Source organism: Tiliqua scincoides, chromosome 2, assembly GCF_035046505.1.
Source record: "Tiliqua scincoides isolate rTilSci1 chromosome 2, rTilSci1.hap2, whole genome shotgun sequence".
Lineage (NCBI taxonomy): Eukaryota > Metazoa > Chordata > Lepidosauria > Squamata > Scincidae > Tiliqua > Tiliqua scincoides.
The window spans coordinates 178,194,801-178,483,158 of record NC_089822.1 but is presented as its reverse complement, the minus strand read 5'-3'; the positions used below and the strand labels follow the sequence as shown (position 1 = coordinate 178,483,158).

Sequence of the window (288,358 nt, the reverse complement as noted above, 5' to 3'; positions counted from 1 at the left end):
AACCCCCAGCCTGCAACTACAGCTGCCTGGCTGAAGCAGCAGGCACCAGCTGCACCTCCAATGGACGTGGAACCCATAACATCCTCCCAAGATGGCCTCACAGGATCGACAGATTCATGCAGAGAGAGACAGTCCTTCTACTACTATACCTAAGTCCTAAACCAGAAAGGGCTTCATAGGTCATCACCAGCACTTCGAATTCTGATCGGAAAAACACAGGCAACCAATGAAGATGATACAGCAGGAAAGTGACAGTCCTGACCCCTGGCTCCAGTTCCATGTAGAGAGGATAACCCGACTTCAGTGACACCAAACATGGATAATCATAGCCAAGTATGATTGATTCATGAGTGGATGTACTAGTGCACCAACTGAAGCCAGCAAAAGGTACCTATGCAATAGTCAACACGTGGGTATCCAAGTCAAGGATGGTCCAAGAGCAACTGCAGATTTTTGCTTCAAGGGGGATACTACCTCACTCAGAACAAGTTTACAATCCAAGTCACAGATTTCTGCATGAATTTTACTTCTGTCTTGTTCAGATTTAATTTTGGTTTTAGTCTTCATCCAATCCAACAGTGATCCTGGGCACTAATTCATGATTTCTGCAGCCTCTTCAACTGGAGAAGAAAATGAGAGCCTAAAGCTGGGTATTGACCACATACTGATGACATCCAACCCCATACCCATGAATGACACCCCCCAGTGATTTCATATAGATGTTAAGAAACGTGGGGAATAGAACAAAACCTGGAGGGAAGCCATACATAATGGCCAAGGCACCAAGCAGTGTAGTTCATTCACCAAGGCAACCAAAGCTTTATCCATCCCAAACCATGGTTGGAAACCCAATTGAGAGGATCTAAATAATCAGTTTCATCCAGAACACCTAGAGTTTTCAGGTCACACCATATTGACCACCTTGCCCTGAAATGGCATATTTGGAACTGGCCAAAAATGGTTGGAAACAAAGAGGTTGAGGGAGAGCTTTTTAACAAGAGGTTGGACCACTGCAAGTTTAAGGCAGATTGGAAAAATTCCCTCAGCCAAAGAATCATTAATTACCTTCCTGTCCATTTGGCCTTCAGAAGTAAGGATGGGCAAGGGTTGAAGGTGTATGCGTATAACTTCAGAGAGGGCAGTTTGGGTGAGGATCCGTGTAGGGAGTGGACCAAACCATGAGGGCAGGAGGAGGTGGATCTTGGTGGTAGCCATGCATAGCAGATCCTATCCCCATTTCTTGGCCTGAACCTTCCTCTCCTCAGACTTATACCAAGGTAGTGGGGGATAGGATTTGGCCATAAATTGCAGTCATTTATTAGAAGATAAGAAGCAAAGGATAGCTTTAAAAAGAGTTTTCAAGGTAATACAGACTTTTTAAAAACTAGAGTGGCAGATGCATCCATCCTAAGTAATCAGTAGAATCAAAGAAAGCATGCACAGCACATACAGTCCCAACAGATTGTCTGTTCTACCTTTTCCAGACAGTACCCTCTGCAGCATAGATAGAAGCCATCCCTTTGCATACCAAGGCAATTCAGATTACAGCACTTGCATATTATAAGACATGTCTAGCTTGCTGAGCATCAGCAGAGCCAGTATGCTGGATGCCAAGGAGCCTAGAAATAGATACATTCATCATGCCTAGTTTGGCATCCCCCAAGCATTTCAATAGTTGTCATCTTATGGCTTGACATTTGAATCCCTGGCTGTGATTAAAAGCCCCAAAGAAAGATGTCTCTATTTCTAGGAAGGATAGCAGGCAGGCAGGCTGGCTGGCTGGCTGGCAGACAACTCCTGGCAATTGTGAAATTGTTATGGGGTAGCGTAGCGAGTAATAGTTCAGAAACACTAAAGATTGAACAAATTCACAGTGAATAGGATTTCCAGTGGTTATTAGGCATGGTAACTAATTTGAGCCTCCATGCTTAGGAGATGCTAGTGGCAAACGGGGATGTCAATCACTAGGATGCCCTGCTTATGACCTTCCCAGAAACATCTAGGTAGCTGTTGTCGGAAGCAGAAGGAATCTTTGGTCTGACCTACTGCAGAAACGTACCATTTTTTGCGACTTTATATTTCACCCTTTGTGTTTTGTAGGGATACCAACACTGGGCTATGTGAACCGAACAGGGTTAGGATTTCATAGAAACCCTGTTGCAAATACTGACTTTTTTAGTTTTCCAAAACCTTCTTTCCGCAATGTTTGTCTGACACTAATGAACTGTTTAGAGGTGACCGTAAATGACACCAGGGGAATGACCTTCAAGCCAAATACACCAGAAAGAAAGCCCCCACGGTTGCAGTTTCCTAGCTATTGTTTGGGTTCATCAAGGCTATTCATTCAGCTATAAATAACACTGATTTTTTCTTTGTTTCATTTTAACACTTTGCCTCACTTTTTCCCATAATTGCAGTTCAAAGTTGCCTGACTTTTGCAAGATGCCCAAGGTTTGGCACAGTGATTGGAATAGGTCCAGGAGTATATTCTAAAAGGAAAGCATGACTAATGAGTAAAAATAGGGCAGAAGTTTTAAAATGGACTGATACTGAAGAAGGTGCTGCCTCCTACAAGGGCATGTCAGCTGCCAGACTTGCAGATATAATGATTTTTTATACTGCTGGGCTCCAGCTTTTTCAGAAAATTAGCAGAGCAATGCAGTTGTACGTTTTCATAGCTTAATATGTACTCCTATGTAGCTTTGGATGAGCAAGGTGAGGAGTTTGCCATAATTCTTGGGACTTATTTCTTACTCCATGTAGGAACATAAAAAGCTCCTTTATGCTCAGTCAAACTGTTGGTCCATCTAGATCTGTACTGTCCATACAGACTGGTAGGGCTTCAGATAGGAATTCTTTTTTGCTCTACCCAGAGACACCAGGGATTGAGCCTGGGAATTTTTTTACATGCAAAGTACACACTCTACCAGTGAGCCTTGGCTCTTCCCATGGAATCATGGTGGTCTATGTCTATTGTGAATCAGCAGTCTTTGGGAGGAGGGAAAGTACTTCATGGTGAAACAATAGGTTATTTTTCCAGCCTTTAGTGGTAAGGAAAGCCTGCAGACTTCTGGTTCTGTGGGCCATTGTGCCCTTTATGTATAGACACAAAATTATCATTAGATCTTCCAGATCTTAGAAATGGGCAGTGACCAGGAGGAGTATTATGCAGTGCCTGATATGCATTATTTCTGGTGTGACGAGCGTGTGGCAGCCAGTAACTTTCTGGCCCATACTAAACAAGTGTGCCCATCACAGAAAAGTCCTTTGAAAAGAAAATCTCACCATCCCAACCATTCCAAAAAACATGATGGAATGTATTTTGGAGGAATAAACCTTCAAGATTCGAAAGCCTCCCAGGGTCACTAATTTGTGACTTTTTCAAATGCTTAGTGGTTTCTGCCTCTTGTGGCAAAAGGCAGGGATCTGTAAGTATGCCTTCAATAATATGGTTGAGGCATTTGTCTCAGAAACAAAATTTAAACTATTGGCTTAACAGTTTAAGCCAGTTTCATGCAGATTTGGTTCATAAATATATGCTAGAGTAGCAGGGTCCCGTAGATAATGGCAAAACACGTTTTATCATCAGCAGACTTTGGTTTATCGTTGTTAGAAATTCTGTGGATATGGGGGAACCCTATATGAAGTACAATACATGCCTCCCTGCACCCATTACCTTCATTTTTTCTTTTGTTTTAAAATGGAAAGCCAATGCAATATTAAGGATTTTAAAGCTGCAATTCTGTATACATTTATCTGAGAGTAAGCTTCATGGAACATGGTAGGGGTTATAAATAAGACAGTGCTGTAAGCATAGGTCCTCTAATTGCTCCATTTTGTGTGGGTTTTTTTTTAAAGCATGAAATAAGAATATTGATACTTGCTTTAGCTATGTCAAGTGACTCATAATCTGTGGTTGAAAATTGGTTTGTAAGTGCTTTAACAATTTCTTCTGAACGATAGGCATCTATGACAGTTTTAAACAATGTCTGTAATGACAGATGGATTAAATGCAAAGGAGTCCTTTGGGATGTTTTAAATAATCCAAGCAGATTGGAGAATAACTATGGGACAAGGTGAGGAACCAATCCAGAACAGGCAGGCAGGCATCGTATTCTGCATGACTGTCATTCTAGCAGGCAGGAGTTATTTGCAAAAATAGTGTTGGGGGAAATGGAATAGAGCAAATAGAGTTTGACGTATTCATTGTTCTGTCATCTAATAAAAAAAAGTTACTGACAGCCACACATTAGCACCAGACAATGAGGACGCTAAATATAGAGGGAAAATGTCACCGTCATCTTCTGGCTGTGGACTGTGTGAACAAGACATTCTTCTTTTCTGTTCTGTAAAGAATCAATCCATCTTTGAAGTGTTGTGATTTTTAGACTGAAGTTTTGATTTTTGGTTTTAAATCAAGGCATGTTCACTTGGTCAACTATTCATATCTGTATTTAGTTTCAGTTCCCTTATCCTTGGATATTCCCCTTGGTGCCATTACATTTAGCTGTCTGAAGAATCATCAGGTAGTTTCTTCACAGGGTACCACTTTGCATTCTGGTTCCCACATTTTTCTTTGTAGATTGAGATAGATGTATAGGTGAAGAGCCTCCGTTAAGTGCATTTAGTACCTATGACAGACTCAGCACTCAGCACAAAGGTTGCAGCACACCAGCAACCAGCAAAGGAGTTGCTGGTAGCCTCAGGATGGAAGGAAAGGAATTACTACAATACTAGGAGTGACTGGCTGTTCAGCTGTCCCATCCTGCAGGTCACTGTGCCATCCTATAATCTATCTAGAAGCACTGAATCTGGTAATGCATCTTCCATCATTGTTGCAGCCTCTCCTTCTGTCATTCCCATCCAAGTTCCCTTCATACCCTGAACTAGCATTTCAGCCACTGTTGATACAATGTGCAAAAACTAACAGAATAAATTGAGGTTGCTCTTGCACAATGCTTGTGTGGATTTTTGGAGGCCAGTGTTGCACAGATGGAATAGGATTTATCATATATAATAGTGTGCAAGTAACCCTCGTTTTGTTCTTCTGTAGTTCTTGCTTATAGACTGTGATGCCTGTGACTTTTTTCCAATTCCCAAGGGAATTGAATAACTTTACATAACATCAAATTTACCAGATTTCCAATCTTAAGTTTTGCAAGGCAAAGGGTGGCTTTCAAAAAAGAGAGCCAAAAAGTATGATTCTTGGAAGAAAAGAATACAGGAATGCTGCATCTTTATTTGCTTTTGTTTTTTTTGTTGGAGTGCAGGGTTCTGATTACAGTACTTGCATAAAGGGGTCTTCCTTGGGATTTCTCTTGTTGTTTTTTGGTAGAGGATGGAATTTCATCAGCTCACACTGGGCAATCAAATCCATGTGTGTTTGGAGAGTTTGCATGCTAACTATAACAAATGCCAAAATAAAAGCATAGCAGGAGGCTTTAATATGGGGAGAAATGTGAGGGAAAGGGGCCCTCTGTATGAAACAGAGTCACTTATTATAATAGGTGAAAAACCTAGAGGATAAATTTCCTGCAATTAACCTGGGAATTACTTGATTTTGATAGATAAAACACACTGGCCATATCAGCCTGGTTTCCTTACATTGCACTGGTAGTTTTCCAACAATGCTAGTGAAATGCATATTTGTCCGTGGCATTTTTGTTGCCAAGTACGCCAAATGTCTCTGATAGCCTCTAGTCAGGTCTGATTTAGCTACCAAATTGTACATTGTCATTCATTTCCTGACAAATTGGAGATTCCAGGTTCATCCTCATTAAAGAACCTGGAGTCAAACTAATGACACATTTTGATTCATTCTTCCGTCAGGGCTAGTAACAGATGTAAAAACATTAGACTGAGTCATAGGGTGGGATGGTGACTTATGCTGAAGATTCAGATGCACTCATGGGAACGGAAAAAAATGGTATTAAATGACTATGGTCTGTCACGAACCTTTATTCTTCTTAAGTGCATTAAACACAGGTTGGCTGTATAAATCTCACTGTGTGCATGACACCAGTGAGGTGGACAGTGAAGTCGATGGGTCTGAGATCAAATAGCAACAAAGGAATAAATCTGTCCTGGAGTTCAGGTTGCTCCATTTGTGAGGATTCAGCTATAGAAATGTAGAGTGGTTGTTGTGGGTGTTCTGTTCAATCTTGTTTTTAATTTGATCTCCATTCCTGATATTAGACCTGCATATTTTTGAGCCATAGGGATGGGAGGAATCTCATAAGCCGTAGCAACAGCAGAATTCTTGGATCTTAAAACATGCTTACAGTCCAATCCTATGGGCCAGCTGCATTATCTGAACTCTAGTTCCAGTGGTCCAGTGCATTTTATGGCGGTTGCAAAACATGACACTCCATAGAGTGCAGCTTGGCTACCACCATAGTTAGCAACGGCCAAGCAATAGTGGCTTCTGCAGGAGCCCCAGCACCGGTGTGCCCAATTGCTCATCTCTGCACCATTGTTTCAAAATGTGATTTGCTATAGTTTGAACCTACTACTTCTCCCTTTCTTGTCTTTATGCAGCCTTTCAGACATTAGTGAACTGATTATGTTACAACCCAGATTATTCATTGGCTTCTGTTTGTTGTGGTCATGTACAGTTCTCAGCTGACAGCATTTTGGTATCTTCTCAGAGTGCTATTAAAAATTGCAGTTGCTATGGAAAAAGATCCCCCCCCCCGAAGCAATGTTGTTTGGAGTAGCATCATGGGAAGCTCTGGGAATCTGCCTACTAGTTCTTTGCCATGCAGGTTATTTTGGTTATGGTTAACCTCTATTTGGATAGCCCTTTTGAAGGGAACATGAACCCAATTTAAGTGTCTCCTCCACAGAACTGTAGGAGTTATAGTTTGGGCACATGTTAAGATTTCTGTCAGGACAGTCATTTTCAACCACTGTGCAGTGGCACACTGGTGTGCCATGAATGGTCTGCAGGTGTGCCATGGGAGTTGGGGGAGGGTCATTTATTAGTAGGACCACTGGGGGATGTGAGCCCCCTATCAACAGCATGATGTGCCTTGTCAACTGTCAAAAAACAGATGGTGTGCCTTGACAATTTTAGTACTTTGTCTGTGCCATGAGGTTGAAAATCACTGTGTTAGGAGCTGAACAGCTCTTTCATAAAACTACAGTTCCCATGGTTCTGTGGCTGGGAGTTACAGCGCTCAAATTTGTGTCAAACAAGTTTAAATTGGTAGTAAAGCCATTCCAATTATGCACTAGAATGAAATATTTTCAATATAATACTTAAGTTCCCATCTCTGCTCCCCTCAAATCCTACTTTTTGGAATCATAGTTCAGTTAAATTCAGTGGCTGAGACTGGGGGAAGCATAGACAGATGGGATATTAGTCTTGGCTGGTGCTTATGATATTGCTGTGCAGTCAGTCTCTGGGCAATGCCAGTCTCTCCCTCTCTCTCCCCCCCCTTTTTCTGGTTCCATGGCTATACCAAAAGCAGCATGAGCTATTTGAATTTGCTATTTGCAAGTCTCATCTCCTACCAATAACAGATGCCACATTATGCGAGAGTACAATGAAGTTTTGATGCTTTGTCAGTGGAAGGAAACTACACATCATATTTGTAATTTCTTTGTGTTTTTACTACGAGTATAAAATAACATTTAAATTTAAAAAGATCTCAGATTATTTGTAACTTTTTGCTGATGTCACATCTGTTGCTCTCCTACAGGCCTGCTCTTTAGAAACACTGCTTTGGTTAAAGAACTGTTAATGAACTTAGTGGAACACTCCCATAATAGGATTGTGGATTTCAGCTGCCTAAAGCCAGCACCCCTAAATATATCAGACTGATGCCCTTTCCCCAAATTTGTGGTGGAGGGTTGTCCCAACCTTTGGAAGAAAGAGCCCAAAGCTGAGGTGAGCCTTTCATTGCTTTAGGGTTGTTGGATTGACAGCCCAAACCTGAGCTGCCCGGAGCTGTGGGACCCAGTGGCGCCATGGAGGGCTCCCGCCAGATCCAGCGTCTCCTGCACTACCGCAGGAGGCTCCTCGGGAGAAGGGGAATTCGTCCCCTTCCCCCAAGTAAGGGAAGCAGCCCCGCAATGGGGCTACTCACTTTAGCGGCAACTGTTTGGTCGCCACTAAAGTGAAGGCGTTCGTGTAGGGTGAGCAGCCCTGCCCGAGCACCTTGGATCCTGCGGAGCTCAGCTCCGCGGATCCGCCTCTCCCCCGCCGCAACACACCTCCCCCTCACCCCCGGCCACTCCCCCCTCCCCGGAACACCTCCCCCACGCCCCTGGACACGCCCCCATCTCCTGTTCCGCAGCCTGGCGGTCACAGAGACTACCAAGCCGTGGAACCTGGGCACCCGCCGTGCACTGGCTCAGTGCCAACTGGAGCTGGGCTAGCTCCGGCAGGAGTCCGGCGGTAAGCTCTGTGGTTCGCATTGCGGAGGTGCGGCGTGGACCACAAGATTGGGCTCTGAGTGCCTTAGACTGCAATCCTAACCACACTTTCCTGAGAGTAAGCCCCACTGAACAAAATAGGACTTACTTCTGAGTAGTCCTGGTTAGGATGGTGTCCTTCATTTGTGGAGAGTACATGACAGCCAGCTTACCCACTTGGGCAATCAGCTTGATCAGCCCGTTGATGTAAATAGCTGTGTAGAAATGTTTTGTCCTCTTGCCCAATTGGCCACTGGGTTTTGTTTTTTATTGCCTACTCCAGCATTTCTTAAAGTGTGCTCCTAAGAGCCCTGGGGCTCCCAAGACTCCTTCAGCAGTTCCACTAGCACACCATAAGTGGCTGCCATCTGTTGGTACTGTACCACTCTGCAAACATGCAGGGTCTCTGGGTCTCCTTCCCAGGACTCTGGCATGCACCGGTGGGGACTCCCCCAGACTTTGTTCAGCAGTGTAAAGGGCCCCAGAGACTAAAAAGTGTGAGAATTGCTGGCCTCCTTCATGTCGATCAGAACAGGTGTGGCTTTTTCTTAAGTTGGGTTGGTCACAACTGTCATTGGTTGGTCACAACTGTCATTAGTCACAACTGTCAGGTTCAGAGTGAGAACCAAATGTAGGACTGAATTGGTGAGCATGCTATGGCACTCCTGGCCGATCCCTGGAACCTGTACAGCATGGGGAAAGTGGACTGAAATTTCCTCTAGGCCAGCGGTTCTCAAACATTTTGGTCTCCAGAGTCCTTTATACTCCACTCTGGAGTTTTGGGAAGCACCACCAGCACATGAGCAGAGTGGCCCAGCACTGAGCAGATAGCAGCCACTTATGGTGTGCTTCTGGAGTCCATGAGGGGGTCCGAGAGAGCCCCAGGGCTCCTAGGAGCACAGTTTAGAAATACTGCTCTAGGTAGGCCATGCCAGCATTGCATCATCAAAGGTTTCTATAGCTTGGGGAAGATGCTGCTGTTCAGAGTTCTCTTTTTCAGTGAAAAACCAGAGAAGAATAGGAATCAAGACAGTTACTGATTCCTTGTGGGAAGCCAGGGTGGAATTTTCCCTTGGAAAAGAGAGGAGGAATAGCTCATCCTGACTCTGTTTAAGAAAATTTGGCCAGCATTGCTGAAGGGTTGGTTGAGTTCACATTAGTTTGAATGACTGCGGATTATCAGTGTTTATTTTATGAGCTGCTATAGCATGTAGTTAAGAGACTGAACTGCAAACCAGGAATTTTAACCTGGTTATGGGGAGTTAGGTAAGCCACTTCCTCTCAGCCTCCGTTCCCTAGCTGCAACATAGGGATGATAACACCAATTTATGTTACGGGGTTGTTGCAAGGATTACAGCAAGATAATATATGTACAGCAACCACTATATAACTGGTCATATTATCATTTAAGTTGAGGCCCTTTATTTCAAGTCATTGTCTCTTGTCTTTACTGAATGTGGAGGCAATGCAGTTAAACTCAATATGAATGTAAAATCCAGCAAGATTAGTCATCTGGTTTCTCTGGAAGAGTGTCTGAGCTAAAGAGTCATTTTATTTGGAAGTTCTGAGTCTCAGTGACATGCAGCTCCATATTAAAGGCATGAATTGTTGCAGGTTTATAGGCCTTGTGCTCCTTTCGGTCTTCTATTTACTACACACATGGCATTCTGAAACAAACCCAAGGTTTCAGGTTTCCTAACTGGAAAGGAAAGAAGTGTTTCTCCTAAATGAATAACACTTAACCACGGTTTCCTCAGTGGCATGGGAACTTAGGGCATGATGATCACATAGGTTGGCTTTGAGCTTTTTTGGCCAAATAAGCACATATACATGAGCTCACTTCAGTTTTTAAGGCCAAGGCAACTCCTTAAACAAGATATTGGGTTGCTTCCAACTAGGGTAATTGCTTTTTCTTTTCTGTCACTTCTTGCTGTTGATACACTGAAGACTCCTTCTGGAAGGTTCTAAAAACACTACTAAGGAGGCTATTTGGATTCTATCTGGCCTTCTGGTGGGAGATTATTTTGTACATTCTTCTGCTATGGACAGTTACACAGAACTGGAAGTCCAGTTCTTTTTTGCCAATTTTGAAGTTATAGACCTAAGTAACATCCTAATTGCCTCCATAATGGTGCTTGGTTATGGCTCAAGATTCATACCCACTTGATGTTTGAACCTGTATGCAGCAAAAGAGTCAAAAAATACACATTTTGCATACACAATCAGTGGCCCACCTCTAATACATGGCTTTTGGACATCCTCCTTCCCCCCCCCATCTATGCTACAGTAATTGCTCAGGAATCATATCAAACACATTTAAAGTATGGGAGTGAATTACCCTATTTGCCAGTAGTAGATATATTTTAGCAGAAGAGCAGAGATGGATCAATGTGCCCTAGGGGAGGCCTAAGGGGAAGGTGATAATTTCAAACTGTTTCCCTGAATTGGCTTCTTTGTTTACATAGTTTTAGAACAAAACTGCAACATGAAATCATCCATGACTGGTACAAAAGGGTAATCTGAGTGTTTGCTCAATCTCAGCTATATAAAGAGCCATGAATTTAGGCGGTCATTAACAACCTTTGGCTAGGAGTGACTAAGAATGTCACTAGAAAAAGTACAAAGGTTTAACCCTAATTATTGCAAGGTTGACAATAATTCTTATGCACACAGATAAGTCAGGAAGCTATCACAATGAACAAAAAGTGTCTCAGGCTCATGTCAGCAGAAATCTAACCCTATGGTAGGTTTCAGACCTCTGTCTGCTGGAGGAGTACAATGGTATGAGTTGAATATTGAATGAGTGGATGAGGGAATTGATGCTGTGAAGCAAGTGGCCCTCTGCGGACAGTAAGCCCATGGCTGAGATGGAGGTTAAATCCAGGTCCAAGCTTGACTATGTACTTTTTACTTAAAAAAATAACACATGCCTACAAAATTGAGGGTCAGAAAAGTTATTCCCAAACTTTATGGTGATTTGATATGAATTTGGGGTGCTGATTCCAAAAATGGCATCCGTTTTGCCCTATCACATCTAGTTTTGGAGACATGGCATAGCCTCATTAGTGAATGGTTCAAGCAGCTTCAACATGAGGAAGCCATGGTGTAGGCTTCCTCATGAGGAAGCTGCTTGAACCATTCACTAAAGAGGCTTCACTACAGGACACTTGTTACATACAAGAATGTGTTTTGTCATGCTGGTAGCATTTGGAAATGTGTATTTCATCTGACAATATTTGCAAATCACATTTTTCTTCTCAGAAGAACTTGCAATGTGAAAATGCCTCCATATGCTAGATGTTGGTCTCACCATTTTCCTGAAGGGAGTAGGAAAGAAAAATAATTTAATGGCTAGTGTGCAAGAAGACACTAATCTATGGTTGTGGGTGGAGGAAGTAAAGAACTAGATTAGTAGTGATTAAAGTATTATTGACACAAAGGTTATAAAGAGAAACAAATGAAGCTAAATGATTCATAGCCCAATCCTGAGCTCAGCGGCGCCCGCACGCACTATCGCAAGTGTGCCATATGGCACGTCAGTGATAGTTACTGCCGGGCTACCGCCTGTGCTAGTCCAGTGCTGGCAGGTGTGGGGCGGGTGCCCACCCTCCGCCACTTGGCAGTCTCACAGACCGCTGAGTCACGGCACGGTAAGCGGGGAGGGCGCAGGGAGGAGGCATTCCGGGGAGGGGGGAGGCTGGCGGGGGGACAGGGAGAGGGCAGGTGGGAGGAGTGCCGGGGGGGAGGAAGCAGGATTCGCTCCACCGGATCCTGTCTGTTCGTGTAGGACTCAGCACCCTACACAAACGGCTTTACAGGGGCTGCTTGTGGGGCTGCTTCCCTTACCAGGGGGAAGGGGACAAAAATTTGAGGACTTCTTGTTTGGGCTTGTTTGAAGGACAAAAGTCCCCTTCTCCTGAGGCGCCTCCCGCGGCAGGCTGAGGCATGCAGGATGCGGTGGCAGCCATTCTCGGGATTGGGCTGTCCGTTTTCTGGAATCAGATAAATGTAAACTCTTACCTTTTAAAATTAAGTATATACTTTCAGGTCCTTTTTGTTGCTCTGTATTTTCTTCCAGTGCTTGTGAAGAGGCAGAACAGAACCAAACATAACCACCAACATGCAAAAACAAAACTGAAACCTTGTTCTTGTGACAGTGGCAGCACCTCCTAAAGGATGAAATGCATCTTGTTCTTGCATTGGAGAGTTCAGTTTGTAACCTAGGACTTGCTTGTCCTCAGTGCACAGAAAGAATAATCTGATACTGTCCATATTTTTTAGAAATGATTTGGAAAATATTTTATTCATCATGTTAAAACAAAACATTCCATAATTAATTTTTTCTTTTTCTTTTTTTTTTTTTCTTTTTTCAGTTTTTCCAAATTTTTTGGAAAAAAACAAAAAAGGCTTCAGAAAAAAATGGAAAAAAAACTGGGTTTTTTTCCAAATTTTGCCGGTTTTTTTCCAGACCTTCACATCTCTACTCACAAGTAAATGTGGACGAGCAACTTAGTTTCGCTTTCCATAGGGCTCAATACATTTGTTAGCTTGGAGGGAGGGACTTCCTTCTTGAGTGTTTTTGGGCTGCTGGGTTAATCAGATCAGCACCATTCTGGTGGCACTGGATTCCTCTTGGCCTGTCCTCTCAAATGGACCAAAGCACGATCACCTATTTGTGTGTAAATGCATGATGTGGCTCAGTTTCACTTTCCATAGGGCTCCATGACTTTGCCTTTGGCTCCATGACTTTGCCTTCTCAGCTAGCAGCTTGAAATTTGTGACCCACCAAATGGGTCAGGACCCACAATTTGAGCAACCCTGGCTTAAGCAATATGTGGTTGACTCTCTGAAGCTTGTTTTGAAAATGTTGGTTACTTATGTTGGGCCTTCATGAACCTAACAAGATTAATTCAAAAATGTTTTAAAGCTGGCTCTGCACCAGATAACCCCACTGGTGTCCATTATGCGAATATTGAAATTTCAGGATAGCCACTGAGTGCCAGATTGGCTTGAGTAGATAATTACCTCTTGTCACATGGGTTAATGCATGCAGAATGAAGGTAAATCTGTAATGAGTTTACAACCATCTGGGCTTTTCAGCCCAGTTGCAGAAAGTCCAAATACTTAGATGGACAATTAAACCTCCTCAGATCCCCATATAGAAGTGCCGGGGCGGGGAGGAAGCAGGATCCGCTCCACTGGATCCTGTCCAGTCATGTAGGGCTCAGCGCCCTACATGAATGGCACTTATTCCCCATATTTTCCCTTATTCCCAGCACTTATTCCCCATATAGAATAAAGAAATGCAGCCAGCTTCTCTCCCCCATCCCCCATCACTTATTTTATGAGTTCTTGCAACAGGTTGAGAAAAAAACCTAGAAATAGGAAATCTAAGGTCCAGTGTGAAAAAATGCCAAAGGCATGTTCTACACTTTGGACAATGTGGAAACCATCAAATAAGTAACAGCCTGAAATTGTGCCTTTATGCGCCTCTGCAGTTCTCCCCCTTGACGTGTTTCCAATTTCATGTTGTTCCTTGCTTTAGTGACAAAAATCAAATAGGGTATTCTGGAAGCACAGAAGGAGAAGGAGCCACCCTTGGGAGAGAAGGAGACTGAGCTGGAGTTCTTGTACAGTACCCCATTCTGAACACTGTGTGTAAGAGCTGCTGAATCGCTGCCGAAGAACCAGGGGTTCTAAATGAGGGGGTTATGGGTGAGAGAAGAGAAACAGAGGTGGAAGACTGGAGAAAGAAAGTGGGAAAACATCAAAGGTTCCAGCCATGGCACAAACCATGGCTTGGATCTTTGTAGCCTGAACAAGCTCTGCAGACAAGGAGTGAACCCTTGGTGGGCCGTGAAAACACTTTCATTTTCTTGAGGTGGAAGTGTTTGTCTCTTCCACTGCCAATTCCTCTTACTTACCCAATGTCACAACACTGAGACAAAATCAATTGGAAGTGAGGATCTTCCCTGTTCTTGTCATTCTTGATAGATTAAAGAGAAATGTGTGTTGGAGGACTGGAGCTAATTTCAAGGCCTTCCCCCTTAATTTGCAAAAGATACCCCAAGGATCTTAATTTGCAAAAGATACCCCAAAACACATTCATAGCACTCAGACCAACTCAAAGGAGAAAGGGACAGGAACACAGGGACATGTTCATCAAACGGTGTCATCGGTTTGGCTGTACATGAGGCACAGTAGACAGTGGGATTTGGGGACCAATGGATAGGGTGCCAGAGGTCAAGATTACCTATCCATATCAGCCAAAGTGAGGTTTGTATTGGTGCAGAGATCATAGGGCATGGCAGAGTGATCTCCTTGTTCCATGCTGGGGAAAAAAGCAGAAAAGGGTTTGATAACCCAGGAGTGCCCTTTATCTTGTTTCAGGGAGGGAAGCAAGGCAAAGGAGCTGAGATTGCTTTCCCAGGGGAAGGTTCCTTGGATCACAGCTCTTAAGCTGCAGCTTGTGGTAGTGCTCAAAGGATGGGCATATGGAAGAAGGGAGAGAGAGTGGAAAGAGAAGAGAGCAGTCTGATACCTATCCTAGCATTGGATGGCACAGCAATTTTTGGGTAATGGAGGGAATGGGCTGCTTGATTCAGCACCAGAGGGAAACTGAGCAATCCATGAATGGGGGCAGGACAGCAACAGAAGGAACAATAGAGGCTTTTGACCCAGCTTTCTATAGCCAGAATTCTCATAGGGCAACATAGAGACTATTGGAGAGTGAGCTCATCAAGGACCCTTCTTTTGTGTCTTGATGGCCCTTGATGGTCCATCCCCCATTCTAGATGGTTGTTTTCCCTTGCTTTGTACCCTGAGGAGGGTGTAACAGGGAATTCCTTGATTGTCCTGAAGGCTTGTGTCTCTATTAACATATGACTCCTGGTTGAATTTACAATGAGTTGGTGAGGGGAGAAAAGTTGAAGGCACCTGTGTTATGATCACTAATGGTCTTCTTTATCTCAAAGTCAGGAGGCTCCCAGAATGTGGCCTTGCTGACATGTTTGAGCCACTTGCTCAAGCTAAGCAAGCAAACTGTGACTGGTCATGGAATTTTCCCAAGGTAAAGCCTTTCACAAGCTAGCTAACTGATGCTTTCCAGTCATTAGGCCAAGCAAAATAGCACAAGACTGCCCTGAGTCATAGCCTGTTTGACATATAACCAGCACCATGAACATGTGTTTACAAATGTGTCAGGCAACAACATCCCCTTCCTTTCCTTACCTCTGCAATTCTGCTGCTTTCAAGCCGTTTTTCCTACTGTGGCTCCAAAATCAGAAGTGAACTGGGCAGTGAGCAAACTGCTTGAAAATGTATAGTTTGGTGATGTGGGGGGGGGGGGGGGAGGTTTTGTTTCCCATCCTTGCGCATGCCTCTTGGTATAAAATGGTCTTATCATTCCTCCATGTTTTTAAGAAACATGCAGTTTCCCCAAATGTCTAGTTTGGCCCTAAGAAGCAAAATTTTTTGTAGCTCCAACAATTATAGTCATAATAGTCTGCTTGTAACCAGAGGCAGATCGTTGGAGTACAGGTGCAATGCTTCCTGCAGGACTCAGGAGGGCAGTGTATTGTCCAGAGGTCTGAGACCTTTACTTTGTTCTTTTCTGGTACCTGCAAAAGTCATGGCCTTTATTTAACTTCCTTCTCCCACATGTCTCTTCCTCTCTCTTTGAGACCACCAAAAGAGCAGCATCCAGGCTCCTGAGCACTGACCCCAAATGGTGGTTAGCTATTGCTGAAGAGTGTCCCCTTGCTCCCACACAAAGAGAACCACATTCAGGGTTCTCTGTTTCCGGAGTTGTTGAAACTTCTGATCCTTCAGAAGATACATATGATTCTAAGAGGGACTATATTTTCTTTTGAAACCTTGACTGCTTTGCTCGTGTGTGTTTATTGATAGCAGCAAATTAGTGGGGTGGCAGCATATATTACAAAAGAGAGTTCTTCTGCTGATTGCTCTACTTATTAGAATCGCTCTTTTCCAACACAAATCCCATCTGGTGTCGCTGAGAGAGAACATGCAAACCATTCCATTTGGGTCTGTGACCCTACAGTGTTTTCCTTCTGCTCTCCTGAGCCAGCCAGCAGAGGGTGTCAAAGCTAATTAAGAAATCATGCTTCCACAGCTGTGGAGAGCTAATTGATGATGCAAGTAAACAAATAGAGCAGAGTGGTTTGACTGGTTATCATAAGGTCAGGAGAGAATCTCACACTTTCTAGATTATGGAGAACAAATTTGACAGAGAAAGGCAGCCATTTCTAAGGTGTACTGTATAGATTTATATAAAGTGGGTTTTGAAATAATACTATGATTGTGATATTTTTTTTTCTCCAGCCTTGAAATTGGCAGGCAAAAATTACATCTGTAGTACAGTATGTCAGAGATCTGTAAGTGGCTTTCATTTAGCTACTCAATGGATGGTGGCGGGGTGGCGGGGTTCATTTTTGAAAGTAGGAGACCAGGGTTCAAACCCTTGGTCAGAACAATTTTTTAAAAAGCAATAGGGACCACTCTGCTGCGGAAAGAGGGACTTAACTTTTTCCCTGCATCATTTTTCTCATCTAAATTCCTCCTACCCCAGGTTGCTCTGACCAAAATATTTCTTCCAGAATGGCAAATAGCATTTTCAGGGAGTAAATTCTGATGAGGAGGATGGCATAGGCAGAAAAGGTTTAAAACAAAAACTTTTTCCAACTCTGTTGCACCATTTCAACTCCCCCCCCCCCCCCGGGCTTTTTTTTTTTTTTTTAAATGGAAGTTTTGGGAGTCATAGATCTCCCACATCTAGTCTAACTAGACCCTGTCTTTTGATAAATCCCTATCTTTCAATGTAACCTACATCATAGGATAGTTGTAAATTATGATGGTTATAAAACACTTGGCGCACTGACAAGTGATACAGAATCATAAGTCATATTTAGTCCTCTCCAGGTCACCTGATGGCTGTCACGCTGCTTGATATAGGCAGCGGGCCTCCTTGGAGTCTTGCACTAAAACGTTGAAAAGTTATTTGCAGCAATACCCCAGTCCATTTTCCTGGAGTAGTGAGAGGTGGCATAGGCAACAATAGTTGCTGATTTCAGTTTGCTGGGTAAAGTGGAAACAGATTCTTGTGGAGGGAAATGAAAGAGGAAAGAGAATAAGACATTCTGAAGTATTGCCAGTCAAAAACCCTGTTTAGGCAAACAGGGCTAAATGTGAATGCTGGCTACCACCAGCATTGATAGGAGGGTGCAGGGGGTGTGGGCTGCACTAGGTGATGCACCGGGGGGGGTGTGTGACGTGCCCTGGGGGAGGACGCGCTAACATTGTAGGGTTAGGAACTACTGCATCATGCCATACACCGTTGGATGCGGAATGGCCAGCGGTGTGCAGTGCAAAAACCGCAATTGAAACCGCTCCTTTCGTTCAAAAGGTATGGCCAAAAAACCAGAAGGAAAAATGCATGGAGCCCTATGGAAAGTGAAAGTGAGCGTATTACGTGTTTACTCGCGAGTAGGCATACTTGCCACAGTCTGTCGGAAAGGGCAGACAGAGAGGAATCCAACGACACCATAATGGTCCCAATACAATGAATGCAGCCCTCCAAAAACACCCGAGAAGCTCCCCCCTTCCATCTGCGAGTCTGAGCCCGAAATGAAGCCACGTGGCCGCATTTACTCACAAGTAGGCAGACTTGCCTTAGTCAGGCAGGCTGAGAGGCTCCAAGGACCTCTCAGAATGGTCCTCAGACATCAGAATGGTCCTCATCCAATGAGTGCAGCCCCCCAAAACAGCAGAGATGGAGGTTCCTCCCTCCCAGCTGCCTCCCTCCCAGTCTATGGAGCCTTATGGAAAGCAAAGCAGCCTCACTGTCTTGTTTACTCATGAGTAGGCAGACGTGCCTTGGCTGGTGGTCAGGCCAGGCAAAGGGGAATGTGAGGACACCAGAAGGGTCCTGGTCCGATGGAGCTGGAGTGCAACAGAAGGCAGCCTCTCCCCCTCCTAAAAAGAACACAAAAGAGGCTTGAATGGTAAGGGGAAAGTTTTCTATTTTGCACTTGCAAAGCCAGGAGGGTCTTTATCTTGATATGCTTGAAACAGAAGAACTTTAAACTGGGCACTGGGGAGGGTTGGAAATCTGATTCTTTTTGGGGGGTTGTTATTGTAGGCAGACTACAGGGTAAGCCCCATTGACCACTATGGGACTTACTTCAGAGTAGACATGCATAGGATTGGGCTGACAGGCTGCAATCCTACCCAAACTTTCCTGAGAGTAAGCCCCATTGACCACAATAGGACTTACTTCAGAGTAGATTCACTTGGTGGAACAGGACTGGCTCCCCCTTATTTAATTATTTTATTTTAATTTAATTATTTATAATTATTTATTTTAATTGCTTGATGATGTCACTTCTGGCTATGACATCACTTCCAATGGGTCCAAGACAGATTGTCATTCTAAAAAGTGGGTCCCAGTGCTAAAAGTTTGAGAACTGCTGCAATAAGTTGTTAGTAAGTTGACACGGGGTGTGTGTGTGAGACTCTACAAGTTTTCAAAATCACTAAAATCAGAATTTGGAGGAATAATACCATCATGATATATATCAATGAATGCATAATTTCATGCCAAATGCAATGAAACAATCCACATTGAAATATCTGTGTTCTAACAAAAGGTACAGCCAAAAATCCAGTGGGGGCAGGGCGATGGTATATCACCATGCCCACCTGGGGCATTGGCCTGCCCACTAACTGGGGTGCCGTGCAGGCCTCCCGCACCAGGTGACTGGCTACATGATGTGGGGGAGTGACAGTCCTAAAATATGCCCACTAATCCCCACTCCCTTGTTGACTGGCCAATGTAGCTGAGTGCTGTCCATTTGGTTAGCAGGGTATGGAGCTTAGCGGGCATGTCAAGAGAGTGCACTCTTGTGCACCTTCCAAGCATTGCCTGGACAGTATCCACAAAAATGTTAACTGAACAGGCCTTAGAGGAGCTGGCATCATAAAAACTGTTGTCATGATGTATTCAGAAGCAGCAACAGCTGGATATAGCAGGATAATGGCATATTCCCAGGCTTAGCCTTCAGCCACTCTCAAAGAAATGTTCCCAGAATGGCTGACACCATTGCAGAGCAATCTGAGTTACAAGTGTTTGCCACAGTTTTTCCTGCCAGAAATGATGAACAGTCCCATGGTTTTTCACAGCCATGGGTTTATTTGTCTCCATTAGAAATAACTGCAACATTGAAAAGATGGAAGACCGGAAAAGGAAGAAGATTTCTGATACCCTAATCTTGGATTTGGTCATCTGCTGTATAATTAGTGCTATGCTGTGAACAGAGTCCTTTTCATACAAAGGATGCAAACCTATCCTGTGCTGGAACAGACAAGTCAAGAGGCTCGCGCTGTATCCAGCACAGGATAGGGGCCCAAAGAGGCTTGGCCAGAGGCAAGGGGAAACTTTTCCCCTTACCTCTGGTAAGGGGCCTTTGCCCTATGGGTCTCCTGGGACTTGCGTCACCTTCTGAGGTGGCGCAAGTCCCAGGAGAACGGAGTGGTGTGAAGCCGCTCCAAACTCCCCAGGCACAGGGGTTGGGATCCAGCATACGTGCTTGATCCCAGCCCCACCTCCTGCTCCCCACCCGCCTGCCCCTGGGGCCACCCACTGCCTGCCCTCCCCCCACCCAGGAATGCCTCCCTCCCACCTCCTCCCTGCCAACCCAGCTGGGCCGACACAAGGCTCACCGAAGAAGCCACCATGGAGGCTGGATTCAGCCTCTGTGTACTGGCACGGCTTACTCCTGAGGAGACACAAACATGCTTTATGGCACGTTTGTGACCCCCCTGGGCCAGTGCAAGGGACTTGCGTTGGTCCAAGTGAAGGGCAAGATCCCTTAATCTTTCTGTAACTGAGGGCGCAATCCTAACCCCTTAAGTCAGTGCTGGAAAGCACTGACATAAGGGGTTAGGATTGCGCCCTGAGTCAATACCAAAGCAGGTGTGAAGTGTGCTTCATACACCAGCATCATTCAACTTGTTTTATTCCAGGGACCATATTTGTAATACTTTGTGCACACCCCAAGCTGTATTTGTCAGCTGGAACTGGTATGTCAGCTGTAGAAATCCATCCCAGGATTGGAATTGGCAGCAGGCCATTTGCCCATATGATGTATGGGGTGGAGGGAAGGACTATTGCACATATGTTGTATACAGCTTGACTATTTCCAATTCCTGGCATGGGAAGGGGGAACAAAGAGGCCTGCATTTGTTATGGGCGGGACTAGAATTTGGCCAGAAAGGGGTCTCTTCACATATTGAAGGCACATATTGACAGCCCTACCTTTATGCATTCTGAGATTAAATATATACAGCCACTGTATCTTCAGCCATTCCAACCCAGGGAGAGAGCAGATGTACCCCCACTTTCTACACATTATACTAAGAAGCTGTTCTTCCACAGTTCCTTGTGACCTTGGAATGGTGGCAGAGGGCCAAAGGGATGAGGTTATCAGAAGCAATGAATGCATTCCTGTGGTTGGAGACTGATTTTTATTTTTCTGTCCCATGTAAACTAGCACTCATTCATTCACGGCTGTGTAGAGAAGGGCTTTGCTGGTGATGCCAAGGCAGAAATGTGGCATTTGGTCTGCTGAGCATTGTGGACGAAACTAGAAGCTCTTGCTCTTGATATCTGTGTAACAGAGTTAAACACATGATTAGTTCCTTTAATAAGCACTAAGATGAATGCACAAAGTGCCTGAATTGTACATTAACCCTCCTTGCTTCATTTTAGTGTCCAATGAACACAAGCCTGAGAATAAGGTTAGCACAGTGGAGGCTTTATGACTTAAACTGATGAGAAGCTATATCAGACAGAGTCATGGACACTGGTTTACTTCCAAATCGGTTCTGTGTTGCATAAAGGAATGTTGTAGAAGTGGATCTTTTTTCTTTTGTATTAATCCACCTTGTGCCACCCTGGTAAAGAAAAACCAGAGGTACCAGAGGTAAAAACCAGGTTACCAGAGGTAAGATTATAGCATTATAGCATCCTTTATCGTGGTTTTCTTTAATAAATCCCTGAAGCAGAATCTTCAAGCTGAGCACTTTCACTGGAAGTTGACTAAATGTTAAGTGTAGGTGGGCATAATTCAGACATATGATATGAAACAAATAAAGGCTTTGTTTGTTTGTTTGTTTGTTTGTTTGTTTGTTTGTTTGTTTGTTTGTTTGTTTGTTTGTTTGTTTGTAACAGCAACCTGAAGTTTACCAACTGGTGCTAGATGCACAATAGTGGTGGTAGAGTAGTGTAAAGCCAGCTGCAAAATGGCAGGTTGGAGACACAGCAATTTTTTGTTGTGTCCTATGAGCTATACCTTGTGATAATGCTCATGCATAAGTACAAACTACATCTGAGTCACTACAGATCAGAAATTCTGTAGCAAACTCTCCACAAGTGGCCTTCAGAGCTGCATAGACCATGGCAAAGGCCACCAGTTAATACTCATGTTTTACAGTGAGGACCACAGGCTAAAAGAAAAGCATTTAGCTCAGGGACGGCTATTGAAGAAATTGTTTTTATTTGCAGTTTTATTTTCTGTTCCGATGTGAGTCAGAAGCTATTGGCTGCTGCAGCAAATTGCCCCTAAATCTCCTTTTGGATCTCAACCTATTTCCTACCCACTCGTTTTGTTTTGTTTTTGTACAAAAGGAATTCTCTAGGTCATTTTGTAGGGAATTGTTGGGCTCCATGGGTTACATGGCCTCATTAGGTTTTCACTTAGCAGATTTGATTTTTATTTCAAGGTACTCAAAAAGTAGTGTTGAAAGGATGGAAATAAGAGGGTCAGATTGGGAACTTCATTCAGTTCTCTTGTTAATATATTTTTCAATATTTCTCTCTTGTACAAGCGGTTCTTTAGGTACCAAAAACAGATAGGATATGTGCATTTTTAAATTTTAAGGCTAGGAAATACGGGGTTGTTATTTTGTATTCAGTGGTGCTGCCATCACCCTCAACAGAAACTTCTAAATAGTAATAGCAAGATGGATTCAAGAGTTATGTTCAGCCTGCCTGCCTGTCTATCTAGTGACTGGTTTAGGCTTAAATTCTGTTGCAGAAAATGAGATCTATTATTCCAAATAAAACCACTGGTACAGTCACTCTGGTCAGTGTAATCTGATGTACCCCTTGTTTAAAAAAGAATCACGTACTGAAACTTGTACCAGTTTGGGCAATTGTATATGTGTGTAGGTAATATGAAATAGTCATTAGATGTCACATCAATACTTTGGTGCAGTTTGAACGCCAGTGTTGAACAACTGCATCAGGATGCTGGCGAAACTACGCCCTGTATAGCTTGTTTAAACAGAATACCAAATCCATTTTCCAATACCAGATCCAGTGTAAGGCATAAGTACAGATTGAGTATCAGTTAGATCAGGGGTGTCAAACATAAGGTCCAAATGCAGCCCCCAGAAGCGATTTATCCGCCCCCTGTTATAATTGGGCTCTCCCAACGTAATAATTAAGCCCTCTCATATCTTGAAAATATGGACAAAATTTGCATATTTTCTCTTCTGTCATTTGCAGCTAATGGGTTTCTGTGTGAGAACAATTTCTGGTCTTCGTTAGCTTAATGATGTCACTTCTGGCCCTTAGCAGGCACAATGAATGCTAACTTCGGCCCTCTGTATAAAACTGGTTTGACACTCCTGAGTTAGATTCCTATAAATGGGCCACCTCTGTTCCCTGCAGTCTGTGATGGTTGAACTGAAACCTTCTCTGGTTATTTGTAGGAAAGAAACCAGAGTTAAAAGATTATGTAGCACAAACAGCTATCATTTGGATAAGAAAGTAATAACTGTAGAACGTAAGCACCTTCATCTTCTTAGGAGTTACAGTTGGTCTGGGATTCAGTTCTGACCTCTTCAACTGTTTAGTAATTGTGGAAGTGCTTATAACCAGTACTTAACTGGTAACAGAAAGCAGTGGAATGGAAGAATGTGGGGGTCTTGGAGCTCATGAGGTTTAGTTTTCTTGCTTGAATTTTAAAATACAGTATTTACTGCAGATGCTTCAGAAATTTCTCAAATGCTCTGAACAAACAGCAGCATTCGGGTGGAATTTTGACCGAAACCTTTTTTTCTTTCTCTGGTTAAAGACAGTTTCCCATCTTCTAGGGAGTCTGCCACAGAACATCATTACCGAGAAAAACAGAACAGCACTTTTACACCAAATGGCTGTCACCTATTTTCTATGTGTGACCCAGCCTAGATAATGGCAAATTCCTACAAATCAAGAGAAGAATTTAGGGCCCAATCCTAAAGAGTGCGCACTGGCTTACCACCAGCATGCACTGTTGCAGACATGCTGCCTAACAAGTAGGCTCTTCATTCTACACCGACCTTTGAGTCGTCGTAGAATCGACAAGCCCCATTGTGGGGCTACTCGCTTTACCCGGGGGGACAAAAGTCCCCTTCTCCCATCAAGGTGGTCGTGGCTGCCTGGGGCGTGCTGGATGCAGCAGCAGCCATTTTCGATGCTGCTGCAGCCCGCGTGCTAGGCGGCTCAGGATTGGGCCGTCCAAGAGCTGCATAGGCAGGTGGGAGGGGGAGCTGTTTTTCTCCCAGCTACTTTTGGTCATGAAGTCCTACTGAGATTTTTAAAGAAATGGCACTTTCAGGATGGGAAATGCTGGAAAGAGGATTTTCTTTTCCTCCTCTCCTGCCCATTCTGTTTAAATCCCCCAAAAGCTCAACTCTGTGTGGATTCCATATTGACCCTTTACATAGGTCTGCCACCACTGCATCTAGTTTGGTCCTCCTTCAAGAGGACCTGTTCCTTATCATCCCACAAAAACATAGCTGAGGAACCCCAGAACTCAGCTGGCTTATTTCCTTTCTGTCCACCCTCCCTCCCTAGCTAAAAGTGTTTAATCTTTCCCCATGACTTCTGAATTATTTCATGTTTGTTTTATCTTAGCTCACAAACCAGCATCTGCTCATAAAGTTTGTCATGCTTCAGCTACCATCTCTGGTACAGAAAGCAATATGAAGAAGCAGAAGGAGAAAGCATGGGAGCTGCTTTTTTCCTTTTTTCTACAGCAGATGCATGACTAGTCAGAAGTCCAAGAGCATAAGGTATCTTATGGCCCCAGACACTGATAGCCACTGAATGAGATCATCTGTAATAATTCTTTTTCCAGCGTGAAGGTTAAGGAGGCCTCCACCCAGCTCCCAAAATAGATTTTCTGTTGAAAACCCAGCTAGTTACGCTATTTCGGTATCGCACAGCCATTCCTTGCCATTATGAGATGAGAACTAGTGACCTCATTGAAGTGTCTTATCCAGACACTTTGGAGTTCCCATAGGTAATCTCATGTGACTAGGAAATGTGGACTCTTGCTGGCTGTGCAAACAGCAGTGTTTGTCTATCCCCCTCAAGGTTCTCTGTGCTAACAGATTAGAAAAAAGGGGTGAAGGCGGTACAAAAAACTTGTAGACCATATTGCCTTGTTTACACCTTGCAGAAGCATAATCAGTATTAAGAAATCAACGAAGAGGCATCACTTCTGACTCTTTATGCCTTTGAACAGCTGATGTGCTGAACTTTATTGACAGGTGATGAAGGATAGGGACAGAGTTCCCATGGGTGTGAACTGCTTTCACAGCACTATGCCAATTTTTAGAAACAAATCTCTAATTGACTTATGACTTTATGGAGCAAAGACTGAAAATTGGGACTTAATCTCAGAAAGTTTTCTCAAGATCTAACAGGCTAGGTACTGGATCTTGTGACTCTTAACAAAGTGATCTTTCTAATACTACAGAAACAATATTTTGTTGGACGCCTTTTCTGATGTAGCTACATAATTATGTGGTGTAAGAGGTTCTCAGCAGGTGTCTTACTGCAGCCTCTTTTGTAAGATCTTTCTAATAGTGGCATGAATGCTTGGGAATCTGAGGAATGCCTTTAAAAATGAATCCTTGAGACTGATTCACACACTTTTGACTGAGGACCGTTTTCTATGGTGGAAGAAGCTGACACATGCGGTCCTATTCCTACCATATGTATATCCATGTGTATAGTCAAGACGTTTGGAATTATCTATATAGATACATGACATCTCTTTATGGCTGACTCTTAAGAAGTGCATGTTCAGGCCTACCTTTACAGCTAAATAAGGATTCAATCCAGAAGAGGAGATGGGCTGGCTCATGTCCCTCGCACCAACCCTGGAGCGTCGCAAATGTGCTGTAAACCACATTTGCGCCTGCTTTAAGTTGGCTGAGCCAGTGCGTGCATGTGTGCTGGCTCAGGGAGGCCAAATCCAGGCCCTGTGCTACCCAGATCTTGTAAGTTTGTGCCAGTCTAGGGAGGCCGGCATGGGGTGTTGGAGAGGGTGGCGAGAGGGCAGAACAGGGGCATTTGGGGGCAGGGGGAAGGTGGGGGAGGGTAGACTGGTGGGTGGACCACGCCTAGGCAGGGAGCAAAACCAACTTGGACAACTTAGGCTGGATCTTAACCCCCTTCCCGGCTAGCCCGGCATTACACTAGTTTTGCTGGTGCAGACTTAAGTAACCCCATTGAGTAGCTGGTGCATGACATGGGATTAGGGGATAAATATTCCCTTACTCCAAGTTGTGCAACAATCATCCCCTAACCTGCACAGGCCACTTGGCCTGCCTATTCCAGTGCGGGTTAGGATTGGGCTGTAAGCTGCTTTCCACTGCCTTCAAAGTACATCTGTGGCTCAGCACAACAAGGATCAGCTTCTACCTCAGAGAAGGAGGGCAAGAGTTAACTTACCCTGAACTCTGAGCACGGGGTGATATCAAGGAAGATCCCACCCTCTATCTGTGGGGCAGCGATGAGCACAAATTTTAACTGGTTTCAGCCAACATTTGTGGAGCACTCTGGATTCTTGATATTTGTTTCTCAGCTACTTGGGAGGAGCTTCTTGTTTCCTTATGATATTTTATCTCATTGGCGTGTCTAGATAAGCGACTCACACAGACATACTTGCACTTTACACTGTGTGTAAATTTATACCTGCATGAATATAAAAGTTCCTGAAGTAAGCGAAGTGCATGCTAGGCAGGGTGATATTTTAACTAACTAAAGCTCTTTCTTATTCTGGGAGGAACGAAGTAGAGCAGAGAGACCTGCCTTGTGATTAAAGGCCTCAAGGAATGCATGCTCATGTAACAAGAACATTGCTAATTATCAGTTGGGCTTTTTAGGTGTCATCTTATTTTCTCTTCTGGTGACGAAAGCAAATGTACAAACAAGCCTATCAAACAGAAAGAAGATTCAGCATGAAGTGAGAAGGAAGTAACTCATGTTAGGTATTTTTTTTGATCCAGGGGTGATATTTTACTTGCATAAAATATGCAGACTGAAATTTAAAAGATTTGTGTTATACAAAAAGGAGGTAAGAAGAGGTTGTCATCCAGGCCTCTGCTGCTATTAAAAATCTATGGAGGACAGATGTCTAGGTGAACACAACTGAATTTGTTTTCGTTTATGAAATTTCGGCTGCAATTCTATCCTCACTTACCTGGGAGTAAGCCCCTTTGACAATTATGGGGCTTACTTCTGAGTAGACATGCATAGAATTCAGCACTTAACTGTAGATGCAACAAAGGCATAAAATATATTCTTCCTCCTCCCTTGAGCAATTGCAAGATCTGTTGCATTATTTTAAGTTAAAATCTTTTTCATATTTTTCCTTCTCACTGATTTCCTTTTACTGTACCATTTGAGACTTTGATGATCTTGGAAGGAGAAATGGACTATTCTTAGACACCATCCTCATCCTAGAAATCATAAAACCTGGCAGCATCTGTGTTCCTCCCCTTTTGACCTCATCTCTATCTGAAACGCTCACCATGTATCAAAGCAGCCTGCTTGTGCTCCAGGGAGTCTGTTGTCTGTAAAGGGCACAAGTACCCTGTCTTCACACATTCAGTTTCATGCTGCTGCTACTTCTGCTACTTTCTGCTGGTTTCTGTTGCTTCCGTCACCCCTTGGGCCGAATAATAATTGAAGTCAGTGACTCTAAAAGGGAATATTTGACAAATAATGCCAAACTGCAATAAATCATAAGTAACAGTGAACAATATCCAATAGAATGGATCACAATTAAGATGTAGATCGTCTTTCTTTTAGCCAGTACTTGTAACATTTTAAAGACTATCACCGCATTCATATGTAACACCAAGCCCATGGTTTGGTCAGGTGTTACAAGAATTACGTACGTGAATTATGTTATGTTACAAGAATTATGTAACAAGAATGCACGTCCCTCTTCCCTTTTCCCATTTACATGCCAGGAGAGGAGATGTAAACTTTCAGTTCCAGTTGTTGGAAATCCTTAGCTGGCATTTTATCAAATTTTGGTTTTCCCCCAAACTGTAGCTTACTCACAAACCAGGATCGAACCATGGTTAAGCCAGCAAATTATGCAGTTACTCACTTTGGTAGTTTTTTTGCTATTCAAATGCAAGTGTGAAAGGTGAGCAGGAATTTCCATAGGAGAATGAAAATTAAATTGCAGCCACGTGTTCATAGGAGCAACCCAGAATAGCCCAACATGTGAATGACATAGGATTTCAACAGCAGAAGCCCAAGAAGAATCCAGTTATGCTGGAAATATCACAACCCGATCCTTCATGATAACCTACAACGCAGTCAGGTCTTTCTTCAGCATCCAAATCACAGTCATTTATTCATAATGCTTTCACTGAGGTTGTTTATGTAAGTGCTCTGAATCATTATTAAGAACTGTGGGTTGAGATCCAGAATAAGAACTTGAAGAAGTTATCATCAGCAGAAAGCACCATATATTTTTTTATCAGAGACATCTTGGCATGCTTTACTCTAATACTTTTAGAGTGGTGGTCATCAGTGTTTTGATGACTTATGAAAAATAAATATGACCATGGTTCCAGTAAACCACCTTCATCCCCAAAATGGGTTGGTCATTTATATACTGTAAAAAGTTATTGAGAAGTTCAAGACTGGCCTGTTCCAGTCTCCTCTCCTTCCATCCTTTGTTCCTTCAAAGTGACCTATTTGTCATGACAAGTTTGAGGCACTGCTTGGAAAGTCTATGCAATGACTCTTACACAACTGGATTACACAACATTGTATGTACGCATCAGCCTCCAGAGCTGTCAATCTGGAATCTTTCACCAGGTTGAGAAGCAGAAATGGAGGCTTAAATTATCTTTGAAGAAAGGATTCTGCACACAGGGTGCATTTTATACCAAAGGTGTTTGACAGGCTTTAGTGCACTGGGAAGCCACAGTACAATGAGTGCACAGCAGGCTGGTGAGTCATTCTAGATAGGAGAGCTAGCAAAATGCACCTTAATAGCCCTCATCACTGCGGAGATAGTATAATTACAATTCCTGCTCTGTGTATGCATTATCCATCTGATAAAAAAGGGAATGAAGTCATGTTTATTTGCAAGAGACCTTGGCACAATTGTGTTCTCTCACTGACAAACTTGTAGCATGTTCTCCTCATAAGAACATATAAGAACAGCCCCGCTGGATCAGGCCATAGGCCCATCTAGTCCAGCTGCCTGTATCTCACAGTGGCCCACCCCCCAGGTGGCAAGACTAAGAGTCACAGACTTGTGAACTCCATAATAGCTGCTGCAGTGAACAGAAGATATGTGAACATCACACTTGTACAGAAAGATGCAACTGACTCAGAATTATATCTTCACCCTTCATGTAGGTTGCAAATTATTTTGGTAATGTGCAGAGCAGTTTTGGTTAAAGTCATTTCAGTCATTGCCAATTTTGGTTAAAGTTGTTACCCGCTCATTTACTTTGCATTATCTTCTTTCCATGCTTCCATGCTGAATGCCTAGTTTTTATTTTTGTTGTGCACACTTGCTGGATTATTTTAAGATGACTGAATGCTCGCTTACCATCTTAATCATGTTTTCAAAGCTTTTGCAATACTCTTGCATGCTGTGTGATACTTGGAACACCACACCACACCACACAACGAATGTGCCAGGGACAGGTGCATTCTGTACACATTCTGTAGTTCAATAAGTTTGAGCCCTCTTCAGTCTGTAGCGGTTTTAAGCTGAATAAATTGGACTATGCAGAAATTTCCACCTGTGGATCATGAGGATACCACAGGTAAGATGTGTTTTAACTTTGCCCAGTTAGCAGAATAATAGGACACATAGATGAAACTTTCTTCACTTGAGTAATTAACCAGGAACTTAATACTAAAGTGTGTTGCTGCAGTGAGCTGGAAGCTTTTGTATTATGTTTCTCATGTATGTGGACTGGGAGAGGTTCCTCCGGTTACAGCTTAAGATGAGCCAGATGATGGCAAAAACATTCTTTAACCCTGTAATAAACCAAAAAATAGTCACATGGACAGCTTTGTGCTACAGGCAATATTTTATGGGGTTCCCCTGTTATTTTTAAACCATCTTCTCCTGGGGCAAAAGCTCAAATTCTTTGTGTGTGTCAGTGTCTATTATTAGGAAGAACATTTCCTAAGGAGAAAGGGGAAAAGGAAACTGTTACAACTAAATGATCCAACTTTTTGCAGGACTGATTGCCTCCTCCCTTGATTTTTCATTTTACCAGAATTATTGTTGCTAAAAAACGACTGGGTTTTTTTTTGTTCTTCTTTGCTCCAGTTGCTTGATAAGCCCTCAGATGCACCTGCATTGGATGAGGATTGTACCAGAAAAAGCAGATGAATGACGTTAGAGAGGGTCCCCACTCCTATATTTCATTTCCGTTTATCAGCATACTGTATTGATAATGTAAAAAACCTACTGTGATCCAAGACTGTGGCTTGAGGAGACCATTTCACTACGTGTCTACAGTAGTTTAAAATGAGGTAAAATATCCGGCAAGGCAATCCTACTCTGAGACATTTGAACTGTCTTGGAGTCATGAGTGAGTTGGTTAACCTTTACTCCCTAGCTCATTCACCTTGGGTGCAGTATTGCGCTAAGCACACAAGGAGAGGAGGCCATTCTTCTGGACAGCGTGGGAAGATATCCTCAGTTCCCAGTTCCAGCTCTCCCAGTATGCATACTGTGAAAAAGTGGGATACGTCTGTGACTCCTCTATATCCACATGGCCTGGTGCTTAGGCTTCAGCAGTGGAGGAAGAATGGGACATCGACTAAAATTGAGTGTTGGGAGAGTTAGGACAGATAAAAGAAAATATTTCTTTACTCAGCGTGTGGTTGGTCTGTGGAACTCCTTGCCACAGGATGTGGTGATGGCAACTGGCCTGGACGCCTTTAAAAGGGGATTGGACAAGTTTCTGGAGGAAAAATCAGTTACGGGGTACAAGCCATGATGTGTATGCGCAACCTCCTGATTTTAGAAATGGGCTATGTCAGAATGCCAGATGCAGGGGAGGGCACCAGGATGAGGTCTCTTGTTATCTGGTGTGCTCCCTGGGGCATTTGGTGGGCCGCTGTGAGATACAGGAAGCTGGACTAGATGGGCCTATGGCCTGATCCAGTGGGGCTGTTCTTATGTTCTTATGTCCCAGTGAGGAGGCGATATAGGGAAATGCAGTGTTCCCTGAGAGCCCCATCCCTGCACATCATGAATAATCGCTCCCAAGATCGTGTACCCAAAGTAGCCTCTTATGATGAAAGACCTGCCCATGAAGCGAGAATGCTAGCAGAATGTGTTTTGATTAAATGTACTAATGCAGTGTTTCTCAAACTGTGGGTCAGGACCCACTAGGTGGGTCACAAGCCAATTTCAGGTGGGTCCCCATTCATTTCAATATTTTATTTTTAATATTCTAGACATGATGCTACCATGGTATGTGACTGTATTTCAGGAAATGTTACAGCTCTGTACTTTTAACAGGCTACTATGCATATGCTTTTAACAATGATAGTCAATGGGAACGACTCCTGGGTAAGTGTGGGTAGGTTTGCAGCCTAGGTTTGTTAAAAATGTTCCTGCTTGATGATGTCACTTCCGATCATGACACCCCTTCCGGTGGGTCCCGAGAGATTCTAAAAAGTGGGTCTCGATGCTAAATGTGTGAGAACCACTGTACTAATGAATGATCAGAAGTGTTGAAGGAATTGTATAATCATTTACATGTGGTGACGGTATTTGGCTGTGCCTGTGAACCCCAGTCTTCAGAGACGTGGGGCACAGTCCTAACCAGATCTACTCAGAAGTAAGTCCTATTTTGTTCAATGGGCTTACTCTCAGGATTGCAGCCTTATACAGGTAACAATGGAGAATCCACTCCTGGTGTGACTCCTCAGCTAATACAATAGAGTTGTTCTTGCATTCTGTACATTTCTGATAGTTTCCTTGAACTTGAAATGAGGCAGATGCTGTGACTCAAAAAAGAAATGCTAACAAAACTGGGCACAGGTCAAGAAAAGAAGATAGGTGCTGAAAATCGTAGTTCACAAGGAAAAGAGAAAGCAGGGAAGATTATACAAGCCCATTGACTTTTTCAGTGATAAACTCACTCACAAACTTTGAAAACACTACTTAGAAGACAAATTTCTTCTAGGGCACCCCAATCCTAAGCCCCCTGGCACAGCAGCATCAAAATGGTTGCTGCCATATCCTGCGGAGCAAGGGAAGCTGCCGGACGTCTCCTCGGGTGAAGGGGATGCTCATCCCCTTACACTGAGTAAAGCCCCAACCTCTGTAACGGGGCTTCTCAAGTCTGCACCAGCTAAATCACTGGCACAGATGTGAGAAGCACCATGTTGGGCTTCCGAGCCCAACACGGGTATATGATCTGGTGGAGGCTTCCTCCACTGGTCCCACATCCTCCCAGGCTGGTTCCACCTTCTCTTACCATCCTCCCAATAATGCCTCCCCCACGCCCTCCCGCTACCCTCCCCACTCCCCATGCTCCCCTTCTTGCTGGCGGTGGCCATGGCTCCAGCAGCTGTGTCGATGGGGCAATGCAAGCCTCCCTACCAGCACTGTTTCCTCTCCAAATGGTGCAAATGTTTGCGGCATGTTTGAGACACCCGGCACCAGCACTGTGCATAGGAAACTGTCTCCTTGTTTCGCCAGACATAATACTTGATCCCTCATGCCCTTGTTACAGATTTTTTTGAGGCATCTTGGAGCCTTTCCTCAGAAACAGACCAATAACACTTCCTGCTCCTAATGTAGGATTTTAATCAGTTGAAGGGTGCTTGATCAGCTAGAAGGTTTCTTTTCAAGCTGCTTTGGAGGCCCTTCACCCTGATTCCCAGTCTACCTGGCAGTGTTCCATCCTGTTCCTGCACCCTGTCTGTTTAATTTATGTTGGTTTTATGGCACATCTGCTTCCCATGACTTTCTGCTCAGGTTTCCTGATTCTGTCCTTTTCCGAGCATTCCTATTTTTTCTGTCATCTCCTTCTCAGTTTCCAACAGACACTGCCCCTAGGCCTTATACCCACCATCTTCCCCTTACTTGGCTCCTAGATGTTTCTTGTTAGGATTTTGCATACAGGCTAATCCTCCAACTTGATCTGTGACTTCCTTTTGGACTCCATCCACGAGCTACCATTTCTATATAGCCAGAAACAATCCCTTTGCTCCCTGTTACTGAGCTCTGCAATGATGTTTGAGAAGACAGGAGCAAGATTGGTACAACATGCTCAGACCTCCTGAGATTCAGGTGTTTCCTAGTCTTTGGAGCCCACTGTGACCTTTTGGTCTTAGTTTGGGATTATTTCTGTGGCATGACCACAGTCCTGTGTGCCTATGACAGCGAGCAGCTGCTTTCAGAAACTTCTCTCCTTGCTCAGCATCTTCCATCTCCCACCATCTCCCAATGGGGAGCAGTGCTGTCTTGTTCATAATACACTCGCTTCCATAATTGTAAGTGATGTTACTCAAATACACTGGCCAGCCATTTAAAAAAAAACAAAAAACAGAAAGGTGACTGACTGAAACATATACCATTCATCAAGGAAGAAGTGTTCTTTCCACCCCATATCCCTTGATGTGCTTACACCATCCCACTGTAGATATATTCAGTGGTAGGCAGAGGGAAATCCATGGTACACAGGCCAACACACATTTTGCTTCCTTAAACATTACACCAATTCCTGGGTATATTTGGGGTGCTGATTCCAAAAATGGCATCCGTTTTGCCCTATCATATCTAGTTTTGGAGACATGGCATACCCTCTTTAGTGAATGGTTCAAGCAGCTTCCTCATGAGGAAGTCTACACCATGGCTTCCTCATGAGGAAGTCTACACCATGGCTTCCTCATGAGGATGCTGCTTGAACCATTCACTAATGAGGCTATACTATATCTCCAAAACTAGACATGATAGGGCAAAACAGATGACATTTTTGGAATCGGCATCCCAAATTCATAACAAACCACCAAAAAGTTTGGGGAAAATTTTTCTGACCCTCCATTTTGTAGGCCTGTGTAATTTTTGTAGGAGAATAATTTCATAATAACATAAGAACAGCCCCACTGGATCAGGCCATAGGCCCATCTAGTCCAGCTTCCTCTATCTCACAGCAGCCCACCAAATGCCCCAGGGAGCACACCAGATAACAAGAGACCTGCATCCTGGTGCCCTTCCTTCCATCTGGCATTCTGATACATAGCCCATTTCTAAAATCAAGTTGCACATACACATCATGGCTTGTAAGCCATAATGGATTTTTCCTCCAGAAACTTGTCCAATCCCCTTTTAAAGGTATCCAGGCCAGATGCCATCACCACATCCTGTGGCAAGGAGTTCCACAGACCAACCACATGCTGAGTAAAGAAATATTTTCTTTTGTCTGTCCTAATTCTCCCAACACTCAATTTTAGTGGATGTCCCCTGGTTCTGGTGTTACGTGAGAGTAACACCAGAGCATCTCTCTATCCACTTTATCCTTCCCGTGCATAATTTTGTATGTCTCAATCATATCCCCCCTCAAGCATCTCTTTTCTAGGCTGAAGAGGCCCAAACGCTGTAGCCTTTCCTCATAAGGAAGGTGCCTCAGCCCAGCAATCATCTTAGTGGCTCTCTTTTGTTATATTTCATATAACAGGATAATTAACATCATTCTTCCTAAATTATGAGAGCTACTCTGGAACTATAGGGGTAAAGTTAGCAGTCTTGGGGTGAGAATGAATAATGATCTTCAGAACCATTTACTCGGCTTCGCTAACTAGCCTTTCCTCTAACACAGTGGTCTTCAACTTTTTTCATGCCGTGACCCCAATGAATGAATGACTGATGAGACGGGGGACCCACGATCAATCCTGCCCCCCTTCTGAACCCAATCTGCCCACCCCTGCCCCTGTTGCCACCCACTCCTCACCCCCATTTCACCCTCCCAGCACTGTTCACTGTAACAAAATTCTTATTAGAGAGAACAGAAAAAGTTGCCATGAAGCCTGGCACAGGTGAAAGCGATTTTAGCACAATTGCTAAGAACCTGATCAGGACTGGGGCACCATCTTCTGGTACCTGAAGGGGCACACCAGATGCCTCCCCCTTTACCTGGTGGTGCTCTAGTTCACGATCTTCAACCTTTTTTAGTTCCCCTAAGTTGCCATGAACCCACAACCGAGGCTTTGCAACCCCATTTGTGTTCTGACCTCAAAGTTGAAGAATGCTACTCTAACATGTAATGGTCCCTGTGTTATACTTTCCTCCGGAATGCACCCATATCTTTCAACTGTAACATCAAAAAATGTTCCCTGAGTCAGCAAGTATCCAATCTCAACCGGCTCAGCCCATTAAAAGTAATTATATCAAAGTGCCAGCCCTGCGCTGTCCCTCAAGGCATCAGCTGTACATGTAGACTCGTTTTCTTGCTATGCTTCATAGATTTTTCACCAATAATCTCATATTCATTCTCCCATCTTGCTTCTATTTAATTGTCATAAGAATAGCCCTGAGGTGAGCGTACTGAAATCAGTCACTCTAGCAGTCACTGTTAGGCTGAAATCCTTTACCCTTTTGCCTGTGAGTAAGTCCCATTGAATTTATTGGGACTTACTGCTGAGTAGACATGCATAGCATTGTCAGTTAAATGTATGTGGGGCTTACTTGCATGTCCGCATCTTGGCGCAGCAGTTGCTGTTCTCACTGACTTCAGCCTACTAGTAGCATGTGTGAAAGCAGCAGTATACAGGTCAGTATGGTATGCAGAATCTGGTACACGCTGACATTTAGCATGCTGCTATGAGCAGTCCTTGACACGTATTTTCAGGGGTGTGCTGAAAATCCATGTGGTGCACAGACTTCTGCCTGCACAAATGAGCTGTATGCATATTTGTGATTTCCAGCACCTTGAAATTGGCACAAGCAACAGATACCATAAAAATACTTACACACAGACACAGAAGCAATTGGTGGTGGCATTATGATGTTACCATGTCCCCTCCCATTACTTGGCTGCTTTTTCAGTGCACTGCACTTTTCTTGGAGTGTACCAAAAAAGCAGCTTCTGCTTAGAGGTGGCAAGTGTGATCTCACTGTTACCAAAAAGGCTGTTTTGTTTAGGGGAATTAGTATATTAACCTTTTGGAAACTTTTGGGACCATAGGCTGGATAACAAGATAGCGTAGAGCAAAGAAATTCCTTGTTTAGCTTAAGGAGGAGACTGGGAGAAAGGTAACTTTCAATCAAAGGATTATATTTTTATTACAAAAACACACAAAGGTAAACATAATACACATGGAGAATTGATAAGTATAGATTTCTAGTACTTGTGTATAGTGTGTGTATAGTGTACCTAGCTAGTGGTGGCTGCATGTGCTATGTATTTGGGTGCATCCGAAAAGGAGTCAGAAACGGATAGGGTGTAGGGAAGTATTTAGGGGTTCCTTAATCTGCTAAACCCAGTTGCTGACTAAAGATGGGGGAGAAGGGAGGAATAGATAGGGAAGAAGGGAGGGAGTTTAGACACAAGATATATTTACCTGTCCGGGGGGGGCAGTTGGAGGAAGAGTCCCATGTAGGACCACTCCCGCAGGAGGGCAATCAGAGAGAGAGAGAGAGAGAGAGAGACATGTGCTCTGAGTTCTCTCTTATAAGGGTTGTCTTTGACCTGGAAGTTGACCTAAACTGACCGGAAGTATCCCAGAGCTGTGCACATGCTCAGTATACACCCAGGTGAAAAAAAGGTGGAAGAGTCCAGAAATCAGCTATCAGCAAAGCCTGACTCTGGGGGAGGGAGGCAATCTCCATAAGGTGCTTAAGAGTACAACAAAAGAACAATAGACCTTTTCCTCTGGAGGTGCAGGCTTGTTTTGCATAATCAGGAGACATTCCTAGACTGGAGGAGGGGATGTAATCACCACTTTGCAAACTTGTGACTTCTACCAGGGCCTTGGACTGGGGGGAAGGGTGCCCTGTATTCTGAGGTTTGACCTGCATGAGTTTTTAGTCCATAATACATACAAAATCACAACTTGGAAGGGAAAAGGAGATTTTCATGTAACATCACTTCCTTCCACTCCCATTCCTTCTAGAATGGGATGAGAAGGCCTAGGGGAGGGGGGCAGCAGGAAGAGAGATTGCACCTGCTGCCACCACCTTGAAGTGTTTGAAGGTGTTGAAACACTTAAAGGTGGTGGTGGCAGTGGGGAATGCAACCTCACTGTGGCCGCCATCTTGGATGGACTCAAGATTTGCACTCCCCTTGGCATAGCACCTAGGGCAGGTGCCCCTCAGGCTCCTCCCTCGTCATGCAGCTGTTCATATATTATTCTGATATCATTCTTACAGCAACCCTGGAAGGTAAATATCACTGGCCCCATATTGTAGCTGAGGAGGAGAGGCTGAAAGGCAGTGGCCATCTACAGTAGTGAATTGATGGCAGAGGCGAGATTCAAACTGGGAAAATCCTGATTCACAATCCATTATGCTTCACCAACTACAGGCTGCTGAGATTACAGCTTTGTTTATGATGGTGGAGAGTATATATCTGCCATTTTGCTTAACTCATTTTAGCCTGGCCCACAGGTTTACATATTTGGTCCCTGTTGCGTATATGCAACGTTGGGCAGAAATGGCTTAAATAGGAATTAGCTGACTGGGGATATTTGCAAGGAGCTATAATTTGGTGTCTCAGCCATAGAATTACTCTGCTACATTTTCCCAGTTTTCAGGCATACTTTGGAGGATTGCTTTAAGTTAAAGTTAAAACGTTAAAAACTTCTCCTTACATAGCTGCAGGGTTCTTGTCTTCATCCCAAAGCTACCGATTCTCCGGTTTTGTTGTGGTTTCTTTTAATATCCTGTCTTTATTTAACAGCTGAGATAGCAGGTTTTGGCCCATATGCCCTTGGGGAAGATTTTAGCATTAGCAGCTATGAAAATACACCAGATTTATTGGAAAGCTATTGGAAACTTATGGAAAATGGCCATCTACTGAATTTGCAAACTTATTTTAGCCAGGGAGAGATCATCATGATCAAAAATCCTATTTTCAGATTTGCAAAAAAAAAACAACAACACAAAAAACAACAGTTGCACAAAAGCATGACTATCATTTACCTGATGTCTGAAACTTAGTTTGGCAAGTTGATACAGGAATACCTATATTGCACATTAAGGTTAGCCCCCCCCCCCCATCTTTTAGGATTAGCTGGATAAAGTATCTCAGCTAGTAAAGACTAGATAGTATGGTCATTACCCGAAATCCTTGAATGAGAGGGGACAACTGGTTTATAAATAAAATGTTTATCTCTGGTGAAACTCCACTAAAACTAATACAAGTGTTCTGAAGGCATAGAAGATCAAATGATGAAATTTTCCATAAAACTCATCTGATACTCTTAAAACTAGTTGCACATGTACTTCAGAGTTGCAAAACTTCATGAATAGAGGTAATTCATAATCATAAAATGTTTATGACTCTGAACATTCCCCTGCCTTTTAGGTTACAAAACATGCTATCTAGTCTCCCTGCCTCCCAGTCAGGGAGTTTTTAATTTTTGGATAGCATGTGAGAGGGCACAAGGGAAGTAGCAAGAGATGGGGGGAGGGCTTTACATGTCATTTTTAGTTGAAAAATGCCTCCATTGCGATGTTTCATAGCCCTCCCTCTCACTATTTATCAATCAAATTTACTCCCCCTTGAGCTTCTCTGGCTGCAATCCTAACCACACTTTCCTGAGAGGTGTGAACAAAATAGAACTTACTTCTGAATAGACCTGGTTAGGATTGTGCCCTTTGTGTATTAGGTGCACATCTGTTTTGACTCTGAAAGTACTTTGGTTTAGAGAATATCAGATGGCCCACTGACCTCTATGGTCTTCATCTCTTGTGATGTCACTTCCAAGAGACTCTTACTGGTTCTATGGCTTTATTTGTAGGGCCCTACAGAGTCACAGAACCCAGAAGAGTTTTTCAGTTTTTTTCAACCACTGTGCTCCAAACTTCCCAGATTTTTATCTGGTAGCACACCAGATAAAAATTGCTTATCAAACAGTTTGATAATAACCCAGGTGGCCTTGCCTTTCCTTGATTTTCTTAGGTTCTTGATCCAAAGCACACATGGGACTTGCCACTGCCTCCTCAGGCATAGGCCAATGGAGGGAAGATTTCAGCTACCAAATGGGCACTGCATCATCAGACCTCAAACTTCAGCACAGACCCATTTCTACTGTTTCTGATATCTTGGGGATAATGAAAGAGGTTCTGGAGTTAGCAGATCTTTGCCAGGACATTTGGTTTCTGCTATCAGAGCTCCCTCAGAGTATCTTCGGGGGGGGGGGGGAGCAGCCTCAGGAGGCATGTTGAACCCCCAGCATCCCTGGCTGTGCTGGAGGCTGCCACAGGACCTTGCTGCTGCTGCTCCTCTCTTTTTTGGATGAGGTCTTATTGGAGCTTGAGCACTTCGCAGGTCTTGAGAGGGAGAAATGCTTCTTAATCTATTAATCTTGTGACATTTTTCCACAGAAAATTACCCCCAAGCTGCTTTTACTCCTGCTGGAGAAAATATATGGATATCCATATAATTCCCCTTCCAGGAGGAAATGGGACAAGGGGAACAATTAAGCAGCCCCTCTTCTCCCATTTCTTTTCCTCTTCAGATGGCAGCCACTCCTTTTGGCAAACAAATTCCAATAAAAGAACCACAGGACTGCTTGTTAGCTAGGTTCAGCTCTGAATGAGAGAGGAACAAGGAGTATTTCACCATTCCCCCTGAGCCAGTTCACATTGTATTAGTTCACATTGCAGATTAGTTTATCTTCCAATAAACATTGTAATATATGAAAGGACAGCATGTGGGTATCTTCTTGGAGATGTGTATCTGGGAGAGGCAAATGGCTGTTTGTGGGCATGAGCTTCTCTTTCAGATGCTATGAGTGGTCGCTGGGTGAAACACGGGGAATCAGAACGTATCATATGGTGTGAATTGCCCCTGGTTTGTGCTGTTTTGTTCACATTCAGCTACAATGAAGTTAATACCAAATGTAATTCTAGTACTTTCACAAGTTGTGCTGAGAAAAGACTAGATGATGTTGCCTTCTGAAGCTGATTCTTAGCTAAACAGTGGCTGGCCTTCTTCTGCAGTCATATATGGAAATATATAGCATACCTGTTTTAGAGAATGGGGGGGGGGAATGAAAAATTTGCAACACAGGCATCTTGTTCCTCCCTTCTTTATTTTACTACCCAAGTACTAAAATTGAGCTATGAGAGATTCCTACCAAACACCCACTGAGCACATTTTTGAAATCTGATTTCTTGGCCTTCAGGGAAACAGAAGCCAGATCTAGCTATGTTTTCTTGGCCTGCTGGAACGCCGTGTTTCATGAAATTAAAAGGGGCAGGGAAGAAGCAAAAAACAGTCCAACAAAGGAAACAGTATATGCAGCAGCTTCTGCAACATTCCTACAACATGATGTCTTTGCTTGTTTGCTTTCAGACTAGGGGTGGATTGTCAGTCCAGAGAACTGAATGGTTCAGAAGGGCTGCTTAAGCCATGCTGTCACTGGTTATTTGGTACAAGGATGGCAACACAGCATGCACACAGCTATAAATCATGTCCTGCAAAATGTGCCCCTGAGAAGGACATTGTGGATTGGATCCTTTGTCACTTGTCTAGGGATAAGGGTAACAGCATGTCAGACACACCCAAGGATGCTGAATGCTGGCTGCCGAAACGCTAGAAGAACAGTCTTGGAAAGATATGGGTTTAAGTTTAATTATATCGAGCACCCAAGTGGGTGCAAAGTGCTTGGCAGAGCAGACAAAGAAGTATTCCATTCTATGAACAGCCTCACAATCGGTTGACTTCATTCTCCAAATCTTTACTCGTAGGAGGTCAGAGCACTGAAGATAGTCGCTCCTGTAACAACAAATGAGCCAGGAGAGTTCAGGTTCTCTTGTGGGTGATGTCAGTCATTGCAGAGTTAGAAGGTGTGTTTTGAGGCTGACAATGTGATACCTATGAAGGTTGGAATATATAGATTGATTTAAAAACATGCAGCCAAATGTTTCCCCTACCTCTCCAATGCAGAATTGTAACTTGCTCCTCAGAAAAGAAAGAACATTGGATGCTGTCCAATTTTAGCACGCCACCTAAGTAGGACATTTAAAAGACTATCACTCTAAATAAAACTATTCGAAATATTGTTTTGTTTAACAGCTGCTACTGTTATCTGTTGTATATATTGTATTTTAATTGTAAGCCACTTGGATGGTCCAAAATGGGTAGAAATGCAGTCTATAAATGTCAATAATAAAATAAACCAAATGGCTGAGCGATAGTCTCCATTTAATGAAATTGGGGGGGGGGGGCTAAGCACAAAGAAATGTGATAATTTATCTCTACATGTCCTAATTTGTGACTGCTTTGAACAGAAGACTCCTTAGCACAACAGATATGAATGTTCTGGTGGAGAGTGGGTGGAGAGATTATCAATTAGGGACGAAAGGTTACCAGGGTACAACTGTTTTGCTGCCTCCTCTTTCTGTGTTGAAACTAGATGGCATATTGCTTCCATATTTGGCAATGTTTGGCTCCAGGGTTGCTGTATCTTGCACTGATGTTTTGATTGTGTCAGTTCAAGTAAAGTATATTTTCAGGTATCACAAACCTCTACCTGGTTGATTCCCTGTGCTAATTAGTGATGCATGTTTTCTGGGGGAGGGTGGCACAAGTATTTTTATAAAGCTATGTAATCGGGTATGAATGATCTCTCCAGAAAAGCAGAAGGAAACCTCAGAATTAGAAATTTTATAATCAGAATGCCACAAATTTATGCTTCAAGCAGTCTGGTTGCTATTTATTGGTCTTTTGACAAGTTTGAACTGGGTGCATTCTGGATTCAGATATTACTTACATGTTGGCATCCTTCAGTCTCGGAAGACTATGGTATCACGCTCTGAATAGTGTTCTGGAACAGTGTCCTCTCCAGTGCGCGAAGCCTGGGTAAAGTAGATATGGAGGATAGACTGTTACCCATGCAGCAAATCCCCCCTCTCCACGTCGCTGGAATGGTCCGATGGAAAGGCAGAAGCCAATATGGTTGGCTCCAGCGGCGTCGCAGGAGTTGCCAGAACGTGACTGTGTTCAGCCATGAACTGCCTCAAGGACTCCGGCTCCGGATTTTGCCTCGAGGTTGACTCCTGAAGCCTTTTCCATAACTGGATGTAGCCACAAGACAGTGGAGGTTTGGGATCAGAGTTTTCCTTCTCTTAGATGAGCTGCCTTCCCAGGCTAATGAGTCCCATCTACCCGGTGGCTGTTTAGTCGCCTCTTACGACAAGTACAGCCAAACCGAGGGCCTATTCTTATCCCCAGCCCCCAGGGGAAAGATATTACTATTATCACACTATCCACATCTTGCAATCACACAACAGTCATTTAAAAACAAAAACATTTTAAGCTCCTTACCTTTTAGTTATGGTTGCTAGCAAAAGTGACGATTGTCAGCCTTCAATGAATGTGAGAATCACCTTGCTGGAACTCAGTTCATCAAATTCAAAATTCTTTTTCCAATGGTAGCCTGCTAGATGCCTTTTAGGGGGCTAAAACAGGCCACCTTGAATGCACTTCAGGGAGAAAGGTGAAGTAAAAATCAAATAAATAAATACAAGCAAGGCACAAGGGCAACAGCCCTTCCCTCTTGTATCTTTGTCACCATTATCTGGTGTTCAGAACTAAACTGTCTCTGAACATGGAAGTGAGTTGCCATAGATCGATCTATCTTCCATGAATGAGTCTCCTCCTCCTGGGGCTTACTCCCAGGAAAGTGTGTGTAGATTATAGCCTAATCAGTCAATAGATGTTATTTGGAAGGGTACTCTATGGGCCAACTGCTAGTGAGGAAATAACAGGTTTGTATCTCCAGTCTCGTGAACACATTAATCCTTCACCTCCAGTTTCCAGTTCTGAATGTTTAATCCATGTTGACCATATTCAGCAAGCAGGAACTGAAGTCCTGCTTTAGTTAAAGTACATTTAATGTACAGGGGAAATCCTGCTTGTTTGAAGGTATCATGCAGACTTGGGGGAAATGGCCAAGTTCTAATGTCCTATGTTTCATGCCAACACCTGTACCATTACTTTCAATGGAATTTTTAAAAATCCATTTCTTTAAGCACTATATACTATAGTAGAAAAGAAAGGCAGTCCTGGTGTTATTTCTGTATAGATTTCTGTAGCTACTTTTGATTCCACAGCATAACAGAATTGGCAACTGCCTATTGCTTACACACATATCAAGTCTGACTCTTCCCTTTGCTGGTAGTCTGTGGAAAGCTGGATATTAGTCAACTTCTAGGACAACCAGTTATCCATCCCAGCTCCAGGAGTTTTATCTTTGCAGGCAATCATTACTGTTGAAAGAGGGTGGAAGAAACTATTGTGCCAACAAACCTAGATCTTGTTTTTTCATTTCTGCTGGTACAGTAAAATTGTACATTCTGTGGGGATATCTTATGCAAGTGGACTTCCTCACCTAAAGCCTGTCTCCTGTGACTCCATTCTCCCTGTGTGCATGATGTGACTCTTGAGAGATTTTAACAGCAGCACATTTATTGCAGTCAGGGACATGATTGCAGCCATGCCTGAGGGATTCGAAATGGTGGCATCTAACCAGAGGACAACATGTGCTTGCTTTCAGAATGTGTGTCAGGGCTTTGCAGTTGCTAATGACACTTTACCAAATATGGGCCTGTTTATTTTTAACAAAACACGGGGGGGGGGGATGGATGGCTTAAGGGGATTGGTAATAGCATTTACAGATGTGTAGTTCAAGACTGCTGATTTTAGTCCACCCAACACAGCTGGGTTACAAAACTCTTCTATAGTGATGGCTGGCTTAAAACGGTTTCTTACAGCACAATCCCACCCGTGTTTACTGTGAAGAAAAGCCCATTGTACTCAATGGAGTTTCATCCCAGAAAAGTGTGCGTAGGACGGCAACATTAATTACACAGGCCTACAAAATTGAGGATCAGAAATGTTTTTCCCAAACTTTATGGTGGTTTGATATGAATTTGGGGTGCTGATTCTAAAAATTGTCATCCGTTTTGCCCTATCACGTCTAGTTTGGGAAATATAGTATAGCCTCATTAGTGAATTTTGTAGGCTTCCTCATGAGGAAGCTGCTTGAACCATTCACTAAAGAGGCTATGCTGTGTCTCCAAAACTAGACATGATAGGGCAAAATGGATGACATTTTTGGAATTGTCACCCCAAATATATCCAGGAATTGGTGTAACGTTTAAGGAAGCAAAATGTGTGTTGGCCTGTGTTATTAAGCCTTAGTAAGCACATATTAACTTAATGCCATGTGAAACTTTTTTATATGGAGACAGACTATTAGTCTATCTAGCTTATGGAGAAGGAGCCATAGCACAGAGAGCACTTACTTTGCACGTGGAAGTAGCCAGGTCCAGTGTCTGGTAGGGCTGAGAAAGTCACCTGTCTTTAGCCCTTAGGGTTGTCATCTCTTTACTAGCTCCTGCTCCTTTAAAGGCAGAATGACACACAGACATTTATCAGGTGACCCTTCAGGTGGCGATAGCAGCATCACAGCATTAGGTTCTGGGGGAACTCTCAGTCAAAACAGTGTCCACCCCCAGCAATTTGGCTGTTCCTTTCTCAGAACTGTTGGGGCACCTGGAAAGGTCAAAGGGGGGTGGGGCTGAATGAGCATTCCAGTGCTACAAGGATTCAGAGAATGTAACTTCCACTGATGGCATTTGCCTCTTTCACCCAGCAGCATTTGGCTCCTCAGAGGCCTCTGCAATGATGCAGAGGGCCCTGAGCAAGTCCAGTTGCTGCTGGAGAGGGTAGGAGAAAGCAGCGCTACCACTGTTTGCCAGCTGCCAAATGGCTTCAGAAGTTCTTGGTGGCATGGGCCCTCAGCCAGTTCATGACTTGGCCAACTGCGAATGTTGCTCATGGAGATGAGTGAAATGCTTCCCCAGCCAAATTCTGGGTGTTGGGCTGCTGAAAGACACAGAGGCAAGATTCATTAAGGGGGGGGGGAAGTGGCAACCTGAACCCAGTGCTATTTTCTCTGATTGTCAGTGATTCTCTGTAACCTCAGGCTGAAGCCTGTCCCAGCTATGGAGCTTAAGATTCTTTTCTTTTTAAAAAACTGAAGATGCCAGGGATTGATCCTGGGATTTAATGTATGCAAAGCTTGTGCTCTGCTATGGAGTAATCACACACTCATGCTCACCCACACATCCCTTATTACATAGGAAGCTGCTTTACGTAGAGTCAGGCCGTTTACCTAGCCCAGCCCTGGCTGCTCTGACTGGTAGGAGCTGCCCAAGGTCTTTCCCAGCCCTGTTCCCCAAGAGCTATTTTGAGTAGAGATGCCAAGGAGTGGGACCTTATGCATCCAAACCCATTCACTGCGCTTAGCTTCACAATGTATCTCACCAAACCCCCTTTTTTGTCAAGGTGAGCAGAAACGCAATATTAGAGAGACAGTATGAACACTGACATATCTTATCCTTAGTCCTTGGGGTTTGTAGGTTAGTGGATGAGGCACATTGACCTGTGCTTGTCCTCCATGACTGATGCGTTCCCAGGCTGCAGAGGGGGAAAAAAAAAACACCCAACAATGAAATCTTTCTATAAGATTTACATGGGGAACAGTGTATTTTTAACTATAAGTCTTCCCAGTGGAGTACATGCAGTATTCAAATCTCTCATGCTATGTTGCCCAGGCAACATGAAGTTTAATTGCTCCCATGACATTCAGCAGCAGTGCATTGAGGGGGGAAAAACTGTGGAAAACATGCATTTTTCTGTTTGAGTATCTTTGTGATTGAACAGAGCCTGGGGTGTTAAATTTATATATCTGTAGGAGGCAAGATCACATGTGAAACCCCCTATTTAGAAAATAGGCATGTCACCAACCAGCTTCTCATTTTGTTTCCCCCATGCTTTGCATGTGTGTGCGATGGTGGTAGTGGGGGTTGGGTTAGTTTATTACAGGAAGGACAAATTCAGGAAAATCTGTTTTTAAGAATGATGAAGGCCATAGTTTAGACTAATCCTGCAATCTACCTGGGTCAGAACTAGAGCTTCCTGAATCTTCCACCAAAGACATAACTGCTAGTATGAATGCTGGCATCAGGTCCCAGGGGTCCTATAGCATGCACTGGTGAATATCCACAGTGAATATTGTAGCTTGTTGCTGAGTCATTAGTGGAGCTGTGTCCACCAGTTTCCCCTTTTGTAAGATATCTGAGTTCTCCCTTACTATGTTTAAACACTTCCTACATCACGCGTCCTTTAGAGATCCTGGCAAGGGGAGAAAAAGCATTTTCTCTTTGTTTTTCATGTTTTCCTTACAATAGCGAAACAATTCCACCCACCTCTAAAATAGTCTGTTTTTCTAGCTACATATTTACCATTGTATTATACAATTCCACATCATACAGCTTAATTGTTGGTTGCAGCTTACATTAGACCAGCAGGAAATGATGCCTCATTGTTAGCTTTGGTTCCCTGGAGTTGATGACACTAGGAGGGCTACCTCTTGTGAACCATGGCTTTCTAAATGTCCTGTCCCCGTTTTCAGTTACTGCTATGATGGGGGGCTGATATGGATGGTAATGAACTCTACAACAATTCAACAACAGTCTTTATTGTTGTAAGAAGCCACGCTGATCCATTAGGGAAAAACCCTCAAAAGTAACAGTAGTGCAATAACTGTTCCTTTTGTCTTTATTATGACCACTTATTTCTAGATTCAGATCAGCACTGAAAACAAGTTCCAGGGCTAAGTCCTGATGAATGATGGTTCACCTTAAACTGTGCCTTATGATGTATTTTGCAGATAACTAAATTTGCTATGAATGCCTGTGTAGCCTATTCTAGCCAGGTCAGGCCACAACACAAAAATGTACATTAAAATAAAAAGTTAGGGAATCACATTCATACTTACTATCTGAAGGCAAAATGTTTTCTGAATCACAAATACTGTACCCATATTAAATAGTTATTCATTCCTTATTGCAATGCAGAAGTGATTTTGTTTGTGCTACACTGAACTGATATAGTGGGAGGTGTTGTGTTTTTATTCTAGTGAACATTGATCTACAAATGCTTTCTTTGGCTTGTAATTTATGTAAACGTCTGTAAGTTGGTTGTATCTGTGGGCTGTCCTGTTCATTTCTTTTGCAGGTGTTACACAATTGAGGGCCCAATCCTATCCAACTTTCCAGGGCTGATGCAGCCATGCCAGCAGGGCAAATTCTGCATTCTTTGGTGCTGGGGCAGTCAGGGAGGCCTCCTCAAGGTGCTGCACTGCCTGGGTGCTAGAAAGTTGGATAGGATTGAACCCTGAATTTTTAATAATAGGTGCAATTCGGAGAATGTTAGATGCAAAAGGCCTATTGATAAAACCAAGACTGAACTGCCTAATTATGCTTGTCCCTTGAATCTGATGGGACATAAAGCATATTTAACTTTCTCTGTGTTATATCTGCCATGCAGGACAAGACCTACCATATTTTTTGCTCTATAAGATGCACCTGACCATAAGACGCACCTAGTTTTTAGAGGAGGAAAACAGGAAAAAAAATATTCTGAACCAAATAGTGTAATAAAATATGTATCTCTGCTGCTCTGTTTCCATGCTCCTTAGCATATTTTACTACCTCTAGTTTAAGTTTCTAGTTTAGTTAAGTGTTAAGTTTCTAGTTTAGACTTTGTGTACCTTGGCTCAACGATCTCCGACACTCTTTCTCTCGATACTGAGCTAAACAAACGCATCAGTAAAGCAGCTACCACGTTTTCCAGACTCACAAAGAGAGTCTGGTCCAACAAGAAGCTGACGGAACATACCAAGATCCAGGTCTACAGAGCTTGCGTCCTGAGTACACTTCTGTACTGCAGCGAGTCATGGACTCTTTGCTCACAACAAGAGAGGAAACTGAACGCTTTCCACATGCACTGCCTCCGACGCATTCTCGGCATCACCTGGCAGGACAAAGTTCCTAACAACACAGTCCTGGAACGTGCTGGAATCCCTAGCATGTATGCACTGCTGAAACAGAGATGCCTGCGTTGGCTCGGTCATGTTGTGAGAATGGATGATGGGTGGATCCCAAAGGATCTCCTCTATGGAGAACTCGTGCAAGGAAAGCGCCCTACAGGTAGACCACAGCTGCGATACAAGGACATCTGCAAGAGGGATCTGAAGGCCTTAGGAATGGACCTCAACAAGTGGGAAACCCTGGCCTCTGAGCGGCCTGCTTGGAGGCAGGCTGTGCAGCATGGCCTTTCCCAGTTTGAAGAGACACTTGGCCAACAGTCTGAGGCAAAGAGGCAAAGAAGGAAGGCCCATAGCCAGGGAGACAGACCAGGGACAGACTGCACTTGCTCCCAGTGTGGAAGGGATTGTCACTCCCAGATTGGCCTTTTCAGCCACACTAGACGCTGTGCCAAAACCACCTTTCAGAGCGCGATACCATAGTCTTTCAAGACTGAAGGTTGCCGATACCTGAGTTTAAAAGGAATTTTATATGCTAGCCTTTTCTGCTTTATCATCCTTGCACTGGTAGAATGAGGTACTGTAGTATTTTTCTGCAAGTGCATTGTCACTAAGCGCTGAACATTTGCATTACCATTGAGCGACGGCATTTGCATTACAATTTGCATTTGCATTACCTTTGCATTTGCATTTGCATTATCATTGAGCGCAGGCAGGACCCTGGTCAGGGGCAGAAGCACCTGCCAAGGGGGCTCTGCTGCCCTGAGAACGCCTACAGCTTTGCAGTATTCACTCCATAAGACGCACACACTCCCCCCCCCCACTTTTTTTTGGGGGGGAAAGTGCGTCTTATGGAGCGAAAAATACGGTAGTTTGTAAATGTTCTTTTTTTGCATGGGAAAGTTCCAGCATAAGTTCTTTAACGGTGAATTCTATATTGGTCCTCTTTGTTTTCTTCACATTTCTTTCATTCATTTTTAAAAATTGATTTGTTAAGAAGTTATGTAGCTAATTGACAATTTTAAATATATGGTACCATTTAATTTTCAGCTCTACAGGGGAAAAAAAACACTGCATTTCTTCTTCTAGTTTCTCTAATGGTATCTGTGAGCAAAGTACTGCATCTTGCGGCTAACGGTACTATTGAACATCTTTAGGAAACTCTCATACAATGTTTTGCTTTGAGCATTGTTTTTTGTCTCTCATAATTTCTTATGTGTTATCTCAGAAGGCTGCATACCGATTTTTGTGGCACCCACAGGCTCTTTTCAGAATGTGGCGGCTGTCAGTTTTGACTTCTGGACAACTAAGGGCGCAATCCTAACCCACTTTCCTGCTCCAACATAAGGGCAATGCAGCACCAAGGTAAAAGAACAAACATTCCCTTACTTTGAGGATGCCTCTGTGAGTGCCACCCAACTGCAAGAAGCAGCACACGTTCCATTGGCACAGCTATGCCAGTTGGTTAGGATTGGAAAGTGGGTTAGGATTTGGGCCTCAGTGTCTAGTCATCTTGAGCAGAATATCTGTGAGACTTAAAACTTAGCCAACCAATACAGTGATCTCCGATGACAATGCTAAGGAACTTTATAATGCTTTGTGTCAGGGCCCTGCCCAGATGCCCTGACCCCCAACTTACCCTGGAGCAGGCACCCTACGCCCAGGGTGAGGAGGCTTCCCTGCCCTTGAAGGGGGCAAAGCAGGTTGGCTCACCCCAACCAGCCAGAGGGGGCTGGCAGGGCAAACAAGGAACACTGCAGGAAATAAGCTGGGAAAAGGAAAAGCCTTTTCTGCCCCACCTGGAGGAAGGGGAGGGGCCAAAGGGGGCGGGGCTTGCTCCATAAAACAGGGAGGCCAGGGATGAGAGGCAGTCAGTGTGAAGCAGAGAGCTGTGAGGTAAACAGCTCCTGCTCCTAGGCCGGGTTTGGCAGCTCTGCTAGGGAGCAGCACAAGGGTGCTGGAACCCCCTTCAGCCAATCTGAGGCCTCCCTGGGGGTGGAACAAGCCTGCTCCAGGCCCCTCCAGGGCAGGGACCCTACACTTTGCAATATATGGTATACAGGGGAGAAAGTGCGTGCTGAGCATCAGATGAATGGAATTATTTCTTGACAATAAAGTATTACTTCTCAAAATCAAAGACAGGAGCATGAGGAGCTTCACATAACTGCTTCATTCACTGATCACAGCCTACTACATATTTCATTTGGGCCTCAGTGATGCAAATTGTACAGGCATGAATACCCATATTAGATGCAAGCCTCCACCTCGAAGTATATTTCCAAAGGACTGCTCACTGTTTCTCACAGGATGAGTCCAAGACCTCTTGGCACCTGAAGTAGTGTGCCAAGTGCTGCCCCTCCTTACCTGGTGATGTTCCAGGCTCTGATCCTCCCATTCCATGGATTAGAAAAGGAAGAGGGGGGAAAATTGGAATCCAGGGAATAGGAGGAGCAGTGGAGATGAATGAATGGATGAAGGTTAGTGCCTCCACAATCTGCTGCCTTGATTGACCTCATCAATGGGCTGGCCCTGGATTTTAAACAGAGGCTTAATCTAAATGCCAGGATTTTAAACAGAGGCTTAATCTGTCAAATTCATGTAAATGAATTTACATAAATTGGAGCTAACAAACTGCTTGAAACCTCTGTTTTTTGCCACCTGTGTAGGGAGATTTACTGAAACCTGAACAAGCCATGCAACATGACTGGCATGCTATCTAGTCTGAGGATTGTGAGTTTGTAGTCCATTTGTAACTAAACTATGAAGGAATAGATTCCCTATTAAGATAAGGGAAGTTACCCTGAACTATTCTGGGGTTGCAGGCTGTCCTCATCCCATTGGAACCATTTCAGTAGAGGTTGTGATACCCAGTATGTTTGGACCATATGTTTTGAAGGTTCAAAACAGTATGTTTTGAAGGTTGCCCGATCTGGTGATTTTCCAGATTTTAGAACACCTCTGTTGTTGTCACTGTCAGTTTCACTCAGGATGCTGTCAGTTTTCCATAATGTCAGCAGCATCAGCTGCAAACTGATAACTGGGGCTGGTGAACTTGCTGAGCTTTCTGGATCCTTCAGTGCTGGGTATTGCAACTTTTACTGCACCTGGGTTTCCCTATGTATTTTGAAGAGTGCTTTCTGAGGATGGCAAATTGTGCCACACCCTGACTTCTCTGAAGAGAAGTGACAACACCCATTTGACACCTGAATAAACAAATACTGCCACAATTTTCAGTCTCCTGGAGGTTTTGCAGAGACTCTAGGCAGGAAACACCTTCTGTTACTCCAAAGCCAAGGGCACTTCAAGATGCTCTTTGGAGGGTGTAGCTTTTCCTTCTGCTTCTCTGGAAGCCCCTGCTTCCCTTGACTTGTTTTTGTCTTAAGAAGATTGTTCCTTTGCATGACCTGTTGAGACCCTGGGCATCCTGTGCTTGTGTCAGGAGGAGTAGGGGAAGGAAAACAATTACTTTCAGCATTTAGGCTGAATGGGTGGCATGATAGTTCTGGGCAAGGACTGAGGATGTGATGTACACCAGACCTTCCTAAACAAACAGCTCTTGAATGTTTGCCATGGGAATTGATCAGTGTGCTGTTGGGTAATTTTTTTTAATACTTTAAGGCAACCAGATCACAAGATGAGGGAATACCGAAAGCACCATTTGCTATCTACTAGACGTGTGATGCTTCAGCAAATGGCCCTTTCTTGAATACGGCCTTTTTGTTTAGTGGCTGGAGGGAGGACTAAAGATGTAAATTCTGCTTGGAAGCATCTAGTATCTACTGGAACAACTACAAAAGCATTTCAATAGAAAAGAAGCAATTCCCATTATGTTGTATTATATACAGTATTAACGTTTCAGCATATGCTTTGTTCTTACCAATATATTTCTCAGACAACAGTCTTCCTTTTCTGAGTGTACTGTAGATTATCATTGTTGTTATTGCTATTGTTTTTGTTAAGAATATTTACACACAGCTTTTTGACAGGAGTAGTTCACAGAGCGGTTTCCATAGTAAAATAAATCAATAAATAGTTCTTGGCCCCAAAAGGCTAACAGTCTTAAAAAAAATACAGGAGGCACCAGCAACAGCCACTGGAAAAGACGTCATGCTGAGGTGAACAGTTGCTCTCCCCCTGCTGAATATAAGAGGACATCACTTTGAAAGCTGCCCTTTGCCCAGTTAGCATGGGCTGGTATTGGTAACTGTTCCCTTTTTACTATAAATGATCAGGAATTCCAGACCACGGTCATCTTGTAAGCTGTTGCCCTTTCAGGTGTGGGGCAGCAAGAGGTCCAGAAACAGTTGCTTCCGAAGTTTCTTGAAATCTATTTCCAACTTCTCTCTTTCAAAAACTCCCAGTAGAGCCTTCCCCAGCTGTCTTCCTATAACCTTGTGCTCCCTCTTCTTTGTTCCCTTCCATTTCCACAATCTAAGCTAGGGATGTCAGTTGACCTGGTGTGCTGCTCCGTCTGACTTGCGTGAGCGTGCGCATGAGAGAGAAAGCATCAAACCACCTTTCTTGCTTTTGCTGAAGAATGGCTTTCTCAAATGCTTTCCCATTTCATCTGAAAGACAATGTCTGAGAAACAATAAATAACTATATTATACTGCATTCTCACTGTAGTGAAAGCTGAGGGAGGGAATGCCTGAGAACATGCCTGTGGATCAGATCTTTCCTCGTCCCATTCTGCTATCCAAGTCATGCCCCAAATCTGCCACTTGAGGCAAGTGGTCACGCTTATCTCATGGCAGAGCTGTTGCTGTTTGTCCTCCTACATTTTTCATGTTCAGCAGTTTTTCTCAACATTTATCTCCCATTGTACCACTTTGTACGATCCACCTATTGGAAGTACCACTGGAAGTAACTGGTGATGATGTCATTGCCAGTTACTTCTCGGTTGAGAGGCCAGGTGCGATGTGACCAACACCAGTAAGATGCTCAGGGCGTGCAGGAGAACTTTTTAGAGTGTGTGAAAAGCACGCTTCAGAGCTCTGCCCATTGAGCCAAGCCTCTTACTGATGTTTGTCACATCATGTTACTCGCCTTGCTGCCAAGCAGCAGGTGTCTAGCAGTGCAATCCTATCTTGTGTTGGAGCAGGCAGGCCAAGAGGCTTGCTCTGTATCCAGTGCAAGATCGGGTGCCAAAGTGGCTCAGCTAGAGGCAAGGGGAAACACCCGGATAAGCCACTGCAGCCCCTATGAGTCTCCTTGCGCCACCTCCTGAGGTGGCACATGTCTGAAGAGAGTGGAGTGGCTTGAAGCTGCTCCACGCTGCTAGGGAACAGGGGTTAGGATCTGGCATAACAGCTGGATCCCAGCCCTGCCTCCTGCTCCCTCCCTGCCCACCCTGGGACCACCCTCCGCCTGCCCTCCCCTGCCCTGGAATGCCTCTCTCCCGCTTCCTTCCCACCCACTCCCCCTAGCCTTGCATTGGATGAGCTTGGCCAACGCAAGGCTCACTCCACAAGCCATCATGGAGGCTGGATACAGCCTCCATGCTCCAGCGCATCTCTGTGCGCTGACACGGCTTGTTCCCAAGAAAGTGCAAATGTGCTTTACGGCATGTTTGCAGCCCTCCTAGGCTGGCGTAAGGGACGTGCTCCAGCCTAACACAATGTTAGGATTGTGCCCTGGGTGTCCCACAAACACCACCAAACATCATCTCAAGTACCACTGGTGGTAACCGTACCACTGGTTGAGAAACACTGATATACAGCATAGATACAGTTGCTGCCTCATAGCGCCACAACTTACAATATGTGTCTGTGAGCCTGCTGATAGTTTATTTAGGGCGCAATCCTAACCAACTTTCCAGCGCTGACTTAGCTGCAATGCAGCCCCCAAGGTAAGGTGACAAGCATGCTCTTACCTTGAGGAGGCCCCCTTGACTGCTTCCCCACTGCAGGATACAGTGAACGCTACATTGGCACAGCTATTTCAGTGCTGGAAAGTTGGTTAGGATTGTGTCCTTAGATTGTTAGCCTGCCAAATGCCAAAGGCTCTGAGAAGTTTGTGGTTCAAATCTCCCCTCAGTGATGAGCTTTCTAGGTGGTCTTTGGTGAGCCACTATTTCTTTTTCAGCCCCTCTCCCATCTGTGGTATAAATATGATAGTACAGGATTGTTGTTGAGACTGAACTAATGTTTGCAAAACCAGAAAGGAAACCAAATACTATGTAAATGCTAAGCTTTGTTCTGTTTATGACTATTTCATTAATAATAAGTATTAAAGGCCCCTGCACTGCACTCCACAACTCAGAGTTGTCTCATAGAGAAAGAGTCTCACAAGAACCATTCTTGAGACATTGAATGCTGGAAATGAGCTCTGGTGCCTTTTTTTCCCTGGAGACTGTAATTCACAGCCCTGTTAATGGACACCTCCAGAACACCATTTATATCACACACATTAAACATGAGACTAGTTGACATAAGATGGAAAAAAATGCTAAGCTAAACTGTTAAGGGAGTATCTCATGCATAGTAAACAGTCATGAGAACAAGCCCTAAGGCATGAGAACTGATTTCATTAGGGATAGGGACATGGCAGCTGTCAATTCATTATAGCCATATTAAGCAGTGATAGAGTAGTCCTAGTAGTGTTCCAAAAAGCGGTTTGGTAACTAGGTGGTTTGCATGGTGGCCTGTTGGTTCTGTCAGTGCATCGTTCAGGGCTATCTGCAGCTAAAAAGGTTTCACCCCTAGTTATGTAAAACCTCTCATTAAGAAATTTGAGAATATTGACTGATAGCAATGATAATCTCCATTCCTCCCAATGAACCTGGCTGAGTCCCAAGATAATTCATAGACTCTACATCAGCATTTCTCAACTAGTGGTACTTGTACCACTGAGGTAACTTGAGGTACTTGAGGTGGTGTCTGGTGGTACCTGCATGTTCCCCTGACCCCTGCCGCCTGATAGCGAGACTAGGAATGCAACATGACAAGCAGTGTTAGGAGTCTTGTCTCCACAGGCAGAGCTCCACCGTATGCTTTTTGCGCACTCACCCCCCCCCCCGAGCCTCTTATTGGTGTTTGCTGCATTGTGTCTGGTCTCCAAATCCATTGTCATGATCTCATCTCCAGTTACTTCTGTTGGTACTTCCAATAGGTGGACCATGCAAAGTGGTACGGTGGGGGACAAATGTTGAGAAACACAGCTTTACATCAATCGTTTTATGCTACCACACTATATCTTTCCTTCTCCTTTATCAGAGAACTCCAGAATACTCCAGTTTTCTTCTTCAGTTACTTCTTTTAAATGCGATTCTAATCTCTTGAGAAAGTATGTTTATCTGGCAGGAAAAAGAGGAAAAGGACAGTGGCCCAAGGAAATAGTTGGTTTATTATTATGGCATCAGCTTTCATAGACATAGCTACTTGCTTTTATCTTCCTATAAGAGCGTTTCTTAACTTGAGTGCAAAACATTTTTTACGTGTATCCATTTCTGTGCATTTTTCTGGGGAGAGCTTCTATATCCTGCATCAGATTCTCAAAGGGGTCCATAACTCAAAAAAAGTTAAGAACCACTGCTGTAAGATATTGACCAGCTATTCTCTATGATGTCATCTCCTGGGGGAATGAATTACAGTAGGATGAGCAATTCCCAAATTGTGAGATGCTGCTATCCATAAATCAAGGAAACTTTTTCGGTAGGTGAGTAAACTGACAGAGGTGAGTGTCAAGTTTGATGTGGGGCAAAGGGTCTAAAGCAGGGGGTATATTGAAACAGATTAGATGAGGTGAAGATACATAGGATTGCCAACCCTTCAGAATTGGCCCAGAGTCTCCAGGAATCATCACAAGTTTCCAAGTGACCACTGAAAGCAAACCTGGAGATTAACTGAGCCTCCAAGAATGTCCAACGTTCTGTTGGTTTGTTTTTTTTTGGGGGGGGGGGGGAATGGAAGAATAGCTATAGTCCAAATTGGCAACCCTCACTCTGAAGCATGATAGAAATGGTTGGAACACACATTCTCTGAACACTTGTGCAAGTACCTCAGAATGCTGTGTGTGTATGTGGAAGGCACTTCCCCATCGTGCTTCAAAATATGTCACCCTGAAACAGAGGGTGTGTTCTAACAAAATGTATTTACAAACCTAGACTCAGCTGCAGAGCTCTGGAGCTCCATGTGGGCCCCACCGTTTCTCCTTCCTTCCTCCCTCAAACTGCATCTCCCCGCCGGGAATGCTCCTGGTCCTGTTAATTATAGGTAGTATTGTAAGAATATCATAAAATGACTGCTGGGCCTTGGTGTGCTAAGCGGGTCTCAGTTAAGGATGGGGCTGTAGCTCTGTGGCAGAGTAAACGTATGCAGAAGGTACCAGCATCAGTCTCCAGCATTTCCAGGTAATGAAGGAAAAACCTTCAGTCTGAAACTTTGGAGAGCACTACTGGACAATGTAGACAATACTGAGCTATATGGACCAGTGGTCTGACTTGATTGAAAGCAGCTTTATGTGTCTTATGTTCAACTTTATTGAATGAGTTCCCATTGTAGAAACTCTTGAGAATTACTGAACGAGATGTTTTACTGTGTTATGTTTCCTTTATTTTCCTGTCCTGTAGCTAATTGGGATGGTTGTAACTTTCCATGACAGATAGCTGCACACTCAACCTCTGTGATTTCATTTTGAGGTTCCTTCTTACCTTGAATCACATTTGTTAGGTCCTGTTATTTGAAGCCTGCAGTAATACGTTTGCCTTGATAAGTTAAAAGCAGAATGAAAAGGCCTTTTCTCTCTTGACAACCAGCATTACGTACCATACATGTAAATGTTACATGGGCAACTGGGTATCTTAAACCAATCTATTTTAAAGCAAACCTTTAAAATTGTGTTTGTTATTGACTAACGTATTTTATTGCTTTCTAAATGCCGGGTGATTATGTTTATTATACTGTGGGTTTCTTTTATGAATGTAATTCTGTTGGGGACTGCAGCAATGCTGAAAGTATTCAGAAGTGCTTGCTGGCATCCTTTAGTCTTGGAAGACTATGGTATTGCGCTCTGAATGGTGGTTCTGGAACAGAGTGTCCTCTCCAGTGCGCGAAGCTTGGGTAAAGTAGATATGGAGGATAGACTGTTTCCCATGCAGCAAATCCCCCCTCTCCACATCGCTGAAATGGTCCAATGGAAAGGCAGAGGCCAATACGGTTGGTTCCAGCAGCGTCACAGGAGTTGCCAGAATGTGACTGCGTTCAGCCATGAACTGCCTCAGGGACTCCAGCTCCAGATTTTGCCTCGAGGTTGACTCCTGAAGCTTTTTCCATAACTGGATGTAGCCACAAGGCAGTGGAGGTTTGGGATCAGAGTTTTCCTTCTCTCAGATGAGCTGCCTTCCCAGGCTAATGAGTCCCATCTACCCGGTGGCTGTTTAGTCGCCTCTTATGACAAGTACAGCCAATTCTCAAAGTATTCAGAAGTACCTGCACAAATACATGGTATCTGTACCCAGCATCCAACTTCTTACCTAACATATTTTTGGGATCACTAGCTTCTCATGCTCCTTTTTTTTTTTAGTCTTGAGAAGGCAAACCATCACGCCCTGACCCCTGAAAGGAAATATGGTCCTTAGTTCACCTTCACTTTCCAGGAAGGAAGGAAGAAGGGCAAATGGCTTCAAGAAACAGGAAGTAATGTTAAATATCCTTCATGTAGTGGCATGAGAGAGGGAAGAATGCCAGAAGATTTTGAACTTGCCATTGTCTATGGAGAGGATGTTTGGGTGGTAGGAGTGCGGTACAGGAGTGTTGTGAGAGCCAGGTTCCCATTCTGGGACAACTGGGTACAGTTCAGGCCTGGGCACAATTTTCTCCATCTCAGCACATTTGGGAAACAGGGCACAATCCTAACCAGGTCTACTCAGAAGTAAGTCCTATTTTGTTGAGCGGGGCTTACTTTCAGGAAAGTGTGGTTAGGATTGCAGCCAGGGTGAAAAAATACCTGATGGATCTACTATTATGTTGTTGGTTTTACATTCAGACAAACTAAAAGGAACATTAGAGGAACTCCAGTTTTTGTTGGATGTCTAGATATGTGAGAGAATGAGCTGGATGGAGGTGTTATCTGTCAACATAATAATCACTCTGACAAAATAATAGGACTGTACTTATTTTCCTCAGGGAATGAGTTTAAAGAAATACACTGTATTTATTGACTTAGTTTCATGCCTGATATATCCTGTATCTTCTATTATTATCTACTTACCACCACCATCCTGGTCTGCTGAAAAAAGAAATGTTAACCTCCTCATGACATTGTGCATGCTTCTTTTAGCATCTTTAGTCTTGGGAGATTACGCATCCCTTTCTTCCTCCATAGAACCACAGAAAATGATCCCTTTCTGAGTTTCTGACTTCACTGGTTGTGACACAACAATACTGTTACGTGTCTTGAGCCTTTCAGGTACAGCAAGCTATACATCTAAATCAATGCTTTTACAGGTAAGGTAAGGTGACTGCTTCAGAATATGATAGATGGGGATGAGTGCACCATAACTCCACTGATTTATAGCCCTCAATAAAAAAGTAGAAATATAAGGTATGTGGCATTTCCTTGCAAGTGTCATTGAAACAAATGGGGCTTATGTGAGAACAGCTCTTTGTGCAGTTGAGGAAGCAAAAGTGAGCTGCTTCTTAAAATGCAGCTGCACCACAACCTCTTTTGCACTTCAAGGCTCTGTTAAGCCCTGTAATTATACCTGCCCCACTTCCCTCAGCAGTGTGAATTAGCTGAAGGGAAGTCTCCCTTCTGGAAAGCAACCCCTGCCTGTGCTATTAATGAGTATTTTTCCCTCTGCATTTTTTTGTCCAACCCCTTTCCCCATTCACATCTACACATTTTCCTTCCTGAAAAGGCATCTTGTATTTTTACAGTTTCAATTCTTGTGTGTGTGTGTGTGTGTCATTTCCTTTGTACTCAGGGCAACACGCATATATGTGTATACCTTTTGGATGAAGCCTCTTCTAATAAGTGTCCAACTACAATTTAATAGTAGGCATTAGGCCCTTTGGTCTCCTTTCCGTGTTGTACTCAGTCTGATTTTGGGTGGCTTGAGAATAACAAAATGTGATATTTGATTTAAGTTAAGGCAGCAGCAGTGCCATGCTAATATCAATTGCAACATTCATCTCCTGTGTGCAATGGAAAAATTCCTGCCTCTTGTCATGCTAAGATAGACTATTGTTAGTGTTAGTTTTCAGTCTGGTGGGTGGTTGCATATAGGATTTTATATTTCCATTTGTATCCCAGCTGTGTGAAGGAAAGAGCTGGCAGTGGATGCACAGAAACAGGAGGCACCTGAACAGGCTCAGTCTGCTTTTATTTTTTCTAGGCTTGGGGCCAATCCTTGCCATTCCAGCTGAACCCAAGGAGATAGAGACCTGACTTCAAATTAAGCCCCTGCAAAACTCTTCTTTCCTACCTACTTCCATACAGCCCATTTTTTTATTTGTGTGCTTCCTACTCTTTAGCTTTCTGAGTGCCCAACATCCAGCACTACTTATTCATTTTAAAAAAGTGCTGGGGCTCAAGCTTGCCTTGATCCCACTCTTGATCTAGGCCTTTAAAATCTTGCTTTCCCAGTCTCTGTTCTATGTACAGATAGTGGCTACAGTTATATGTGTTATGCTATAGGTCAGGGGTGTCAAACATAAGGCCCAAGGGCCAAATGTGGTCCTCAGAAGCAATTTCCCCCAACCCCATTATAATGTCTGGCTCTCCCAGCATAATTGGGCTCTCTCATATCTTGAAAATATGCACATTTTCTCTTCTGTCATTTGCAGCCAATGAGTTTCTATGTGAGAACAAAGTGCTTATTTCTGGCCTTCATCTGCTTAATGTCACTTTCTGCTTAATGTCACTTCCAGCACCGCCAGGAATGCTAACTTTGGCCCTCAGTATGAAAAGAGTTTGACACCCCTGCTATAGATTGTCATGGTTGTGTTTAATTAAGTCCTCCAAACACCTCTCCACTGTTCCAACAATTTTTATATGCTTCCTACCCTATGACAGTACATCCCTGATACACTTTTCTTCCTTGTTCCTACCCCAGTGGTCAACCTCCCCTGCCCCTCACCCCTTTTTCCCACCATGAAAGGACGCTAGGCTAGTTGGGTGCTCATGCCATTTTGTGGAGTTGTACACAGAACTTGGCTCCTAGCACTTATTCTTCTGACTACTAAGAACATGTTCTGCTCTCTGCTGCTGTTATGGCAAATTTGAGGGAATGGCATATTGCTGATGTCTTAGTGAGCCCAGCTTAAGAGGCTCAGAGTACAATGGGATGCTGTAAAGCGACTGCAGGACATAGCAGCCCAGGCAACACACATTCACTGTGGCTGTGTGAACACCATTGGCCATTATGTATGTCACAAAAAGGGGCGGGGATATTCGCTGTTGAGCACCATGAGTGCACGAATACACTTTCAACTTGGTCTGAGAGGCCCAGGGTTAGGACTTAGGAGCAGACCACCCCAGCAAGTTGCAAGTAGAATCACTACTGAAGTACTAAAATATTTATAGTGCTCCTATTGAGAAACATTCCAATAATGTTTACTCTGTTTAAAGTCTCTTGTGTGCGTGCTTGCATAGAAAAAGTTTTAGCTTCCTGAGTCTTTATGCCACCACTTTTTACTACTTTTTTCTTCATTGCTCTGGATGCTGCCTGTTGATAACATTTTAGGAATCACTGCACTAGTTTATATATTCTTTATGCTTTATTTCTCCTGAGAGTTTTGCCATGCTCTTACCGATTTAAAAATGTATAGTGATTGTCATTGTTCTGTCTCGTTCTCAAAATTGTTGAGCTTCAACCAGTTATCAGGAAAAAGTTCCACCAACTAGAATACGCCCATACATATTCCACAGTACGATACACTTGGGAACATAGATCATGAGGTGCCTTTGTTGACAAACTTTTCATGGTGTGACATTTTTTGCCTGGAGCAACTAGATTAATTCATCTTATCAGATAGACATGTTATTAGATAACAGTGTGATGCACATGTCTCTGTGTGTGTCACAGCATCAGCCAAAGAGCCATGCCACCAAAAACCCCTCTGATTAGTGCTGTGCTGTCTGTGGTGCATGCATGCTGTGACATGTTTTTCAACATCTAATGTGATCTGATAAATTCATTTATCCAAACAAGTGGCTCTATTGCTCTAAACAGGATTTTTGAAACTGCTCGTATTCAAAAGTTCTAGCAAGTGTATTCTCAGATACAATAAACCAAGCTGTAATGAAAACCACTGGCTACTATACTGTGCAATAGTTATATGTCCTCTATTTTAACACAGAAATGCATAGACTAAATTGTGCAAAAGCAGAGAAATAACATGGAAGGTCTTTGTTGTAGTTTTTCTTGTTTTTAGTTTCCTTGTTTTCCTGTCTTTATTATTACTCCTCATGTAATAGATAGAGGTAGCTGTATTTGTAATTCTTGGGCACCATATGGGACAGGGGTGTCAAACATAAGGCCTGTGGGCCAAATGCGGCTCCCAGAAGCAATTTATTTGGGCCCTGTTATAATTGGGCTCTCTCATATCTTGAAAATACGAACAAGATTTGCACATTTTCTCTTCTGTCATTTGCAGCCAATGAGTTTCTGTGTGAGAACAAAGTGCTTATTTATGGCCTTTATCTGCTTAATGGTGTCACTTCCAGCCCTCAGCAGGCACCATGAATGCTAACTTTGGCCCTCTGTATGAAACGAGTTTGACATTCCTGATCTAGGACATTATGGTAGGCACATTTTAAACTTATTGTGCTAAGAGGAGGGTTAAGTTTGAGTTATCTTAGCAGGACAAAGGCAGTTTTAAAAAATTCTGCTTAAAGTGTGTCCATGAGAACGATATGAATGATACACTATTAGCCCCCAATTAATTACAGTACAGTACAGTACAGTACAGGTTTGTGCCTTTTTGAAAATGGTGGTGCAGTTAAACTCGGAAGGAGCAGAGCTTGAGGCATATTAGCATGATCTGAAACTAGAGAATCAAGCAGAAAATGGCAACTAAGTGCATTCTTACTTACACTAAACAGAGAATCATCTTACAATGAACTCCTAAGAAATGTACATTTCAAGGGGAAACATTCCAGAAATTGACTGTACCAGGGATAACACTGGATTATGGTAGCAAGCTTAGAAACACCTTAGAAACAAATAGAAGAGTAGAATAATAAAATAATGCCAGGTGCAAAGGAGTGGCACAGGATGCAGGCACAGTATCTTGTTGTTTTATGTGCTCCCTGAGGCATCTGGTAGGCCACTGTGAGATATAGGAAGCTGAACTAAATGCACCTTTGGCCTGATCCAGCAAGGCTGCTCTTAAGTTCTTTAAGGAAACATCAGACTCAAGAAAAAATACATTTAAACCTCTGTGGGTCAATATTAACTATGACAATCCCCATAACGGTAAGTTTTGTTAATTAATGTTTTACCAAAGTCTCCATATTTTGTTACATTTTCATTAGGTGACTGCTACTAAAAATCTTTTGTGAACCAGAGTAATTTGATCTTTATTGTATAAATGCCTGAGGCCAATGATGAACCAAAACACTTTTTCAGAGTCTATTTTTTAATGTTCATAGCTGATGTGTTTTGTTGAATTATGAAATTTTCCCAAAAAATGGTTCAACCTTTGAAGTGTTCATAGCACATACTCCACAGGAAACAGGAATTTTCTAGCAACAATTTCAAGCACTTGGTAAATGGCACTTCTTTTATGGACTTTATATGTTCTGAACAAAACTGTTCTTTTTATGTTGGTAAGTTAATACTGATTCAGATTTTAACTGCTGTGATTGGAAAACAAAACCAACATGCTTATGGTACTGGATATGAGAGCCCTCAAAGATGTGAGCTTGGGAGGAAAAAATTCACAAAAGGATATAATAGAAAAAGGATTTTATTTAAAAGGTAGATGATAATTTTTAGCATTAAAAATTGGTTAAAAATAAAAAATGGTTCAAAAATAGGATTGCATATATATAAGAAACTGGAATCTAGCCTCTTGTTTCAAAAATCTAAGTGCCAGGATCTTGAAGACTTGAAAAACAAGTTCAATGGCTGCTCTGGACTTGTATTTTTAAGTAGACCACCGCCCAGTGTGGCAAACCAAGGGGAGATTCAAAAATAGTTTGTAAAATAGTAGGGAAATCTCCTGTTGAAGAAAAAAAAGTCAACCAATTCCACTAATCTCTTGATCTTGCATGCAACAACTTTTAGAGTTTACTGGTCAAGCACAAGTAAGAAATTACTCTCAAGTATTTAATTACCATTTTGAATGCGTACTATAATGATGCACTGACACCAAGCTTTAAAATTTACATCTCTAATCCCAAAACACCAGAAACATGAAACAAAAGTCCATGATAAGAAAATATTTCTTTACCAAGCATGAAATTAATCTGTGGAACTCATTATCACAGGATTGTGGTGATGACCACATCACATTCTGAATAGCCTACACTGCTGTAAAAGGAGATTGAACAGATTTATGAATGAAAAATCCATCATCGGTTTCAATCCATGAGAATGCTATGTGCAAGGGAGTGGTACAGGAAACAGGTATCTTGTAGTCTTGTGTTAGGCATGGGGGGGGCACTGTGAGATACAAGAAGCTTGTCTAGATGGGCATTTGACCTGATCCAGCAGGGCTGTTCTAATGTTATGATAAAATAACAGCATCATTTACCTTTACAGGGACATGTGGGAGCTTAGCCCCTCTATTGTTTCCTGCTGTAGCTGCTACCTTTCTGCAGTTTTCTGACTCCTTATTGTAACATTTAGTTTTCAATTTGATGTTTATATTTTGAAATGGACACTGTCTTGAGTGCCTTTTTAATAATAGCAAAAAAACAAAACAAAACACTAAGAGAGCTTTATGGAGAAGGCTGAGTTGCAACACCTTAATCCTGTCTCAGGGCAAACTGACCTGCCAGCTCCCAGGCACTCTTTGATTTGCCAGAAATTTGGTCCTTTAAAAAAAACCCAACAAACCCCCCCCATTGGTATTGATTTTCCTACATTCCTGAGATTAGCCCCCCCCCCAAAAAAAAAAAAATTAGAAAGAGCTAAGCAACCAACCTGTGTAATTAATCTGTGGAACTCCTTGCACAGGGTGTGGTGATGTCATCTGGCCTAGATGCCTTTAAAGGGGATTGGACAGATTTCCGGAAGAAAAGTCCACCACAGGTTACAAGCCATGTTGTTATGTACAACCTCCTGGTTTTACAAATAGGCTGCCTCAGAATTCCAGGTGCAAGGTAGGAGATGCAAGAATTCCAGGTGCAAGATACAGGAGGCTGGACTAGATGGGCTTTTGGCCTGATCCAGCTGGGCTTTTCTTATGCTCTTATGACCTCAGTTCCTGTTGCTTTTTTACCCCTTCAAACCTTTTTAATGTTCAGGGGTGCCCCCCCTTTCTCAAGGTTGAATTGGGGTTCACACTTCGGTTTGTCAATGTGGATTTATCCCCCTCAGTGGGAGTGGCCCTGGGGCAACAGACCCCTTAAAAGGGGGGCTCCTCCACCCCATTTTAGAGCAGATGCACACCCGCCACAAGCTGTGGGGAAAATAAGAAGAGCCCCACTGGATGAGGCCCAGGACCCATCTAGTCCAGCCTCCTGTACTTCATAGTGGGCCACCAGATGCCTCAGGGAGCATACAGAACAAGAGACCTGCATGCTGGAGCCCTACCTTGCACCTGGAATTCTGAGGCAGCCTATTTCTAAAACCAGGAGGTTGCACATAACAACATGGCTTGTAACCTGTGGCGGACTTTTCTTCTGGAAATCTGTCCAACTCCCTTTAAAGGCATCGAGGCCAGATGACATCACCACATCCTGTGGCAAGGAGTTCCACAGATGAATTACACAGGTTGGTCACTTGGCTCTTTCTAAGACCAAAAAGAAATTTCACTCGTTTCCCCTTCCTTCTCACAGAGGGCATCCTGGTGCCCTCCCTTGCACCTGGCACTCTGAGGCAGCCCACTTCCAAAACCAGAGCATCCTGCTTTCTAACCCATCCTCCCAGTACAGCCCAGTGCAGTGTGCGTGTTCTCCCAAGGAAGCCTCCCTGTGTGTGGCGCGGGTGGGTCGCCGTCGTCGCAGGTGCCCAGCAACCAGCCCATGTGGGCGCCCCCTCCTCACTCAGCCGGAGCTGCTGGCTCGCTCAGGCCTCCCACAGCGCGCATTGTGACGAAGGCCGCCCCCGCTCAGCGCTGCCACCAGCGCCTCTCTGCTCCTGCCTTACGTATGCCAGGCGGGCGGGCGGGCGGCTGCCAACTTTCAAACAATGCGTGCGCGGCGGACTCCTCCCCGGCTGGGCGGGGAAAGGGGCCGGGCTGCGGGGCCTCGGCCAACCCTCTGGAGGCGGCTCCGGCCGCGGGGAGCTCGGGGCGCTGCTGGCTGCGGGGACTGGCTCAGTGCTGCTCCGGGTTCAGCACCGGGAGACTCCGAGCAGCGCCAGAAGCCCGCCCCGCCCCGCCCCGGGCGGCAGCAGCGCCCCAGCCCGCCCAGCCGTGCTCGCCTGCCCCGTCAATGGCCCTGCGGGGAGGCGCGCAGCACCTCCGAGACCGCCGTGCTCCGAAGCCCGTGGCGTGGCGTGACTGAGGGAGGAGGGAGTGATGGGCAACACGGTGCACAAGACCCTGACAGGTGAGTGAGTGGGGAGGAGGGGCTGGGGCTGGGGCTGGGGCGGGCTTCGGAGAGCGCGGCCCCTCCACCAGCTGCGCTCTGCTCTGCCCTGGGGACCGGAGCTCCTGCGCAGGACCTGCCCCTCTCCTCCGAACTGAGCACGGGCTGCAGAGCAGCATTTCTTCTCCCCCCACCTCGGTGTCGGTGGAAGGAGCTGCTGCCCCACCTCCTGAGAAGCAGCCGCTGTCTGTGCAGGCGGCTGTTTCTTGCATGTTGCGTAGGCAGCCATGCAGCTCCCCTGACCTGTGCAGGTGGCAGTGACAGGTTTTTGTGTGCCCCTTTTGCCTCCCCCCTTTGCACGTGCTTCTTTTTGTGGTGCTCTGTCTCTGCTGATGCTGCCACCCCCAGTATCTCAGGCATCTTGGTCCGTTTTGTGCTGCTGCACCCCCAGCCCCAATATCTCAGGCATCTTGGTCCATTCTGTGCTGCTGCACCCCCAGCCCCAATATCTCTGGTATCTTGGTCCATTCTGTACTGCTGGCCCCCCCAGCCCCAACATCGCTGACATCTTGGTCCATTCTGGCTGCTACCCACTCCCCTGCCCTGATATCTCTGGCATCTTGGTCCATTCTGTGCTCTGCTTGGACAGGTTGTCAAACCTGACTGACACCACTGGATGTGGAAGATCAGGTATTAGAGAGATGTCACTTTAGGGAGGCAAATTTTACTTCTCGGTTTTCCCCCTGTTTTTCTTTGAGACTTGTAAAGAAATTCTATTTCAATAATTGTATTTTGTTTTTTGTTTTGTTCCCCCCCCCCCCCCAAAAAAAAAATTGGACCCTTGCTTCAGGGTAGGGAATTGACAGCCCAATCCTATCCACGCTTTCCTGGGAGTAACCCCCTTTAACTCTAATGGGGCTTACTTTTGAGTAGACATGCATAGGATTGGGCTGTGAGTTGGATCTTTAGCAGCAGTATGGTCCCCTGTGAATTATGATTCTAGAAGAGAACCCTAGATCAGCCATTTTCAACCACTGTGCTGTGGCACACTGGTGTGCCTTGAATGGTCTGCAGGTGTGCTGTGGGAATTTGGGGGAGGATCATTTATTAGTACAGCCATTGGATGTGAGCCCCTCACCGGCAGTGTGGTGTGCCTTGTCTATAAAGTAAAAAATTGTAAAAAAAAACCCAAAACAACTGGTGGTGTGCCTTCACAATTTTAGTGACTGGTCAGTGTGCTGTGAGATGAAAAAAGTTGAAAATTACTGCTCTAGACTCTTCTTAAGCATGTTACACCCAATGATGCCATATTTTAGTGGTTATGTGGCAGTATGCAGTGGCCCTTTTTGCTTTTGCAGTGGTTGAAACTGGGCAAAGTCCTGTGTCACTCAGTCTGCTGCATGCTTATGTGGAAGTATGTCCTTTTTAGTTAATTAGGACTTAATCTCTTGTCAGCATGCATCAGACTGAAATCTTTAGCATGGGGGGACTGGCCTTAGCTCAGTATGCACCCAAAACACATGCTCTGCTATAGTCCCAGGTTCCATCCCTGAACAAAAGGTTTTCCAGTAGCAAGGCTGGGAAAGACCAGGTATCTTCAAAATGCTGCCAGTCAGTGTCAATAGTATTGGACTAGATGAACCCGTAGTCTGGCTTGCTGTAAAGCAGCTTCTCATATGCTTATGGAGAAGAGCTGTTGCCTTTGTGCTTCTAATGCGTTTGATGTGAACAAAATCAGCAGTGCCAGATTTCATGATAGTTTAAAATATCAAAAGAAAATTAATCCTATGAACAGTGGCTCACTTGATGCATTCTAGTGTGTTAGTAGGTTTCAGTGGCTGCAATCCTGATCCTGACTGTGGTTACTTGAAAGTAATCTCCAGTGGAAACCAACGGGACTTTCATCTAAAAAAATATTAGAATGAATTCCGTGATTTAAAATACCACAAACAAATGGTTGGCATGGAAGAGGAAATATACTCCTTGCCTTTTTAATAGGCATGATTGGCAGATTAGGCATGTGTGAGGGGGACAGATGCTGAAGCTGGTGGCTTTTGTTCAGTAGCCAAGAGTGTGCTGCCTAAAGAAAGGGTCAGTTTAGAGACAGACGGTTTTCTTGGGGAGGATTGCTTTGTTCTCCTTTTGCCCATGTTTCTGTGAACTAGAATATGCTTTTAAAATTCAGGCCCTTTCAGGTTCCAGCACCCCCCTTCCCCTTCCAAGAAATTGAAATAAAGACAATAAACCTTTCTGAGCAGCTGGGATATGTCTTGATCCTCACAAGCACAACAAAAGAAGGAGCAATGAGTGTTTCTGGCTGAAAAGGCCATTTATACAACCAAATTGGTGTGAGACCCTGCTGCCCTTCATGGTGAAATCTTTGTGTGTGAGTCTCTGTGTGCCGGCCTTTATTATATCATCATTTTGAAGACTCTGCATGTAGTTGCTGTTCAGTAACACAAAGGGGAAAAAATTTGAAAACACATTGAAAATCTGTTAAACATAGTCAGTAGTTATAGGGACTTTCCCCCACAAGCTAGTAGTCCTAATATAAAGGAAAGCAAATACTCTCCTGCCTGTGAGTTTGTAATTGAGACTCCTCCCTTTACCCCTGTCAGTGGGCAGTGAGAGCAGTTGGCTGATGAAGAATTAACAGTATTGAATTACAGCTTTGATCTTATGCCATCAACGGCTTGGTGGTGTTTTTGCTTGGAGCAATCTTATGTCATGTGCAGTATACTTGCAGCACAATCCTGTGCATGTTTACTCAAAAGTAAGCTCCATTGTGTTTAATTGGACTTACTCCCACATAAGTGCATATAGGATTGTGCCTTGGCTATTTTACTAAAGTTTCCTGCACACTTCCACATTGTGACTATCTGTAGTTATGAAATTCCCTAGCTGCATTGAGACTCATTAAAACCTGAACTTCTTTCAGTAGCATTAAGGCTGAGTTTTGGTGACTGGAGTTAAGGAATGGAATGTTGAGACATGCTTTATTTTAGATTTGTTTGATATGGGAGTTTGCTTTGTACAGTGTATTTAGATTGATTCTCCTTGGTGAGATTAAGCATCCAAATAAAATTAACAGCCAAGTATTTGATTCTAGAAAGAGGATATCACTGTGAGTAATTCATTTATAATAACTTCGTGACTGAGAAACTTTGGAAGTTTGCTCCTATGTGTGAATAAAATGCAGGACCAAAGTATATGAACTTTGACTGAAAATATTACACTGTAATCAAGCCATGCCACCATCTTGATTGCTCCAAACACATACTTGTAAACCAACCCATTCCTGCTACCCAAGTTACTTTATTTTGTACCTGGCCCTACAAATGAAAGAGATCTTAGGCAAAAGCCATTCTCAGATGTGCAAATCAGCCTGAGGCTCTTTCATGGGATGCATAAAGATTAACAGGTCATTGAGGCTGTCCTTTAGCTAGGTTTAGACTGCAATCCTATATACAGTTACCTGGGAGTAGGTCTCATTGAACTCAGTGGGGCTTACTTCTGAGTAGACATGCATAGAATCATGTTAGCCATTTATCTTTACCAAGCCAACTTTTGAGTAGAGTAGCCTATGCAAACATATTAATGTTAGTTAATAGCTGGGAGTTTAACATCCTTGACTGCTGAAGGACCGGTACTTTTATCTAGCACAAAGTCTTCTCAAACTCCCACATTTTCCAACATACAGTTGGTTCTGGAATTGCATAGAGCTGCTTTTGCAATAATGAGAGGGGAGGGAAATTGCTTGTACACATTAGGATTCCATTCTGAATCTTATAACCTGACTGTAGTATGCATGGAAAAAGTCAAAACCATTTTTGTTCCTTGCAAATACAGAGTACTCATTTATTGTAATGCTGTCTCTCTGTTCCTCTTTATGGAAGTTAAACAACAAACAGGAAGTTATACAAAACTAGCTGTTTTTACATATGAATTGTTTCTAATGGTCAAAATTGATTTCTGCATTTTGCTGTGGAGAAGTTGTACAAGCTCAAAAATGTGTCGTTTTGCCATGTGTCTCTTTTTTAATTAACATTTTGCATAATTGTCATTGCTTGTTATGGGACTTGTTAACAAATGTGATATTTTCCAAATTAAATTGCATGCATTATAAGTAAGAATAAGCGATTAAAAAAACACACCATTTTATTTAAAAAAATTAAAATGGGGGAAGTAATGTAATTAGATTCTTGACACTCATTTTATTGAAGTGATGCATTGAACAAAGTATGTGTTGCACTTTGACTCTTGTTCATTTGAATAGCTCTTAGTCAGCCATACCAAAATTGCATCTTTACTCAGGTGATATGTTGGCCTAGTGAAAAAGTTAATTCCACATCATGGCATGTCTTCACATTCTTCAGCAACAGTTGCTGGAGAACTAGAAATACTTCCACGCATATTGAAATGCTTGGGCCAATTCCATTTGAAAATGCCAAGGATGTTTAGAATGATTGAAAGACTGATCTAGTAATTTTAGGAGTCTTTCATCTCCTTCTTTGCAGAAACCTGAAGAGCTCCTTCACATTGCAACAGCAAATGCTTTTTTCCCTGTTTAAACAGAAGCATTTCTCCTTCCCCATCATGGAAGCAGCAACACTTTCCATCAAAGCTAGGTGTTCTGCCAGATTCCCAACCCAAGCCTCACTTAGGGAACTTATGCCCACTCTAAGCTAATTAGCTCCCCTTTCATTCCCCCAACAATGACCCCAGTTCTCCACTGCAGTACTGCTAGACTTCACCACCAGGGTAGCTTGCCTGTTTAGAATGCAGGGACCCAGTTCCTAAGGCAGCAGTCCTTCCAGGTATAGCAGCACACCTCAGCTCCCCAGCCTGTTCGAGTAGTCCCTTACTCAGTGAGCCAGATAATCAATTAGCCAGAAGGTCAGTCCACAAGGCAGAGCAAGTAAGTCAACAGTCCAGTAGGTCCATTAGCCACAAAGTCAGAGTATCCAGGCCAAAGTTCAGAGTCAATAAGCCAAGTCACAGTCCAAGGTCAGATTCCAGGTAAGTCAGTAAGAGTTGCCATGTGGCAGTCCAGAGTCAGTCGGTCACCTCTCCTACCTCCAACCTGCACTCCTTCTACAACCCACAAACCCTTCCTGTCTCAGGTGCTCCTTATATCCTTGGGGACCTCATTGCCTCTAGTGGCTGCAGCTGTGCAGCTCACTCTTTGCTGAAAGCCCAGGCCTTAACTCTTAAATGGGCCACTGCAGACACCACATTCTACCTCCTAACCAGATCTTCCATGATTCCAATACACTAGGCAAACCATCTTAATCTTACAGTGCATGTTTACTCAGAAGTAAGTCCCACTGGACTCAATGGGGCTTATTCCCAGGTAAGTGTGCACAGACTTGCAGCCTTAAGCTACAATCCTATCCACACTTTCCTGGAAGTAAGCCCAGTTGACTATAATGGGACTTACTTCTGAGTAGACATGCATAGGATTGGGCTGTTAGTAAACTATCCAGCATTTAAGCAACATTTTTATTTTTAAGAAAGTTCATTGACAGGTTTATTTTGTTCATTGTCTTAAGTTTGGCATTTAAAAGAGTTTTGAAGTCGAAGGAGGCTGTTTCCTTCTGAGGCCATGTGGAGAAAATCCAGACAGACTGTTCTCACTTACATCATGGAAAAAACCCAAATAATCATCATTCTTCAATATTTCTTAGATGCTGTAGCTTTTAATGGGAAATATTGGAGACACCAACACCAAAAGTGTTGAAATCCCCCACCACCACCTCTGCTATCTTTCAGGAGATTTGAATATTTAATTATATTTTCTACTCCTGCTCTGGCTTTTGGAAAACCTTTTAGGGAAGATCTTTATTTAAGCTTCTCCTTGTTCAGTATTCCCCTTTGTTCCTTCTAAAGTTACCCTTATTTATGCTAGCTGCATGGTTGGCACAGCATTTTTCTGGCATTGGGCCATGTCCTTTGTGGAAGAGGAATTAGGATGTGGTGTATGTCGACTCCTCCTCGTTCTGCCTATGTCATGTTCCATTCTCCTCCCTTCTGTGGCCTCTCTACCAGTGGAGTTGTGCTGGCCTCTGAGTGATATATGAGCTACTTGGCATAGCATTTTTTCCCCACATTGTGCCACCATTCAAGGTGCTACTGTCAGCAGGTGGGCTTTTACATGGATGGTGCTGTCATTGCGCTGGCATACATGGAAATATCCTGGCATATCTCAAGGATAGGATTGAGGTATTTTTTTCACTCAAATTTTTCTCCCCATCTTGTCACTGAATTAGCTACTGACATTCCTTAATAGGCCATGGATGGTTTTTGTCTTGCATATGAAGTTACATGAGATCCATAAATTGCAGAAAGCATCTGAAAAGCCTTTCTCTAGATCAGAGGTCTCCATACTTTTCAGTATGAAGGCCACATCATATATTTTACACATTTTCACTCACCAAGAAAGATCTGTTATGAATGAAATGTAAATGAATGAAAAGGTTTTACTTGGATCTTTTTTGTAACCAGCATGATATGATTCAAAACAAAAGAGAAATGTGACAACATGAGAGGTAGCCAGGCTGACATGACTATGGTCACATGGAAAGGAGTGTGGCATACAGAACTGCACATGTTAACTGTTCAATTGTGATGTGGTTGGGAAAAATTACTTTAAGAGCCGAATCTTATGCCTGGCTACTCAGAAGTAAGTCCCATCAGAGTCAATGGGACTTACTCCCAGGAAAGTGTGGATAGGATTGGGCTGTAAATTGCTGAGGGCCAGATAAAATCTTGTGGTGGTCTGCATATGGCCCCCGGGCCATAGTTTGGAGACCCCTGCTCTAGATCTCCCTTTCCACTCTAGTAAAAAACAAATACGACCAGGATTTTTGTTCTGTTACCAGAGTGGATGGGAGTCAGGGAAAGAACAGTGGAAACGCTTATCAGCATTTCTGTACTACCCCAGGCAAAAATTGGTTTCCTGTTCAGCAGGAAATACTTCAGTTTTAGTTTTACAAGGATCACTGTCAGGACTTCACCAAGCTACAATTTCCAGAATTTGTTGGGGAAGTCCTTCATAAGTGCATTAGAATAAAATGACCATAATTTTGTAGTCTTGGCGTGCAAACTTCAGTTGGTTGGTTCCTATCTCCTCCAGCTGATAAACTAGGTTTGCAAGATTACACTGAATGGGAAAGACTTGTTCTGACTTGAAAAGCTGGCTGAAGGACAGAGTTGGTATTGCTGGATTATATGCAGCATGCCAACGTATAATTTTGTGACACTTCAGTGGGTTTGTAGGAAATGATATCCTTTTATGGTCTGAAGCTAATTTTCCTTCTCTAAATTAGTTAGTTGTTCTTCATTCACCGGTGAATCTTGTATCACTATGCTCTGTGGCTCCCCTTTGACATACATTTCATCTTTCTTCCTTAAGACTTTCTGTCCCTCTCCATTAGATAGCTCTGTTGTTTAATTATCACCTTTCTCCTCCTTTCTGCCATCTATATATGGTACTTACTGTGGTTCATAGTAAGGCAACAAGTTAGCCCAATTGTGGGGAGCATATTAAATGTTTCTTAAAGATTGCTGTTGAAACAGCTACAAAAATTTCAGATGCCTCTTTCAATGATCATGGCCATATTAGGGCATGTGCATACCGTATTCTAGGGCATAAAAACAGGATTTGTTACTTAAGATTTCTTAAATTTATTTATGGAAAGTTGCAAAAATGATCCAAGATCTTCTGCAATTTCCCCCACCCCAAATCTATTAAGACCACACAATTGTGGAACAAAACACATATTGGGAAACATCAAACTAAACCTCTGTCTCTCTCTGGTTTCATAGACAATGTGGTGTTGATCCTTTGCTCATACATTCTTACTATTGTCTGTTCTTTCTGTAGCAAATCTACATTCCACTCTGACTCTGATTTTCTACACTTTATCCTTGATGGAATCTGTTCTGGGATAGGCCCCTCCCTGGTGCCTAAAATCTCCAATAATGATCTCCTTTCTCCTTGTAGACCCCCCTCCCCATTCAGCTCTCTTGTTCCTCTTCTCTCCTTTTTAGGAATCCTTAGAGTGTGCTCTGGATTTCTAGAAAGAGCTGAAAGACTTGCCAGCTAGGCTGGGACAAGCTATGAGAGGCGCATTTGAAGAATCCCTAAATTGAACCAGCTTGAATAGGGAGGGTGGTAATATAGATAAAGCACACACTGTTGAGGTGTGCCTTGCCAAATAGTTGAAAATCACATGGAAGGAAGGGAAGCAGTGGCAAATTGGGTGGCAGGCATGCAGGCATAATCTGAGCAGCTAGTTCAAACATAAATTGAGAAACATACCAGTTGGCCTCTCAGCCAGGGTTTGGACCCAGATTTTTGTTCTGTATTGTTACATTGAGAGACATGCATATCAGGAAATAATATTGCAAGCTGCAGCTTCATTGAGAAAATAAGGGTATTTGTAGACTTCATTTGGATTCAGCATGCAGCCTTTATGGGCAAAAAGTGAGGATTCAGATGTCTGTGTATTTTGAACAGAAAAGCAGTAACTTTTGCATCAATAAAAACAGCTATGGAGCACAGCATGTTCCATAGCGTGATATATGTTCTGGAGTACAAAATGTGGTGTGAGAAGCTATCCTAACTAGACCGTAGTCTTGAAAAATTGCTTTGTTTCTAAAATAGTCTTTTAGTCCTCAGACTGACCTGTAGCTACTATGGCTTGAACAGAAAGATCCATCTCCTTTGCATGTTCCTCCTGCATGAGAAACAGCCGTAATAACCTTGTTTAGAGATTCTGGAAAAACAAAATCGTCCAGAGCTCAGGTGAGAGTTTGAGGGGATCACAGCGCTTACCTCAAGTGAGCATTGAGAGTGGGAACCCTGAATTCTTCTCTTACTCTGATTTAAAGTTGAGCTAGAGAAGAATTCCCTGCTTGCCTTGAGTCCTGCCACCTTCCCTTTAAATTCAGCTTACTGGCTGGGCTAGTGGCATTGGCTGTAGCAATGGCACTCTTACCTTGAGAAGAGGGAAATCTCTCCCTTTCCTCTCTGGTGCTTGGTGCATTGCCCAGCAACATACCGTGATAAATGAACCCAGTGGCCCTTGCGAAATGTAGCTTTCTGTCATGGTCTTAAACCCTTGAGGGCCCAATCCTATCCCTATTTTCCAGTGCTGGTGCTGCTGTGCCTATGGGGTATGCACTGCTTCCTGTGTTGGGGATGGAGTCACAGAGGCCTCCTGAAGGTTTGGAAACATTTGTTCCCTTATCCCAGGGCTGCATTCCCTTATCCCAGGGCTGCGGTTGCACCAGGGCTGGAAAGTTGGATAGGATTGGGATGTGAGTATACTGCTCTATAGTATGCCAAGCACTGGAGAAGTGAATAAGAGACTGCCATCCACCTCTCTTTTCATGGGCAGAATTCCTCTGCTGCTATATCCAGCCAAGCCCATAAGGGGGCTTTCAAAAGGAAGCTGTGGTTGGGGAACTGGCTGGGAGAGAGGAGATTTGGGCTTTTTGGAAAGTATTGCATTTGATTTTGTTTTCCACTTGGAAATAAATGAAGCTTCCTCTTGGTTTGGGGGAAGTAGCTCAGCCTATTTCTGAGCTATAGCCAATTCAAGCCACAGGTGGCTCCCCAGCTTCAATTGTATTCCTCTTCCTCCATGCAGTCCAGTTCAGTTACTAAATAGATTTCATGGAGCTCTTACCCACGCTTCTTAAAACTATATGTATGCAGAGTAGGCGGAATCAAATCCAGAATTCATTCATTGTGTCCAGTGGACCTGAGGAATCTAGACTTTACTGTCATCATTTTGGAGTATTCAGACTGTATTTCCATTGCATGTGTTGAGCCAACAGGTGCTTGGAATGACAATTTATTTAGACATCTGTATCCTAAGAGGCCCTTGATGCAGCTCACATTTGGCTTACAGCATAATGCACACGTCCTTCCCCATCTCTTTCTCCTCCCTACAGAGGCAGTTGGTGGATTCCTCTGAGAGGGAAGGGGCAGTGTACTTCAGGTTGGCACATGGGATTTTAGTGCCAGATGCAGAACATCCAAATGGATTTTATCATTTCCCATCCCACTACTTGAAATGGGTACAATTTGCTAAGGGCTCTCATATAATACTGTACTCTTGTAGTGACAGCTCCTTTTTATTTCCACTGGGGTGGCACAAGAAAACCCATTTATGAATTATGTCCCATGGATCTTTTCTGTTTGTTTTCACTGCTATCCTTTTGGTACCCAAAATCTGCAGTCTAAACTAACTGTCTTGCCTCACCACTTGTTAGAACTACTTCTGTCCAGTACTTCCAAGAATACAGTATAAATGATGTAAAGGCCCTGACTGGGCCAGACAGTGTTAGGGGTCTGCCATACTTTTGTCTTGTTCTTTTGTTTTCTCCCACCAATGGTGCATATATACTCAGTGCAAATCAGTGATTCAGAGAGATGCTTTCCATCTTTGACTTTAAGCAATCATGTTTGAAAATGTGAACCTTAATATGTCACTAATAATGATGATTCATTTGGAAGGTTACATAACACCCTGTTCAGATTCTAGAAATCCTCTTGCAAATCAATTCCACACTTGCTCTATTCAAAGATGGAAACAAACATGTTTCTCTTTGGCTGCACCCATGAATTAAACCAGCTCTGCTTTCCCATTGCACTGAGGATGAGTGAGACCTGCTATGCAGCTGCCTTAAAGGGAAACCACCATTTTAAACTTCTTAGCTCCTCTATGTTTTTTTGAGTATAGCTTTGAGCTAGAATAAGAGGGTGATGGCAAGATGTGTGAGGGGTGTGAATTATAGTGCCTGAAATGAAGGAAATGTGTCCCATGCTAGGAGATAAGAAGAAAAGAGCAGGAGCTATTAATTGAGCTATTTTCGACTTGTCACAATTTGCAGCCTTTTTATTTTCAGATTATTAAGCAACCCTGTATTGTCCCACTGTTTTTCTTGTGCCATTACAATAAACCACTTATATTTTATTGTCTATCTACCTTTCTTGCTTTCCAGAGACTTCTGATCTCAGCAACTGGAATCTTTAGAGGAATAGTTTGTGAGGCACAGCAGGGCTCCTGTACATTTCATGTTATAGAAGAAGGGATTTCAGCTAGTCTAGCTTTTCATACCAGCTAGTGTTCTATCTTCTACACAGCCATGAAAGGTTCAGGAGCTCTTTGCATCTGGTCACCCTCTTTTCCCAGTTTCCACTCTTTTGGGAAAATACCTGCATTGTGCAAGTGTGGGTATTAAATTTCCCTTGAGAAATAGATTTGGTCTCTTCCTGCTGCCTCCATTCTGAGAATTTTTGTCTCCTACTTGTCCTCCCAACCAACAGATTACTTATTTTACTCCTTTTTGTCTGAGGCAGCTAGTTGCAAAATGATCACGTGCCAATCTTTTTCTAGACTTCCTGAATTCAAGTTTCAACTGCTATGGGGTAGTTCTCTTCTTGCTTTCTTGATGCCTTGACAGTTCTACAGGTAGCTGTGGCTGATTTTTGTAGGACCAAGTGAGATTAGGTTCCTGAGGGCCCAATCCTATCCAACTTTCCAGCTCTGGTGCAACTTCAATGCAGCACTGAAGTAAGGGAATAAATGTTCCCATACCTTGAGGAGGCCTCTGCGACTGTCTCCCCAACACAGGATGCAGTGCATACCCCATTGGCACAGCAGCACCAGCACTGGAAAATAGGATAGGATTGGGCCCTGAATGTGTTAAAAGACTATCCACTCTTGCTGAAGAAAACTGGCTGAATAATCGTTGACTCTTAACTGCATTTTAGTTTGGTCCACACTAACAGCATGATTGCTTTGATAGTTGGATTTATTTATTTTAGTCATTTTGTTCTGATTCTTTTTGCTGTAAGTATGTAGCTATAAATTTTTAATCAGTTGACTTCTGGTTCCACTGTTCACTCTCTTCCAGAGAATGTTCTGGAAGAAAGAAGCCCTCTTCTCATTCTGTAATTTTCACTGTCAATCTTGTGCATCTGAAGAAACAGACTCTGGTTCATGAAAGCTCATGCCACAGTACCTTTATTAGTCTTTAGAATGCCACGAGACTCTGTTGTTTTTTGCTACCACAGGGTATGGTAGCAATTGTCCTGGTAGTTGCCTGTGATTATTATTTGTGTGTGTACTTTCCCATTTTTAATATTTGACTGAAAAAAGGAACTCAGTCATCAAGAAGTTTGTTTCTGAACTACTTAGGAGATCACAAACGTTTGTTACAAAGTGTAAAATGTCATATGCTAAAAGAAATGGGTTCCTCCTAAGAAATGAAAATACTGAAGCTGTGGAAGTAATCCCACTATAATCTCCAGGCATAAAGTTTTCCATTGTCTTTTTTCTGTCTCTGCATACCTGTTAAATGTTAAAGCTGGTTACCGTGTCTGACAAGTTTGAGATTAATGAAAAAATACCCAAGGCTTTAAATGGTGGGATGAAGGGTAAAATGAAGTAATTCTACCCATGTTTATCTTCTTTCTCTCCATATTTAAACAGTGTGGTTAAAGTTTGTTTTTAAGCTTGTATAATTCATATCTGTTTTGTAAGTCAGGCCCTGACTTTAATCTTAATCAAATGTTCAGTTTACAGGGGTTCGCTTTTGTCTAATGTGATGACTTTAAAGGGCACTTTAACAAAACACAAAGGTGGCCCCATAGCAAGTTTTGAGATATGCTTATGTAACATAGATGGTGATCATATGGACATTTAAAATCAGTAATTGATATGAATAAGGATAACCCACTTTAAATCCTGCTGTAGCAACTATTAAGGTGTGATGACTTCACCCTGGCTAACATCCAGAACAAATAAATGGGGAAAGTTGGTGGGGCTGAGACGTAGCACACTTGAAGAATACATCTTGTATAATGTTTCCAAGTTAAGACCTGTAGAATTAATGGTTTGTCACACCTGATCTCAACCGCATTTTTGCTGATTGATCGCTACCTTGATTGATGTTTGCCAGTTTTACACACAACAATTCAACCAAGACATTTCTATGTTTAGTCTCATGATACTTGATGAGCCCAGTTCTTGAATCTCATATAGCCTTATCCATAAACTCTCTGCCCCACTGTGTTGCACAGATAAACAAGCAGCAAGGAAGTTTTCTGTATTTAGCTCTTTCCTGTTTGATATGGGGAGAGAAGGGTCAGTGAGATCCAACCTGTGAGTAGTGAAGAAACTGCAAAGGATGCAGGAGGAGGCTGAAATGAAGCGCTTGCTTCAGGTGGAAATTTTTGAGAATTTATATATTTTTTTAAATTTTCAGATACATTCCACAAGCAACGCCCCCCCCCCCATGGTGCAGGCAATCACTGACACAAGCAAGCCTTCCCACCAAGCAAAGCATGAGATTTAGCCTACAATCCTCTCCACACTTTCCTGGGAGTAAGCCCCATTGACTACAATGGGGCTTACTTCTGAGTAGAAACGCATAGAGCTGGACTCTTAAAAGATCAGCATCCCATGTGAAAGAAGCCGGGCATCTGGCAATGGGGAGGGCTGAGTACAAAGCGGAGGGGAGGAGATTGATAACAGCTGCCTTCGTTTCCTTCCATCCGGAAGTGTCAGGCTGCAGTGTATTTGCGTGACTCTATGGAATTTAGCACAATGCGTTTTTTGTTAATCACGCCAAGTCATGGAACTAACCCGGATAAATAGGCTCCACCTGTATTAGTAATTGTTCCCTTTTTACCTGGATTTGCGAACCCATTCCAAACACTGGTTAAGAGGAGACTCTGAATTAGTGAACTGTAATGCCGTTTAGAGGTATTAAAGTATTTTATCGGGGAGATCAAAATATTAAACTCTTCTGTGCCAAATTTTGTGAACTGAATTAAGATGAGAGTGGATATATCTGCAAAATTTTGAAACTCTGAGACTGAATTGGCTGTTCACAAATGTTCTTTTTATTCAAACCTCTTCACGTGGTCAGCGCTCACAGTGTTCCTACCTTTTTTGGATATATTTGAGCATTTATGAGCAATGAAATTGATGGTTGACCAAGCCTTGTGCTTTTGTGGACATCCACATGGAAAATGTTTGAAAGCTGAACTTGATTTCAGGTCAAACACTGGGATGCTCATATATCCTGAGTGCCAATGTAACACTGAACCATGGATTAAGTAACGTGAGAGGCATGGTCCTTGTGTCATTTCCCTAAGGCTTCTGGCTTCGACCACCTAATCAAAGGTTTAGTGCTGCCTTCCCTCCTCAGACAATGCCGACACTGGGGGTCAAGGAATACATCAGCAATGGGGTGTACTTAGTTGGCATGTTCTTATTCTTCGTCTACTCAGCTTCAGACTAGGGCTCTTATTTCACGTTGTTTGCACTGCCCAGTGCTGATTCTTCAAGGTCCATCTTTGGAAGTAATTTTTGAAATGTACTGAGACAAATATTCTGCACCATATTACATTTGATCTCTCCACAGCAGAAGAGTCTGTTCCTGGACAACTGCACCACAAGCCCAACAAAATTTTCTTATTTACTGGCTGCATAGTACTGTGTGTCACTTGCAAGAAGGCATTTTTAATAGTAAGAATTTGAATCAAAAACACATACTCGTTTTCACAGCCTCTTTCTTTCACAGCTAAAGAAAGCTAGCATCCTGATGTTTCAGATTTCTGTATAATGTGATGTGAGCTGTGGTCATGCTAGTGGGAAAACCTCAACAATATACAATACATCTTCAGCATAATTTGACTTTTAGACACATATCTAAAGACGCTTTTAGACACACATCTAAAGACACACACACACACACAAGTCTGACACATACTTAGATGGTAGTCTTTGAGTGTTTGAAATTCTGACTCAAGGCCCAATCCAGAAACGGAGATGGGCTGCCGCAAGTCCTTTGCGCCGGCCCAACAGTGTCATGAAAGTGCCTTAAAGCACTTTTGCACCACCAAGAGAGTAGGGAGACCAGCCCAAGCCCCGTTAGGCTGGTGCAAAGGTAAGTCTGCGCCAGCCAAGTCAGGCTGGCGTGGGGATATTGGGGGGGCATGGGGAGGGCAGGCGGGCCCATGGGTGGGCTGTGGTTGAGCGAAGGGTGGGGATTCCAGGCTGCCCTAACCCCAGGCAGCCTGGAGCAGCTCCAGACTGCTCAGATCTGCATCACCTCTTGAGGTGGCACAGATCCGAGTAGCTCTATTGGGGCTGCTAAGGGGAATTCCCCTTGCCCTGGGATGAGCTGCAAATGGCCCCAGTCCTGCTCTGGACACAGGGCAGGCCAGCTGGCCTCCTTGTGCCAGTGCAGGTTAGGATTGGACTGTCAGTAAGGAATGTTGCAAGAAATTTTTCACTAGCAGCGTTTCTCAAGAATTCATTTTTGAACACTCCTTCAAATAAAACTTTACATAATCGTAGTATTTATTATTGGGCTGCTCCCTCAACATTTTGTCCCTGTCTCAAGCATTATGGCATCAGCTATGTCTTTAGGGTATGACTGGGGCAATAACAGGGTTTTCATGTGCTTCTTCTTTGAGATGCAGTGCAATCCATTTGCATTTTACCTGCTTACAGTAGAGAGATGCCTATACAGTGTGAGGCAACAGCCACCAACTTACTGCTTTGGTGCAATAAGAGTATCTACTGGGGGAGATAGCTTTTATATCAACAAATATTTTCTCACAATTCTTGCAGATAAGATGGAGAAAGCAACTAACTTTTTATGGAAGCATATGATAGGTGTCTTAAAATAGAAATCTTTTGAACCTTATGTCCCTTGAACTCTGTTTCCCTGTGTGAGTATCATCCACACACTTAAAAAATATACACATAAAATATAGGGCCCTTCTGGTGGTGTGGAGCTGGACCCAGAGGGACCAAATGTTCCATAGTTCTGGTATTTCAAGTCTTGTGTATACTGACTATAAGCAGTGCATTAATTCATCAGTTGACTTGTTAGGGAAATTCACAGCATTTGGGGACTGACGTAAGTGAAGTATGTTAGTAGAACATTTCTTAGCCTCTGAAGTATATTCTGTTCCTTATGTCTTCCTGTGCTGCTAGTGGAGCCTGCCAGGTTCTCCCACATATCTTCTGTTCTCTGACTCGTCTGTCCTTGTAAAAGCTTATCAGAGCTGCTGATCTTTGAAGACATTTTCATGAGGTTCTTGTGCAGTAAAGATAATTCTGGTTATAACTTTCAAAATTAATTGACTGATTACTTAGCTTGAGACTTCAAACTACTTTCTCTGGAGCTATCCTGTTGGTTTTGATATGTCTCGTCTAAAACAAGTGACATGAGTATTACAGGCTGTGTATTTCCTGATATCATTAGAAATTTGTATGTTCAGTCTGGCAAGCTTTTTACTTGGTATCAAACTGATATTCCTGTAAGGAAGGAGTGAATAATAATAATAATAATAATAATAATAATAATAATAATAATAATAATAATAATACTTTATTTCTAACCCGCCCTTCTCCCTGAAGGGACCCAGGGCGGCTTACAACATATAAAAACAGATTAAAACATAATTTAACAAACAGATAAAAACATATTAAAAACACATTAACAGAAACCATAAAAACAGTAGTCAGATAAAAGTCAGAATAAAAAAGAGCATAAAACTGCAGTTCTTAGAGGAATCAGGCCTGTAAAAAAGCAACTAAAAGATGTATAAAAGATGTTGAAAAGGCCATGAAGTCAGAATGCTTGTTTAAACAGCAAGGTCTTCAGGCCTCGCCAAAAAGTCTCAAGAGAGGGAGCCATTCTCAAGTCAAGGGGAAGGGAGTTCCATAACTTTGGTGCCACTAATGAGAAGGCCCTGTTTCTTGCCGCCGCCCCACGTACCTCCTTAGGCGGCGGCACTTGTAAAAAGGCCTTCTCTGATTACCTGAGCTGGATTGTACGGGAGTAGGCGATCTCTAAGATGAATCTGTACTTCAGATTCATACCTACAGGATGAATCTGTACTTCATCCTGGTGTGTTTTTAAAGCAAATGCCTGCCCCTTATGCAACTACAAATTTTTGGTCTTTTGAGAAGTCTAGAGTTCCCTTTCCTTGGCCATTGTCCCTTCCTCTTCTGAGTCTTTTTATTTAAGACTGTACCATTGCATTTACCTTACTTCCTTGCTACTGGCAGAAGCTTCATAACTCAGTGCATGAATACTACCCCAGTAATGTTTAGAAGCCAGAACCTCATGGGAAAGGCCAGTCATGAATTTTTACAGTCAGGTAATTGGCCTTTCTCCTAGCTGAGCAATGATCAGGTGGGAAAAGACCTGTGTGATTGGCCATGTCTATATATTTTAATTTTTACAATATTACTACAGTTCTATTGGAAGAAGCCACCAAGAAGTGACTGCAATACCACTGTAAGCATCTATGATGAGACCCAGAGCCTAGCTACGTTTGCTTCTGACCCAAGATCCGTCTCCCTTTTTGGCTCTTTAGCAAAATGCATCAGATATATTAGGATGTATATTATTGCAAATGAACAAAACCTGCACTGTAGAAAAGAAACTATTTGAATAACAATAAAATACAAAATGGGAGGATGTATGCATAGGAAATGTTCGAAGATTAATGCAGGGGCAAAGTAATGAATTGAAATACAAGTACCATAATGGGCTGACCTGCTGTCATGGTCAGTTCTCAGTGACCTGTTTTTTCCCCCTCCATTTTTCTGTTCTTAGTCACTCATGTTGTGACTTACCTTCTCTTTTTGTTTACAGAAAAGAAACGCTGTCAGACTTGCATCACTTTCTTTTAACCGAATTTTCCTGTTATGTAGGTGATGGTTTTATGTACAGTATTCTGAAATCCTCTGTCTCTTGCAAATGATAGTGCAGCATATTGTCATAAAGTACTGTAGATATTGCATAAGTGTGATGGATAGATGGAGGATGTTCTTTTTCCACCTTTGTTGAGAATAGAACAGAAATTAAATAGCATTTGCAAAACTGAGATAACTGTGTGACTGTGACTCCAGAAATACAACAAGCCTGTGGATTTTGGAGATTGTGTATGCCTTTATTGAATCATCAGAAGGACAACAAATTCAGAAGCATTTCCCATTTGATTCTATACTCAGGCTGCTTCGCATTCTTGCTAAAATATATAGCAAGAATTAATACGTATATAGCCCTATGAGCTTGTTTATGCTTTTGAGATGTCATGTGATTTGTGTGTGGGAAGCTACTTACGAGAAATAGCTCTCATGTGAAAACTCAACAGTTAATTTGTAGAACTGCTATGTCAAAAAAGAATTTCTTTTCCTCTGGCAAGTAAATGGTTCACCATTTGAACACAAGGTGGTGAAGTCACGTGAACTTTTGTTTCCAAGATTAAATGTATATCCCACATTGAACTTAACATCAGGAGTTTTAAGTTCTGTCCAGATTTGCAACTCCTAAATCATTAGATAACACCCTAATTAGTGTTGGGAGCTGTGGTGTTTTTCTTTAAGCTGCAAGATGAATGTCCCACTGTGATTGTGGAAGGTGAGTCTTAATGGTGACTATTTTGCTGAGGAGATTTTCTTTTTTCTAGTTATACTTTAACCTTTTGCAGGTATATACATTAGAAATCATGTATTGCTGCAGTCTTGGGACTTGAATAAACTTTACAATTCTAAACATAAACCAAAGCCAGAGAAAGAAAAATGTAAGTGAACACTGTGATAGTGGAAATTGCTTTTGGTTCAAGAGAGAAAGAGATACTGTAACTTCTCTTCCAGTTGGAAACTTTCCTTTGTGTGGTAAACATTTGGTAGTGTTTATTATTTTTTTATTTTTCACATTTTTATACCGCCCTTCCTCCAAGGAGCTCAGTGCAGTGTACACAGCTGCTCCTCTCCTTTTGTCCTCACAACAACCTTGTGAGGTAGGTGAGGCTGAGAGAAATGACTGGCCCAAGGTCACTCAGGAAGCTTCGTGGCTTTACATCATTCCTTTGCTCAAATACTTAGAAATTCTTCCCTTAGAAATCCTTCCTTTCTGGCCCTTATCACTCCGTCTGTATGTAGTTGAAAATGGTTCTTTTTCATTGTCCTACAATCTGCAAATGCCTTAGGTTTTCTGCTGTATTTTATTGATGAGGGGGTGGGATGCAAGTAAAATGTCTTTTTTCAGCAATATGTCACTTGCTGCATGCCTTGTCAGGAGTCATTAGTTTCAGCTCATCTGTCTAACAGACTTCTGGGATATATATTTACACATGGGTCAAGCAGGGGCGAACATTGCTTTATGGTTTGCTTCCTAATTTGAAGGCTATTGCTTTAAATTAATTCAAATAATTTTCTGTTCATAGACTTGTTTACAGTACATAATTTAAACTCTAAACTGTTTACAGCAGCAATCTGGAAGTCTTGTTTCTCTGTGAAATTCTTCACATAGCTGGCGTGCATTTATATAAACGGCAAATCACCCTGCTTATGTTTTAATGGTTTGATTAAACCAGTTTGAGCTTCAGTATGAATAGTTAATTAAAAGAAACTACCATTAGACAAATAAATGTGCATGGCTGTGCTAATTTAGTTGACAAAGCATACTACTTTATGAACATATTTAATATATCGGCTGTAGCCAGAGAAACAATGAGGACATAGTTAAGAAGAACCAGAAGGCGAGAGAGAAGTGGCCTGTCCAAGAAAAAAAATCTTTCTGTGTCAGAGGTTGGATCTAGACGTTCTACTCACCGTGGTGAGGAGTATGCTGGAAATAGTTCTGCTGATCCCTGCTTTGACTGTAAACATCTGTAAGTTTCATCATATGGCTCTCTTCAGTTACACAGTGATTTTCTACAATAGCCAGTACCAAGAAGGCATAGTGCTGGTATTGTAAATCTCCTCACATTTTGGGAGACCCGTAGGATGAGCAGTATCATATGTTATAGCTGCAGTTGGGATTAGTAGCTGCTTCAGGGCTTCCTTTACTGGTGTCCTCTGTGTGTAGACCCCCCACCCTTAATTCTTCAACAACAGATAGAATTTCTGGGCTGAGGCTGCTAGACTCATTCTGACACTGGGCAGCTGTGCCTGTGTACCCTTCTCTGTTGTGTTTGCCTGCTGCCTTACCACCACTCAACTCAAGGCAACTTCTTGGCCCACAACAACTCTGTAACATACATTACACATAGAATGTGGGATTTATCCATGGGCACTCACCCAGTAAAGTTCATAACTGAGGATTTGATTTTGGGATTTTTGCATTAACTCAGTGCATGTGTTGTAAGTTCCGTTTTTCAAGTTCTGCCGTGTGTTGATTCACCAAAGGCACAAGATCCCTGTTCTAGAGAGACTCTAATCAAATGAACCTTGGGGTATCGTGCTAGGGAGTGGCATACAGACAGAATCCGCTTTGGAATAGACCTGAAAGCAACATCAGTGAGTTCGCTCTGGAGGAGAAAGTGGTAGGGACAGTAGTAAAAACCTGTAGTCCTGCATTTAAGAATAACTTGGTTCCACAGTGTTAATGGGACAAATGCTTGAGCTCTATTTGGGTCACAGCCTTGGTGTAAAAAAAAAAAAGTTGTTCATTGCTGACTGAAAATAGGACAGCGCACACTACAAAGCAAACTGTGAAATCTGCACCTTGGTTGTCATCAGTTGTGTTCATTTAGGATGGTGTGAAGTTCTGGCTTTTTAGTATGCAACACAGACTGAGATAAAACCTAGTATGCATGTCAAGCTCAGATGGGGAAGGGTGCCTGAGTGAACCATGCACTCAGCTGAGTAAGTGTCTCAGCCTGACTCATTTTGGATTAGAGCTGGGCAGTGAGTCCCTCCCACCCATAAGGGCTGTTTTCGGTCAGTCCAAGGAGACAAGAGTAGTGTTGCCTTTGGTTTCTGTGGAGGAAGAACAAGCAATCCAAATTCTAGATCACGTGGCACCATTACTAAGAACATAAGAACAGCCCCACTGGATCAGGCCATAGGCCCATCTAGTCCAGCTTCCTGTATCTCACAGCGGCCCACCAAGTGCCCCAGGGAGCACACCAGATAACAAGAGACCTCATCCTGGTGCCCTCCCTTGCATCTGGCATTCTGACACAGCCCATTTCTAATATCAGGGAGTTGCACATACACATCATGGCTTGTAACGCGTAATGGATCCTTCCTCCAAAAACCTGTCCAATCCCCTTTTAAAGGCGTCCAGGCCAGACGCCATCACCACATCCTGTGGCAAGGAGTTCCACAGACCAACCACACGCTGAGTAAAGAAATATTTTCTTTTGTCTGTTCTAACTCTCCCAACACTCAATTTTAGTGGATGTCCTTCTTGCTGTATGGAGGCAAGGTAATTTATAACTCTAGCTGCAGGCTCTACTTTCCTCTGACTGCTGTTGGTTTAAGTTTTAGCTAAGGATTAACACAGAAAACAAAAACAAATCCTCCTTTAATTGTATTTCTCCATCCCCAGATGGACAGACAGCCCTTCCATCCACTACACTAACTGCACCAATATTGAAAATTGTAAAGAAAAATGATCATGAGAGAAATTCTAACAATTGTGAAATGTATTGAGAGCCAAGATAGTCTAGTGGTCTAGGGGTTGGGACTTAGACCTGGAAGATCCAGGTTCAAATCCCCTCTCAGCCATGAAGCTTCCTGGGTGACTCTGGGAGAACAAAAGGAGGGGAGGAACTATGTACACCACCATGAGCTCCTTGGAGGAAGGACAATATAAAAATGTGGAAAATCAATATTGGGAAAATTATATGGAATATATAAGTAAAACAGTGCACGGTGTTCTACATTTGACATTCCAAAATGTTTTTGAAAATATTTAATTGCTTAAGTCAAAAAAGTGATATGACTGATAGATCATCTTAGTGCCCGCTTTGTGCCAAAACAACAATACCCTGCTGTAGTGAGTGGGTTCTGTCTAATGGATCCTGCCTTAGCACCTTGTCTAAACCACACTGCAATGAATTGAGGTTGCAGTCTGGCATAGCTTGATGGCTTGCAACAAGACTTTCGTAAGGTATCCTCATCTCCTCAAATTAGATTTCAATCAGACCTTGAATTATGCTTTTTCTTCTTCATGTTGTTTGAGTTGCACACATGCTTCCCGGGGATGAAAACAAGCAGTGCAGAAGTAGAATGGCATATTCTGTAGTGCCGCCTACTTTGCTTCAGTGAGGGGGAAAAACACATGAAAGGTGTTGGCCCCTCAGGTCATTGTAGCTGCAAACATAACATCCTGTAGGCTGCAAACATTTAAATAACGATTTCTTGCCTAGCAAAGTAATAAGATCACATTTAACAGTTTAAAACCCTCCTCTCTTCCTCTTGTATGTGGCAGGCTTATACTTTCCCCCACACACCTTACTTACCTTACAAGGCAAATATTTGACTGCCAATTCATGTCCTAGAATGCCTGCTGGCTGGAAAATATTGAATTGCTCTTTATGGAAGGCTGTTAGACTTCAACTTTGAATATGTTGCAATATGGTACCCCAGTAATTACAGCACTTTTTTAAATGGGAGGATAGACATTAACCTAACCTGGTAAATTGATTCTAAATGTCGCTTGTGATTTTTCTGAAAATGCATTTAAATGTTTGACTAGAATAAACTGTGCTTTTAAAAATTCATTTGTAGCTACTCTCAGGTCTCTGTGTTGCTACTGAATTTGAAGAGAAAAATCTGTGAGAGTAATTAAAGGAGACAATGTATGATAATTACTTTGTATTGTGATATCTTTTAAAATCCTGGCTAGAAAGCTTCTCCCTTCCATTTCTTCCTTCTCAGTTCTCCCAGTGGAATTTTTTTTTCCAGCATACTTGAGGCTTATTTTATTTTTTATGGAAGCTATTTTTTCCCCACCTTTCCTAGAAAAAGTCAACATACAAGGTAGCTAACAATTGCATGTAAAAAGCACAATAAAAAGAAGAGCTCATTGCCAGCTGGGAAACCTTGTGTTGTGTAGTTTTCTCTGCCTCTTGAATTGAATCAGGAACTATAAATGAATTGAAGCAACTATAAATCACTTTCACTGCTATTATTTCATGCTGGGAAGCATGGGATTTTAATGTTCCCTGCCTCCTGATTCGAGAGAAATTACATACTCCGTGCTCTCCAGCTGGAAATGTTGCTCTTGAACTTGTCATTTCTAGCTAAGGAGAGGCTGCAAGAAATCCAGTGTCTGGTGAGTTATCTCCCTCACTGGTAACCTCCTTTTGCTTTTTCAAGATAAGGTTTTTGCTTGGGTGGGAGGGGACCGACTAAGTTGCAGCAGAGGTGGAATAAGAACCTCATTTGAGCTAAGCTAAGACTCTGAGGGGTTCAGGCTCAACTTGAGATCTTTGAATAGGAAGTGTTCAATTAGCACACCTAATTGTAGGTCATTACTGTCATTAAATATAGTCTTAAGGGTAGGCACATTGTGCGGTGTGAATTCTGCAGCCACAATATAGAATTGTAGAATTTGGTATTGAATGCAAAATACAGCTGGGAATTCAAGCATTTTAGCTTCTGAAGCAAGATTTCTAGCCTTAGGGATGCAAAAACAGGCTTCAAAGCATGTGGGCCAAGTCTGATAAAATCTGCACTCAGGAAAGAGGATTTTCAGTGGTCAAGAGGTGCCGTGTTACTTGTTTCTCCATGGCTAGCAGAATGTATTTGACAAAATAATCAACTGTGTTCCAATCTATCTAATTTACAGAAGCTGCAAAATTTGGTACTAGAAGCAGAACTTGGGTTACTGCCTCAGGTTTTTTTTAAAGCACAACTATAGACATCACTGACCCCTAAACTGTTGTGTAGACCAGATTTTATTTAGTAGTGATTCTTTCCTTCCTGAGATCAGCTGAGTTACTTCATTCATGTGACTGTAAAGGTCCTGTCACAGTTTGTCTGAACAGCATAAATGTTTGTCTGTAGTTCATGGTTTGTTTCATTAAACTTATGAGAGGGAACAGCTGAAATCTCACGTCCCAGTGGTGCAACAGCTCTGCACAATTGCCTAACAATTCTTTATTGGCAGTTTCCACAAGAAACGCCTTTCCTTTGGGCATTTAACTTCAGACTTGAGAATGCACACATCTATTTTAGAAGAAGCTTGACTGTATTTGACTTAAGTGTACTGGCATTGGCTAATGAAACAAGCTGATGTGTGGTGCCATATTTTGACTGTAATTCTGGCAAGAATATTTTTAAGATTTTACTTTTATTTATTTAAGAAATTTATATTCCACTTTTCCCCAGGCCAAAGTAAATACTCAAGGCGGCTAACAAAGCTTTATAGTTAAGTAAAAGGTATAGCAACCGGTGGAAACATAGAATAAGGCATTAAAAACATTAAATTTTCACATTACATAGTTGAATGTACTAAAACGGAGCAAAAACTAACATTTAAAGTAAATCCAGGGAAGCAGTCAAGTCACAGTAGTATTTCAGAGACATAGAGGACAAATATCTACTCAGCAGCCAAATGCTAGATAAAACAGGTGTGTTTTGAGCTTTCACTGGAAAGCTATGAGAGAGGGAGTAGTTCTCAATTCCCCTGGGAGGGATTTCCGTAGTTGTGGCACCACAACAGAGAAAGCTAGCCCCCAAGCTGCCACCCTTCTTACTTTGGACAAAGGTGGCACTTCTTGAAGAGCCCCCTCAGATGACCTAAGAAGGCAGGCTGGAATGTATGGAAGGGAATGGTCTTTAGATAGCCTGGATACAGATCATGGAGGGCCTTAGAGGCTATAACTGGCACCTTGAATATCACATCCTGGCACATGCCTAATTGTGAGTGTGGAGCTTAAAAAACGAACAAAACATGGTTCTAGCTATGCACCTGACCCAAAAAAGAATAACCGCTTAAAAGTGAGGTTTTTATGTCAGTGGCAGCTTTCTTACTTTGTGACGATTGGTATCTGACTCTTTAACCATCCTGCTGAGCTGGAATTTAACATTAAGAGCTGTAAATCAGGAAGTAAGAACATAAAAGCCCCACTGGATCAGGCCATAGGCCCATTTAGTCCAGCTTCCTGTATCTCACAGCAGCCCACCAAATGCCCCAGGAGCACACCAGCTAACAAGAGACCTCGTCTGGTCTAGAGGGTAGAGCCTCCATTTGCCTGAAGATAACACCCGCAGGTCGCCAGTTCGAGGCCTCCGGCACCGTGCGACCTTGAAGCAGCTGACAAGCTGAGCCGAGTTATTCCATCTGCTCTGAGCGTGGGAGGACGGAGGCAAGAATGTGAAACCAGATCAGAAAGAAACATCTGAATGTTGTGGTTTCTTGAAAGATAGAAACCTTCTTTCAAAATTGTAAAAATCCCTATGGGGATTTAAATAGCCTGCCTATGTAAACCGCCTTGAATAAAATCTTGAATAAAGACCAAGAAAGGCGTTATATAAATACCTGTATTATTATTTATTATTATTATCTGGCATTCTGACATAGCCCATTTCTAAAATCAGGAGGTTGTACATCCACATCATGGCTTATAAGTAGGGGTGACACTGAATAGGTGGAACCTAGAAGGGACGTTTATGCACGCTAGCTAAAGGCAGAGTGCTTTTTCAGTGTTAATTTTAAAAATATATTTGTAACTAACAATATTTGAGTGGCAGTCATGTAAGCTTGGCCAGCACTAAAATCCAAAATACAGGTGAAATACAGTGGCTTTCCTGATATTACTCACTGAGTCCATAGGTAAACTGAGAGTTTTACCAAGGATTTGAAAGTTACTGGTTATGGTCTTTCTTATGGTCTTATACCAGAAATATGTAGAAAATTTTACCCTTTAGCTAGAATATTGCAAGATTAGATCATTTTTTGTTGTTTTTAAAGGGAAAAGTATAGCATGTATTTATTTATTTATTTTATACAGGTATTTATATACCGCCTTTCTTTGGTCGTCAGATTTCTCTTCAGACTTTAATCCAAGGCAGTTTACATAGGCAGGCTAAACCCCCGTAGGGATTTTTACAATTGAATAGTTCTAGTCTTTCATAGAACTCCTCGTTCCAGCTGGATTCCTTCCTGGCCTGGCCTCTCTCTGGCCCTTTGCCTCCCACGCTCCACTTGACAGCAACTCCTCTCTGCCACCAAGGGTCAGCTTATCAGTATACCAGCGTATCGTCAGTTCTCAGGTACTTCCGGTTGTTTCGAACTGGCAGCCTCAGATCTTCAGGCATACAAGGCGGCAGCTCTACCAACTGAGCCAGACCTCCTTCCCATTTTACCATATTTAGCATATCAATGGTAACTAGATTCAAATACATATATTGTCATATTCAACTGACCACCAAAAGCGATGAGGAATGAATCCATCTATATTCTCACAATACGACTCTTGTCATTTCCTTGAGTCTTGTTGATGAAGTGTTTGTGTTGTGTACTTGCTTTTCTACAACTGCTACAGTGTCTTAAAGGGAGTAAAATATTCACTCATAGAGCCACTATATTTCAACGCTTCTTTCAATTAAGCTTTCATGAGATTTGGGTTCTAGCGTAAGATGAACCACATCCCTCTCCATTGGCAAAGTCAGCATTCCTAATAGAATTTTTGTAAGAGAGCCATTAAACAAATGACTTTCTTCAAGGAAAGCACAACTTGGCCTGAAACTTCAGCAAGTCTCATATTCTTGTTTTCCTGGTGACAAGGAGATATTGTTTTTACGTTAAGTGATGGTTTCCCCCTATTCTTTGATTTAACTCTTTGTTCATTTTGAGTTCTATAAAGAGACAATTTTTCCCCTCTGACTGCCAACAAAACTTCTTCCATTTTACAGAAGTGTAAAGCCTGACCAGCTTCTGAATGTCCTCACCGCTGAAAATACATGGACTTGGCTCAGTGCCCTATAGACTTGAAAAGCTGAGATTATTTAGGAGTAAGATGAAGTATTCGAAGAGACCCTTTGCCCCTACCATATCTGTTTAGATCTATGTTGAGAATTGAAGTATGACAGTGGAAATGAGTATATTCTTGCACATTTTGACCTATTCAACATACACTATATTTGGGGAGCAAATTCCAGAAGAGTTAATTGGTTGCAACAGTGACAACAGCAACAAACTGAAGAGTTGTAGCGCTTTGAAAGTCAAGTGGAGTTATTGAGGCACAGGCTTTTGTGGACTAGGACCCATTTCATCAGATGCATCTGCAGAAGTGGGCTCTAGTTTATAAAAGTTTACTCCCAGATAAAGCTATTAGTCTTTAAGCTGCCATAAGACTCTGTTGTTCTGGGAAGACTATCTTTTTATGTGTTTCTTTCATGCACTGTTTGCAGAGCTGAGATTCTACACGTTTTTCTTAGGCCCATACCAAATTTGCAGAAATGCATGTAGGAATGGACATTTCCCACAGAATGTGGATGCAAAATCCATGTGGGTTTCCTTATCCACTAGATACCTGTGAGATGCTTGCCAGTGAATATCCAAGTACCTCTTTTCTATTTTTTCACCTCTTAATCCATGTGTTCAGAGTCTTCTGCATGGGTTTTTGAAGATATGGTCACAAAACTTATGTGGTTTACTATATCTGTTTTGAGTCCTCAGCAGAGATAAGATGGCATCCTAGACTGGCTCCTCATGGAGCCCTCCTTCACTGTACTTGCCCTCTGCTTTATAGGGCAACCATCTCTGCCCCCTTATCATGGCACTTAGAAGAGAGAGCAATGAAAGTGGCTTTTGCTAGATCTTTTGTTTCTGTCTGGTTGGGATTTAGGGGTGGAGAGGACAGCCAATGGAGCCCTCTCTCATCAGTGCATTGATACTTTTCCGCTGGAGAGAGAAGAGGGGCTGGTGCTGCAGTTTATATTGCCCTGTTCATGCCTACTCAGAAGCAAGTCCCATTGTGTACAATGGGCTTACTCCAAGGAAAGTGTGTATTGGATTGCAGCCCAAGTTGCATTGTGGCAGGGCTTGAACGAGAGAAGAGGAGGATTAAATTGCCACTTACCTGAGTGTAGGTGTAAATGTGTGCAGGGGATTGGAGGGTACCTGTACTGGGGTGCAATCCTACACCTGCTTGCTCAGAAGCCCCAAGGAGTGGCTGACAGCTTGTTTCCACAGAAGCAGGCCAGTCCTGTTTTTGCTGGCACAGAAAACAAAGAACATATGAATCCTGCTGTCACTGGCAAGAGCAGGAGATTTTCTGCCCTCAGAAAGGCAAACCTTTGGGAAAAGCTCCCACTGCATTCAGCTGGCTTCTGGGACACGTGCAGACACAAGAACTCTGTTGAAGGATGATTGCTAGCATCAAAAGAGGGACTAGCACAGCTTTGCCAAGAAGAATGCCCTGGATTGCAGTGATTATGTGGTAACAAATGCCACGTGGGGAGACTCATGAATGTGACTTACAGTTGTATTTGGCATACAACTGGTATAACAGCATGTTTATTAGTTTGGGCCCTAGACTGATTCCTCTCAATTACATTTTAGATAGCTCTGGTTTGGGGCCTTAGCAGCTGTATTTCTGAATAAGCATTATATGTGAAAGATGCAAAGCAGCCTGGAGAGATGATACTTTATGGCCTTTTCATAGTTTACTTAAAAAAAAAAATTCCTTTGTTGCAGTATCTCATTGTATGTGCAGCATATTACCTAAGTGGACAGTGATTTAGCCTGTGTGATGGAGTACTTTTTTATTATCTTTGTACATGTCTGTGTTAGTTTGCTGAATTGCATTTATTAAACCTGGTGTGTGTTCTGCCCCAAACCCTACAAACCATAAATGTTTTCCAGAAAAAAAGGATCATTTTCTGAACCACTAAGGGTTCCAACAAACAGGAAAGCTATGCTTTTCCTTCCTCTCTGAATTATCTATAAACATTATTATCTGGTTTGTTTGTTTTTTTCCATTATCCTGGTCTGGATGCTTTGCATATAATTTCTGAAAAGTGTCATTGAGTTATATTCTTTCTACAGATAAACAAAAGAAAAACAAAATACAGTAAAATGACTGAAGAGCAGGCCACTGGTTATTTATCATTCTCACCCGGGTGTTCTTCCCAAATAATTGTCCCTTTCCTTTGCCAGAATGCTGTTTAAACTGTGTGTAAATAAAAAGCAAAACACCAAATTATAATCTAGTGTCATACTGGGGCCAGTGTAATTGAAAGCAATATCTTCCCAGAAGCCTCTGTTCCAGAAGCCTCTGTTCCCTTTCCATTATGGGATTTGTGGCTCTCTAGCAGTCCAATATGCATTCCTGGTTGAATCTACTGCTAGTATGGTTGCCCATCTCGCTTACATGACCTGGAACAATGACTATGATTATCTCCTTTTAAAAACAAAACTGCATATATTCTTGGCAGCTGTCTGTATACTAATGGCTATTGGTAAAAAGGAGCTATAACTGCCTTGTTTGGAAGTGGCTGAATAAAAGAGTAGCTGCACTTTTTGCAGCTACCAGAAAAAGAAGGAAAAGTGTCAGGATTGTTGCATACAGCAGGGAAGTGGCATGCTTCCTTTGAGACCATTTTAAGAAAGTAAATTGACTGTTTTGAAGTTCGGCTTGTCACTTGGGAGGTGAGTACCTTGCTCTGTAAACTATATTTTATCCTGTGTTACAGGATGCACAAGATGTTACAGAGATGCATGTTATGAGTCAATTTGGAATAAATTTATTGCCATGTAGAAAGTGAAGTGGATCCAGAACACCCCAAAAGGTTAAGTTGTTCCACTTGCTCATTAAAATGCAAGCAACAGTGTGATTGTTAATAATTGATATTTTAATGTCCCCATTGCTGTTCCCATAACCTTTAGCTTTGTCCTTGTAACAATTCTATTAACAAGATCATCAGCATTCTTGTTAAAGAGATGGGGATTGAATTTGAGAGGGGGCATGTTTATGGAAAAAAAAAATAAACTCCTTGAAACATCTACAACTTCTCCATTGCAAATGATAACCTTGTTAGAATGGTCTGCTGAAGTCTGCAAGCAGGAAACTCATAAATATTCTACAGCAGCAAGTATGTGCAGAGGAATTCATAGCACTTGCACAATACTGTCACCATTAATCACGGTGTGGTATCATTTATACGCTGCTGTAAATATAAATGGCACTTGGCAAAAATCCCCAGCAACTAGCACATCTCTAACCCAAGGAGTTTACAATGGAGAAGAGACAACAGATGGACAAAATGTCAGAGGCCGGAAGAAGATGAGTTATCTTTGTTATCAGTACAAAAACAACACTAGCTCTTACTAAATCTTGCTGCCGCCACCATGAACTTATTGAGGTGCCTCCAGTTAGCCTCCCTGCCCAATACTGTAGATGTGGGGATAAAACTAATCTAACTTATGGAGTCTTTGTAAGGTTTATTACAAGTATGTGAAACATACTTGAGGGTTGTCCAGTTTTACTGGTGGGAAACTGAAGCAAAGCAATAGTGACTGTGGAGTCAGTTGTTGTGGTACAATTTGAAGCTATGTCTCCAAGGTCTCGCTTTTCTACTGTGTTACTGGTTGAGCTAACTCTTGTATAAAAAGCACCAAACATGCTGAATTGTTGTTGTTTTATTTTAAAGCCTTATTTTTCTCTTTTTTTAATAATTATTTAACAATTAGTTTGCTGGTGTAAGGCCACAAAAGTGACCTTTTCTGTCTGTAGGGGATGGGATGGATTTCCTGCCTCTCAAAGGCTACAGCATTCTTTCCTTGTTCCTGCCTATGTAGCAAACAATGTATCTGCATGTGAAATGGTATACAAGTTAACACACCCTTTCCATGGCCCTCCAAATTTGAGTAATGGAGAAGAATGAAAAATGCTGTTACAACATTGTTATTTAAGTGGTTTGTGAAGGGAGGGGGAACAGGTTTGAAGACTGCTCGTTCTAATCTAAAATCAAATCTTCAGTAGATGTTCTCATAAAATGTCAGTGACATAATCACTACTGCTAGCTACGCTTTATTGTTAATTTTGTGCAAAGGTATTTGGTCCATTAGAAATTTGAAATCTATCAGTGAGGCTGTCTTTGAATTCAATAGTCTTACAGTGCTTCTGTTCCCTTGAAAGTACAGGTCGTGTCTTGTTATCCACTGGAGTTTGGTTCTGGAACCCCTAGTGTATAAAAGTATCAGTGGATACTAAATCAGTGGAAAAATAGTTTTAAAGAACCAGGTTTCTTGCCTCTCCGTTGTCACCCCAAAATGTATAGGTATAGAAGCTGTACCACATTCAGCCACTAGTTAGGGTGAATAATTGAATTTAATGGAATGAAATTATAATTATTAAACAGCATGAAGGTAGGAAATGGGATTTTTGCACTTTTTTCCCTTGTCACAAGGCATTTAAAGGTGGCCCTCAGTATTAGTGGTGAGTCAAATCAGTGGATATCAAATCAGTGAATACTGACATCCCACCTATATCATTGTTAGTTTCTATGATGCAGGTTCAAGTTGACCCATAGTGGCTGCTGGAGCTTATCCCAGGACAAATGTCCTTATCCCAAGGACAAATGCCCCTTATCCCAAGGAGACCTCCTGCAGCCAAAAACTCCTCGCAGGATACAGTGGAAGACATAGTGGTACCACGGGATCATTGTACTGAGATTTAATTAGGACTGGACTGCCCATGTTCGTAGGAGTGCAGTCTAAATATATAGTCCAGTGGTTCTCAAACTTTGTATACCACCTTTCTGGTCATTGGATTACTCCTTTGACTTTATTCAAGGTGGTTCACATAGGCAGGCTATCTCTAAACCACGAGGGGATTTTTACAAAAACAGAAAGGTTCTATCTTTCAAGAACCGCACAACATTTCAGACAGATCTTTTACGGCCTGGTATCACTTCTGCCCCCGGTTGCCTCCCACGCTGGCTGACAAGCAGCTCCTTCATCTCTCACTTGAAGGGCAACCAAGACGCTTCCTCGCTCACACCAAAGAGCAGGTGGAATAACTCAGCTCAGATTGTTAGCTGCTTCAAAGTTTCGCCATTCATGGAGCTGCCGGTGGCCTCAAACTGGCGACCTTCAGATGTTATCTTTGGGCCAGCAGAGGCTCTATCCTGTAGACCAGACCTCCTGCCCAATTCAAATCTGTAACATTTCCCCAAATGCAGTCACATACCACAGTAGCATTAAATCTATCAACTATAAAATATTGACGTGAGTGGGGACCCACCTGAAATTGTCTTGTGACCCGCCTAGCGGGTCCTGACCCACAATTTCAGAAGCACTGGCATAGTCTACCAAGTATTCTGACCAAAACCCCACCATGGAATAAAATCCCACAATTTTGAAACATTGTAATTAAAATTGGTACCCTTTTAGAGGAGGGGATAGCCTGAGGATCAAATCTGTTCACAACTGTATGAAGTGGCATTAACCTCCAGTAGTTGACTCCACTACTCCTTGGTGTTGTAACAGGTATGCAAACTTTATTAATGAGCATAGTCTGGAAACTGACAGGTGATTTAATTGTAGCAAGATTAACTGCCTGGTGGGTGACAGCACATTTTTCTTTGACCATGGCCAAAGACTTCATCCAATTCTATGTCCTTTATTTTGATACTTTCAATTCCCTACACAGGAACTGTCTTTCAAAAGTTCTACTGTTGAAGTAAATACAAGAGGAAAGAAACTTAGGTGTCAAATGAATGTGATCAATTATGACAATCTGAGCAGCTTCCAAGGCTTCCATCTATCTATTAGGCAGATGCTTTTATTGCATTTGTGCACAAAAAATATTGGAACAGACAAAATATTGCTTGAGCTATGCCCCTTCTCCATCTTTCATACACTCACTAAATGATTCTAAAAAACATTCTTCCAAAGATGGAGACTTGACCTAAAAACATTAAGATTTATAAACAACTTCATTTTAAAGAATTCTTAAAATAATTTTTTAACATTCACAACCTGAACAGCTTGCTTTAAGGTGTAGAAGATGAAAATTAATAACTAACAGACCATTTTTTGGAATTCTTAGCTTACTTTTCCCTTACAGAGGTTACTTTCCTATCACAGAGCAATGCTGTCCATAATGGTTTCATGTTGCATTATAAACAGTGCTTTCCATAAGAGACAGGTTGTTTTGGTTGTACGGTACCATGTGTAAAGGAATAAAGTGATAAGGGATGTACGTACATGTGTGAATCAGCCCTAGTGCTTGGAGATACATGGGGAAGGCAATGTGATCACTTCAATCAACATGTCTGTGTAAGAGAAGACCCATGAATGTCAAAGCCACTTTGGAATCTTGTCCTTAAGCCATGCTAGGAAAGACTACCCCTCAAGAGCAGTTTTGGATATTGCAAAGAAATGCAGCTAAGCAATGGGCAGGAGGTCTGGTCTAGAGGGTTGAACCTCCATTTGCCTGAAGATAACATCCGAAGGTCGCCAGTTCGAGGCCACCAGCACCGTGCGACCTTGAAGCAGCTGACAAGCTGAGCCGAGCTACTCCATCTGCTCTGAGCGTGGGAGGATGGAGGCCAGAATGTGTGACCAAACCAAGAAAGAAACATCTGAATGTTGTGGTTTCTTGAAAGATAGAAACCTTCTTTCAAAATTGTAAAAATCCCTACGGGGATTTAAATTTGCCTGCCTATGTAAACTGCCTTGAATAAAGTCTAAGGAGAAATCTTAGGACCAAGAAAGGCGGTATAGAAATACCTGTATTATTATTATTATTATTATTATTATTATTATTATTATTATTATTATTATTATTATTATTATTATTATTATTATTATTAATTCCCTATCCTTCTGTTTCCTGTGTTGTTTCCCAAGTCTTCCTAAAGCTCAGGTGAAGTATTGCACATCACAGTAAGCAGTTTTGGAAATTGATCTGACTTATGTTAAAAGACCCTCTTTTGTCTTGACTTGACTGCCATTAGCTTGCAGATGAGAGAAATTGACGTTCAATTGAATTAAAAGGTTATCTCCCAATGTAAATTCAAGACATAATAACCTAAAGCAAAAAAAGGCAGAAATTAGAAAGGAATATATAATTCCCCTCCCCATTTGTAATATCATTAGAAAAGATTTTAGGAAACACTCTGAACTAATACATGTTTGGAATGGTCGGAACTATTTATGGAAGAGAGTAATTTATTTGAGTGACCTTTTGAATAGCAGGAGAATCCTGCTCAGTGCTTCCAACATTTTTTTGAGCTTGAGGTATTCTCATACAACCAAGACTGACACCCTGATCAGCATTTTAAAGGTGATACCTGCCATCCCCATGCAATTTTCACAACTGCTGAAAGATTTTAGAGGCACACCCAAAATGTGGGTGTAGGGTTTGAAGAGAGGTGTCACTTTGCAATCAGTGGTATCCCAGGCACTACCCAGTAAATGTCCTGTGATTCTCTTATAGCCACATTCCAAACTGCATTTGAAGTAGTAAGGGATGTGTTGGCAAAGGAAGTAATTACATTTTTTCAATAGCAAAATATTTGTTAAAGCGCTAATAAATCTGATATCCTGAAGATGGTATTTCTACTGTAGGCGTAAGAACCTTAATATCATAAAAGAAAGGGATAATTTTCTTATCGCATATGAAAGACCTTTTAGCCTTGAGGATGATGGTAGCTTCTCATCACACATGTCTTTCTACTGTGCCTTACAATATTATGACCTGTACAGGATGCTACTGCAACTGGGTTTGTGCTGATAGTTGTGGTGATGACAGTTTGGAGTCAAGGACTGATTTAACGTTTGCACAGAGGTGAAAGGTCCTGAGGGATACTTCATTGGACTCAGGAATGTTTGTGCAAAGGGTTTGTTGCTTTGAAATAGAACACTATCAGTGTGTATCTTTTGAGTATCCAAAAGTGGTCATGGAGTAGTATGTCATTATCATAGCATCTAATCCTAACTTTGGATTTTAGTTCAGTGTCATTTTCCTGGATGCAATTTGTATTTTTACCAGCCAGCTATTTGAGATTATCTCCAGTAACAGTTCTTCCTTTCTGCAGTTTGCCTTGTGATGCTTAGTTTACCAGGCTGACATGGTTCTGAGGTTGTTTTCCCTTTCAAGGTAATGGTTCTGTTGTGCATAGCTTTTTAATGAAATGACTGAATCCTGCCTTTGTATAAGTTCTCCCCTTGCACAGAATGTCCTTCTTTTTATTTTCAGAGGAACTGCCACGTGCAAAGGTTGCATTAGGACATGTCATAGGGTAGAAGATAAAATTAGGATGGGAAAATACCAAGTCACAAGCGAAACTCATGAAATTTGTTCCAGGGATGACGTATTTTGCTGCTCTGAAAGTGGCACAAAAGTTGATTGCTGCATTACAAGAAGAAAATGGGAAATGACTTGCTGCTGTGTCTTGCTATGGTGGGTTGGGAATTATTCAGTTCTTAAGTCCTAACAATATGGTTTTCAAGTGGGGTGGGGGTTGGTGTGAGAGTAGAATAAGGTTTGTGTGTAATGAGAGTTCAGATGCAATTTCTGTGAACTCTATGCAGTTTCATTTCCTGCTACCCATTGGCTCCTCAGCCTGGCGACTATGAAACGTTGCCTTTCTCTGGAAATCTGGAATATGGTCAGCACCGTGCTAATTTAGAAAAAGAACTCTGCCTTCTAGGTGTATTTCCAGTCACCTAGGCTATGAGATGCAATACAGGAGCTTATACAAAACCGTTGAATGCTTTCCTTCAAACTAAGCTGTACGCTAACGTATTCAAGATAGTATAAATCAAGGTCTGAAATAAAAAAGCAAAGTTACATGTTGATGCATCGCTCCCAATGCACTCCTTCTGAAACTAGTAATTTCGACATCATGGGATAGGTTTCTCAGACCTTACCAGCAGCAGCACATCCTTTTCCTAAGTGATTTACAAAATGCACAAAAGAAATGGTTGCATTTGAGTCCACAGTTGTCCATTTCTCAATCACAAAGACCTTTTGAAGTCTGGAAGAGTCTGCAGGATTGGAGGAGGGCAGCCAGACATGCAACAGCTGTCACCATTGATTCACAATTGTTTGAATGATAGAATCTCAAAGCGAGTATAAAATGAAGACTGAGAGCGCAATCCAGAGAATCACTTGGGCTGCTCAAGGACCTTGTGCCAGCCCAGGCGTATCACGAATGTGCCATAAAGCCAGTCACATGTTACTACAGAAATACGAGAAATGCTATTTGAATAACAGCCTAATCCTAACCTGTGTTAGAACAGGCAGGCCAAGTGGCCTGTGCTGTATCCTGCACAGGTTAGGAGGGGGCAGATGGCATAGTCAGGTTAATTGTAGTTTCCTGGGTCTCCCTTCTTTTTAAAAGATTGGTGTTACATTAGCTACCCCCTAGTCCTCTGGTGCATTGACCTTTTTAAGGAATAAGTTGCATATTATAGTCAGAAGATCTGTAATTTTATACTTGAGGTCTGTAGAGCTCTTGGGTGGGTGCCATTTGAGTCTTGTGACTTGTTTAATTTGTCAAAACGTTCTGCAATGTTCCCTCTCTTAACCTTATTTAATTTCTTTGGTCACCCTTTCCAGAAGGGTCTGTTCAGGCAGAAGTATCTGCCCAAGGTTTTCTGCTATGGACAGATTGATAGTACTTTCTACTGCAATCTCCCAGTCCTCTATTATCATCTCCCCCTACCGTCCAGTGGGCTGACAGCTTCTCTATCAATTTTCCTGCTCCTAATATACTATATTTTTTAAAAACCTTTTATTTTCCTGAATGTTGCTGGCCATATGCTCCTCTGAATCTTTCTTTGCCTCCTATATCTTTTTATTTTTTGTTTCTGGAATGAAAACTGGAGCAGTTGTCCATTAAAGTATGGCACATTTAAGGTTATTTTTTTTTAATCTTTTGTTGTTTTTTGCTTGTCCCTCCCGAAGCTGCATCTCCTACTGAAGTCTATATGGGGTCATCATTCATGGGAGAATATGCAGTTGTGTTATGCCATAGGAAATGACCAAGGAGATTCTGTTGGTAGAGAAAAATTCTAAATGAATCTTGTTTCCCAGGCTGACTCTTATTGATTTGATTTGTAGCCCAGTTTTCTCCAGAAGGGCACCTTATTTAAGATAAGGTCTTTCTGTCATACTCTGACTTCATTAAATCCTTCACAGCGCACATACAAAAGCAGTACAGGACTCCAGGTGCCATTTTAAACACTCAGGAGAGAACAAGGTAAAATGGAAAAATGTTAGAGTAATTGATTTGGGAGAACAGCCTTTGAGACTTGTTGATACAGGGTTGTTCTTGTTTTGTGCATGTGTGTGAAGAGATGTTTAGTACAATTGCAACTGCTTTCCATCTGTGTAAATTAGAGCTGGTAGAGTGCTTCAGGACTATAAGAGGGAATTAACTCATCAGTGGCTATTGCTCAGTTGACTTTGGTAAAAGACAAGAGTGGGGTTTGACAAAGCTGCAAAATATTTTAACATGGCACTGATGGTAAGAGCATCAGAGGTGTAGGAAATACTCAGTGTTCTGCATAAATTAGATTGAAGAGTTTTATTTTCAAGCTGCAAGGCTTGAGACATACATAGGCACTGCATAATGCTTACTATTGTACCTTTTTTAGGATCCCAAAAGTATATGATTAAAATACATCTTCCCAGTTCAGCATAGATTAAGAAACAGATTTACTAGCTTTTAAAAAATATATAAATAAAAAGAGAAGGTTCAGAGAATATACACTGGCAGTGCTATCTGGCTCTTGCATGTGGGGTGCCATGTGAGTCACTTCAGGAAAATAAGCATCTGAAAAAGCTCCACAAGAGAAGTTGTAAAATTGTGGCCTGAGCAGTTCTGAAATACTTAGGGATCTGGGGGAACCAGTAAAAGCAGTGTGATTTGGAATCCATGTCTAGAGAAAAAATTTTCTTATCTAACAAGGACTAAGAAGAATAATTGTATAGAAAGATAGCAGCTCTGACTAGAAGTCAAGACATTTATAACTTCAGATTAGAAAAAGAGATGAGACTATATTCACCCATTACTTTTGGTGTCGTGACATTTGCCACATCAATGTCAGTCGTGTAGAAAATACAGTGTTTTGAATGTGTGATAAGAGCTGCCAGAGAATCAATCCTGTGAGCAGATATTCCGGAAACACAAGTATAGCAAACATGCAATAGCAGATAGGGGAGAGAAAAATTAGGGACAAGAAAACAATGCAGTAACTAATGGCTCTGAAATTGCAATCAAGATAGTTCAGGGAAAGGAAGCTTTCAAAAGCTTTTTGGATCTTACTTTGTAGCATTGACAGAGGATGAGCAAAAGCTGGACAGCCTCTCTGTTCATGGTTCCTCAGTAGCCTATGTATGAAGTGGGGATTTATGGTGATATGTGTAGTGATATCTCCACTTGCATCTGGGATGTGCAGCAATGCATTAATTCTCCCTTCAGATGTTAATACTGGAAGTCCAACAGATAATGCACAAATGACTCCTTTGGCAGCGCTTCAGGAGAATATAAAAAGAGTCTTGCGGTATCAGACCAAAGATACAGCTTCCATTCCATAGTGGCCAGCCAGATGTGTCCAATAAGTCTGCAAGCAGGGCTTGAAGATAATAGACTGCTCCTGTTGTTGCTCCCAAGCAACGGGCATGCAGTGGGATACTGTCTCTGAAAATAAAAATTCTATATCTGTGTTTCTCAGCGTTTGTCCTCCTCCTCCACTGTCACATGGTTCACCTGTTTGAAGTACCACTGGAAGTAACTGGCGATGACATCATTGCCAGTTACGCCGGGGTTTGGAGGCCAGATGTAATGGAACAAACATCAGTAAGAGGCTCAGGGTGGACAGGGACGGCTCTTTAGAGCACAGAAAAGCATGCTTTGGAGCTCTGCCTGCCGAGCTGAGCCTCCTACCACTGTCTGTTGTGTCGCATTCCTGGTCTTTCTGGCAGGTGTCCAAGGGTCCTGCAAGTACTACCAGACACCATCTCATCTGCCACTGGTTGAGAAACACTGTCCTATATAGACATAATGCCTTATAGTGATTGACCTTTTAATACTCTTTTAAAACCATCTAAACAGGTGCCCATCACTGCATCTTGTGGCAGTAAATTTCATAATCTACTGTAATTATACAATGTGGTAAGAAGTATATTATTTAGTGGTTCCCAAACTAGTGGATCATGACCCACTGGGGAACTGGAAGCAGGGCATTCCCCCTTAAGGGGAGTGGCCCTACTCTGATATCAGCGACAGTGCTGCAGAAATCACCACTGCCAAGTGGCTTTTTTTCTTACCTGGAGGGCAACCCTGGCCTCCTTGCAGGGTCCTGGAGGCTTCCCTCTGATCTTCACTGCAGCATGTTTACAAAGCCCTTATCTCCAATCTAAGTTTTGGGGGAGAAACAGGAAGTAGCTTTAGATAGGAGACAAGGGCTTTTTACAGCAGCTGCAGAGGAGATGAGAAAGGGCTGCAAGCCTCCAGGACCATGCAGGAGCCCAGTGCTGCCTCCCAGGTAAGTAAAAAGGCTCCTTGGCAGTGGCAGCACTGGGATCCCTACAGTGCTGTTGCTGCCCCCTCCCCACTTCCCTCCCTGTCCATGCAAACTCTTACCTGGTTCCCAACTCCCCTGTAGGAGTTTGGAAACCATTAATCTAGGAACATTCTAAATCAGGGGTGCCCAAACCCCAGCCCTGGGGCCACTTGCAGCCCTCAAGGCCTCTCAGTGGAGCCCTCAGGGAGCCCCCAGTCTCCAATGACCCTCTGGCCCTCCGGAGATTTGTTGGAGCCCGCACTGGCCTGATGCAACTGCTCTCAGCGCCTGTTTGACCTCTCACGTGAGCTGTGGGATGAGGGCTCCCTCCACTGCTTGTTGTTTCACGTCTCTGATGCGGCAGTGGCAGCAAAGGAAAGGCCAGCCTTGCTTTGTGCAAGGCCTTTTATAGACCTTGAGCTATTGCAAGACCTTCATTTATTTATATAAGTTAATCTTTAATATATTCAGTTATGTAAACTTATGTAAATTTATTCAAATTTTAAATGTAAATTAATTCTTTTTCCCCCCACCCCCGACACAGTGTCAGGGAGATGATGTGGCCCTCCTGCCAAAAGCTTTGGACACCCCTGTTCTAAATAATGGATTCATGAGTAAGTTGCCTACCAAGAACTTTATTTCTTCCCATTCAGAACTGGATACAGATAGATAGATACTTTATTAACGGTCATCCGACCAGCTAGTCACAAAACAACACAACAAATTACACAAAATTAAAACCAACATCCCTTTACACATATATAAAATCATAAAATCATCAATTTATACTCTCAATTTTCTTTCTTATCAACTGTGCAGCATGACAGAAACGGGCCACCCTGAGCGATATATCAGGATTTACATCAGACAGCAGAAAGGCAAGCTGCTCCTCCACCTGCATTCCCGTTACAGCGCCAAAAACCGGGGAAATAAATTTATATCGCAAATCATCATAATTTGGACATTGCAGAATAATGTGGGCAGTTGTCTCCACCACATCATTATGGCAGGGGCACAGTCTCTCTGAATAAGGACGCTTTGCGTAACGCCCCAAAAGAACTGCTGATAGGAGTGCATTGCACCTGGCTTTAGTAAAAGCAATCCTGAATTTTGGAATAACGATGTTATAAAAATACTTGGCAGGAGAAAGCATAAGAGCTTGATCCCCAAGAAAAACATATGTAGAAAGTCTGGCTCTCGCAGATCTCATTTCAAGATCCACCAACCTCTGACGCAAAATTTCTTTTGCGTCTCCCAGGCTCATCATTGTTAAAGACTCAGGGGAAAGATTGCAAACATTAAAGTAATCCAGGCACCTCTTTTCCCAGGAGCCTATAAAGGGATCCAAAAAGATCAAATGAGTAAAATTACACTGTCTTGAGAGAATCTTCAAGAAATAATGCAAGGCATTTAGCCACATCGACAGAACTGGATACATTTATGATGTGTATCTTGTGATATCTAATCTGATGCTTCAGTTCTTCTGACCTTTTGTGATCAAGAAAACTTAGTTGTTACACCCAAGATCTTCCATCATTACCTTTTGGGTGCAGAGCTGAGTACAGCTTGGGAGAGGATGTTGAATATAGTGAACCTGTTTAAATGTTTTAATATCAATGCCATATTTGGGCTTGGGAAAGAATTTTCTTCTACCTTTGACTGACTGGGTACCTAGATAACTGAGGTGGTGGGTTTCTTTTTTTCTGTAGTGTGTAGTCCTCTGGTTTCAGTCCTCTGGTGCTGACTACTGTAGTATGTAGGTATCTTGTCTGGTTCACTTTATTCTCTCCTGCCTTTTGATTATGGCCACAGCTTGCATAATGTGGGCTGACATGTGGAGGGCCTGCCTTGAGGTGGAACATTGAATTAGAAGGTTTTCTGATTTCTTCCACTGTACGTGATTCTGCGAAGCTAGCTAGTCTTTCATGCTCTATGCACTTTTAGTGAGAAGAGTGTGCTTATAAATTGACTTTTAATATCAGACTTATCCTTCACATTTATCTGAGACACCAAACAGTTTAAGCTGCCTGAGTGTTCACAAGATGAACATTGTGTGATTGTAATGTTGATAAGTATGACTGAGAACAAAGACACAAGATAGATTTATGCTTTGGAGGAGATGTGGCAAACTATGTTTCCGGTGTCTTGGGGAATCTTGGTTTAAGTATTGTTTACAGTAAGAGTTTTGTTCTAAAATTGGAATTTTGAAAACCGCAGTGCAGTTATTAAAATTCACATTAAAACAAATTAGGGTTGGCTCCCCCCCCCATTTTCCCAGTTATGAAGCCAAGCAATACCAGAGATGTATCAAATTAAACTATTTTTTAATCCAGTCTTTTTTTCTTTTTTTTTAAACAAACCCAAACGTAATATTTTAATTATCAATCATGGTGTTTTCCTTTTTCCTCTTTAAACAACAAAACACCAACTCTTAGGATTGGTAGCAAATTGGTTTTCTGAATAAATCATCTGCGTGAATACATCATCTGAGCCCCCTTTCCAAGCAACCAGGCTCTTCCAAACCTTCATATGTTAATTTGCTAATTAAAAGGTGTGTGACTAAATACACACTTAGTGGGTGAGGGGCTAAAGTGTGAGATGAGAGATGGTTTGGAAGATTTCCAAAGAGATCTGAAGGAATTAATAAATAAGTAAACTACTGTAATGCTTTCAGTGTTCTTAAGGAATAACATAACATACAGACAAATTGATGTCATTAGTAAATACACTTTCCGTTCTGCAATCATAGATTCATTTCTGACTGCCACTACAGATTCCCTTCTCTGAATCTCAGGATGCTTAAAAATATTTGAAGCAGAAAATGTCATACTTCTCCAAATTGAAATACGCACATGTTCTCATTTCATTCCTGGCCTTCTCTTCCTGTTTCTTCTTCTGTGATACCCTTCTATAAAGGATACTGCAAGCATGTGCTACATTTTGATCAGTAGATATAAAATGTCCCATTTCTAGACATTTCTAGTAATGGGGATGTCTTGCATTATGTCTCCATTTCAATTTTCTTTCTTGTATGGGCGAACCGTAATGTTTTCATACCCATCATTGATACTCAACAGGGTTCATATTGCATTTGCAGTTAAACTTGCTTCCAACTGACACTGTCAGATTTCTGCCTTAACTTACATGCCAGCTGGTCATATGGTGTCGGGTGTTCTTAATACTTTGGCCATTATCTTCTATCCACCAATTTGAACCACATTATGAGTTACCAAAGTTATTGCTGGTTAGCCATCTCCTTTGCAGAATGACTGTTGATTTCGCTAAGAACTTGACAGTGATAGAGATTAATGTCCACACTGGGGTGAGAATGGGTTATTGGCTTATAGAATTGGGGTTGGGGTTTGCCAGTTTTTTCTCCCCATCTTTTCTGGAGGCTACCCATTTTAAAGCAGTAGGCTTGTGAACTATTTTGTCAAAAGTCTTGTATGCTATGGAGTAAATCCCATTAGCAATGTTCTTTCATTGTTATAATGCCTCTCCTTGCTCATGCCAAGTGCTTTATTTTTAAAAGGGTAACTGACAGGTGTTTGTGCTAGTAAAGGATGGCATTATAAATAAATGATCCACTCATTTCCTTCTGGATAGTTTCCTATTGTATAATCGCAACATGCTTTCCTGTGTTCCCTCTTCTTCTTTTTAAAATAACCCCTGGCCCAAACTTCCTGTTCATCAGTTTGGAACGAAGGCGGTTTTTCTGGCTATGTGGTTGCTTTTCCATCTCTTTTGACATTATGGATCATTCTATTTCAGCTCTGTGTCTGTTATACATTTCTTTGATAAATGCAAATCTAATTCTTTATTATATCAAAACATTTACTCTCCTTTATAACCTTTGCTCTCATCTTTGCTAAGCCTGTATCTTGACAAGGAATAGAATAGAACATACAAAAAGAATGATTTCCATGTTTTCTTTTCATTCTTTGGGCGACACATTAGCTTCCTCAGTTGAACACTTTCTCAGCACACCTGCATAGCTTGTACTGGAGCAAACATTGTGTTCCTGTTTATTGAAGATAGCGAAATGCCCTCTTTTCTGTTCAAAAGGGTATATTTATTCAATTGTTTCCCAGTGCTTTCCTCTAGCAACCAATTCTGGTTGTGGCAGGTGGGCTAGTGCGTCTGAGTGGAGTGGTTGTCACCTCCAATTGGTCAACTGAGGACAATGGAAAGAAGTCTCATTTGGAGGAAGGTTCTACTTAAAAGACATATGAGAGAGAGAGAGAGCACGCCTGACATTTTCCTGTAGCTGTTTCTAATGAATCTGATCAGAGTGTACAGAAAGCATAGTGGCACATTATTGTACTGATCTGCCATTCACAAAGCAAATTTATATTGTAGATAACGATACTGATAACTGGGAGCAGGTTGCAGCCACAGTCATAAGAATGTATTTTTTAAAGACCTTAATGCATTTGTGTGTGGCAACCTTTTTGTTTCTGAGCTCTGGCCTTATCACTGTCTTACTGAAGTTTATGATAAAGCTTCCGCTATTTAGCAGGGTAAACACTGCCCTGAATGCCTGAGAATGTTTACAATTGAGCATATCTATAACTGACTGTTCATTTAGGAGACAAAGCATCCATTATTTTTTCATCTGTCTTTGTCCCTAAGGTATATTCAAAGAAAAGTAGTATCTTAAAAGTTATGCTGCTATTTCTAATACATCAAAAGATAGTATTGTGTGCTTATGCTATTCCCACTGCTGCTTTAAAAAAAAAAAAAAAGATCTTGGAAGGAGTTTCTCACCTCTCCAAGATTGCCATGTAGTTAGGTGTTCATAAAGAGAGTGAAATTCCCAGGATGCTGTGTCCAGAAACAGTATATTTTCACCTACAGAAAGCTGCCAGTGATCACAAGGCTTTTGTCAGCTTTTCTAACAGAACCTGTTGTGCACAGAAGGCCAGGTAGTTTACAACCTACATGCTTTGCTTGGAAACCTCAAGACATTCCCCTCCCTTTTATTTATTTTGAGTCTTAACTTTCCAGAAAGAGTGAAGATTTTAAAACACATCTCTCATCCTTTGCAGGATGTTTACAATACAAACTTGTGTAGCTTCCTGGGAGGCACAGCTTCTGTTTGGGATTGTGTTTGGTACAGATGTCACAAAGACAGGTAGATCTGCCAGGTGTGGCCCGTGTTCTTGTGCCTTCAGGGGAAGCTTGATCTGCAGACATTAGCAGGTGATACTTATCTCCTGCTGATTTTGATAGATCAGGTTGCTGTTAAAGACCTACGAACAAATCAGACTCTTTCTTCCTAGCTGAGTCTCATCAAAAATGGATAAGGCTTGCTGTCCTCCCCATATTTTGTCTGTAAGTAAATCCCACTGTGCTTATGGGCTGTACTCTCAGGCAGCTATGCCAGCATTGCAACCTTGAGATGTCAGACAGAAATCTGAAATACTCTCAGTATCTGCATGGGAAACTGGACTGGGGATTTTCTGGAATCAAACTGTAAATAAGCAGGAAGTCCTTTCTTGGAGCATTATCAGAGAGAATTGCAGGTAGCTTTACTGTGAATTACCTCACAAAAGCACAAATCTGACTGCAGTGTGGCTGCTGAGTTCAGCTAATACCTTTTTGATATGCCCTGTCAGGTAAAAAAATTACAAAAGTTCAAATGTCTTGGATTGTTCAAAGTGAGCCTTCTCCAGTATTTGAAATTCTTCTTCCAGCTGCACATTCAGTGGGAATTCTCTCTGCGATGAGTGAAGATTACATTCCCCCCACCCCTTTCTTCCAAGTATGGAGGGGCATACCCCCAGTCTCTGAAAAACCGAATTTCTGCTCCAAGATTAATATTTGATTTTTCTCTGTAAACTGCTTTGTGAACTTTTTGTTGGAAAGCAGTGTATAAATAATAATAATAATAATAATAATAATAATAATAATCCACTGGTAAAATAAACCTGTTTTGTGAAGTGGGAAGCCTGTTGAACTTTCCCTGAACTATTCCTTATCCTATAATTAACAATTATGGGTTTTAATATTGCCTAATAATACTTGTAAATAAACTGTAGGTGGAAGTTTTGTTTTCCTAGTTTGTCTGGATGATAATATTTGATGCAGAGCAGTGATTTTCAACCTTTTTCATCTCAAGGCACATTGACAAGGTACTAAAATTGTCAAGGCACACCAACAGTTTTTTGACAATTGACAAGGCACACCATTCTGTTAGAAGGGGGCTCACATCCCCCAATGGCTCTACTAATAAATGACCCTCCCCCAAACTCCTGCAGACCGTTTGTGGCACACCAGTGTGCCACAGCACAGTGGTTGAAAATGGATGGTATAGAGGATGTGGAAACAGTGAGAGAACTAAATAGCAGCTTCTTGTGAGTAAAAGCCTATCTTGTCCCTAAAGCTCAGGACTAGTCACTGTTTATTTCATTTATCCCTACCTGAACCCTGTGAGGTAGTTTACTTCTAGTTCCAGTTTTGTAGATGAAGCTCTGAGGTTGAAAGAAGTAACTTGAGCCATGATGTGGCATATACAGCCCTTCCTGGATATTACCATTTCAGGTTGCAAATTAGGAATGGAATTGAAAGTCTGAATGATTTCCCCACAAAAAAAAAGGACAGAGAAAACTAGCAGAGGGCAACATACTCCTAGGGCTTGATTTGAGGACACATGATACAGTTACTTTGCTGAAGCTGAGTAGGATTTACAAGGGTCGCCCAGAAAGTAATGCACCACATTTTTTTTCTCAGCCTACAGTAACGGTACGAATGCGAAACTTTAGATATACATTATTTGAATTTTCAGGAGTGCGCACACAAATTTTTGGTTTCTTCAGACAGATAGCGTAGCTGCAGCAGTGTTTCGAAATGGCGTCTGTAAGTGATGTACGTTACAAGCAGCATGTCGTCATTGAATTTCTCTCTGCGGAGAAAGAAACTGTTGGGAACATTCAGAAACGTTTGTGTACAGTTTATGGAGAATCTGCAGTTGACAGAAGTACGGTTAGTCGCTGGGCACAGAGGGTGAGGCCATTAGAAGGTGGTTTGGCAGAGCTCCAAGATTTGCAGCGTTTGGGGCGGCCATCCACGGCTGTCACACCTGACAAGACGCAGCTTGCTGATGTGCTCATTCGAGAGGACCGACGCATAACGACTAGGCAGTTGGCGCTGAAGCTGTCAATCAGCAAAGGAAGCGTGGATGCAATCATCTGTGCTCTTGATTACTCAAAAGTGTGTGCACGATGGGTTCTGCGCTGTCTTACGGTGGACCACAAACCTCTCAGAAAAAACATTTCTTCTGAGTTGCTGAAACGTTTTGAAGATGAGGGGGAAGCGTTCTTGTCCAGGATTGTGACAGGTGATGAAACCTGGGTTCACCATTTTGAGCCCGAAACAAAATGAGAGTCGATGGAATGGCGTCATCCTCAATCTCCACAGAAGAAAAAATTCAAAGCAACTGCTTCCGCTGGTAAGGTCATGATCACTGTGTTTTGGGACTGTGAGGGCGTCATACTCATTGATGTGATGCCAAGAGGCAGCACCATTAATTCTGAAGCTTATGTGAAGACATTAACCAAACTCAAGAAGCGCTTCCAGCAACTTCGGCGCCATAACAACCCAGGTGAGTGTTTGATTCAACATGATAACGCTCGGCCTCACACAAGTTTGAGGACTTCGGAACACATCACTAAACAGGGTTGGATTGTGTTATCCCATCCACCTTACAGCCCTGACCTAGCTCCCTCAGACTTCCACTTGTTTGGGCCATTAAAGGATGCCATTCGCGGAAGACATTTTGAGGATGACGAAGAGGTGATTCGCACAGTGCAGAAATGGCTTTGTGACCAGAACAAGGAGTGGTACCGACAGGGCATACATGCCCTTGTGTCTCGCTGGAGGAAGGCCATAGAACTGGACGGAGATTACGTGGAAAAATAGGGAGTGTAGAAGAAACATCATTCTTTCTTGTGTGTAAGTTTCATTGTGTTCAATAAATAATTGTTGAAGAAAAAAAATGTGGTGCATTACTTTCTGGGCAACCCTCGTAGCTTTGGTCACACCTGGATAGGTGACCACCTGAGAACACCATGTACGTCTCCTTGAGTTCTAAGCTAGAAGAATATAATAAATAAAATGTTTTCAACAGGGGAAGATGCTTAGTGGGTTTGAGTAGGAATGGGATTTGAGCTCTGGTCTCCTGTGTCTAATGAGAACTTCATTCTGCCAACCACAACTGCAGAGCTGAATACTTCATGACTCTCAGCTTGACACTTTTACCCCTCACTCAGGTTAAATTGGAAGATTGGATTGGATCGGGGTGCTCACACTTTTTTGGCTCGAGAGCTACTCTGAAACCCAGCAAGGCCCGGAGATCTACCAGAGTTTTTTTTACAATGTTCGTGCCATCATAACATATAACATTTATGTGTACAATGTATGTTGGTGTACCTTGAGCCCCACTGAGTATAACTTACTCCTGAGTAGACATGCCTAGGATTAGGCTGTGAGGCTGCAATCCTAGCCACACTTACCTGGGAGTAAGCCCCATTGAGTACAATGGGCCTTACTCCCGGCGTTTCCTCCCAGAGGCACCTGAAAGGGGGGGTCGGCACTCCGCGATCTACTCATTTTGCCTCGCGATCTACCAGTAGGTCGCGATCCACCTATTGAGCACCCCTGGATTGGATTGATAGGACAAGTGGAAACAATGAAAAAGAGATCATGGCTGGGCTCAAACTTTGGGTTCCTGCACTCCTTCTTTTCCATCATGAGCAAGCGGAGGAGACTGGAGGCTTCCTAATGCTGCTATAAAATAAATTTCAACTTGTCATTATGTCCAAACTGTCCTGGCTTGGCAGCAAACTGGTTTGAGCAAGCCACAGTTTGCTGTGTTCAGATATAAACAACAAAGATTACTTCTTAACCAGGTACTGACGTTTCTGGTCTCCTTCCTTCACACACAGGTCTGAAGGGGTTTTTGCTCCTAATGCTAGACCATGGTTTAATGTTGCACAATAACTACATTTTATTTCATTTTAAATTTAGATTGTTGTAATTTGAGTTTTATTATTGAATCGCAGTTTAAATTTGACAAGAGAAAGGCAGGTAACCCATTTTAGAATAAATAGACAAATCAACCTGGCCTTTGTGTGTGTGCCTTGTGCCTCTCAGCTGAGAATTTTGGTTTGGGGCTACTTGTAATGGCTAAGGGCTAAAACAATAAAGTCATTTGACTTTTTTGTGCGGTGTGGCTTATTAAGTAAGAAGCTTTGATCTTGTCTTACTGAGATTTGTGTGTGTTTATGTGTATCTCTCATTAAAAATAAAGGAAATGATTACTGAATATTTGCCATTACACTGTTCTTCCATAACAAGAAGTCACAAGTTAGATGTACAAAAACAGCTTTCATAGGAGCCAATTTTTTTTTCCATAAATCCTCATGTGCATTAGATTTTTCCAGAATTTTGCAATGAATGTTGCCTTATTTGCTTTTTGCTTTTTACATTATTTTATCTTGTGGGTCAGCACTAGCTCTGTACATTTATATTTATTCTTTAAAAACTGATAAGGGAAAATTCATGGCACTTATGTTGAAATACAAGACAAGAAATACAAAGGAGCTATTTTCTTTGTGTTGCAACTAAAATTAGAATAGTTTCCTTAAGTGAGAAATTCTTAACGATGCCTTTTCTTTCCCTCTCTTTGCAGACACAAGTCAACAGGCCCGGTCGGTATCCCATAGGCCTTATTACACACTGCCCAATGGTAGCCACGAGAGGCGGTCTGTTCTCACCATTACTGAGCCGCCACGATTTCACTTCCAGGCTAAAGGGAAAAATATCCGCCTAGATGCCCATTCTCGCAAGGCTACCCGGAGGAACAGTTTCTGCAATGGCATCACTTTCACCAACCGACCCATTCATCCATATGAGAAAGTGCGGCTCAAGCTGGTATCTGTGCACCATGGGTGGAGCGGGGCACTGCGCTTTGGCTTCACCACTCATGATCCATCACAGATGAGTGCAGATGACATACCAAAGTATGCCTGTCCAGACCTGGTGACACGACCAGGCTTCTGGGCCAAAGCTCTGCCAGAGAGGTTTGCACTAAGAGACAACATCCTGGCTTTCTGGGTCGATCGTCATGGGAGAGTTTTTTATAGCATTAATGATGAGGAGCCAATACTATTTCATTGTGGCGTCAAAGTCTCTGGGCCCCTCTGGGCTCTGATAGATGTCTATGGAATTACCCATGAAATACAGATACTAGGTAGGTATATAAATTAAGTCTTCCTTGCATATGTTAAGCTTTTCAAAACTAGTGACCTGCTCAGGGAGAAAGCAAATGGAATGTCTGACCTTTGTGATGCAATAAGAAAGCTACAAATGATTTATCATTGTCTTGGTTGTATCTTTTGATTGAATTCTTCCTTATGCAAAACAAAATTCTTCCTTATACAAAACAGGAGAAAGCAAAATACCTTTGACCAAAGAGAGTCAGACAGTGAAATGAGGCCTCTACAATTTGGCCTCTCACTTGGGCTCTACAAATTGCTAGCTGTGCGTATCGTGGCCCAGTGGAGTGCTATGACTCATCCGACAGGCGCGTCTTTTTTCTCCCTTTCAGCTCTAGCTTTATAGTCATTATCTCTTCCGAGGGCCACTTGGAGCCTCTCACGTTACATTCCTGCCCTATCAGGTTTTTTAGAAAGCGCAGCACCTAGACATAAGAGAAACACCAGCTTCTCTGCTTATCAGAGGGCTCCAACAGGGACAGCACTGCTGTAATTCTCTTTCCAAGAGTTTGAAAACTTTTCCAAAGCATTGGGTTTTTCTTCTTCTTGAAGTTATCCCACTTAGACAAGAGATTTATTGGCTCTTGTTTTATAACCTTGTCCTGCAGAGTTCAGGTGATAACTTGGCTTTAGCCAACCTACCTAGAAGTGAGCCATGAGCACAAACTTATTTTTGTCCTTACAGACAAGTCCATCAGAATGTGTTTACAAAGCACTAGGAATTTGGGGCACACACACAAGGCCTCTGATGTAATCTGTGGCCTTAACTGTTCTCAGAATATGAACCCAATATATGCCTCTGGTGTGATACGGGTTATCTGCATAAAGCCACCACAACCCATCCTGCTTTCCCTTTCTGGTTTTGATTTACTGTATATGTAGGCAGCTCCAGACTTAACTTAAAAAGAGAGGATTTGGCACTCCTGTCAATTCAAGCATGATTGCAAAAGATAATTGAGCTTTAGTGAAAATGTTAAGTGGTACTCTATAAATGGCGTGATGAATGCATAAACGAAACGTAGTTCCCGTGATTTTTAAGTGGGCATCGTTTCAATTGGCATGCATAAAATTGAAGACCATGTTTGAGAACCACCAATGCAGTCTCTCTCCTTCAGCTCACGGATCCTCAGGCATTGTAATGCACCTCTTGCTCACAACGTTTAAAAAAGAAAAATGCACTGTTTTGTGTGAAGATTGAACTGGGACAGAGCAGATGAAGTTATTAATTTGTTAAATATTGTGCTTGTATCATGTGACTTTGTCTTCCTGATCCCTAGCATGCAACTTATTATTGTCTTTATCTTTTCACTTGATTATGCTCAGTTTTGCCTCTGTATCAAATACTTATGCGTTGCTGCTGTTAAGTATCTGTTGCATAAAGTAAACTCTTTAAATCCTTGCTCCCGTGGAACTTGCAAGCTAATGCTTCCACACATCCCCACTGTTCCCAGATCAGTAGTAGAGACAAAACTGAGTCCCAGCTGACCCAGAATAGACTGATGTTGAGATACAGCCTATGAAGCAGTAGAGACTTGCTGTGAAAGGCCCCTTCAAATACCTAGTACATCTATCATTGGTAATAATAAAATGACTGCTTACAGGTCACAATCCAAACTGTACTAAACATGCTTGGGGTCCCTGAATCAATGAGCTTAAGTACATGCCCCTGTCTGCTGAATTGTGGCCAGAGTTTGAGAGCTTTCCTATGTTTGTCCTCATGTCCACTCTGTTCAGTGGGTCACTGTTCCCATTTTATACGTAGAGACCTAATACTGTCATGTTCCCCATTTAATCACCTTATCTTCTGAAGTATCAGTGATTGGAAAGGAGGAGAGAAGAAGGGTATGGAGGGTGTCTAGAAGTCAGATGCTGCACTAAGCATCAGTTGCATTTGCTGGTCCCATGTCTTAGAAGCAGCTGTTAAGGACAGTAGATGTGAAGTTTAATTTGATTTAGCCAATTGGTAAAATCAGCTGCTGAAAAGGAAAAATTAGTTTGTCTTTGAAATATTGATCTCACTACAAGAGGGTTTGGTGGGGTTTAACAAGTTCCCTCCCTAGGGTCCCATTGTTTAGAGAGGTTATGGGTTGAGCAGAATTGCAATTTGTTTCCGTCCTTCATTCTTACCTATTGAATTGACTACCAGTTTTTAGAATTTCATGCAAATTTCAAGAAATCTGGCTTTTAAGAAGATAAAAATGATTAGAGACCATAGTTATGTTTTGAGCCCAAGGCTATCATCTACAAACCATATCTTGAATTCATTCATAAATTAAAGGTTTAAGCCTTTGAAGAATGAACCTTGTAAGAAAATGTTGGTAAATCAAATGCCTGAATTCAAATTTTTGACTCCAATAATCCATTCTTTTTCTCATTATTGACTCCCAGCAGGAATGTAGAAGGACAGTTAATATTGAGGGCCATTGAGCTGCCTTTAGTTCTATGTGCTCTTGGGCTGGAAATGTCTATTTTCTTGACATCTGATGCTATCAGATGGGACATGGTTCTGAGAGAAAGAGCCTGTAGCGTGCTCACATAGCTTGTCGGTAACAAAGAGTCTAGTGTGCTTTGAAATATTTTTAAAAGGTCACTATTGCTATGTTAGCATGTATATTACGCAATTTATTATTAATTGTCTGTAAAGTGATTTCCAGTCTTTCTTACATGAATAAAATTGGCAAGGACTAAGGGAGGAGGGCTGAAAGCCAATGGGAAGAAATATATTTCTCTCTCTCTTGCTCTCTTTCTCTGATTTGTAAAGCTTGTAATATCTACTCACTCAGGACAAGAGATCAGGGAACAGAAAATCAGTTTCTTTTTCAGATCTCTGTTTTTGTGGGTGCAAAAGCGGGCTGCAAGGAGTGAGAATTTCTGCACAACTACCCACAGTGTGGAATGGGGTGTTTCTACAGACAGTGAACTCATTTATAGCGAATTCATTTGGTGGGCTTTGTTTTACTGGAAAGATTCTTTGCTACTTTGCAATTCTGTGCTTCCAGAGAAGATTTTCTTAACACTATTCATATTTAAAATGGGGAGGGGGAAAAAACTGTTGGACTGGTTAAGTATTGGATTTGATGTTCAAGTGTGGTGAAGAAACAGATGGACAATCCAGTATCCACTCAGGGTGGGCCAGCTTGCCTCTAATACAGCTTGTCCTTGTCATTGCTTCACAGACAGCATGTTTGCCGAGACGATGACCTCTACCCGTCTCAGCAACGCACGACTCAGCACTTGCCTTCCACAGAGCAGCCATGATTCAGCCAACTTCAACAACAATGAACTAGAGAACAACCAAGTGGTGGCCAAGATTGCCAATCTGAACTTGAGTCGTATGCCTGGGCTGCCAACAGATAACCACACCATCCCCTGCTGTCCAAGCAGGCGGCAGCTTGCCCAAGTAATGCCTGCCTTTCTAGATACAGATCTGCGTTTCCACTCTACCCATGGACCTGATATCAACTTTTCTCAGGATCGGATGTCTGCCTGCACCAATTGGCAAGAGAGTAATAGAACGTTGGTGTTTTCCGACAGACCTTTGCACATCAGTGAAAGCCTCTTCGTGGAAGTAGGACACCTGGGCTTGCCCTATTACGGAGCCCTGACGTTTGGCATCACTTCCTGTGATCCAGGTACATTACGGACAAATGAGCTCCCAGCAGATCCAGATTTTCTTCTGGATCGCAAGGAATACTGGGTAGTTTGCCGAGGATTCCCAGTCCTCAACAACGGTGACATCCTCAACTTCATCATCTTGCCCAACGGAGAAGTGCACCACGGAATTAACGGGATTAATCGTGGCATGCTGATGTGTGTTGACACCTCACAATCACTGTGGGTATTTTTCACAATCCATGGTGTTATTAATCAGCTCAAAATATTGGGTAAGTGAAGCTCAAAACTAAGATGAATAAGGCAAAATAATCTTAGTGGAATAGAGAGCCCTTGACATGCATTTGGAGTTGCATTGCTGTTCCTGCTGGTTTCAGTGGGCTGTTGCCTATCTTAATAGCACCCAGATTTTATGGATCAACCAGAGCCATGGCATAAGCTGTGATTTGCATAGGCACTTTTGAAGCAATCATATATGTGGGGGGGGGGGGGGAGGAAGTCAACTGATCAGCCCTGTTGGTCAAGCGCCCCTGGTTTTGTAATCAACTGAGGCTCATAGGGTTTCTGTGATACTGTGCAGTGTGGGGCAGAATGGAATCTTGCTCACAGCTAACCAGGGTGTTCCTGTGCAACACAGCACTTCTAAGTAGGGGTAGGGATGAGGATAGACGTCAAACTAGCAGTGCTCAAAGCACAAGCCATGGTCCTAGCACAGTTGTAAAGGCATATATTTTTCTCTAGTTCACTTCTGGTTGCATCAGATTCTATGGGATATTGTCTCAAGATCAGACCACACATCGTTGCCAGGCTTCCAGGAACGCTGAGCTCTAAGCTGGGCAGAGCTTGGCTTCCCAGGGCTTTGAGTTGTGCAAATTAAAGGGAGCAGTGGCTGAAGTTTCCCTGACGATGGTCTGTCAAATCTAGCATTCACGTCCGAAGAGTAGCCAGCAGGATGCTTCTGAGGATTCTAGCAGAGTGTGAGCGTGAGGGGCATGTTTCGTAGTACTTTGTCCCCAGCATTCGTACCGAGAAGTTTAGTGCTTGTGATCAGGGACCTTCCACTTAGCTGTAATAATTAATAGATATCCCTCTCCCTCTCACACACACTAGGGTACATTTTAGAATCTTGGCACTTTCCATGTTGGTTTAATTCTCTTTTTGTAAGGTCCATTGTTGCAGTCTAGGTTTCATGAAACCCTTTTTGCAGGAGGGTTGATTGGATGGTTGCATGCCTATATGGAAGGATTGGGTAGTTAGCGGTATCCTGTACTGTAGTTTGCTAGAAAAAATGTTGGAATTGCACTTAACAAAGGAACTTGGTCTGCAACCTCCTGGTTGGATGTTGCTAGTCAGATGGTGGTCTTGATGGTCTGGATTAAGTAGGAGCAGTATGTACTCCTTACATACTATGCAATAGTATAGTGGCAACAACAGTGTAGTAAAAGCTGGTCTGGGAGCAAGGAATGCTTGTTTTCTTTAAGTAAAAGAAATAATTCATTAATAAGTTGTAAAATAGACTTGGGAACCCCAAAGTCTTTTGTACAGGGTGTTCTAGAGATATGGTTGTTTCAGGGTAATTCAGTTCAGTAAACATCCTGAGAGATTCCCTGCCCCAGCTCTGAGGCTAACTGAACCTTTCTTGGTATTTTCAGGTTCTGGCCCTGTGACAGTCTCCCCCTCAGGATCTCCTGGAGGCTCACAGTATGACAGCGATTCAGATATGGCTTTCAGTGTGAACAGGTCCTCATCAGCTTCTGAATCCTCTCTGGGTAAGGGACCCTTCACTTATCACCTCTGCATGCTTGTCTCTGGAAAACACACATCCAAGATGCTATCCAAACATATAAACCAAACTATACAGGTGGAGTCTTGCCCTGACTGCTGCTATTGTGTACAGTGTTATCTCTAATGCAAACAGGGGACAACTATTTGATATGACTGTATATCAGTCATGTAGGAGATGATATACAGTCATCTTCCTCCTTTTACAGGAGAGATCACTGAAGCACTGAGAAACCAAATTGACAAGTGCATTTCACAAAGTTTATGGCATAAGCATAAGCACAAGTAGAAATTTGACCTTGCCAGATCCTAGCAAATGAAACCATTGTTATGTAGCCCATTCTGGGGGCAGGAGCTACAATACAGCTCCCCTACAGCTAATGTATGGTTATCCCTGTGATATATAATGCATAGAAAATTCTTCAGAGATCATGAGCATTCAGCAGCATTTAACAGTGCTGGAGTATCAAAAACGAGGCTTCACAGGTATGGAGGGGCTGCAAACGTATACATATGTCAAAAAGGGACATGTGGTGGGTGGGGAGGCAGATGAGGCAGAGTCTCCCCACCGTAGTCCACCCACCACACATCCCTGATGTCAAATGTGACGGTATAGCCCCTGGATCCTCAGACATGTATGTGTGTTGCCCAATAGCACCTGTGCAGATCAGAGATCCTGGCCATTACATGGAGGCCACTGGGAATACTTTCTGGACACTGACTCTAGCTGTACCACATAGTTTTGGCCCTTGTGAGATTCTGACACTTGGTGAGGAGAGTTCTACTAGAAAACACCAGGAAGAGGAGGAGAGGTAGACTGCACAGCTGGGCCAAAGTTATTTGTACCAGAATGAACTCCTCTATTGCAGATACATTCACAGTTGGGAAATTTCCCTGTAGAATATCTTTGAAGTTTCATAGCCTTCTGAATGGGAAAACACTCAGGGGGAAGCTAGTTCAAATGTATCAGTTCCACATGTTTTCTTACAATTCAATAACTAAAAGTACTGAATTGACAAAATAGTGTGAACATTTATGCCAGTGGTTCCCAAACTTTTTAGCACTGGGAACCACTTTTTAAAATGACGTTCTGTTGGGACCCACCTAGCTTTACAAGACTAAAACAAAAAAAAGTTTCACTTTACCAATTTCCTCTTGTTTTTATTCTTTTTACGGTGGTGAGGGAACTTCCTTCTCAGGTTTTTTTGGGGCCTGCATTCATCGAATTGGGACATTCTGGTGGTGTTGCGTTCCTCTTGGTCTGCTCTTCGAAATGGACTGGGGCATGTTCACCTTCTCATGAGTAAAATGCACATGGGTGGATCAGTTTCACTTTCCATAAAGCTCAACACATTTTCCTTGTCGGCTATCAGCTTGTCAGTTTAACTTGAAAACATGTATATGTTGCGTTATAAAATTTAACTGAATGTTACAATAGTTGCACTTTAGGGTGGACATGTGCATAACAATAAGAGTTGTTCTGACATCATTACCGCTTTCAAGTGGGGACAGGTTCCATACCAGGTGGCAAGACAAGCATGCTGGCCAGTGGTTCTTGCTGCAGCCACAGCTGGGATAAATCATTGAGCTGAGGCTGTTTCCAGCAGTGACCCTGTAATGAGCATGCTGTTTGTCTGTAAAAATCTGGTGAATGTTGACAGATGAGCTTATTGGGCTGGAAGAAGACAATAGCTCTTAACAGCATAGAATTTGGTTTAAGACATTTTGCTTCCCATGATGTGTACACACATTTGTCACATCGTTGCTGCTGGGGAAACAGGTTTTGCAGATCTTTAAACCATTATAAAAACCTGTTTGCTGGGTTTTTGAGGGATCAGCGTATGTACCTCTTTCACACTAGCTTTAGTTCTCTGGGGTAAAAAAAAATAAAAGTTAGTTTCCAGCACCGAGAAAGAGGCCCAAATGAAAGAGAAACCATTCTAAGTGTTTGTTCTTCACATTCCTCGCAGTGACAGCTCCGAGTTCTCCTCTAAGTCCTCCAGTATCTCCTGTGTTCCCGCCTCCAGAACCTTCGAGCAGCAAGAATGGGGAGTGCACTGTCTGCTTTGACAATGAGGTGGATGTGGTGATCTACACTTGCGGACACATGTGCCTCTGCAACACCTGTGGTCTTAAGCTGAAGAAGCAGCTCAATGCCTGTTGCCCAATCTGTCGACAGGTCATCAAAGACATAATTAAAATCTACCGCCCTTAACCTCAGTCCACCCTGCTGGGGTGTGAATGGAGAGGGGCAGAAAAAAGAATGTTGTTGGCAATTGTCACACCTTACCGTCCCTGCTTATGAATTTTTGTGCTGGTCAGTGGTTACTGAGTTGCTCTTTTGTGTATATTTTCATGTTTTGACCAGTAGAAACAAATCAGGGATAATTAAGCGAACTGGGAAACATTCTGGTCCTTGTAGAGGCTGAAGGTACAGCTGTGGAGTGGAGAGAACTTTGTGAAGATGCTACTCTAATGGGCCAAAACAGTGGGCCTGACCTGTAAACTCCAGAATCACGTGGATTCCAAAAAGAAAGGGGAATTGTCTTGTTCAGTGGCAATGTCCTTTTAAAATTATATAACTCTTCCACCTTGGCATATCAGTTATTTGACCAGTTTTTAAATTCTGGGCACACTTTTTTGTGCCATAGAGGAACTGGTTAGAAAATTAGGCAGTTTCCTAGACCCTTTCAAGGGAAAAGTCCAAGATTGCACTCACTGCACATTGTCTGCAGAAGTCAGAGATACAACTTCTCTTGTCATCTTAAAAGTGGTGAAAAGTCAGGGTACTCTGGAGGGTGGCTCAATTTCAAGGCTTTTTTAAACTGATGGGTCAACAGTAAGAGTAACAAAAGAGAGACATGTCTAATTTGTTGGTTGGTTCCAGCCAATCAGGTGAAAAAATACTTTGAAACAACAATTAGTAAACCTCTTGCCTTTGTGAACTCTGTTGCATTCATTTTCCATTTTTCCAATACAGTCCACTTATTCACAGGTTTAGCAGTCCACTTCTTTAAGGTGGCAAAGCAGTTTGCAAAACAAAATTGAGGTACCCACAAGGTGAGTTAGGACAGTGAAACCGAGACTAGAAAAGGCATACAGAGTGCATAATCAGTACTGTCTGCATGCAAGAGAGGCAAAGTTATAAATGTCCTTAGTACAAGAAATAAACAATTGCACTTTCCTCATCTGTAGGGCACAAGTTGAGGCTTGCAGCTGTTATACTGAACAGCTGCTAAGCACAGCGTGATGTGGATAGTTGAATATCTGGGGACTAGAAAGGCTCTGCGTGCAGAAGAGGCACTCTGTAGATTTAACATCACTGTATACCTCAAAGGTTATGAATGATCATACCCAGAAACCTGTGAGTGGCAGCCTGTGGAGATGTCCTTTTGACCAGGCAGTCAAGAAGACTGCTGATGGAGAACTCGGATTTCAAGCTTCCAGTTTCCTTATTCAAGCTTCCAGTGCTTTGTGAGCACAGGTGATTGATGTTTTCCTTCATTGCTCCCCAGGGGTTTTGTTAGCAAACTATGCAGCAATGTAGGAATTCTCATTTCTTCCTCTCCAGGAAGTTGTCTTTTACTCCACAGTAGAGGCATCTTATTGAAATTAAAAGGCCTCTCACTTGGCATTGTTTGTTGGAAAAGAATCTGCAAGCTATTATTAGATGCTGGAACTTAAGATAAATTAATTTTAGTTGTGCTGGTAGACAGTTCTGAACAGTGGTAACCTAAATGCTGAAATATACATCGCAGTTTAGGGATGAGGTACCATGTCGGTGAAAAGCTATGCTTGGTCTATTTGCTGATTCTCTCCTTAATCAGGCTTTATAAGTCTGACCCCTACAGGAGTGTACCAACAGGAGCCATCCATAGGCACTCTAGACCAGCCATTCTCAACCTTTTTTAAAATTACAGCCCATTAGGAGCTTTTCTCAGGTTCCAGGGATTACCCCCCTCTCCATCAAACAAGGATGCAATGCAAACAGATAAACGTACAATCATTTATCAGTGAACACCAGTCTGTGGCCCCCTTCAAATGTGCCTGGGGGGTGGCTCCCAGAGGGCATATGGCTTCTGTTGAGAATGGCTGCTCTACCTGTCACTTTCTACTCAGTAGCAGCCTGCTGTAAAGAAATTCTAATAATCTAGATGAAATGTGATGACTTTGCCTGCCCTGCTAAGAGTACTGAATGTACTGAGTATTGATAGGAGTATTGAATTCATTATTGGAATTCATTATGAGCTCATACTGAAATCTTTTTATTTAATAGATTTATGATCTGATTCTATGATCCACAGAGCTAAGGCCAGAACTAATAAGATCCCACAGAAAGGTTTTAACATGGCATCAAAAGGAAAACATTTGTTCCTTCTTATGGCAGTGCCACGAACTGCCTTGCCTTTTTTCCTAGCCTTAGCACAGCTATTCTGAACCATTATAGTCCCCTTTGTCAGAATTCCTTCTTTCTACTTGTGTGGCATAGCGTGAAGCTTTGGGGTTTATATAGGACGTAATGCAGACTTTGTCCATGACCAGTAAGGATTATAAGCAGTTAAGCTGCAGGGTTGTAATGGCTTCAATTGGACTAAACCAGTTTATGACCAAACATTACATCAACACTTCCCCAACGTTCCTGGTTTGCGATAGCCTTGGAACTCAGAAGGCAGTGACGATGATGTAAAACACATCATGCAGTGACAACATGGACACTCACTTCTGGGTTCAGAGGGCATCACTAGCCTCCAAAATAGCGGTAAGAGTGTTGGGGTGAGGAGGGCTTCTCCCAGTGTGCAGTTTTCATGGGCTGCAGCTCTGCCTGCTGCACTGAAACTCCTGTCACTGTTTGGAGGCTTGTGCTGCAAACTCCCTACCGGGCAGTAAGGCACATGTTGTGATGCACACTTGGGAACAGCTGCATTACATGTTCACTAGTGTATACATTATGCTCATGGTCATTTCAGTAATATGTCTCAAAAGTTGCATCCCATTGCTAGTTTAGCACCTTCCTTGCTCAATGTTTTCAGCTTAGTTTTCTTTCACCTTCACTGCTGGACAAAGTGGCTATGGTACAGTGTTCATATAGTTCAGGGGCTGCATTGGAAGCTGTTGGATACCAGTGGGTCCCTGCAGTCTAACATCATGACATGTTACAGTTATACATTGCATAAGGAAAGGTACTTCAAAGGCATCAAATAAGTGATCATCTTCCTTCTAAGTTCCTCTGAAGTGTAGATAATATCTTCAGCTAAGAGGAACGCCCAGGTCTTTTCAATTTTAGGGTGGTTTCAGACAACATTACGCTACATGATGCCTCCCACTAATTTCTCAGTGCTTACAAGCATCCTCTCTCCCACACAGAGATATGGGCCACCATGCAGTCAGCTTCACATTATAGCCAGTCGTGACAAGTGACTGCTTTGTTGCAAAAGTCATTTGAAAGAATTACTAATTCTGTTAGATAATAAAGTGTCCAGAAACCCTGTCTTTCATGCAACAGTTGGCATCAGAATTCACTTGCAGTTCCTAGGGAAGTACAATTGTTCGTTTTAAAACACAGATAATGCTACAGGTGCACAACGTGGAGAAAAATTGTGAGGCTGTGCAGGCAGTGCTGTAAAACAGGCAAAGGAGCACATCAGAAGATTCCTAGTATTTGCACCTGTGTGAACATGCATTTTTGTCTTTTGCATCCATAACTCCATAATAGGCTTTTGCTGGTATTAACTCCTAATCTGGTAGGCAGGTATTGATTACTCACTGAACAAGTTTAAGAGACTGAGGAGATGGGTTGAGAAGTGTAGTAGATTTGACTGCATCCGCTTTTGGTCAGTCAGTTTCAAAACCTCTATGGAACTTGAAAGCAGAAGGCCAATTCAACTAATCAGTTGAGTTGGTATTTACCAAGTGATTCCTGAAGAAAAGCTTATAGTGCTACCACAGATTCTGTGCACAAAGGTTGCTCAGTGATGTTTTCATACAACTCAACAATTGCAGGATAGCTGTCATTTATCACTTGGCTAAAAATCACTGTTTTTTTGCAACCATGTTTGTCAGCACACGATGCATGTTGATCTTCTGTTGTTTGCCATGAAAGCAGCTGTCCTCTGGCACTGAATAGTATGTAATGAGCAGCTTCAGATGGTTTCTAGTTGTGTGATCACAGCTCCCCAGTTCCTGATGCTGCAGACCTGGCAAGATCATTATTCTAACATCTAATTCCTCTCAGCATCCCTAGAATGCCACTAAGTAACATAATGACTTTAAGTCATAGTGAATCTGAATGGCATCTCTTTGCAGCAACTGCCACTGGTTAGTCTCAAAAGTCACAGCTGGAGTTGGAGAAGCTCACCAGAAAGAAGTGAACAGGTTTCTATTTTGTGGGGCTGGCAGATAATTCTAAAGACATGTGACAGTTTAATAATTGGTAGGCTACTGTGGGTGCTGATCACTACCTCTGTTCTCCTGCTAGCCCTGTGTTCCTTTAAGTTGGCCGTTTCAAGGGTATGTTGGTTTCCAGCAGCTGCTATATTATTTCAAAACCAAACAGAGCATTCACCCTGCACCTTATATCTAGAACTAGTTTCCTTCCTGTCTGGGGATTGGTTTAATAGCGGTTGCTGCAATTAAGAAGTATATTAAGATGGTGGTACAAAAGGTAATGGGCCACAGGTACAAAGCAGGACCCTTGGTGCAGAGGAGGAAGGACATGTGGGGCAGGCGTGACCTTAATTCTTTCTGTTGAAGCAGATTCCCTGCAAAAGCAGCATCTGACAGAAGCTTAGGCAATCCACAAGTCTGTGTCCAAGCTTTTGCAGAAAAGTGCATTTGTCAACACACAGTTCTACTGCTTACAATCTTACAAGGAATTGTCAAACTCTTTGCCAGATTACTTTTAGGATGAGGGGGCTACTTAGCAATGTTAGTTCTTGTACTTTTTTTGTTTTTTAAAAGTGTCCAGAAAATCTGTTTGTGCCTTATAAGGGTGTCTGTGCATTTTTTATCCTTTTTAATGCTACTCTTAAAAAAAAATGGAGGGGGAAAAAAAAGAACCTAACACAGATGGCTGGTAGTTTTATAGAATTTTATGTGTTCACCAAGAACTTTTGCTTTTTTTGATATTGGAGTGACAATTGTATGTTTTCATTGAACTTTTGCTGCCACCCTCCTTCCGGTTTCCTCTTTGTACAAACGCTTTTTTAAAGTTTCCAGATTTCTAAAACTTCTTGATATTTTTCTGGTTCATGACTGTGATTTGCCCATCACATTATAAGATGTACCAGATATGAATCTCTCTGTAATAAGACTTTCAAAACAAATTATTGGGGAGGGAAGTTTGCACTTCTCTACATGTTAATTACTCTCTAGCATTGTGATCTGTGCTGTGTGTATGTGTTTTTTTTAATTTTGATCTGTTTTACATTAATATAAAATTTGACCTGTTTATGAAATAAAATGTTGACTCGGGCATATTCCCACTTGTCTCAAGTCAAGAAGGGTACAGCAGAGCACCAGAGGTGGGAGGGAGGTTCTGTAGCACTGGTTCCCAACCTGTGGTCAATATCACAATATTCAAGCATCACACTGAGAGAGCGCTCCCCACAGGCCACCAGAGAGGGTGTAAAACAGACTGTCTGTAGCTGTCAATGAAGTGTCCGCTGTGGCTGTGGGCAGTCCATTCTCTGCCATCTCTGGTAGTGCATGGGGGGGGGGGGCACTTGCTTGAGAGATGCTTCCCCACAGACTACCAGAGGGAGCAGAGAACGGACCACCTGCAGGCGCATCTGGCAACAAAAGCAGCAACCCAGAAATCTTCTCTATACATGATAAAACTAATAAATCTTTAATAAATATTCTCTAATGATTACAAATTGTATTTATTGTTTGCAGGGGAGTAGCATGATACATGGTAATTCAAATTTTTGCCTCGGTGGTCTGCAGACGTCTAAAGGTTGGGAACCACTGTTCTATAGCATTACCCTAAATCAGAGGTGGCCAACCTTTCACGTTTGGGGCTCCTGGACCTTCAACGTTTATGTATAAGAGGGAATTTCAGCAAATGCTGCTTGTCACCTCACAATGACAAACTGCACCTGCTGAAACCCCCCCCCCACACACACACACTTGTTAAAGGCCAAGGAGCCCTCAAGTTGAAAGCTTGGCCACGCCTGCCCTAAATCATTGGATTTAGAAGCAGCTGGTCTTATAGTTCCTCCAGCCTGGACTCTCTCAGTGTTGTGATGCAATGATGTGTGTTCTGGAGTTGACTCTGCCATGTGGTATTTTTGTTGTGTGTGTGTGTGTTTAATCCCATATGTACAATGCTGAGCTGACAGGGAATAGATAAAACATTTGGGAAAAGACAAAAGGAAATAAATCACGGTTTTCTCAAAATTGTGAAACCAGACAGTACAGTAATTCCAGAACTGAATGCATTCTATTCAAAAAGAGCAAAGAAAGCCGTACGCATCTGGTGGCTGCTGCCTGGACGCTCTCCCATATTCCTAGATGCTCTCCCATATTCATAGCAGGGGCAGTGGAGAAATATACTGAGCAACTGTGGCTGAAGGTAATGTGCACTACACACAAGCCTCTGCAATTTCCTCTGCAATTCTTCATTGCAAACGTAAAGCACTCACGTGTTTCCAACGTTCTAAGACTTGGGGAGCTATGTGGGGCTCCCCGCTCCTCCTGCAACGTCCTGCAGACATCAGTAAGTGAAAGCCCCCCCTTCCACCCTGTCAGCAATGGATCCTGGGGATGGCATTGCTGCCCTCACCCCCTCCCCCACAAATATTACCCCGGGAGTAAAGCTCCTGGGAAGTTTGAGAACCAGTGTTCTAGATCACACACTCAGTCCATGTAGGATACTGGCTAGGGTTGATGGAACTAAGTGCAAGTCCCAAGACATGCTTCAGAATCGTCTGTAGTGCAAAGGAGAACTTAACCAGACCTCTAGCAGACATTCTTGGCAAACAAGTTGCTATAAAAACATTCCCTGAATTGGATCTTTCATTCATGCCATTGTTGTAAGCAGAAAGTTTGAGTTTCATGTGTTCCTCTTTTGCTGTATTGCCACCATTGGCACTACATATGGAGAAAGAAAAAAAAAGAAAATGGGACATGTTTAAACCTCTCTTTGGAAACCTGAAATGAAGTGTACTTCCAAGGAGCAGTCAGTAAATTTTCAGTAGGATGAAGAGAGCTGATGCATACATAACTTTGTGTATTCAACTATTTACACTAGTTGTTTACTCACTTCAAGAGCTTACACCCCTTTCAAGCATCTATGGCCCACAAGGAGCTCAGACACAGCATGGATGATCATCTTTAGGATACCACAAGATATTCTGCTTTCACCTCAGTGGTGTAATATGAGAACAAGTTACACAAAAAAGCATAGCAACCATCCTTCACATAGTTATACTGCTTAGATTCTTGTGACATAGAGCTTAAGCAATGTGTGGCTACTTAGTAAACATGAGTTTTATTTCCCCGTTCAGTATGCTTTATTCTTGGAAGCACAGTATCTATACCAGTGGTTCTCAAACTCTCTGGGAGAGTTTGAGAGCCACTAAGTACTTGCATGAGTGGGGAGGGAGGCAGCGGCACGATCCCCAGGATCGCGCTGCCCAGGGGGGCTGCAGGGGCTTGGGAGCACTTACCCAAGCCTCCTGCAGCCTCCCCAGGCTGCAGGGAGCCTGGTGCGACCTGCAGCAGGGCTCCCCGCAGCAGTGAAAGTAAATGCGGAGCGATCATGCCTCGCCTCCGCTAAAGCGGAAGTGCCTTAAGGGGGCAGAGTCCAGGGCTCACAGGCTGGGGGCAACACGACGCCCCAGTTTGAAAAGCCCTGACCTATACAATCTTACCTGCTCAAGTGTTATGCTGATCATATAAAAAACAACATACACCCCTGTGACCTGCTAGCTAGATGTGCAACCCAGCCTCCCACTCCATCCCCAAGTGGAACTCTGCTCTTGAACTTCAGCCCTCGACAATTCTTAAAAAACAGGAGGAAGTGTACTTATGGACACACTTTTTCAGGCTTCCTATCAACCATTACCAATTTTCTCAAGCAGAACCTCCCAGAGTTTCCCCAAAACAGTCTGAAAATCTCCCTTCTTATTCCATTATATCCAGTTCTGTGTACCATTGCTCATGCAGGTGTTCCATCTCTGTTACCTCTTTGTTGAGATGAAGCAGAGTCCAAAAGTTCAATTGCCCACACTGATGACGACAACACGGAATCCAAGTTAATGTACTGCATGAAATCTACTCTCCAGTTATGATATACCAGCAGCTTTGCTTGGTGGAGAAACTCTCCCCTCCACCATGTAAATATAATGAAGGCACTCCATAAAGAAATGTACAGATATAGCTGATCTATTTTCACTAATCTTCCTCGGAAAAAACAGAACAGACACAAAGATTCTATGTGAACCTGCTGTATCACATTTTCAAATCTACAGTAGAGGGCAACCACTCCACCACATGAGACCAGTCGCCTTCAGTACACATTTCAGTTGCCTATTTCATGCCCACATGGACTACACATGCACTACATGACACATTGGACAAGTTGAAAAGATACCTTAAGCATGGTACTAGAAAACATGGAATGAGGTCTCAGATAGAATTAAAACAAAGCTATTGGTTTGGAAAAAGACAAGATGGGACCCCAGTGAGGCAGTCACATTGTAAAGACACACTGGGAATACCTACCACTTCAAAGGCAACTCCCTCAATTATCTGGACACAAACATGAAAACAAATGGATATAACATTTCTACAAAACAGGGCTTGTGTCTGGAAACAAGGAATGCATTTTCATTTCAGTAAAAAGGCTCAAAGTTCAAGCTGCTGCCAGGAATGGTCTCTTTATCAGGCCTCCAGGGAATTTTGGGTGTGGTACAATCCCCTCCACATGCCTTTCCCTTGGGAAGAGAGCCAGAGTTGAGGCTTGACTAACTTTGATTGAAAAAGAAGTTTGGCTGCTGACCACACTGCCAGCCAAGTCAGTATAGAATGACAGATGGAATCAACAATTCAGGACCGAGGCACCCATACTAAAAATGACCATGCAGAGGACAGCCTGTACTTCCTTGCTATGTGCTCCGCACCCACACACAAGTAGCATCTAAGAACAAAGCACACTGGCATTTGGGTAGTCAATTTTACCACTGCCTGTCAGCAGGTATGCTGAAGTTTAAGTGACTACTAGAATCTTATGATTTTTATCTTTCATACTATGATGAGAGGTGTTCATTGCTTACAATACAATGAATGACTCAGGTTGATAAATGCCAAAACGCCTGAGCACAGCTAGTCTAAATTCAGGGGAGCACATGAATTCAATGTGGTAGGAACCCTACCTAGTAAGAGGCAATTCATGCAATGAGAGGACTGTGAGACTATATACCATCTTTTTCCTCTTGGTGTATTTAGATTTTTGGTTTTGTTTGGCTGGGGGGGGGGCAGCACTGGAGCTGTTTATGCATTAAAATGCATCCCAGGTATGATTATTCTTATTTTGTACTTAGTCACACATTCCATTTATTCACATGTTTCATTCAATGCTGGTACAATCTGTGTACAGTGGGCATGGATTGTTGAACTGTAAAAAATAAACCCAGGTACAGTCAAGTCACACTAAAATATGTACTGGTTACAGCACATGATTTTACAGCACATGAACTGGAATTTACACAGTTCCACTGTGTATTTTGAATAGAGAGATATTTCAATATAACAAACCTCCACCTTCATACTCAACACTGTGGCACTGTTATCAGACTATCCCAGATTCACACATGCCTCAATGTATTTTTAACAACTAAGGGCTCAATCCTAACCCACTTTCCAGCATAAGGGCAATGCAGCTCTGAGGGAAGGGAACAAACATTCCCTTACTTTGAGGAGGACTCCGTGAGCGCCCCCCAACTGCAGGATGCAGCACACGCCCCACTGGCACAGCTATGCCAGTGTTGGAAAGTTGGTTAGGATTGCACCCTAAGAGTGCAATCCTAACCAACTTTCCAGCACTGACATAAGGGCAATGCAGCTCCGAGGTAAGGGAACAAACATTCCCTTACTTTGAGGAGGCCTCCGTGAGTGACACTCAACTGCACATGTCCCATTGGCACCGCTATGCCAGTGCTGGAAAGCACTGACATAAGGGATTAGGATGGCGCCCAAAGCTTATGTAATGCCCTTTTCCCATCACAGCCTTCACACGTAGTTTAGAGCAGTAATAATTCACAAAAAAATTATAGTACCCCACAACACAGTCATCACATGGTTCTTCAGCTCTGCCTTGATGGGTGTAGCAGCTCCATCACTTTTGTTCCTGTCTGCGCTGGTGCAGGACCATTGAAAGTTAGGCTCCCTTGATATAATCCTAACCAGGCTCAAACATATGTCGAGCCATCCCTTTCTGTCTTGCCATTTGGTACAGCCTGTGCATCAGCTCTCTTAGCTTAACTTAGAGATCAAAGGCTGCAGCTGCTGCTGAACACAAGCAAATTGCTTCCATGCTTCCTTCAGCTAACAGGTGCTCATTGTTGGGGAAAGCAGCAACAGCAGGCAACTGCGTTAACAGCACCACATAGTGGTTATTTGAAACTTAGAGCCTGCTAGTTTACTTAGAAGACTGAAATTGCCAATATGCTAATCAGTTGTTGGCAACCTTCAGTCTCGAAAGACTATGGTATCGCGCTCTGAAAGGTGGTTCTGGAACAGCGTCTAGTGTGGCTGAAAAGGCCGATTCGGGAGTGACAATCCCTTCCACACTGGGAGCAAGTGCAGTCTGTCCCTGGCCTGTCTCCCTGGCTATGGGCCTTCCTTCTTTGCCTCTTAGCCTCAGACTATTGGCCAAGTGTCTCTTCAAACTGGGAAAGGCATGTTGCACAGCCTGCCTCCAAGCGGGCCGCTCAGAGACCAGGGTTTCCCACTTGTTGAGGTCCACTCCTAAGGCCTTCAGATCCCTCTTGCAGATGTCCTTGTATCGCAGCTGTGGTCTACCTGTAGGGCGCTTTCCTTGCACGAGTTCTTCATAGAGGAGATCCTTTGGGATCCGGCCATCATACAGCAGGAATAATAAAAGCAACTGGGTATGCACGTGAGAATCTGCTCCTCTCCCGCCTTTGGTCTCTCCACACCAGAACAATGGTTGCTCACCTCTTTCTGCTGTGTCTTCTGGGGAGTTGCTTCTCGACTGAGAAAGAGTTGACTCAGATTGGGGAGAAGACAGAGCTGACTGAAAGTCAACCAGTAGACATTTGGCTCTGTATGGGGGTGGAGCAATCAGCTGGGCAAGCAAGAAACAGACCTCTGTTGCTCTTTCTTCCACAGAGGCCGAGTACATCAGAAACATGCAGAGAAGTAACGTGGCTTTGTCAGTTAAGTGATTTGGGCATAGATGAACAAAAGCCAATCCAAGTGTTTGAAGGCAACCAGAGTTGTATCAGATTGGCGCAGTCAGAAAGCCAAAATGCACGCACAAAGCACATAGATATCAGAAATCACTTTGTGCATGATATGATCAAGAAAGGACTTGTCAGAATGGACTACTGACCAACCCAAGAAATGATAGCAGACATCCTGACTAAGCCACTAGCAAGAGATAAATTCCAGAGTCTACGAGAAAGTATGAATCTGCTAGACTCGTGCATCCGGAGTTGAGAAGGGGTGTTGGAGTTGGTGCTGTCCAGAGGGGACAGGATGCTGTCCAGAAGGGGTCAAGCTATGACCCAGTGACTCTGGCCTTTCCACCTGTTCTCTCAGTGATCCTTGTGGGGTGTGGCCCTAACCCTTTATCCTTCCCTTCTCCTCTGAGCACTTCCTCTTGTCCTCTGACCACTGACCTGTTAAGATGGTGCACACCAGGGCTCTGATGTCCAGGTCATCTTGAGCACAAGACATGCAGGGCGAGGCAGCTCCAGGGCCTTGCTATCTCTAAGTGTTAGCTGAACCTCTGATCCTAATCAGATGCTGTAAATATACACTCAATGGAACTGTAAGTAAATAACTTCTTTTTGCAACTTAAAAAAAAAGGGTTGGTTTGGTTCTGGAGTCATGCAAAACAGAACAATCTGATTGACTGCATCAATGTCTCCCGGCAGCTTTGCAAGTTTTTTACTTGGACAAAAGATCTCAAAAAAGCCATTGAGGATGCAGCTTGCAGTTTAATTCTTCATCTGCAACCAATTATCATTCCCTTGAACAGCATGTCTATAATACAATATAGTCTAGGAGGGTAGCTCTGAGTAGTTGGGCAAATACGCTCCCAGTTAAAATACTGGGGCCACTACTGCACAGAACACTAACTATAGTTCTTGTGAATGCATTTTCCCATTTTTTATTTACCTGGATATAAAAAAACTTCTTTTCCGCACTCAAAGTTGAACACTTGCAACTAGGATCATACCTTGTGTCTTATCCTGCTCTCACATCCAGAGAAAAAATAGCCAGCATCTCCAAAAACATTGGAAGATCTTACTGAACCAAAAGATCTCACTGAACAGATTTTACAAGGCAAGTTTCTAAATGTTAAAAAATGGCAAAATAAATGAAACTAATTAAGTAACTACAGCCAGGAATGCAAGAGCAGCTCATATGGGCCAGGGCCATCTCTAGACAGAAGCTTCTAGGAAGTCCACAAACAGAGCAAAAAGCCAGCATCTCTTGTCTGCCTTTTCCCTAGGCACCCCCCCCCCCATTCAAATAGTATTACAACTACTGTCTCAAAATCAGATGGTTTCAATTAGTTCTTGTGGCTGTTGATAGACCTGGACTCCATGCATTTTTCTGATCTTCCCTGCAAGCCATCTAAGCCAGGAGATGTCACCACATCATACAACAGTGAATTCTGTAAGAAGGCGTTGAGTGGAAAAGGACTCTTACCGGTTCTGAATCTATTGCCAATCAATTTCACTTAGATAAGTTTTAGGGTTAATGAGAGGAGAAGAAAAATGTTCTCCATCCATAAGAAGCAAAATTCTATAAACTGCTTATTTATTTTTACAATAAAACTGCATCTTTTTTTCGTAAACGTATATTGTAAACTTGCACTGTAAAGCCCCCAAAAGCCACACTTTTTCCAACTCAACAACATCCATGATTTATATATTTGAGATGGATATATTTGAGAACTGTGCATAGTGTTTCAGGTACATCTGCATCATACATTTAAAGGCATTATGATACTGATCAATTCACTCCCGAATTGGCCTTTTCAGCCACACTAGACGATGTTCCAAAATCACCTTTCAGAGCGCGATACCATAGTCTCTTGAGACTGAAGGTTGCCAACAACAGATACTGATCATTTTATTCCCAACTGGTTTAATAACCCCTAGCTCAGAACCTGCCTTTTGCACTGCCATTGCAACTTGAACTTTTTGGTGAGCTACTGCATGGCAATTGCAAGGTCTCCTACAACAAGTTCACTTGCTATTTTATTGCCCACTCACCTCTGTTTGGGAGTTCCTTTTGAAGCAGTCTATTTGGGTTTTCACCATTCTGAATTTCATCACTGCCACCCACAAACTTGGCTACCTCACTACTCAACCATGACTTCAGATAACTGATCAACAAGTTAAATAGCACTGGCCCCAATACAGCTGTTTAGAGGACCTCATACTTACTCTCACTGTGTGAACTATACGTTTGACTCCTATCTTACACTTCCTCCTCTTTAACCAATTACCAAACCAAAAGAAGATCCATCCTCTTATTTTGTAACTAAGTTCACTAAGGATCTTTGAGGACTTTGTGAAAAGTTTTTTGGAAGTCCAAGTAGATAATGTTTCCACATCATCTTACTTAGTAGTTATTTAGGGCCCACTGTGAAGTTGCTAGAACAAAAATTGGGATTTTTATATTGCGTGGGTTTCACAGAAATTCCTGTAAGACACATCAAACATGGCACCATGTCACAATCCCATAAAGCAGGGGTCTCCAAACCCCGGGCCAGATGCGGCCCGCAGCAAACCTCTATCTGGCCCGCGGCCAGCCTTTGATCCCCTGAGAGCCTCTGGCCCAGTTGACCAAACACAACCAGATTTGTGATTGTGGAGTGGGGAAACTGGGGTCCATTTAAGTGTGTGCTTTGTTTCTTAGGCTGTGTTTGTGCTTGGAGAAGTCTTGGACATTTGAGCCCATTCATTTATTCATTCATCTAAGTTCCATCTCTAATGTATTTATTTAAATTTTTTATTTCATTTTTTTTTTCCTGGCCTTCAACACTGTGCCAGATATTTGATGTGGCCCTTTGGCCAAAGAGTTTAGAGATCCCTGTCCTGAAGTGTAGTCTTTGCACATTGAAAAGACAGCTTTTGGCCAGAAAGATAGAAGAAAAACAAACTGGAGACATTGTAACAATTCTGCTTGAAACCAGTCAAGCCTTTTTTATTTTATCTTTTAAAAAAACACCCTTTAATGCTGGAAGTATACATGATTTTTTACACAGGCTACATCTATCATTTTCAGAACCCTCCCCCTAACCCACCCATGGTAATATAAAGATTGGTATGAGTTTTACATAGTATGAGAAATTAAAACAGGCTTCTCAAGACTGTAGGTGACTGCCCCCAACCAGCCCAAGCTATGTCAAGCTGGCTTTGGTAAGCAATAGGTTGAACATCCTTTATCCCCACAGGGAACAATGGTCACTCTGATGTGTGATCAACTAACTCAGTGGAATATTAATGTGTGGCAGTAGGTGAGTTTCACACTGTGGTAACAAACCATTGTCTTTAGAACATTTAACTTTCAGCATTGGACAAAAGTAGCACTGAGGCTAGTGTTGGGTCACTATCTCTTCTGTGACCCCAGCAAAATCTATGCCATTGTCTGTGTTGAGGCACGGATGCACATCATGGCCTGTTATTGGCCATAGCACTTTGGTAGTTTAGAAAGCAGACCACGTCTAGCGCACTCAGTCTGCTCTGTTGTAAAGATTCTATCAAGAACAGACAAGTGGGGAAGGAAAGAGGAATTCTTAGTTTTTTTCTGCTGTGGGAATTGCTTCACATCTAATAAAATAGAAAATGAAGGGCACTTGGGACTGAGCATCAGTGAGCTGGGGGGAGATTGTGGAGGTGTGAATCAATTATTCTCTATACCAAAACCGCCATCTGTTTGGGCACTGTGTTGTAGTCCCTACCATACACATATTTAAAAGGGTGGAGAGGTACAGGACTGGACACCTACATGTTGAACTGATACTGTGCTAACAATTATTAAACATATAAGTGAATGAGAGAGGGGGGAGGGGGGCATGAAGTAAGGAGTTACTCTCAAGGAGGTTTCCAAACTGGATTCCTATCTATTGATAATAAAACAATCAAGGATACATCTGAAAGATGACTAGAACATGCAGCTCAGCGCTAAAAGGCCAGTACCTAGCTAAGTAGTGGCCAAAACTGCTTGTCTTTAGGGGAAAGTGCAGCCAGCCTTCAAGTACTCATTTTCAAACAGAAAATTAGGATCTGGACTTCTCAGGCCTTCTAAAACACAAGTCAATATCTATACAGAATATTGCAAGAAGCATGCAGATTTAACTTAAGCAAAGTACTAAGATTCAGTTCATGGGAATCTAAATGAGGCAAATCTTAATTCACAAATGTGTACACTAGGGAGGCTCTTCCAAAGCCAGAGACTTTTTAAGGACCTATCTTGGTTAACTTTCTGTTCTAGGACCAACAAACAGTAAAGATGAACTGTTCTATAGATTATGTTCTGTTACAGAATCATGGTGAATCCACCCTAAGTTACATGTTTCTGAAAATCTTAGCCAAAAGCTCTTCCATCTTTGCCTAGTGTTAAACATATTCATAATTGTGGACAGGAGGCATGTTCTGCATATTCATACCCTAGAAATTAAACACAAGTATATACTTTTATTTTATGCTGGTTCTTTTCAATATACATAAGTTATGATCAGGAAAGGATCAGGCCCCACCTACCACTTACACATAAAGGGACAAGTGTTGAAAAACCACACACTTGCACATTTCCATATTCAGTGTCACATGCCTGCATGCTGTACTTGAGTACAATGTACTTTGAAAATAAAAAGTACATTTCTCATGAAGCAGCCCTTAGCGTAATGCAATAATACTTCCAGGTTGAGAGGCTCTAGGTTTGATGTTATTAGCACCCACTAGAGGGTAACCATCCTGGGAGCCATCATCTACTACAGCTAGAGAATCATGGTAGGATAGTACAAGGGTCCTATTTGCCAGTACAGCAACAAATACAACTGTGCAAGCTATTCTTGAAGAGGAACTAGTAACTGCCAGCAATCGTCCTGACATAATCCCTGCAGTAATTTAAGTTCTTACAGCTGAGCAGCAATGGGTTCACTGAATGCTACAGCCTCTCTATTTATTAGTCTGTAGTACTGAAAAATACAAAGACAGCTGTCTGCACAGCAGAGGGCACACTGACCTTCACTAGTACATGGATAATGTGCATGACCTCAAGAGGTGCTACGTAACACCTGCAGCCAGACAAGGGAAAACTACAACAGCAGAGTGTGAGTTCAAGTAAGCAGCAAGAGGCACTAACCATGGATAGAAAGAGTCACCCATCAATTGGACGCCCTTTTGCATCTAGACATGTATTGTGGAATCAAATTGCTTATTAATAGCACCCCTTAGATCACTATTATAGTTAAATATACAATATGGCACATGACATTTACTTCAACCCAAACAGTAGCCTTCCCTATTTTCACTTCTTTTGCTACCGGCTTCACTTTGCTACAAGCTAAGAACAGATTTTCTCTTAGACCCCTGAAGGCAGGCTCATGAGCACCATCAATTTATAAATCTTCCTTTCTCTGCATCTCCATTTGGTTTGACACCATTCACTTGAAAACTTGTTCAGCGCGCACACACACGCACACCCCAGCAGGAATGACAAAAACAACACAGAGGCAAAGGAAGGGATGAGAACTTAGCTATGAAAAGGTGCGCAGGGAATGAGTTGCCAAGGAACAGTAGCTGAGCTGCCCCACATGGAAGCCTGTCTCTCTTACTGCTCTTCTTTGGAAAAGACACAAGTTGGAATGTATGGTATCCCAGATACATTTTTTTTTTTTAAATAAAGCCAGCCTTATGAAAAACTTTAAATAAGCTAATTAAATATTTTGGTAATAAAATGGGGAATGTTGAATGGCATAAAATGAAGACCATGGAGGGACTATGGCTTTTTTCTGAGATAATTGGAAGGAATCCAGCCTTCCCAACACGGCCCTCCAGCGAGGACCTTGCAAAACCACCAGCCACTGCTGTTCTTCTCACGGACTTCGAACAAGGTCCCTTCTTTAAAGCTGCTGGTTTCTTCATCTCCTTCAAAATCGGCCACTGCCACATAAAGGGCTTCTCTGGAGACATCTGAGCTGGTGATGGGGGTGGACATCCTCTCCAGAGGTTTGGGCACTGCCTTTGAGCCACTTTTCACTTTGGTGTCATCAGGGCATGGAGCTGGGAGGAAACCTTTGGCTTTTGGGGGAACCAACATGGGCCTGCCAGGCACTGGGGTAGCTCTGACTTCAGGCACTTCCCGCTGTGGGGCTTTTGGCTCTGGAGAGGGGGCAAATGAAGATGCAGGTGATGGCCCAGATGGTTTCTTTGGAGGCGGTGGCCTCCTGGGTGGTACTACAGGCCGTTGCGGTGGTTCCCTGGAAACTGGAAAGCTGCTCTTGGGGTCAGTCTCCCCAGACTTGGAGGAGCCAAATGGAGTTTTGGGTAGAGGAGCCTCCTTAAACACTTGACTGTCTGGTCTGGATGGAGGCCTAATTTCTGAGTTTGGTCTTTCCTGAGATCTGACAGATGCTTCCACTGGGAGCACATTGTTGCTGAAGTTGTTCTCACTGGCAACGGAGTCCTGTTCAGAAGGTTTCTCTTGAGCCTTTGCTGGCCTGAGCTTGCTCCTCAAATTGCAAATGTCTAATTTATCATCTGCCTGAGGGAGCTCTGTCCGAGGTGCTGCTGCTGGCTTGGGTCGGATCTGAGGTTTTGATTTCAAGAAGGGGTTTTGAGTAACGGGCTCAGGTTTCTCCTCTGGGAGCTCAACTTTTGGCTTCGCTTGCTTGACTATGGGCCGGAGGTTTGGTTTCTTTACCTCTTTGGGCGACACTTTGTGCCCACACTCTAATCCCATTTCATTTTTCAACTGGAATAATTTCCCCTTCTCTGTTTTGAGCTCTGGTTTTTTGGTGTCCCTTGGAGGGACTGTCTGCTTTGGGGGAATAACTGGCAAAATCATGCCAGGAGGCTTAGGAGGTGGCCTCTGTTCCAGTCGTTGCCTTTCCATCAACTCCTCTTCAGATTTCATGATGGATTCCTTCCTAGGTGGGAGGCTAGGTTTCTCCTCTGTGTCCCGATCAGCTATCTCCTCATATCCCACACTTAGGGTTGCTTCGCTGCTCTCAGAAGTAGCACCCTTGGAGACCTCCTTCCCTTTCCATTTCACTCCACAGTCTGCATCATTAGGTGGCGCTTCAGGAAGAGGCCTGGATGGTCCAGGGGCTTCTCCATTAGAATTGCTCTCAACTGTACTATCGCTAAGTCGGAGCTGTGCCATCTCATTGGGCAGCGGTGCCAAGAAATTTGGTCTGGACGCATTACTAGTTTTCTTGTATTTATCAATAAAGGTAGCTGGTGCCCAGCCTTCCTTCTCCTCGATCTGAATGTACCACCAACCACTTAGGTTCTTCTCAATCACCTGGAGAAGGAAACAAAACCACCATGCCTTATAATTTCATCATCATCATCTTCACCTAGTCAGCAGTAGAAAACACAGTAACATAATTGTGTGCCACATCTCAGATCACTGGCAGTATACTCTCAGCTACCTTTATTGAAAAATCAAGCTTCTGCATTCTTCTTATTCAACTGGAGTCAGGTCACCATTCACACAACACTATAGTTATGCAGGATGGCCAAGAGGAGAGTTTACTAGCTTCAACTCTGCAGCATTGTGGCATGAGATCGTAAAGGATTCAAGTCCTGTTTTGGGAACTCATATTTTTGGCTCACGAGATGATGCAATGTTATGCTTCAAAAAAATAAGAATGTTTATTTTAGTTTGTTCCCTTGATTTTGTAGCGATCTTGCTGCCTTTAGTATACCTTGGCACAACAAAGCTGAAGAACTGCTTGAATTTGCATCTCCTTCCTTGATATTTATAGTCCTACTCTTTTGCTTCAACTCTGCCCTTGCTACTGACTCTCTCTAGGTATTCAAGGAGTCAGAGAACTGCTTCATATACGGTGCACCCCTAAGGTATTTTGTGAGTACACACTTTCAAACAGGCATGTGCCAGGACCCATTAACAACTGCAAGACCTTGTCACTCAGCAGCACAGCTAGGTTTCCCCATGTCATGTCTGCAACAACTCAGAGGCTGACAATGCAAAGCCATACTATATTCACGTATTTCCACGTGACTCATGCTAGTAAATCAGAGCCATTACTCTGCACTGGAGTGTCTGTGCATGCACACTGTCAGTAGTAATAGTAATCACCTTCCAAGTTAGCTCACTCCTATATGCAACCAAGGTGTGATGCAAGAATCTGATTGGGTGAGAAAATCTATACCATGACCACTAGATGTCAGTATTTAGCCATCTATGACGCCCAGGAGGACATAAAGCTTTAAAAGGCAAATTTGAACTTTAACATCATTAACTTTTCTGGACTTAAAAATGTAAAAGTAGTTATGAGAAAAAAAGAACAACTTCCAAATGCAGGGGCAAGGGGGAGGGAAATGACAGCTCACACTCCCACAACAGCTTTCAAAATCACAACATGTGGTCTTGTTTAAGGAGAGATCGCATATATCTGCCCACTGTGCTGCAGAAAACTTCTTCTCGGGGCCTACAGGCTGACCAGGGGTGTGGGCTCTCTTGCACTCTCTTTAAAATATAAACAACTGCCCCAGTCAGACTAGAATATTGGAACGTCTCTTAGAGGTCCACACAAAAGGGATGAGGGAATTGTTCTTTGATCGTTTGGACTTGAACAGAAGTGCAACTGTCCTACTTTTCCATCACCAGCCAAGGGAAGCAGCTCCTTCTCTCTCTCTCCCCCCCCCCCAACCTGGAAGGCACCTTCCACCCCCTGCTTCATATGTATTTACACATTTTTATATCACCTTTCCTCCAAGGAGCTCAGGGCAGTGTACATAGTTCCTCCTCTCCTTTTGAACTCACAACAACCCTGTTAGGTAGGTGAGGCTGAGAGAGAGTGACTGGCTCAAGGTCATCCAGGAAGCTTCATGGCTGAGCAGGGGATTTGAACCTGGATCTTCCAGGTCTAAGTCCCAACTCCCAAACCACTACATCATCCTGGCTCTCGGAGCCATTACTCTGCACTGCATATATTTATTATACTCCGCACTCTTCCCCCGACAAGAGCAAGATGGCAGAGAGCCTCTCATCCTCAAGGCACCCTGACTATCTAGTGATATGCAATGAATGTGGGATGAGCCTCAATGAATAAAGCAACCTTAAAATTAAAAAAAATATATTCTTATAGATATAAAGGGCTCTTGGTCTTTTCACAGTGAGCCACATGAAGTCTGAAGAAAAGCCAAGCAACATCCTGCCTCTCACCTCTACTTTTAGTCCGGCTTGGAAGCTGATGCCATCAGGGATAGTCGTCTGGAAGTCAGCAATAGTGTAATATTCCTCTTCCACTTGGGGAGGTACAGGAGGCTTTGGCAGGTTGAGGCCTCGTGGCTGTCACAGCAACAAACACAACACACATCAGCCTACTCCCACCCAAGGAAGACAAGCTGCAGTATACCCACAAGGACTGAAAGGGCACCAGTGGTTCTATTGATTATGCAGGGCAGGCATACTGAGCAGCAGATAAGCCAATTCTTCGGTGTTCCTGCACAAAATGTAGCTCAACAAGGTGATTCTAACAGAAGCTGCTAGCATGGTGCACTCCAGATATTGGCAGCATCTCAGAAGGATGGCAATATTTCCTTCGCTAATCTGCAATTTCGATGGTGAAGTTGTATGAAATATACGCCTAATGGTTTCCAGACACATACGCAAAAAGTGGACATTTCCCCATTACGGAGAAATATGGTAGCAGTGGTCTGCCCCTTTCCTAAACATCACTACCTAAGTATTTTAAGAGAGAAAAACAGCAAGTCGCACATGTATGTACACAACAGAACTGACATGGCACACATGTTTTTGGCATATGAGACAATACTCCCTCCGAGTTCTCTTCTGACCACCCCAGGTCTCACTTTTTTTGTTCTGTATACTTGGTTCTATTAAATCTCAAATCAAAAAGTGCACTAAGATCTCCCAAGCAAAGACAGTTGGGACAATACTTACTATTGTGAGATCTCGACGAGGAGGGGGCCTCTGCCTCATCTTTGGTGACTCTGCCAAGAAATTGTTCCATTGTGATTCAAAGATAACAAAATCTGCTTTAGAAGGTTACAAAGTCAAAAAAGACTTCCCTGGAAGGTTAACCCACTTCATCCCCTCTGGCTAATTCTCACAGTGTGTTTAAACTAGGTTGCTCTCCTCCCCAAATTAAATTCTATCAGTGCTTCTTTCATTTGGTAATTAGAGACTCTGGTCGTCCCCCAGGATCCTTCACCAGATGCCAATGAATTTTTTAAAAATAGAGAAAAGCATTCCATCAGGACACAACTAGGTGGGGCAAAGAAAGCTATTGGTTGAGCAAATGAGGGTTTCCTGACACAACGAACTTATACTCCATGTTTGGATCATCTGGGTTCCTAAATGCACCCACACTGAACACATCTGCCAAGGAAGTTGAGCAATGCTCCACTCAAGTAGCAGGAAATGTTAGGGTAAGAGTGCAAGCAGTCATGAGACAAACCAAATATGGGTAGGAGTTAAGCTATTGCCTGTTTCTCTACCCAGTACATCCCTTTCAAGGAAGAACATGATGTGCGGAAAAAAATATAGCAGGTAAGATAATAATCAAAGGAGAACCCCAGAACTCACTCTCAATCTTGCTGAACTGTATTAAACACATAAACCAGTGATTTTCAACCTTTTCCAACACACAGAACACTCACAAGGCACACATCACTTTTTTGACACTGCCAAGGCACACTGCACTGCCAGCAGGTGGCTCACATCCCCCAATGGCCCTACTAATAAATGGCCCTCCTCCAAATTCCAGCGGCACACCTGTGGACCATTTGGGCCACGGCACAGTGGTTGAAAATCACTAACGTAAACCATTCTTTCCCAACTATAAACTAAAGAGGTCATGATGCTTGAGAGTTTTGCAGGCTGTACTGTATTCTGCCTGACCAGCTTTACTCACAAAGCATCCAACACCTTGAGGATTACTGCTTCCAACTTACTTCGTCTAAGGTCCACATTTGGCAATGGGCGACTATCAAATCTTCCATCTTTTTGGCTGCCAGGCCCATCCTTGTCTCGGCCTCCTGAGTTCTGCTGACGGGATATTCCATCCAGATCCAGTGCATACGAGTGGGTAGAAGTCGCAGATCCCGGTTTTGGTGAAAACATGTCACTGCTCCCTTTTTTGAGGTATGATGCTGGGGCCCAGCCCTCCTGGCCCTGATGCCTGAAACAATACAAACTTGTGGTTGATTATATCATTTGGACTGTCTTATCCTAGTCACAAATCTTCAGGTAAAGCTAGCCTAATCCACTGCAGTATTTGAGAGGCAAAGCCCACTTCAGATGTTAACCAAATTGTGTGGAATGCCGTATAGGAGGAGGGCAGGGCAGCAAGAACATACCAATAAGCTCTGTCCCCACACTAACATGGTCTCAAATTCCCCCTCCCCACCACCACTAGAACAGTGTTTCTCTGCAGCAACAAATGTTGCATTTTAGGAGACATCCTTCCCATGATAAAGAACACTGAACACCCAGAGATTTTTTTAACCACAGGGAGGATCATTGCCTGGGTACAGCATTTGTTGCTGCAGACAAACAGTGACAAATTTTCTGCTCTCCTGAGGGGCAGGTCTTTGCAGGAGCTTATCAGGACACTCTCACTGCCTCCCCCACCAGGAGTTCTCCTATGCAGTTTGGATAACATCAGAACAGGGCTGGTTGCATGTTCCAAGTTAAATACTGATATGAGACTGAACAACAAGAAAGGGACTTTTTGTTTCAACTTTCCAGATATGGCAACTGACAAATGCTTCAGTTGCTATAGGGTACCTATATAGGTACCTTGCAAGATTTCACAGCCTTACAAAATATGAATGCAAGGACAATCTGTGCTTCATTCTGAGAGAAAGGTGTAAAGCAGAGCATGTACAGTACCCATACTGTGTTCTAACTAGCTTCTGAATCAGAATGGATTGCGACCGACAAACAAAGCAAGGCTAACCCAGAACATAGGAGTCCAACCAACTCTGACAGGCACTACTGAGTATGATCATTTGCTATATTTCCACTATACAACACATTTTACACTGAAGTGTAAAGTTCCAATGACATGCAGTGGCCTTCTGTCTGACTTTTTCCCCAAAGGAGTACAGTAGTGTTTAATTCCCCTAATGTGCTCATAGCCCTGTCTTAATGTGTAAAGGTTTGTATAACCACATGTCCTGCAAGTGTTCCCTTAACACATGAGAGGTGGCCTCCTCTTTTTTTCACTGCATACACCTTGTGTATATGTGCCACAAAGATCCAGGGCAGGAATCAAATTATGGGAGAATAAGTGGGCGATCTGAAATTAAATCCACAAGCGTGACTCATCCCATTTAGCCACTTGGTAGCTCTTCTAAGCACCAAGAGGCAAAGAGAGGTGAAACAAAAGTGAAGGGCCAGAGTCCCTCTGTAATTTGACCACTGATCAAGACTCAACTGTGCCTTGCATTGCAATGCAGAAAAAAAGCAGAATTTTGGATCTCACTTGTTACAGAAAACAATGCAGGAATACATGGCAGAAAGAAGTGTCCTCACTTTTCTGAAACACATGAGGCGTTACTTCTGAGTTTTTCAGCTATTCCCTGGATAATATAAACCAGTGGTTCCCAAACTGATGGGTCACAACCCATCACGGGAACTGGTGGCAGCCCATTCCCTCTTAAAGGGAGTAGCTCAGCAAGGATCACAAACCGGAAGTAGGTCATGATTGGATCAAGGAACCTTTCTGAGCAGCGGGGAGGCCTGCAAGGGGGGGCTGCAAGCCCCCCGCACCTTCTGGATGGCCAGCACTACCCCCAGGTATATTAGGAAGCCCCTTGTTTGCAGTAGTGCCACGATCACTGCAGTGCTGTTGCTGCCACCCCCACCCCTGCACATTCTTACAGGGTTCCCAACTTCTGAAGAGAAATTCGGGAACCACTGATTTAAACAATCCTAATTCTTTAAGGTGTATCAGTTTAACACCTTTGCTTAAAACAGGGCCATAAAAAATCCACTTAATAAAAAAATTCACTGTTATGCAGAAATCAAGAGCACGTGCCACAGAACATAAACTGATGCCAGTCACAGGGGACTGTCACCAGAGTGACCAAAGACAAAGATGCTGGCATCAGATGATACCAGATGCTGTGCCTTTAACCTGTTTTTATGACCTCTGTCCACCACCCTGGAAAAATTTACATTGGTAGCAGTATAAACATCTTTAAAATAGAATACATTTAAACATCCTTAAATAGAATACAATAAAAACCTGGAGCTCTTCCCTAATGCACACCTCCTCCTCTCAAGAGTGCTGAAAACAGTGACTGCCAAGACTTTGCCAAACAACTGCAGTCTATTATGTGTCTTGCCCTTGTACTATGAAGCATCTGCTTCCTGATCCCTGACAGACAGTACCTGATCTTCCACCAACCCTCCAGGTTTTTCTGGATCACTTCCACCACAGCCCCTTTGTCCAGGTTCATTTCATCTTGGTCCCGAGCAGTGTAGGGGTAAATGACCATATACTTCTCTTCTGTTTAAAGCAAAATACAACAAAAAGGTAAGCAATGATTCTAGAAGACCAAAGCTTGTTCGAAGTCCAAACTATGTTGAAAATCCTTAAGTGTTAGTTGCCGTAGCATTGCCCAAAAATGAGTGCATGGCACCGGGAGATCTGCAACAGTGTCATACAAAGTTCAGGATCTTATCCAAGTGACACAGGCTACAGAAAATCCCGCACAACCTTCTAAGTCAAGCTTGCACAACTTGTGACCCACAACACAGCCTGTCAGGTCCTTCTGGTGGGCCTGACTACTGCCCCCCTCCCCTTTTTTTTCAGGCAGATAGGAGGTAACCTGGCAGGTAACAATTCACCACTGGTGCACCATCTTTGGTTTGGCAGATCACAATTTCTGCAGTCCTGTTCTAAATGATCTACTTTTCCATCAGCCTCAAGTATCAGATTCCAACACATTATGCAGATGCTACAGCCAGTAACTTGACCCATCTACTCACATGAGCAGTGCAACATGACAGAAAACTCAAAAGATTGTTTCTCTTCTATGAACAGGGAAAAATAAACACACTGAGCAGATATTTCATAGGCAAGGCAACTTCAGGAACAGCTGCACCACACTGCACAGGATCACATCCCTGCTCATTTTCTCTATTTCTCCTTGCACCGGGTGATGCCGTCTTCAAATAAATACGAGTGCATACGTACTTTACCTCCTCTCCCTACATCCTGCCAATCTTCCCTATATCTTATATTCTCATGAATACTGAGTTATTCTGGTACTGTCACAATGTGTACTTCTAACAAAGTCACAAAGCTCTTAAAAGATTTTCAATCACATTAAAGAAGTTACAGTTTCAAAGAAGTTACACTGTATGGATCTCTCTCTCCAAAGTGGGGAAAATACCAGCTATGGCCAGGTGGAAGTATATAAATATCAATGTAAGCAGAAGTGCAACGGTTCTACTTTGTAAGAAGAAAGCAAGAAACACACACACAACATTCGACAGCCACACTGATACTACATGGAGCAAACAATGATCTCTTTGTCCTATGCCCAGGCCTATTGGTCCCTTTGAAAACATGGTGAAAATATTTTACCACCAGTTATTTATTTCAATATGTCTAACAATAACTAGGATTATCTATGCCGGATATTTGAAAATGTCTATATCCTCAACTGGAACAATTGTTTAGGCATTAGAAAATTCTGAGACAGACACACTGTCAGATAAAATCCATACTCAAAAAGGATTAACTAACTTGTAGCATTTTAATTTTGTTACTGGAGTGCAAATTTTAATGTAAAATGTATTGAAGGAAGTTTCTGTGATGTCTTTACTGTTTCATGGAATTTATATAAGTAGTAAACCTTATCTGCAGGTTCAGCGACTGCGGATTTTGAGGGGGCCGAGACCACGGCTGGAGGGCCTGAGAGGACCTCCTGGACACAATTGGAAATGACTTCCAGTCACATCCTCTGAGGTCCTCCTGCCACAGATTTAATTATCCACTGAATTCTGTATCTGTGGGGGGCCCTGGAACGAATTTGCTCCCATAGGCACCAAGGGCCCACTGCATCTCATTGGACCCAGCAATTCTGTGATGGTTTACTAGGGAGTAAGTTCAAAACTCATTGCAAACAGTCAGTGCCCAAATCAGTCTCACACTAAGTTCTGCAGAAGAGCATAACTTTGTGTCATAAGACATTTATCCAACAAGCAATAGAAACAGGAAGAAGACTGGTTGGTGTATGTGTGCATGCAGAGCTCACAAGCGCGAAAAGTCATAAATGTGCGAAGGCACAGCCAGTACTACAGATCAGGAAACACAAAGGTGGATCCCAAAGGTGAATAATTATATACACATGCAGGCATGCAAATACCACATGCAGAAACAGAGACAAAACAGAACATCCAAAGCACAAAACAAGTTCATCAGAAGAAACCTCCACCGCATCCACCTTGACCCCATCCACTGGTGTACAAGTCCCCAAGAGTCCGACGGCGGCCCACATGTCTCGGAAGAGACCAATATCTCCACGGGACTGGGAGAAGCATGTTGGGGAAGTAGGAAAGTGATTTAAGAGGATACAAGGAAGAAATCCTTCACATCTTCAAGTAGCAGCCTTAGAACCATAGAGAGACACCATGTTTTGCTCCTTGCCAGTTTCAAAGACTGTCCTGAGTGTCCTGAGAAACACTTAAACCAGTGCTTCTCAAACTGTGGGTTGGGACCCACTAGGTGGTGACGAGCCAATTTCAGGTGGGTTCCCATTCATTTCAATATTTTATTTTCAGTATATTAGACTTGATGCTACCATGGCAAGTGACTGGAAATTGGGGAAATGTTAAGATCTGTACTTTTAACAGGCTACTCTGTATATGCTTTTAACAATGACAGTCAATGGGACTTACTCCTGGGTAAGTGTTGGTAGGATTGCAGCCTAGAATTGTTAAAAATTTTCCTGCTTGATGACATCACCACCAATCATGACATCACTTCCAGTGGGTCCTGACAGATTCTCATTCTAAAAAGTGCGTCCCGGTGCTAAATGTTTGAGAACCACTGCCTTAAAAGATTAATTCTATTTCTAATATTCCTTAACCTAAATGATGAGTATCTGCACCTCTAGTTCCTGAAAATTAACAGCCTGAAAATGTATTGCACCATGGACCTGCAAAGGGCCTAACAGAACTCCTGAAAATAGGCTTAACAGATTGACAATAATGATTCTTGCTAGACTTTTTTCAATCGCAACTCACAAGGCTGCCATGGGAAAGACCTAGGAAATATCCTGAGGATATCTAACACTGTAGTATTGCTAAAAGGGAAGTGAATGTAATGCCAGTGAGCTTAATTTAATCTGCTATTTCCAATTCTAACTGTTATAATAACTACTATTCAAGGTCAATGGACAGGGACAGGCTTTCCCAAACTGTGGGTAGCAACCCACAGCTGGATCATGAGCCCATGAGAGGTAGGTCGCAAGCTGGGCCCTCCCACCTGCCCTTACATCCAAATAGCTCCAAATGGGAGCCATTCCGAAGGAGCCATTCCAATTGGGAGCCCTGGAGAGGTCTCCCAGGTTGCAACAGGCCGGCGACGCACTCTACTGGCTTCTGAGGACTTCAGAATGTCTGGTTTGCCTCCAAAAACCAGAAGTGGCTTTTGGAGATTTCTGCAGGGTATTCTGAAGCCCGCAGAGGACAGTAGAGTGAGTTGCTGGCCTGGTGCAACCCAGAAGAGGCCTCCCACCAGGAGTGTTGCAACTCACCACAGAAGACGAGATGGGTCGCAGTGCCAGTAAGATTGGGAAGTGATGGACTAGGATAAGAACAGCTGTCCTGCTTGGCTTTGTCCACCCAAAGCCACCACTTAGGAATTCATATAATAATAACTAGGTATTTTAGGTATATAAGGAATCTAATTCAGCAGGTGTTCTTCCTGCTGACAGTTTGTGTGGCTTATGATAATAGCATGAAGACTTGGATGCTAAAGTCTGAGAAAGGATGTAGCTCAATCAAGTTCATTAACACCAGCAAATATCTCGGCCAATGATATCAGGGTCAGGTGGTTTCAGTCCTCATGAGACTTGAACTAAGAAGAGATAAAATCCTAGATTATCTCAAAAGAGCACACTTTTCTCTAGGTGTTGGGTTTTTTTCTTCCTGCACTCTATGCTGCAAAATTTTAACTGGACTGAAATGGTTCAAAAGAATACACTGAGAACAACTGGGGTTATTCTGTAGAGTCTTGGGTGGTTTTCTCACCTTCTTCAGGCTGCATTGAAAATTCATCCTGGACTCCATCCTGAGCTTCTAGGCATGTAGCTGGGACCCATCCTTGCTCATCTGATGTGCTCACAAACCACCACCCTAAAAATAAGGAACGGAAGTGTCAGCCAGAACAGGTGTGTAAGATGGAGATCCACATTCAGAGCTATTCCACATACCATGTAAGACTGTATAACTAGTATGCTAGTTAAAAACTCATCAAGTCAGACAGGTGAATGGTGACAGATTGAGTGTTCCAGACTGGGCTCTTTTCTCACCTCCGCTTCCTTTCTTTTTGTCTCACACTCTTCATTCATCACTGAGACAATTACCTTGAGCAGGGCTAGGCCAGCTTTGTCAAGCATGGCTCTACTTCCTTGTCTTTCTCCATCCACATATAGCCTCTGAGCCCTGAGGAGGAAATAAGGACCACTCTACCCCTGACACCCTCAATTTTGCATCTCCTGGGTTGTGCAGGGTGGAAAAGAAATACTTCCAAATCTCTCCCTCATTCTCCTTAACTCAGCTAGGAAGGGAAGGCAGGGAGAAAAATATTCTGATTCACTCAATGTCAGGGATGGCTGGCAGTTTTTGCCTCTACTGTCAGTTGCCATCACATAGTATTTTTCTCCATAGGAATGCATGGCAGCTATTTGTTTATTTGGGTGAAAAGAAAGGTGTACACTCACTGGTACCATGAGATGGGGAAGGAAATAAAACTTGTGCCTGCCCCTAAAGATTCCCACTTTTGAAGTATGAAGCAGATTTTTTGGGTTCCATTCACATAACATAACAGAAAACTGTGAAGATCCAAGCCAATCCCTACTAGCAAAGCCCTTCCTCGGATCATTTTTTGGTCATTCTAGTAGTATGATAAAATATTGGGAACTGGCTTCTACACACATAGATTATTCTAATTCTTTCATTAGATGTCTTCTGTATTTCCTTCAACCTGAATAATAAATCGAGTCAATTAATACAGCAATTTCATTTATCATGCAACTGTCTTTTTATGCAAATTCAGAAAGTATAAGAAGAACAACTCTGAATGAAAGTCTAAACCTTTCAAGAGAACATGTGCAAAATATTTGACCTCTGTATGTCACCAAAGCAAATCAAGGTAATTTATAAGATATGAAAACTTTTCAAGGAGAACAATAAGTAATTTAAATTTATCCATAAAAATTCAGAGCAGCATGCTTTGGAATAATAGCACTGTGTGACCGCTTCACAATGGGTAGTTTGTGGATAGAAAGTTTAGCAGCTAGTAAGCAGCTATGTATAGATATTATTTAAAGTCACATTTACAGCAGCAGTTAATTTGCTTCATTTTGCTAAAAGAAAATTGCCTACCAGCACAATGTCATGTAAGTTGCCCCATTGTTAAAACGTGAATCAAAAGCTATTTTCAAAGTTCAGTTTTTATTTTAGTTAATAAGTATGATGAACATAGGAAGCATTATTTATTTGAAAATGAAGTTTTATTCAGTACTTATTTTCCCTATCGTACAAGTCACTAAATGAATTAGAATAGTTGTAGGAACATGAACAAATTATTTTTTTGTCTACCAAAAAAGCTAGACAGGCAACTATGAATGGCATCCTCCCCTGTATTAATCCAATATTGAGGCTCTGAAATGGAACCTTGAGCCTAGATAACCTGCTGCCAAGGTCAATGCATCATGCAGGCAAGTGATTTGTGGACTGGGATTGAAAAAAGAACTGTTTAAGTAGCCCTTTAACCTAGCATGCATCTAGATTAGCGACAGGTTCTCACAAACCAATCATTGCAGATACATACGTGACAGCCTGCCAATGGTCTCCTCCAGCCTCTTGAACAATAGGCAAGTCTCAGTGAACCTCTGATAAACAGGATACCCTTGTTACAAGTTCCATTATCAAGACATACATCAAGGTTTATGTTTCAGCTGAACTCACCAGATTCATTCTTCTCAATTATGTCCACCACTTGACCTGCACACAAGCTGATCTCAGAGCTCTCTTGCTTTTGATAATCTGCCACTACCACAAACTGCTCCAGGACCATGGGATCTGCCAAAGCCAAATCTCCACCTGGATTATAGGAAACAAGATACAATGGTTTCATCACTATATGCCTGAGGTATTCAATCTGCGCGTCCCGCCTCCCTAGTGAGGCGTGGCTAGCCTCCAGGGGCATCGCCAGGCATCTCGAGGAGAGAGGTGGCCAGCAGCTGCTCTGCTGCTGAGCTCTGCTCAGCTCAGCTGCACTGGCTGCCTCCTGACTTGCTGCTTTTCCGAGGCTGAGAACGAGGTGGGTGGGGCAGTGTGAAACATGGTGGGGCGAGGTAGGGGAGAAGGCTGGCTGGGCAGGCAAGCAGAGGTGCTGCATCTCATCATGGAGCTCTCTCCATGTGCAACCTCACCTCAAGGACTACATTTCCCAGTGTGCCCCCCCACCCTGCGCATCATGGGATTGGTCAAGGCTGCTTGGGAAGGAAGGAGCCAGCCTGCTCCTAGTGGGGGGGGAGGGCTGTCCAAATGCCCCAGCCTGCATCCCTCCATCTTGCCTTTGGAGGGCAATCTCCATCTGCATGATGGGTGTATGTGTTTGGGTGTATGTGTGTGAGCAACCCCCATCTATTTTGGGGTGAGTTGTAATCTTACTCTGTGTGGCTGCAATCCTTTCCACACTTTCCTGGGAGTAAGCCCCATTGACTCAAACAGAGCTTACTTCTGAGTAGACCTACATAAGCTTGGGGTCTGTGTCAGCTTAACCCAGGATCCTCAGCTTTCTCTTTTTCCTCCCCCTTCAAAAAAGAAAAAAAGCCACTCTCGATGGCTTTGTCTCCAAAAATTGATTAAAAATAAAAAAAAATCCCCATTCCTTTTCAGCCATCCCTTTTTCCTCCTGCCTCCTTTTTTGGGGGGGCGGGGGTACTCTGTTGACTGCTATTGTAAGACAAAAGGCACAATCCTAGCTAGGTCTACTCAGAATAAGTCCTATTGTGTTCAATGGGACTTACTCCCAGGAAAGTGGGGTTAGGATTCCAGCCAAACAGTCTCTGGGTCTCAGTTTGCATCAGTTTGCAATTAGCAGATACACATAAAACTAAGTCTTCCCCTCCTGCAAATTCATCACTTCCCCCCTCCCTTTCCAAAACCCTCCAGGTGTGTTGCTAGCAAACTCAGGACACAATCCTAACCAGGTCTACTCAGAAGCAAGTCCTATTTTGTTCAATGGGGCTTACTCTCAGGTAAGTGTGGTTAGGATTGCAGCCTCAGAGTGCTGGCAGCCTTGTTTCTAGTGTTTAATTATAACACCTTCATCCCCATTTTCGGGTTAACTGAGGTGAGGTGTTGTACTGGGGAGCCAAGGCCAATGGCTACAAGGATCAGGGGAGGCGCAAGCCGGAAAAGTTCAAGAACCATTGCTATATGCAGTGCATCCTGCACCTTTCTTCCATGGTTACATGGCACAGCTCAGAGGTCAATGTGAACAGTAACAAGCAGTCAGAGTGATGGGGAGATAGAAACAGGCAATTGAGTTTTGTGCAATCTAATACCTCTGTGCCTATTCTGAGCTGTAGAATCAATTCTTGTAGGTGAGCAGGTGAGCAGACACATCTCTAGTACTAATTATTAATCAACACACCCCAAGAAAGGCCCCAAAGTTCATAAAGACAGATTGGAATCAGACAGATGAAATATCTGCTGTCAATCAGAAGTATCATCAGAAGTATCCATTATAGTACAGTTATCGTACACAACTTCAATCCTAAATTATCTTGAAATCTTTGAGAACCTAGGACTGAAATAAGAAGTGGCAGCTGCTAAAAGCATGAGTCCCAGATCTCCTCCCACTCTTATCCTGTAGCATTTAAACATGTGTTGTCCAATGCTGTCACATTGTGAGTTTCTCCACCTGCAAAGGCAGTCAATAAAGTGGAACAGGGTAGGAAATACACAGTGAAGTGATGTTTATCAACCTCTTATGGCCAGACTAGACATTATGGTGTCACTACCTTTTCCCTTGCATATGTGTTGTTAACATTTTAGTGATAGGCGAGAGAAAAGGTAGAGACACCATAATGTCTAACTTGGCCACAAGAGGTTGATAAAGCACTTTTCTTGAAAAGTAAATATACCGTATTTTTCGCTCCATAAGATGCACCTGACGATAAGACGCACCTAGTTTTTAGAGGAGGAAAACAGGAAAAAAGTATTCTGAACCAAATAGTGTAATAAAATATTTAATAAACTATAACAGAATAACATTTGAACTATGTAAAGTGAACAGCAGTCAACGGTGGCAATAAGAACCATTATCACTGTCATTAACAAATGGAGAGACTTAAAGGTTTGAGTACTCTAGTTTTCTGGAAACCCCAAGAACTCATCATCGCTGGAGTCAGAATTTATGAAGCTCACAAAAGCAGGTGCACACAAATAGGGGATCACATTATCTTTCTGCTACAATGATGTTCTGCCAAATTCCAATCCACTGGGCCTCGTGCCCGCTTAAGGCTGATCAGTTCTCCTTGTGCAACTCACCAGTGCAGCAAGCAAAAGTGAGTCCAGTTCTAGTCCACAGATGCCAAGTAAATCAGTCCCATCAATCAGAGTTGCCAAATCAGAGTCCAGAGCCAATAAGCCAAATTACAGTCCAAGGTCAGGTTCCAGGTAGGTTAGTCAAATCTGTCAGGGTATCCAAGTCCAGTCACAATCCACAGTCAGATTCCAAATTCAATAAACCCAGTCAGTCTCTTCTCCAACCTGCACTCCTTCAAAACCCACAAACCCTTTCTGCCTCAGGTACTCCTTATATCCCTGAGGGCCCTATTGCCTTCCAGTGGCTGCAGCTGTGCAGCACACTCTGCTGGATGCCCAGGCCTTACCCTTAAAGGGGCCACTGCCAACACCACATCTACCTCCTCGCCAGTTCTTCCGTGATTCCAATACAAATGAACAAGTGGAAAGTCCAACCACAACTTGAATTCTCAAGACACAACAAACCTCTGGATTTATGGTGATTTACCTGGGGCTTGTGCAATAAGCAAACACTGGCATTCTGACCAAGGAGACAGTTTTTTCTTTGTGATGGGGGGGGGGCGGCTTACATTCAGATGCTGGATGAGGTGAGTGAAAGTGCCCCTCCCCTGCTGTGTGAGTGTGTGTGTGGGGGGGCAGAGCATCTGTGTGTGTAAGAGAAGGGGGCAGCCTGTGTGTGAGAGAGAGGGGGGAAGTGTTTGTGTTGCAGAGAAGTTGTGATGCTCCAGGCTTGGGGTGGGGGGGAAAGAGAGGCCGTGATGCTCTAGGCTTGGGGGGGAAGCAAGAGTCTGTGATGCTCCAGGCTTGAGGGGGGAAGAGAGAAGCTGTGATGCTCCAGGCTTGGGGGGGGGAGAGGCTGTGATGCTCCAGGCTTTGGGGGGGGGGAGAGAGGGGCTGTGATGCTCCAGGCTTGGGGGGAGAGAGGATGTGATGCTCCAGGCTTGGGGTGGGGAGAAAGAGAGGCTGTGATGCTCCAGGCTTGGAGAGAGAGGCTTTCCTGGGAGTAAGCCCCCCTGACTCTAATGGGACTTACTTCAGAGTAGGCATGCACAGGATTGGGCAGCGAAACTGCCACCCCACCCACGCTTTCCTGAGAGTGAGCCCCAGTGACTCTGAGACTTACTTCTGAGTAGACACGCGGGCTTGGGCTCCCTCCAGGGCTGCCACAGTCCGCATGGGCGCTGAGGGAACGCAGGAGCCCCCCAGCCAGCTCAGCCTCTGACTGCCCGGGGGAGCAGAGCGAGCGGGCAGGGGGCGGGGCCAGGGCTGGGGCGGTTTTTTTTGGTTTTTTTTGCAGTATTCGCTCCATAAGACACACTGTTTTGCCAAATCCCAAGCCACTGGGCCTTGTAAACCAGTCCAATCAATCAGAGTTGCCAATAAGCCAAGTTACTATCCAAAGTCAGGTTCCAGGTAGGTCAGTCCATTCAGTCAAGGTATCCAAATCAAAGTCCAAAGCCAAAGTCCAGTCACAATCCAGTCTGATTCCCAATTCCATAAACCAAGTCAGTCTCCTCACCAACCTGCACTCCTTCAAACCCACCACAACCTTTCTGCCTCAGGTGCTCCCTATATACCTGAGGGATCTCCTTATGCTCTAGTGGCTGCAGCTGTGCAGCACACCTCCAGCTACCACCTGGGCTTTAATCCTGCATTTACTCAGAGCAAGGGGCACTGTGGACACCACACCCTATCTCTTCGGTAATATCTTCCGCAATTCCAATACACGCACACACTTTTCCCCCCACTTTTTGGGGCGGAAAAAGTGCGTCTTATGGAGCGAAAAATACGGTAGCTTTTGTTTCAGAAAAGTTAACAAGGCTAAGATTACCCAATATCCAGGAGGCTATTTGGAGATCTCTTGAAAGGGCCACATGTTTGGCAAGACTTAATTATCCCTTTAAAAGCGGCTTAAAGTTCCTAGAAACCTGACCAAATCTGAATCTGCCTGTGTTTCAAATCAGAGAAACCCAACACAACCAAGTGAGAAAAATAATTTTGTTCCCAATCAATTGTAAAATCACTACACACTGGATGCAATCCAAATTGTATATACTAATATTATTATTTATATCTTTTATGGATATACAGAGTAAGCTCTACTCAATTCACTGAGTGTTTCTAATCAGAAAGATGGTCTTATTGATCACAAATTAGCAGTTCAGCGATGAGCCCATTCAAAATCAGATCTCTAGAACAGCGGTTTTCAACCACTGTGCCACGGCACACTGGTGTGCAGCAAGGCAGCCTCAGGTGTGCTGCGGGGCCAAAGGTACAGGCAGCAGCTGCGTGTGCAGAAGAAGAGGTGGCTTGGAGCCTCACATAGTAGCAGGAGAAAAAGGGGCAGCCCGTGAAGGGGCTTCAAAGTTCTTGCTGGTGCCTGCCCCCTGTGCTGATTGGGTAGCCAGCCAACCAAGCAGCCAGAAAAGCCTGGAAGAGCTCCTGGCAGGCAAGAGCATGGAGGGAGTGAGAGCAAGCAGCGAGCCAGAAAGTGGGAAACAGGTAAGGAGCCAGCGAAGCAGCTGGCTGAAAAGGATCTTTAAGAGACCCTTTTCCTTACCAATCTCTGCACATGAACTGGAGGTTGTCCATGACTTTGTGTACCTTGGCTCAACGATCTCCAACACTCTTTCTCTCGATACCGAGCTAAACAAACGCATCGGTAAAGCAGCTACCACGTTTTCCAGACTCACAAAGAGAGTCTGGTCCAACAAGAAGCTGACGGAACATACCAAGATCCAGGTCTACAGAGCTTGTGTCCTGAGTACACTTCTGTACTGCAGCGAGTCATGGACTCTTCACTCACAACAGGAGAGGAAACTGAATGCTTTCCACATGCGCTGCCTCCGACGTATTCTCGGCATCACCTGGCAGGACAAAGTTTCAAACAACACAGTCCTGGAACGTGCTGGAATCCCTAGCATGTATGCACTGCTGAAACAGAGACGCCTGCGTTGGCTCGGTCATGTCGTGAGAATGGATGATGGCCGGATCCCAAAGGATCTCCTCTATGGAGAACTCGTGCAAGGAAAGCGCCCTACAGGTAGACCACAGCTGCGATACAAGGACATCTGCAAGAGGGATCTGAAGGCCTTAGGAGTGGACCTCAACAAGTGGGAAACCCTGGCCTCTGAGCGGCCCGCTTGGAGGCAGGCTGTGCAACATGGCCTTTCCCAGTTTGAAGAGACACTTGGCCAACAGTCTGAGGCTAAGAGGCAAAGAAGGAAGGCCCATAGCCAGGGAGACAGGCCAGGGACAGACTGCACTTGCTCCCAGTGTGGAAGGGATTGTCACTCCCGAATCGGCCTTTTCAGCCACACTAGACGCTGTTCCAGAACCACCTTTCAGAGCGCGATACCAGAGTCTTTCGAGACTGAAGGTTGCCAACTAGTTTCCTTACCTGCAATGCCCCAAAGTGACCCTCACTGCATTGCTTCCATTAGCAAAGCACTTTTTGGCTTTGACATTAAGGGCCACAATCCTATCCACATTTACCTAGGAGGAAGCCCCATTGACTATAATGGGGCTTACTTCTGAGTAGATGTACAGAGGCTTGGGTTCTTGGTCGCATTATTTTTCCATAAGCAGGCAATTGATGCTTTCCTCTTCTCCCCCACCCCACCTCACCTCCTCCCCTCCCACACACATTCCCCCATCATAATTGCAGTTAACCCCTCTCTTACTGCCCCTCTCTCCCTCTTCCCCACCTTCCAAAGTCCAGAATCAGTTGCCTTGCATTCTCTCTCTCTCTCCCCCCCCACCCCAGTGAATCCTGCACTTGGTTCAATCACATCTCCTCACTACCCCTTACCCCACATTTCTCTAGTATGCGCTCAGTCTCACCACTCTTTGCCAACACTTCCTGACATATCAAAGCATATCAATTGATCAACAATTTGATTCAAAACATTGTTCCTACTTTCCAGAAACCACATATACTTCCCTCTCCAAGCTTCTTGTGAATTAATTTGTCATGTAATGATCTAAATGTATTAGTTATATTAAATTAATTGTAACATAATAATGTAATTAAAAACTAGTCGTGTGCCTTGATAACTTCAGTGCTTTGTCAGTGTGCAGTGAGCTGAAAAAGGTTGAAAATGGCTGCTCTAGAACCTTGTTTATATTAGTTTGCTTTGAACTGAACTGAACTGGGCACAGCATCTTGACCAAATGACATGGACACTATATACTGGAGAGAAACTATAGGATGTCATCTTTCAAGCCTTCCTAAGGGCTCCCCCATAACATCATTTTCCTCCACTAATCTACTTTCCTGACTTTTTCTATCACTAAGGGCACAATCCTAACTACCAGGAGCATCACAAACGTGCTATAAAGCAAGTTTGCACCTCCTTGGGAGTTGGCTGGGTCAGCACAAGGAGACCCACTGGGGCTGCAATGATTTTCTATATTTGAAACATTTTAGAGAGATGCAGGAGTATGTTTGGTTTTCCGTATTACTGTATCTACCTGCCAACCCCAGGCAGGCAGGTAGACCTGAGCTCTGCATTGGGAGGACTGGTAGACCTGGACTCCAAAGACTATTCCAGCTGTTGCTACTTTTGCCCCTGCCTGTTTTGTCCCCATTGCCACCCCCCCATTCTGTTTCACTCCTCCCTCTTTGGGAAGGGGCCCAAAAGAAACTCTGTACCCCCTGATAAAATTCCTCTCCGAGGCCCTGCGTCCAGCTGAGCCACTTCTGACCCAATCTTGCGCTGGATACAGCACGGGGCTCCTGGCCTGCCTGTTCCAGCACAAGATAGGATTGCGCTGTAAATCCCAGTAGGCAAAATGAGATATGGAGGTTTAAAGCAGGGTGCTGAGCAAAGCAGTCTGCAAAATTGCCACTGATTCAAGACTCTGCAAGATGAGGCTAGAGTGTACAGCTGTCACCATACAAATCAAATTACCTTGTAAGTTTCAAAGTTCCACCCTTAACAAGAATGGTAAATGGTAAAAATGGTAAAAAAAAGAATGATAAAATACTTAAAACAAGGGAGATAATTCAAAGTCTTTTTTGATTTATGGAGCAATTAGGTTGGCTGTACTTAATTGGAAATATCCTATCTTAAGAACTTAACTTCAGAGGAAAATCTATATTCACTGCAATGGAGCATAACTCTCCCCTTAGGTTTAGGGTCTTGCATGGTCCTTTGATGAAAACTGTTATCTGGACTCATTTCCTGTGGTCACTCCATCTGGTTCAGCAAGAACTCTATGTCTATACTTCCGGAGGATGTGGTTTTAGGTTTTAAGGACCACAAGCCTCAAGAATTCAGCTAGTCTTTGCAATTTAACACATGGTTCTTCCTTTGTGTTCCAAATATTCATCCTGGCTGCTGTTATGGAATAAATTCAGATGGGAGAAATGCAAAAAGAAAAATTTGCAAGGGTCTCAAAATGCTTTTAGCATATCTATTCAAAAATTAAAGAACTCCAGAAAGCAACTTTGAGATTTGATCAAATAATTCAGAGCCACTAAGTGGCAGCAGAGGTTATCCAGAAAGGAAAGTAGATCTGAAAATCATCAAGAGGAAAGGAAGGGATATAAAAGGAGCTGACAAAGGAAGAGCAAAGCAATGTACTGGTTTAAAAATACATTATAAAAAAATGAAAGCCTAGTTCAAACATTCCACCAGACCTCAAACACTGTGTTATTCTAAAGCAGGGGAGTAAAAACTTTTTGGCAGGAGGGCCATATCATCTCTCTAAAACTCTGGGAAAAAAAGAATTAATTTACATTTCAAATCTGATTAAATTTACATAAATAAATTTACATAAATATATTAGAGATGGAACTTAGATGAATGAATGAAGGTCTTGCAATAGCTCAAGGCCTATAAAAGACCTTGCACAAAGCAAGGCTGGCCTTTCTTTTGCTGCTGCTGCTGCATCACAGACGTGAAACAAGTAGTGGAGGGAGCCCTCATCTCACAGCTCATGCGAGAGGTCAAACAGTCACCGTCGTGTTGAGAGCAGTTGCATCAGGCCAGCAAGGGCTCCTGAAAGTTTCCGGAGGGCCAAAGGTTCATTGGAGACTAGGGGCTCCTCGTGGATGGGATTGGGAGTCCCCAGGGCCCGCAAATGGCCCCTTGACCTGGATTTGGGCACCCCTAAAGTAATAAAAAACACATACAAACAAGGCAGAACGTTCATGTGTAGCTCTTGATGATTCCTTGGAAACGTTTGCTGCCCAGTGCAATGCACATTTACTCACACATAAACCGAGGACTGTTGTCTTAGGGACAAGTTCAGTTCCAGCTGTAATGAGCTGGAATCATTTTTGCTTTTAAAATATTTCAGATAACTCCACTCACATGAGATTCCAATTGGGAATCTGAGAGACTGAACATAAATTTTCACTATGTTTACTAATAATTACATTCTAGTTAACCTATATGTACCTAATTCTTTTGGATTCTTAATATCTGAACAAGAAGAAGAAGAGGAAAACTAATGCTTGGGAAAGGGGAAAACAACAATTAAAGTCACCCGTATGCTATTCTTCGGATTTACCGTTTGTTTTAATTTTGACCATAGCTGCATAACTTGTTCTGCTATTTATTTATTTATATATTTAAATTTAAAAATAAATTTAGATTTTCACATTCATATTCACAGTTACATAGAATAACCAAGAAAATTGAGAAACACATGCTTTCATATTTTGGCCTTGTTTGTGTCATTTATCCTGTCAACCAATATTTTATCCACTTGAATGGATATTTTGAACATAAAAGGAAATTTGAAAAGTTTATTCCTTCTCTACAATCAAGGCAAAAGAAGTGACAAAGAACAATGCTTGTTAAGTTCTGCACTGTTTTTTCTAAAGATTTAAAAGGCAATCATTAAGGTGCTGTGATAACAGATGGGAAACCTTGGCTTCTGAGAGTGCCACTTGGAGGCAGGTTGTGCAGCATGGCCTCACCCAGTTTGAAGAGACACTTGCCCAACAGACTGAGGCAAAGAGGCAAAGAAGGAAGGCCCATAGCCAGGGAGACAGACCAGGGACAGACTGCACTTGCTCCCAGTGTGGAAGGGATTGTCACTCCCGAATTGGCCTTTTCAGCCACACTAGACGCTGTTCCAGAACCACCATTCAGAGCGCAATACCATAGTCTTCCAAGACTGAAGGATGCCAATATGAGGCAATATTCAGATCAAGAAATCCTTCTTGGGATTGAAAGAGGTGAATTTCTGGTGGCACACTTTCTTGGCTCTGTAGGCTCTCAGGAATAGCTCAACACCAGATCATACATAAAAGCTGGGTAACCATGGAAAATGAGTCCTAAATTTCCAGAAATCTCTACAATCCGAACAGAGTATTTGTTTTGTACAAATAGAAGATTAAAGAAAACAGAACAGCAATAACCTTGATGGCTTTGCAATATAAGCTAGGTACCAAAGTGCGTACAATGAGCTAGTTCTGATCTGAAGATATGACAAGACAGACTAACACATCTGGAAAAGACATCACTTTGAAAACTGCATCAGAGAATAATAAGGAGACCATATATACAGAACAAGCCTGATTTGGCAGAACAAGAGGATTAAAGGATGTGGACAAGGTTTTATTGGATTTTAAGCTTGTCAAAGAGCTCAGTATCTGGCAAATACTCTTCTGTAAGAAGAGTTTCAAGATATACTTTTAAGAACAGGCTCATTGGTAGGAACAACAAGCAGTATTCCATGATTTTATGCCATAAACAACTCCAGGCAAGCAGTGCAGGGGGCTATGTTGCTACACATTAGAGTTTCTATGCAAGAAAGACAAGCAAAGGAGGGAGCTGCCTGGATGAGAAAAATATAGCGCTCAGGAAAATAATATCTGTGCTTTAGACTTGTAGGCCTGATCTATTTGGTGCCAAGTGCCACTCTGAAAGACCAAAGACTGGAGTCACCTGGTCATTGAAGGCAAACAACTACAGGAAAAGAGACGCTAACTTTTTTCCTGCCCCCAACTCCCCACATAATTACTCATAGTGCTCTGGTGCTATTTGCAGTGACAACAAGTAGCTCTGGCACCTCCAAAGTACCTATTAAACCAGAAACAAAAAGCAGTAAACAGCAATGAGCGGAAAAGGTAGAAATTATTTTCAGCAGCAACTTCTCTCACGACAATTATTCCCAACCACTAAACTGCAAGGTTGTGTTAACCGGAAAAAAATGACCTGCTCTTCAACCATCAGAAAGTTCTTTAAAGCAATATTTTTACCTCCCAAGGTAAAGCAGTCGGAACTAGAATTGTGAATTTAAAAGCCACTTCACACATCCATGTTTATCACTTTTTGACAATAGATCAAGCAATGGCTGTGTGAATCAACCATCAATTGATGGGCAGGAGGTCTGGTCTAGAGGGTTGAGCCTCCATTTGCCTGAAGATAACATCCGAAGGTCGCCAGTTCGAGGCCACCAGTGCCGTGCAATCTTGCAGCAGCTGACAAGCTGAGCCGAGCTATTCCATCTGCTCTGAGCGTGGGAGGATGGAGGCCAGAATGTGCGACCAGATCAAGAAAGAAACATCTGAATGTTGTGGTTTCTTGAAAGATAGAAACCTTCTTTCAAATTGTAAAAATCCCTACGGGGATTTAAATTGCCTGCCTATGTAAACCGCCTTGAATAAAGTCTAAGGAGAAATCTGAGGACCAAGAAAGGTGGTATAGAAATACCTTTATTATGTATTATTATCAATTGATGCAGACTGACCATTCATAATTCAATCACAACTTGGAGGAGACAGGTCACATATATACTGCCGTTGAGGATCATCAATTAGACACCAAGTGATTAACATGCATATGAGACCAAGAAAGGTGAATTCATTCTATGAACGCAGCATTCCAGTCAACACAACTAGCTCACTCAGAGACACAGAAAATATCAGGGTATGTTTACTTAATTAAGAGGTTTATTTACATCAATGGGATTAAACTTATTACAAGATAATCAAAGAACTGGACAGAGCTACTGAGAGCAGTTTCACTCCTATTCACATATGGGCCTGACAGAAGCTCAACATGCTCCCAAACCTCAAATTCAAAGTTCACATTTATGTACTGAATTTAGTTTGGATCTGAGAATGCTAAATGGATTTGAGTATTTTCTAGTGCCAGGTCACTAATAAAAGCATATAGTAGCATTGACTGCAAGGCCAATACTATATCTGAGAACCAGGGAAACTGGGCAACAGTGATACTTAGAACTGTCAATTTGATCTTGGAATTTCCTTGAGCAGATTACCCTTGCTCAATAGATAGTCCTGGATGGTCACAGACCTCAGTACCATGCCACTAACATTGCACACTCTTATTTTTTTTCAGAGACTAGTAAAAAGGGTAGAGGAGAAGAGGGGTAGGGGCAGAAGAAGCCTAACTTCTGCATCTGCTCAAAAGGCAAAGACAAATTTATTTTTTAGTTATTTCTTTTTCTTGCTTTCATATATAAGTTAAGATGGAGGCTGCAGCTTAGGAATTACAACAGAAATTCCCCAAAGGGAAGTATCTCTTCCTATCATGTCTCTTATTTATTCAGCAGAATTGGGAAACGGAATTGCTGTTCATCAACTCATTGTCACTCGCTGTGATTTATTTATGCCAGGGCCTGCTGAGAACAATCTTTCCGCACAAGGATACATTACCAGCTCTTTGCAAGCTTTATTATGATGAATTCTACTAAAGAAGCTACTTGCTCAATTCAGTTGCACCGCTGTCACAGCTACGGAAAATGTTGGAGTCATTAGGGACAAGATTCAAAATAGTCTCCAATCATTTGTAATCAGTATTTAACAAACCAAAGTTAAAAGAAAATCAGAATTTACAATTAAAAGGGGGGTAAGTGAGTGGGCATATGAGAGGGAGGGAGGAAGAGAGAGATGAGGGAAATCACTGTAGATTAGGGTCTTGAAACTCTCAGGGGTGAGGGTCATATCCCATGTTCCTAATAAGCTGTGAGGGTGCACAGCTCTAAGGGAAGCCCCATGCAGCATCCCTCTCAAAGCTCCGCTTGTCAATGACATAATTGTCAAATGTTCTGGAGCTGTTCCCAGTCTGCCAAAGTAGGGCTCTACACCAGGGGTGCTCACACTTTTTTGGCTGGAGAGCTACTTTGAAACCCAGCAAGGCCCGGAGATCTACCAGAGTTTTTTTAAAATCCCATTATAGTCAGTGGGGCTTACTCCTGTGTAAATGTGGACAGAATTACAACCTCAGAGCCCAACCCTATGGTGTCTACTCAGAAGTAAGTCCCATGCTAGTCAATGGGAACTACTCTCCGGTAAGTGTGGATAGGAGCTGTAGAGCAGGGGTACTCAAACTTTCAACTTTAGGGATCCTGGACCTTTAAAATTGTGTAGGAGAGCATTTCAGCAGGTGCAGCTTGTCATCTGTGGGACAAGTTGCACCTGCTGAAATTCTCTCTTCTATACACTTGTATAGAGCCCAATCTTTTGCATGTCCCCTCAGAAGCAAGCTCCATGCTAGTCAATGGGGCTTACTCCCGGGTAAGTGTGGAGAGGATTGCAGCCTTGGGCACCTGCATCTCTCAATTGCTGCTGAACTTCCCCAGCCGGAGGCTGTCACCACCCTGCATCAGCGGCACTTCTGAGTGGCCCCAAGCAACTTCTCCAGACAGTCCCGGGCTGCTCCCGAGCCCTTCTGGAGACGCTCCTCAGGTTCTCCAAGGCACAACCTAAGTTCTGCTCTGAGCCTTCCCTGCAAAGTCAAGCCCAACCCTTGTTTAGCTCCACTACAGTTACCTGGGTGTAAGAACCATTGACTATAATGGGACTTACTTCTGAGTAGACAGGCATAGGATTGATCCTATGCACATTTACTTGGGAGTAAGCACCATTGCCTATAATGGAATTTAATTCAGGGTAGAACAAGCATAGGACTGTGTTGTAGGGCTGCAATCCTATCCATACTTTCCTGGGAGCAAGTCCCATTGATTATAATGAGATGTACTTCTGAGTAGACATGCATGGGATTGGGCTCCAAAGCCCATTTTATCAGATGCATAAAGTGTCTGCATTTAGCAAACAGATGCACAGGGGGATACAAAGAAAAAGTTATAGGGGAAAAAAGCGATTAACAGTACAGTTTTCTGCATGTTTACTCAGAAGTAAATCTGTGTTCAAAGGATTCACCTCCAGGGAAGTGTGAAGTGATGGTACAAAACAACATTGCAGTTCCATTGGGACTGAATTGAATATGTGGCTCAGTTTTAGTTCCACGAAGCCAGAGCCCCATCCTATGCATGTCTACTCAGAAGTAAGCCCCGTTAGAGCCAGTGGGGCTTCCTCCCAGGAAAGTGTGGACAAGCTTGCAGCCTCAGAGCCCCATCCTAGGCATGTCTACTCAGAAGAAAGCCCCATTAGAGCCAACAGGGCTTACTCCCGTGTAAGTGGCCAGCACTACAGCCCCAGCCAGGCTCCTTCCCACACATACCTTGTGTCATCGGTGAAGAAGCGCGCCTGAAGCTGAGCCATCGCAAGAGCCCGAGCTGGTGATGCGAAGGGCAGAAATCCACAGCCTGCCTGCTGCCCCCGAAGCAACCTCCCCGCTCCCATGTGGCCCGATTGGGAGAGGTCTAGCTAGAGCTCAGCAATCGATTAGTGAGGGCTGTCCTGCAAAGTCAAGCCCAACCCTTTAGCAGCTAAAGGCAAAATGAGTCGATCGCGGAGCCCTTAGTCTATAGACTAGAGTAGACTAAGGGCTCTGCGATCGACTCATTTTGCCTCGCGATCGACCGGTAGATCGGGATCAACATGTTGAGCACCCCTGCTCTACACATTTGGGAGGTAAGGTCACATCACTTACCAGTCACGTCACTCAGTCTTGCTCCTGGTGGATTGGAGTGGGTTAGTTTTGGAAAATAATATACATTTTGTACATACAGGTGCAACCTATTTATCCACGGATTTTTTATCTGAGGATTTGTCTCAAATGGGTGGGGGGAATTGAAAGTCGAACACACCTTTAACTCCTTTGCCCTGCGTTGGTGTCTCACTCCATTTCCAGGTAGCCCAAAACACTGCAAAAAGGTTCCCCCTGGCACAGGCAGGGAAATAGCCCTGGAGCCCTGGAAGAGGTTCCCCTTGCAAAGGAACAGTAAGACTCCTGGAGCCCCTGAGCCAGCTGAGGCTGAAGAGGGGAAGGGGGGGCAGAAAACCTCTGTCGCCAGAACACGTGCAGTGAAGTGAGCTCTCTCTCTCTCTCTCTCTCTCTCTCTCTCTCTCTCTCTCTCTCTCACACACACACACACACACACACACACACAGGCAGGTGCGGTAGCAACAGAGGGGATTGCTTTAGAAAACCAAGGGAGTGTTTCCCAATTCCCCCCCTTCAGACTGAGATGCCGCAGGTTGTCCATTCTCCAGCCTAAGGAAACAAAACGGCCCAGCAAGCAAGTCTTCCCAGCAAGCCAAAGCATGAGATTTAGGCTACACGCTGATCCACACTTTCCGGGAGTAAGCCCCATTGACTAGGATGGAACTTACTTCTGAGTAGGCAGGCATAGGACTGGGTTCTCAGGCTACAATCTGATCCACACTTTCCTGGGAGTAAGCCCCACTGAACTACAATGGGGTAGAAATGCATAGGACTGGACTCTTAAAAGCTCAGCATTCCACCTGTGAAAGAAGTGGGGAGGGCTGAGTACAGAGCGGAGGAGGGGGAGGTGATTGAGAACAGCTACCTTAGTTTCCTTCCATCCCCAAGTGTCAGGCTGTAGCGTATTTGCGTAACTCTATGCAATTTGTGTAAAACAAGTCATTTCTGGGTCTGATTTAGCACAACATGTTTTTTCCTAATCGCGGCGGCTCAGGGAACGGAACTCACGCGCATAAAAATGCTCCACCTGTCAGTCCCATACATAATACTTTTTTTCAGTAGACGCCACTTATTTACAAAACAGTTAAATAAAAAGAGGAAAATGAAGGCGACATTCAAGGCTGAGGCCTTTCAAAATGCTCCATACCAGCAGTTCTCAAACTGTGAGTCCAAGACCCACCAGTAGGCCATCACCCAATTTTTGGTGGTTTGCAAAACTGACAGGGCAGATTAGGCTGTGTCAAGGGCTAAACAAGCAACGGGGAGGGCTGAGTATGGAGCAGAGGAGGGGGAGGGTGGGGGAGGGGAAGGAGGGGAGGGGATTGATAACAGCTGCCTTAGTTTCCTTCCAGTCCCAAGCGTCAGGCTGCAGCATATTTGCGTAACTCTATGGAATTTAGCACAATGCATTTTTTCTTAATCCAGGTCACGGAACAGAACTCACGTGCATAAATAGGCCCCTCCTGTAATTCTAAGAATGTTCACAACAAGAGAAAAATATCTGTAACTCTGAGGCTACTTGTGCTGTCCCCCACTGTTTCTCTTCCCATGCCAAGCAGTTGCTTCATCCAGCAGGGGAAAGGTGCATGCTGGTGGGTAGCGAAGGTAAGAGTAAGAGGAGGAAAAGGGGAGAAAGCGAACATAATGATAATGTCACTGAGTTGATCAAAATGTGTTAACAGGCCTGTTGCAGCCCAAGGGCTGTATTAGAGACCTACAGTGCAGACAATACTGAATTAGATGGAGCAATATTTCACTCTCCAAAAGCAGCTCCCAACAGAGAGAATCTCACTTAAAATTTAGCTCTAAACATATAGGCATGCAGTGGAGCACCTACAGTTCCCCTTCAATGGAGCCATCTGTATATGTCTGATCCTTAAGCCCTTAGAATGGAGGGTAGGCTTATATTAAATATGTAATTTCAATATTTGCATATCTGCACGCCAGTATTATATGTAAATACAACTGTGTACTTCATTCTACTTGTTACCAATACCTTTATCTGTACTACTATATTCAGCATTAAAACTGGTCCAATTTTTTGAAGTCTCCTTTTTTGTTGCTGTTACTCAACCACGTTGTTAATGGAAAGTTTTAAATCTGCAAATACAGAAATGAGTATGTCCAAATTAACAGTGACCATTCTTATCAGAGAAGTGAGTTCTCTATCAGTTCCCAGGTATCTCTCACTTTTCCACTTCATTAAACCTCCTATATTATATAACTTTTTCCCCCCAACATGTCACCAAAATAGTGAGGCCATCACCAGCAAAAGCAGTAGGGTTGCCACCTAGTTAAACATAAACCAGCCCCGTTGGATTTTGTGAATTCATCCTTGATGCATTTCAATGGGGATTTTTGTTTTTCTTTTGGAAAATGAATGGGCCTGAGCAAGGAACCTTCCACCCCCTCCCATGAGACAGGTAGCAACCCTACAAAGCAGTGATGAGATAGTAGAGCCATGACTGCCCAAGTGTAACAGCACACGTTGTCCAAGAGAACGGAAACGTGAAAGCAAGACGCAAGTAATGAGCAGCTGTTACTACCTCTCAGAAGGAAAGAAGCAGTTCTCTGGATAAATCCTAATGAAGGAACAAAAACAGTGGGGAGAAAAACAATGAGGGAGATATAAGAACATAACAAACAGATGTGAATTCATAAAAGTGTTCATACAAAATTCATAAAAGTGTTACTATGGTTTTCCAATATGAGAAGATCTTAATCTAGGACTCACATTAGGCATGTGTCTAAATGTGTAAATGTGACCTGATGAGGAGGTAAAATTTTTAAAAAAGTACATGAGGGGCTGTAAAAAGTGGCAAAACTGCAAAGGGGTGAGGGGCTTTAGTATTTTGCCTCTGCTCTGACTTTGATTCCAGTTATGCCCCACACCAGCACTATACTTTAGCTTTTTAAAAGTTAACTGAAAGTCAATTTTTTTTTGTTTAAACCTAAACATAGCATATGCATGAGAGAGGAAGGTAACAAAGTGGGGGAAGAATACTAAAGCAGCCGCATCTCCTGCCACTTTTTGTTCCCTGCTACCATGCAGAATTTATTTTTTAAACTTACCACAGATCGGGCCACATTGTGCATTAAGGCACGTCTTCAGCTCTAAAATGGCAACCCTGACGGTTAATGGGCTTTGAGTGTTCAGGGGCAGTTTGTCTTTCATTACCAGATGCTAGGGACAAACAACTGAGGATGACCATCACAATCATGCCCTATTTGTGATCTTTCAGGTGCAGCTGGCTAACCACTATTGGAAAGAGAATGCTGAATTCTTTGTTGTTGTTTTAATGCAACCACAACCATGCACTATATTCTATACTTGCAGTCTGAATATGGGAGCCAACTGTCATTCCTCTTGCCTCCCAGTTATGGAAGGGGATAGGCAAGAACACTAATTGTGGTTACTGTCATGGGCAAGGCCTTCTATGGCTATAAATGATGGGTCTGCGGCCCTCCTTACAACACACTGCTTCAGAATGCTGAACTTATATGGACCTTGGTCTGATCCAGCAAAACAATCAATTTGTTTTTAAGATGACCAAGGGGCACTAAACTGAGTAACTACTTCTGCCTCCTCATAAGGTATCCTAATCATATATCTATGTTGGGAAATGCAAATAGGGTTTACAAGGTTATATTTCATATCATCGTACAGGATACAGTTAAGATTGTACCTTGTAAACTCCAGAAGCAGCACACAGTAGCTTTTCGTATACAGAATCATTTTGCTACCATACAACAGAACTGGCTCTTCAAAACACAAGGGAAAGTCAAAAATTCGCGCATTTTGTCTATAGAAAAAGCTCTTTGAACACCATCAACCAGAATGAATACAACCACCAAACAAAACCTAAATCAGTTGGATATTTCAGTTCTGAAAAATAAACAAATACACTCCCTGTGGAAGACAAATTATAATGAAAAAAAACAAATGAATACTAATTATTCTGCATTTTTATGCTATTGCTTTTAAGTAAGATCATTGGTAAAGTGTTCTCAGGTTTGAGGAGTCCTGCAACAAATGGATTATGGGTACTGTTTTTGCTTTAACAACCACCGCAGACAAAAAAGTCAGAACCCCTATTTATGCAATCCGGGGCAACTGTCCTTTTAAAGCACCTGGTTTATCTATTGTGCATGTAGATTCACATTTGCTGAATTTTATCCAACAAGGGGAAAGACTGACATCCCTACAGAAACACTGCACCAAAACCTAACTCTGCATGAGGTAGCTTAGTATGGAAGTTGAAATCACCACAAAATCTTAGTGGTAAATTTAAAAAAAAAAAAATAAAAAATGAGGCCATGTGAAAAAGTAGTCATTTTAGCTTAGAAAACAGTAAAAATCACAACCACTTACAAGAAGAGGTAGAAAAACCACAATACTTTGTCTTCATTACATAAATACATTAACAACCACTGATATTGCTTGTAATGTCTTTATTTGCCATAACCATATGTGTCTGTTGCATTTACCAGCTGCGATGTACTTAGTGAGTTTAATACATTCAGGCTTTGCTGAAAACAAAGCTTAGTTATATTGTTGGAATCAGGAATAAACTTGCTCTAAAGTTTATGCTGTCTTCATGCTGGCAGCACCAGTACACAGCAACTATGATAACTAGATCCAGTATGGAAACTGAAACAAGAAGTCAAGACCAGCAGTTTAATTTGCCCTACAGGACTGGGTTTTAGGGTGACGACAGATCCAAAACAGAATAATCAGCATGATTAAAGATTTGGGGGTAATCATTCACATGCTTGCTTTTTGAATTCTTGTGGAGTGGTCATGTCCCTTTGACAGAAATCTACGGCTGAGGAAATTATTTGGAACATAGTCTTTAGAGGGATCTGTGCGCAACACCCTGCCCAAGACAACAAAAGCCAAGCAGAAAAAGAATTTGGTCTGCGTTTGTCATGCAATTAAAAATAATAATAATAAAAGAAATGAAACAGCAGAGAGCAGACCCTGCTGTTGAAGTTCTCTGAGAAAAAGCATGAGGACATTTAATATCCTTTGGGGTATTCCCTCACCCTCATCAGGAAGCAGGCCCAGCTGCTGATTGAATCTTCCTTAAGAAGGATCCTCCATCTTCCCTAGATGGAACCTGCCTAGCCATTGAAAAGTAGGTCACCAGCACCTTAAGATCCTGATTATAATATTTTATTAGGCTTGTCTGGCTTCTCTAACACCTTCCAACCTCAACACAACTCCCTCTCCACCTCGGTCTCTGCCCTGTTCCTCTCCCCCTCCTTGTCCTGCCTACTCCCTGCATCGACTTAACAACATAAGGGCTGCTCAGTAGGCCAGTGGCATGCAGTCATGCTTCGCGACTGTCATAAAGCATTCGGGACACAGCACATTCAGGAAATAGCACACGCCTATTTTTAAAAAGGGAAAGAGGGGGGACCTGGGAAACTATAGGCCGGTCAGCCTAACATCCATACCGGGTAAGATGGTGGAATGCCTCATCAAAGATAGGATCTCAAAACACATAGACGAACAGGCCTTGCTGAGGGAGAGTCAGCATGGCTTCTGTAAGGGTAAGTCTTGCCTCACAAACCTTATAGAATTCTTTGAAAAGGTCAACAGGCATGCGGATGTGGGAGAACCCGTGGACATTATATATCTGGACTTTCAGAAGGCGTTTGACACGGTCCCTCACCAAAGGCTACTGAAAAAACTCCACAGTCAGGGAATTAGAGGACAGGTCCTCTCGTGGATTGAGAACTGGTTGGAGGCCAGGAAGCAGAGAGTGGGTGTCAATGGGCAATTTTCACAATGGAGAGAGGTGAAAAGCAGCGTGCCCCAAGGATCTGTCCTGGGACTGGTGCTTTTCAACCTTTTCATAAATGACCTGGAGACAGGGTTGAGCAGTGAAGTGGCTAAGTTTGCAGACGACACCAAACTTTTCCTAGTGGTGAAGACCAGAAGTGATTGTGAGGAGCTCCAGAAGGATCTCTCCAGACTGGCAAAATGGGCAGCAAAATGGCAGATGCGCTTCAATGTCAGTAAGTGTAAAGTCATGCACATTGGGGCAAAAAATCAAAACTTTAGATATAGGCTGATGGGTTCTGAGCTGTCTGTGACAGATCAGGAGAGAGATCTTGGGGTGGTGGTGGACAGGTCGATGAAAGTATCGACCTAATGTGCGGCAGCAGTGAAGAAGGCCAATTCTATGCTTGGGATCATTAGGAAGGGTATTGAGAACAAAACGGCTAGTATTATAATGCCGTTGTACAAATCGATGGTAAGGCCACACCTGGAGTATTGTGTCCAGTTCTGGTCGCCGCATCTCAAAAAAGACATAGTGGAAATGGAAAAGGTGCAAAAGAGAGCGACTAAGATGATTACGGGGCTGGGGCACCTTCCTTATGAGGAAAGGCTACAGCGTTTGGGCCTCTGCAGCCTAGAAAAGAGACGCCTGAGGGGGGACATGATTGAGACGTACAAAATTATGCAGGGGATGGACAGAGTGGATAGGGAGATGCTCTTTACACTCTCACATAATACCAGAACCAGGGGACATCCACTAAAATTGAGTGTTGGGCGGGTTAGGACAGACAAAAGAAAATATTTCTTTACTCAGCATGTGGTCGGTCTGTGGAACTCCTTGCCACAGGATGTGGTGATGGCGTCTAGCCTAGACGCCTTTAAAAGGGGATTGGACAAGTTTCTGGAGGGAAAATCCATATGGGGTACAAGCCATGATGTGTATGCGCAACCTCCTGATTTTAGAAATGGGTTATGTCAGAATGCCAGATGCAAGGGAGGGCACCAGGATGAGGTCTCTTGTTATCTGGTGTGCTCCCTGGGGCATTTGGTGGGCCGCTGTGAGATACAGGAAGCTGGACTAGATGGGCCTATGGCCTGATCCAGTGGGGCTGTTCTTATGTTCTTATGGGACTGCCAGTAAGCAAATTCCTGAGGTGCAGTGAGCCCATAGGCTATAACTGTTGCAGTAGACAACGGAAGGTAGGAATTTGGGGATGGGGAACCATTGATTGATTTTACTATGTAAATCACTTTGGGAACTACTCTTGTTGAAAAGCGATCTATAAATAATAATATCACGCAAACCCAGCAACAAGGCTGGGGACCAATTCAGCAAGGAGACAGAAGCAGTTTTCTAGTATGTTATAGCCTATCTGCATATCAACAGGTGTTAATCGGGACAAATGAAACATCAATAATGTGCACCAATTAGTGTCTACTTTTACACATGGACATTACTAACTTGCTAGAAACTCTGATGCCCCCTGTGATGAATCCCCTGTTTTCCCTCCATTTTTTGTGTGTATTTTTCTTGGTCAGCCTGCCTGCTCCCAGGAGTCCTTTTCCCTGCAACCCCCTTCCAACCCCCAAAAGCTGCAAGTTTTTGCCAGTCTTCATTATCCAAGGGCAGCTCAAAACCTGGCCAACAAAGTTCTAAGTCAGGGGTCCCCAAACGCTGGCCCAGGGGCCAGATGCGGCCTGCAGTAAGCCTCTATCTGGCCCATGGCCAGCCTCTGATCTCCTGAGAGCCTCAGGTCCAGTTAACCAAACACAACCAGAGTTGTGCTTTTGGGGTGGGGGAATGGGAGTCCATTTAAGTGTGTGCTTTATTTCTTGGCCAGTGTTGGTGCTTGGAGAAATCCTTGACATTTGAGTCCATTCATTTATTCACTCATCTAAGCTCCATCTCTAATGTATTTATTGAAATTTTATATTTAAATTTTTCAGCCCTTGACACTGTGCCAGATATTTGATGTGGCCCTTCAGCCAAAAAGTTTAGAGACCCCTGTTCTAAGTGGATGGCAATTTCAGTTCCAAGTAGATAAGTTATGCTGGCCAATCTGCCTTTCTGCTATACTACAGTGTAGCAGGACACAATATGTCACAGCCTTCAAATTTGTTGACCTCTTATTCTAAGATACTACGAGCATAGGAGATACGGTTTCTGAGGGTCCACACTTAGTAGCAGACTAATGATAATAATGCAATACCCAGGTATTATCTTTTATGCACTTGCTCCCCTACTCTGCATGTTGAGCAGAAGCAAACTATGGGAGGACAAAACTCAAAGAGAATTTGGCGACTCAGAATAAACACAGGCTCACCATCAAGCAAAATTTCTACAATACAGATGGCAGTGAAAGCATGCCTTTCACATCAAGTTTTTTATTCATCATTTGACATGGGCTAGTTCAAATAACTTTATGGCTGATCAAAAGTGAAGAAGAAACATGAAAAAAGAAAACTAAGAAAAACAAGTAATTGCATTACCTGATCTCTTCTTTCCAATTGGTTCCCTAAGGAGAAAGAGAAAAAGAAAAAAAAATAAATCAGCAAGACAAGGTAAGTGCCTTGTTCATCTGTCTGTCAGCTGGTATATAGTACATTATAATTACTGAACCCAAGCACCAGGATTCCAGACTTTAATTAGACCTAAACTATTCATTTTCTGAGTGACCTTATACTGTCCCCTTTAACACTAATTTCCAGCAGCTTCAAGACAAGAACTTTGCTGAACTCTCAGGCTTGACTTTTGAAGGTGTTGTCAACTGAGGGCCCGATCCTATCCAACTTTTCAGCACCTGTGCAGCTGCAGTGCAGCCCCAAGGTAAGGGGACAAATGTCCAATAGGCACAGCAGCACTGCCACTGGAAATTTGGATAGGATTAGGCCCTGAGTTGTCAGTCTGGAGGAAGACAGGTAAATCTAGCACAGAATGATCATTTTGCAATCTTCTTCCCCACAAATAATACCTCTCCTTTCTTAATGTTTCTTTCTGTGAGAGTGTCGACATTGGAAGGAAGTGGTTAAGTCATTCAAATGATGCCATTCAACAGTGGGATTTTAAAACAACACTGTTTTTCTAGATGTCAATTTTAAATCCTACTGTTTGAATGGCAGCATTTGAATGACACAGCCACTTCCGTCCAACGTGGATGCTTGCGGACAAGTCTTGGCCTATACCTAACAAATCCAACTTAGGTTGCTTTGTTTTCCTTTGTGTTTAATGACATTTTAAAAGCACAATTTTCTGCAAATAAGATATATGTCCCAGAATCACACTCTAAGGAATGAAACCTGTGACTGAAGGAGATCAGCCTCTCAATGGAGAGTACTATAGTGTAGGGTCAAGAAGTGGAGCGCACATGGTGACACAGGAGACAATGCAGACTGCACCTTCCCCTTTGGTTACGTGAAAATCCCCTTTTTCCTTTTAGTTGTGATTTTCTCTCTATATCTGGTTATGTTACTATGGACTAAAATATCATGCAGGCTAAACTTCCCCCAGCACACATGCCACTTTTCCAAAACTCTGGTCAAGTCACAAGCTCATGGTTACACAACCACCACCACCCCCATGGTCACACATTATGGGAGGAAGTCTGGCATCTTAAATCATTGTTTAAATGTCTCCTTCATTACTGTAATTCATTGTATTGTTTTAACCCAATCACTGTTTAAGAACTGTATGCAAAAATCATTGTTTAAGTGTCTCCTCAACCAATCACTATTTAAGTACTGTATGCAAACTTGAACTGCCTTCTTGGGTTGCTGATTCATTGTATTGCTTAAGTTCCCCCATCTAGGAAGCCAGCCATTGACCCCATTGAATTTTGCTGATAACTGACATCCTGATCCTTTCATTGTTTTACACACTCCAAGCACCCTGCTGGGTGGTAGTAAGCAAGCTATAATCCAGTCCAGCATGGTCTGCAAACCACTTTTAAGTGAGGGCTTCCTCCCACATGCTCTCTCTCTCTCTCCAAGGACCAACACATCTGCGTTGTGTCAGAGGGTCCTCTACACAGGACACCCCCCTCCCAACTGCTCTACAGGACAGGTAACTATCTTGCACCTGGAACTCTTTCCCTTCTTCCCCTCCCTTTTTTTTCTCCCCCTTCTCTCCCCATCTTTAGTTAGCAGCTGGGGTTGGCAGATCAGGGACCCCTAAAATCCTTTCCTACAACCTTTCCTTTTTCTAATTTCCTCAGATGCACCAAATACTCTTTACACGCAACCACCATGAAAGCTACGTACACTAGATTCAAGTACTAGGACCAAGAAACATATCATTTCTCTTATCATTTCTCCATGTGCATTATGTTTACCTTTGTGCTTTTGTAATAAAACTATAATCTTTTATTGAAAGTTATCTTTCTCTCAGTCTCCTCTTTAAGCAAAAGGGAATTTCTCTGCATTACCAGAGTCTTGTTATCCAGCCTGCGATCCTGAGGTTCCAATAAGGGCAGTGTAATAATTCCCCTAAACAAAACAGCCCTTTTGGTAACACTTTGAGTGAGCATCAGCAACAGACTGTGAAAACTGCAAGTCCAGAAATAGTCTCAGAAACCAGGCATGGAATCAAATTAGTTTTCAAGGTTTTCAAAATTCTGGAGGTATCCATGAAATACACTGTCTCGTGGGCCATAATTCTGACCTAAGGACATAGCAGTGTCCATTTATGCATTTGCTCTTATTGCTGGCAGCAAGGAAGAAAAAAAGACTCCAGTGGGAGCTTGGTGAGTTCCTTGCAGTGTGGAATACAACTGAACTGCCTTGGACAGCTACATTTTAAACACTGTCTGCTAAATGTATTACATGCAAAACATGTGCCTTGATCTCTTTTACATTATCTCTCCTGAATGGATGAGGAGCAGGGAAAGGAGACTGTGCTGTTATTTTGTTGCTGGGACCTTCTAGGCTTGAACAGATATACCTCTGAGGACAAGAGCTCAGACATAACCAGAAAAAGCAATAAGCTCACAAGAACCTAAGAAGAGCCCTGCTGGATCAGGCCAAGGACCCATCTAGTCTAGTCCTGATTCACACAGTGGCTGACCAGATCACAACCACAAGACAACAAGATACCTGTATTCTGTTGCCACTCCCTTGCATTTGCCATTTAGAGGCTACCTTAAAACCTGTAGTTATATATAGTCATCATAGCTTGTGACCTGTGATGGACTTTTCCACCACAAAATCTGTCCAATCCCCTTTTAAAGATTAGGTTAGGTGCAATCCCAACATCCTGTGGCAAGGAGTACCACAAGTTAATTACAAGCTGGGAAAAGAAATATTTCCTTTTGTCTTATTCTAACTTTCCCGACATTCAATTTTACTGGCTGGTTCTGGTGGTGTGCAAGAGTGAAAAGAACTAATCTCAATCCACCCCGTGCAAAATTTTATATGTCTTGATCATGTCCCCCTTCAGGTGTCTTTTTTCTAGTCTGAAGAGCCCCAAATACTGGAGGTTTTCCTCATGAGGGAGGTGTTCCAGCTCTTTAATCATTTTGGTCACTCTCTTCTGTACCTTTTCCAATTCCACTATATCCTTTTTGAGATGTGGCAACCTGAACTGGACACAATATTCCAAATGTGACCTTGCCATTGATTTGTACAAAGGCATTATAATATTGGCAGTTTTATTCTCAATTCCTTTCTAAAAATGATCCCAAACATGGAATCGGACTTCTTCACCGCCCCTGCACATTGTATAGACACTTTCATTGAGCAATTTTTACAATGGAGAGAGGTGAAAAGTGGTGTGCCCCAAGGATCTGTCCTGGGACCGGTGCTCTTCAACCTATTCATATAAATGAACTGGAGACAGGGTTGAGCAGTGAGGTGACTAAGTTTGCAGATGACACCAAACATTTCTGGGTGGTGAAGACCAGAGGCTATTGTGAGGAGCTCCAGAAGGATCTCTCCAAACTGGCAGAATGGGCAGCAAAATGGCAGATGTGTTTCAATGTAAGTAAGTGTAAAGTCATGCACATTGGGGCAAAAACACAAAACTTCACATACAGGCTAATGGGTTCTGAGCTGTCTGTGACAGATCAGAAGAGAGATCTTGGGGTGGTGGTGGACAGCTCAATGAAAGTGTCAACCCCATGTGCGGCAGCGGCAGAGAAGGCCAATTCTATGCTTGGGATCATTAGAAAAGGTATTGAGAATAAAATGGCTACTATTATAATGCCGTTGTACAAATCAATGGTAAGGCCACACCTGGAGTATTGCATCCAATTCTGGTCGCCACACCTCAAAAAGGATATAGTGGAAATAGAAAAGGTGCAAAAAAGAACTAAAATGATTACTGGGCTGGGCCACCTCCCTTATGAGGAAAGGCTACAGTGTTTGGGGCTCTTCAGTCTAGAAAAAAGGCACCTGAGAGGGGACATGATTGAGACATATAAAATTATGCAGGGGATGGATAGAGTGATAGAGAGATGCTCTTTTCCTTCTCACATAAAACCAGAACCAGGGGACATCCACTAAGTGTGTGTGTGTGGGGGGGGGGGGGAGTTAGGATAGGTAAAAGAAAATATTTCTTTACTCAGTGTGTAGTTAGTCTGTGGAACTCCTTGCCACAGGATGTGGTGATGGCATCTGGCCTAGATGCCTTTAAAACGGGATTGGATAACTTTCTGGAAGAAAAGTCCATCGTGGGTTACAAGCCATGATGTGTATGTGCAACCTCCTGATTTTAGAAGAGGGTTACCTCAGAATGCCAGGTGCAAGGGATGGCACCAGAATGCAGGTCTCTTGTTGTCTTGTGTGCTCCCCGGGGAATTTGATGGGCTATTGTGAGATATAGGAAGCTGGACTAGATGGCCCTATGGCCTGATCTAGTAGGGCCGTTCTTATGAGCTGCCCACCACAGCATGCTGATGGTAGGCTGCACTTAGCAACTGGAGAAAGCAATACAGTCTGAGCCTATAAAGTCTTCTGAGAAAGTCTAACAAGTGAAAGGACATGAGGGCACTGTATGAATCTGTATGTTTTAGAATACACTTTGATTTTCTGGGCAAAAACTAATATCAAAAACAAGTTAGTACTTGTAGTACTAACAATCCCAGAATGCTCTTTGCTGACCAGCTGCCATAAAAGAACTGATGTTACAAAACCCAGTCATTTATTTAAAATAGGAAAACTCTGAAACAAAACCAGTATGTTCTCATCTTTCTCATTACATTCTGAAACATAATATCTACAAAAGGATGAAGTGGGATCATATTATAACAAAGTGAGAAGGAAGTTATTCAGGCCAAGTTTGGTTTGTGCTAATAGGGAATTTTCAAAGTTTACTCAGGACACTTATGTTGGTACTATCTTCAGACTTCTTGAAACCTCAGGACATTCAGAAAATTCTCAGAAAAAGTTACAGTTTATAAATCAGAACACATGTAGTTGAACATGTAAATCTGCTAGTTGAACATGTTAATCTACATCTGGCAAAAACACTCTAATTAAGTAGAGTGTGTTAAAAATTCTTACATATCAAGAAATAAAAGCAAAGTACACCAAGGAAGTCAAACATGCACACAGGCTTAAATAGCATTCTTTATACAGGTTGCAGAATTCAGCTTTCATTAGTACATTTATTCATTTATTTGAAAAGCACAGTATAGATTCAGAGAAACAGGTTTATGTTCCTCATGGCTGATATGGAAAGCTTACATTATACTGTGCCAACATGAATAAAGGGATTTTGCATCAGCAACTGCCAAATGTAGCGTATTGGTGAGCCAATTTAAACTTGATGGTGGATACAAAAAAGAATATACTTATATAGGTGCTCCATGTAGCTGTCGTGACATTTTAAAAAGTTAACTTCGCACTTGTGCAGTGATTAGTGGCCAAGCACGTGGTCACAGCTTTTTAAACACAAGGGTCAGCAACATGGATAACACCTATCTGAAAAAGTGGCGTTTGACCACTGTCATGTTTAAATTAACACTAAAGAAAAGCCTTTTAACTGTAATTGATAAAAAACAGAACTCAAGCATATAAGCTCACATCAGCTGGATTCTTTTTCTGACTCACTTAAAGCATGGTACAGAGAAGACAGCATTGGATCAGTGCTCTGGTACATCTTCCCTTAGTTTCTTTCTTTCAGCCACAGAATGGGTGTAGGCTACTTTGTCTAAAAATAAATTAGTTTCAAAACAGAAGACACCACCTCTGGTAAGTTGAGAAAAACATCACTGTAACAATGCTGTCCCAGTTCAAACCTTCAGGTCAAAGATGATGTGTGCCTAATTGTGGAAAATGACCTATGGAGGCTTTTAAAAAACATAAATAGGAACGGGGAAATAGTAAACCATGGGGGAAGGGTTTTTTTGCTCTACCAGTTTTTATCCTGATGGTGCCCCCCCCCCCATGCAATTTTTGGGATGGGAGAAAACACCTTCCATTGGCTTCCAAATGAATTTTTTTTTTCACCTAAAAATAATATACATTGGGAGATCAGGATCAAAACTGCAGCAGGAGCAAAGCACCAAAGTTCCACCATGTCCCCACTGCAGTTTTCTCAAGTTTTGCAGCCCACCCCACTATTAGCAAAAAAAGTTAAGCCCTGTGATTTGGCAGTTGGATCAATGGTCTAATACAATTAAAACCCAATAAAAATAAAAATAATAAAATCATATTTCATTGCAGTAATCCAGTCTGGGTGCCACTAATGTATGAACCACTATGGTCAGGTTTGCCTGATTCAAGTAAGGCCACAGTCAGCACACCAGCCTAAGCTGGGTGAAAGCCCCTTGCTTTTGAACAGGGGTGTCCAAACTTTTTGGCAGGAGGGTCACATCATCTCTCTGACACTATGTCGGGGGCTGGGAAAAAAATTATAATTTATATTTCAAATTTGACTATATTTACATAAATGAATACATTAAAGATGGAACTTATATGAAAGAATGAATTCTACTGAGCTTATAATACAAATATTTCTAGGCAGAGACACGTCTTAGCAAGGCAGGGACACATGAGGAAAAATATTTCTAGGCAGAAACTCATCCCAGCAAGGTAGAAACACATATAAAATGTTTTTCACCACCACCCCCCAGCACTTTACAAAAATGCACAGAACCAGGTATCTCAGAACCAACAGAGTTCCACCATTTGTGGATTGCAGAAGGCAACACCTAAATACAGCAGGGCACAGAAGTTAACCCAGAATAAGGATCTCACAAGCAGCAGCGAGAAACGGGGGGACGGGACGTTTCTGACTTGCAGGAGCCACTCATTCACCCACACACACACACACCCACACACCCACACACACACACACACACACACACACACACCCCAGGAGTAAGTTAACCCAGAATAAGGATCCACAAGCAATGGAGGGAAAGGGGGGGAATGTTTCTGACCTGCAGCAGCTACTCACACCCCCCCACACCCCCAAGAGTAGGTTAACCCAGAATAAGGACGTCACAATGGAGAGAAAGGGGGAGAGAAAGCAGCACATTCAAGTGGCCTGATTACTCACCCTCCCCCCACGTGCAGCCTCAGCCCTGGTCTCCCCCAACACCCAGTGTATGTGCTGGATGGGCGGGGCTTCTGCAGAACTCTCCCGCAAGAGCAGGAGAGCTCTGCAGCCAGCAATTCCCTCACTGCCGCTGAGACAAGCAGTCGCGTTGGGCCAGCGAGGGCTCCGGTGGGTCTCCAGTGGGCCATGTGCCCACTGGAGATGGGGGGCTCCCTGGGGGGCTGAATTGGGGCCCTCCGTGGGCCACAAATGGCCCGTAGGCCAGGATTTGGGCAGCCCTACTCTTGAACAACAGTGCTATGGGCAGACAGAAATGATCACTGAACAACAAACCTTTGATTGAATGGAATTCAGAAAAAAACATTTTCCTATGTTCACAGAGTTCTGTTAAACCCAAAAAACCGCTACCTTACACAGCTCCCTCAGCAGTGCACAAGAATGAGGGTGCTATTTGTTCGCACGACAATGGGACTATCTAAGGCCTCTCGAAGGATTCTCTAATTTTCAACCTCTCTCGTCTCATGGCACACTGGCAAGGCACTAAAATGGTCAAGGCATATCATCCGTTTTTTGGCAATTGACAAGGCACACTGTGCGGTCAGTGGAGGGTTCATATCCCTCAATGGTTCTATTGATAAATGACCCTCTCCCAAATTCCTGTGGCACACCTGGGGACCATTCACGGCACACCAGTATGCCAAGGTACAGTGGTTGAAAATGGCTGCTCTAAGATATGTGTCGGAAGGGGCTTGAGGCAGACATAGGTAGGCAGACATAGATAGGGTAGCACTGAAAGATACCCTCACTATTGCTACTCCCTGCCCTTGACCTGAGAACTCTAGGAATGACTAGGAATGGAGATGTTTCACTTGCTCTAAGGAATGGAGAAATATCTCCCTGATCATGGTGGAACAAGGAGAGAGCCAGGGGCATGTTGGAGGCAGGAGGGAGTGGCACCTGGCATGGGCAACTTGTGCCAGATGCTATCCCTTCTGGAGCAGGCTAGCAAGCCCCCTTTGTTGCCTCTAACTTGCACCAGCTAAAGAGCTGGTGCAAGTCTGAGAAGACATATGAGCAGTTGAATGGCTTATGGAGACGTAAGAGAAATTGTTTTTCTGTGCAACTCCCAAGTTTCCCAATCCCCACCATAACATGCAGCACAGTCTGTTTTAGCACAGCTACATATTAAGATGGGGGGAAATCATAGGCTCGGGCTATTAATCATTCACTGTACTTAGTAATTTTGCGCAATAAAGATTTTTAGATTTGAACCTAAGCCTGTTTATGATAAAGATTACAAAAGTGCCTGACTCTGAACTCTGGATTGGTAAATTCTGATGCTTAAGCAACTAATCAGAAATAAAACCATTGTGTACAGTACATCAGGAGTTTAAATGCTGGAGATATTTTAAATTCTGAGTATCCATTTCAAACAGGGCCTGACACTGTGTGATCAAAAAGCACAGGCTCAACTCCTAGAAGCTTCCTACTTAGTGAACCCTAAAGCTCTATAGATAAGGTGAGACTAGACAAGCAAGCAAAACGTCAGACACATTCCATTGCCTCTCTCCCCCCTCCTTTAAAAGGGAGGCAACTGTAGATAAAAATCCTCATCTCCTCCCCCACCAAATGGTGTGATTCAAAGTACACACTAATAGTGTTCCTTTAAAAGAAACAGATCTGCCCTCTTTAATGTTACTGGGGCATAGATGACTATGATTTATGGATGTCTAGCAAACATGTTCCTGGAATGAACAAAAAACCAGCAAGGAGACTAATCTTTTCTGTCTGCTGCATCTCTCTGGTGGAGCAGAGCAGATTGCTTTAATAACCACATATGCAATGGAGGCTCAGGGTTCTGTGGCGAAAACTGCTAGCAGCTGAATCATTTGCTTAGCAGTGGCTTTTTGCCCTGGTCACCAGGCTTTCCCAGCTTCACTGTAGGAGCTCCTTCTTGCCAACAGAAAGAAGTATTTCAAACAGAAGGGAGAACCATAAAGCACAATTTTTTTTCCAAATCCTACAGCACCCTGCCATTCAAATCGTTTTACTGTATTGCTTTCCTAAACCAACAGGTTTTCATCCTGGTTACTAGGTGCCAAGATGTAATTTCATTGTCATTCCCACTTTTGAAATATGTCCTGAAGCCCAACCACACATGACTAAAGAAAACCTGCTCGTATGAATCTGATTTTGCCTCAGACCTGCTGCATACAGAGCAAAGGGGAGATGCACAAGTGATGGGTGTTGAACTTTCCACCACATCTAACACACAGTGCCCCATCAACTTTCCACCACCACATTTTTTTCTTCTCAAAGAGTTCACTTTCAGTAGTGGAACTCAGCAGCACCAAGGGAGTGGGCAGATTGAGGGACAGTTAGCCATATGCAAGGGGGAAATTATGATTTGCACATTTTCTCTTCTGTCATTTGCAGCTAATGAGTTTCTATGTGAAAACAAAGTTCTTATTTCTGGCCATCATCTGCTTAACAAAGCAACTTTCTGGTAATGATGTAACTTCTGGCCCTCAGCAGGGACCATGAATGCTATTCAGCCCACTATTTGAAATGAGCTTGGCATCCCTGGTATAGAAGTTGTTCTTAGCAGGTAGCCCTATCCCATTCAGACTACAAAACAACACATACACACACCCCATCCTCCGGTAGTACTTACATGTCTAGGAAAGAAGAACTGTGCCTCTGTGTACCAACATTTGAATTTGGGTCTCTTTGAACTATTTTGTCTAGAGTTTACAGACAAGTATTTGGAAAATAAAAAGTGGTCTCTTTTCAAACAGTTAGAAGACCATCACTGAGATGTGACCACCACTGACACGTGGCAGAAACCTTTGTGGCTAGAACTGTTTTTATCAAATGCATCTGATGAAGTGGGTTGTAGCCCATAAAACCTTGCATCACAAAAAAACACATTAGTCTTTAAGATACCACTGGAGTTTTGTTTTGGCTGCAACAGACTGCATTTCGTAATAAAGTCCCTCCGTAATAAAATCCCTCTGGAACTGATGCAACTGGAAGGTTTATCCAAAATGTTTAATGAGATCAGGAGTGGATTCTTAATGTTTCCCTAGGCGCACAATGAGGCAAGGAGACTATCTTGGCAAAAGTGTGGCCGAAGTACTGCCATATTATGGACATATACTGTTATCAGAAAAACTGTTACACTTGGCTTTGAGCGTGACAATATATACTTCCTCCCTCTCCATGTATTTGCTACTTTATAGAAATGCATCTTGCAGGACCTGGCTCCCTTTCAAGATCCCAGAGAAAGTGTTTATCTCGTCTATGAATTATTACATCCGGCCAAATCTCAGATGCAGTTCACCAAAAGCTAATTTTGAGCTTCATATTGCCATTGGTAGGCTGACAATGTATCAGGCTACACAGCACTGGGCAAAATGTTCACACCAGTCCCTCCAGAGGAGACAGTCAAGGACTTTATTAACATTTTGAATTGTAGCTAATAAATACCCTCTCAGCTTTCCAGCTGGGCCATGAAAACAACAAAGATGTCCTTGAGACACAGTAGCCGCTTACTGCTGGCAGCAAAGAGGAATCTATTAAGCCATTCTTTGAACTGCAAGTCGTCTCTTACCCTTTTTCCTCCTAGAAAAAGGGCAAGGCATAGAAAGACAGCTCCCTTCACTAGTATAGTACTGTACAATCTTCAAGTAGAGACATACAATTTAAGCCTCACTCCAACATAATTATCAAGCACAAACATGCAATACCCATTCACTGGATTGCTCAGGAAAGTGAAAATTTTATCTGTGTGAAGATAATATTTAGAATACTAAGCAGCTCAGTTTTTTAAAGTTTCTAATAGCCCTTATGATTTCAAAGAAAAATTTTTAAATCATTGTTGCGATTTGTGCTCTGGGAAAAACTGATCAAAGTAACCTCTATTTATTTATTATTTATTTACTGTGTCTTTATTCCAACAATCACAGGGCGGCGTGCAAGCAAATATCTCATTTTATCCTTACAACCCCCCTCTGAGGTTGTTCAGAGTGAGAACAGAGATGAGGTTGCAGAAAGTCCTATGTGTGGAGAAAAAGAAGACCTAACAGAGATAGGGTGCAGAGCACACACACACAAAATACGAGAGAGAAAAGATGGGCTGATTAACGGAATTCGGACTGGTGGTGTAGAGATAGAGCAGAGCATGTGTATAGGGTAGAGCTGTGGTTTTCAAACTCTGAGGGAGTTTGAGGACTGCAGTAAGTCCTTGCAGGGGAGGGGAGGGAGGCAGCGGGGGCCAGCGACGCGATCCCCAGGATCTTGTCGCTAAGGGGGGCTCTAGGGACTGGCACGCACTTACCAGTCCCTGCAGCAGCCTGTCGGAGGTGCGGGGAGCCCTATGTGTGTCTGCAGGGCTCCCCAGCCTTCTAAAAGTGAAAGCGTAGCAATCGTGCTGCACTTCCGGTTTTTCAGAAGTGGAGTGTGACTGCTCCACTTTCTCTTTTGGATCGCCCCCTGCCCCTTCCCCTTAAGGGGGCAGAGGCCAGGGCTGTCAGGCTGGGGCGTCATGATGTCCCAGTTTGAATAGCCCTGGGGTAGAGTGGAGGAGGGAGTTAACAAAAGAAAACAGTTAACATTTTAAACAAAAAATGCAATTATTGTAGCAAAGCAGACTAAAAAGTACCAGTGGCCCACAGTGAACTAAGTAATGCATCCTTGCCTTAAAGTCACAGAAAGTACCCAGAAGAATCTGAGAAGCCTTATGTATCTGGCTGGCACTGACATTTTAAATGGCAACCTGTTTCAGCTTAATATCAGAAGTGCCTATAAAGATTGCATTAAACTAACAGCCCAATCCTATTGGGCACTCGCGTTACAACAGGGGCAGCTGCTTTACAGCTGTAGTAAACAGTGCCCTGGCAGCAGCAAAACCTGTGCTTCTGGATTGCCACCGGAGAGTCTGGAGCGGCCCCATGCATGGTGGCAGGGCAAGGAAGGCCCACTGCTTCTTGTAGTGGGGGATTCGATTATTAGAAACATAGAGAGGGGGGTTTGCGACGGATGTGAGGACCGCATGGTGACTTGCCTGCCTGGTGCGAAGGTTGCGGACATCACTTCTCGTCTAGACAGGCTGGTAGACAGTGCTGGGGGAGAGGTAGCGGCTGTGGTGCATGTCGGCACCAACGATGTGGGCAAGTGTAGCTGGGAGGTCCTGGAGGCCAAATTTAGGCTTTTAGGCAGGAAGCTGAAAGCCAGGACCTCAAAGGTAGCGTTCTCTGAAGTGCTACCTGTTCCACGTGCAGGGCCAGCTAGGCAGGCGGAGATCAGGGGTCTCAATGCGTGGATGAGACGGTGGTGTAGGGAGGAGGGGTTTAGATTCGTTAGGCACTGGGGAACGTTTTGGGACAAGCGGGGCCTGTACAAGAGGGACGGGCTCCATTTGAACCAGAATGGAACCAGACTGCTGGCGCGTAACATTAAAAAGGTGGCAGAGTAGCTTTTAAACTGATCCCTGGGGGAAGGCCGACAGGAGCCGAGGGGCATCCGGTTCGGGACTCCTCATCCCTATGGGATGAGGATGGGGAGGTTAGAGAACAACAAGACAAAGGCAGGGTAGGAGAAGAAATTGGGAAAGGTAGGGAGATGGGATGTGATAGACGGCTTGGCACAATGAGAGGATGCGGGGACAAAGGAGTGAATAAGCAGCCCATCCTGGGGCACTCCGTGTATAAATGCTTTTATGCGAATGCCCGAAGTCTACGAGCAAAGGTGGGAGAACTGGAATGTCTGGTGACAAGGGAAAATATTGACATAGTGGGCATAACGGAAACCTGGTGGAATGCGGAGAATCAGTGGGATACCGCAATCCCGGGCTATAAACTCTACAGGAGGGACAGGCAGGGGCGTGTTGGAGGTGGGGTGGCCCTTTATGTTAAGGAAGGGATAGAATCCAGCAAAGTAGAGATTGAAGGTGGGTCCGACTCCACCGTAGAATCTCTGTGGGTTAAATTACCAGGCTTGAGCAGCGATGTAATACTGGGGGCGTGCTATCGTCCTCCAGACCAGAAATCTGATGGGGACCTTGAAATGAGGAAACAGATCAGGGAGGTGACAAGGAAGGACAGGGTTGTAATCATGGGGGACTTCAATTATCCTCATATTGACTGGGTCAATTTGTGTTCTGGTCACGATAAGGAAACCGGATTTCTTGACGTGCTAAATGACTGTGGCTTAGATCAGCTAGTCACGGAGCCCACCAGAGGACAGGTGACTCTGGATTTAATTTTGTGCGGTACGCAGGACCTGGTTAGAGATGTAAACGTTACTGAGCCATTGGGGAACAGTGATCATGCTGCGATCCGTTTTGACGTGCACGTTGGGGGAAGAATACCAGGCAAATCTCTAACAAAAACCCTTGACTTCCGACGGGCGGACTTCCCTCAAATGAGGAGGCTGGTTAGAAGGAGGTTGAAAGGGAGGGTAAAAAGAGTCCAGTCTCTCCAGAATGCATGGAGGCTGCTTAAAACAACAGTAATAGAGGCCCAGCAGAGGTGTATACCGCAAAGAAAGAAGGGTTCCACTAAATCCAGGAGGGTGCCCGCATGGCTAACCAGCCAAGTTAGAGAGGCTGTGAAGGGCAAGGAAGCTTCCTTCCGTAAATGGAAGTCTTGCCCTAATGAAGAGAATAAAAAGGAACATAAACTGTGGCAAAAGAAATGTAAGAAGGTGATACTGGAGGCCAAGCGAGACTATGAGGAACGCATGGCCAGCAACATTAAGGGGAATAATAAAAGCTTCTTCAAATATGTTAGAAGCAGGAAACCCGCCAGAGAAGCGGTTGGCCCTCTGGATGGTGAGGGAGGGAAAGGGGAGATAAAAGGAGACTTAGAGATGGCAGAGAAATTAAATGAGTTCTTTGCATCTGTCTTCACGGCAGAAGACCTCGGGCAGATACCGCTACCCGAACGGCCCCTCCTAACCGAGGAGTTAAGTCAGATAGAGGTTAAAAGAGAAGATGTTTCAGACCTCATTGATAAATTAAAGATCAATAAGTCACCGGGCCCTGATGGCATACACCCAAGGGTTATTAAGGAATTGAAGAATGAAGTTGCAGATCTCTTGACTAAGGTATGCAACTTGTCCCTCAAAACGGCCACAGTGCCAGAAGATTGGAGGATAGCAAATGTCACGCCTATTTTTAAAAAGGGAAAGAGGGGGGACCCGGGAAACTATAGGCCGGTCAGCCTAACATCTATACCGGGTAAGATGGTGGAATGCCTCATCAAAGATAGGATCTCAAAACACATAGACGAACAGGCCTTGCTGAGGGAGAGTCAGCATGGCTTCTGTAAGGGTAAGTCTTGCCTCACCAACCTTATAGAATTCTTTGAAAAGGTCAACAGGCATGTGGATGCGGGAGAACCCGTGGACATTATATATCTGGACTTTCAGAAGGCGTTTGACACGGTCCCTCACCAAAGGCTACTGAAAAAACTCCACAGTCAGGGAATTAGAGGACAGGTCCTCTCGTGGATTGAGAACTGGTTGGAGGCCAGGAAGCAGAGAGTGGGTGTCAATGGGCAATTTTCACAATGGAGAGAGGTGAAAAGCGGTGTGCCCCAAGGATCTGTCCTGGGACCGGTGCTTTTCAACCTCTTCATAAATGACCTGGAGACAGGGTTGAGCAGTGAAGTGGCTAAGTTTGCAGACGACACCAAACTTTTCCGAGTGGTAAAGACCAGAAGTGATTGTGAGGAGCTCCAGAAGGATCTCTCCAGACTGGCAGAATGGGCAGCAAAATGGCAGATGCGCTTCAATGTCAGTAAATGTAAAGTCATGCACATTGGGGCAAAAAATCAAAACTTTAGATATAGGCTGATGGGTTCTGAGCTGTCTGTGACAGATCAGGAGAGAGATCTTGGGGTGGTGGTGGACAGGTCGATGAAAGTGTCGACCCAATGTGCGGCGGCAGTGAAGAAGGCCAATTCTATGCTTGGGATCATTAGGAAGGGTATTGAGAACAAAACGGCTAGTATTATAATGCCGTTGTACAAATCGATGGTAAGGCCACACCTGGAGTATTGTGTCCAGTTCTGGTCGCCGCATCTCAAAAAAGACATAGTGGAAATGGAAAAGGTGCAAAAGAGAGCGACTAAGATGATTACGGGGCTGGGGCACCTTCCTTAGGAGGAAAGGCTACAGCGTTTGGGCCTCTTCAGCCTAGAAAAGAGACGCTTGAGGGGGGACATGATTGAGACATACAAAATTATGCAGGGGATGGACAGAGTGGATAGGGAGATGCTCTTTACACTCTCACATAATACCAGAACCAGGGGACATCCACTAAAATTGAGTGTTGGGCGGGTTAGGACAGACAAAAGAAAATATTTCTTTACTCAGCGCGTGGTCGGTCTGTGGAACTCCTTGCCACAGGATGTGGTGCTGGCGTCTAGCCTAGACGCCTTTAAAAGGGGATTGGACGAGTTTCTGGAGGAAAAATCCATTATGGGGTACAAGCCATGATGTGTATGCGCAACCTCCTGATTTTAGGAATGGGTTAAGTCAGAATGCCAGATGTAGGGGAGAGCACCAGGATGAGGTCTCTTGTTATCTGGTGTGCTCCCTGGGGCATTTGGTGGGCCGCTGTGAGATACAGGAAGCTGGACTAGATGGGCCTATGGCCTGATCCAGTGGGGCTGTTCTTATGTTCTTATGTTCTTATGACTCAAGTAGGTTGGCAGGGAAAGCAGAACTGTGGTGGGCTAGAGGTGTGTCCAAGGTGGGAGGGGTGGCACCCAGTGCAGGTGACTTGTGCTGGATGCTATCCCCTTCCTAGCCTCCAGACACACCCCCTTTGTCTAAAGAGCTGGCAAAGGCCCAAGGAGACTCACTGTTGATTGGGAAGCTTATGGAAGTGTAAGGGAAAATATTTTCCCTTTCTTCTCCAAAGCCTCCCAATCTTCCCACTCCCCACTATAGCATACAATGCAGCTACATTCTATGGTGGGGGAAAGGATAGGACTGGGCTCTAAGACCCCTACTTATCAAAATTAACTGATCGTTGGTTCGAATTCAGGTTCAATTTATTTCACTGCATGGGGTTCAATTTCAATTGAAGTCATCTCCCTCACCCTCAAAAGTGTGTGCTTCAGTTTCCAAATTAAGCAATATTTTCATTCCATAATACATAAGCAATTTCCTCAGCCCAAATAAAAAACATGTTTACAATTCTGAAACATTTATTTTCCCTTTATGTAGTACAGATCCTGTTTCAGACAGGATTTAGACAGCTCAATGACTTAACACAATACAGTTCTTTAAACATAACAAAACTGATTAATAATTCTAAATTTTTTTAGCATAGTAGTTGCAGATTAAAAAAAAATTATAGGCCTGTTAATTTTCTAAGGCAGGGTATTAATCAAAATTAATCAAAATTCAGAATTTATTCTGAAGCATATTCATTTATTCTGTCCAAGGAAAATCTTTTTGAAACTGATGCCTCGGATTCTATTTTATTTCATTCAGCTTCCTAGTCAATCCAAGATGGCAACTTCATATGGAATGCCAATCACATAAGGGTCAGAGACAAACATTCTTGGGCCCATTTGCCATGTTGAGAGATGGAAGAACATTGGAGTAGTTTTTGTAGACAAGTTCAAAAAGCCTTGCTATCCCATACAAGGGCGTTTCAAGGCGTGGCACCACCATAAAAGCCTCCAACTGCCTGAAGATAACTTCTGAAGGTCGCCAGTTAGAGGCCACCAGCACTGTGAATGGCGAGACCTTGAAGCAGCTGACAAGCTGAGCTGAGTTATTCCACCTGCTCTTCGGAAGGAGCTGCTTGTCAGCCTGTGTGGGAGGAGGCCAGAAAGTGATAACAAACCGCAAAAGTTCCATCTGAAATGTTGTGTGGTTTTTGAAAGAAAGAACCTTTCTTTAATTGTAAAAATCCCTACGGGGATTTAAACAGCCTGCCTATGTAAACCGCCTTGAATTAAAGTCTGAGGAGAAATCTGACGACCAAGAAAGGCGGTATATAAATACCTGTATTGTTGTTGTTGTTGTTTACAAGGCAACCTAGCCATGAGAACCAATGACAAAGGTCAAAGGTCTCCACACAATGCAAAGGGATGCAAGGGAGGGCACCAGGATGCAGGTCTCTTGTCAGCTGGTGTGCTCCCTGGGACATTTGGTGGGCCGCTGTGAGATACAGGAAGCTGGGCTAGATGGGCCTATGGCCTGATCCAGCGGGGCTGTTGTTATGTTCTTAAAGGGATAGCCATAGCACAGATCAACCCTTTCCTCTAAGATGTGCAGCCATGCAGCTGGATCCAAAGACCCAGGCAATCTAGCCATGGAGAACCAATGACAACAGATGGGAAGGTTGCTTCAAGATGGGCCATAAAGCTCCTTCCAAGGATTCAGGCTGCAATCCTAACCACACTTTCCTGAGAGTAAGCCCCACTGAACAAAACAGGACTTACTTCTGAGTAGACCTGGTTAGGACTGTGCCTCCACATAATGCAAAGGGATAGCCACAACACAGATCAACCCTTTCCTCTAAGATGTGCAGCCATGCAGCTGGACCCAAAGCCCCACGCAGCTTCCGTAATGGGCTCTAGAGAATGGCAATGAAGATGATGCCACCACCAAGCATTCCAGAGCTACCCCAAACAGCTGCATGTGGATTTTGTGCATTCCCTGTAAAAATCACAGGAAAGACTGATGCACCGAAGGCTGAAAGAGACACGGAACTGGAGCAGGCAACCATTTATCCATGCATGAGATCTCAAAAATATAAATGTAGCACAGTAGGTTCAAATGCTATTTTCTACTCCTTGTAAGGACCAACAAGGGATGAGGTGGGGGAATGTGCATTTGCAAAACGCAACTGCTTAGCAGCATTGACTGTAAAAACAAAATCCAAGAAGGGTCTCGAAAAGTTTCACTCATCCTTCTTACGATACAGAACTAGCATTACAGAAAGGTCCTGACAAAACACCATTCCATCCCTATCCATACTACTGAAAAAGCTATGCAAGCAAGCCTGTCTTCTCCTCAGGTCTTTCAATTCATTAGCTAATGAGTTTTTTTTTTAAAAAAAGGACCAAGGCTTAATGGACAAACAATACTTTGGGCAGGATGGATGGGAAGGCAGTCTGATAGCAAGCTATTAGTTAATGGACTGTGGAGCCCTTGCCCAATCCAATCAAGTGATTGACAACCAGGGAAGAAACTATGACAAGCCAAAAAAATGAGAGTCATTGTGCAAGGGAGGGAACCAACATTAAACATTCAAACAGCAAGGGCAGAGGTAAAACCTATATGTTACAAATAAGTCCTTGCAGAGAACCTGGATATTGAAGGGCTCCACTGTTTAGATACATAACAAAACTTAAGCCTCTTCTCACCTCTCCATAATATTTCTTAATTTCAACTGGCACAATCAATTTCTCTTTGCATAATTGTACATTTCGGTAATACAAAGTGACAGGCAAGGAGAGAGTGGCTGATAATTATAAGAGCACGTAAAAAGAGGGCTTCTGGTCACAAGCAGCTCATAGTCACAAGACAAGTGTTACATCATGAAAGGGTTTAAAAAAGAGAATGATTGCAGACGTTCCTTGTTTTTAATTCAAAACACAAGCATGAGGTTGCTGTTTGTCAGCACAAATTGCTCAAGATGTTGGCAACTGGAAAGTGCTTCTTGCATCAGTTTGCTCATGGAGTAAAATCAGCACATAACTTTGTCCAAAAGCATACTTTGCTATGTACTGTTGAAGAGGTAATACAAAAGGTGAAAAGGGGGAAGTGTTTGGAAAAACACACACAAAACAACAGCGCTACTCAGCATAATCTCTTAGAGAAGACAGACTTAGCATCAATTATGCATGTTCTGGCTACTTCCACAGGCAGCCACATCTTGCCCTGCCACCCTATCCAGATCTGACAAAACAATACACACACCTAGGTGTTTATTGGTTTTGGGATAAGCAGGACCATTTGTAGGCAGCAAAAGAAAGTGCCCTGGCCTCACTAACTTCACTGACAATTCAGCCAGAGCCCTATGTGAATCAAAAAACTTGCTCATGAGCATTAAGTGCTGCCTAGTTGCACCTTTCCCAAGGTATGGCATTATCAGAAATGAGCATCCCCCACAGGAATGGGTAATACAGACCCATCAAGAATTACAGTCAGTTCTTGTTATCTGCTGGGGTTAGGTTCCTGAAAACCCCAGTGGATAAAAAAAATCTGTGAATGATGAACCATTGATCCAATTGGATCAATGGGATTAAGGGTAGGGGTAGTTTACCTGCCAGCAATGGAGACAGAATCCAGTGAAGACCAGCACCCACAGTAGTGGAAACATTCAAAATGGCTCCCGCAACTAGCACCAGACCCTTTAAAATGGCCATGGGAAGCTTCATGACCATTTTAAAGGGCTCTGTGCTAGTTGCGGGCACCATTTTGAAATGCTCTGCAGCATTCAGGAAGCCAGTAGACACCGTCAGAAGGCAGCAGAGACTGGATAGCTGAGAACATCCTGTGAATAGCATGAGGTGTCAGTCCTGCTACTTAAGGATAAGGAAATCTGTGGGTAGCGGGAACTGACTGTATGTCCACACAAAAGGATTCTCCTCATCCGTCACTACCCTCCCCGCTCTGTTTCACCCCTCCCTCTTTGCAAAGAAGTCCAAAAGAAACTTTGCACCCCCTGATAAAATTCCTCTCAAATGCCCTGCTCACACTTATCCCTGGTGAGATTTGACTCACTGGTGCAGCATTACACACCACTCTGAAGTCTCTGTACCAGCCTTGGGTCAGCCTTAGTACCTAGGAAGGTCAGCAACTTGCTTCCCCAGCCTTTAGCCTCTCCTTTTCCCCCCCACATGCCTCCCTTATTGAACCCAGAGAAGCTGGAACTCAAGGCCTGCTTAGCAAACCCTCATTTCCTTTTTCCCAGAAAGAACCTTCTTGTCCTTACCTGACATCCCTTTCCTTGCCACTTCAATCTTGCCATTCTCCTGAGCCTCCCTCAGGAGTGCTATCTAATCCGGTGGCTTTAGAATCACTTTCCACACAGAGTTTTTAAGATTTCACACTTCACTTCTCTCTTACATATTTATCCTCATAAAAAATATTATTGTATTGCACTTATAGTTCAGTCTTTACCATCCTCGATAAATGCCAAGCTTCATTGTGGTGTGTCAGAAGTCATCTGCACTAGATCCTTCTTGCCCATGTGTTTTGTCCCTCATGTGTGTGTCTGGCAATCTTTTGCCAGGAGAGTTCTCCTTTTCTGTTGAAAGGCCAGACCCTTTCAGAGTTGCTGATTTCATTTCTAGCAGTGGCAACAACAAATTCACAGAGAACAGAAAGAAACCAGAGAAACTGATAGTCCTTCAGGAAAAGATTGATTGATTTTGATTGAAAAATTGATTTTCCTTCAGGAAAAGACAAGACTTGGGCCCTGCTGGAACAGTATACTTTCCTTGAGGTTATACAATTACTCACATCATTTGCATGATTTAGCTGTGTAATCATATGCAGTTTCCTCCTCTTTTTGACTCCAAAACACCTCAATTCATTAATGATTAAATGGCTTTATTTTTAAATAATGTTGCAGTTGTATTGTTTAGACTGGGTCTTAATATGAGAAAACAAGTTCAGAGCAAATCCTACAGCTACATCTTCACAACACAACTGACAAACATAACAGCAATTCAAACACTGGTTCAAGTTGTCAGTCTTATTCTTCCCCACCCACTTCTTTCCTCCTTCACTGCTGTCTGCTTCTCTGGCTGGAGGAACTTAAAAGACAGCTTGGTATTCCCCTCTGTTAGTTCGGTTTTGAGGGTGGTTTCACAGTGGCATGACTGCAAACTCTCTTTATACGTACACTTTTATTTCATAAGAACATAAGAAGAGCCCTGCTGTATCAGGCCAAAGGTCCATCTAGTCCAGCTTCCTATATCTCACAGTGGCCCACCAAATGCTTCAGGAAGCACAAAAGACAACAAGACACAACCTGCGTCCTGGCGCCCTCCCCTGCATCTGGCAATCTGAGGTAACCTACCTCTAAAACCAAGAGCTTGCAGATACCTACCATGACTTCTAACCTGTGATGAACTTTTCCTCCAGAGATTTGTTCAATCCCCTCCTAAAGGCATCTAGGCAAGATGCCATCACTACTTCCTGTGGCAAAGAGTTCCACAGACTAATTACACACTGGGTAAAGAAATATTTCCTTTTGCCTGTCCTAACTCTCCCAACACTCAATTTTAGTGGATGTCTCCTGGTTCTGGTGTTATGTGAGAGGGTAAAGAGTCTCTCTCTAACCAGTGGATCCACCCCCTACAAAATTTTGTATGTCTCAATCATGTCCCCCCTCAGGGGCTTCTTTTGTAGACTGAAGAGCCCCAAAAGCTGTAGCCTTTCTTCATAAGGGAGGTGCCCCAGCTCAGTAATAATTCTGGTTTCTGTGCTGGGGCACCTCCCTTATGAAGAAAGGCTACAGAGTTTGGGGCTGCTCAGTCTAGAAAAGAGGCTTCAACATTTTCAACATGAAAACAAAAAGAGGCTTCAACAGGTTTTCAGCATTAAAACATCTTTCTTCCCTCCTTCTGTAAAGTGATGATGCTTAAAAAGGAACTGGATTTCTCAGAGTGCACATGCTGCTGCCTCCATACAGTATTTCTCAAGTACAGCTGTGCAAGTTGCTCATAACCAACTTACTCTTTGGGAGGGTTTAAGTCTTCTGGTCTCGTTTCAAAGAACCGGAGAACATCATCACACTGAGAGATGTATGGCGGTAGTTGGATCAGAGCCTGCAAATGAAAGCACACTGTTAGAAAATGAAGAGCTGGTATGCCAGTCATTTCGTGCCTGAGCAGGAATCAGCTTGTAACTGGCTTGGGCCTGTTGGTGGTCCAAGCACATTCTCTATCCACTGCACTGCTCATTACCAAATATTTGCCAGAGTAGACCTGAAACCATAATTTCCCCAGTATAGATCATGCTTGATTAGATATGCATGATCACCTACTGCTTGGAGCTGTTCAAGAGACGTAGAAGATAATGTCAGGGTTCTAGCACTTCAACAACTGAACATAAGAACATAAGAACAGCCCCACTGGATCAGGCCATAGGCCCATCTAGTCCAGCTTCCTGTATCTCACAGCGGCCCACCAAATGCCCCAGGGAGTACATCAGATAACAAGAGACCTCATCCTGGTGCCCTCCCTTGCATTCTGACATAGCCCATTTCTAAAGTCAGGAGGTTGCACATACACATCATGGCTTGTAACCCATGATGGATTTTTCCTCCAGAAACTTGTCCAATCCCCTTTTAAAGGCGCCCAGGCCAGACGCCATCACCACATCCTGTGGCAAGGAGTTCCACAGACCAACCACACGCTGAGTAAAAAAATATTTTCTTTTGTCTGTCCTAACTCTCCCAACACTCAATTTTAGTGGATGCCCCCTGGTTCTGGTGTTATGTGAGAGTGTAAAGAGCATCTCCCTATCCACTCTGTCCATCCCCTGCATAATTTTGTATGTCTCAATCATGTCCCCCCTCAGGCGCCTCTTTTCTAGACTGAAGAGGTCCAAACGCCATAGCCTTTCCTCAAAAGGAAGATGCCCCAGCCCCGTAATCATCTTAGTCGCTCTCTTTTGCACCTTTGAAGAACTGGACTTTATTCTCTTTTGTTGCTTACACTTCCTGCACACTTCTGTTCTGAGGATATCAAAGTACTCAAAGCACAGTACAGTAATGGTCACCTTATTGGCACTTGGTTAAGTGGCAAGGTGGGTTAACTGGAATCTTTGCCCATTGCCTCAGCTACACAAATGCTAACTACTGAAGTAATGGTTATGCAGCCCCTCCCAGCCCCCTCCCTTGCTTACCCCACAGGGCTCCCTCTGCAATGCCACTCCACAGTACTTCTGTGTTCACAGAAGTCAGCTAGAAACAAATGTTCCTTCCTCAAGATGGCCTTGTGATGAAGAAAGTGGAATGTCTCCTTTCCTAGAAGGCCCTCATGAAGAAGAGAAAAAGGCATAGTGGCAAAGAGAAGCCCAGTCAGTGTGTATGTGTGTGTGTGGGGGAGCTTGTAAAAGCTGCATTAACTAGCACATTTGATAATCAGCAACCCCTGATTCCTGAGTGCCAGATAACACAACCTCTAAGGTGCTCTCTGTGTGTGTGTGTGTGTGTGTGTGTGTGTGTTTGTGTGTGTGTGTGTGTGTTTTATTATGCAGTTTTTTTGTGATTACCATGTGGAATGTCATTAAATAAGTTTCATGGGCCTCTGTTAGATATTTTTTCAGCGGTATTAATGAGAAGTGCATAATATAGGGCATCCGTCCCTGAACTTTTTTTACATTAAAAAACCCCACACATTTGAAAACTGTCCCCATCAGATTAGAGCTATTATCAACATCATCAAGAACAACAGTAATGCAATAAAGGCCAGAACTGAAAAATCCTCAAATGATGCAAAATGCAGACTGTATAAAGGAGTCGAAGAAACAGTTGACCATATCCTTAGTTCCTGCAAGAAGACTGCACAGACCGATTATAAATCTAGACATAATGACTAAAATGATCCATTGGAATTTATGCAGAAACTACAGCATCAAAGCAGTTAATAATTGGTGGGAGTATAAACCAGAAAAAGTGACAGAAAATGAGAAGACTTTGTTGTGGGATTTTTGAATACGAACTGATAAAAGTTTTGGTGCATAATACACCCGAGGTTATTACAGTAATAGAAAAAAAAATTAAGTGACCATTATCAACATAGCAATACCTGTTGATAGTTGGCCTGATGAAAAAGCATGAAAAAATTAGTAAATATCAGGATTTAAAATTAAGATCCAAAGATTCTGGCACAAATCAGCAGTGGTTATCCCAGTTGTGATTGGTACACTGGGTGCCGTCCCCAAAATGCTTGAATGACATTTAAAACATCTGAATGTTGACAAAATCACTATCAGTCAAACTCAAAAAGCTACCTTGCTTGGTTCAGCACACATTATACGTAAACACACTGCAATGTCCTAGGCCCCTGGGTAGGGCCCAACTAGTAACGAACACCAAATCCAGCTAAAAAATGGGCAGCTGTGATATGCAAGATAATAAACAAACAAACATCAGGTGCTTCTAGCATGATCAAGTAGAGCTTGTTATTGTTGTAAGCCTATCACGATTCCCAGAAGTCGGTCAGTACACCTATGGTGGCCTCCTTCATCCACCCATGACAGAGTGCACATTTAGGCACATCTTGAAGAAGGGGTGAACAGCAGTATTTTTTCTTCAGGTGATCTTGTCTCTCTCCTGGGATGATGCTCTACGATCTTTCACAAAAGTATCGTGCAAAGGTTAAAACGCAATTGGGCCATGTGATGGCATGGAGAGACTGATAAAAAATGCTACTTGGCTGTGACCACAATACTATTAAACACTCATCAAAGGTGTGCAGAAGCATGTAGCACCAACGGCCACAGCCCTGGAAAAAAGTACTAGAACTGAACTAAGAACCAGTGTTTATAGAAAAGAATGCCATCTTAATTTTCCCAAATATTCAGATTCTTTTCCATGCTTCAAGGATCAAACTTCAATTTTAGACTTAAAACAAAACAAGAACCCAATATATAAAACCATAATAAGACCAATACAGTTAAATTGGGGGCAACTAGTAGGATCAAAACACTACTACAGAAGCACAGGGGGCAAACAGATGACACATCACACAAATGCAAGACAAAACAACGTTTTGAGCCTTTGCCAAAAAGCTGAATACAGCCAGCTGAGATTAGGGCTTTTTCCAAACTTCAATACTCAGAGTCAATCTGACTAACAGCGCAATCCAATCTTGTGCTGAAACAGGTAGGCCAAAAAGCCTGCGCTGTATCTAGCACAAGACTGGGGCCAGAAGTGGCTCAGTTGGAGGTAAGGGGAAACTCTTCCCTTATCCCCGGATAAGCCACCACAGCCCCAATGGGTCTCCTCGGACTTGGACCACCTCCAGAGGTGGCATAACTCCAAGGACAGCGGAGTGGCTTGCAGACGCTACACACTGCTCAGGGAATAGGGTTGGGATCCAGCATAACAGCCGGGTCCCAGCCCCACCGCTCACTCCCTGCCCACCCATACCTGGGACTGTCCTCCGCTCGCCCTCTCCCCACCCTGGAACGCCTCCCTCCCGCCTCCTCCCCAGAACCTTGTGTTGGCTGATGTAACCCTCCCTGCCCGAGTCGGCGCTTCGCAAGCCAGCGCACATCCCTGCATGGGCCCAGCTGACTCTTGAGGAGGCGCAAACATGCTTTACAGCATGTTTGCAACCCTACTGGGTCAGCACAAGAGACTTGCCCCAGCCCAAGGCATAGTCAGGATTGCGCCCTAAATGGTACAAACTCCTCAGTATTTGCATTCCATCTTCCAAAAAAGAGATCTAGATTTCAAATCTTCTAATTAGGGGTTTGTAGAGTTTTGGGTTACTTGGTACATATGTCTACCTAGAATTTGACAGTGCAGGTTGCAAAAATACTTCATAATCGTGTGAGAATTATACATTGTTAAATTGAGATGGCTGAAAAAGAATAGAACAGCAGAAGTGGTCCTTCTAGAACTCTGGAAACAATATTATTCAGTGATTACTCCAGAGCAGTTTTTCAAAGTTTTATGTTATTAGAGGTGATTTGGAAAGCAAGTGCTACCTCAATGCATCTCATATTTTTATCTATCCTTGAAGGAAGACTTCTGCAGCAAGACTAGCTCAGCAGATCGGATTTGCACAAAACTAAATCAGCTAACAAGCAATAAGTTAATTGTTTCTGCAGGCACTAGAGGGAACGGTATTGAGGATATCAATGTTTCTTTTTGGCCAAAGCCCAGAAAACTTACTTTTCTCATCTGCCTACAAATGCTGGAGCAGATGCCAAGGTGGATTGACTAAATGTTTAAGGAGAGTTGTTGCAAAAATCCCTGGATATCTCTCTATTACTTGACCATTTAAAAAATCTTCTAAATTGCCCCTCTCCCTTGCCTCAATGCTTCTGTGATACTTAAGCATCCTAAATCAGCATCTAAAACATTCCACAGCAGATGACTCTGCGAATTCAGTACCACTACAGAAGAGTCTCATGGCAGGACAGACAGGTGATTTTGTGCATTCTTTGTCTTCTCATCTGGCTTTCCCCAAAACAATAGATCCTAGTCAATTCTCCTCTAGATCTGGCATGGAATAGTGAATTGCACATCCAAACCCATCTGAGCAAAGGAAGGGGGCAGGTAGAGGTATCCAGGTGGCACAAACAATCCAACTGGAAGAACCAATGGTATCATCAATCCAGGGCTTCTTAAAGTTATGCACCAGGATGACTGATGCCTTGCCTAGTCCAACACTGGCAAACAGATGCCATTTTTGTGAAAAGAGCACATCCACCAGCCTTGCTACATTCTGGTTATATGAACCAGACCCTGGAACAATGTGAGCAAACTGGATGGTTTCTAGATAATTGTGGTGAGGAAATTTGACACTTGCATTTTAATCTCTTTGTCAACCATCTCACCAATTTGTCATCCTAATTTTTTTTGTTATGTTCCTCATTTTGAACCCTTTACAAAACTTTCGTTCTTATTGCTATGTCTCTTAGCTCTTTAATAAACTCCTTTCAATTTTTCCAGATTTATCTGCCTTGTCCAAGTTTATTTGGGAGGGCGCAGGTTTGCTGTGCCTCTCTGAACATCACACTTCACTACTATCATGTCTGTTCTGCCCTCCAGCCCCCTCTTTTCCACCACAAGGGCATTCAACCAAATACTATACAGATTAAAATTATGGTTCTGCTAAAGCAAAATCATTTCTGAAAAGCAGTTAGTTGTCAAAAGAAAGGAACATTTCCCAGAACAAACTGCCTTCCCTCAGCTTTTCATTACATTCACCATCAATGTACCAGATATGGGAAGCGAACAAAACCCAAACAGTCTATATTGTTCCTCAAAATTAATGCAGTAATTTCTATTTTACACAAGATTAACTTCATGGCTAGAAGCTGTCAAGTAACTGACCCATTTGTTGGACCTTGATATAATATCCTCTATAAGTCATTTCTCAAGCAGAGCACAGAAATAAATCTGACCTCTCAAGCACCAAAGATTTCTAAGAATCCTGATGAAGAACAGAAACTACTATTCAATAATTATGACTACTTGATAAAGTTCCTTGCCTTCAACCTGATCTTTAAACTTTCCCCACAAAATGTTTAATGCTCTTCCCCAATTACAGTATTACCAAGTCACTGGAAGATTAACTTTAAAAAATATATATGGAAGGATAGGACTAGTCTAAATGATATCCAGGTATAAATGGTTATCATTTACCATGATTACACAGCTATGAAGCACAGTATCACCAATATAATTTTTGAAAATCTGACATCTCATATCCAATACGATGAGCATGGATTGTTTAATACAAAACATAATTTGTTTAGTTGTCCCCAGACTGCTACACACTAAGAATTCTAAAACTTGGAAATCAATTTCTCTTTTTGATCTCTCAAGCAATCTTGGCTCTCTCAAATTAATCAACAATTTTACTATGCAAGGAGAAAAAGAGGAAGACTGGAAAAGCACAGGAGAACAGAATTGTTCTCTCCCTGGTTTGCAAGATGAAGTCATTGCCTAACAAGATGAGCCTCTAATTGGCTTCTATATAATCATGAAAGTATTGGTTCTTGAACTGTCTTTGGAAATTAAGATTCCCCTCGTTTCCCAGGAAAGCAAGAAAGAAGCTATTGTTGCTTATACAGCTTTTGGAAAGGATGTGGTTACAATTAATTCCTGTAACACTCAGCATTTACTATATATCAACAAACCACAGCAATCTCCATGATTTCTTCTTCTTCTTTTTTTCTTATTTGGAATACTGCTACCCTGTGCTCTTCATAAGAAGGAACCAGTGCCAGAAAGGAAAAGGGCAGCAGGTAAGTCATACTGTTAAGCAGGGCTCATAGAATCCGTCTATCAAGGTTTGCTCATGAAACAATTTCATGCCAATTCTACCCCACACTTTCCTGATGATTTGAGACCATCAGCTGTCGAGATTCCAGGTCAAGTGAAAATGCACCAGCACAAGCAATCATGGCAGTACCACAGAGCATGGCATATCTATACAAAAAGCAACCTAACAAGTACGGGGTACCAATCATTTTAAAAGATTGTAGCTCAGTAACCAGCACAAATGCAAGGGAGAAAACAAGGCTTACCTTACAGTACTCATCAATGGGTATAAGACGCTTAATAGCAACATCACGGATGTGGCTTCGGCGGAAGAGGATCTTTCCTGTAGGAGAGACAAGAGCGAGCAATCACTGTTTGTCACACACTTTGGTTTTATCAGAACTTCATCCCTCAAAGTAATCTTTGTGGGCTGATTAAGCTGTAACCTTCAGCCTGATGCCACTGCACTCAGTCTTCAAAATTTTTTTGTGAGAGCATTCAGACAGAACATAAATAAATAATACAACAAAGTATGTCACACTTTTTTTGGACCAATCTCATGGGAATCAACTTATGTTCTCATTGTTTTAAATGCTGGATATTATTTTATTTCATCAAGGGTGCTGGGGTCAAACTGCATGTGACACTGAACAAGTTATCACGTCATCAGATGCTTGCCTTCAGCTGCAAGTAGCAGCTGCTACTGCAATTTGAATTGGGACTGTAACATGGAGATAAGGGGTGTGTAGTTCACATCTGTGTCATTTTCCCATCAAAAATTGTAGCAAATGGCACTTGGGGGTTAAATGTTGGGAGGACTGCACCAAGGTAAAGTGAGTCATAGCCCCAACCTAAATTGTGACCTTCTGCTACTTGAGAGAGAAAGTTACTACACAAAGGCTCTAACTTTATATGATGTATTTGACCGTTAGTAGAAGTGTTTGGATAGCTGTGTTACCTTACTCAGACGTAAGCCCATTGTGTTCAGTAAGACTTAGGTCAGCGGTTTTCAAACTCTCCGGAACTTTGAAAACCGCTCTAAGTTCTTGGGGGGGGGGAGAGGCAGCAGGGACGGGGGCAAGGCACTTACCCAAGCCTCCTGCAGCCTCCCAGGAGTGCAGGGAACCCTGTGCGGCTGTCCGCAGGGCTCCCCAAAGCTTCACAAGTGAAAGTGGAGCGATAACGCTTCACTTCTGGTTTTGCGGAAGTGGGGCGTGATCGCAGGAGGCTCGGATAAGTGCACCCAAGCCCCTGCAGTCCCCTCAGCGGCACAATCCTGGGGATCGCGCCGCTGCCTCGTAAGAACATAAGAAAATCCCCACTGGATCAGGCCATAGGCCCATCTAGTCCAGCTTCCTGTATCTCACAGCGGCCCACCAAATGCCCCAGGGAGCACAACAGATAACAAGAGACCTCATCCTGATGCCCTCCCTTGCATCTGGCATTCTGACATAGACCATTTCTAAAATCAGGAGGTTGCGCATACACATCATGGCTTGTACCCCGTAATGGATTTTTCCTCCAGAAACTTGTCCAATCCCCTTTTAAAGGCGTCTGGGCTAGACGCCATCACCACATCCTGTGGCAAGGAGTTCCACAGACCAGCCACACGCTGAGTAAAGAAATATTTTCTTTTGTCTGTCCTAACCCGCCCAACACTCAATTTTAGTGGATGTCCCCTGGTTCTGGTATTATGTGAGAGTGTAAAGAGCATCTCCCTATCCACTCTGTCCATCCCTTGCATAATTTTGTATGTCTCAATCATGTCCCCCCTCAGGTGCCTCTTTTCTAGGCTGAAGAGGCCCAAACACCGTAGCCTTTCCTCATAAGGAAGGTGCCCCAGCCCCGTAATCATCTTAGTCGCTCTCTTTTGCACCTTTTCCATTTCCACTATGTCTTTTTTGAGATGCTGCGACCAGAACTGGACACAATACTCCAGGTGTGGCCTTACCATCGATTTGTACAACGGCATTATAATACTAGCCGTTTTGTTCTCAATACCCTTCCTAATGATCCCAAGCATAGAATTGGCCTTCTTCACTGCCGCCGCACATTGGGTCGACACTTTCACTGACCTGTCCACCACCACCCCAAGATCTCTCTCCTGATCTGTCACAGACAGCTCAGAACCCATCAGCCTATATGTGAAGTTTTGATTTTTTGCCCCAATGTGCATGACTTTACACTTACTGACATTGAAGCACATCTGCCATTTTGCTGCCCATTCTGCCAGTCTGGAGAGATCCTTCTGGAGCTCCTCACAATCACTTCTGGTCTTCACCACTCGGAAAAGTTTGGTGTCATCTGCAAACTTTGCCACTTCACTGCTCAACCCTGTCTTCAGGTCATTTATGAAGAGGTTGAAAAGCACCTGTCCCAGGGCAGATCCTTGGGGCACACCGCTTTTCACCTCTCTCCATTGTGAAAATTGCCCATTGACACCCACTCTCTGCTTCCTGGCCTCCAACCAGTTCTCAATTCACGAGAGGACCTGTCCTCTAATTCCCTGACTGTGGAGTTTTTTCAGTAGCCTTTGGTTAGGGACCGTGTCAAACGCCTTCTGAAGATCCAGATATATAATGTCACGGGTTCTCCCGCATCCACATGCCTGTTGACCTTTTCAAAGAATTCTATAAGGTTTGTGAGGCAAGACTTACCCTTACAGAAGCCATGCTGACTCTCCCTCAGCAAGGCCTGTTCGTCTATGTGTTTTGAGATCCTATCTTTGATGAGGCATTCCACCATCTTACCCGGTATGGATGTTAGGCTGACCGGCCTATAGTTTCCCGGGTCCCCCCTCTTTCCCTTTTTAAAAATAGGCGTGACATTTGCTATCCTCCAATCTTCTGGCACCATGGCCGTTTTGAGGGACAAGTTGCATATCTTAGTCAAGAGATCTGCAACTTCATTCTTCAATTCCTTAATAACTCTTGGGTGGATGCCATCAGGGCCCGGTGACTTATTGATCTCTTACCCCCCCTTAAGGGGGTAGAGGCCAGGGCCCACAGGCTGGGGCGTCATGACACCCCAGTCCAAAAAGCCCTGACTTAGGCTGTAATCTTATTTTACTCACCAAAAACCAACAGCTTTAGCCATTAGGTAGTCAAGCGAAGTGTAAATTTCTTCATTTCTGCTGTATCATTCTTTAAAAAAGTATTCCTTTCTAAGTTGTACATAGCAGTTAAAAATTGTTAATGGGTTGCATTCACAGGAGCTTAGATATGGAATTTGGTAGAAGTTTTTCAGGCAAGCATGCTCTAACTTCTGTAATGTTCATGCACCTTTTGAGAAAAGGAGCTCATAATGCTCTTTCCTCTTAGGAGAACTACATTTATAAAATCACATGGAAAATATATCAGAGTTCCTCTTGTCTCTGTTTCTCACAGTGCATTCTTGGAAGGAGAAATGTAAGCTTATGACTGCAGAAGAAATCAGTAGGGTATTATTGATGAAGGGCATTACTGATGAAGAAATCAGTACAGGATATTATTACACTTTAAAGAGCCTGTACACATGATATTTGCTCAGTGTGAGCAGCACAGGAGTGAGAATGTTAAGAACATGTAACTGTGAATTGAAGTAACTGCTTGTCTTAATATGACAAAGGAATTTTCTTCATAGTCTCATTAATGCCTAAGTTATTTGCATAGTTTCTCCAGCTGTTCTAATTGTCAACTACTGGAAGCTTGAAAGGTGAAATGCTGCCCAACAAGAGGTATCACTTGGCCCCCACAATTGCCAACTCCAGAAAAAGAGAGGCGTACATATGAGTTATATCTGTAACAACAGGATCTGCCACAACTACCTTGAGGGTGAAAGCTGAGACTTGGGTTTTCTTTTCTGACCCATTTGCACAGTAGTCCTCCCAAAAATCTAGTTGCGAGCCACAATTCTAAGTACTTTTAAAGTGAGGAAACTAGAACGGCAAACATAGCAGTAGAAAGCAGGATTTGGTCTTGTGGATATAACCGTTGACAGGCCTATCACCAATGTCTCAGATAAACCAGTCCTCCAAAAGAACAAGCATTTATACTAATAGATGCCATTGAAATGGAATTCTAAGACACAAATACACTGGAATGAAAAAAAAAAGATTGAATTATTACAGCAACTCAGTGCCAAGCTGATAACAAACTGTTGTCTTTTCATATTTTTGCAACTGAAACAGGATGTGTATTTGCTAATACAAAGGTGATTCTAGAAAAATATCTAATTAGTAAAAAAAATCATATTAACTCCAGGCTGCCCAGAACAGTTAAGTACTAAGCAAAAGACAGTCATAGGAGGACCTGCTTTATCAAGGCACAAACTAAGGGGGCACATTACAACAGCTGCATAATTTCTCCTTTCTCCTCCTTGAGGCAAGGACACCCTTCACTTAAAAGATTGCAATACAGTACTGCAAAAATAGCTGTGTGTGTTTTTAAAAAAACTTTTGATTACAATGACAGGATCTCCTATTGAGAAGGATCTTGTTAATTTTTAACAATTAGAAAACGGAACGGGCAGCTCAGTCCCAAAGCCGGTGGCTCTGCCAGGTGCAGCAGCGCCAAAACGGCTATCGCACTACCGGAGGTCTCCTCAGGGGAAGGGGACTTTCATCACCTTCACCCTGGGAAAGCCCCAAGTGTCCTGCAATGAGACTTCTCAAGTCTGCATGACTATTTTCCTGTGTCAAGCTCAGGTTCAACAGTCAAGCAAAGCTTAAGGCTAAACCCGAAGGAAATTGGTAGTGCTAAACACCTCCTAAAATAAACTAGACCAAAGCTGCTAACTCGTCCCACTGATTTCAACGAAAATGAGAAATGATGAACATTTATAAAACAAGGCTACTATAAACCAAGGACAGAGCTTGCCTCAATTTATTGTTTTTTTATTTATAAAAATGTTTTAAACCACTTTCGTATATTACTCAGTGATGCACAAAAATATTTCAAACAAAATTACTAATACAACAAAACACAGCAATAAAGATAGTCATTAGCTTATGCAAAAGGCAGCAAAAAAAGTATGACCAGTGACTCAGACTGGCCACAGATGTTACATGGCAATTCTGCCTGCAATGGGGACCCAAAACCAGAGGCGGTCCTGGGCTTTTATCCACCCGGGGCCACATCTGTCTTTGCTGCCTCTCCCTGCCACTGACCCAGAAGTAACTGTAGTGATATCATTGTCACTGCAATTATTTCCACATGGCTGCCTCCCCCTTTCTCCCTTTGAAAAAAAGGGGGAAGGAAGGAGGCAGCCCAGTCTCCCTTCCACACTGCTTCTAAGCAGCGCGAAAAGCTCCATTTGATTTTTTTGGTGCTGCTGAAAGCAGTGCCCAGGCAGCATGCACTGCCCACCTCCTGGAAGTGGTGCTCACCTCTGTCCTGGCCGCCACTCCCATCAGAAAGCTCTGATGGAGCCTTTTGAGCTGCTCAGAAGCAGCATGAAAAGGCTCCATTGGAGCCAGAAGCAGTGCACCTCCTCCAAAATAGGAGGAGGAGTGTGCTGCTTCCCGCCACTCTGAGGGCTACCTTCCTCTCCTTCCCTTTAAAGCAGGGGTGTCCAAACTTTTTGGCAGGAGGGCCACATCAACTCTCTGACACTGTGTCGGGGGCCAGGAAAAAAAATTAATTTACATTTCAAATTTGAATAAATTTACATAAATGAATATATTAGAGATGGAACTTATATGAATGAATGAAGGTCTTGCAATAGCTCAAGGCCTATAAAAGGCCTTGCACAAAGCAAGGCCGGCCTTCCCTTTGCTGCCACTGCTGCATCACAGATGTGAAACAGCAAGCAGTGGAGGGAGCCCTCGACCCACAGCTCATGCAAGAGGTTGAACAGTTGGCCGTCATGCTGAGAGCAGTTGCATCAGGCCAGCGCAGGCTCCAGCAAATCTCCAGAGGGCCAGAGACTCATTGGAGACTGGGAGCTCCCTGAGGGCCGGATTGGGAGACCTCAAGGGCCGCAAGTGGCCCCAGAGCCTGCTTTAAAGAAAGGGTAGGGATGGCCTTTATATCAGCGCGGAACTGCGCCAACAGTGGCTATGCTCGTGCAGTCACTGATGGCACGGTTCTTGGCGTACCACAGGGAGAAGCGGGACACAGTGCCACCTCCCAAGCCCAGTGCCCGGGGCATTTGCACCCCTTGCCCTCCTGGGTATGCCTCTGTACAAAATACTGGTGTACCAAGCTGTGGCAAAAACTATTGTCCCGTTCAGAGCGATGCTGCTTTGACTAGAAAGCACTGATAGAACAGTCACTTAATTTTCTGAAACTAGATAATGTATCCAAGCAGGGCTCTCTAGAAGTACATTCCACATTTTAGTCAAGCTTTTTAGGTAGACGAGTTTGTTTCTGGTAAAACAGGATTACAGCCTAAGAATGAATATAATGGGCTTACTTTTGAGTAAAATAAATAATACAGTTTTCAGATACTTCTACCTATGGTATAAACAAATATTAAATATAACCTTTCTTTAAGTTGGTGCTGCAGATGCACAAGAGACAATTGGGTTATATCTAGCTCCTGTCTCACTGTCACACAGTACTGACTGAGGTACACAAATCAAATGCAAGAAGACAAGGAGCGATTTTTCTCTGCTCACATCAAACATTCTCCAGTCTTACTGTCTACATCAGGGATGCCCAAACCCTGGCCTGGGGGCCATTTATGACCCTCAGGGACCTCCAAACTGGCCTGCAAGGAGCACCCAGTCGCCAATGAGCCTCTGGCCCTCCAGAGACTTGCTGGAGCCCACACTGGCCCAGCGTGACCGCTTTCAGCGTGAGGGTGACTGTTCGATCTCTTGCATGAACTGCGGGTCTAGGGCTCCCTCCATTATTTGATGTTTCATGGCTGTGATGCAGCAGAGGCAGCAAAGGAAAGGCTGGCCTTGCATGGTGCAAGGCCTTTTATAGGCCTTGAGCTGTTGTGAGACTTTTATTCATTCATATAAGTTCCACCTCCAATATATTCATTTATGTAAATTTATGTAAGTTTATTCAAATTCGAAATGTAAATTAATTCTTTTTCCCCCAGCCCCTGACACAGTGTCAGAGAGATGATGTGGCCCTCCTGCCAAGACGTTTGGTTACCCCTGGTCTACATAAAGCCCCATCTTCCCATATATATGTAAAATAAGGACAATGTGATCACTTAGAATCCTTCATTATGGAGTTGTCTCTAGATCAGTGGTTCTCACGCATTTAGCACTGGGACCCACTTTTCAGAATGAAAATCTGTCAGGACCCACCGCAAGTGATGTCATGGCTGGAAGTGACATCTTCAAACAGGAAAATTTTTTAACAATCCTAGCCTGCAATCCTACCCACACTTACTCAGGAGTAAATCCCATTTACTATCATTGTTAAAGGCATATTCAGAGTAGCCTGTTCAAAGTACAGATCTGTAACATTTCCCCAAATGCAGTCACATACCATGGTAGCATCAAGTCTAATATATTAAAAATATTGAAATGAATGGGGACCCACTTGAAATTGGCTCAAGACACACCTAGTGGGTCCCGACCCACAGTTTGAGAAACACTGCTCTAGATAATATAAAAATGCCCACTCTTGCATTAATGCTGGCATACTTGTGTTCTTTGAGAATGAGTTCCCTAATCAGTAGAGCAGTGCATCTGGGCCTCACACATTAGGATGTCTAGCCAGTAAAAATGCATATGACATCAAATTTTTTTAAAATCAATAGATGAAAACATTAAATGCTAACGTCCCTCCTCTTGCCCAGATCAGGCTGTTTGCATTGCTTCAAAGAGAAAGAACCTGTGCATAAGGCATCAATACCTAATGTAGGAGTTCATCGAGGGGGGCAGGGACATGTTTTCAAACTATGACAAAGCAGAAGGTACTTACATCTTTTAATTCCAACTTCACTACCCTGCCAGAAGTCTTTCCTGTCAAACTCACAGTTCCAAGGCAAGGAACATGGGCACTAAAATGAAACTGGCAGAAAGTCAGGCAAAACTGTAAACAATTCCTCCATGGAAATGTTTAAAATGTTGGTTTCTTTCTTCTCCTTCTTTCCTAAATGCAACATGTTCACTTATCTAGGAAGACACTTTAGTTTCTTTTAATTACTAAGATTTTGGTTTGGACACTCTCTTGCTGCCATTATAAATTTAAATGTACCTCTACATCAATACACATTCATTTTATTTTTCCAGTTGGTAGCAACGGGATGTTCCAGTAAGTAGGGTCAGCACTTCTCTATATTTAGAACTCAAACACCAACTAGGTTGACCGATTTCCGAGATTCATTCAGTCACTAGATCTATCAGGAAATTTATAGTCTGCATTTTCTTCCTGATGCGCACATAAAGCATGCAGGCAATCAAAGTAAATGGCCACTTAATCTCTCTTGCCATTTTCAGGAGCAATCACAGTAATGCATGCTCATTTCTCCATCACATTTCTGAACATTTTTTTAAACCCAGACATTGCATTCTTCAAACATATATGATTTTTAAAGCAGCAGACAATAGAACAAAAAAGCACTCACAGAAAGTAGAAAAATAGCCACAATATAGAGACAAATAACGTTCCTGGGAGTAAGCCCCATTGACTACAATGAGGTTTACTTCTGAGTAGAAATGCATAGGACTGGACTCTTAAAAGCTCAGCATCCCACCTGTGTAAGAAGAGGGAGGGCTGAGTACTGAGCGGAGGAGGGGGAGGTGATTGAGAATGCCTTAGTTTCCTTTCTTCCCCAAGTGTCAGGCAGTAGCATATTTGTGTAACTCTATGCAATTTGTGTAAAACAAGTCATTTCTGGGTCTGATTTAGTACAACTCGTTTTTTCCTAATTGCGGCGGGTCAGGGAACTCGTGCGCATAAGATGGCTCCACCTGTAAGTCCCATACATAATACTTTTTTTTTTCAGTAGAAGCCACTTATTTACAAAACAGTTAAATAAAAAGAGGAAAATGAGGATGAAATTCAAGGCTGAGGTCTTTCAAAATGCTCCATACCAGCAGTTCTCAAACTGTGAGTCCAGGACCCACCAGTAGGCCATCACCCAATATTGGGTGGTTTGCAAAACTGACAGGGCAGATTAGGCTGTGTACGTCAAGGGCTAGACAAGCTGCTACTTGGGGGGGGGGGAAGCACTGCTACCCAATCACCATTATAGCCACACCCTTTGGCATTTATAAATCAGGCAGCAGTCTCTAGGGTTTGAGAACCACTGCTCTATTCAGATATATCTTCTATTGCCTACCAGTTCTGAACTTGTACTCCAGTTTGCACCACATACCATGAAGGTGCTGGTTTTGTTTCTAAAGCAGGCTGATTTTTGATCATGTACAGCAGGGGTGTCCAAAGTTTTTGGCAGGAGAGCCTCATCGTCTCTCTGACAGTGTGTTGGGGGCCGGGGAAAAAAAGAATTAATTTACATTTAAAATTCAAATACATTTACATAAGTTTACATAAATGAATATCTTAAAGATGAAATTATATGAATGAATGAAGGTCTGGCAATATCTCAAGGCCTAGCACAAAGCAAGGCTGGCCTTTCCTTTGCTGCCGCTACTGCATCACAGACATGAAACAACAAGTAGTGGAGGGAGCCCTCATCCCACAGCGCACGCAAGAGGTCAAACAGTCGCCCTCACGCTGAGAGCAGTTGCGTCGGGCAAGTGTGGGCTCCAACAAATCTCCAGAGGGCCAGAGGCTCACTGGAGACCTGGGGGCTCCCTGAGGGCCACATTGAGAGGCCTTGAGGGCTGCAAGTGACCCCAGGGCCAGGGTTTGGGCACCCCTGACATACAGGAATGTCACTATAAACTTGTGCTCCTCTAAAGGGGGATTATAACAAGCATTGGCATTTCACAGTGCAACTGACCAGCCTTGCTTAAAGTGTTGGATGAACTTTAAGCTCTGAATTGGGACTGAAGGATTTAATATCTGCCACGTGTGAAAAATTGAGAGATAGTTGAGCCAGACTGCAGCCATGATCCTTCTAAACACTCAGCCATTTTACTCACTGCCTACTGACCATATCCATATGCCAAAATGCTCCTGAAATTGGGTTTATTCAACAGGCTAAGTACTTCCTCCTCATCTAACAAGTCCAAGAATAAAAGAGACCTTGGAAAACCCAGAAAGGTTGTCTTTCCCAGTCACAAAACAATATGCAAGTTTAAAGCTTAGCTATTCAGTTTTTGCAAACCCAGGCACTCCCCAAAATAAGACATTAACTGACAGAATTGACTGAAGCATGGTACTGATATATAAGTGTTTGTATTCTTTTAATCTGAATTTGATTACTGAGGCACTGAGTTATATGACGATCCTACTTCAGAACCATTTCTCCAAAACTGTAAAAGCTCTGGAGTCAATTTAAAACATTAGATACAGGATATATTTATGCTGGTTTAAAAGTAACTTGTGTACTTCAAAGTCACTAGTTTCTCTCCACTTTGGCCTTCAGTTCACCATTAAACATACATGCATAATGTCTTTCCAGAAGGAAACACTAGCTGCTAAGAATGAGCAGATATGCTGGATATCTAGATTTTCAAATGCTGCTTTCCACTGCACTGCTTCCCATGCTTGAGCAGGCTTTTGGCAAAATCAGGGCAGATTGTTAGGTAACACAATATGAAGTGGCAAATGTCCTACCAAACAAATAGAAAGGGAATTTTCTTAGGGAACCAAAGCAGCAACCCAAAGTGAACTTTAAGGTGCTACTAGCAGCCTCACTGATCATTCTCTCTCTATAAGAGAGTCAATATACTGGAGCGACTAAAAGACCGACCTCAGGCCTTCCTGGTTCACCTGTCATGAACTCACTAGACGTAGTGGTTCTCAAACTTTTAGCACTGGGACCCACTTTTTTAGAATGAGAATCTGTCAGGACCCACCAGAAATTATGTCACACCTGGAAGTGACATCAACAAACAGGAAAATTTTTAGCAATCTTAGGCTCCAATCCTGCCCACACTTACCCAGGAATAAGTCCCATTTACTATCATTGTTAAAAGCATATACATATTAGCCTGTTAAAAGTACAAATCTGTAACGTTTCCCCAAATGCAATTACATACCATGGTAGCATCAAGTTTAATATATTTAAAATAAACTATTGAAATGAATGGGGACTCACCTGAAACTGGCTCACAACCCACCTAGTGGGTCCCGACCCACAGTTTGAGAAACACTGTACTGGAGGTCTCGTATTTCTTTTCGTCCCCGCCAGAACCTGCATCATGGTTACCACAACCCTGAGCCCTACCTTAGAGAGCTTTTGCAAAAGTTCACAAAATAATGCATTGCACTTTGAATACTTTACACACCATAATATTGCTAAGTCTTATTACAATCCATAAGAATCCAGCAAAAGTACTAGCTTACTTTAATATACTAAGTACAATAAATAGCAGAAAAAAGCAATCTGAACATAGGAAAGATATTTTTGCCAGATGGATTCTAGCAGAGGGGTTTCAGAGTCAGCCTTTTTTTTATGAACACATTTTGTGAACCCTTAGAGATCTCACAAGTAGAACAAAAGGCATTTGAGTTCTGCCTATGGCTTTGTGCTAGATCTGAGTACAAGTAAATGCCCAGCCTAAGTTATCAAGGTCTTGTGGGAAAAGTCCAAACATGTGACTAAGGGCACAATCCTAACCCCTTATGCCAGTGCTTTCCAACACTGACATAAAGGCAATGGAGCTCTAAGGTAAGGGAACAAACATTCCCTTACTTTGAGGAGGCCTCCATGAGTGACACCCAACTGCAGGATGCAGCACATGCCCCACTGGCACCGCTATGCCAGTGCTGGAAAGCACTGACAAGGGGTTAGGATTGAGCCCTAAAGAAACCAACATTACCTCAAGCAGTACAACTTGGGAGAGCAGCAAAAATCAGGCAACATTCTAGTTTATACATCTTTATCCTGTTAAAATCTCCCTCTTCCTTGGAAGTTTGCCATGGTTTCCAGCTTCCACAAAAGCAATTTCACAGCCAAAGTTAAAAACTTCAGCTTCAGGCAAAGTTCCTTTCCATATAGTTATTTAGCCCTTTCATGGAAACATATTGGTTGGAAAAGACTCTAGATCACTATGGACATATGGCATTTGGAAGAAACAGTTCTGCCGATAATAGCTGTTTCCTGAAAGATTTGGCAAAACTGCACACTCCTGGCGTAGAAGAGAGCATTTGTTTCTTCAGCTCTCCTTTCTTGGGAGTTTCCACCTTTGCATTTCTCCTCCAGTCCACCCTTCATATCCCTGGAGGATTTCACACAGATGCATTTGACAAAAATAAAAGGTGCAACCTTTTCTTTCATCTTATCTTCTGGATATAGGATATACATTTCGTCATTATTGCCTATTTCAATTTAATTTACAAGTAGTACACATGCCAATGGGAAATTATCATTTATGCAATGAGCAAATAAGTTCAGCTGCTAGAGGCAATTTCGTAGGAGGTATATTGCCAATTTGACTGTTCTGCAAGTACCCCAGGTATTGGGCAATTTGGGATTTGTAGCAAGCTGAGGAGTAAGAAATGTAGTATGAAACTTGCTCATACGTTCCTTGAGGAACATATGAATGCACAAATCAGCATAAACACAAAATTAAACCACACATGCGTATACTGTGCAGTCCAAAGCCTTTCATATTTTTCCAGGAAGAGATTAGATCTGTCTACTGCATGTACAAGTTGAGTTATTTGCAAGGGTTCCACTCCCAGAATTCAAAGTGGATGGCAAAAATTGCATTAAAGCAAATCCATTTAAAAAACAATTTCCCTTTGTCAGGCAATTTAAAAGCAGCCTTGCTCACTTTTGTGATGTAGGACAGAGTCATTAGGCCGACAATCCATCAATCAGTCTCCCTCCAGGCACTTAGAAAGGCTTCACTCTGAGCCAGGGACCCCTCCCTTCACCCAGGGAAGGGTCACTGGCCATGGAGTTAAGCTGTTCTAAGTGCCTGGAGAGAGAATGATTGATGGATTGTCAGCTGGCTGTCTCTCACATTAAGGAGACTATTGTTTTTTTCAACTTTTTTTCCTTTAATTTAAAGGACCCTTCTCATCATGTTGAGATAAAACCGCAGGTAAAAATTTGTGGATAATTAGGTTATACCTGTATACAAATGCTGCACAGGATATGATCAGTTCTTAACCAGGGAATTTAGAGGTCTTCTACAAAAGGCAGAAACTAAAAATAATTCTTCTATCACTCAACTTGATCCTCCTTTCCAAAGTTAACTTTTAAAACTTCATTATATTAAGGAGTGGGAACCTCAGGACAAAAACTATTTAGTGGCCTTCCCTTTGTATCTGGTGCCCTGCAACTCTCCCATGTGCTACAATGAACAGAATTAGTCTTCTCAGATTCATAATACCTTTTGTTAGACTACTTCATTATCCCTTTGGTGCAAATCCCAGCCACCCACCCCCCTAAGATGCACCTGCTCCATGAAGTTTTGGGGCTGGGAAGCTGAGCTGTTTATGCCTTTGCTACTGCTAGAATGTTGTAATCAGAGACTGACCAAAAATTTTTTTTAATTCTTGAAATTTTCTTAAATTGCAAATTGCTATTATGCTTTTAAACTCCTGTAAGTTGCCTTGGGACTATCCACTAAAAGGTGGGACAGAAATGAATGAATCAGTGCCACAATATCAAGGGGTTTTGAACGGCATCTGGCTGGCGCAGACTGAGAAGTTTCTGAAATTTCCAATGAAAAGGGACAGCCAACACATGCTGCTCATGTGTGTAATGTCTGCTCCAACATGTCCCCTGTCTTGTCAATAACTTAGCATATGATGCAAAATTCTTGGTCTATGAAGTCTCCTGGTAAGGTCAGGAAGGATAGGCCTGTCAAACTCCTACTGTACAACTTCCAGAGTGGCTGGAATCGTGAACAGTTACTAAGCCAGTTAACCACCATTACAAAAAACTTATCTACTATTTCCACTGGGCATTCCTCAGTCCTAAAGTGAGTGGGGGAGGGGGCAGAGTAAGGCAACTGTAGCAGTACATTTCTACTTTTTGAGGAGAAAAACTTTGACTCCATAATATGAGAACCTGAACTACCCAAAGACTTGCACAAACCATTGAACTGGTCAGGTGCAAGTTGACCTATAGCAGCTGCTGGGGATTACTCTGGGGCAAGAGAACTAATGCTCCCTTAACCCGAAGACTCCAGTGGCCAAAAATCCTGGCACTGCTGCATCACCATGAAGGAATCTGGTTAAGACTGAGATACCTGTCTACCGCCCCCAATAGTCATAAGAGACCAAAAGCTGGATCTATGGTCTACAAAGTAGGCCATAAGGCAATGAGAGGTAGACAAAACTATCAGCAAGAAAAAAGAAAATGCTCAGTCACGCATCCTGGACTGACATAGGACTTGACAGACTCCCATCATCTACCCCTTCTATACTGTACAAGAGAAGCTGCTGTTGAGGAAGACACTAAAAAGGCACAAACCCCTGCTCCCTCTCTATTCATCACAGCACCTCACTTTAGCAACACAACATAATAGCATTGTTCACAACTTAAAATTCAGCTTGTTAATCCATGCAACGAAGAAAGGAATGGGGAATGATTTCTACTGCAAAAATATCTAAGTTTCTGTTTTAAATCTGATGAACAAAACTGAAAGATCTGTTTTAAATCTGATGAACAAACTTTGCTCTAATAGCTTCAGAAACAGTCCCACATGAAAGATGAAACTTCATTTAAAAAAAACAAACAGAGGGAAAGGGAAGAGAACTCATCACTTTAATTCTGTAAGAAACAAGCCATAGCTGAGACCATTTGCCCCAGACAGACAAATATCCCAAGCACTGAATAGGAAAACGCCTCCTTGGTTTCTACCAAGGTCTCAAGTCTGAATGCTTTGGGGTTTGTGAAGAATGCTAGAGGCAGCTGGATGGACAGGATAACTGGAAACATTTTTCAGACGTCAGAAACCACAATGTATAATGTTACTCATCAGGCTTTCCCAGAAAGCAGCATATTTGAAACAGTAAGCAGGAGTCAAATCTCCACAGTGGTAATGAAATGCAAGTCTTAGCATGCTATTTAGAGAGGGCTGCTTACACTGAAAAGCTATAAGGCTCGATCTAAGTTCACTGTAGATGGATCTAAGCATCGGACAGTCCACAGAAATAATTTAGCTCTCAAAGGAGCACTGTAACCTCCTCGCTACTGCCAACCCTATCCCCAAGCATCATGAATAGGGAAAAAAGGAATCAAAAGGGTGTCCACTAAACAAACTTTTGTTGATTGCATGCTCTCCTCTCTCCCTCACTTTGGCAATGATCTGAAAAACCAAGGATCTTAGGACACAACGGGTTGTGGGGACATGATGTTTTAATGCTTAGGATGTTTTAACATTCATATTGTAAATTATAGTTTTAAATGTGATTTTATGGCTCTGTAACCCATTCTAGGTGATCATCAGGGAGAAAAGTGGGATACAGAACAAGTAAATACAAACACGCATATGGAGGAGGCAAGGGGGGAATAAACTCCCAGAGGCTAGAAGAGCTGTGTAGTCTTGGCAGAAAGGAAGTGGGCAAGAAAGGGAGGTTTGGTCAGGTGGAGGTCTGGTCTAGAGGGTAGAGCCTCCGTTAGCTGGAAGATAACATCAGAAGGTCACCAGTTTGAGGACACTGGCAGCTCCCTGAAGGGCTGAGAATGGCGAGACCTTGAAGCAGCTGACAAGCCCAGCTGAGTGATTCCACCTGCTCTTGGTGTGAGCAAGAATCGTCTTGGCTGCCCTCCATGTGAGAGATGGAGCTGCTTGTCAGCCTGCATGGGAGAAATGGAGGCCAGAAGTGAGACCAAACCAGGAAGATCCATTCTGAAAAGTTGTTGGTTCTTGAAAGAGAGAACCTCTATGATTGTAAAAATCCCCTTGAGGGATTTAGAAAAGCTTGCCTATGTAAACCGCCTTGAATAAAGTCAGAGGAGTAATCCGATGACCAGAAAGGTAGTATATAAATACCAAGTTATTATTATTTGTTTGAAACTGAGAACTTTTTGGTCAGGGAGCCAAGGGGCCATAAGGTTGCTAAGTCTAGTTGGGGTTCCCAAACTACAATCCAAAGGCCACAAGCAGTTCCCCAACACATTTTGACAGGCTTGCTGAGCAAAGTGGTATTATAATTACATGCAACCCCCACACTCTTCCTCCTGCTGGATGAAGCAACTGCTGGGCTCAGTTGCTTTGAGCGAGAGAGAGAGAGTGCAACTGCAAACATTATAAGTAGTTAAGAACAAAATGCGTATATTGTCTAGGGGATGGAATAGGTCAATATATAATTGACCTACTCCAGCCCTCCTTAAGAGCAAGGCAGACTGGGTGTTCCTCTAACAGGGACAGAAATTCTTCTAGTTGTGGCTTCTACTGTCACTGCAGCATTGCAACCTGGCAACTCTGAAGAGACAACAAGAACTCAAAAATCAGTTGGAGTTGGGGGAGTTCAATTATGTGAAGCAACCAGCCAGTATTTGGCTGTTTAATTGTTTAATTTTTAAAACTGTCTCACTGCTAGCGTTCTGACAGAAGGCTGTCCAATGTAAAAACATTTAATAAAAAGGTTTTCTGGTTTGCATTTAGTAAGGAGAGCAAAATGAAAAGGGAGGGTAGGCATTTAGCAAGGAGAGCAAATCAATAAGGGAAGCAAACCTTGTTCTGCCTTCCAAAAATAGGTTGGACTGCTTCAGACAAAATGAAGCCAAACTGTAATTCCTGTTTTTCCAAGTTTTAGATGCTGCCAGTTAGGCTTGTTACTTTGCTCCTCCTATACTTCTCTGGCATGAAAACTGCATAGCACGCACTTTTTCTCTGCAATCATACTAGAGTTAGCCTCAGTTTGCTGATATCACAATCCAGTGAACAGCTGGAACCAAACACATCACCTGTAAGGTAAGCAAGACGTAGTTCCACATCCTGAGGTATAGCATCTCTAAGAATGAGGCAGTTCACCGTACTAACAAAAATCAAATGTAAGTTGGATGCTTCACCTGTTAAAGTTGGCACACAGTCCTATTACCTTTTCCCCTTTATTCTTGGTGTTAACCTGCTCCCCACCTTACAGGAGTGCCCCAGTATCCACGGGGGTTCCGTTCTGCGGAACCCCCTGCGGTTGACTGAAACTGAGAACACTGGCTAACACCCCTCCACCCTCTGGAGGCGGGGGAGCTCTGTTCCCCTCACCTCCAGAGGATCCTCTGAGACATCCATGGCCTCTGCCAGGCTCAGACTGAGCCCTAGAATGAAAAAAGTCGCTTAAGGTTTTTTTTTTTTTGTAAAAACTGGAAGTGGCATTTTTTTTTCATTCTAGAGCTCAGAGGACCCTCCTGAGGCAAGAGGAGCAGAGCTCCCCTCACATCTGGAAAGGGCGCGGTGGGGGGGGCTGTGGACCCCACTTGTGAATAAGTGAATCCACAGATACAGGATTAATGGATATGGGGCACCCCTGTATTTAGGCAGAAGCTGTCTGTAGCAAGATACTCTGAGGAGAACAGGGATAGCTCAACACTAAGCATTTTGTAAGGCTAGCTGGCTGTCATCAGATTGAGCCAATGGACACCTGAGGAGCCCAGGAGCTGCCAATTAGTTTCGTCTCAGAGGTGTTCAATGATAATGTTATTACCTAGCATCTTGAGAGTTGTTGGAGCAAGCCTCAGTAACACAAGGCATCCACAGCATCACACAATCTCCTTGTTGAAATATCAAAAGTACCATTTCAATTATTCTGATGCACAAACCAGTTGATGTCAGAAAAACTCAAGTCTTGATCTAATTTTGCCAGAGAGGTGGCACACCTAGAATAATTATTAAAAGTGGCTGATGTAACGAAACTCCTTCCAGTGGTGTACAAAGGTCATTTGACACCCGGGGCTCAGAAATTTTTGACACTCCCCGTATGAAAAAAATAAATCAATCTGGGCTGCAAGTCTGGATGGGAACTCGTCTACCTGTCCAGTAAACCTTGGCTACGGAGGCCAAAGTTCAACCTGGAGCCCAGGTCTACCCACCTAGAAAAGCTCCACCTAGCTCCCACCTAGCTCCAGAGGTCAGTCAGAATGGGAGTTCAGGTCTACTCAGTAAGTAGATCTGGGCTCCAAGTCCAGATGAGAGCCCTGTCTACCTACCCAGTACACCTCAGCCATAGTGGCCAAAGTTCAACCAGAAGCCCAGTTCTATCTGTCTGGTTGACATGGGCTCTGAAGTTAAGACAGTGCTCTTGCCCCTCCCCCCAACACAAACACTGGATCGGTCCTTGACTCAGTGACATACTGATCCTGCATCTGGAGGTTCAGTGTAGCTATCATGGTTAATAACCACTGATAAACTATAGTCCACCATCAATGTTTAGAATTCACTTTAAAAGTGAATCTAAGCCAGTGTACAACAAACAACACCCAATCTTCCAACCAATTGCATCACTAGGGTTGGTGTTACCCAGTCTGATAACTCATGGTGTCACCCCCATTAACTTTATTTATTTTACTATTGAGCAGTTACCAAACCAATCAGTAACCAACAAAACCAACATGATGGCACACACACAACTGAATAGGTCTACTAGCGGGCAATCAGAATGGGAGTGAATAGAAGTTCTAGTATTAGGATAAGATAGGAGTTCTAGTATTCACTGAATAAGGCTTCTAGTATTAGCTCTGATATATGGAAAAGGGAGCTGACACATAACAACATCTTATTGGTTCCATGCTATGTCATAACAACACCTTGTTAGAATACTCATACTCATCGGTCAGTTTTGAATTGAGGAAATCCACTTTTTGTAGCATAAGGGAGTTGTGTTTTTTTCTTTTCTGGTTATTTGGCTATAGCTTTTGATAGAACACAGATATTTCAGTGTAGTTTGTTTCATTGCATTCTGCTGTAAATTACACATTGAATGGTATATAACATGATGGTATTATTCCTATAAATCACAATTTTAGTCACTAGTGGTGTCCCCCCCCAAGGGTGGCACCCAGGGCCTACAGTGGTCCCCCTGCTAGTACATCAGTGACTCCTCCGACCCATACCTATGCCCTATTCAATCTGCTTTCTGACCAAGTCCATCCACTCTGCAGGCTTGAATTGAGAACCTTCAACTCAGATTAAATTAAAACTCATCCAAACCCACAGGATGCAGAGCACACCCACACTGACACACCGCACTGGAAAATTGGATAGGGGTGGGCCCTTTATCTCTGAATAAGGATTCTTCATCCTTCCATGTTACTGTTTGCCCACGTACTCCCCTCAACTAAACAGTGCCTTTGCCATTCTTGAAAGACTCCCATCAGGCACAAGCATGACAACTGGTTGCACTTATGTTGAATTCAGTGATTACTTTCAACATTCCCCCAAAATGCACTTAATTATCTTCTGTATTTCCTGACCTAGAGAAATTCAGCTCAGCTTCAGTTTAAAATATTATGCCAAGAAAAAAAAAGAGAGAGAGAACTCAAATATACCAAATAATTATTATGTTTGCTTTACAAACCTGGCAGAAAGGGGATGATTCTTTGTTTAGGATCCTTCTGTCCTCCTTCCATTGGAAACTTGTCCAACATTTGCATCTTAAAAATAAAAAGGTAGGAGAAAACATTTTAATTCAGACTACAAAAACAAACTTGATGCATGCAAAATTTACCACATATCAAAAATATGAGAACTTCAGACTTGTATAATTTAACCTTGACTGTCTTCATTTTCAGAGAATGGTAGCAAGGAGAAAGATCCAAACATGATTGGGGGATGGGAATCCACCAGCCTTTTCTTTTAATGCTATATAAGCCAGAATTTCATGCAATAGAATCAAGTCCTTAAATTTTTGGAAGGGTTGCATACCTAAGGAGTGTAAGTACAGTGAATTTTCAGTGGATCTGGCTTATCTGCAGATCTGGAACGACGCAGGTCCCTTAGACCCTCCAGAGGACACTCCAGAAGACCCAGAGGATCCTTGGACCCGCATTGAGTCAGACTTGGCTCAACTTGAACCCACTGGAGGCGACCAAAGCTCATCTCTGGTTGCCTCTGGAGGGCTTTCTGAAGCCTAAAGAGGCTGCATGTGTCCATCCACAGCTTCTGCAGGCTTCAAACTTGTGTATGTATGCCATCTTTTAAGAGGAGACATACTGGGGATGTTGACCATGAACACTGGGACATCAAGCATCATCATTGGTCATGGGAAGTAACTTACTTCAAACACAGACACGTCCTTCTACTTACTTGGCAGGAGCCAAGTCTGACAGATGCCCACCACAGCATCAAATTTCTTGATTATCCATCCACAATTTTTTTCTGCTGAAATATCAGTTTATTACATTTTATGCCGCGTTTTCTATGTTTTCCATAAACATATTTTTGGACATATGTTTGAACAAGGGCAAGACCTTTTCTCTGGCAGCACCCAGAACGTGGATCAGTCTTGCCTTAATTGTGATGGTATTCTGATGCCATTTAAAGACTTGTTTAGAGAAGTAGGAGCCCAATTCTATGCCTATCTACTCAGAAGTAAATCCCATTACAGTTAATAGTGCTTACTCCCAGGTAAATGTGGATAGGATTGCAACCTATTTATCTCAACTGCAACCCTATTTCTTATGTTCCCTTTCAGTATTCTTTAGTTCAGTTCTGCTGTTGCTTTGTTTTTATTGTTTTGAATTTTTTTTTACATAGATAACATTTGTTATGTAATGTTTTATAAGGAATAATTTTATATAATGTAAGCCATCTTGAGTATTCTTTAGAATAGAAAGGAAAGAATAAAAAAACCAAAACAAACAAAACAGTTATAATACACCACAAATGCCAGCATTAAAAGCCAACAATACTTCAGATTTAAAATGTTTTCCAAACTCAGCTTAATATTGGAAATGAAATGATTTTCCTCTTAATAGCAAAGACAAAACTTTCCACTACTAGCTGCTTCCAACGAATAGTAGAGCTACAAGAAGCAGCAGCAGGGGAATTCCATTTATGATGGTGTACTTCCATGAGCCAAGAGAACAGTATTGCTTAGCTGTGCTTTCTTTTTCCTGCACAGGTAGCAAAAGGCCAGGTGGACAAGGAGGCAATAAGGCAGATCCCCACATATATACTTCTTGCCTCTCACCTTGGTCCTCAGTCCATTGCTGTCTCTTTCTACTTGCCCCCCTCTGACCTGTTGAAACAAAACAGGATGGGCAAGGAATCCTGGGAGAACTTCCAGTATGCTCTGCCCATTCTGTTTGAGAGTAAGGGACTGTGCTCTGCCCTCCTATTGGACACTAATGTGTTAATGAATAAAATCAGTGGCAGCGAGTGTCTCTGAGATGTGGGGGTGCTATAAATTCACCCACTCTGTGAAGCCACTCCCACAAGTGGAGCCTGTCAGTGAGGAAAGGAGGCCACAGTAAATGTGCTATTCTGTAAAATGAGAGGTGCCACAGGAATTAGGAATGTCCTGTGCAGTCAGGATTGGAGGCAAGTGCTGGCGGCACTTCAAGATTAACAACCTCTAGTGCAGTGCTTCTCAGACTGTGGGTTGGGGCCCACTTGGTGGGTTGCGACCCAATTTCAAGAGGGTCCCCATTCATTTCAATATTTTATTTTTAATAGATTAGACTTGATGCTACCATGGTATGTGACTGCATTTGGGGAAATGTTACAGACCTGTACTTTTAACAAGTTACTATGTATATGCTTTTAACAGTGAGAGTAAATGGGACTTGCTCCTGGTTAAGTGTGGGTAGGATTGCAGCCTAGGATTGTTAACATTTTCCTATTTGATAATGTCACTTCCAGTCATGACAACACTTCCGGTGGACCCTGACAGATCTTCATTCTAAAAAGTGGGCCCCGGGACTAAATGTGTGAGAACCACTCTTCTCATGGGTTCCAGAAAACACATTGACACCCGCCTAACAATAACAGAGGGTTTAACAGGGAAATTTACAATCTCCTGGAAGACGGGCACAAAAACACAGTCCAAGAAGGTTGATAAGCAAAGTCTTTAGCCAGGCTAGTGTGGCTGCAAATCCAGCAATATGCCTCACAGGTGGAGTGCATACCAGGCCCTTATTCTCTGGGGCAGTGCACTCAAACTTGTGCCTGCTGAGCACACGGAATGCAGTCCCCTTCTGACTACATTCAAGTGTCCAGCTCAGGCATCAAGCAAAGTCTTCCTCTTTTGGAGGACAGGGACGCTCTGGGCAGTCACGTCATCTGCCCAGTATCCCAGAAGACCGCGCGGCAGGACATCTAGACGTGACTGCCCAGAGTGTCCCTATCCATCAAGAGAGAACTTCGTGAGGCACCCGAGTGGAACTGAAAGATCTGCTCACCTGGCGGATGGATCCACACAAATGCTGGATCAGGCCCAGGGCAACGGTTTGGGTGACTCTGCTCTAGGGCAGGGGTCAGTGAAGACATTTTTGTTAAAAACAGCTGGACTTCCAGGTTGTTGACCACCCAGAAGCAACTGCGCAGAACTAAACTTGGGTGGTGAAGCATCCCACCCAGTTGTGCACAGGGACTCTATGAACTTCTGTGCAGGAGGTGCTTTGTGCACATTTTTAGCTAACGTTCCAAGTCTCAGGGAGTGCTGTGCAGGTCTGCGTAGGGCTCCTTGCAGCCCTGCCTTCTGAAAGTAAGTGCAAAGCCTCCCCCTTAGCAACATGATCCTGGGGATCACGTCGCTTACCTCCCCCTTCCCTGCAAGAACTTACTGAGGGAGTGAAGCTCCCGTAAAGTTTGAGAACCACTAGAGAACTGCATCTATGCTGCAACTCTCTCTCTCTCTCTCTCTCTCTCTCTCTCTCTTCTTCAAATTCCTTCAGTTTTACCACCTCTCCTCTCTCCAGCCAAGTCTCCCACACCCTTTTCAAGTCAGTCACAGCAAGGGCTGTTGGGAAGTATAGTCCAATTAAAAGTATAAGCACATGTAGTAGTGGTATGAATACCCTGCCACTAAGCAAAACCAAATTCCCTCACAAGAAGCCTAACCCAAAACTTATCTGCATCAGTCAAAAAGCATGAAATAATCTAAACAAATAGCAGATTCCTGAATAAAATGACTAAGGGTCAAGTTGCACATAAGAACAGCTCTGCTGGATTAGGCCATAGGCCCATCTTGTCCAGCTTCCTGTATCTCACAGTGGCCCACATAATATAAATTATATAATCAAGAAATATGTGGAAGCCTTTCTAAAAACACTTTCGAGATGGGGGAAAAATGCTGGAGTGGGAGATTATCACAGCCTCTCTCCAAGGTCAGAAACTGAATACAAAAGAGATGTGGGGTCTGAGCCCCAAAACTCTTTTTGTTTCCACATTTGCTGTTACAACACAACAGCCATTTTACAGAAGGTCAGAGGGCGTCACAGTTTCAAATCCTCCCCCATGCCAACATTCCAGCAAGACTAGCCCTCTCTCTTTCCTTTAGTCTCCCACTCACATTGCCATCTCTGGGGCTGAGTTGAGAAGGCTGAAAGCACGTACCCAGAAGAAGGAATATTCAACAGTGGTTCACAGACTAAGCCAACTTCCTCCATGCATCTCTTCTCCATGTTTCAGCAGAAGCTCAAAAGCACAGGCATCCATTTGACAAGTCAAAGAAAATATGTAGCAGGGGGATACAGGGAGCAAATCCCTCACACATCTGCATTCCTGTACTGATGCCATGCAGCATCAGTATAATGAACACCAAAATCTGTACACGAAATCTATACACAATCACAGTACACAAAATCTGCATTGATTTTTATCTTGGGGTTTTTCCCCTGCCCTCAATGTGACAGTACAGTCTGAACTAATAAAAGGAGTATCACTACACAAAATCTATAACAAAGGACCCAATCCTATCCAACTTTTCAGTACTGGTGCAGCTGCAATGCTGAGGAAAGGCAACAAATGTTCCCTTACCTGGAGGAGGCCTTTGCGACTGCCCCTCTACTGCAGGATGCAGCACATGCCCCATTGGCACAGCTGTACTAGCACTGGAAAACCAGATAGGATTTGGCCCTAATCCACCTAATAAATTAAGTTGGGTACTCCCAATTTTAAAATAAAATTGGTCATTTGTGAAAACTCTGGAAATGAACACACAAAACATTAGCTGAGACATTCAGTTTTATACAGCAATTTATTAGACATTGGATGGGCCCAAATGAATACATTAACAGCATAATTAAAACAGAAGTGCTCTCTAGTCTCTCATGGACATCCTCTAGGAATATATTCATAAAACATATACATACTAATTGCCTGTCTGCTTTTCTAACTCATCTTCTAGGCACTGCTGAACATCAAAAATGAAATTTTTAAAAATAGGATGCTTCCTCTGATAATTATATAAATAAAAGTCCTGCCCAAGTCGCTCTTCCAAGTAATAATGAACCACATACAACTGTAAACAAGAGACCAAAGACAGATGACTGTTCATTACTGCTGGCCACATCAGAAACGTATGTGCTTCCTTAACCACACAACTGTCAGGGTCAGTGCCATCTTATTAGAATGAATGGACTTCTAACATGCCCCTCTTGCTCATTTTCCTGTAAAAAAATTACGTAACAGTGCTGCCACCGCCATCTGCTCATGGTAAAACTTTATTGGGCCATCATTTTCTGTAGAGAGGATGTGAATAACTAATGACACGCTTCCTGTTTGGGAAGGCCATTAACATTTACGGCAGACACTGGATAAGTGATACATAGTGCCAGTCAGCAATACTGTGCCTATGGCAAACTGGCATGTCTTTTGAACAGAAAGGGTGATTTGGGGAGTGGGAAACTAAGCTGCATGTACATTATCACACCACCACTAAGCTTTTTTTTTGTAAGAACACACACATATTTTGAACTCACCTCGTAGAAGGTCCTTGCTTCTACCCTGAGCTCCTTGCAATGAAGTATAGATAGCAAATATTGATTACTGAGACTGATGGACCATCACCTGTTTCCATATAGCAAATGCCTGACTGTCTATAGTGGTAAATGTTGACTCTCCTTTGTAAAAATAAGTGCAGCTGCAAGTGGTGCTAACAAGAGAATGTGAGGAATGGACTTGGTATTTTGAATCCCTAGCATTTACAAATCTGAATGTAGCATACAATATGATGGACTAAACTTGGAGAGTTTTTTCTTAGGTACACTATGACCATGTGACCATCTCTACAGAACACAGGCTGCCACAATGGTAAACATAACCAACTGTAAAAAAACAAAAAAAAACAAAACAGCAGCAGAATAGTATGTGTAAGCTAACAGAGTTTCATATAAGCTTGAGAATAAAAGCCATCCTGCTGGATGAGGTCAAGGGCCAATCAAGTCCAGCTTCCTATATCTCACAGTGGCTTCAGGGAGCATATAAAACAACAAGATACCTGCATAGTTTGGGCATCTTAAGTTGCAGGGGAATTTCGCTCAGCTATGCTCATTTTAACAAAATGAAACATCTCGTCTATCCTTGTTCCCCTTTCTTTTGTTTAAGTAGCAAAAAAATTACTAATTTTAACTTCAAATATGTTCACTGATTTCTAGACTAGACTAAAAATAGTAAACCAAATAGCTGGGGCAAATGCAGGCTCACCTCCCATCACACCAGCTGTGTATTTTAATTTTATTTTACCCAAATTTAAAATTCTTCCCCATTTCAGTTTTGGAGCTAGCAGACTGGTCGACTGTGTCATCAAAAACAATTTTGTGACTGAAAGGCTGGAATCTCCAGACATTCACCCTTGTATCTTTATAACACAAAACACCTGTGGTGGCTAAAACCAGCTGAAAGATTGTTTAGCTTGGAATGGATTATTAGCTTTTCTTCAGCCACAAGCTTATGTTTTAAACTGCTGAATGAGGAGATTACTGCTCCCCACTCCACCATGTGATGTGGCAGCTCAATGTGGAGACACAGGCTGTGTTTGTCTCCTATGTGGTCTTCCTGTCTGATTTTTTGCTTGTTCCCTCATTTTTGAACAAATGATTGGGGGGGGGGAATCTTTCTGCATTTCATTTTTATGTTCTTGGAAAACTTCACACAGATAAACTGAGTCATAAAGAAGCCTTGAAACTAATTCAATAGATAACACGTATAAAATGATCTTACGCAGTAAGGCACTAAAATGGCTCTACAAGAGACAGCACTGATCTGTTGCTTCAGGACTTTGTAATGATTCACTCCCAGATTGCCACATACATGTGCAGTGCACAAGATCAGAGCACTACCTGCACACAGAGCATGTTTCGGGCCTTTAAAATTATTTCCTCATAATTTTTGGTAAACTGTGCTACCATCACAGATATTGCATACAAACCAACAACCTACTGCAGCAAAATTATAAACAAGTTTGAGGAGAATGGAGCTACTGTTGTCTGTTTTACATAAGGTAATTTCTGATATTGACAAAAGTTCACAAGATTTTCATATTGCTAATAAATTAATTTCAAAACAGCAGAACAGCCAGCAGAAAAAGTTCTTATTATACTGAAAATAAATTGATTTTTACAGCATCAAGTCTAACTTCCTGTCTGTAAATTTCCTTCAGTTAGACTAGGAAACTAAAATCCAAGACAAAAGATATGACCAGTGGAAGGGACTAGCACATAACAGGGAATGTAATGGACCCATTAATCAAAGTGATCAACATTTAACAGCCTGCATAGTCAGACTCCTTAAGTAGCAGGGGAATCACAGGAAATCTTTTGTATAGCAGTCCAACCCTTTAAAGAATATAAAGCAGTGATTCAGTGTCAAAGAAATGTGGGAAGTCAAAGACAATCTTTTCTGAGATTTGTTGCTTGGGTCCATCTGGAGTAAAGCATCTGTGTGCATTCTCCCTCTCTTACATACAGTACTTAGTTAATTTTTATGGGTTGTATCCTGAAGAGTACTTTTACCCACACAACAGTTTCCACCTATTCTCCCCTCTACCAGCAGTCCCCTGTGCCTTATTCTGCCTTTTCACATTAAGAAAGAGGTACTCATGGTGGCTAACAATACGAAAAAAATGAATATACAATATCAGCAATATAACAACAAACACATTAATAGTGCAATATTATGCATGCTTACTCAGAAATAAGTCCTATTGTGTTGAGGAAAGTGTATGAAGGATTGTAGCCTAAGTAAGAATCACAACAGAACAGAACAAGCCATGCTGAAACACTGATAGCGAGGTGGTTGAGCTCTGTTCAAGAGGAATTCCACAACTAAGTCACCACTATGGAGAAAGGTCTCCTTCATGCCACTGCCAAATAAGCTCCAGCCAATGACAGCATTCATACCAGGGTCACCTCCACATGATGGTAAGGGGGAAACCATCTCATATGGGCATTCCTCCAGATATTCTGACCCTAAACTGTTGGACCTTTAGAGGTCAATATCTAGAGATATTCAGTATTTGAACCCAGAAATGGACTAGCAGCCAATGCAGCAGGAAAACCATTGGACTGACAGAATCAAACTCTCTGGCCTCAGACACCACACGGGCAGTCACATTTTGTATTAACTGTAGTTCATGGATGATAATCAAGGGCAGTCCTCTTATAAAATCCAATGGTGCACTGAAAAGGTTCAGATAATCAGTTTCATTCAGGAAGCCCTGGATTTGGGGTAGTAGCACCAATGAACTCTCTCCACCTAGCTGGCCTTAAGTCTGACTTTTGCAGGAGGTGCTGAGAACTGCAGCACAAAGAAGGGGGAAAATCTCCAGTGGAACACCACACAAAATGTACAGAAACCTCAGACAATTCATTTCTATAAAATGTGAAGATGACACCCTTCTTCTGCAATACCAGTTGTACAACTCTGAATGTCAAATAAGAAACAGCATCTCTTACCTAGGGCAGAGATAATCAACTATGGATGGCTGAGCTTCATAAAATAGCTCAGATAGCAAGCAGTACTATTTTTAAGGTTGCACTAACATGCACATATTTTAGCCTGTATAAGAGCTGGTGAAATTCCAAGATCAGCCTCATAGGAGAAGAAGAGTCTTTACATCACAACGTGATAAATCACTCCCTCAACTATAATAAACAGACTTCCAATCAATAGCAAACAAACTCAAAAGATGACCAAAAAAGGATATTTCAAACTTCTAAAATTTACTGTGAAGCCTAGTTCTTGAACTATGCACAATTCAACTCAAGTGGTAAAAGATTCTTGTAAGTTGACTAGTGTAAACACAATGTTTATAGTTGATAGACATACATTTAAGGATTAGTAATCTTTTACGCAAAAGTAATTAAAATTTAGTATCAAATGTAGCAACCTCACAAGTCTCTGCCAGTCATATAATTATATTAAAAGGATAATTAACAATGTACAGATTCTATTTATAACAGTCTTTATTTCATTCCTTTATAAGCAACAACACTTTGCAATTAAAACTGAAAACTAGGAGAAAATGTATGAAGGAAAAGGAACAAGCAGACATAAGAACAGCCCCACTGGATCAGACCAAAGGCCTATCTAGTCCAGCTTCCTGTATCAAAGTGGCTCACCAGATGACTCAGAGAGTACATAAGACAACAAGATACCTGCATCTTGCTGCCACTCTCTTGCATCTGGCATTCTGAGGTAGCCTATTTCTAAAACCAGGAGGTTGAACATACTTGTAACCTGAACTGCTTGTAACCTGTGATGGACTTTTCTTCCAGAAATCGGTCCAATCCCCTTTTAAAGGCACCTAGGCCAGATGCCATGACCACATCTTGTGGCAAGGAGTTCCACAGACTAACTACACACTGAGGAAAGAAATATTTTAGAGGATGTCCCCTGGTTCAGGTATTGTGTGAGAGGGAAAAAGAACATCCCTCTATCCACTCTATCCATCCCTTGCATAATTTTGTTTGTCTCAATCATGTCCCCCCTCAGGTGCCTCTTTTCTAGACTGAAGAGCCCCAAACATTGTAGCCTTTCCTCATAAGGGAGCTGCTCCAGCCCAGTAATCATTTTGGTCGCTCTCTTCTGCACATTTTCCAGTTCCACTATATCTGTTTTGAGATGTGGCAACCAGAACTGGATGCAATACTCCAAGTGTGGCCTTACCATCAATTTGTAGAACGGCATTATAAGATTAGTTGTTTTATTCTCAATCCTCTTTTTAATTATCCCAAGCATGGAGTTGATCTTCTTCATCGCTGCTGCATACTGGGTTGATACTTTCATCAAGCTGTACACTAGTAACACAAGGTCTCCCTCCTGATCTGTCACAGACAGCTCAGAACCCATTAGCCTATATGTGAAGTTTTGAATTTTTTTGCACCAATATGCATTTACATTTACTTACATTGAAACACATCTGCCATGTTGCATCTGCCATCTAGAAGACAAAATCTTCTAGAAATGCTGAATCAATCAAGTAAAACAGAATCATAAGTCTAACATATATCTGCCCTTGAGTGATTTTCCTTCTTTTTAAGTTATGTAAATCATCTGACAAGGAGCAACTAATTTGCTTCAGCCTTCCTAAAAGGTATCATAATGATTGTATTGGGAGAAGCCAGCAGAAGAACACTTAGAATTTCAGATAATTAGGAGATAACAGAGATCAGAAATAGTAGCTATAAGGATGGCAAAAGTATTCATACTATAAGGAATTTTCTATGAAGTCATTGGAAACATAACACATACAACTATAAACTTAACTAGTTTAAGCATAAGAAAAATGTACTAGGCCCACAGCTGGAAACAGCAGAGAGAGAGAGAGAGAGAGAGAGAGAGAGAGAGAGAGAGAGAGAGGTATAAAGGCTGTCTCCCAAAATGGACTGGCAACAGATTAAAGGCAAGTTCAACTTCTGTGTAGTGCTGACCTCAACCAGGACACCCTCCCAATTAAATCCAATAAAAAGAGAAGTAAATCTGCCTGAAGCTGTTAAAATGCCCACTGGGGGTAGAAAAGCAGTCTCAGTATGGCAACGGGTAGGTTGTAAATTTTCTTGTTGATCTCCCTCTTGAACTCTCCTTTGTCTCAAAAGAGTCAGTCTTTTGTCCATCACCATAACTTGCCATTGCTCTTCTTGTCAGAATCAGCATCAATAATTGGCACGATTATGTTGGTGACCCACTCTACTGGCCTCCGCGGGCCTCCAAATGGCAACAGAAGCCTCTGAAAGCCATTTCCAGTTAGACAAGCTTCTTCCTCCCACTCTCCTTCAGCAAACTGACACTTTTTTTTTTTAATGTTCAGTGGTGCACAAACAGGCTGTTATCTTCTGTTTTTTGGGCACAGGAGACACAGACAGCTAAAAGAACTAGCCGATTTCTGTACCAGAATAATAAAAAATGCCTGACTGCTTCAGTTATGCATCAGTGTATAAAAGACAAAGAGATAAATATTCAACATTATGTACACAGCAATTGCCAGGATCATCCTTGGCTTGCCACCAAAAGATATTGGGAATAGCACAAATTAGGCAGGATGACATTATTAGGAAGGTCTATTACTCAATAAGGAACTGAGACACAAAGACATGGCCACAATTTCTTGTTGAGTTGTTACAGCAGAGGCTTGCTCAAGAAAGGGAGCATTATAATAAACTCTGTGCGTGTGCAAGAAAATATATAATAGACGCAGCACTCCTTTTAGGCAAATGAGCGAAAGCTTCCACAATACTCTTTGCTTCTGGGTAATTAAATTTCAACACAAATCTTACTGTGGAGACCACAACAATGTCCCCCTGTATCTGGGGGGTCCGATATCCGCAGTTTCACTTATCTGCGGTTTTCAAAACTCCCCATCGCAATCAGGATTCACCTCTGATGCTTTGCGAAAGGAAGCTTTTTCATTCCTTTCGCTTTGGAATACTTTGAAAAGGAAAGAAATAGTGGGAACCAAGACACATAGCTGCTAGAGCAGAGGTCCCCAAACTTCTCGGAGGCAACTGCACCACTGTAGGAACCCAGGGATATTTTAACATTATTATTAATTATTATTAACAATATTTATATACCACTTTTCAACAAAAGTTCAGAAAGAGGTTTACAGAGAAAAATCAAATAACTAATGGCTCCCTGTCCCAAAAGGGCTCACAATCTAAAAGATGCAGAACACCAGCTAGAAAAGAGACTGCTGGGGTGAGGAGGGCCAGTTACTCTCCCCCTGCTAAATAAAAGCAGAGCACCCACTTGAAAAAAGTGCCTCTTACCCAATTATCAAGGGTAACATATGGGGGAGGGGCTCCTGAAGCTGTCATAAGGGTCCTGGAGGCACGCAGCCCCCTCTGTGAGCCTCCATGTGGCTGCCCTGAGGTCCAATTGCTGAACGGAGCTAATTTCCGGTTTGCGATTGTGTCTCTACCATCACCAACCCAAGGATTATCCAGGATTATCAAATATGTCTCTGCGATCAACTGTGTTGCCTAACCATCCCTTCCTTTTGCAACAGCTAAGAGCTGAGAGTGACAGCTTCCTTTTGGGGAATGCCAGGGGCTCCAACTATCACTTCTGTTGGTCAAACACTCATCAGAACCTTTCTATTCTGTTGTTTTTCAGGGCTGCACCACTGCCACAGAAAGTTGAACTGCCCTCTGCAGAGTTCCACTGCAACCCTTCCCCCAGAGGGAAACAAAGTCCCAAGCCACTATATTTTCTCTCTCTCTCTCTCTCTCTCTCTCACACACACACACACACACACACACACACACACACACACACACACAGAGAGAGACCCCACAGAGCAGTACTGCATGTACACTCTGGAGATGCTACTCTTCCTCACAAACACTGAGGAGACATAACCCAGAGAATAGGTGTGGATGAGGCTATTATCTATTCCTCATTACTCTCCCTGTGTTTCTCCTTGCTCTTCACAAGCAGCGGTTCCACAGGTGAGGAAATCATGCGACCCCAAGGAAGCTATAACCTAACTGCTTGAAGTAACCAGTGTGAGCCCAGCTGCTGCTTGGTAATGTTGCTAACCGACTTCCTTCCAGTCAAACCCCTCATGTTGGCAACCTTCAGTCTCAAAAGACTATGGTATCGTGCTCTGAAAGGTGGTTCTGGAACAGCGTCTAGGGTGGCTGAAAAGGCCGATTCGGGAGTGACAGTCCCTTCCACACTGGGAGCAAGTGCAGTCTGTCCCTGGTCTGTCTCCCTGGCTATGGCCCTTCCTTCTTTGCCTCTTTGCCTCAGTCTGTTGACAAGTGTCTCTTCAAACTGGGAAAGGCCATGCTGCATAGCCTGCCTCCAAGCGGGCCGCTCAGAGGCCAGGGTTTCCCATCTGCTGAGGTCCACTCCTAAGGCCTTCAGATCCCTCTTGCAGATGTCCTTGTATCGCAGCTGTGGTCTACCTGTAGGGCGCTTTCCTTGCACGAATTCACCATAGAGGAGATCCTTTGGGATCCGGCCATCATCCATTCTCACAACATGACCGAGCCAACACAGGCGTCTCTGTTTCAGCAGTGCATACATGCTAGGGATTCCAGCTCGTTCCAGGACTATGTTGTTTGGAACTTTGTCCTGCCAGGTGATGCCGAGGATGCATCGGAGGCAGCGCATGTGGAAAGCATTCAGTTTCCTCTCCTGTTGTGAGCAAAGAGTCCATGACTCGCTGCAGTACAGAAGTGTACTCAGGACGCAAGCTCTGGTAGACCTGGATCTTGGTATGTTCCGTCAGCTTCTTGTTGGACCAGACTCTCTTTGTGAGTCTGGAAAACGTGGTAGCTGCTTTACCGATGCGCTTGTTTAGCTCGGTATCGAGAGAAAGAGTGTCGGAGATCGTTGAGCCAAGGTACACAAAGTCATGGACAACCTCCAGTTCATGCTCAGAGATTGTAATGCAGGGAGGTGAGTCCACATCCTGAACCATGACCTGTGTTTTCTTCAGGCTGATTGTCAGTCCAAAATCTTGGCAGGCCTTGCTAAAACGATCCATGAGCTGCTGGAGATCTTTGGCAGAGTGGGTAGTGACAGCTGCATCGTCGGCAAAGAGGAAGTCACGCAGACATTTCAGCTGGACTTTGCTCTCAGTCTGGAGAGGTTGAAGAGCTTTCCGTCTGATCTGGTCCGGAGATAGATGCCTTCTGTTGCAGTTCCAGAGGCCTGCTTCAGCAGGACAGTGAAGAAAATCCCAAACAAGGTTGGTGCAAGAACACAGCCCTGCTTCACTCCGCTTCGGATGTCAAAGGGGTCTGATGTGGAGCCATCGAAGACAACAGTGCCCTTCATGTCCTTGTGGAAAGATCTGATGATGCTGAGGAGCCTGGGTGGACATCTGATCTTGGGGAGAATCTTGAAGAGGCCGTCTCTGCTGACCAGGTCGAAAGCCTTTGTGAGATCTATGAAGGCTATAAAGAGTGGCTGTCGTTGCTCCCTGCATTTCTCCTGCAGTTGTCTAAGGGAGAATACCATATCAGTGGTGGACCTGTTGGCTCGGAATCCACACTGCGATTCTGGATAGACGCTCTCTGCAAGTACCTGGAGCCTCTTTAGTGCAACTCGGGCAAACAGCTTTCCTACAATGCTAAGGAGAGAGATGCCGCGGTAGTTGTTGCAGTCACCCCTGTCACCTTTGTTCTTGTACAGCGTGATGATGTTTGCATCCCTCATGTCAAACCCCTATGGCTTTGCAAACACCATGGCAGACAGTGAACCAACTGGTGCGGCCAAACCTCACAGGTACCTTGACACCGGTGGCACACAGATGTTGCACCAACGACATACCAATGTCAAGACACTGCTCTCTTGGTTACAGGCTATGTCAGTTTTTCCACAGACACAGCTAGCATTGCTGGTAAGGGTTTCGCCAACATTACTAGGAGAGCTGTGTTGGCAGGGCTTTCACTGAAGGGGCTTAGGCAGGGTATTCACTGAAGGGGCTTAGTTTATGATGGACATAACAACAGCAACTGTGCAGCATTGGTGTGGCATCTAAATAGGATCGGACCATAAACCTTTTTAAGGCCATTCAAACTAGTGGCTATCACCACATTTTGTGGCAATGATTCTCAAAAATTAGGCTCTAGTAGTCCATTAAATCTTCTACTACAATAAATGTGCCAGTCTTTAAAGTGCACAAAAACCTCTTTGTTTTTGCTGCAAGAGATCATTATGGCCACTCCTCTGAATAAGTTTTGCATTGTGTGAAGTACTTTCATGTGTCCTGAATCTACTGCCAATAAATTTCAGCTAATCACCCAAACGTATAAGAAGAAAGAAAGAAAAAGATCTTTTAATTCATTTTCTCCACACCAAGCATAATGCTATAAAACTGTATAAAAACATAAAGGGAGGGTGGGACATCATAAAGTAAAAGGCCCCAAATGGTGTAGCCTTTCCTTGCTTTGTCCAGCTTCTCAGAACATTGTGCCTTTGTCAAACAAAACTTTGCCTTCTTCTGAGCTCAAACTATGAGGAGCCATGAGCTAGAACAGGCCATAAAGGATTAGTATAAATAGAAATTTGCCATTACATGAATTATATAGCTCAAGTCCTTTCTTCTCTCTGTCTTTGTATGAGATGCCCCATTTATGCCTGTAAAAAGTGATCTTCACTTCCCCTTCTATACAGTAGCTGTGTCAGTTACAGACATGACCTCCTCTGATCCGCCACTTCTTGGGCAATCTAGATTTCTAGCTGTTGTGCTTCATTTCACGGAATGTCAGGAAAGTCCCATGGTACACTTACAGTAACCTCTGATAACACAGGCCAACACACATTTTGCTTCCTTAAACTTCCTTCCACATTTTGCTTCCTTAAACGTTGTACCAATTCCTGGGTATATTTGGGGTGTTGATTCAAAAAATGGCATCTGTTTTGCCCTATCACATCTAGTTTTGGAGATTTTGTGTAGCCTCATTAGTGAATGCTTCAAGCAGTTTCCTCATCAGGAAGCCTACACCATGGCTTCCTCATGAGGAAGCTGCTTGAACCATTCACTAATGAGGCCATACTATATATCCAAAACTAGATGTGATAGAGCAAAACGGATGCCATTTTTGGAATTGGCACCCCAAATTCATTTCAAACACCATAAAGTTTGGGAAAAACTTTTCTGACCCTCAATTTTGTAGGCCTGTGTAATTGCACGAAACCTTTCAATGCAACCGAACACAGAATTCAAGTTCAGGTCTGTAAGAACACTGAATGCCAAACAAAAAACAGGTTAAGTACAGAGGATTAAAAACACTGCATAGAAAAAGTATACAGAATAAGTAATCAATATGCTATGCATTATTCATCACAGCATCCCACCTTGGAAAACTGGAAGAGATATTTAGCAACAGAGCTGCACTGAAACCAAGTAGATCAGTAGAGACACCCAGTCTCATCTGCATCCTGTTCTCAATACAGTTGCATCAATGAACCTTTTGTCATTCAGCCCCAGCCATTTTCATCCTAAACTGGAAAACCCTATATCTCTTAAGAGCCTCCCTGCTCAGCTGAGACAGATCTCAAAATAATACGATTTCCAGAGCAATAATTTAAATTATGGTAGAATTTCAAATTATTAACATCTTCTGTTTTTATTCTGAAGTTCTCTCTCACCAGGAAACTCTGGCACACACACAGAAAACTGTAAAATTTACTAATAAGTAAAAAATTTTTTTCTAAAGTCTCATAAAGTTAGGTGGGTCCCGACAGAGTGTCATTTTAAAAAATGGGTCCCAGTGCCAAAAAGTTTGGGAACCATTCATTAAAAACATTAAAAGATTTTTTTGGTACTTGATCTCTGCTGTGGCTCATTCACACAAAAAGTTACCACTTGACACTGTAATGCTTACAAGATGAATGTGCGTGTATCCATGCATGAGAGAGAGAACAAGGCTTGCCATGCTTCCAACCTACAATCATTATACCAATTCTCTCTCATTGTCCACCAACTCCTATTAGCTCCCTATACGATGTAAATTTGGGGGGTTTATTTTATTCACTGGCCAAACTTCTAGGAACTGCCTTGTTAAGAGAAGGAAAAGTCAGCAAGGCAAAGAATCACCATCACCACTGTTGCTTACTGGTGCCTTTTTAAACCCATTTCTGCCCAGCCCAAAGGTGTACACATTTGATCCCTGTTGCGTATATGCAACATTGGGCAGAAATGGCTTAAGATGAATTGTGCTCCTTCTCTCTCACAGAGGAATACCAAGTGCCCTGTGAGGAGCAGGAGGGAGTCAAGACAGTCTACTCAGCCTCCCCCCTTCACTTTTGTAGTCACCAATACATAGGGGGAAAATACTGTAAGCTGTCTTGGGCACTTCCCTTTGGGAAGGGATGGGTGGAACATAAATATTTTAAACAAAAACCATGTTCTAGGTGAGCGAGTTCACAAGGACGCAAGCCACTGGATGGTTTGGATCAAATCAGAACCATTATACCAAAGTCTGTATGTACTCCAACAGCCATTGGCATCACCTCCAATCACACACTCCTATGTAACATGAAAGTGGCCCTTATTTTAAAGCTCTTTGGCAACTCTATCAATTTCAACTCTACTATGTGTGTGGTAACAGCACAGAACGTATGACCGTGGGTGGTAAAACCAAGTGCTAAAGCAGTATCCTCATTACAACAATTCCTTTGTTCACAAAGTGAACCTTTTCCTGAACTGATCAAACTGATGAGAACCATCTTGGCGGCCATTTATTCCCAATATCCTGCTCAACTAATGTCTGAGCTTGCCAATGAAATAATGTAGTAGAGGAGAACAACATCTCCAGGGAGAATGGTAATGAATTGCTACTTCTCTTTAACAAAAGGAGAGTCTCTTAACAGAAGTAATGCCTCTCACGTTTAGTGTGGGTCTGGGTGAGCAGCCAGAATTGCCACAAATTGAATCTGTGTTCCAGAGTTTACAGATGGTAAGATTTATATATTTGTTTTAAAGAATGCCTAGCTAAGCAAACCAACAGTTCAGTTACTGAAGTGTAAGCCAGCACTGAAACACTCCTAATCTTCAAAAGCTAAACACCGAATTCTCTGCTTATACCAAAAAGGCCTTATCCTATTTTTTTTTTTTAAACGCTGCCACACATCTTTGGCTTCCTCATTAGATGGTCTCTGCCAAGATACTCACTGAACTAGCTAAGAAACCAGTGACTTGCTAAACAAGATTAAAAGAGTGCATTTAACAGCGACTGCAGATGCTGCCTTGTATCAAGCAACCTTGAGTACGCAAGGAAAATCAAAACACTGCATACATGCAATCCCCTAGAACTGAAATAAAGGGCATCGTTTGTAAGCATTTAAATTCACATTTTACACCACTCAAAATAAGCATAATATCTATCTTATCATTGTCATCCTAAATGACAATGACCATGATCCCCCATGTGCCCCCAGTGCAGGCAATGAGATTTCTTTCTCACCTTCTCACTGACATCCTCAGAAAGGTCAATAAAAAGCAAAGTCTACACAATGCAATTACATCATGAAAAAATAAAAACACATACATAAGAACTATGACAATAATTCAACATAAGCTTAGTAGGACAGGCCAAATTAAAATCATAACACAAAAAATTCAATCTGTAGAGTAGAAGAACAAAATTTTATATTTCTGTTTACATTTTCCTTCTTATATGAGCCCATTGTTGTTATTTAACCTTTAGTACCTTTAGGCACACAGACTCTGTTCTATTATTAATGGTTGTGTGTAAGCATATTTAGTTATGGATATGGTTTCCCCATATACAATGGTAGTTATAGCCATTTGCTGATCAGGCATATGTTCCCAAATAAAACTTGGCTATCCTGGAAGAGGGGGTGTGCATTATCGTACATATGAAGCACTTGCTTCAGGACTACATTTAAGTGAATTCCTATATTCAAGTGACTATATTCAAGCTCAAACCCAAAAACTACTAGCTGAGAGAATAAATTAGACTTGAAGAACCCATAATTTGGCTTCAGCTGACAGAAAATTATAAGACTCAACACAGTTCCAGAGATGAGGAAGACAATTTGATGAAGCCAGTCTGAAGGAAAATCATCATATTTTCCTTTTTCTGCTGTATTTCTTTAGTCCCCCCCCCACATCTTCACACAATCAGCTCTTTGGAACGCTTGAATCAGAAGCAGCACACACCAGCGTCCCTATATTTCCTAAAGATTCTCAGTTAACATTTTCTCACAGTGCAAACGTTCTGCAAAAGCTAAGCAAAAGAAAGATACAGACTTTTTACCCAAGGAAGCAGTTGCACTAGATAGGATCCTGCAAGATAAACTTACAACAAATCAGTCTGTAAGGATGTTATAAAGCACCAGAATAATATGCAGCACCTCTCCCTAGCCCAGGGGTGCCCAAACCCCGGCCCTGGGGCCACATGTGGCCCTCGAGGCCTCTCAATGCGGCCGTCAGGGAGTCCCCAGTCTCCAATGAGTCTCTGGCCCTCTGGAGATTTGTTGGAGTCCACACTGGCCTGATGCAACTGCTCTCAGAGTGAGGATGACTGTTCGACCTCTCATGCGAGCTATGGGATGAGGGCTTCCTCCACTGCTTGCTGTTTCACGTCTGTGATGCAGTAGTGGCAGCAATGGAAAGGCCAGCCCTGCTTTGTGCAAGGCCTTTTATAAGCCTTGAGCTATTGCAAGACCTTCACTCATTCATACAAGTTCATCTTTAATACATTCATTTATGTAAACTTATGTAAATTTATTCAAATTTTAAATGTAAATTAATTCTTCCCCCCCGGCCCTCGACACAGTGTCAGAGAGATAATGTGGCCCTCCTGCCAAAAACTTTGGACACCCCGGCTTAGTTCATGGAAGATACTGTGTCCTCCAGGTGTCGCATCAATGCCCTTTAAGTAGACACCCTAATTTCTGAATTATGAGCACTGACAATCTGCAGAATCTGATTCTACGGCAAGACAGAAAACTGAGGCTTAGGCTCAGTTTTGAAACCAAGGTCCCCTTCATGTCATAAAGCTTAAAAACAGCCCAATCCAATGTAACCACCACTATCCCCCAGCTGATGCAGCCATGTCAACATGGTGCATCTTGTAGGGGAGTTTCAAGCCCTGGAGGCCTCCTAGTTTCACCGCCCTGTTGGGTATACTCATATGTGCACAAACTGTTTCAACTGCATAAATACAAGCGGATGCTGGTAGAAGGATCGAAGCCAGGAAGGGGGATAGGGATTGGCAGAGCTGCTGCTGCTAACAACCACCCCTTCCCACCCATGACACCCTCCATCCCTGCCCTGGTCCAGTCCACCCACACCAACCTACCAGCACCAGGGCTCCTGCAGTGGCCACTGTTGCCTGGCCACCACTGCTCACCATTTACTGCGGCGACAAGACTGTGCTCTATGGCGCGTCACATTTTGCAACAGCCATAAAGTGCACTGAATCACCGGCTAGCACAGCCACTTGCCTGCATACAGCATTTCATTTTGGTGCAGTTCTGCCTTGTAACAGCATTGTGTTCAGTAAGAAAAGCTTTTGTGTAGTCTCCAACAAGCCCAAGCTCTCCCATGCAACCCAAGGCCAACTTGTGCAACAGGCACCTTGAAAAACTGTAGCAGACACAGCTTTGTTACTTTGTCTTGCCAGTCAAGCAACCATTGGTTCTCTTTACACACCTAACTAACAGAAATAGAGATATTCAGGTTGGGCTTGAACGCTCTCTCCTCTCCTCCTCATGTAGCTTAGAGCCCAATCCAGAGCTCAGCACTCCAGCTTTCTGCCGGAGCGCACTGTCGCAAACATGCTGTAAGGTACATCTGCGAGGCTTACTGCAGGGCCAGCACCCATGCTAGCCCAGCACTGGCCGGCGCTGGGCTAGTGCTGGGCAGGCGCCTGTCCTCCGCTGCTTGGCGGTCTCACAGACCACCGAGCCGCGGCACGGTAAGCGAGGGCGGGGAGGAGACGTGACAAGAAAGTGGGAGGTGGAGAAAGGGCGGGCAGGAGGTGTGCCAGTGGGAGGGCGGGCGTGAGGTGGGTCCCATGGAGCTCCGCTCCACCGGATCCAAGGCGTCCGTGTGGGGTTCAACGCCCTACACGAACGCCTTTACCTTACCGCTGACCTTTTGGTAAAGTGAGTAGCCCCACTGTGGGGCTGCTTTCCTTACCTGGGAGAAGGGGACAAAAAGGGATGATGCGTCGCCCGCAGTGGGCTGAGGCACGCAGGACGCAGCGGGAGCCGTTCTTGGCACCGCTGCAGCCGTGCGCCCCGGGCAGCTCAGAATTGGGCTGTTAATTACTTTCTTATCTATTCAATTAGTAGTTTGTTGTTACATCAGAACCAACAAAATGTGGTCTGAGAAAGCCTCCAAAACTGCTAACCAAAACAGTCAAGGACATAAGGTACTAAGTCACAGAGTAAAGAGGGAGCCACTACCCCCATACGCCTACTGAGGGGATTATATATAGAGAGAAAACAAGTTGGCTTCCTTTGCCCAAAAACCCAATCCTGGTTTTCTCAACTCCCATCCGACAGGTCTTCACAATGAAAATGTCTCTGCCCCGCCCACCCAACACTGTAACCATCAGCAGTCTCTACATTTTTGGCACACACCCCAGACACAGGGCTTCACTGGTGCCAGAGCACACAGTCCAGCAGGAATCTGTTTTCTATAATCTTTCTCTCCATTAAAAAAAAAAAAAATCAACTCTAGGCTTTTATGCCAATCCCTGTTCCCTGTAGCTGCTCAGAAGGGAGTCTTCTCCTTACCTTTTAATCAGCCTTGGGAGGACACAACAGAAGTGGAGACCTAAGGATAAAGGGCCCTTGCCAGGAGGAGAGTAATTGCTGAGACTGGAAGAAGCTCTTGAGGAAGTAGACACGCAGAGTACAGCAGCATATGAATGCACAGAGAAGTAAATGCAAACTGAGAGGTGTTTAAAACACACTTTGAAAAATAGTGCTGCCAGCTCCAACTTAATCAGAGGACGGGGGGGGGGGCATGGCAGAAACAGCAGACGTTGGTTTGTCAGCACTTCAACAGTTAAAAGCTTCAGCAAAGAGTAGCTAAAGATGGCACATCGTTTCTAATCACTAGAATTATGTTCTTGGTTGCCATGGTGACAATGGTTGTAGACTCCTGCAAATGACCCATAATCAAAATATAGTTCTTGAAAGTGTCACCCAGTTGCTGTGAGTTGTAAGTTATGCCAAGTTCAAAATGGGGATTAAAATGCGGGCTGAGTCCTTGATCTTCTAAAGTGTTTCGTGCTTCTTTCACAGCACTTTAGAAACAAATTCAAATCTCAATTTATTTGAAACAAAGTTTAATTAACTCTAATATAAAAACAACAAGCTGTTTTCTTAACATTAAATCTTTGCACCACTATAGCAGACCCATAAAATGGGCTGTGAAAGATTAACACTACCATCCACAGTTGTCTATTTCACAGAGGGGAAAAAAATACATATGTACACCGTATACATTATTCCAAGTCTTAGCCATGACCAAAAAGCTAAAGCTTCCCAGTGGGTCTTTGGTTCTCCCTCCCCCCAACTTGTTGAATGCGAAAAGAGGCCACCAGCAAACCTTGCTCATTCAAATATTTTCCCAACCTACAGAAGATAAGCTGAATGTATTCCCTCAGTCTTCAGAAATACTCAGGTCAGTCCTGCTTCACACACAATACGGACCCACTCCTCCATTTGAAAATTCCATCCTCCCAGCCCCTCCTTAAGATATCACCTTATGTGAATTAACAGACTGGCAGTTTATATTAACCCACACACTCTAAACGTACACTCTCTCACAAAGCCAGACAATACCCTGGTATTAAGCTCTTAGAAATGGGAACCTAAAAGATACTGCAGTGTATTCCCAGGCCCAAACAAGAGTGCTCCTTTCAGCCAGCCTGGAACAGAAGCCTTGAAGTTTAGTCTGGAGTTCACATCAACACCTTTTTTCTCCCCACCCTTCCTTGTTGCATTATATAGGGTTTGCCACTACCTGCCAGACCCAAACCTGAGTCCCTCAGGGGTGGGTGTGTACGTGTATTATATATGGGAGGTGGGTAAAAGAATCTGGAGGTGTACTTTTTTCTTTCTTGCTTCCTGAAACTGCCCTAAACAAATGCAGGGAGGATTTTTACTTAATTGCATATTGAGCATTCCCCCACCCCACCACTTGTCCTCTCCTCCGAGAAACTCAACTATAATCTGTTAGAGATTCAAGCAAATTAAATCCCTCTTTGTCCTCCCCTCCATTTTCCTTCAACAGACACCCTCAACATTCTCCAGCTCCTGATATCTCACAGGTTCTTGTCTTGTCTTAATCTTCAAAAAAAATATATCAACTAAAATAAAGCCAGGAACACCCCTGAAAATGTTAAACCACTGCCTTATTTTTAGGTGGCCCGATTTCACTTTCAAAGCGATAGGCACAGGACCACCCATATTCAGTATTCAAGGAAATTGTGTTGCATCCTTGTAACTAAGCTACTTCTGCTGGTCTCCCCGATCTTGCTCTGTGTCTGGAGCACAAGTGTTGTGATGAATTTGGGCACCATCCATATTGGCAGCTCACTGCCACCCTTAGGTGCATCATATGTTAAGCATTCCACTGGTTTAATAGTTCCGTTACCTCCTCTTAATCCTTTTGATTTGGGGGCCCCGCTCTGGTCAATATTTTTCTGCACACTTGGCATAATATTCCATTCAGGATTTCTGTTCATCATTTTAGTATAATCTCCCATACAAACTAACCAACGAATTAGAATTTTTTAAAAGTGTGTGGTACCTGAAATTATTTCTCCGATATTTGCTTTGGATCCGGCAAGTACGTATATATTGGGTGGTTCAGTTCTAAACAAACAATTCTTTGTAACTCCCTTTAGATGAATCAGTGGAATTATTTGCACTCCTGAGTCACAAAGAAAAAGACAAAGAATATGGTACATTCCCATACCAAACTCATAGGGAGCACAAAATCTTCTCACTATTTCAGCATTCAGTCAGACTGAATTAAGTCTTGAGAATTCAAGGACTATAAATGATTGCTGGCTTTCTGGTCTTTATTCATTTCAGAAACTGGCCCAACCAACTCTACAAGGAAAGGGTGATTTCTGTGTATGATCTTAGCAGGACAAGATCTAATATTGGGTTAAATTCTATACACACATACACAGAGTTCTCCTTTTCTCCAACACTACAGTGGGTTCTACTTGTCTGTTTTACTCCCCCCCCCCCATTTAAAATTTCTCAGTAGAATCCTGTCACTAACACTCACTGAAGTGCACTCAAATACAATAGTGGAGAATAAATGGCTTGCCTTAACATGATACTTCAAAAATGTGCATACAAACAAAGAGAAGAGCCTTGTTATGAATCATTGCCCTCCTTTGAAGGCTGCTAAAAACAACTGGCTTGTCTAATCAACAAAGCCAGGAAAGAGACCTAAACATTTCAGAAACCATCACTCCCATTTGCATATAACTTTTGACATTTTGCCAGCCCTGGACCACACCACTCCCCAAACACCATTTGAGCAGAAAGTCTTGTGTAGCATAATAGCATATGGTAAGCCACACGTTCTGAACCAGATCATGGTGAGATAAGAGACAGACTCTGGAAAGGACTGCTGAAAACCAGGCTTCATTCCCACCCACAGGCAATCCTTGCCAACAATTAATGATTAGGTCTTCATCCAGAGAGAGAGGCTGACTATGATATTGGCTTGTCTTGCCACAATCTGAAATGGCAACAACAGTACACAGGACATTCTCTTGCAGCCTCAGCCAGATTTCTTCAATAAGAGGTTGGCTGAGTTACTCTGCCTCAGCTTTTTATTTAAGTGAATGTGGAGTGATGGAATATTAGCTCACACTTTAAGCTTCTTCTTTAGTTTAGGATGAGGGAGGGACACGCTAACATTTAATTGTAGCAGCATAGCACTGAAATGATAAAGTATTTTATCATTTGCTCCCAAATACATACATCACTTCCCAGGGACAGAGGAGAGGAAACATTAGATCAACCTTGAGAATCAGAAGTCTTTTAAAAATTATCCTATCCTCCAACTCATGTGTTCAATATTGTCTTCTTTCCAGCACACACCCCACTAGTGATGGTGATCTTCCATCATTTCGCCCACAGGCTTGGCAAACAAACACCAACTTCTCTCAGCAATGTTAAAATGGCAATGAATCCATGCATAGAGAAAAACAGACATGGTGGTTATGCTTCCTTTTAAAAGGACCACCAAGAGCCAAAACTACTATATGTTCAAAAATAACACATGTATAGTCCTCCTGGAACTTGAGGATTAGAGTAATTGACTACTTCCTCACATAAAAGATTCCCTGCTCAGGAGGCAGGGACAGACGGACGGACGGACGGGACAGGACATCAGGAAAAAGACTTCAAGCCCATGTCTTTCTGACATGCTAGCACTGCAGATGCAGATAGACGTCAACATGTGTGAGCTTCCAAATATTCAGTATCATGTATGCATAATGGTACTTTAACAGTCCAGTCTTACTGTTTTAATTATAACAGGGGGAAGGTAACTTTCGTAAAAGGTCTAGCAGTTGAGTGCACTACCACAAGGCCACACTAAGCTGCCACCAGACCAGACCTGTGCCAGAAAGCCTGCATGGGAGGTGCTTTGTGGGCAGACAGGGGAGAGGGCAGGAGGCAAGGAACAGGTTGGAGGGGGCAAGACTTGGTGCCCACACATGCTAGATCCCAGCCCCCCCCCCTTGTTTCAGCCTGCACTGCCTCCTTATACCATACAGCTGGCATAGATCCAAGGAGACACATAGGCCATCAAGGGACCTCAAGTTGTGGTTGTCAAGGTTGTTGCAGATGTCAAGGCTTTGAGGAACTTTCCACATGTTTATTTCAGCACTCTTCTATTAGTACCTTGTCTGGGGGAAAGCATCACTGCTGTGGTTGTCTGCACATATGCATTCATTTTGTAGTAGCTAGTCCAAATAGTTTGACATAAAGAAAGATGGAGAGGAAGGGGTGCAAGGCTCAGCTCCTAGCAACTGGCACCAGCTCATGTTTCACTTTTTGAACTGGGTTTAACTGGAACAGTATTGTTATGGTCACCACCCAAGACTAGAAGAAATACAGGCCATCTTAGAGAAACTCCCAACTCAGTTTAGCAGAACGCCCCCCCCCCAGAAATGCAGGGATCTCTTCAAAAGTCCAACACTAGCTGAAAGTGGCTAGTCAGGGAATGGGGAAACAAGCTCCTTCCCAAGTGAACTGCGACCAGGCAAGCTGAAATGGTAAAAATAAAAGTAGTTTATTAATAGAATAAAAATATACCCAAAAATATAAAGGAAAATACACAAAACAAAACCCCTACAGAATTTGTATGTCCATAGGTTTTCACGGCCAGCAACAGTCCAACATATCCAACAATCCAACATATCCAGGATGACCATGGTTGTGTTAAAAGATTAAAATCCATGTAGTTAAAAAGGTCCAACCTTTCATTTGGTTACTTTTTCAGAACTTCATCAGGGAAACGAGCCTGGATAGGACAAGTTATTAGAGAGAAAGCCAGAAACAGCAGTTAAAAAGCAGCACCCTCCAGGTGCTTGACAAGAAGTTAATTGCTTAGTCATACAGAGTAAGTTGACTATACTAAGGTAGCCAGGGCAAAGGGAGATAAAAAAGCAAACTGAAAACAAACCAAAGACACACATCTTTCTAAGTACTTTCCCTACCCTATGTACTCACACTTGTTCAGGTTATTGGTTCCTGGACCCATACCAGGCCAAGGGTTGGGTGACATCTGACAAACCAAATAAGAAACCAGGGCAAGTGCACAATGGGGGTTCTTTACTTTGCTTTACACAACCTTTGAGCATTATCTTGATGTATGTGTTGGATTAGATACTTGGACTTTCCCACTCTTGGGTCCAGTGGAATTCATAGTACAATGAGCTAACTCAAAGTCAAGTTTACAACTGAGGATGAAGGGGAACATGATTAACTAAAATGGTACCTACTCTGGGCTGACTTAGCAGGATGCTAATCTTGGAGATTCTTTAAGAAGATAGGAAGGTCAAAACAGATGATGTCTGAGAACCACTGGCACTCAGGCTGATTGCACATGAGTACTGTCCAGGATCAGACTCATCCTCCAGTGCAGACTCACAGGTTGTTGAGGTTATGTAGCAGTTTTCTTATCTGCTCACTCGCAGCGGAATGTGGGTGTTTGCAAAAACAGTCCACACGCAGAGTGCATTCAATAGTAGAAAGAAACTTTAGTGCGGCCAGCAATACAAGATAACAGAAAATAAGTTCAGAGTAACATCAAACAAAAATCCGGCATAACTTTGCCCTATACAAATAATAAATCAGCCTTCCCTGCAGTTACATACTCTCCATCCTTCCATCCATCCTGCCTGACCCCCGCCTGACTGGATATGAGGGCTCTCACAGCCCTTTTAAAGTGCTAAGCGTGAATTCACTTAGGGTGGTGTCTCTCTCTCGTGACTCTGACTCAGCACCTTTCTAATTAGCAAGTCTGTTCACCTGCTGCTTGCACTCTCACAGAGCAGAGGCTCTGCCTTATCCAAGGACAAATTCCTGGGGTTGTGTTCCTAACCCTGACTGGTGACATCCTAACTGGATGCTGGTGACAGCCTTGGTGAAGCCCCAATGCACTCTCAAATGGGGTCCAGGCGGTGCCCCTGGTCTCACCCATCAGGGACAGGGCACAGAAAGGCGCTGGGCTGGGAGCACCCTGGGCTCCAACCGTGGCACTCTTGGATGGGACACCAAATATGTCTGAACCACACCAGCCCAGTTGCAAGATGCCCGTGACAGGCTCAGAGGAGGCCTGGTAGGCTGCAGCAGGCCTCCTGGCGGTAATGACCGTTGTGCTGTCAATAGGCATATGGGGGATATCTCTTGGGAGTGGAAACAATAGGATAGGTGGAGTGTGGGGCAGTTTATGGGGCTTACTGAGGCCCAGGTCTAGGATAAAGGGAAGGCCCACAATGAGACAGGGGCAGACTTTCCTCCAAGGAGGAGGAAGAGTGGCTGAGAACGTTGGAAGTGGTCACTCTTAAGCCTCTCAGGAGGAAGAGGGGGCCCCCCCTCCAGGGAAGCACTTACCAACTGCTTGGACCATGGAAGAGGATATGGGTGGCTACAGTCCCCTCCCTATGGTAGATCTAAGACCCAGAGAGATGGCCCTCTGACTGGGCCCATTGCAGAAAGAAAGAGGGGAAGGAAAAGGGGCTGACCAGCTACCAGAAGGACCCACAAAACTGGCCCTCGCACCTCACAAGTACACAGTCACTGAATTCCACTCACTCTTCTGCCCTCTGGATGTTTGCACAATTGAAGAATAACAAGTCCCTATTATTTTCTAAACAGACATTAGCATTCTCATGCAAGTGAGCTTTTTAAGAGTTGGACAGTGTAAATATAAACCTGAGTGTCAGTTACAACAATTATAAATCTACTGATTACAATAACCACACAATGAGCCAACATTAAGAATCCATGCACTAACAAACCTAGTATTGTATCTCTGCTTCTATTAATGTTCACTTAACAGTGATATAACAGATCATTTGGGAACTTGGATTTTAAAAAAAGACTCACTCTAATGCTCAAAAGCTACATTCATCTCATGTTTCTCTTATGTCTCTTGTTATCCAGTACTATTTTCGCTGTTTGGCACACTCATGTATGACTCAAATAATTTCCAAAAGGTAAGCATCAGAAGGAATGCCATTCATAGTAGCACATTTTAATAATAACAATAACAATAATAATAATGCAGGTAGTTGGTATTCCAGTCAAAACCAAATTCCAAGCCTGGCTGACCTACTTTGGCATTAGAGCACTTGGTAGAATGAGCTCTCTGCTACCTGCCAATGCAGGAAAGCTATAAATGGATCAAAACCAAGCAGTCAGCTTTTATCTAGATTGTAATATGTCAGACAAGAACAGATTCACGGAGGGAGAATTCAGGAAAAAAAAGATTCCTAAGATATTGCTGCTCTAATGTAACTAAAATAAGTATGGTTATGACCATGTTATTAATATTTTCTTGCAATTTTAGAAGCATAACTATTTTACAGAAGTCACTGCCACCAAGTCATTTAAATCCATCTCTGCACTAATAAATAAAACTCCTCAAATTAGCCTACAAGTGGTATCTCTATCCACGTATTTGCAGGGTTGGTTCCACAACTTGTGGATGCACAGGCAGGGGGATGTACTACCATGTATGGCAGAGTTGTAAAAAAAAATGCAAAAAAAATTGTAGACTTCCAAGTCAAGGTTTTCATGGAAATCTTAGCCGCACCAACTCAAATATACATCCAGACCTCTACTTGTCCTTTTATTAATATCTGGTGAAAAACATTTCCCCACGCTTCACAAAGATTTGATTATTTTCCTATTGATGGCAGCTAGACTAGAAAGTGCCCTTCTTTTTCTGCAATTGTTTCTCAAATAATAGTACTGTGCTTTGTCTTGCTCAACAATACCGTGATTGAGATAATAGACCAAAGTAAAATCTTGGGCTGAAGCACCATCAATTTCACAAGCAATCAGATGAAAGTCTAAAAATTTAAAAACGAAAGCACAGCAGCAGAAGAAAGACTTAAAGCATAAAGTCCCCCTTGATACTATAGGATTAAAATTTAAACCGTAAGCTATGAGAGCTACTTAATAGACTAGGAAACCCATACAGGGAGGGGTGTGACATTTTTATGGTTCCAACAGATATCCACTCAATCTTTGATAGAAGCCATTCTAAAGATCTTCTATTCAATTTATGGGTTCTGTATCTGTGATGGTGATTCAGTAGACGGTTTACTCCACTACTTACTGGGTTGTACTTAATGGCATGCATCAACAACAGTTTCTTGCTGGTATTTGTTTGGCCAAATGTCAGTATCTTTTAGCTAACAGAAACAGATATAGCTGAAAAAGTCACTTTATTTGCACTTGCAAATATATCACATGTTCTTTTTTTCTCTGGATATACAATACACTAGAGTCAGTTTTAACTTGTCTCAGCACAGTTCTTGTTTATAGGGGCCTAAAAATCCAATCCTACCAATCAAGATATGCCAGTATATCTGTATCTATGCTAGTACAAACACAGCCCTGCCAGAACAGACGTCCATCCACCAAGGGTACAGATGTAACACTGGAAAGATGAGGATACTTGTACAACAAAAAAACCCCTTTGAATTTATTCACCAAAATGATTTTTTTCTCCTACCACTTCCTACTTTGAAATTTATACTACTTCTAAAGAACTACTTCATTTCATCCCAAACCTTTGGAGTCAGTTGCAGAAATGGAAATAAAAAATATCCCACAAAGAGTGAGTACTCTTTATTGATGGATTCAGAACCCACAGATTTGACCCACAATGGGTTCCAAACCTGTGGCTAGAGGATCCACTGAGAACCTCTGAGTCGTGACCAAGAGGACACCCCATGGTTGCCAAAAGCCAATCTGTACGTTTAAAAGGTATTGTAGAATGCTAACCTATATATGTTTACTCATTAGTCTTTTTTTGCAAAATATTTTAACCTTAATGTAACAGGATACATACACCACCTCTCAGATACTCTTTGGGAAGGACATAGTCATTAACATACACTCCTATGCAATTTTTCAGTTTGCCTCTTGCTAAGCCTGAAGTTTCTTTTTAGCTAAGGTCCTCTGAAGAAAGATTCAAAGTCAGTATCTGAGCGTTTCTGCTTATGATATCAGCAGTCCTGCAAGCAGTCCTGATATCAGCAGAAGTCTGAGAACTGCACTGCCCCTCAACTATATTGCTGTCAAAGGAAGAGCTAGGACTTGCAATCCATTGTAAACTACAAGAGAAGAAAGGGGAAAATAGTATATCCTGGAGCCATTTTCCTTCTAGTTTTATTTTCCAGAACTGTGAATTTAACTAGTTGGAGTATGACAATGACCCTTTGGTCTCATAATGCAACTCATTGTAGAATTACTAGTTCTCATGCACATTAAAGTTTCCACCATATCTGCCAAACAGGATCAGGCGCCAAAATACCACTGGCACATAACACTTCTCTCCACCCCCCACCCCCCACCCACTCCCTTTTGAAGGCAAAAACACTTTGGCCTCTAAAGTAATGACACCTACAAATGTATCACTAGCAGTGAAGAGAATACGTTAATAGGAAAAAGCTCTATCGTAATAAATCTTGGACTTGCCATTCTATCCTAGGTTATTTCAGATGGAAGAATGAGTATTTTAAGACACATTAATCCAGAATTTTTCTAAACCAAGAAAATGTGGTTCATTAATATAAGGCAGCACGTAATGGAAGAAAATGAAAAGGGAGAATAATTGGAAGCCATAGCAGCACACAACATTGAATAAGCAAGGTTTACTAAAGCAACCAGCAGATGACATAACCAGGCAAGACACTTTTAATTTCCACTGGGATCTAGGCTACAATTCAGAAGATTCCGTCTATTCAGGCCAAGATTCCAATCTCAGATATTTATCAAGTTTAGATTATTATGGGGGAACAACAGATGAAACCAAGTCACTTTTGGCCACAGTATAGATTTGGTCCACATATGCATGTACATCACTTGATTACCTGCACACTTCCCGATTAACAACTCAATGTTGGGCACTGCCATCTTGGAAAGCTTGAAAATCTGGGCGCTGCATTTTGAAAACTGCCATCTGCCAGCATCTTGAAAGGCAGACCCCGTATAAAATGTGCCATGTGAGAATGTGAGGTGAGGAGACTTGAGGTTGGAAAAAAAGAATGAACAGGGAGAACCCACACTTTAGCAATTATTCTTTGAGTGATTATTGGTGGTATGTTTGATCTTTACGATCAACTCTCTGTTTGGGGGCAGCACAGTATTTTGCCTTTCCTGTGCCCCACATGTGTTTTTCCAGCTGGGATGCAGCTAAGCGTGACTGCCTTGGCCCCTTGGTGCGCAACAGCACAATGCAACACAAGCACAGCCCTGGACACGGTGGAGGGCTCAGGAAAAGACTAATCGGGCTGCCTTGCTTGGTGTGGCCCCTGCGTTTCCCAACAGGGAAGCCCCATGGTTGGGTCAGGGTCTCTCTCTGGGCAGCAGATGCCCAGGGCCCCACTGAGTGAGCACATCACATCTTCCTTTCCTATATAGTCTGACGTGTGAAGATGTTAGTAGGCTGTGCATGCACCCGTGAGTCTCGGCGTGTGGGGAAGAGGAAGAGATTGGGCATGCATCCTCCTTAAAGCCAGGGCGAAATAAATTGACCCCCCTGGTGCCTGCTGGGGCCGCTTTGCAAATAGGGATAGGCAAAGGAAACCAACCCCATTGCTTCCATCCCCACCCATAGAAAAAAATGCAGGGCAAAAAAAGCAAAATGCTCTGGATTGTGCCATGCCATGCACACATTCCATGTATGATGGAAGAGAACGCTAGCTTCTGGCTGCAGGGGAAACTAGACTTGGCTCGGACTTGTCTAGGGGCTGCATTCGTGCATGCACAGTGGAGTGCTTCAGCCTCCCCTCTTCCTCAGGCTGTGAGCCTAAGTGGCAAACTGCTCCCTCTGAGCCTCCACTCCCCAGCGGCAGTATGGAGACATAATACTGGCCTCCACAGCTTTTCAGTCTTGCCTCTTCCTCCACACTCCCTCCTACAGTTTTTTTGGAATGTTATTAAAGAGCAAAAATACAAGAAAAAACTACTCAATAAAGATTTAATTTTTATTTGTATTTTCATAAATCTGTACCTAGAATATTCAGAAGACTATCTTAAATCTGGATTTACTACTTTGATTAGTAATGACACAAAGAAGCCACAATGCATTCTGTGCAATATTGTTCCCAACCTGAGAGTTGGCCATATGAAGCCAGGCACCGCCATCTTATCTCTATTCACATTTGTGAACAGCTAAAAACTAGTCATCTATAGTGACTAACACACACACTCATACTCTTACTTACTTTCCATCCACTTCTCCAAATGGGACTGTTATGAGTGGAATTGTTTATGAGTACAACCTTAAAAATGTGATTTATTTAAAAAGTGTGATTTATTAAAACAATGATTCCTGCTTAACATCATCACATTCGGCCCTGCTAGCACAATGATGTAACTTCCTGTTTCCTGTTTAATGACATCACTTCTTGCCAGAGGTCTTAGGAGGGTCTGACAGAGGAGTTAAGTCAGATAGAGGTTAAAAGAGAAGATGTTTCAGACCTCATTGATAAACTAAAGATCAATAAGTCACCGGGCCCTGATGGCATCCACCCTAGAGTTATTAAGGAATTGAAGAATGAAGTTGCAGATCTCTTGACTAAGATATGCAACTTGTCCCTCAAAACAGCCACGGTGCCAGAAGACTGGAGGATAGCAAATGTCACACCGATCTTTAAAAAGGGAAAGAGGGAGGACCCGGGAAACTATAGGCCGGTCAGCCTAACATCTATACCGGGTAAGATGGTGGAATGCCTCATCAAAGATAGGATCTCAAAACACACAGATGAACATGCCTTGCTGAGGGAGAATAAGCATGGCTTCTGTAAGGGTAAGTCTTGCCTCACAAACCTTATAGAATTCTTTGAAAAGGTCAACAGGCATGTGGATGTGGGAGAACCCGTGGACATTATATATCTGGACTTTCAGAAGGCATTCGACATGGTCCCTCACGAAAGGCTACTGAAAAAACTCCACAGTCAGGGAATTAGAGGACAGGTCCTCTCATGGATTGAGAACTGGTTGGAGGCCAGGAAACAGAAAGTGGGTGTCAATGGGCAATTTTCACAATGGAGAGAAGTGAAAAGCCGTGTGCCCCAAGGATCTATCCTGGGACAGGTGCTTTTCAACCTCTACATAAATGACCTGGAGACAGGGTTGAGCAGTGAGGTTGCAAAGTTTGCAGATGGCACCAAACTTTTCTGAGTGGTGAAGACCAGAAGTGATTGTGAGGAGCTCCAGAAGGATCTCTCCAGACTGGCAGAATGGGCAGCAAAATGGCAGATGCGCTTCAATGTCAGTAAGTGTAAGGTCATGCACATTGGGGCAAAAAATCAAAACTTTAGATATAGGCTGATGGGTTCTGAGCTGACTGTGACAGATCAGGAGAGAGATCTTGGGGTGGTGGTGGACAGGTCAATGAAAGTGTCGACCCAATGTGTGGCGGCAGTGAAGAAGGCCAATTCTATGCTTGGGATCATTAGAAAGGGTATTGAGAACAAAACGGCTAGTATTATAATGCCGTTGTACAAATCTATGGTAAGGCCACACCTGGAATATTGTGTCCAGTTCTGGTCGCCGCATCTCAAAAAAGACATAGTGGAAATGGAAAAGGTGCAAAAGAGAGTGACTAAGATGATTACTGGGCTTGGGCACCTTCCTTATGAGGAAAGACTATGGCGTTTGGGCCTCTTCAGCCTAGAAAAGAGACGTCTGAGGGGGGACATGATTGAGACATACAAAATTATGTAGGGGATGGACAGAGTGGATAGGGAGATGCTCTTTACACTCTCACATAATACCAGAACCAGGGGACATCAACTAAAATTGAGTGTTGGGAGAGTTAGAACAGACAAAAGAAAATATTTCTTTACTCAGCGTGTGGTTGGTCTGTGGAACTCCTTGCCACAGGATATGGTGATGGCGTCTAGCCTGGACGCCTTTAAAAGGGGATCGGACGCGTTTCTGGAGGAGAAATCCATTACGGGTTACAAGCCATGATGTGCATGCGCAACCTCCTGATTTTAGAAATGGGGTATGTCAGAATGCCAGATGCAAGGGAGGGCACCAGGATGAGGTCTCTTGTTATCTGGTGTGCTCCCTGGGGCATTTGGTGGGCCGCTGTGAGACACAGGAAGCTGGACTAGATGGGCCTATGGCCTGATCCAGTGGGGCTGTTCTTATGAGTCCCAACAGGTTGATACACCTACAAAGGGTGTCCAGGTGCTAAAAAGGAAGGGAACCACTGCTGTAGTGCAATCTCTATGATGGTTCATTTATGCTGCACCATTTATCCAGGAGCCACAAAGAACATTTGCAGTTCTCAGCCCTTTTATAAAAGCCACTGGAAAAACAGATAAGGGAAAATAAAAGCTGATGATTATCGTCCTGAGACTTCCAAGTGATAGCTCTTCCAAGTACTCTTCCACTTCAAAAAAGTGATTGAGGAGTACAAGATTCTCTCTTACCCTCTGTACTTTTTATGTATGAAGGTATTTTTGAGAGAGTGCTCTTCCATCCAGATGCTTTCTGAAGGAAAAAGATGCAACCACACCCATCAATAAATGTATTCATTATTGCCAAGTCAGAGGAGGAAAACAGCTGTTTATGTTCATGATGTAAATAAGGGGCAAAACCACAGCAGCATGAATTGTTGAGGGAGTCATTTAAAGTCATTTAAGTCATTGGTGGCAAAAAAAGATATAGGCTGAGACATGAGGACAGAGCAATTTTCTGAGGTGCACACTCAAGCCCATGCTTAAGACAGCATTTGAATCTTACCCTACTCTTTAGGATCAGGGCTTAATAGTTGCATATTATTTGGAAATCTCACATGTCACATTTATAGACAACTACAAAAAGCGCACTTGATTAGACTGTTGCTCAACAAATTACCCGCTTGCACTCTTTTAAAAAAAAGTAATGTGTGCTGGTGTAACTAAAGACTGACCCTGTGTCTAGCACAAGGCTGGCCTGACATGCCATCTGCATTTCATTCTCTTATTACTATGCACTTGCACCAGTGGTGTAGCTAAGAGGGTGCAGGGGGTAGCAGTTGCACTGGGCATCAAGCTTTAGAGGGGCAATGAGTTGAGCTTGACACTAGTGACCAAAATTGTGAAAATCTTGGTATGTATGAATAATACCATCATGTTATATCTCATTGGAAAGGTAATTTAATGCAGAATGCAATGAAACAAACTGCACTGGAATATTTGTATTCTATCAAAAGTTATGGCTAATTAACCAGAAGATGAAAACACAGCTGCCTTATGGAACAAAAAGTGGATTTGCTTAACTCAAAACTGACCTATGAGACTTATTGTTCTGAGTGCCAATGAGATGTTATTATGATACAGCATGGAACCAATAACTTTTTATTTATTTACTTAATTAATTAAATTTGATTTTGTCATGGAGGGCAAGCTACAAAATCTTCTTTGACCCCAGGCAGCAGATAGATGCTATGCCACTAACTGGGGAGAGGCAACAGAACAAGTGGGTGGTGAGCTGCTGGAGGGAGCAGGTGGGTTCCAATTTTTCACTTTTTAAAAAGCCCAGGTATGACGTCACTTCCAGTTGTGTCATCATTTCCAGGGCAACATTTTGAGCTTGGCACTGGGCTACACAATCATTAGCTACGCCACAGGCTTGCACAGGCTTGCATGGTTTCTACAAGCTTTTCTGGCTCGCAGGATGAGATATGGTGGGGGCTCCACTTCCTCCCCAAACATGCATAGAAAATCTGTACCATAATGAGGGCCTATGCCAGTAGCCACTCCTATCCCAGGGTCCCAGTACAAACACAAAGTCTCCAATCGAATGTACCCTAATACCAATGGAGAAACTGTACTGCTCAAATCTTGTGCAAAAATTCCTACGATCAGGCTGCAAGAGAGACAGATTTTCTTTTCAACAATAAATGGGAAAATAAAAAACAAACACCACCAAAACAAAATGACACAAATAAATACAAGAAAAAAAAACAAAAAAATGCATAGTATTACTATAGTATAACTCAGGGGTGTGCAAAGTTTTTGGCAAGAGGGCCACATCATCTCTTTGACACTGTGTAGGAGGCCAGGGGGAAAAAAGAATTAATTTACATTTAAAATTTGAATAAATTTACATACGTTTACATAAATGAATATATTAGAGATCAACTTATATGAATGAATGAAAGTCTTGCAATAGCTCAAGGTCTATAAAAGGCCTTGCACAAAGCAAGTCTGGCCTTTCCTGGAGGGAGCCCTCATCCCACAGCTCATGTGAGAGGGCAAACCATCACCCTGACGCTGAGAGCAGTTGCGTCGGGCCAGTGTGGGCTCCAGCAAGTTTCCAGAGGGCCAGAGGCTCATTGGAGACTGGGTCCTCTCTGAGGGCTGCATTGGGAGTCCTCGAGGGCCGCAAGTGGACTAATGACACAGTATGTTCTCAACCATGACAATATCAGGATTCCCCAAATCAGGTTTCCACTGACAACATAAACATTTCTAAGCAACTGGGATCTGACCAGCTCTGTACCCAAAATCTTTGGTCCACCTCAGATAACAAGAGGGGCTTTAGCTCAGGGACAGAGATCTCCAATATTTCTGGATAGGACAGAAGATTTGTGTCTAAATCCCTGGAGACCTACTGCCAGTCAGTTTCAACTAGATTGAGAGAGGCAGACCAATAGTCTATTCCAATATAAGGCAGCCTCCCAACTTAGTCAGCATTTTTAGAAGGTACTCTTTAATTAATAAGAAACCATATTTCAGAATTATGACTAAAGTACCACACAGAAAAGCAAGCCAAATGTCTGAATTGTTAATTTATTCTCCTACCATAAGTGCGTAATGCACAAAGTGCACTATGCTGCCAATATGCTCTGCAATGAATTAATTTCCCCTCTACATTCCATGGTATGTACCAAGAAAAGCTTTCATTAAAACCATTATTCAGAGGGAAACTAAAAAAAGGAGCTGAATAAATGCATTTGCAGCACAAAGAACCAATTCCTGAAACTAGGTCTTATGCTGCCATAGAAGCTGGCATAGGCAGGGCAAGTGCATCGCCCTGCCAGAAATGGATTCTATTCACAATGAACAGAAGCTGAAGGGGGTTTAAAGGCACACCCAAACAACACACATTCCATTCTTTATAAGCTATCATAGGTTTGGGAACCAGCGCCCCTGTACTAAACTGCATTCCCAGTAATCATATGGTTAGCAGTGGCGTCACTAGGGTTCGCGTCACCCAGTGCAGGATGCCAGCGCATCACCCCCCCATGCAGTGGGTGGAGCAACACCCCAGGTGGTGGGTGAGGTGATGTACCATCACCCCGCCCCCACTGGTTTTTTGGCTGGAACTTTTGATAGAGCAAAGATAGAACACATTCACCTTATCAGCTGAAGACTGTTTTGATCCTTTGTAGTGGGGGGGGGGAGGCTGCCTTCTGGAGCATTTGCTGAGCTCTAGTTTTATCAGATCAGGACCATTCTGGTGGCATCACATTCCCCATTGCCTGGCCTGACCACCAGCCAAGGCACGTTTGCTTACTCGCAAGTAAAGGCAACTGTGAGGCTTAGTTTCACTTTCCATTGGGCTCAATATGTTCGCCTTCTTAGAGGGAGGGATTTCCTTCTCAGGTGTTTTTGGGGGCTGCATTCACTGGATCAGGACCATTCTGGTGTTGTTGGATTCCTCTCAGTCTGCCCTTTCCAAAGGACTAGGGCAAGCTCGCCTGCTTGTGAATAAACATGTGATACGGCTCAGTTTCACTTTCCATAGGGCTCCATGCATTTTTTGTTCTCTGGTTTTTTGGCCATAACTTTTGATAGAAAGGAGATATTTCACTCCGGTTTCTTGCATTGCATTATGCTGGAAATTCCACATCCAACAGTATATAACATGATGGTATTACTCCTAACCACCGTGATTTTAGCATGTCACCCCCCCTAGCAATGCCACTGTGGTTAGCAACTCTTGCAAAAGATGCAAATGAAACATTTGGTAGCACCAACAATTCCCATTCAGCATGCTCAGCTTTAGACTTTACTAATATTCAAAACAAGTACCAGAACAGCAGCATGAACTCAATCATTTAGACACCAGTGTTTTCCTATTCCTCAATTTAGTTTCCCTGACTTAATTCCTCATCCTTCAGTTCCCCAGCACAGCAGCACTATATTTAAAGCAGCAGAGGGCTTCCCTGGGCCTCAGAATGCCTTATAAGGACAAAAAAAAGTCACTTCCTGTTTCTCTCGGAAAATCAGAAGTTGCATTTTTTGGCACTCTGGAGCTATTCTGAAGCCTGCAGAGGCCACAGGTGGATGTGCACGGCCTCTGCGGGCTTCAGAAAACCCTCCAGAGGCGACAGGAGCACAGCTCCAGTCAATTTCAGAGGATTTACTGGTGCCAAAACCACGTATTTCATTATTCACGGTTTTCAGTATCCGTGGGGGATCCAAGAACATGGCCTCTGAGAACACGGCTTGCGGCCTTTGCAGACTTCAGAATGGCCGTTTTGGCAAAAAAAATAACACAATACACAACTTCCATCTGCGGGCTTCAGAAAGCCCTCCAGAGGCTAACAGAGGCTCCAGTCGCCTCTGGAGGGCTCAGGTTGGGCAAAGTCAGGTTAAATGTGGGTCCAAAAAACCCGCGTTGAGCCAGATTTGTGGATACAGAATCCACAGATACGGAGGCCCCACCTGTATGTTAGAATTAGCCTGGAAAAAGCAAGCATATTGGCACAACATGGAGGCAGAGCATCTTTCTAGAAGGAAAATCAAAACATCTGAATTGGAACTTGACAAGGGGGTGGAAGAAGAGAGGGGGAAGCCAGGGGGTAGATTTTAGATCAAAATCTAACAAAGCCCCCCAAAGGCTGACAAAGTTATACCTGATGGAAAATAATTAGCATAGAAGTCATGTAGTAATAAAATTATCCTTACTTCAGTCACAGAGAGTCACTATTTTTTGAAGTCATCGTTAGTACCATCCTGTGTGGTGTACCTGCATAACAGGCCACCTACCTTGCTTTCTAGGCAATCCCCCACCTTGGCCCTACTATTAAAGGCAGTCACAAAAGCATTGGTTCCGAAATTGGTTCCCAAACCGGGATTGCAAACTGGTTCCCAAACCCAAGGGGGTCACAAGCCAATTTAAAAGGGGCCATGGAGAACTTGGTGCCGTCATCTTGAAAAGCTGTGCACCACCATCTTGGAAGCTTCTTTCAAACAAACATCTGCCACCAGCTTGAAAAACAGAACTTAAGAACATGGATAGTGAGAACATGAGATAGGAGAGAGAAAACACAGTGAGAGACTGAGCGTTAGTGGTCATTTTTGGAGCAATCATTTGTGATCGCTCACTATCGTTATGAAAGATATCGTCCTCCCTGAGCCTGCTGGGACTCCTTTGTAAACTAGCTTTGTAAAACTTAGCAGCTGAGAACAGTGGGAATTTCTTGTTAGGGAATAGACTTTCCTATTCAACTTCCTCAATGCTTCTGGCTGCAAGGAAAACTAGCCTTGTCTTGGGCTCATCTTGGAGTGCTTGCATATGCATGCAGTGAAGTTTCTCTCAGATCTCTGTCTGGGCAGACATGTCACACCTTCCTGGTGCATGCCTTGGTGAGTCTCAGCACGCAAAGAAGAAGAAAGTAAGTACTCTGAAGACTATCTAAAATTTTGCCACCTTGATCAGCAATGGCATAGAGAAGACACAATGTGTTCTGTACAATGTTGTTCTCAATTTTGAATCAATCACTGAACTCAAAACTCAAATTTCACTTAGAAATGAAGCATTCGGAACATTCTGAAAAGAATTTGGAGTTCTTTTGACTTTCAAAAAGTGTGATTTATTCTTTATTAATTTACAAATTTGTATCCCACTTTATCTCCCTGGCAGGCATTCAAAGAGGCTTACAAAAAGTCAATAAAAATGTTATAGAATATAAATATTAAGATTCCCTAACAACAGTATTCGCTAAAAATCAGAGTCTCATTAAAAGCCAGGAGCAAATAGCAGAAAACCAACAGCAAACACTAAACGAACAGAAGCCCTTAAAAATAATGCATTAGAACCTTTATCCATAGCAAAAAAACAAAAAACAAAAAACAAAACCCAAAACTGAGAAGGCGAGAGTAAAAAGAAATGTCTTTAAATCCCACTGGAAAGCCTCTAAGGAGGGAGCAGCTCATAAACTAAGAGGGAGGGAATTACATAGAGTAGGTGCCAATATGGAGAAGGCCGTACTCTTTGCCCCTGCCATTAAAGCCAATCACTTCCTGTTTAATGTGATCACTTCTGGCCCTGCCAGCACAATTATGTCACATCCTGTTTCCTGCTTAATTACATCACTTCTGGCACTTAGGGGGTCCCGACATACCAAAAAATGGAGTCCCAGTGCAAAAAACAAGTTGGGAACCACTGCACTAAAAGCTCACAGGATACACTGAAGGGATAGAGAGGGGATTCAGCCCATACCCTCAATGGTGAATCCAACTCTGGCACAGATGCTTAAGTTCATTCCTTGTACTGAACAATCAGAACTCTTATTCTCAAGCCTATGTACTCAAGCAGTGTGGCACTTAAGCTTATTATTGGGTCTGTATGAATTAATAAGAAAAGAAAAGCTTCCCTTCTGTAACAAAATGCTCATAATTTAAAGGCCACATTGACATGCCAAGCGTGGAATACATATAAGTAACTCTCGCAAAGTTTTGCAGGTGCTTCCTTGCTTCATCTTTAAGTTTCTTATATTTCAGTCTTGCCTTTTAGCCACACTATCTTCTGCAGCAGTTTACTACATCAACATTACATTAAAAAAAAATACACCAAGAAAAGGCAGCAAAATGTATAACCCAGATTCAGTAAATGCTGATACAGTAAGCATTTGTCTCGGCCATAAAAACGTTTCTAAAAAGAAAGCTCTTAAGTGTAGTATTTACATACACAGGCACTAAGATGTCTTAGCATATTTGGCATCAAGGACAGTCAGGCACACCTGCGCAGTTGAGCACACTCAACCAACCTTGGAAATATGTTGGGTCATTGAACTCTGTGCCTGTGAGCAGCAGAATGCTAGGAAGAAGAATCTTATCTAGGAATGTGTTTGCGGTGAAGCTAGAACTAGCTAGTAGACAGCCGGTATGAAAAGTAGTATCCTTATGGAAATTTCCCAACTACGTAATCTTATATTATGTGTTTTGAGACTTAATAAAAGGCTGGGTCAGGAGCTGGGAGGGAGCACTTCACTTCTCCCTTGATTTCATTTTTGCTCCTGCTTCCAGCACTTTCAACCTCTCTGAAACCTGTGTCTGTTGTCTAATTCTTGCCATGGCTTTTCTGCCACACCAACGCAGCATCTCAGGCTGCTCCTCAAGTAGCACCAAAATGCTACACTTAAGCTCTTAACTCACAGTGTGTTACGACCCACTATTCCTGCTAACATGCAGGCTTTGTGCTAAGGCAGTGGTTTTTGCACCGGGACCCACTTTTTAGAATGAGAATCTGTCAGGATCGATCAGAAGTAATGTCATGACCAGAAGTGACATCATCAAGCAAGAAGATCTTTAACAATCCTAGGCTGCAATCCTACCCACACTTACCCAGGAGTAAGTTCCATTGACTATCATTGTAAAAAGCATATACATAGTAGCCTGTTCAAAGTACAGATCTGTAACACTTCCCCAAATGTAGTCACATACCATGGTAGCATCAAGTCTAATATATTAAAAATAAAATACTGAAATGAAAGGGGACCCACCTAAAATTGGCTGCGACCCACCTAGTGGATGGTGGACCTAGTGGACCCACCCACCCACAGTTTGAGAAACACTGTGCTAAGGCATTGTACTGATCTCCTATTGAAATCCTCTAGTTCAGGGGTGTCCAAACTTTTTGGCAGGAGGGCCACATCATCTCTCTGACACTGTATTGGGGGCAGCAAAAAAATAATTAATTTACACCAAATTTGAATAAATTTACATAAATGAATATATTAGAGATGGAACATATGAATGAATGAAGGTCTTGCAATAGCTCAAGGCCGATAAAAGGTCTTGCACAAAGCAAGGCCAGCCTTTCCTTTGCTGCCCCTGCTACAAAGATGTGATACACATCACAGATGTGAAAAAGCAAGCAGTGGAGGGAGCCCTCATCCCACAGCTCATGTGAGAGGTCGAACAGTAGCCCTCATGTTGAGAGCAGTTGCATTGGGCCAGTGTGGGCTCCAGCAAGTCTCCAGAGGCTCATTGGAGACTGGGGGCTCCCTGAGGGCCAGATTGGGGTGGCCCCAGGGCCAGGGTTTGGGCACCCCTGCTCTAGTTCAGTGATTTTGCAAACTGCTTTGGGCAGCTGTGCACAAAGAATAATCCTGATGTCTTATCTTGACACACCCCAGGCAAAATAGGTAGTGCGAACTCAAGTAAAACAAAGTGCTATAGACGCCAAAACAGAAAACCCAATCAACATGGAAAATGTCCTACCTGGAGATCAAAGAACTTGCTGTATCGTCGATAAATGACTTCTGTAGAGGCACTGGACCAGGTGACTTTGATAATATATACCTGTAGGAAAAAAGAAAAATAATTTATGCAAGTCCGACTGTGCCAAAGGACCACATAATGGATTCAAAGTCCCAGTAAAGATCCTATACCTGCAGTCTAACTAGGCCCACATTCTATAGAAGACAGAGATAATCTGAACAGCAATCTGGGCAGTGATTGGGAAAATCAAAAACTAGTCACTGATGGAGTGGTTGGTAAGCAGAGCACAGCGACACAGAGAGAATGGGGGTGGCTCCCCCACTGTGGAAGTCCCTCCCCCTGGAATTGTGAACAGCTCCCTCTTTTGAGGGGATCTACCAGTAGATCGCGAGGCAAAATGAGTAGATCGCGGAGTGCCGATCCCCCCTTCAGGTGCCTCTGGGAGGAAACGCCGGGAGTAAGGCCCACTGTACTCAATGGGGCTTACTCCCAGGTAAGTGTGGCTAGGATTGCAGCCTCACAGCCTAATCCTAGGCATTTCTAGTCAGGAGTAAGTCCTGTTATACTCAGTGGGGCTCAAGGTACACCAACATACATTGTACACATAAATGTTATATGTTATGATGGCGCAAACATTGTAAACAAAAACTCTGGTAGATCTCCGGGCCTTGCTGGGTTTCAAAGTAGCTCTCGAGCCAAAAAAGTGTGAGCACCCCTGTTTTAGACATTCTGAGGCTTGGGGAGCCCTGCAGAAGCATCTGAGGGTTTCATGCACCTCCCCCCCCCCCCCGAAGGCCAGCACTATCGCTGGTAAGTTCAGAAAAAAAACCCTTTCATCCCTGGCAGCGGCACAATCCTGGCAATTGCATTGCTGTTTTTGCTCCTCCAGGAGAGATTGGGAAACACTGACTTAGGCTGTAAACCTATCTTACTCACTGGAAACAAACACCTCTCGCAATTTGAGGAAAAGCAGAGCACACCCCACTTCACTCAAATCTAACCTGTTTCCTGAGCCAAGACTTGAAAGTGTATCATTGCTCTATGGGTGCAGTGGAAATGCCAAACAGATTCTCTGAAGTGATAAAGATTAGAAGCAGCATAAGGAATCTGTTACTTAGAAAGAGTGCCCAGTTTCTCCTGAATTACCTACCTACCCACACACACACAAAATCTGCTGGTCTGGAAAAACTGGTAAATATTTAGAAATTGCAGGCTACTAGTATTGACTGTTGGCCATGCCACATAATGGCTGTGTCTTCTCCTGGCATTCAGCGGTTTTTCCTGGCTTGCCACTTGCTTACCTCTTAGAAAATGAGCACATTGCATCTAAGACAGGGTTGTCAAACTCATTTCATACCAAGGGCCGAATAGCATTCATGATGCCTGCTAAGGGCTAGAAGTGATGTCATTAGGCAGGAAGTGATGTCATTAAACAGGTTATAACCAAAAATAAACACTTTTTCTCACTTAGGAACTCATTAGCTGCAAATGACAGATGAGAAAATATGCAAATCTTGATCATATTTCAAGTTATGGAAGAGCCCAATTTTCATGTGGGCTGCCCTTTCAGCAGTAACACCTCAGCACCACTTAGCAGCGGAGAGCCTGAGGGCTGGATAAAAAGCTTCTGCAGAACGCATCCGGCCCCCGGGCCTTATGTTTGATACCCCTGATCTGAGATCTGTGGTATCTTAATGGAATACTTTGCTTATCCTTGTTAGCTATCAAGAGAGGGTTTGTTTGTAGCAAATAATCCTATTTCCACGCTTCCATTAAGTCGCAAAACAATTTACTTCTCAGAGCAGAGACATATCTCAGGGACTGCACTACTCCCTTTGCTTTCCTTTGGGTGGGAAAGTACTAGAGACAAAAGGTGTCTTTGTAATATTGCTTTATTAATATACAAGCACAAGATAAGTGGAATAGGCACTCCTGCATGGTAGATCCCCAGAGAGCAAGTTGGACAGTCCCTGCCAAGGCCACACCTTCAGTTTAAGCTAGTGCTCTCTCACTCACAGAGACCCTTCTGCTCCCTTCCTCAGACGGAGGAATTTCCCATGAGCATCTCATTCAGAAAACCTAGAAAAGCTATCGAAAATGATCTCCTAATCATTAGCTCCACTGACAAGACACCACAAGGCTATCATCCCAGATTATTATCCAGCGATCTTCCTTTCAAGAAGGCATGAAATCAAAATCTTGCTTCTCATGAAACCACTCTCTGAAAACAGAATATTAGAAGCAATGTTCATTCAGCCTCTAAAAGCTCAATCCTATGGGCTCTGGCCAGCCGCGGAATATGCATTCCACTGCCAAAGACTGCTGAAAAGCAGTTGTAAAGCTCCTACCTGTTGCATGCTGAACGACATGGTGTTGGGATGGCTGGAGCTTCCCACATGCATCATTGGCTCTCCTGCTGCCTGCTAGAGCAGGTTAAAACAGTGGAAGGGGGAGGGCAGAATAGGGATGGGGAAGGGGTATGACAGGAATGGAAAGGCTGTAGGAGGGAGTGGATCAGGTGGTGAAGGCTCATGCCAGATCCTATCCCCCATTTTTGCTGCCTCCCTGTCCCCTCTCTCTCCTCAGACTTGTGCTAGCGAAATGGCTAGCCTAAGGCCAAGACTATACGTTGCAGGTCAGGAAACTTATGCAGGGCTAAGAGGATTTAAATCCCTTTCCCTGCTGAAACCTCTCAATTTGCCCCCCCCCCACTGGATGCAGCATGCCTGTTTTTAGCATGCCTGCATCAGCAGGGGACAAGGATAGGATTGGGTTCTATGGATCAATCCTATCCTGCACTGGAACAGGCAAGCCAAGAGGCTTGCTATATCCAGCACAGGATAGTGGCCATAAGCGGCTTAGCCGGAGGCAAGGGGAAACATTTTTTCTTACCTCTGGGTAAGGGCTGCAGGCCCCTAGGGGTCTCCTTGGACTTGCACCACCTCTGGAGTGGCTTGAAGCCTCCCTCACCCTGCCTGTTCCCCTGGAGCTGCCCACTGCTGGCCCTCCCTCCCCCCACCCAGGAACACCTCCCTCCCGCCTCCTCCCCGCCTACCTTTGTGGCTTGTGCCAGCCCAGCTGGACCAATGCAAGCCTCAGAGAGGAAGCTGGCATGGAGGCTTGCGTCAGCTTCCGCAGGTCGGCACTTCTGGGAGTGCCGGCCTGGCTTCCTTTCGAAGAGGTGCAAACATGCCTTACGGCACATTTGCAATCCTCCTGGGCTGGCGCAAGGCATTTGTGCCAGCCCAAATCATTTCTAGGATTCCACCCTAAGTTTCATAGGGCCTTTTCCAACTCCAGCACCATGTGAGCTCTCCTATACGTGTCACTACAACCCCAAGCATCTCCATGGCAGAACCTGCACAAAGGACTTGCTATCTATTTCAAGCTTTCATTTTAATCTCACTGAAGCTGCAAGAAAAATTTCTGGAGCAACTCCATTTACAGATGGCTCAACAACCATTTGCAAACAAGACCAGTAAATTAAACTTGGTAAAATACTTTTTTTTTTCCTACCAGACTTGAAATTCCCAAGTTTGCATCCCACAATGGAAGGGGCAGCACAAACCCTTTTTCTTGGCTGACTTTTTGCTGCCTTTTCTTCTAGTCCTCAGAGCATGTTTTTTTCCTTAATGTTCACATCCACTTTTGCTCCCTGGGATAAACCACACCCCCACATTTCTCCACATGGAGGATAAAGCCCTCCAGCCACACCCACACATTTCTCTGCTGCACCTCTGTGTTTAGCATCTGTTCTGTGTAAAGACACCCTTCCCTATAAATGTTTCTTTTTGTTCTCTAGCCTTTCCATGCAATGCTAAGAATCACCCCTGCTCTATGAATGTAGGTTAAGGTGTTATAGAGGACAGGTACTAGTTACTCCATGCTAAACTATAAAGTGCTAAGCCTCGTGTGTGTGTGCACACATGTATGTGTACATAGGATAAAGGTGCATCAACCCGCAACAGAAGGCAAGAGGTTCTCCAGGAGAACTGGTTCCTTCCCATGACAAGGATACTGGTTTGAAAACCCAAAACAGGAGTCCTAATGGTGACTTTTGCAAGTAACAGTGGGTTTTTGTTTTTCTTTCCTCTCCTGCTTTTTTGGTTTCTCCTAAAATGAATTGCAAACTTTTTCCCTCCGGGTTTTGTTGTACGAATCTGAGTTTAAATAAAAATCAGTCTCCTGTAAATAGTTTCGACAAATCTGATTAAAGCCTCAAGAGAATATGCTCAGATGCAGGCAGCATAAAGAAAGGAAAGTAACTACAAAGACATACAGGCTCTTCCAGCCTCAGTGAAAGGCTCACTCTCCCTAGGCAGGCTGCCAGCAGCTATATATTACTGAAACTGCTATAGAACACTCAGCAAGCCAAGATTTCTGGGGGCCAAGAACTAAATGATGTCATGCTGGCTGCTTTGCAGAAAGCCCTTCTGGTGAACCAAATGCTTCTTGGGAGTCCTCTTGAGGAAATGGAACACTTTATTAGCCAGAGATAGCCTCTGCATTCCTGATCAGGCTGTAGAAGAGGATCATGTGTCCAATTCTCACATCCTGAAGAATCGTTAAGGGAGAAAAGGGGAATTTTTCCAAGAGCTTTTTCTATCAATAAGCTCAGCTCATGCATACTCAAGCTGTACACTTGCTTCACATGCTAACCATTTTGATAATTCCATAAAAAGAGCAGGGCATTGGAATGGAATGCAACATTGTACTATAACATGGGATACAGGGAAAATGCATATACTCCTATCGTATTAATTTACACAGGTTGTGGGAAGAGTCCCATGTTTAAATTATGCTTTACCACTGGTGAGTGCATGAACGGGCCCTCTGACTGTTTAAAAAAAAAAAGTTTGCTAATTGGGAATCCTACCAAACAGAAATGAGGATCCATGCACATAACAATGATTTGCAAATGCCTTGCCAAAGCAGTCAGGTCTGCGGCAGGGGTAGTTGAGAGGGAGGATTAGGGATTAAGAGCGGAAGCAGGTTGGGCAGGAGGATCTCAGCAGCTGCTCCACACATCTCTTCCACTTCCCCTGCCCCAAACTGTCCCCAATGATGTAGATCTGACCCCAGATGTAGAATGACCCCAGCCGATGTAGGTCAGAAGAGACTCGTTGGAGGCCTCATGGGAGGTAAGAAACAAAGATTTTCCTTGCAGGATTAAATCTGAGCCAGTTAAAATCTGGGAACAGTCAAGAAACTATGATCATGTGATTCAGCACTTTTTATTGTCTATCTCAGTGGTTCCCAAACTTTGGAGTGCTGTGACCCACCTCGTTCTCAGTGGTGGGTTGCAACCCAATGCTCAATGTTTTGCCTGCGAAGCCTTTCTGGGAGCTCCCAGAGGCTGCTTCTGGGTTGTGCTAGTGGTTTGCAACCCACAGTTTCGGAAATGCTGTTCTATCTCATTGCTTTAGGGTCCAGTCCTATTCCCCACCAGTCCATAGTATGATTACTGACCAAGTGTACACTGCTTGCTTTTGCGGAGGGGGGAGGGAACCAGATGGTCCAGGAGAGCTAAATAAAATTTAAAATTATGGGAGGTCTATAGAGATACATAATGATAAGATAAATACTGCTTACTACACACACTTTCCCCACCACTCTCTTAGTACAATACTTGAATATTTCCACATAGATCATTTTGTTCAAAAGAGAATATCAGAAGGGGATTTGAACACTTAGAAAAACAATAATCATGTGATAATAACAGTAAAAGATTGATTGAAAGCAAGTCTTAGATCTACTGAATGAAAAGAAGCAGTAAGGATTCTGTTTCCAATGACCATGCATTTCAGGGCATCTGCCTTGGGCCAGCCCATATACCGTGTGGTTCTTTAAAGATTGGGGGAGTGGAGAACACCAAGCCCAAGTCACATGCAGAGATCTTTTCTGTTCCCAGTGCACAAAGTAAATAGGTAAAAAGTGCACAAATAAAATAGACAAAGTAAAATTAAACTTACGGATTTTGTGAATGGCACGGGGGTATGGAGAAGGTCGAGGGTTGAACCAAAGTTGGGTTAGAGTAGGGAGGTTATATTGGGGGTGGAGGTGCTAACTGGCCAAGATATGTCAGTCATCTGTTAATGGAGGAGCACTCCTGGGCTGCTGCCGAAGTTCACAGCTAGCGATAATCAGGTTGGAGAGATATGCCTTCTCCACTAATGATCATTGCAGAGGCAGCATAATCAAGGTGGCAGAAGATGGGCCTATTCTTTGTGTGATCTTGGGTTGTGCCCAAGTTCTCACTGTGGTGGGCAGGTGCTAGCCTTGGCCATTACAGCATTGTTTGCCTAATTTTGTACTTGTACTTCCAGTATGTTCTCTTGTTCTCTGTCTTCTGTCATGAGAACAGAACCCACCATACAGCAGTACTTATTGTTCTGTCATGGGAATAAGATATTCCCAGGAAATGCTTTTGAAAAAAGGAAGATCCCAAAACAAAATGCCCTGTTTCAGAAGATGGCTTCTAACTGTACTGCTTAACAACTCTCAACATTCAGAGTTGATGAAACCCCATGTAATATTTATACTTCAAAAGTAAAATCAACTTGTAATATACCATTAAATGTTACATAGAATTTCTCTTACTAATAACGTTTTTAACTAGGGATTATATAAAATGCAAGTCAACTTGACAGCACAATTCTATGCATGTCTACTCAAAAGTAAGTCCCACTGTTTGCAACTTAATATGCTATTGCAAAAATATTGTGCCTTAAAAAAGCTAAACACAATAAACAATCAACCAAATTGGATATTAAGAACAAGGCTTTTGTTGTTATGTCACACTTAGACACCAACATCCCATTGCTTTTGAAGGAAAGTATTTTCTTACCCAATTTAGTCCAAAGCCCTGACTGGAAGGAGTGTATGCCTCACAAAGACCTTCTTGCATGATCTCATCCATATAATATAATTCCCTCCCAATTTTTCATGTCCCTGCAAAATTGAAATGGGCACATAATGGAGGGAAAACTGGGACTGGGGAAAGAACAGCCAGAGGAAAAATGCCAAAAGTGACAAGCTGCTAGAGAAAATGCAAATTGTATTTGTCCAACTGTAACAGAACTGTCAGAAACAACTGCCATTCAGGCAACTCAATAGGGAGAAATAAGCTGGCCAGTCACAAACTCCTTCTTTTATTCTTCAAACCATAGGATACTTCCAACAGCAATTGACACCAGCAATCAGGGAAAACCTCCCTCAAGATTCTACTGGGGATTTGAAGTCATTAGATGCATACTACGTATAGCACCCAATGTTGTCACCAAAGAATCAACTGCCAGAAGAAATCTTCTCATCAAAGCAGAACAGATGGACTTAAGACAGTCCATATTGGGTGGGGGGAGGGGGAGATAACACACACAAAGAAATCCATTGGAAAATCATGAAATTTCCTTTGGAAATCTCCCCAACTTATGTGCAGATAAATCTTTTTTGTTTGTTTCCATGTTACAAGCACTAGATTTGAAGTGCAAACAAATAGGATCCTCTACTCTCCAAAAAATTCTACCTGCTCTCTAAGCAACACTTTGAATTCAATGTTGGATCTAGTGCCTACATCAGTTTACCAGGGCAAGCCACATTTGCATGAATCAGTACACCCTTGTCTTTAAAAATTATCTGCTTCCTGCCTATGTAGAAACTGGAAAGCCAGAGGAATAATACCACAGCTGCACTCTATTCCATAACTATATTCCATTTCTGAATTTTCATGGTAGCAACTGTTTGGTGTGCACCCCGCCCATCAATCTCAGGACCAGATGTTGATCCATATAGTACAAGCACTTCATTTAGCAGTGCATCATCTCCCACCTACGCTGCCAAATAATAATATGATACTTGGAACTGGGTAACATAAACACAAGGACAAAGCACAGAGACAAAAGCTAAGAATTTCTTCCCTATCCATATAAGGGGGCCAGAAACATAGCCTGAGGCTAAACCATGGGTTAATTACAGTTTACTGCCATGTCTGATGCCAACATTCCTCTGTCCTTAATTCTCATCAACAGACTGCAAGAATTATCACATTTACCATTACATTCATTACAGAAAATTCAGCAACACTCTTGCATGAGAGTAGAAATACTATTAAAGGAAAGATTTGCTTCTCAACTTTTCAGAAGGAGCAGAGGTCACTGGGCTTTTGTATTCAGAGTTGGGTTAGAAACTTAGAAACATGCATGAAGAGAGGAACTGAGCTATGAGGTCCCTTTAAAGTAAAGGGGTGAAATGGAAAGTTATTTCTCCATTTTAAGTGGAGACTGCTTTAGTAAGGGAAAAGCAAGTCTCTATCCAGTATGGCACCTTTTCACAAGCTGGGTGCTGCTGTCTCTTTTGCACCTTTTTAAAGACTGTGGGCCCTTTGGGACATGGTAACCTTTCCCCCTCCCCATTTATTTGCTATACAAACCACTTTGCAAACATTTTTGTTGAAAAGCTGCATATAAATGTTAATAGAACCGTGGAAATAAAACAAAATTCACAGCAGAGTTGAGTTACACAAAGTGTTTTTTGTTCTGTAAAATTAAACAAGAGAAGTAGCTGGTCACTCAGGCAGGGAGACATAAAACAATAGCACAGAAAAAGAAATTAAGTCTAGTTGAAGCAGGAGACAGCAATTCACAAGCATTTCATCTAGGAACTGAATAGTTAACTGCTCCCCCTACTAATTGGAATGAAGACACACTCCCATATCCATTGATACTGTACAGGTCCGGCTAGCATGTTGTCGCTCTTCCAGTGACACAGCCTTAGCAACTACTAAGTGACTTGGTGTTTGGCTGATCCTGAGGACTGGAAATACTAGACTCGGTACTGGGAAATGCTGGAATGTTTCCCCCCCCTTTGCTACAGTCAATTAAGAATTTCTTCTTTAGTAGCTGTTATAGGTTTCCCCCTCAAGTCTCATGGCATGATCTGAAGGCACATGACACAGCCATTTTGTGAGGCTAAGTAATTCTAGGTCTAGTCAGTGCCTGCATGGAACTCCCTGTAAGCCTCCTGAGTTCCATGATATAAACACCGTAAACAGTCTAGACTTCATCACTTGCTTTCCAGACTTAGCGTTGCTAGCAAATTCTACTTGAGAGTCAGTTTCCTATGATGTGGAAATTAATCTACTAACACTGAGAGGAAACCCACAACAGTTATCAATGGAGAAATTTTTCATTAGCTGCAGTGGGGAGGGGAATTAATTCTCAGCATCTCGCAAGATCACTGGAAGACCAGAACTGCAGTCCTCCAGACCAGCCATACCAACAAATCTACCCTTGCTAATTGGGCAAGAGGCACTTTTTCAAGCAGGTGCTCCTCTTTTATTTAGCTAAGGGAGAGTAACTGGCCATCCTCACCCCAGCAGTGTCTTTTCTAGTGGCTGTCTGCTGGTGTTTTGCATCTATTTGGATTGTAAATTGCAGCCCTCCTATCCCAAATTTGAATAAAGTATTCTAGCAGCCTCCCCATCTTTTAAGAATTGAGGAACAAAATATTTCTTATAACTACATTGCATGCAAGTGTGGCACTCTGTTGGGAAGAATCATGGGCGCACACATGCCAGGCTCAGACAACACACTAAGTCATGATTAAAGCACAGTTTAGCATGCTTTGGGCCCAACCCATCACTCACTTTGAACACAAGGGGAGGGCATTTTAAGCTTCCATAAATAATCACTATATATTAAGTAGGTAGGGAAAAACTAGAACAAAGGGTCAGGCTACTTAATTCACAGCACACAATATTGTACCATATTAAGACTCGGGCCGCATAGCTCTAACCCTGCAAAAGGAATCCTCTTTTTGTGAGAAGCTGTCAGGTTTGCTCCCCTAGGTTCCCAGCATGGTAAGAAGAGTATACGACCTAGTAAATATCTTCTTGACAAGGACAACATTCATGCTTTAAATAGGTAACTAACCTGCAAACGGCCATGCTCTGTGTACTGAGAGTTTGATACAAAATGGAAAAAATGGACAAACAAGGAAAAATACCTCTGGAAAAGAACATTGTTAACAGGCAAATCCTCGTCTTATGAAGGATTCAACATATTTTCAGACCATTAGGCAACCTATGAGCAGAAGTCTTGATCTCAGGCACAAGTTGATCCATCACCTAAACATGTGCTGAACCATGCACGAGGCCAGGATTAATATCCGCCATGAGATGCCTGAAAAAATTCAGCCCATGGTGAACCACTGTTTTGACATAATGACTTCAGCCTAATTTGACTCTCTACTTGGAGAGAAAGCAACCACAAAAAGACACTTTCTCCTTTCTCACTCCCATTTCCAAACCCCAAATTCTCTTACTATGTATCAAAGCCAAATTTGCTTCTAATTTACCATATGACCCTCCCAAATGGATTTCTCTCATGAAGTCACTGCTCAAGCACTTGTTCCTTCAGACTAAACAGTCGGTTCTTCACTTTTTTCTCCTTACATTCCAACCATACAGCAAGTACATACTGCCATTCTCCCAGAGATTTCCAATGCCATTTAAAGACAAGCAGCCAATATTGTCTGTGAAAACTCAACATTCAAGAAAACATATGATGAAAAATTCACATACCACTCACCACGGACCCAAAAGTGCAGTCCAGCTTTTTTCAAAGTGCATGAGCTATATAGTTTCCAGAAGTGATGCTGCTCAATGCATTATCTAATCAGAATGCTTGTTTACTATATAGCTATGCCAATTGCATTTGGAAGTTAAAGGCATATAGACAGAAGTACATGCTGTAAAGTTCTAGCATGCTGTAAACTAGGCTTTGACTTTCCTTTCCTTCTGTACTGATGAGAGAAATGGGCAATTCTTCTACCAGAGGTACAAACAGGTTTATCCCTTGCTCACCAAAGCAGCCAACCAATAACTGGCAAAGGAAGAACTAGTGGAAAAAGGGGCAAGGAACGATGAAGCAATATATTAATACATGCTTGTTCCACTTACTTTTAAACTATTGACTCTGCCTTTTAAGAACGTAACTATAGGACCGTTACTGTTAGTATCTCACAACGAGTCATGTAACAGGATAATGGAACTGCTCTGAACTCCCTTGAAATGCAATAGAAAGGGAGTTATCGCTACAGGGTTGCCACACTGCTACATGAATGAGAGGACAGCAGCAGCTTGAAAATGATAAAGTGATGAATGGAGAATTGAAACACACAGTTGCACTTCTCGGACATCCTGCGATAGTTATTTGCTGCAACACAGCTAGAAAAACCCTTTCATATATAGATATATATTCTCCCCCCCCCCCCACATTTCCACTTTTCATTTCCAAATGCAAGATGATATCTGCCCAGTGGGAAGTTACAGAAAAGTCTTGCATGACACGCCCACGATGCCTTCAGTAGGCAGCAAAGTGATCAGAGGTCCACAGTCATCTGAAGAAAAAGGGTCAGCTCCAAACATGTTTTCCTCTCTTCTGAACAAGATAAAGAAGTGCCAATATCAAAGAAACACATGATGGCCTGCTACAAGATGAAGTAAAGGGAAAAGTGTGCTAGAACTCAGGATGGTCACCAATAAGAAAAGGCCCTTCCCACTAGCAAGTCCCAACACAAAATCACAACAGAGCAAGAACTTATTTAGCTAAGCCTGTTGGCTGTGTCATATGGGATTTATACAAGTCATGAGTATCTCCACCTACTTCTCAGAAGCCCATATTTTTAATGACTGGTCCCCAAGCTAACCAAGGAAACTGGCCAACAACTGCACTTTTCTGAATGAGGCAGAACATGACGAAAGAACAGAGAACCAGGATGGAAGGAAATGAGACTATTATTTTAATTATTTAAAAGCACTTCTATCCTGCCTTTACTAGCCCAACAGGTAGCAAAATATACAGACCAAAAACATACAAAAATATACAGACAAAACAATCATCTAAGTGGCGGGGGGGGGGGAGAGCAAATCAGCAATTAAGAGAGAACAAAACCTACAGAGTCAAAGAAAGAGATTGATTAAAGGGAAACAAAGAAGTTTTAACTTTGAAACACCAACAGAGAAGGGATGGCTCTGATTTCAATTACTATCGCGTTTCATAAGCTGGGCACCACAGAAAAGGCCCGGCTGTATGTCACTGCCAACTTAAAGGCAAACAGGGCCACCTGTTGATCTCATGGCATGGGTAGATTCAGGTATTTCTGGCCCAAACTAGCAAAAGCATCATAACTAATCACCAACACTCTGAATTGTGCTCAGAAACATACAGGAATACAGTGAAGGTGACACAAAAGGGGTTAGATGAGATCACAATCCTGAGCTTCACTCAACAACCTGGCAGCTGCATTTTGCATCAATTACAGTTTCTGAACATCTTCACAGGCAGCCCAAAGGTTGCCAAAGATGGCACCAATGCTTAGGTAACCACTGGCAGGTCTGTGCGATCCAAGAAAGCCTAAACTGGTGAAAGCACTCCAGGCCACAACTGGGCATCCAGATTCAACGCCAGGTTCAAGAAACATCTTCTGAACTATGAGGGTTGCCCAGAAAGTAATGCACCATATTTTTTTTCTTCAACAATTATTTATTGAACACAATGAAACTTACACACAAGAAAGAATGATGTTTCTTCTGCATTCCCTATTTTTCCACGTAATCTCCGTTCAGTTCTATGGCCTTCCTCCAGCAAGACACAAGGGCATGTATGCCCTGTCGGTACCACTCCTTGTTCTGGTCACGAAGCCATTTCTACACTGTGCGAATCACCTCTTTGTCATCCTCAAAATGTCTTCCGTGAATGGCATCCTTTAAAGGCCCAAACAAGTCTGAGGGAGCTAGGTCAGGGCTGTAGGGTGGATGGGGTAACACAGTCCAACCCTGTTTAGTGATGTGTTCCGAAGTCCTCAAACTTGTGTGAGGCCGAGCGTTATCATGTTGAATCAAACATTCACCTGGGTTGTTATGACGCCGAAGTCGCTGGAAGCACTTCTTGAGTTTGGTTAATGTCTTCACATAAGCTTCAGAATTAATGGTGCTGCCTCTTGGCATCACATCAATGAGTATGACACCCTCACAGTCCCAAAACACAGTGATCATGACCTTACCGGCAGAAGCAGTTGCTTTGAATTTTTTCTTCTGTGGAGATTGAGGATGACGCCATTCCATCGACTCTCATTTTGTTTCGGGCTCAAAATGGTGAACCCAGGTTTCATCACCTGTCACAATCCTGGACAAGAACGCTTCCCCCTCATCTTCAAAACGTTTCAGCAACTCAGAAGAAATGTTTTTTTCTGAGAGATTTGTGGTCCACCGTAAGACAGCGCGGAACCCATCGTACACACACTTTTGAGTAATCAAGAGCACGGATGATTGCATCCACACTTCCTTTGCTGATTGACAGCTTCAGCGCCAACTGCCTAATCACGCGTCGGTCCTCGCGAATGAGCACATCAGCAAGCTTTGTCTTGTCAGGTGTGACAGCCGTGGATGGCCGCCCCAAACGCTGCAAATCTTGGAGCTCTGCCAAACCGCCTTCTAATGGCCTCACCCTCTGTGCCCAGCGACTAACCGTACTTTTGTCGACTGCAGATTCTCCATAAACTGTACACAAACGTTTGTGAATGTTCCCAACAGTTTCTTTCTCCGCAGTGAGAAATTCAATGACAACACACTGCTTGTAACGTACATCACTTACAGACGCCATTTTGAAACACTGCTGCAGCTACGCTATCTGTCTGAAGAAACCAAAAATTTGTGTGCGCACTCCTGAAAATTCAAATAATGTATATCTAAAGTTTCGCATTTGTACCATTACTGTAGGCTGAGAAAAAAAAATGTGGTGCATTACTTTCTGGGCAACCCTCGTACAAACCTGATTGCTCAAGAGGAGTGCAACCACAACCAGAACAAACTGCGAATCCAATTTCTGGGTCACAGATCTCTTTCTAACAGCACCTCTGTGTTCTCAAAACTGAGGAAAGGGAGGAGAAATCACACAAGGCCTACACTTCTCCACACTTGCATTATAACATCCACAGAGATAAAGGATCCCAGCACAAATTCTCAGTAAATGTATTTCTAGAATTCCCTAAATGCTGCAAGGCTTACTAAAAGTATGGTCCTCACCAGGTTTCTCTCAGTCTCTCCAGATTTCATTTGTTTCATTTATATTCCTGCCTGCCTTTAATCATGTCATTCATATGATCATTTCATACCAAAAAAGATAGCCTGCCATTCAATTGTGTAAGTTTTCATCCACCTAGAAGAGATACCATCCAAGTTTTACAGGTCATTTCTAGGTCAGACCATGGTACGGAGAAGTAGGGCGTTTTCCAGGCTAAGGAAACTAGTCAACAGCCTTTAGGGAGCAAAAAAAGCAGGTTTGCACTCAAAGTAATTGAGAAGTCTTTACAGGCATACTTGTGGTTTGGTTCTAACTTAGCACAGAGAGCCCACAGGTAATCAACAACAAGATGACTCACCCTCATCCTCCCTACTTATTGCTGTAAAAATAGGTTTGGAGACTATATAATTAACTGTCTTTGGGAATTCAAGTTGGTATATAAGAACAGGATGGACAGAAACCCAAAATATATTCATTCACTCCAACACTCATCTGTTTCAGGAATACTGTAAAGATTCAGATATACAACCATATGGAAAAGACTAGGACTTTTGAACACACAGGAAACCAGCAGAAATTTCCCTGCGTATGCAACTGCACTTTTTCCAGCAACTAAACTCAGAAATGACTGCTGGTTGCACAGATGAACTGGTCCCAATATTCATCCCAGTTTGAACCTCCATGAATAATTCTAATACATTATCCTACTAATATTACAGGAGGTGGAATACATGAGTTGCAAATCTATGGAAAAATTACTACAGCACAGGTAACAAAGCTGCAGTTGACCTGCTTAACACACTACCTTCCTAGCAAAGCCTGCAAGAAATAGACTAGGTTTGAAAAAGTGTGCCCTCCAACTCCAGTAAGGATACCTACAGCAGCTGGGTGGGGAATGGAAGAGAGAATACATCGTGCAAAGAATGGAGATTAGACACCGGCTACAATCTTTCTCTGAAGATATAGTGGTAAACAGGAGCTCCAAATTTCTAGAGGCTAGATCAGGGGAGTCCAAACTTTTTGACAGGAGGGTCACATCATCTCTCAGACTCTGTGTCAAGGGCTGGGAAAAAATGAATTAATTTACATTTCAAATTTGAATAAATTTACATAAATGAATATATTAGAGATGGAACTTTTATGAATGAATGAAGGTCTTGCAATAGCTCAAGGCCTATAAAAGGCCTTGCACAAAGCAAGGCTAGCCTTTCCTTTGCTGCCACAGCTGCATCAAAGATGTGAAAAAGCAAGCAGTGGAGGGAACCCTCGTCCCACAGCTCATGTGAGAGGTCGAACAGTTGGCTGTCATGCTGAGAGCAGTTGCATCAGGCCAGCGCAGGCTCCAGCAAATCTCCAGAGGACCAGAGACTCATTGGAGACTCCCTGAGGGCTGGATTGGGAGTCCTCAAGGGCCGCAAGTGGCCTCAGGGCCGGGGTTTGGGTACCCAGGGCTAGAAAAAAAGTTTCAGAAACTGAAAAAGATGTCCAATTGTCTCTTGTCTTAGACACACCCCTTCAAAAGACGGTGGCGTTTTGCAGGCAGCAAAACAGAAGCAACTGGCTTCAAATGAAACATTACCCTATGTTTCCATGTGTTAGCATAAGTCAAAGGCATATGTGCAGAAGATAGGGTAGAAAACTTCTAGAAAAGGTGGAAGACATCTACTGTACGGAATTATTCTGCAAGGAGATAAATGAACCAAGGATTGAAACAGCTGAATTACAGAAACTTGAATCTTAATCATCTTTTCAAGGGTTAAAAAAATCATTTCAAATAAATCTAAAAAGCATGAACATATTTGTAGTGAATTTTTTTTATTATTATTTGTAATTCTATTGTTGGAAGGGGGAGAAGGTTACTAGCTGCCAAGAGGGAAGGCAAGTTTCTGTATTTCAGCTCTGACAGCTTATGACATCATCAACAATCAATTTTTCCCCCCACCATAAATAGCTTGAACAAGGACAACACAGGAAAAGTTCTGCATGCACAAGACTGAGACTCGGGTCTAGTTCATACAGTATATATTTTCTTCCTCTGTGCAAACTGCCCCAGATAAGCAATCTACCACATAAACATAATATCTGAACCATGTCAGGGATACTGAGATTTCTTGAGAACCCACAAGATGGGAATAAACCACCAACTGTCTTGTAATGCATGTGCGCATACACATGTGTAAATTCTTACAGTAGAGAACCAGAGAAGATCCTTAATGCTTTCCTTGGCCATAGTTCTTTCTTATAGATCAGTTCTCCCCTGTCTTCAGTCTATTTTCTCCCCAGCCAGCCTCCAAGACTAAATTTGGGGGAGGAAGGAATGGCTTGAAGGGACATTTGCTTCAGAGAAGAGTGTCTGCAGTAAAAGTTAAGCACCCCCTTTCCACCTGGATTCTCCATCAGTGAATTCTGGCTTGGAAGCAATCCATGCATTTGCTCCAGTAACCTGCAGTTCCAGCCTCTTTATGAGCAATTCACATGCCTCACATCTATGGCCACAGTGACGAATCTGAGCATTAGTTTCAATATACAAAATACAGAACTAGTTTGATTCAATAAGGTAATTCTTATGAGAGATTATTCATGCACAACAGTGTGCAAGTTGTAAATAAGGAGAAATATGCAAAGAATCTTCCCATCTAACAGGCAAATCAATATTTTCTTACAGTGGTATGTGGTTAAATACAATAAAGGTGATGACCAATAAGCAAATGACCTTCAGGCTCTATGCACAGTTATTGATTAATTGATCTAAATCTGAAGTTATGCCACTGGGAGATAGTATTTTATAGCATGTATTCAACGCATGGCAATTTCAATGGTGCCCTGATGTTACTAAGTCGCTAGGAATTTAAATTCTTAGGGATACAACACAGATGATTGTATAATAAATTGATACATAATATATCTCTGAACTTGGAAAGATAGGCACCTTTAAATCTGTCCCTTTGGTTAAGTGTAAATACACTTGAAATAAACATACCACATATAATCTATGTTTCAAGTACAACTTTCTTTTATATACCACATATATTAATAAACTTTATATTTAGTTTAGGAAATTTTCATGGGGATCTGCACCACCTAAGATTTATTTTAAGTTGTTGCAATTATCATTCATCTTATGATCTTAGTTTTATACCAGTAATGTTCATCCAATTAACCCCTGCTAATTGGGTAATAGGCACTTTTTCAAGTGGGTGCTCCTTTTTTTTAGCAGGGGAGAGTAACTGGCCCACCTCACCCCAGCAGTGTCTTTTCTAGTGGCTGTCTGCTGGTATTCATTTACATCTTTTTAGATTGTGAGCCCTTTTGGGACAGGGAGCCATTTAGTTATTTGATTTTTCTCTGTAAACCGTTTTGTGAACTTTTCGTTGAAAAGCGGTATATAAATACTGTTAATAATTAATAATAATAATAATAATTTTTCATCTCACAGCACACTGGCAAGGTGTTAAATTGTCAAGGTACACCATGTTGAATGTCACGACCCACTGGTGGATCCCAAACTCACAGTTTCAGAACCACTGAATTAATCCATCATGATCAAGAGTTCCTTTCATTTTCAAGGTTGATGGCCAGATATGAATTGCAATCATCTACTAAGTGGCAATACTTTCAATTGTAGCATCTTTTCATTCTAAATATGGTCCTGCAGCATTATCTGCTTCTCAGACTCAATCACTCTTAGAAATGGACTCTCTGTGCCCATACAGTAGCAAAAAGATTGATATTGAAAAATTTGAAGTAATTCCCAATCATTAATCAATGGATTGAAGACTTTGATTTTATTGACTTATGAGTGAGAGGAAACTGAACGCTTTCCACATGCGCTGCCTCCGACGGATCCTCGGCATCACCTGGCAGGACAAAGTTCCAAACAACACAGTCCTGGAACGTGCTGGAATCCCTAGCAAGTATGCACTGCTGAAACAGAGACGCCTGCGTTGGCTCGGTCATGTTGTGAGAATGGATGATGGCCGGATCCCAAAGGATCTCCTCTATGGAGAACTTGTGCAAGGAAAGAGCTCTACAGGTAGACCACAGCTGCGATACAAGGACATCTGCAAGAGGGATCTGAAGGCCTTAGGAGTGGACCTCAACAAGTGGGAAACCCTGGCCTCTGAGCGGCCCGCTTGGAGGCAGGCTGTGCAGCATGGCCTTTCCCAGTTTGAAGAGACACTTGGCCAACAGTCTGAGGCAAAGAGGCAAAGTAGGAAGACCCATAGCCAGGGAGACAGACCAGGGACAGACTGCACTTGCTCCCAGTGTGGAAGGGATTGTCACTCCCGAATTGGCCTTTTTAGCCACACTAGATGCTGTTCCAGAACCACCTTTCAGAGCGCGATACCATAGTCTTTCGAGACTGAAGGTTGCCAACACATAGAATGGCTTACAGACAATAACTATGAATGGATATATCTGTGGACAGTTGGAAGCTTTTCTTAGACATAATAAAGCATGTGAAATATGAAATACTATAAATTGCTTAAATATCTTTATAAGATAGTTCCTTTTTTATTTCCCCCTCCTTTTGGAGGGGAACAGATACAGCAGGCCTTGGTATCCACAGGGGATTCATTCCAGGGGGATGCTGGAATCTGTAACGGAACACAATTATGTTGGGACCGCACCGGGATCTCCAGAGGCCACACTGGGCCCGTGGCCCACTCCACAAGCCTCCCTCCTCAGAACACCTCTCTGATGCAAATGGAAGTCACTTGAAGTTGCATCTGGAAGGTGCTCTAAGGTGCAGTGAGGCCTGCAGCCCACACCACAGGCTTTCCCTGGCCTCAGAACACCTCCCAGACACAACCCAGTAGTCATGTCCATGAACCATGGATAGCTTCTGCTCATGTCAAAGAGTGTTCTGAGGCCAGGGAAGGCCCATGGAGTGGGGCCGCAGGCCTCCAAGCACCTCATAACACCTGCCAGACGTGACTGGAAATGGCTTCCGATTGCATTCTGGAGGGCCTCTGAGTCACAGGCTCAGCATCTGTGGATGATGGAATCCACAGATGCCAAGTCCACAGATACTAAGGGTCTATTATATATCAGTTTCCCCTTGTAATTGTCCTAAAAACGTATGTCTTGGTTTCTCTTTGCAGTTGTTTTGTTTGTATTTATATTGTTTTTCAAATGTAGTTTCTCTCACAAAAATGAAAGAGGTGACTTGACTTCAATGTGCAAATGAGCTTCAGGTCCTATGAACAGGGGTTAGAAGCCTAAATTAGCAAATACTGTTCCTATGGGAGTAGGCCAGCCTACACCAGACATCTGCTATCACAAAGGATAGGAGGACCATGTGCAAGGTTTGCCTGTAGTTCAGGTGCATACAATGTTCCACAAAAATTAAGCAGGAGAAAAGAGAAAGCATTCTCATAACACCCAAGTGTCATTTGGCATCACATATAAAGCAGTCCCGTTACAAGTAACGCTATAGAGATTACCCAATCCTCATTTGTTAGGAAACAGGATTACCTCATTTTAGATTCAGAAGTCCATTAGGGAATACAAATCAACTACAGTATTAAGGATATGTCAACTGAAAAATCTATTACCACCAAACTGATTTGCTTCAACTGTCTAATGGAAAACTAGCTTTAGCATTGTGGGCAATAGAAGATAAACCCTTCAAAACTGTCTCTCTCAAATGATTCACTCTTCCTCTTTCATACATTAGAGATCTTTGTATGCAACATGCATGTTACATGCCTTCAGCGTAATAATGGCATTGACTACCCTAGATTCTTCCCCCCCCCCCTTTGCATATATTTTCTGCATACTACAACAGGCCACACAGAACTGCTACAGAATTGCAGTCTCTGGTAGACTGTGGTGGAAACTTCAGAAGAAGATGAAGCTGTTCTAATAAAGAAACCAGATGTCCTTAGGTTAAAGATATGCTTAGCACTGCACACAAGAAGCAAAAAATAAATAAAAAGACCTAGCTCAGTCCTATGAGACATCCAATATCAGGAGTGTCTATCAAGTACGCAATGTGAAAAGAGATAATCAAGATAAGTAACATTCTGCAAAGTAAAGAACTCCCATCCGCAATCACAGCCAAGTCTAAGAACATGCAGCTGTATTTGCTCACATTCATCCCTTGGTACCCTTGCTCCACCTTCTCTCTCTCAACCCTCCCTTTTTCTATTTGTCTTCCCTACTATCAAAATTTAGACTGAAAGCTTCCTGGGAACCAGGCCTGTTTTTTATTTCTGAATCCCTTAAGCATAGTATTGTATACATTGAGGGTTCTACAATGAAACAATTGAACTATCACAGACTCCTGGACTCTCATGTCTAGTGATCACAAAACAAAAAACCATTCCTGATCATTAAGAGCTTTTGTAATGGAAAAATGTAAATATATCTACACAATCAAAAGTAGGTCCTGTTAAAGATATCACACATCAATTCGTGGTTTCATCTGTTCAGTAGTACACAGAAGCTTCTTGCTGCAGCACAAGGGTATGGAGTTAGAAAATTTGTATTCTCTGATCCTGTTTCAGCCTATACTACCATCCACTCCTTGTTCTCCTCCGCATCCTGACTGCCTCCTGCTCAACTCTCTTTTACATTATTCCCAGAAAACTAGCTTCCCATATGTCAAGTACAACTTTCCGACGCTGAAGTTTCCATCTGCACAGTTTACTCCTATGGCTCCTAATTTTGCTGTGAATTAAGCATTGCCCTGGATTCTTTCACACAGTTCAGTCTCCAGCCAACTCTTTTGGGTAGAGAATTCTTTCCCACACACTCTGCAGTGCATATTTATCATGCTAAGCACTTCACCCTAGGTTTATCAAGGGGTAAGGAGGATATTAATGGTGGGAAAAAGAGATCCTGCCAGAAGGAATGTTTGCATTCAGCAGACATGCCCTGTGTAGCTGAAATGACACACTGCAGCATCTAGCCTGCCAGTCACCAGCCCCAAAGGGCACAAGCACCAGACAGACAGTTCTGACACATAGCACCAAGGTGCCCACAGCATTTAGTGCCTGCACAGCAGAGCAGGCAAGAAGTCAGGGAATACTTGAGGTCTTCTTGCCTTCAACATTTTGAAATCCAAGCAAACCTCTCTTCCTCTCTCACACACACCACACTATGTATATCATGGGGCAGGCATACTGCATTCTCCATAAAACCGGAGCCTGGTGTTCATGGCTGGGAACATGAATCTGGAAGAGAAGTCCCTACTTTCCTTTCCAAGAGCAAAAACTCATGTAGCACAAACTCTGCCAAGAGAGCAGCTGCTGTCCAGATCCCTCCAGCAGCTTCATTTCAAGCACACTTTTAAAACAAAATGCATGAGAGATGTAACCCTTCCCATCCCACCACAGGACTGTCCAGAGCACTGGCTCCACTGTCTGAAGGGGTCCTGCTCAACATTGTAGCCTTGCCTTTGCAAAGGCATCACTGGTGGGTGGGTGAGTGGGAGACAGACTGGTGGGTGCGTGGGTGGGTGACAGACAGACAGACAGAAAGGTGCAGGCTGCCAGAACTTCCTGCCCAGTTTGCTGGGAAGTCACAGTATATGCACAAACAAAATATTCCAGTTCCAACCTTCATGCACACACTGGATCCGACAGCGAAGGGAGGGGACCACACAGAAAGGACTATGGGGAAGGAGGAGATCTCCTGGCCAGAGAGGCTGACCGCCACTTTATCCCACAGGGAAACCTGCTTGCCTGTGTAGGATCTTCAGAAGAAGAGCCGGGGCAGCGCATGGGAAGCAAGGAGGCGACTGGGGTCCTGCTCTTTCCTCCTCCACCCCAAGCCCCAGTGACCCCCCACACTTACATAGTGCTTGTTGGGAATTCGCCTCTTCTGCACATCGAGCACCTTCACTTCCGAGATACTCTTCCGGGGCATCGTGCTGGTCCTCAGCAGCCCCCCAAAAAGTGCCGATCGCGGAGCGAAGCCACGAAGGAGCCCCTTCCTCCTTCCCCGGAGGGCTGGTGCACTCGCAGGGACTGCACGCGTGCAGGGCAGAGTCGGGGCTGTGCAGGCAGCGGGCTAGGCGCGCGCTTCCTCTTCCTCTCCCAGCCCTGCCGCCTTCGCTCTTTCCCAGTCCGGAGTTTGCAGATGCAGGACTCCTCCCAGCCCAGCCCACCCGGGCATAGGCGGTGCGGCTCCAGCCCCGCGCTCTTAAAGGGCCACAGCAGCGAGAGGGAAAAGCCCAGCCGCCCCCACGCAGCAGGAGGCTGGAAAGGGGGAGCCACAACTTTCCACTGACGGGGGAGGGCTGCAGCCAGGGCCGCCTCCTGCACTGGGGCTGCTGCAGGCAGGCAGGCAGGCAGGCAGGCAGACGCGAAGGTGCCTGGAGCGCCTCAGGGAGAGGTGGGGGGACAGCACCGTCCCTTCCCAGAAACCCTGGCCTAGAGGGGGCTGGGGAGGAGCTCC

General features: G+C 43.1%; 2 protein-coding genes across 3 annotated transcripts; one reads left to right on the top strand and one right to left on the bottom strand.

The window, feature by feature from the left end:
• Positions 1–65,309: 65,309 nt before the first annotated feature.
• On the top strand, positions 65,310–127,964 carry NEURL1B (neuralized E3 ubiquitin protein ligase 1B). Its single transcript, XM_066617140.1, has 5 exons — positions 65,310–65,518; positions 114,510–115,070; positions 118,272–118,979; positions 120,360–120,476; positions 122,460–127,964. The coding sequence occupies exons 1-5, from the start codon at positions 65,488–65,490 to the stop codon at positions 122,702–122,704; spliced, it is 1,662 nt and encodes a 553-aa protein (XP_066473237.1). The 5' UTR covers positions 65,310–65,487; the 3' UTR covers positions 122,705–127,964.
• Positions 127,965–136,975: 9,011 nt separating this feature from the next.
• SH3PXD2B (SH3 and PX domains 2B) lies at positions 136,976–288,005 on the bottom strand. 2 transcript variants are annotated; one of them, XM_066617240.1, is made up of 14 exons: positions 287,756–288,005; positions 265,872–265,952; positions 223,331–223,406; positions 204,098–204,174; positions 197,558–197,649; positions 175,834–175,859; positions 153,130–153,264; positions 151,189–151,293; positions 149,364–149,462; positions 147,316–147,433; positions 144,870–145,096; positions 143,857–143,906; positions 143,116–143,241; positions 136,976–141,225 (listed from the first exon to the last, which is right to left on the bottom strand). In XM_066617240.1, exons 1-14 carry the CDS (start codon positions 287,825–287,827, stop codon positions 139,699–139,701), a joined length of 2,811 nt encoding a protein of 936 aa, XP_066473337.1. In that variant the 5' UTR covers positions 287,828–288,005; the 3' UTR covers positions 136,976–139,698. The 2 variants fall into 2 exon arrangements, with proteins under 2 accessions (XP_066473337.1, XP_066473339.1); XM_066617242.1 differs by lacking the exon at positions 149,364–149,462.
• Between the last annotated feature and the right edge of the window lie 353 nt (positions 288,006–288,358).

Coding starts and splice junctions, on each gene's coding strand:
- NEURL1B (XM_066617140.1), top strand. CDS start 65,488: ATGGGCAACACGGTGCACAAGACCCTGACAG. Junction 65,519..114,509: donor GGTGCACAAGACCCTGACAG/GTGAGTGAGTGG, acceptor CTCTCTTTGCAG/ACACAAGTCAACAGGCCCGG. Junction 120,477..122,459: donor AGCTTCTGAATCCTCTCTGG/GTAAGGGACCCT, acceptor CATTCCTCGCAG/TGACAGCTCCGAGTTCTCCT.
- SH3PXD2B (XM_066617240.1), bottom strand. CDS start 287,827: ATGCCCCGGAAGAGTATCTCGGAAGTGAAGGTGCTCGATGTGCAGAAG. Junction 265,953..287,755: donor GAATTCCCAACAAGCACTAT/GTAAGTGTGGGG, acceptor TTTTTCCTACAG/GTATATATTATCAAAGTCAC. Junction 147,434..149,363: donor TCAAGGTGGATGCGGTGGAG/GTTTCTTCTGAT, acceptor TGCTTTAAACAG/AAGAGAAGTATATGGTCATT.